Genomic DNA, 288,358 nt, shown 5'->3' with positions numbered 1-288,358 from the left:
ATATGATAGAAAATAAAATGTATTAATCCTCAGATAACTATGAGCAGAAGTAATAGAGCCACTCCAATCACAGATTAGGTCTTAATGACATACTGTCAAATGCTAGACATTGATTGTTTTAACACGAACAACATGAAAAAATAATATATGTAGATAGATATGTGTGATCTCCTACAAAGGCGTTGTACAGTGGTATTGTCTTGGAAGAAATTTTATGAAACTGTAGTTAAATGTTAGTATTAATGGCTGGCTAAATTTAGCTGACTTCAGAGAAGGATCAAATGTGGAAATTATAATAAAATGTATATATAACAAGAGTCTTCACTTGTGTAATAACATTGAAAGAATATCTGAGAGTTGTTGCCTTTGAAGATATAAAACATCTGATGTAGCAGGTTCATTGAAAGGAAAAGGAAGAATAAGTAAATACTTGGCTTGCGATTGGTTAGTTTTGAAGTCTTAAAAGCCTTCAACAAATGCTACCATGTAACAACCGAATATAAGCATTCTGCAAACTGATCATTTCACATTATTAGGGATATTAGCTTCTCTAGAAGATATTCACAACATGATTTCAACAAGTTACAATATTGGCAAATGATATTCTATATTGAATGTTTGATATTATTTGATTGTTGTTAACAGCTTTGCAAAAATGTCTTGTTCTATTCACATAGGAAAAAATTAACCATTTCTTCCAAAAATATACCCCCTTCCCAAATAAATCAAAACAACTTGTTTTAATAAAAGTAGCAGGGAGTGCCTGTGCGACCGAAAAAAAATGAGCTGCAGTGGACGAGCTTTAAAGTGAAAAGCGAAAGAGGGAAAGAAGGCAAAAAATTATAAGGAAACTCTTTTGCTTACACTGCTACGAGTGCTTATGAAGTCATAACGTTGCCATATAACATTTTTAACATAGTTTTAGTTTAATACACGTTGTGACTTGCGGAAAAAAGGGACACGAAAACGGACCCCCTTCCAAAACGTGGTTTAGTTGACCACCACAAAATAAATTCTTTTCTCTAAGTTTCACATGGTTTGCATCCACGGCATGGCACTTTAAGATGGTACCAGTTTCGACCCGGTCAGATGCGGATGACAAAAGTTTTTTAGCAGACATACAAACACATACATATGTGCCCTTTATATAATAGAAGGTAATAGAAAATAATGCTTCTAAAGCGTTATAAACAGCACTTGGTTATTAGAAATATATATCGGTTTTTGAAAAATTATTTTCTTGAAGAAAAATCATAAAAATAGTCATAGCAGCAAATTAATTCTGAAAATTTTCATAAATGGAGATAATGTTTGCTTCAGAATATACATGTAACATTTGGTAAAATGACAGATCAGAATTTCTGACAGAAGAAGTGTTTTGTAAATAAAAGTGATCTTTTCCAACGACCGACTTTAATAGCATTATTGCAGAAATTACAAATTCTAAAGCAAAGGAAAATATTATTGAAAATCTTATTAAGTATAAAAGCAGTGGTAAAAAAAGTATTCTTGAATAGTTCAGACAAAATAGTTACAATCCACAAATTAGTAACAATCGACACCAAGATTCATAATTTTTTTTATTTTGAGAAGAATAAATTAAATAAAGACTGATAAAATAAATTTAGCATAAAAATGAAGCTACTTAGAAAACATAATTAAAGAAAATGAAAGTAGTTGCTCTTGAATCAGGAATATTTAAAATAGTAGAAACTAATTATAAGTAAATTGAAAAAGATGAACTGGCTACTAGGAAATGTAATGTCCAACCAGATCTTTTCACATTATTGAGAATATCTGCTCCTTGAAATGATATTCTCACACATGATGTGATCAAGTCGAAACGTTTACAAATCATATTTTGTATTGAATTTTTTATATTTGGTTGTTTTCAACAGTTTTTTTCAAAAATGGCCTAAAATATTTAATTTCTTAATAATTTTTTCCAAACTGAGATGTTTAAAAATGACAGTTAGTATACAATAATAGAAACTGTGAATTAGAAACGAAAAGTAAATATTAGTATGAGTTTTAAGAGCAGTGTTATAAAAGGTATTCAACGATAGTAAATATCAAAATTCTGTCTATTAATCTGCAAATTATGACAGTAAATTGTAAATGTACACCGAACCAATCAGAAATCCTGTAGAAAAGTTGTTTGAATCTTGACATGTTTCAAATTGATTGAGAAAGCATTTACATAAAATAATATTTAACTAATTGTAAATTTGTTGTTGTAGTATTAAGTTATTTTCTCTTCTATAATGCTACATACACATTTTTATATTTGTTGTTTTATTTAAAGGTATCTCAACCATATCTGTTCCAATTGAAATTACGACAGGTGCTGCTGCTACAACACAAGGTATACTATTTCAACCTTTGGAATTGCATTTTGCAAAATTATTGATGTATAAATTTAATCTAATAATTACTATATATGATATACATGAAACAAACATTTGTAATGTATTATGAAATATTTAATATATCTAAAGTCAAAAACTCTTAAGTTGATGCCAGTACGATTCTTGTCATTGACGTCATAGTTCAATTAGTAATAAAACTAATCTTGATAAAACATAGAGACCTAAGCATAGGAATGTCAATTTCATGTGGCAACAAGCTAAACAACTCGTAAAATTAGATGGCAGTGATAATCTGCTGATTTGAATCAATGAAGGCAATATTATATTACGTGGAAAGATTAAATAAATGTAATAATCCTCAGATAACTATGGATAGAGCTAATAGAGCCAGTTCAATCACAGATTAGGTCTTAATGACATACTGTTAAATGTGAGACGTTGATTGTTTTAACCAGGACAACATGAAAAAATGATATATGTAGATAGATATGTGTGATCTCCTACAAAGGCGTTATACAGTGGTATTGTCCTGGAAGAAATTTTATGAAACTATAGTTAAATGTTAGTATTAATGGCTGGCTAAATTTAGCTGACTTCAGAGAAGGATCAAATGTGGAAATTATAATAAGTCTTCACTTGTGTAATAACATTGAAAGAATATCTGAGAGTTGTTGACTTTGAAGATATACAACATTTGATATAGCAGGTTCATTGACAGGAAAAAGAGAAATAAGTAAATACTTGGCTTGCGATTGGTTAGTTTTGCAGTCTTAAAAGCTTCAAACAAATGCTACCATGTAACACTAATGTTAAACCGAATATAAGCATTCTGCAAACTGATCATTTCACATTATTAGGGATATTAGCTTCTCTAGAAGATATTCGCAACATGATTTCAACAAGTTACAATATTGGCAAATGATATTCTATATTGAATGATTGATATTATTTGATTGTTGTTAACAGCTTTTCAAAAATGTCTTGAAGTATTCAATTTCTTTCCTATTTTGTAATAATAGTGTTCAAAAATGCCTCTCACTTAACAATGACTGACTTCCAAATATATTGCAAATGATGTAGTTCAACATGTACTAATGCCATTATACTATACAAAGTCTTTATTTATTAAAGAAGATCCAACAAATAAACAGAAGAAGTAATGCTGTAAACAACTTTAAGAATATATAAACTGTCCTTTATTGTAAACTAGACGAACTATCCGCTGTTGCCCGGGTCCATATGAAGTTCTGTGTGGACACACCTGCTATACTAAGGATATTGAGTACTTTTTCATTATTATATGTCAACTCCGTCGTAGGAAACGTCGATACCCCAACAACAATTTCAAAAGTAAAATAATCCTACTTAAAAACGGATAAAAACATATAATCGCCCCAAAACAGAAGAGCACTTTTTAAAAACTATATACCTGTTAAAGCTAATTTCTTTAATGCTTCCTCGATCTAGAAAAATTTCTCTTTACACTCTGTTTCAACGAGCGTGTTACTTTACAATTTGTAAAAAACTGTTTAATATAACAAAGTGTAAACGTTTTTATATTTTAAAAATGATTACTTATGAAGCAATTACAATGTTAAAAAGTCTGATTTACGTAACCCTAAAAATAAGAAAATGTCTTGTTTAATTTAATAAACCCCTGCTAAAAATGGTAAATAAATAATACAGAGTACAAAACAAAAAATATTTTTTTAAATCTTTTAACCATGTTTCAATGCAGAAGAGAAAAAATGTTAAAAAATGTAAACGAAAGAAAGTTATTTTGTTTTAATAAAACGTATGTAATTGGATTAGAGTTTTTGTTTGCCTTAAATAATGATTTTACTCTTAATTGATTCAAACTTCTGAGAAAAAATCGAAACAAGGAAATTATTTTTTTAATATAATTAGTCGCCATAATTACAAAACAACACTGTTTAAAAGAAAAAATAAACGAACACTAGTAGGTGTACGCAAACATCAAAACAAATGTCTATGAGACTACCTAAAAAAAAACAAAAAAAACTGTATAGTATATGGGGATAAAAAGATTTAAAGATGAAATCCCATCAAACTGTAATGTAATCTAAGTCTTGAAGACAGGCTTAATTTTCCCGATTCCAAGAAAGATTAAATCTGAATATTATCAGGAAATGTGTGCATAAGAGGAGACCACTTCTATCGTCATATTGAAAGACTATATAGGTGTTCTTGGGTAAGTATGCATAGAACATTGCATGTAGAGTATTCCAAAATGATGAGATGATGAAAGAATAAAATTATGGAGAAATAATGATGGCCAAAAGATACCTAAAAATGAAAGGTATTATAATGCACACACTCTTCTACTTTCTGAGCTCAAGCCGAAAGAATTTATCCTGATACAAAATCAAATCAAACTTACTAATAAAATTACAAATAAAAGTGGATGGAAAAGGTTTAAATATGTTGAAAAAAACACACTTAAAGTTATGGGTTTCTCTAAATTTAAAAAAACTTCTATTTCGATTAAGGTGCACCCTAGAATGTTTTATCAAATTATAAAAATAATGCTCGCTAGTTTAGAATTTACTTTTGCATATTTTAGTGACGTACTTATAAAAAGTGGAATTAGACAACTATATTCAAAACACATACGAAAAGTATTTCATAAAGTATTATTAGTTTATATGATGAGAAATGAAAACCTTTCATACCAATACATACAGATGAAGACTGATAATTGGTGCAAAGTTATATAGGCCAGACCCATAATTAAGAATATCTTCGACAAATTTAATATTTACAGCCATTTCTAGAAGAACTCCAAAACTATTACAACATTTATGTGCCTGCATTTAAAGTGTCTTTTAAATAAAGTATTACAAATGGTGTAGAACTGATTTGATTAATGACAACAATCTTCTGATGAGAATAAAGGCATGTTAACACCTGAAGTATCTTTGATATAATTTAATCTGGATTCGAAAATAATAGTGCAATCATATGCAGTCGTTATTGACTTGATATACTTATTTAGGATAGATTTAAACAATCACGTTTTCAGTATTAGTTTGAACCGTTGGCAGTTACATTATTTCTGTCAATAGTTTTTATACCATTTCCATGATTGAGTTAAATCAAAAATATTGAGGGTTTTTTTTTATTTCAGTGAAGAACAAATGATTTTTATAGCATTAGTTTTTAACTTAAGTTTTATTAGCAGAATTAAAAACAAAAAGTAAAAGCTAAAATGAATGTATAAATATAATATCAATATAAGAGATTGTAAAGATGAATTTAGAATAAAAATGAAGCTACTTGGAAAACATAATTAAAGTAAATGAAAGTAGTTGCTCTTGAATCCGGAATATTTATAATAGTAGAAACAAATTATAACTAAATTGAAAAAGATGAACTGGCTATTAGGAAGTGTAATCTCCAAACAGATCATTTCACATTATTGAGAATATCTGCTCCTCGAAATGATATTCTCACACATGTTATGAACAAGTTGAAACGTTTACAAATCATATTTTGTATTGAATTTTTTATATTTGATTGTTTACAACAGTTTTTTTCAAAAATGGCCTAAAATATTTAATTTCTTAATAATTTTTTTCCAAACTAAGATGTTTAAAATGACACTTAGTATACAATAATAGAACCTGTGAATTAGAAACGAAAAGTAAATATTAGTATGAGTTTTAAGAGCAGTGTTATAAAAGGTATTCAACAATAGTAAATATCAAAATTGTGTCTATTAATCTGCAAATTATGACAGTAAATTGTAAATGTAAACCAAACCAATCAGAAATGCTGTAGAAAAATTATTTAAATCCGAACATGTTTCAAATCAATGTAGAAAGCATTTACATGAAATAATATTCAACTAATTGTAAATTTGTTGTTGTAGTATTAAGTTATTTTCTCTTCTATAATGCTACATACACATTTTTATATTTGTTGTTTTATTTAAAGGTATCTCAACCATATCTGTTCCAACTGAAATTACGACAGGTGCTGCTGCTACAACACAAGGTATACTATTTCAACCTTTGGAATTGCATTTTGCAAAATTATTGATGTATAAATTTAATCTAATAATTACTATATATGATATACATGAAACAAACATTTGTAATGTATTATGAAATATTTAATATATCTAAAGTCAAAAACTCTTAAGTTGATGCCAGTACGATTCTTGTCATTGACGTCATAGTTCAATTAGTAATAAAACTAATCTTGATAAAACATAGAGACCTAAGCATAGGAATGTCAATTTCATGTGGCAACAAGCTAAACAACTCGTAAAATTAGATGGCAGTGATAATCTGCTGATTTGAATCAATGAAGGCAATATTATATTACGTGGAAAGATTAAATAAATGTAATAATCCTCAGATAACTATGGATAGAGCTAATAGAGCCAGTTCAATCACAGATTAGGTCTTAATGACATACTGTTAAATGTGAGACGTTGATTGTTTTAACCAGGACAACATGAAAAAATGATATATGTAGATAGATATGTGTGATCTCCTACAAAGGCGTTATACAGTGGTATTGTCCTGGAAGAAATTTTATCAAACTATAGTTAAATGTTAGTATTAATGGCTGGCTAAATTTAGCTGACTTCAGAGAAGGATCAAATGTGGAAATTATAATAAGTCTTCACTTGTGTAATAACATTGAAAGAATATCTGAGAGTTGTTGACTTTGAAGATATACAACATTTGATATAGCAGGTTCATTGACAGGAAAAAGAGAAATAAGTAAATACTTGGCTTGCGATTGGTTAGTTTTGCAGTCTTAAAAGCTTCAAACAAATGCTACCATGTAACACTAATGTTAAACCGAATATAAGCATTCTGCAAACTGATCATTTCACATTATTAGGGATATTGGCTTCTCTAGAAGATATTCGCAACATGATTTCAACAAGTTACAATATTGGCAAATGATATTCTATATTGAATGATTGATATTATTTGATTGTTGTTAACAGCTTTTCAAAAATGTCTTGAAGTATTCAATTTCTTTCCTATTTTGTAATAATAGTGTTCAAAAATGCCTCTCACTTAACAATGACTGACTTCCAAATATATTGCAAATGATGTAGTTCAACATGTACTAATGCCATTATACTATACAAAGTCTTTATTTATTAAAGAAGATCCAACAAATAAACAGAAGAAGTAATGCTGTAAACAACTTTAAGAATATATAAACTGTCCTTTATTGTAAACTAGACGAACTATCCGCTGTTGCCCGGGTCCATATGAAGTTCTGTGTGGACACACCTGCTATACTAAGGATATTGAGTACTTTTTCATTATTATATGTCAACTCCGTCGTAGGAAACGTCGATACCCCAACAACAATTTCAAAAGTAAAATAATCCTACTTAAAAACGGATAAAAACATATAATCGCCCCAAAACAGAAGAGCACTTTTTAAAAACTATATACCTGTTAAAGCTAATTTCTTTAATGCTTCCTCGATCTAGAAAAATTTCTCTTTACACTCTGTTTCAACGAGCGTGTTACTTTACAATTTGTAAAAAACTGTTTAATATAACAAAGTGTAAACGTTTTTATATTTTAAAAATGATTACTTATGAAGCAATTACAATGTTAAAAAGTCTGATTTACGTAACCCTAAAAATAAGAAAATGTCTTGTTTAATTTAATAAACCCCTGCTAAAAATGGTAAATAAATAATACAGAGTACAAAACAAAAAATATTTTTTTAAATCTTTTAACCATGTTTCAATGCAGAAGAGAAAAAATGTTAAAAAATGTAAACGAAAGAAAGTTATTTTGTTTTAATAAAACGTATGTAATTGGATTAGAGTTTTTGTTTGCCTTAAATAATGATTTTACTCTTAATTGATTCAAACTTCTGAGAAAAAATCGAAACAAGGAAATTATTTTTTTAATATAATTAGTCGCCATAATTACAAAACAACACTGTTTAAAAGAAAAAATAAACGAACACTAGTAGGTGTACGCAAACATCAAAACAAATGTCTATGAGACTACCTCAAAAAAAACAAAAAAACTGTATAGTATATGGGGATAAAAAGATTTAAAGATGAAATCCCATCAAACTGTAATGTAATCTAAGTCTTGAAGACAGGCTTAATTTTCCCGATTCCAAGAAAGATTAAATCTGAATATTATCAGGAAATGTGTGCATAAGAGGAGACCACTTCTATCGTCATATTGAAAGACTATATAGGTGTTCTTGGGTAAGTATGCATAGAACATTGCATGTAGAGTATTCCAAAATGATGAGATGATGAAAGAATAAAATTATGGAGAAATAATGATGGCCAAAAGATACCTAAAAATGAAAGGTATTATAATGCACACACTCTTCTACTTTCTGAGCTCAAGCCGAAAGAATTTATCCTGATACAAAATCAAATCAAACTTACTAATAAAATTACAAATAAAAGTGGATGGAAAAGGTTTAAATATGTTGAAAAAAACACACTTAAAGTTATGGGTTTCTCTAAATTTAAAAAAACTTCTATTTCGATTAAGGTGCACCCTAGAATGTTTTATCAAATTATAAAAATAATGCTCGCTAGTTTAGAATTTACTTTTGCATATTTTAGTGACGTACTTATAAAAAGTGGAATTAGACAACTATATTCAAAACACATACGAAAAGTATTTCATAAAGTATTATTAGTTTATATGATGAGAAATGAAAACCTTTCATACCAATACATACAGATGAAGACTGATAATTGGTGCAAAGTTATATAGGCCAGACCCATAATTAAGAATATCTTCGACAAATTTAATATTTACAGCCATTTCTAGAAGAACTCCAAAACTATTACAACATTTATGTGCCTGCATTTAAAGTGTCTTTTAAATAAAGTATTACAAATGGTGTAGAACTGATTTGATTAATGACAACAATCTTCTGATGAGAATAAAGGCATGTTAACACCTGAAGTATCTTTGATATAATTTAATCTGGATTCGAAAATAATAGTGCAATCATATGCAGTCGTTATTGACTTGATATACTTATTTAGGATAGATTTAAACAATCACGTTTTCAGTATTAGTTTGAACCGTTGGCAGTTACATTATTTCTGTCAATAGTTTTTATACCATTTCCATGATTGAGTTAAATCAAAAATATTGAGGGTTTTTTTTTATTTCAGTGAAGAACAAATGATTTTTATAGCATTAGTTTTTAACTTAAGTTTTATTAGCAGAATTAAAAACAAAAAGTAAAAGCTAAAATGAATGTATAAATATAATATCAATATAAGAGATTGTAAAGATGAATTTAGAATAAAAATGAAGCTACTTGGAAAACATAATTAAAGTAAATGAAAGTAGTTGCTCTTGAATCCGGAATATTTATAATAGTAGAAACAAATTATAACTAAATTGAAAAAGATGAACTGGCTATTAGGAAGTGTAATCTCCAAACAGATCATTTCACATTATTGAGAATATCTGCTCCTCGAAATGATATTCTCACACATGATATGAACAAGTTGAAACGTTTACAAATCATATTTTGTATTGAATTTTTTATATTTGATTGTTTACAACAGTTTTTTTCAAAAATTGCCTAAAATATTTAATTTCTTAATAATTTTTTTCCAAACTAAGATGTTTAAAATGACACTTAGTATACAATAATAGAACCTGTGAATTAGAAACGAAAAGTAAATATTAGTATGAGTTTTAAGAGCAGTGTTATAAAAGGTATTCAACAATAGTAAATATCAAAATTGTGTCTATTAATCTGCAAATTATGACAGTAAATTGTAAATGTAAACCAAACCAATCAGAAATGCTGTAGAAAAATTATTTAAATCCGAACATGTTTCAAATCAATGTAGAAAGCATTTACATGAAATAATATTCAACTAATTGTAAATTTGTTGTTGTAGTATTAAGTTATTTTCTCTTCTATAATGCTACATACATATTTTTATATTTGTTGTTTTATTTAAAGGTATCTCAACCATATCTGTTCCAACTGAAATTACGACAGGTGCTGCTGCTACAACACAAGGTATACTATTTCAACCTTTGGAATTGCATTTTGCAAAATTATTGATGTATAAATTTAATCTAATAATTACTATATATGATATACATGAAACAAACATTTGTAATGTATTATGAAATATTTAATATATCTAAAGTCAAAAACTCTTAAGTTGATGCCAGTACGATTCTTGTCATTGACGTCATAGTTCAATTAGTAATAAAACTAATCTTGATAAAACATAGAGACCTAAGCATAGGAATGTCAATTTCATGTGGCAACAAGCTAAACAACTCGTAAAATTAGATGGCAGTGATAATCTGCTGATTTGAATCAATGAAGGCAATATTATATTACGTGGAAAGATTAAATAAATGTAATAATCCTCAGATAACTATGGATAGAGCTAATAGAGCCAGTTCAATCACAGATTAGGTCTTAATGACATACTGTTAAATGTGAGACGTTGATTGTTTTAACCAGGACAACATGAAAAAATGATATATGTAGATAGATATGTGTGATCTCCTACAAAGGCGTTATACAGTGGTATTGTCCTGGAAGAAATTTTATCAAACTATAGTTAAATGTTAGTATTAATGGCTGGCTAAATTTAGCTGACTTCAGAGAAGGATCAAATGTGGAAATTATAATAAGTCTTCACTTGTGTAATAACATTGAAAGAATATCTGAGAGTTGTTGACTTTGAAGATATACAACATTTGATATAGCAGGTTCATTGACAGGAAAAAGAGAAATAAGTAAATACTTGGCTTGCGATTGGTTAGTTTTGCAGTCTTAAAAGCTTCAAACAAATGCTACCATGTAACACTAATGTTAAACCGAATATAAGCATTCTGCAAACTGATCATTTCACATTATTAGGGATATTAGCTTCTCTAGAAGATATTCGCAACATGATTTCAACAAGTTACAATATTGGCAAATGATATTCTATATTGAATGATTGATATTATTTGATTGTTGTTAACAGCTTTTCAAAAATGTCTTGAAGTATTCAATTTCTTTCCTATTTTGTAATAATAGTGTTCAAAAATGCCTCTCACTTAACAATGACTGACTTCCAAATATATTGCAAATGATGTAGTTCAACATGTACTAATGCCATTATACTATACAAAGTCTTTATTTATTAAAGAAGATCCAACAAATAAACAGAAGAAGTAATGCTGTAAACAACTTTAAGAATATATAAACTGTCCTTTATTGTAAACTAGACGAACTATCCGCTGTTGCCCGGGTCCATATGAAGTTCTGTGTGGACACACCTGCTATACTAAGGATATTGAGTACTTTTTCATTATTATATGTCAACTCCGTCGTAGGAAACGTCGATACCCCAACAACAATTTCAAAAGTAAAATAATCCTACTTAAAAACGGATAAAAACATATAATCGCCCCAAAACAGAAGAGCACTTTTTAAAAACTATATACCTGTTAAAGCTAATTTCTTTAATGCTTCCTCGATCTAGAAAAATTTCTCTTTACACTCTGTTTCAACGAGCGTGTTACTTTACAATTTGTAAAAAACTGTTTAATATAACAAAGTGTAAACGTTTTTATATTTTAAAAATGATTACTTATGAAGCAATTACAATGTTAAAAAGTCTGATTTACGTAACCCTAAAAATAAGAAAATGTCTTGTTTAATTTAATAAACCCCTGCTAAAAATGGTAAATAAATAATACAGAGTACAAAACAAAAAATATTTTTTTAAATCTTTTAACCATGTTTCAATGCAGAAGAGAAAAAATGTTAAAAAATGTAAACGAAAGAAAGTTATTTTGTTTTAATAAAACGTATGTAATTGGATTAGAGTTTTTGTTTGCCTTAAATAATGATTTTACTCTTAATTGATTCAAACTTCTGAGAAAAAATCGAAACAAGGAAATTATTTTTTTAATATAATTAGTCGCCATAATTACAAAACAACACTGTTTAAAAGAAAAAATAAACGAACACTAGTAGGTGTACGCAAACATCAAAACAAATGTCTATGAGACTACCTAAAAAAAAACAAAAAAAACTGTATAGTATATGGGGATAAAAAGATTTAAAGATGAAATCCCATCAAACTGTAATGTAATCTAAGTCTTGAAGACAGGCTTAATTTTCCCGATTCCAAGAAAGATTAAATCTGAATATTATCAGGAAATGTGTGCATAAGAGGAGACCACTTCTATCGTCATATTGAAAGACTATATAGGTGTTCTTGGGTAAGTATGCATAGAACATTGCATGTAGAGTATTCCAAAATGATGAGATGATGAAAGAATAAAATTATGGAGAAATAATGATGGCCAAAAGATACCTAAAAATGAAAGGTATTATAATGCACACACTCTTCTACTTTCTGAGCTCAAGCCGAAAGAATTTATCCTGATACAAAATCAAATCAAACTTACTAATAAAATTACAAATAAAAGTGGATGGAAAAGGTTTAAATATGTTGAAAAAAACACACTTAAAGTTATGGGTTTCTCTAAATTTAAAAAAACTTCTATTTCGATTAAGGTGCACCCTAGAATGTTTTATCAAATTATAAAAATAATGCTCGCTAGTTTAGAATTTACTTTTGCATATTTTAGTGACGTACTTATAAAAAGTGGAATTAGACAACTATATTCAAAACACATACGAAAAGTATTTCATAAAGTATTATTAGTTTATATGATGAGAAATGAAAACCTTTCATACCAATACATACAGATGAAGACTGATAATTGGTGCAAAGTTATATAGGCCAGACCCATAATTAAGAATATGTTCGACAAATTTATTATTTACAGCCATTTCTAGAAGAACTCCAAAACTATTACAACATTTATGTGCCTGCATTTAAAGTGTCTTTTAAATAAAGTATTACAAATGGTGTAGAACTGATTTGATTAATGACAACAATCTTCTGATGAGAATAAAGGCATGTTAACACCTGAAGTATCTTTGATATAATTTAATCTGGATTCGAAAATAATAGTGCAATCATATGCAGTCGTTATTGACTTGATATACTTATTTAGGATAGATTTAAACAATCACGTTTTCAGTATTAGTTTGAACCGTTGGCAGTTACATTATTTCTGTAAATAGTTTTTATACCATTTCCATGATTGAGTTAAATCAAAAATATTGAGGTTTTTTTTTTATTTCAGTGAAGAATAAATGATTTTTATAGCATTAGTTTTTAACTTAAGTTTTATTAGCAGAATTAAAAACAAAAAGTAAAAGCTAAAATGAATGTATAAATATAATATCAATATAAGAGATTGTAAAGATGAATTTAGAATAAAAATGAAGCTACTTGGAAAACATAATTAAAGTAAATGAAAGTAGTTGCTCTTGAATCCGTAATATTTATAATAGTAGAAACAAATTATAACTAAATTGAAAAGGATGAACTGGCTATTAGGAAGTGTAATCTCCAAACAGATCATTTCACATTATTGAGAATATCTGCTCCTTGAAATGATATTCGATATAAAACTCTATTCACATAAGAAATAATTAACCATTTCTTCCAAAAAAAAAATAACCCACTCTCACAAATAAATCGAAACAACTTGTTTTAATAAAAATAGTAGGGAGTGCCGATGCGACAAAAAAAAAATGAACTGCAGTGGACGAGCTTGAACATGAAAAGCGAAAGAGGGAAAGAAGGCAAAAAATTACAAGGAATCTCTTTTGCTTACTATGCCACAAGTGCTTATGAAGTCATAACGTTGCCATATAACCTTTTTAACATAGTTTTAGTTTAATACACGTTGTGACTTGCGAAAAAAAGGGACACGAAAACGGACCCCCTTCCAAAACGTAGTCCAGTTGAACACCACAGAATAAATTCTTTTTTCTAAGTTTCACATGATTTTTATCCATGGCATGGCACTTTAAGATGGTACCAGTTTCGACCCGGTCAGATGCGGATGACAAAAGTTTTTAGCAGACATACAAACACACACATATGTGCCCTTTATATAACAGAAGGTAATTGAAAATACTGCTTCTAAAGTGTCATAAAGAGCACTTGTTTATTAGAAATATATATCGGCTTTTAAAAAATTATTATCTTGAAGAAAAATCATAAAAATAATCAAAGCAGCAAATTAATTCTGAAAATTTTCATAAATGGAGATAACGTTTGCTTCAGAATATATACGTAAAATTTGATGATATTGATGACCGGTCATAATTTCTGTCAGAAGAAGTGTTTTGTAAATAAAAGTGATCTTTTCCAACGACCGATTGCAGAAATTACAAATTCTAAAGCAAAGGCAAATATTATTGAAAATCTTATTAAGTATAAAAGCAGTGGTAAAAAAAGTATTCTTGAATAGTTCAGACAAAATAGTTACAATCCACAAATTAGTAATTATCGACAAAAAGATTCATGTTTTTTTTTATATTGGAAAAGAACAAATTAAATAAAGACTGATAAAATAAATTTAGAATAAAAATGAAGCTACTTAGAAAACATAATTAAAGTAAATGGGAGTATTTGGTCTTGAATCAGAAATATTTATAATAGTAGAAACAAATTATAACTAAATTGAAAAGGATGAACTGGCTATTAGGAAGTAATCTCCAAACAGATCATTTCAAATTATTGAGAATATCTGCTCCTCGAAATGATATTCTCACACATGATGTGAACAAGTCGAAACGTTTACAAATCATATTTTGTATTGAATTGTTTATATTCGTTGTCAACAGTATTTTTTTTGGCACAAATGGACTAAGATATTTAATCTCTTAATAATTTTTTTCCATACTAAGATGTTTAAAAATGACATTTAGTATACAATAATAGAAACTGTGAATTAGAAACGAAAAGTAAATATAAGTATGAGTTTTAAGAGCAGTGTTATAAAAGGTATTCAACAATAGTAAATATCAAAATTGTGTCTATTAATCTGCAAATTATGACAGTAAATTGTAAATGTAAACCAAACCAATCAGAAAGCCTGTAGAAAAATTATTTAAATCCGAACATGTTTCAAATCAATGTAGAAAGGATTTACATGAAATAATATTTAACTAACTGTACATTTGTTGTTGTAGTATTAAGTTATTTTCTCTTCTATAATGCTACATACACATTTTTATATTTGTTGTTTTATTTAAAGGTATCTCAACCATATCTGTTCCAACTGAAATTACGACAGGCGCTGCTGCTGCTACAACACAAGGTATACTATATAAAACTTTTGTATTGCATTGTGCAAAATTATTGATGTATCAATTTTATCTAATAATTACTGCATATATGATATACATGAAACAAACATTTGTAACGAATTATGAAATATTTAATATATTTAAAGTCAAAAACTCTTAAACTAAAATAATTCAGTGTTAAACGAGGCAATAAAAATACTGAATATTTTACCTTTAGTTCAATCATTGAAAACTAAAGGATATTTACAGTGTCCTTGGGAAGAAAAGTGAAAATGTTAAATCATTTCAAGTATTTGCAATTGTATTGATAAATTTATCTGAAGTAGAAATGTATTTGTATGTTAGAAAATAGGTTTTTGCAGGGGCATCCACATAGTAATGATTTTTAACAGATACATACACATCAACTTCAAGAAATCTTGATTTTTATAATCTAGTTGATGCCTGTACGATTCTTGTTATTGACGTCATAGTTGAGTTAGTAATAAAACTAATCTTGATAAAACATAGAAACCTAAGCATAGGAATGTCAATGTCATGTGGGAAAAAAACTAAACAACTCTCAAAATTAGATGGCAGTGATAATCTGCTGATTTGAATCAATGAAGGCAATATTATATTACATGGAAAGATTAAATAAATGTAATAATCCTCAGATAACTATGGATAGAGCTAATAGAGCCATTTTAATTACAGATTAGGTCTTAATGACATACTGTTAAATGTTAGATGTTGATTGTTTTAGCCAATACAACAAGAAAAAAAATAATATATGTAGATAGATATGTGTGATCTCCTACAAAGGCGTTATACAGTGGTATTGTCCTGGAAGAAATTTTATCAAACTGTAGTTAAATGTTAGTATTAATGGCTGGCTAAATTTAGCTGACTTCAGAGAAGGATCAAATGTGGAAATTATAATAAAATGTATATCTAACAAGAGTCTTCACTTGTGTAATAAAATTGAAAGAATATCTGAGAGTTGTTGCCTTTTAAGATATCAAACATTTGATGTAGCAGGTTCATTGACAGGAAAAAGAGGAATAAGTAAATACTTGGCTTGCGATTGGTTAGTTTTGAGGTCTTAAAAGCCTCCAACAAATGCTACCATGTAACACTAATGTTAAACCAAATATAAGCATTCTGCAAACTGATCATTTCACATTATTAGGGATATTGGCTTCTCTAGAAGATATTCGCAACATGATTTCAACAAGTTACAATATTGGCAAATGATATTCTATATTGAATGATTGATATTATTTGATTGTTGTTAACAGCTTTTCAAAAATGTCTTGAAGTATTCAATTTCTTTCCTATTTTGTAATAATAGTGTTCAAAAATGCCTCTCACTTAACAATGACTGACTTCCAAATATATTGCAAATGATGTAGTTCAACATGTACTAATGCCATTATACTATACAAAGTCTTTATTTATTAAAGAAGATCCAACAAATAAACAGAAGAAGTAATGCTGTAAACAACTTTAAGAATATATAAACTGTCCTTTATTGTAAACTAGACGAACTATCCGCTGTTGCCCGGGTCCATATGAAGTTCTGTGTGGACACACCTGCTATACTAAGGATATTGAGTACTTTTTCATTATTATATGTCAACTCCGTCGTAGGAAACGTCGATACCCCAACAACAATTTCAAAAGTAAAATAATCCTACTTAAAAACGGATAAAAACATATAATCGCCCCAAAACAGAAGAGCACTTTTTAAAAACTATATACCTGTTAAAGCTAATTTCTTTAATGCTTCCTCGATCTAGAAAGATTTCTCTTTACACTCTGTTTCAACGAGCGTGTTACTTTACAATTTGTAAAAAACTTTTTAATATAACAAAGTGTAAACGTTTTTATATTTTAAAAATGATTACTTATGAAGCAATTACAATGTTAAAAAGTCTGATTTACGTAACCCTAAAAATAAGAAAATGTCTTGTTTAATTTAATAAACCCCTGCTAAAAATGGTAAATAAATAATACAGAGTACAAAACAAAAAATATTTTTAAAATCTATTAACCCTGTTTCAATGCAGAAGAAAAAAAATGTTAAAAAGTGTAAACGAAAGAAAGTTATTTTGTTTTAATAAAACGTATGTAATTGGATTAGAGTTTTTGTTTGCCTTAAATAATGATTTTACTCTTAATTGATTCAAACTTCTGAGAAAAAATCGAAACAAGGACATTATTTTTTTAATATAATTAGTCGCTATAATTACAAAACAACACTGTTTAAAAGAAAAAATAAACGAACACTAGTAGGTGTACGCAACATCAAAAAAAATGTTTATGAGACTACCTAAAAAAAACAAAAAAAACTGTATAGTATATGGGGATAAAAAGATTTAAAGATGAAATCCCATCAAACTGTAATATAATCTAAGTCTTGAAGACAGGCTTAATTTTCCCGATTCCAAGAAAGATTAAATCTGAATATTATCAGGAAATGTGTGCATAAGAGGAGACCACTTCTATCGTCATATTGAAAGACTATATAAGTGTTCTTGGGTAAGTATGCATAGAACATTGCATGTAGAGTATTCCAAAATGATGAGATGATGAAAGAATAAAATTATGGAGAAATAATGATGGCCAAAAGATACCTAAAAATGAAAGGTATTATAATGCACACACTCTTCTACTTTCTGAGCTCAAGCCGAAAGAATTTATCCTGATACAAAATCAAATCAAACTTACCAATAAAATTACAAATAAAAGTGGATGGAAAAGGTTTAAATATGTTGAAAAAAACACACTTAAAGTTATGGGTTTCTCTGAATTTAAAAAAACTTCTATTTCGATTAAGGTGCACCCTAGAATGTTTTATCAAATTATAAAAATAATGCTCGCTAGTTTAGAATTTACTTTTGCATATTTTAGTGACGTACTTATAAAAAGTGGAATTAGACAACTATATTCAAAACACATACGAAAAGTATTTCATAAAGTATTATTAGTTTATATGATGAGAAATGAAAACCTTTCATACCAATACATATAGATGAAGACTGATAATTGGTGCAAAGTTATATAGGCCAGACCCATAATTAAGAATATGTTCGACAAATTTAATATTTACAATCATTTCTAGAAGAACTCCAAAACTATTACAACATTTATGTGCAAGCTATGCCTGCATTTAAAGTGTCTTTTAAATAAAGTATTACAAATGGTGTAGAACTGATTTGATTAATGACAACAATCTTCTGATGAGAATAAAGGCATGTTAACACCTGAAGTATCTTTGATATAATTTAATCTGGATTCGAAAATAATAGTGCAATCATATGCAGTCGTTATTGACTTGATATACTTATTTAGGATAGATTTAAACAATCACGTTTTCAGTATTAGTTTGAACCGTTGGCAGTTACATTATTTCTGTAAATAGTTTTTATACCATTTCCATGATTGAGTTAAATCAAAAATATTGAGGTTTTTTTTTTTTTTATTTCAGTGAAGAATAAATGATTTTTATAGCATTAGTTTTTAACTTAAGTTTTATTAGCAGAATTAAAAACAAAAAGTAAAAGCTAAAATGAATGTATAAATATAATATCAATATAAGAGATTGTAAAGATGAATTTAGAATAAAAATGAAGCTACTTGGAAAACATAATTAAAGTAAATGAAAGTAGTTGCTCTTGAATCCGGAATATTTATAATAGTAGAAACAAATTATAACTAAATTGAAAAAGATGAACTGGCTATTAGGAAGTGTAATCTCCAAACAGATCATTTCACATTATTGAGAATATCTGCTCCTCGAAATGATATTCTCACACATGATATGAACAAGTTGAAACGTTTACAAATCATATTTTGTATTGAATTTTTTATATTTGATTGTTTACAACAGTTTTTTTCAAAAATGGCCTAAAATATTTAATTTCTTAATAATTTTTTTCCAAACTGAGATGTTTAAAAATTACACTTAGTATACAATAATAGAACCTGTGAATTAGAAAGGAAAAGTAAATATTAGTATGAGTTTTAAGAGCAGTGTTATAAAAGGTATTCAACAATAGTAAATATCAAAATTGTGTCTATTAATCTGCAAATTATGACAGTAAATTGTAATTGGATTTTACACTAAAGAGAAGTTTCAACTCAAGTGAAAAAAAAATCTCTAACGTGGCAAAAGCTACAATTTACGCCGTTTTCTGGGAATCCGACTTGCAAACGAATGTAAAAGTGAATTTTTGTTTTGTCGCTACATGACAAATCTTACTAAAGGACCAACTTGCAAAAGAAAAGCGAACTTTGTTCTGTCACAAAAACGACAGGTCAGACCCGTATTACGATAGCAAGGAAGTAACCTACGAAAAAAGTTCACCAGTGGATTCTTATTACTGTTCTCCGTAAACAAAACAACAACTAAAGGACTTTTTAATTAATGTTTTGGTTGACGTCGGTACTAAAAGGAAATACCACAACTAAAACTAAAATTCAAGGAAAGGATTTTTTTTCTTGAAGTTGTCACTGAATAACGGATAATACAGTAAAACGTCACGAAAAAAAAGGTAATCTCAATTTAAGAGGTATTTTAATTACTAAAATACTAGAGAAAAAAAAACTCAAAGAACTAAATGTACTGCATACATTTATTCAATTGTGACTCGAAAAAAAAAGAAAAAAAAACCCAAACTTTTATTTTGTGGAAAGTGTTACTTATTAGTAAGTGCCTAAAAACGGAAAGTCAATTCCATTTCATGATTCCAGATAAACCTGTTTTATTTTTTTTTTTGCAGCATGACTTGCAAAAAGAATATATTATTGCAAGCAGCGATATTATTATTGAAAACAGGAGCTTACAGCAATTTGCCTTTTTGTTGTAACCCAAACCGGTGTATAGTGTACATGGTACAATATTTTTTTTTTTAACTACACACTAAAAAAAAAACAAAAAAAAACATGTAAGACTTATCAAAAATGTTCATGCAATTTTTACAAGCACAGGCTGAGCGGGATGAACGCAGACAAGCTACACAAAACAAGCTTTTGCAAACACAAATACAGGCACAGGCTGACCGCGAGGAAAAGAGAGAGGACAGATTATTGAAATGGCAGCAGGAACAAGAAGAAAAGCAGAAAATGGCGCAATTAAAGCAGAAAAAACTGCAATTGGAACAGGAAGAAAGGCATAAGAAACTACAATTGGAACAGGAAGAAAGGCATAAGAAACTACAATTGGTATATGAAGAAAGACAAGAGGAACGTTTTGCTAAAACACTGGAACTACTAAAGAGTAATCGAGAAAATGTCGATAGTGTTAATTTCTCCCATACAACTATTTTTAATAGCATGGACACATTTCATTATGTGCCTGAGGAAGAGAAGAATTTTGAAGCATACTACACAAGATACGAGGATGTTTTTCAACTGGACTGTAAAAATTGGCCAAATAGTCAGAAAGTTAGCCTCTTACTCAGAAAATTGGGTACATCAGAACACAGCAAATTCGTAGATTACATATTACCTAAAAAAACTGTGGAATTAGAGTTCATGGAAGCTGTAAAATTACTAAAAGAATTATTTAATCAAAATATATCTCTTTTTCATAAAAGATGGCTGTGCATGAATCTAAGAAAGATGGACAACCAAGATTATTTGACATACGCATCAGTTGTCAATAAAAACTGCGATAATTTTAAGCTTGCAGAACTAACGGTAGAAGATTTTAAATGTCTAATCTTCGCTCAAGGGTTAGTTTCCACGAAAAATGCAGAAATACGCAGACGAGTGTTGTCTAAGCTGGAATCTGAGCAAGATTTAACCCTCCAGAAACTAGCAGAGGACTGTGAAAGGGCCATTACACTAAAAAGGATTAAAAAATATAGAAGAATCCGGAGTAGCATATGTAAGAAAAGTTAGAAAACCATACGCACCAACCAAGAACTTTACAAAGAAAAGCAATGGAACGGGATATTCCAAAGATAATAACCATAAATATAGTACAGAATATAACAAGCCTCTTCCTAGATATAACTGTAAGAGATGTGCAGAAAAGCATTGGGAATCAGATTGTCCTTATAAGAAGAAAAAATGCTACATTTGTAAGAAGGTGGGACACAAAAGCGATTGCTGCAGATATAAAGATTACACCAGAAAGAGAGTACAGCAAACAAAATCAAATACAAAATTAGACAAAGATCGGCGAAAATACGTAAAAGTGGAAATATTTAAAACATCAATAAAGTTACAACTCGACTCCGGCTCCGATGTTTCTATAATAAACCTGAATACGGGGAAAAAGTTGGGAAAACCGGCCATGATGAAAACTAGTAAAGCAGCCCGGACGGTAACTGGTGGTGGTATAAAATTTGAAGGAGAAGTTGTCCTCCCGATAAAATTGAAAGGGATTTCGAAGAAATTAAAAATATTCGTACTAAAAAATAGTGAAAATCTGTTTGGAATAGATTTAATTGAGAAATTCGGACTATGGGATAAGCCAATCAATACATTCTGTAAAAAATTAGAATGTTCTTCTCCAACAACAGTAAATATAAAAGACGATTTAAAAGAATTATTTCCTGAGGCATTCACGACTAACTTAGGTTGCTGCAATAAATTCAAGGCCTCGTTTGAACTTAAAGAAAACGCCAGCCCAATTTTTAGAAAAAAGCGAAATGTTCCGTTCGCTGGGTTGGAAAAGATTGATAAAGAATTAAATAGATTGGAACAGACGGGAATTCTATCAAAAATAGAACACAGCGAGTGGGCAGCCCCCACCGTATACGTAAAGAAAAAGAATGACGAAGTTAGAGTGTGCGCAGACTTTTCGACCGGGGTCAACTCCCTATTAAAAGATCACCATTACCCCCTACCAAGCCCAGAGGAAATATTCACGAAGTTGAATGGGGGTAATATCTTCTCCAAGATAGACTTGAGCGACGCGTATTTGCAAATACCGGTCGAGGAGAATTGCTCAAAAATACTATGCATCAATACGCATAAGGGATTATACAAATACAACCGATTGCCTTTTGGCATCAAAGTAGCACCTGCCATCTTTCAGCAAGCGATGGACACCATGCTAAGTGGTATTGAGTGCGCATGTGCATACCTGGACGACATTGTTGTCAGGAGCAAATCCCTAGAAGAACATAAGGAACATTTGAAACAAGTATTTACTCGAATACAAGAATTCGGCTTTAAAGTAAAAGAAAGTAAATGTGACTTTTGTATGAGCGAGTTTAAGTATCTTGGACACATAATAAACAAACATGGACGACGTCCAGACCCGGACAGATCTGCGGCAATAAAAAATATGCCAGCACCCGATAATGTAACAACCTTGCAGAGTTTCTTAGGACTCACAAATTATTACCAATCTTTTATTGAAGGAATGCATAACTTGCAAGCCCCCTTAAATAATCTGCTTAAAAAGGATACACCGTGGAACTGGACGCAAGAATGTCAAACCGCTTTTGACAAAATAAAGAGCGCACTAACATCCGAATTATTCTTAACGCACTTTGACACAAACTTAAAAATAGTCGTCGCTAGTGACGCTAGCTCCTACGGCTTAAGAGCATGCATTCAACATATTATGCCGGATGGGTCTAGAAAACCAATAGCACACGCTTCGAGAACACTGATACCAACCGAAAGGGCATATTCACAAATCGAAAAAGAAGCGTTGAGCATAATCTTTGCCGTGACTAAATTTCACCGATATTTATATGGTAGACAATTCATACTTGAAACCGACCATAAACCGTTAGTCACGATCTATGGATCAAAAAAAGGATTGCCGGTATACACCGCAAATAGATTGCTGCGCTGGGGTACAATACTACTTAATTACGATTTCCAGCTACAACATCTAGCATCAAAAAAGATTTGCCATGCGGATGGACTGTCAAGACTGATACCACAGAAACACAATCTGGAAGAATCAGTCATTGCAGCAATTTGGACAAATGTTGAAGTAAAAAATATGGTAGCAAACATCATTAAGGAACTACCCGTAACTTTGTCGGACATTAAAAGGGAAGCCAAGAAAGACGAATATATAAAAGACATAAAAGAGAAAATTATAATGGACACAAAGGTGCAGGAAGTTTTCTCCATATGTGACGATGTGTTACTGTACAGCGAGAGAGTGGTAATACCCAAAACATTGCAGAATAGGATGTTAAGAGATTTCCACACAGGACATCCGGGGATAAATCGAATGAAGTCGTTAATGAGAAGCTACGTGTACTGGCGTAACATGGACACTGACATAGCGACAACAATTGATAAATGTAAAGGATGCCAGTTAGCGGCAAAATCTCCACCTATAGTACACAAACCTTGGCCGAAAACCGACCAACCATGGTCGAGAATCCACATGGACTTCGCTGGTCCAGTAGGTGAAAACTATTATTTAATTGTAGTGGATAGTTTCACAAAATGGCCGGAGGTAATGCGTTGCAGGAATCCAACAATGAACAACTCAATAGGGTTCCTACACGAGTTGTTTGCAAGATTCAGTGTACCAGACACACTGGTCACTGACAACGGAACGTAGTTCACATCCGCAGAGTTTAAGGAATTTTGCGACACGTTCCGAGTGAAGCACATCACGACTCCGCCGTATCATCCAAGGTCGAATGGCCTCGCGGAAAGGTTCGTGGACACGCTAAAACGAGCGTTAAAGAAATCCATTGGAACACCAACAGAAAAAGCTTTGCAACAATTCTCGCAAGTATATAGAATTACACCACATCCTAGTACACCATCAAACATATCACCAGCTGATCTAATGTTTGCCAGAAAGGTAAAATCAGCATTTGACAAACTATTGCCAAGACAGGCAATTATCCGAAACACTACACACACGAGAAGAAAGAAATATAACTCGGGAGATCGAGTAGGTTGGCCTTGGTGTGTCTTACTCAAATGCCACCGGAAGTGACGCCGAAGAGCGTACATGTCCTCCCACCAAGACTCTCTGACTCGACACCGTCATTTGTACATATTGTAAATATACCTTTTCTTTAATACACTTATTATTGCGTTATCTTGTTGTTTGCGTCTTCATTGTATTTCCTTACTAATTATTACTCAACTTGCAACCACAACATAAATGAAAGTAGTTGCTCTTGAATCCGGAATATTTATAATAGTAGAAAAAAATTATAACTAAATTGAAAAGGATGAACTGGCTATATTCTTTCTATATACTACAATTTTTTGTTGTAGTATTAAGTTATTTTCTCTTCTATAATGTTACATACACATTTTTATATTTGTTGTTTTATTTAAAGGTATCTCAACCATATCTGTTCCGACTGAAATTACGACAGGTGCTGCTGCTACAACACAAGGTATACTATTTCAAACTTTTGAATTGCATTTTGCAAATTTATTGATGTATCAATGTTATCTAATAATTACTGCATATATGATATACATGAAACAAACATTTGTAACGTATTATGAAATATTTAATATATCTAAAGTCAAAAACTCTTAAACTAAAATAATTCAGTGTTAAACGAGGCAATAAAAATACTGAATATTTTACCTTTAGTTCAATCATTGAAAACTAAAGGATATTTACAGTGTCCTTGCGAAGAAAAGTGAAAATGTTAAATCGTTTCAAGTATTTGCAATTGTATTGATAAATTTATCTGAAGTAAAAATGTATTTGTATGTTAGAAAATAGGTTTTTGCAGGGGCATCCACATAGTAATAATTTCTAGCAGATACATACACATCAAATTCAAGAAATCTTGATTTTTATAATCTAGTTGATGCCAGTATGATTCTTGTTATTGACGTCATAGTTAAGTTAGTAATAAAACTAATCTTGATAAAACATAGAAACCTAAGCATAGGAATGTCAATGTCATGTGGGAAAAAAACTAAACAACTCTCAAAATTAGATGGCAGTGATAATCTGCTGATTTGAATCAATGAAGGCAATATTATATTACATGGAAAGATTAAATAAATGTAATAATCCTCAGATAACTATGGATAGAGCTAATAGAGCCATTTTAATCACAGATTAGGTCTTAATGACTTACTGTTAAATGTGAGACGTTGATTGCTTTAGCCAGGACAACAAGAAAAAATAATATATGTAGATAGATATGTGTGATCTCCTACAAAGGCGTTATACAGTGGTATTGTCCTGGGAGAAATTTTATCAAACTGTAGTTAAATGTTAGTATTAATGGCTGGCTAAATTTAGCTGACTTCAGAGAAGGATCAAATGTGGAAATTATAATAAAATGTATATATAACAAGAGTCTTCACTTGTGTAAAAACATTGAAAGAATATCTGACAGTTGTTGCCTTTGAAGATATAAAACATTTGATGTAGCAGGTTCATTGAAAGGAAAAGGAAGAATAAGTAAATACTTGGCTTGCGATTGGTTAGTTTTGCAGTCTTAAAAGCCTCCAACAAATGCTACCATGTAACAACCAAATATAAGCATTCTGCAAACTGATCATTTCACATTATTAGGGATATTAGCTTCTCTAGAAGATATTCGCAACATGATTTCAACAAGTTACAATATTGGCAAATGATATTCTATATTGAATGATTGATATTATTTGATTGTTGTTAACAGCTTTTCAAAAATGTCTTGAAGTATTCAATTTCTTTCCTATTTTGTGATAATAGTGTTCAAAAATGCCTCTCACTTAACAATGACTGACTTCCAAATATATTGCAAATTATGTAGTTCAACATGTACTAATGCCATTATACTATACAAAGTCTTTATTTATTAAAGAAAATCCAACAAATAAACAGAAGAAGTAATGCTGTAAACAACTTTAAGAATATATAAACTGTCCTTTATTGTAAACTAGACGAACTATCCGCCGTTGCCCGGGTCCATATGAAGTTCTGTGTGGACACACCTGCTATACTAAGGATATTGAGTACTTTTTCATTATTATATGTCAACTCCGTCGTAGGAAACGTCGATACCCCAACAACAATTTCAAAAGTAAAATAATCCTACTTAAAAACGGATAAAAACATATAATCGCCCCAAAACAGAAGAGCACTTTTTAAAAACTATATACCTGTTAAAGCTAATTTCTTTAATGCTTCCTCGATCTAGAAAGATTTCTCTTTACACTCTGTTTCAACGAGCGTGTTACTTTACAATTTGTAAAAAACTTTTTAATATAACAAAGTATAAGCGTTTTTATATTTTAAAAATGATTACTTATGAAGCAATTACAATGTTAAAAAATCTGATTTACGTAACCCTAAAAATAAGAAAATGTCTTGTTTAATTTAATAAACCCCTGCTAAAAATGGTAAATAAATAATACAGAGTACAAAACAAAAAATATTTTTTTAAAATCTTTTAACCCTGTTTCAATGCAGAAGAAAAAAAATGTTAAAAAATGTAAACGAAAGAAAGTTATTTTGTTTTAATAAAACGTATGTAATTGGATTAGAGTTTTTGTTTGCCTTAAATAATGATTTTACTCTTAATTGATTCAAACTTCTGAGAAAAAATCGAAACAAGGACATTATTTTTTTAATATAATTAGTCGCCATAATTACAAAACAACACTGTTTAAAAGAAAAAATAAACGAACACTAGAAGGTGTATGCAAACATCAAAAAAAATGTTTATGAGACTACCTCAAATAAAAAAAAAACTGTATAGTATATAGGGATAAAAAGATTTAAAGATGAAATACCATCAAACTGTAATATAATCTAAGTCTTGAAGACAGGCTTAATTTTCCCGATTCCAAGAAAGATTAAATCTGAATATTATCAGGAAATGTGTGCATAAGAGGAGACCACTTCTATCGTCATATTGAAAGACTATATAGGTGTTCTTGGGTAAGTATGCATAGAACATTGCATGTAGAGTATTCCAAAATGATGAGATGATGAAAGAATAAAATTATGGAGAAATAATGATGGCCAAAAGATACCTAAAAATGAAAGGTATTATAATGCACACACTCTTCTACTTTCTGAGCTCAAGCCGAAAGAATTTATACTGATACAAAATCAAATCAAACTTACTAATAAAATTACAAATAAAAGTGGATGGAAAAGGTTTAAATATGTTGAAAAAAACACACTTAAAGTTATGGGTTTCTCTAAATTTAAAAAAACTTCTATTTCGATTAAGGTGTACCCTAGAATGTTTTATCAAATTATAAAAATAATGCTCGCTAGTTTAGCATTTACTTTTTCATATTTTAGTGACGTACTTATAAAGAGTGGAATTAGACAACTATATTCAAAACACATACAAAAAGTATTTCATAAAGTATTATTAGTTTATATGATGAGAAATGAAAACCTTTCATACCAATACATACAGATGAAGACTGATAATTGGTGCAAAGTTATATAGGCCAGACCCATAATTAAGAATATGTTCGACAAATTTAATATTTACAATCATTTCTAGAAGAACTCCAAAACTATTACAACATTTATGTGCAAGCTATGCCTGCATTTAAAGTGTCTTTTAAATAAAGTATTACAAATGGTGTAGAACTGATTTGATTAATGACAACAATCTTCTGATGAGAATAAAGGCATGTTAACACCTGAAGTATCTTTGATATAATTTAATCTGGATTCGAAAATAATAGTGCAATCATATGCAGTCGTTATTGACTTGATATACTTATTTAGGATAGATTTAAACAATCACGTTTTCAGTATTAGTTTGAACCGTTGGCAGTTACATTATTTCTGTCAATAGTTTTTATACCATTTCCATGATTGAGTTAAATCAAAAATATTGAGGGTTTTTTTTTTATTTCAGTGAAGAATAAATGATTTTTATAGCATTAGTTTTTAACTTAAGTTTTATTAACAGAATTTAAAACAAAAAGTAAAAGCTAAAATGAATGTATAAATATAATATCAATATAAGAGATTGCAAAGATGAATTTAGAATAAAAATGAAGCTACTTGGAAAACATAATTAAAGTAAATTGTTGTGGTGGCAACCACTTATTTGCATATGCGAATAACATAACACTATAAATGGCAAGCCTAGGTTGGCCTTGGGTGTCTTACTCAAATGCCACCGGAAGTGACGCCGAAGAGCGTACATGTCCTCCCACCAAGACTCTCTGACTCGACACCGTCATTTGTACATATTGTAAATATACCTTTTCTTTAATACACTTATTATTGCGTTATCTTGTTGTTTGCGTCTTCATTGTATTTCCTTACTAATTATTGCTCAACCTTGCAACCACAACAGTTGGCGACGAGATATGAAGCGTCAAATATAACAGTTTGACGAAGAACTATTTAAAAAAAAAAAAAAAAAAAGTACAACGCAAAGGTTGACCATTTTTTTTTTTAAGGAATGCAAAGTGTTGACGAGCAAACGGATTTTACGCTCAAGAGAAGTTTCAACTCAAGTGAAAAAAAAATATCTAACGTGGCAAAAGCGACAATTTACGCCGTTTTCTGGGAATCCGACTTGCAAACGAATGTAAAAGTGAATTTTTGTTTTTCTCGCTACACGACAAATCTTACTAAAGGACCAACTTGCAAACGAAAAGCGAACTTTGTTCTGTCGCAAAAACGACAGGTCAGACCCGTATTACGAAAAGCAAGGAAGTAACCTACGAAAAATGTTCACCAGTGGATTCTTATTACTGTTCTCCGTAAACAAAACAACAACTAAAGGACTTTTTAATTAATGTTTTGGTTGACGTCGATACTAAAAGGTTAATACCACAACTAAAACTAAAATTCAAGGAAAGGATTTTTTTTCTTGAAGTTGTCACGGAATAACGGATAATACAGTAAAACGTCACGAAAAAAAAGGTAATCTCAATTTAAGAGGTATTTTAATTACTAAAATACTAGAGAAAAAAAACTCAAAGAACTAAATGTACTGCATACATTTATTCAATTGTGACTCGAAAAAAAAAGAAAAAAAAAACCCAAACTTTTATTTTGTGGAAAGTGTTACTTATTAGTAAGTGCCTAAAAACGGAAAGTCAATTCCATTTCATGATTCCAGATAAACCTGTTTTATTTTTTTTTTTGCAGCATGACTTGCAAAAAGAATATATTATTGCAAGCAGCGATATTATTATTGAAAACAGGAGCTTACAGCAATTTGCCTTTTTGTTGTAACCCAAACCGGTGTATAGTGTACATGGTACAATATTTTTTTTTTAACTACACACTAAAAATAAAACAAAAAAAAACATGGAAGACTTATCAAAAATGTTCATGCAATTTTTACAAGCACAGGCTGAGCGGGATGAACGCAGACAAGCTACACAAAACGAGCTTTTGCAAACACAAATACAGGCACAGGCTGACCGCGAGGAAAAGAGAGAGGACAGATTATTGAAATGGCAGCAGGAACAAGAAGAAAAGCAGAAAATGGCGCAATTAAAGCAGAAAAAACTGCAATTGGAACAGGAAGAAAGGCATAAGAAACTACAATTGGAACAGGAAGAAAGGCATAAGAAACTACAATTGGTATATGAAGAAAGACAAGAGGAACGTTTTGCTAAAACACTGGAACTACTAAAGAGTAATCGAGAAAATGTCGATAGTGTTAATTTCTCCCATACAACTATTTTTAATAGCATGGACACATTTCATTATGTGCCTGAGGAAGAGAAGAATTTTGAAGCATACTACACAAGATACGAGGATGTTTTTCAACTGGACTGTAAAAATTGGCCAAATAGTCAGAAAGTTAGCCTCTTACTCAGAAAATTGGGTACATCAGAACACAGCAAATTCGTAGATTACATATTACCTAAAAAAACTGTGGAATTAGAGTTCATGGAAGCTGTAAAATTACTAAAAGATTATTTAATCCAAATATATCTCTTTTTCATAAAAGATGGCTGTGCATGAATCTAAGAAAGATGGACAACCAAGATTATTTGACATACGCATCAGTTGTCAATAAAAACTGCGATAATTTTAAGCTTGCAGAACTAACGGTAGAAGATTTTAAATGTCTAATCTTCGCTCAAGGGTTAGTTTCCACGAAAAATGCAGAAATACGCAGACGAGTGTTGTCTAAGCTGGAATCTGAGCAAGATTTAACCCTCCAGAAACTAGCAGAGGACTGTGAAAGGGCCATTACACTAAAAAAGGATTAAAAAAATATAGAAGAATCCGGAGTAGCATATGTAAGAAAAGTTAGAAAACCATACGCACCAACCAAGAACTTTACAAAGAAAAGCAATGGAACGGGATATTCCAAAGATAATAACCATAAATATAGTACAGAATATAACAAGCCTCTTCCTAGATATAACTGTAAGAGATGTGCAGAAAAGCATTGGGAATCAGATTGTCCTTATAAGAAGAAAAAATGCTACATTTGTAAGAAGGTGGGACACAAAAGCGATTGCTGCAGATATAAAGATTACACCAGAAAGAGAGTACAGCAAACAAAATCAAATACAAAATTAGACAAAGATCGGCGAAAATACGTAAAAGTGGAAATATTTAAAACATCAATAAAGTTACAACTCGACTCCGGCTCCGATGTTTCTATAATAAACCTGAATACGGGGAAAAAGTTGGGAAAACCGGCCATGATGAAAACTAGTAAAGCAGCCCGGACGGTAACTGGTGGTGGTATAAAATTTGAAGGAGAAGTTGTCCTCCCGATAAAATTGAAAGGGATTTCGAAGAAATTAAAAATATTCGTACTAAAAAATAGTGAAAATCTGTTTGGAATAGATTTAATTGAGAAATTCGGACTATGGGATAAGCCAATCAATACATTCTGTAAAAAATTAGAATGTTCTTCTCCAACAACAGTAAATATAAAAGACGATTTAAAAGAATTATTTCCTGAGGCATTCACGACTAACTTAGGTTGCTGCAATAAATTCAAGGCCTCGTTTGAACTTAAAGAAAACGCCAGCCCAATTTTTAGAAAAAAGCGAAATGTTCCGTTCGCTGGGTTGGAAAAGATTGATAAAGAATTAAATAGATTGGAACAGACGGGAATTCTATCAAAAATAGAACACAGCGAGTGGGCAGCCCCCACCGTATACGTAAAGAAAAAGAATGACGAAGTTAGAGTGTGCGCAGACTTTTCGACCGGGGTCAACTCCCTATTAAAAGATCACCATTACCCCCTACCAAGCCCAGAGGAAATATTCACGAAGTTGAATGGGGGTAATATCTTCTCCAAGATAGACTTGAGCGACGCGTATTTGCAAATACCGGTCGAGGAGAATTGCTCAAAAATACTATGCATCAATACGCATAAGGGATTATACAAATACAACCGATTGCCTTTTGGCATCAAAGTAGCACCTGCCATCTTTCAGCAAGCGATGGACACCATGCTAAGTGGTATTGAGTGCGCATGTGCATACCTGGACGACATTGTTGTCAGGAGCAAATCCCTAGAAGAACATAAGGAACATTTGAAACAAGTATTTACTCGAATACAAGAATTCGGCTTTAAAGTAAAAGAAAGTAAATGTGACTTTTGTATGAGCGAGTTTAAGTATCTTGGACACATAATAAACAAACATGGACGACGTCCAGACCCGGACAGATCTGCGGCAATAAAAAATATGCCAGCACCCGATAATGTAACAACCTTGCAGAGTTTCTTAGGACTCACAAATTATTACCAATCTTTTATTGAAGGAATGCATAACTTGCAAGCCCCCTTAAATAATCTGCTTAAAAAGGATACACCGTGGAACTGGACGCAAGAATGTCAAACCGCTTTTGACAAAATAAAGAGCGCACTAACATCCGAATTATTCTTAACGCACTTTGACACAAACTTAAAAATAGTCGTCGCTAGTGACGCTAGCTCCTACGGCTTAAGAGCATGCATTCAACATATTATGCCGGATGGGTCTAGAAAACCAATAGCACACGCTTCGAGAACACTGATACCAACCGAAAGGGCATATTCACAAATCGAAAAAGAAGCGTTGAGCATAATCTTTGCCGTGACTAAATTTCACCGATATTTATATGGTAGACAATTCATACTTGAAACCGACCATAAACCGTTAGTCACGATCTATGGATCAAAAAAAGGATTGCCGGTATACACCGCAAATAGATTGCTGCGCTGGGGTACAATACTACTTAATTACGATTTCCAGCTACAACATCTAGCATCAAAAAAGATTTGCCATGCGGATGGACTGTCAAGACTGATACCACAGAAACACAATCTGGAAGAATCAGTCATTGCAGCAATTTGGACAAATGTTGAAGTAAAAAATATGGTAGCAAACATCATTAAGGAACTACCCGTAACTTTGTCGGACATTAAAAGGGAAGCCAAGAAAGACGAATATATAAAAGACATAAAAGAGAAAATTATAATGGACACAAAGGTGCAGGAAGTTTTCTCCATATGTGACGATGTGTTACTGTACAGCGAGAGAGTGGTAATACCCAAAACATTGCAGAATAGGATGTTAAGAGATTTCCACACAGGACATCCGGGGATAAATCGAATGAAGTCGTTAATGAGAAGCTACGTGTACTGGCGTAACATGGACACTGACATAGCGACAACAATTGATAAATGTAAAGGATGCCAGTTAGCGGCAAAATCTCCACCTATAGTACACAAACCTTGGCCGAAAACCGACCAACCATGGTCGAGAATCCACATGGACTTCGCTGGTCCAGTAGGTGAAAACTATTATTTAATTGTAGTGGATAGTTTCACAAAATGGCCGGAGGTAATGCGTTGCAGGAATCCAACAATGAACAACTCAATAGGGTTCCTACACGAGTTGTTTGCAAGATTCAGTGTACCAGACACACTGGTCACTGACAACGGAACGTAGTTCACATCCGCAGAGTTTAAGGAATTTTGCGACACGTTCCGAGTGAAGCACATCACGACTCCGCCGTATCATCCAAGGTCGAATGGCCTCGCGGAAAGGTTCGTGGACACGCTAAAACGAGCGTTAAAGAAATCCATTGGAACACCAACAGAAAAAGCTTTGCAACAATTCTCGCAAGTATATAGAATTACACCACATCCTAGTACACCATCAAACATATCACCAGCTGATCTAATGTTTGCCAGAAAGGTAAAATCAGCATTTGACAAACTATTGCCAAGACAGGCAATTATCCGAAACACTACACACACGAGAAGAAAGAAATATAACTCGGGAGATCGAGTAGGTTGGCCTTGGTGTGTCTTACTCAAATGCCACCGGAAGTGACGCCGAAGAGCGTACATGTCCTCCCACCAAGACTCTCTGACTCGACACCGTCATTTGTACATATTGTAAATATACCTTTTCTTTAATACACTTATTATTGCGTTATCTTGTTGTTTGCGTCTTCATTGTATTTCCTTACTAATTATTACTCAACTTGCAACCACAACATAAATGAAAGTAGTTGCTCTTGAATCCGGAATATTTATAATAGTAGAAAAAAATTATAACTAAATTGAAAAGGATGAACTGGCTATATTCTTTCTATATACTACAATTTTTTGTTGTAGTATTAAGTTATTTTCTCTTCTATAATGTTACATACACATTTTTATATTTGTTGTTTTATTTAAAGGTATCTCAACCATATCTGTTCCGACTGAAATTACGACAGGTGCTGCTGCTACAACACAAGGTATACTATTTCAAACTTTTGAATTGCATTTTGCAAATTTATTGATGTATCAATGTTATCTAATAATTACTGCATATATGATATACATGAAACAAACATTTGTAACGTATTATGAAATATTTAATATATCTAAAGTCAAAAACTCTTAAACTAAAATAATTCAGTGTTAAACGAGGCAATAAAAATACTGAATATTTTACCTTTAGTTCAATCATTGAAAACTAAAGGATATTTACAGTGTCCTTGCGAAGAAAAGTGAAAATGTTAAATCGTTTCAAGTATTTGCAATTGTATTGATAAATTTATCTGAAGTAAAAATGTATTTGTATGTTAGAAAATAGGTTTTTGCAGGGGCATCCACATAGTAATAATTTCTAGCAGATACATACACATCAAATTCAAGAAATCTTGATTTTTATAATCTAGTTGATGCCAGTATGATTCTTGTTATTGACGTCATAGTTAAGTTAGTAATAAAACTAATCTTGATAAAACATAGAAACCTAAGCATAGGAATGTCAATGTCATGTGGGAAAAAAACTAAACAACTCTCAAAATTAGATGGCAGTGATAATCTGCTGATTTGAATCAATGAAGGCAATATTATATTACATGGAAAGATTAAATAAATGTAATAATCCTCAGATAACTATGGATAAAGCTAATAGAGCCATTTTAATCACAGATTAGGTCTTAATGACTTACTGTTAAATGTGAGACGTTGATTGCTTTAGCCAGGACAACAAGAAAAAATAATATATGTAGATAGATATGTGTGATCTCCTACAAAGGCGTTATACAGTGGTATTGTCCTGGGAGAAATTTTATCAAACTGTAGTTAAATGTTAGTATTAATGGCTGGCTAAATTTAGCTGACTTCAGAGAAGGATCAAATGTGGAAATTATAATAAAATGTATATATAACAAGAGTCTTCACTTGTGTAAAAACATTGAAAGAATATCTGACAGTTGTTGCCTTTGAAGATATAAAACATTTGATGTAGCAGGTTCATTGAAAGGAAAAGGAAGAATAAGTAAATACTTGGCTTGCGATTGGTTAGTTTTGCAGTCTTAAAAGCCTCCAACAAATGCTACCATGTAACAACCAAATATAAGCATTCTGCAAACTGATCATTTCACATTATTAGGGATATTAGCTTCTCTAGAAGATATTCGCAACATGATTTCAACAAGTTACAATATTGGCAAATGATATTCTATATTGAATGATTGATATTATTTGATTGTTGTTAACAGCTTTTCAAAAATGTCTTGAAGTATTCAATTTCTTTCCTATTTTGTGATAATAGTGTTCAAAAATGCCTCTCACTTAACAATGACTGACTTCCAAATATATTGCAAATTATGTAGTTCAACATGTACTAATGCCATTATACTATACAAAGTCTTTATTTATTAAAGAAAATCCAACAAATAAACAGAAGAAGTAATGCTGTAAACAACTTTAAGAATATATAAACTGTCCTTTATTGTAAACTAGACGAACTATCCGCCGTTGCCCGGGTCCATATGAAGTTCTGTGTGGACACACCTGCTATACTAAGGATATTGAGTACTTTTTCATTATTATATGTCAACTCCGTCGTAGGAAACGTCGATACCCCAACAACAATTTCAAAAGTAAAATAATCCTACTTAAAAACGGATAAAAACATATAATCGCCCCAAAACAGAAGAGCACTTTTTAAAAACTATATACCTGTTAAAGCTAATTTCTTTAATGCTTCCTCGATCTAGAAAGATTTCTCTTTACACTCTGTTTCAACGAGCGTGTTACTTTACAATTTGTAAAAAACTTTTTAATATAACAAAGTATAAGCGTTTTTATATTTTAAAAATGATTACTTATGAAGCAATTACAATGTTAAAAAATCTGATTTACGTAACCCTAAAAACAAGAAAATGTCTTGTTTAATTTAATAAACCCCTGCTAAAAATGGTAAATAAATAATACAGAGTACAAAACAAAAAATATTTTTTTAAAATCTTTTAACCCTGTTTCAATGCAGAAGAAAAAAAATGTTAAAAAATGTAAACGAAAGAAAGTTATTTTGTTTTAATAAAACGTATGTAATTGGATTAGAGTTTTTGTTTGCCTTAAATAATGATTTTACTCTTAATTGATTCAAACTTCTGAGAAAAAATCGAAACAAGGACATTATTTTTTTAATATAATTAGTCGCCATAATTACAAAACAACACTGTTTAAAAGAAAAAATAAACGAACACTAGAAGGTGTATGCAAACATCAAAAAAAATGTTTATGAGACTACCTCAAATAAAAAAAAAACTGTATAGTATATAGGGATAAAAAGATTTAAAGATGAAATACCATCAAACTGTAATATAATCTAAGTCTTGAAGACAGGCTTAATTTTCCCGATTCCAAGAAAGATTAAATCTGAATATTATCAGGAAATGTGTGCATAAGAGGAGACCACTTCTATCGTCATATTGAAAGACTATATAGGTGTTCTTGGGTAAGTATGCATAGAACATTGCATGTAGAGTATTCCAAAATGATGAGATGATGAAAGAATAAAATTATGGAGAAATAATGATGGCCAAAAGATACCTAAAAATGAAAGGTATTATAATGCACACACTCTTCTACTTTCTGAGCTCAAGCCGAAAGAATTTATACTGATACAAAATCAAATCAAACTTACTAATAAAATTACAAATAAAAGTGGATGGAAAAGGTTTAAATATGTTGAAAAAAACACACTTAAAGTTATGGGTTTCTCTAAATTTAAAAAAACTTCTATTTCGATTAAGGTGTACCCTAGAATGTTTTATCAAATTATAAAAATAATGCTCGCTAGTTTAGCATTTACTTTTTCATATTTTAGTGACGTACTTATAAAGAGTGGAATTAGACAACTATATTCAAAACACATACAAAAAGTATTTCATAAAGTATTATTAGTTTATATGATGAGAAATGAAAACCTTTCATACCAATACATACAGATGAAGACTGATAATTGGTGCAAAGTTATATAGGCCAGACCCATAATTAAGAATATGTTCGACAAATTTAATATTTACAATCATTTCTAGAAGAACTCCAAAACTATTACAACATTTATGTGCAAGCTATGCCTGCATTTAAAGTGTCTTTTAAATAAAGTATTACAAATGGTGTAGAACTGATTTGATTAATGACAACAATCTTCTGATGAGAATAAAGGCATGTTAACACCTGAAGTATCTTTGATATAATTTAATCTGGATTCGAAAATAATAGTGCAATCATATGCAGTCGTTATTGACTTGATATACTTATTTAGGATAGATTTAAACAATCACGTTTTCAGTATTAGTTTGAACCGTTGGCAGTTACATTATTTCTGTCAATAGTTTTTATACCATTTCCATGATTGAGTTAAATCAAAAATATTGAGGGTTTTTTTTTTATTTCAGTGAAGAATAAATGATTTTTATAGCATTAGTTTTTAACTTAAGTTTTATTAACAGAATTTAAAACAAAAAGTAAAAGCTAAAATGAATGTATAAATATAATATCAATATAAGAGATTGCAAAGATGAATTTAGAATAAAAATGAAGCTACTTGGAAAACATAATTAAAGTAAATTGTTGTGGTGGCAACCACTTATTTGCATATGCGAATAACATAACACTATAAATGGCAAGCCTAGGTTGGCCTTGGGTGTCTTACTCAAATGCCACCGGAAGTGACGCCGAAGAGCGTACATGTCCTCCCACCAAGACTCTCTGACTCGACACCGTCATTTGTACATATTGTAAATATACCTTTTCTTTAATACACTTATTATTGCGTTATCTTGTTGTTTGCGTCTTCATTGTATTTCCTTACTAATTATTGCTCAACCTTGCAACCACAACAGTTGGCGACGAGATATGAAGCGTCAAATATAACAGTTTGACGAAGAACTATTTAAAAAAAAAAAAAAAAAAAGTACAACGCAAAGGTTGACCATTTTTTTTTTTAAGGAATGCAAAGTGTTGACGAGCAAACGGATTTTACGCTCAAGAGAAGTTTCAACTCAAGTGAAAAAAAAATATCTAACGTGGCAAAAGCGACAATTTACGCCGTTTTCTGGGAATCCGACTTGCAAACGAATGTAAAAGTGAATTTTTGTTTTTCTCGCTACACGACAAATCTTACTAAAGGACCAACTTGCAAACGAAAAGCGAACTTTGTTCTGTCGCAAAAACGACAGGTCAGACCCGTATTACGAAAAGCAAGGAAGTAACCTACGAAAAATGTTCACCAGTGGATTCTTATTACTGTTCTCCGTAAACAAAACAACAACTAAAGGACTTTTTAATTAATGTTTTGGTTGACGTCGATACTAAAAGGTTAATACCACAACTAAAACTAAAATTCAAGGAAAGGATTTTTTTTCTTGAAGTTGTCACGGAATAACGGATAATACAGTAAAACGTCACGAAAAAAAAGGTAATCTCAATTTAAGAGGTATTTTAATTACTAAAATACTAGAGAAAAAAAACTCAAAGAACTAAATGTACTGCATACATTTATTCAATTGTGACTCGAAAAAAAAAAAAAAAAAAAAACCCAAACTTTTATTTTGTGGAAAGTGTTACTTATTAGTAAGTGCCTAAAAACGGAAAGTCAATTCCATTTCATGATTCCAGATAAACCTGTTTTATTTTTTTTTTTGCAGCATGACTTGCAAAAAGAATATATTATTGCAAGCAGCGATATTATTATTGAAAACAGGAGCTTACAGCAATTTGCCTTTTTGTTGTAACCCAAACCGGTGTATAGTGTACATGGTACAATATTTTTTTTTTAACTACACACTAAAAATAAAACAAAAAAAAACATGGAAGACTTATCAAAAATGTTCATGCAATTTTTACAAGCACAGGCTGAGCGGGATGAACGCAGACAAGCTACACAAAACGAGCTTTTGCAAACACAAATACAGGCACAGGCTGACCGCGAGGAAAAGAGAGAGGACAGATTATTGAAATGGCAGCAGGAACAAGAAGAAAAGCAGAAAATGGCGCAATTAAAGCAGAAAAAACTGCAATTGGAACAGGAAGAAAGGCATAAGAAACTACAATTGGAACAGGAAGAAAGGCATAAGAAACTACAATTGGTATATGAAGAAAGACAAGAGGAACGTTTTGCTAAAACACTGGAACTACTAAAGAGTAATCGAGAAAATGTCGATAGTGTTAATTTCTCCCATACAACTATTTTTAATAGCATGGACACATTTCATTATGTGCCTGAGGAAGAGAAGAATTTTGAAGCATACTACACAAGATACGAGGATGTTTTTCAACTGGACTGTAAAAATTGGCCAAATAGTCAGAAAGTTAGCCTCTTACTCAGAAAATTGGGTACATCAGAACACAGCAAATTCGTAGATTACATATTACCTAAAAAAACTGTGGAATTAGAGTTCATGGAAGCTGTAAAATTACTAAAAGATTATTTAATCCAAATATATCTCTTTTTCATAAAAGATGGCTGTGCATGAATCTAAGAAAGATGGACAACCAAGATTATTTGACATACGCATCAGTTGTCAATAAAAACTGCGATAATTTTAAGCTTGCAGAACTAACGGTAGAAGATTTTAAATGTCTAATCTTCGCTCAAGGGTTAGTTTCCACGAAAAATGCAGAAATACGCAGACGAGTGTTGTCTAAGCTGGAATCTGAGCAAGATTTAACCCTCCAGAAACTAGCAGAGGACTGTGAAAGGGCCATTACACTAAAAAAGGATTAAAAAAATATAGAAGAATCCGGAGTAGCATATGTAAGAAAAGTTAGAAAACCATACGCACCAACCAAGAACTTTACAAAGAAAAGCAATGGAACGGGATATTCCAAAGATAATAACCATAAATATAGTACAGAATATAACAAGCCTCTTCCTAGATATAACTGTAAGAGATGTGCAGAAAAGCATTGGGAATCAGATTGTCCTTATAAGAAGAAAAAATGCTACATTTGTAAGAAGGTGGGACACAAAAGCGATTGCTGCAGATATAAAGATTACACCAGAAAGAGAGTACAGCAAACAAAATCAAATACAAAATTAGACAAAGATCGGCGAAAATACGTAAAAGTGGAAATATTTAAAACATCAATAAAGTTACAACTCGACTCCGGCTCCGATGTTTCTATAATAAACCTGAATACGGGGAAAAAGTTGGGAAAACCGGCCATGATGAAAACTAGTAAAGCAGCCCGGACGGTAACTGGTGGTGGTATAAAATTTGAAGGAGAAGTTGTCCTCCCGATAAAATTGAAAGGGATTTCGAAGAAATTAAAAATATTCGTACTAAAAAATAGTGAAAATCTGTTTGGAATAGATTTAATTGAGAAATTCGGACTATGGGATAAGCCAATCAATACATTCTGTAAAAAATTAGAATGTTCTTCTCCAACAACAGTAAATATAAAAGACGATTTAAAAGAATTATTTCCTGAGGCATTCACGACTAACTTAGGTCGCTGCAATAAATTCAAGGCCTCGTTTGAACTTAAAGAAAACGCCAGCCCAATTTTTAGAAAAAAGCGAAATGTTCCGTTCGCTGGGTTGGAAAAGATTGATAAAGAATTAAATAGATTGGAACAGACGGGAATTCTATCAAAAATAGAACACAGCGAGTGGGCAGCCCCCACCGTATACGTAAAGAAAAAGAATGACGAAGTTAGAGTGTGCGCAGACTTTTCGACCGGGGTCAACTCCCTATTAAAAGATCACCATTACCCCCTACCAAGCCCAGAGGAAATATTCACGAAGTTGAATGGGGGTAATATCTTCTCCAAGATAGTCTTGAGCGACGCGTATTTGCAAATACCGGTCGAGGAGAATTGCTCAAAAATACTATGCATCAATACGCATAAGGGATTATACAAATACAACCGATTGCCTTTTGGCATCAAAGTAGCACCTGCCATCTTTCAGCAAGCGATGGACACCATGCTAAGTGGTATTGAGTGCGCATGTGCATACCTGGACGACATTGTTGTCAGGAGCAAATCCCTAGAAGAACATAAGGAACATTTGAAACAAGTATTTACTCGAATACAAGAATTCGGCTTTAAAGTAAAAGAAAGTAAATGTGACTTTTGTATGAGCGAGTTTAAGTATCTTGGACACATAATAAACAAACATGGACGACGTCCAGACCCGGACAGATCTGCGGCAATAAAAAATATGCCAGCACCCGATAATGTAACAACCTTGCAGAGTTTCTTAGGACTCGCAAATTATTACCAATCTTTTATTGAAGGAATGCATAACTTGCAAGCCCCCTTAAATAATCTGCTTAAAAAGGATACACCGTGGAACTGGACGCAAGAATGTCAAACCGCTTTTGACAAAATAAAGAGCGCACTAACATCCGAATTATTCTTAACGCACTTTGACACAAACTTAAAAATAGTCGTCGCTAGTGACGCTAGCTCCTACGGCTTAAGAGCATGCATTCAACATATTATGCCGGATGGGTCTAGAAAACCAATAGCACACGCTTTGAGAACACTGATACCAACCGAAAGGGCATATTCACAAATCGAAAAAGAAGCGTTGAGCATAATCTTTGCCGTGACTAAATTTCACCGATATTTATATGGTAGACAATTCATACTTGAAACCGACCATAAACCGTTAGTCACGATCTATGGATCAAAAAAAGGATTGCCGGTATACACCGCAAATAGATTGCTGCGCTGGGGTACAATACTACTTAATTACGATTTCCAGCTACAACATCTAGCATCAAAAAAGATTTGCCATGCGGATGGACTGTCAAGACTGATACCACAGAAACACAATCTGGAAGAATCAGTCATTGCAGCAATTTGGACAAATGTTGAAGTAAAAAATATGGTAGCAAACATCATTAAGGAACTACCCGTAACTTTGTCGGACATTAAAAGGGAAGCCGAGAAAGATGAATATATAAAGGACATAAAAGAGAAAATTATAATGGACACAAAGGTGCAGGAAGTTTTCTCCATATGTGACGATGTGTTACTGTACAGCGAGAGAGTGGTAATACCCAAAACATTGCAGAATAGGATGTTAAGAGATTTCCACACAGGACATCCGGGGATAAATCGAATGAAGTCGTTAATGAGAAGCTACGTGTACTGGCGTAACATGGACACTGACATAGCGACAACAATTGATAAATGTAAAGGATGCCAGTTAGTGGCAAAATCTCCACCTATAGTACACAAACCTTGGCCGAAAACCGACCAACCATGGTCGAGAATCCACATGGACTTCGCTGGTCCAGTAGGTGAAAACTATTATTTAATTGTAGTGGATAGTTTCACAAAATGGCCGGAGGTAATGCGTTGCAGGAATCCAACAACGAACAACTCAATAGGGTTCCTACACGAGTTGTTTGCAAGATTCAGTGTACCAGACACACTGGTCACTGACAACGGAACGTAGTTCACATCCGCAGAGTTTAAGGAATTTTGCGACACGTTCTGAGTGAAGTACATCACGACTCCGCCGTATCATCCAAGGTCGAATGGCCTTGCGGAAAGGTTCGTGGACACGCTAAAACGAGCGTTAAAGAAATCCATTGGAACACCAACAGAAAAAGCTTTGCAACAATTCTAGCAAGTATATAGAATTACACCACATCCTAGTACACCATCAAACATATCACCAGCTGATCTAATGTTTGCCAGAAAGGTAAAATCAGCATTTGACAAACTATTGCCAAGACAGGCAATTATCCGAAACACTACACACACGAGAAGAAAGAAATATAACTCGGGAGATCGAGTAGGTTGGCCTTGGTGTGTCTTACTCAAATGCCACCGGAAGTGACGCCGAAGAGCGTACATGTCCTCCCACCAAGACTCTCTGACTCGACACCGTCATTTGTACATATTGTAAATATACCTTTTCTTTAATACACTTATTATTGCGTTATCTTGTTGTTTGCGTCTTCATTGTATTTCCTTACTAATTATTGCTCAACCTTGCAACCACAACATAAATGAAAGTAGTTGCTCTTGAATCCGGAATATTTATAATAGTAGAAACAAATTATAACTAAATTGAAAAGGATGAACTGGCTATATTCTTTCTATATACTACAATTTTTTGTTGTAGTATTAAGTTATTTTCTCTTCTATAATGTTACATACACATTTTTATATTTGTTTTTTTATTTAAAGGTATCTCAACCATATCTGTTCCGACTGAAATTACGACAGGTGCTGCTGCTACAACACAAGGTATACTATTTCAAACTTTTGAATTGCATTTTGCAAATTTATTGATGTATCAATGTTATCTAATAATTACTGCATATATGATATACATGAAACAAACATTTGTAACGTATTATGAAATATTTAATATATCTAAAGTCAAAAACTCTTAAACTAAAATAATTCAGTGTTAAACGAGGCAATAAAAATACTGAATATTTTACCTTTAGTTCAATCATTGAAAACTAAAGGATATTTACAGTGTCCTTGCGAAGAAAAGTGAAAATGTTAAATCGTTTCAAGTATTTGCAATTGTATTGATAAATTTATCTGAAGTAAAAATGTATTTGTATGTTAGAAAATAGGTTTTTGCAGGGGCATCCACATAGTAATAATTTCTAGCAGATACATACACATCAAATTCAAGAAATCTTGATTTTTATAATCTAGTTGATGCCAGTACGATTCTTGTTATTGACGTCATAGTTAAGTTAGTAATAAAACTAATCTTGATAAAACATAGAAACCTAAGCATAGGAATGTCAATGTCATGTGGGAAAAAAACTAAACAACTCTCAAAATTAGATGGCAGTGATAATCTGCTGATTTGAATCAATGAAGGCAATATTATATTACATGGAAGGGTTAAATAAATGTAATAATCCTCAGATAACTATGGATAGAGCTAATAGAGCCAGTTCAATCACAGATTAGGTCTAAATGACTTACTGTTAAATGTGAGACGTTGATTGCTTTAGCCAGGACAACAAGAAAAAATAATATATGTAGATAGATATGTGTGATCTCCTACAAAGGCGTTATACAGTGGTATTGTCCTGGGAGAAATTTTATCAAACTGTAGTTAAATGTTAGTATTAATGGCTGGCTAAATTTAGCTGACTTCAGAGAAGGATCAAATGTGGAAATTATAATAAAATGTATATATAACAAGAGTCTTCACTTGTGTAAAAACATTGAAAGAATATCTGACAGTTGTTGCCTTTGAAGATATAAAACATTTGATGTAGCAGGTTCATTGAAAGGAAAAGGAAGAATAAGTAAATACTTGGCTTGCGATTGGTTAGTTTTGAAGTCTTAAAAGCCTCCAACAAATGCTACCATGTAACAACTGAATATAAGCATTCTGCAAACTGATCATTTCACATTATTAGGGATATTAGCTTCTCTAGAAGATATTCGCAACATGATTTCAACAAGTTACAATATTGGCAAATGATATTCTATATTGAATGATTGATATTATTTGATTGTTGTTAACAGCTTTTCAAAAATGTCTTGAAGTATTCAATTTCTTTCCTATTTTGTAATAATAGTGTTCAAAAATGCCTCTCACTTAACAATGACTGACTTCCAAATATATTGCAAATGATGTAGTTCAACATGTACTAATGCCATTATACTATACAAAGTCTTTATTTATTAAAGAAGATCCAACAAATAAACAGAAGAAGTAATGCTGTAAACAACTTTAAGAATATATAAACTGTCCTTTATTGTAAACTAGACGAACTATCCGCTGTTGCCCGGGTCCATATGAAGTTCTGTGTGGACACACCTGCTATACTAAGGATATTGAGTACTTTTTCATTATTATATGTCAACTCCGTCGTAGGAAACGTCGATACCCCAACAACAATTTCAAAAGTAAAATAATCCTACTTAAAAACGGATAAAAACATATAATCGCCCCAAAACAGAAGAGCACTTTTTAAAAACTATATACCTGTTAAAGCTAATTTCTTTAATGCTTCCTCGATCTAGAAAGATTTCTCTTTACACTCTGTTTCAACGAGCGTGTTACTTTACAATTTGTAAAAAACTGTTTAATATAACAAAGTGTAAACGTTTTTATATTTTAAAAATGATTACTTATGAAGCAATTACAATGTTAAAAAGTCTGATTTACGTAACCCTAAAAATAAGAAAATGTCTTGTTTAATTTAATAAACCCCTGCTAAAAATGGTAAATAAATAATACAGAGTACAAAACAAAAAATATTTTTTTAAATCTTTTAACCCTGTTTCAATGCAGAAGAAAAAAAATGTTAAAAAATGTAAACGAAAGAAAGTTATTTTGTTTTAATAAAACGTATGTAATTGGATTAGAGTTTTTGTTTGCCTTAAATAATGATTTTACTCTTAATTGATTCAAACTTCTGAGAAAAAATCGAAACAAGGAAATTATTTTTTTAATATAATTAGTCGCCATAATTACAAAACAACACTGTTTAAAAGAAAAAATAAACGAACACTAGTAGGTGTACGCAAACATCAAAACAAATGTCTATGAGACTACCTCAAAAAAAACAAAAAAACTGTATAGTATATGGGGATAAAAAGATTTAAAGATGAAATCCCATCAAACTGTAATGTAATCTAAGTCTTGAAGACAGGCTTAATTTTCCCGATTCCAAGAAAGATTAAATCTGAATATTATCAGGAAATGTGTGCATAAGAGGAGACCACTTCTATCGTCATATTGAAAGACTATATAGGTGTTCTTGGGTAAGTATGCATAGAACATTGCATGTAGAGTATTCCAAAATGATGAGATGATGAAAGAATAAAATTATGGAGAAATAATGATGGCCAAAAGATACCTAAAAATGAAAGGTATTATAATGCACACACTCTTCTACTTTCTGAGCTCAAGCCGAAAGAATTTATCCTGATACAAAATCAAATCAAACTTACTAATAAAATTACAAATAAAAGTGGATGGAAAAGGTTTAAATATGTTGAAAAAAACACACTTAAAGTTATGGGTTTCTCTAAATTTAAAAAAACTTCTATTTCGATTAAGGTGCACCCTAGAATGTTTTATCAAATTATAAAAATAATGCTCGCTAGTTTAGAATTTACTTTTGCATATTTTAGTGACGTACTTATAAAAAGTGGAATTAGACAACTATATTCAAAACACATACGAAAAGTATTTCATAAAGTATTATTAGTTTATATGATGAGAAATGAAAACCTTTCATACCAATACATACAGATGAAGACTGATAATTGGTGCAAAGTTATATAGGCCAGACCCATAATTAAGAATATGTTCGACAAATTTAATATTTACAGCCATTTCTAGAAGAACTCCAAAACTATTACAACATTTATGTGCCTGCATTTAAAGTGTCTTTTAAATAAAGTATTACAAATGGTGTAGAACTGATTTGATTAATGACAACAATCTTCTGATGAGAATAAAGGCATGTTAACACCTGAAGTATCTTTGATATAATTTAATCTGGATTCGAAAATAATAGTGCAATCATATGCAGTCGTTATTGACTTGATATACTTATTTAGGATAGATTTAAACAATCACGTTTTCAGTATTAGTTTGAACCGTTGGCAGTTACATTATTTCTGTAAATAGTTTTTATACCATTTCCATGATTGAGTTAAATCAAAAATATTGAGGGTTTTTTTTTATTTCAGTGAAGAATAAATGATTTTTATAGCATTAGTTTTTAACTTAAGTTTTATTAGCAGAATTAAAAACAAAAAGTAAAAGCTAAAATGAATGTATAAATATAATATCAATATAAGAGATTGTAAAGATGAATTTAGAATAAAAATGAAGCTACTTGGAAAACATAATTAAAGTAAATGAAAGTAGTTGCTCTTGAATCCGGAATATTTATAATAGTAGGAACAAATTATAACTAAATTGAAAAGGATGAACTGGCTATTATGAAGTGTAATCTCCAAACAGATCATTTCACATTATTGAGAATATCTGCTCCTCGAAATGATATTCTCACACATGATATGAACAAGTTGAAACGTTTACAAATCATATTTTGTATTGAATTTTTTATATTTGATTGTTTTCAACAGTTTTTTCCAAAAATGGCCTAAAATATTTTATTTCTTAATAATTTTTTCCAAACTAAGATGTTTAAAAATGACACTTAGTATACAATAATAGAACCTGTGAATTAGAAACGAAAAGTAAATATTAGTATGAGTTTTAAGAGCAGTGTTATAAAAGGTATTCAACAATAGTAAATATCAAAATTGTGTCTATTAATCTGCAAATTATGACAGTAAATTGTAAATGTAAACCAAACCAATCAGAAATGCTGTAGAAAAATTATTTAAATCCGAACATGTTTCAAATCAATGTAGAAAGCATTTACATGAAATAATATTCAACTAATTGTAAATTTGTTGTTGTAGTATTAAGTTATTTTCTCTTCTATAATGCTACATACACATTTTTATATTTGTTGTTTTATTTAAAGGTATCTCAACCATATCTGTTCCAACTGAAATTACGACAGGTGCTGCTGCTACAACACAAGGTATACTATTTCAACCTTTGGAATTGCATTTTGCAAATTTATTGATGTATCAATTTTATCTAATAATTACTGCATATATGATATACATGAAACAAACATTTGTAACGTATTATGAAATATTTAATATATCTAAAGTCAAAAACTCTTAAACTAAAATAATTCAGTGTTAAACGAGGCAATAAAAATACTGAATATTTTATCTTTAGTTCAATCATTGAAAACTAAAGGATATTTACAGTGTCCTTGGGAAGAAAAGTGAAAATGTTAAATCGTTTCAAGTATTTGCAATTGTATTGATAAATTTATCTGAAGTAAAAATGTATTTGTATGTTAGAAAATAGGTTTTTGCAGGGGCATCCACATAGTAATGATTTCAAACAGATACATACACATCAAATTCAAGAAATCTTGATTTTTATAATCTAGTTGATGCCAGTACGATTTTTGTCATTGACGTCATAGTTAAGTTAGTAATAAAACTAATCTTGATAAAACATAGAAACCTAAGCATAGGAATGTCAATGTAATGTGGGAAAAAAACTAAACAACTCTCAAAATTAGATGGCAGTGATAATCTGCTGATTTGAATCAATGAAGGCAATATTATATTACATGGAAAGATTAAATAAATGTAATAATCCTCAGATAACTATGGATAGAGCTAATAGAGCCATTTTAATCACAGATTAGGTCTAAATGACATACTGTTAAATGTGAGACGTTGATTGTTTTAGCCAGGACAACAAGAAAAAATAATATATGTAGATAGATATGTGTGATCTCCTACAAAGGCGTTGTACAGTGGTATTGTCCTGGAAGAAATTTTATGAAACTGTAGTTAAATGTTAGTATTAATGGCTGGCTAAATTTAGCTGACTTCAGAGAAGGATCAAATGTGGAAATTATAATAAAATGTATATATAACAAGAGTCTTCACTTGTGTAATAACATTGAAAGAATATCTGAGAGTTGTTGCCTTTGAAGATATAAAACATTTAATGTAGCAGGTTCATTGACAGGAAGAAGAGGAATAAGTAAATACTTGGCTTGCGATTGGTTAGTTTTGAGGTCTTAAAAGCCTCCAACAAATGCTACCATGTAACACTAATGTTAAACCGAATATAAGCATTCTGCAAACTGATCATTTCACATTATTAGGGATATTAGCTTCTCTAGAAGATATTCGCAACATGATTTCAACAAGTTACAATATTGGCAAATGATATTCTATATTGAATGATTGATATTATTTGATTGTTGCTAAGAGCTTTTCAAAAATGTCTTGAAATATTTAATTTCTTTCCTATTTTTTAACAATGGTGTTCAAAAATGTCTCTCACTCTACAATGACTGACTTCCAAATATATTGCAAATGATGTAGTTCAACATATACTAATGCCATTATACTATACAAAGTATTTAATTTCATTAACCGTTGATAAAAATTTCAAATAAATAATACAAAGTGCAAAACAAAAAATATTTAAAACATGTTTCAACCCTGTTTAAATGCAAAAACAAAAACCATTAAAAAATATAAATGAAAGAAAGTTTTTTGTTTAATTAAAGAATTGTAAGTGGATTTTAATTTTTTTTTGCTTGAAATAAAAATTTTACCTTCAGTTGATTCAAACATATGATTCAAAATCGAAATAAGGAAATTATATTTGTTTTAATATAATTAGCCGCCGAAATTACAAAACAACCCTGTTTTAATGAAAATAAAACAAAAACAACGTTCACTAGTATGTGCATGCTGATCTAAAAACTAATGTTTATGAGACAACCACCTTTCTACTGGGCTACAGCGCTCATTGCAAAATCTCATTGAAAATTGTAGTAGATAAATGAATTCAGAGGACTGTGGTTAATACATGCGCAGTTGTTGAAAGAAACGATTTTATGTGACCTCATCTTGATATAAAACTCTATTCACATAGGAAATAATTAACCATTTCTTCCAAAAAAATACACCCCTCCCCCAAATAAATCAAAACAACTTGTTTTAATAAAAATAGCAGGGAGTGCCGATGCGACCAAAAAAAAAAAATGAACTGCAGTGGACGAGCTTGAACATGAAAAGCGAAAGAGGGAAAGAAGGCAAATAATTACAAGGAAACTCTTTTGCTTACACTGCCACGAGTGCTTATGAAGTCATAACGTTGTCATATAACCTTTTTAACATAGTTTTAGTTTAATACACGTTGTGACTTGCAAAAAAAGGAACACGAAAACGGACCCCCTTCCAAAAGGTGGTCCAGTTGACTACCACAGAATAAATTCTTTTTTCTAAGTTTCACATGATTTGCATCCACGGCATGGCACTTTAAGATTGTACCAGTTTCGACACGGTCAGATGCGGATGACAAAAGTTTTTAGCAGACATACAAACACACACATATGTGCCCTTTATATAATAGAAGGTAATAGAAAATAATGCTTATACAGTATCATAAACAGCACTTGGTTATTAGAAATATATATCGGTTTTTAAAAATTATTATCTTGAAGAAAAATCATAAAAATAGTCATAGTAGAAAATTAATTCTGAAAATTTTCATAAATGGAGATAACGTTTGCTTCAGAATATACAAATAACATTTGATTACATTGATAACCGATCAGAATTTCTGACAGAAGAAGTGTTTTGTAAATAAATGTGATCTTTTCCAACGACCGAATTTAGTAGTATTAGTGCAGAAATTACAAATTCTAAAGCAAAGGCAAATATTATTGAAAATCTTGTTAAGTATAAAAGCAGTGGTAAAAAAAGTATTCTTGAATAGTTCAGACAAAATAGTTACAATCCACAAATTAGTAACAATCGACACAAAGATTAATGTTTTTTTTTTTATTTTGGAGAAGAAAAAATTAAATAAAGAATAATAAAATAAATTTAGCATAAAAATGAAGCTACTTAGAAAACATAATTAAAGTAAATGAATGTAGTTGCTCTTGAATCCGGAATATTTATAATAGTAGAAACAAATTATAACTAAATTGAAAAAGATGAACTGGCTATTAGGAAGTGTAATCTCCAAACAGATCATTTCAAATTATTGAGAATATCTGCTCCTCGAAATGATATTCTCACACATGATGTGAACAAGTCGAAACGTTTACAAATCATATTTTGTATTGAATTGTTTATATTTGTTGTCAACAGTATTTTTTTTTCAAAAATGGCCTAAAAATATTTAATTTCTTAATAATTTTTTTCCAAACTGAGATGTTTAAAAATGACACTTAGTATACAATAATAGAACCTGTGAATTAGAAAACGAAAAGTAAATATTAGTATGAGTTTTAAGAGCAATGTTATAAAAGGTATTCAACAATAGTAAATATCAAAATTCTGTCTATTAATCTGCAAATTATGACAGTAAATTGTAAATGTAAACCAAACCAATCAGAAATGCTGTAGAAAAATTATTTAAATCCGAACATGTTTCAAATCAATGTAGAAAGCATTTACATGAAATTATATTTAACTAATTGTAAATTTGTTGTTGTAGTATTAAGTTATTTTCTCTTCTATAATGCTACATACACATTTTTATATTTGTTGTTTTATTTAAAGGTATCTCAACCATATCTGTTCCAACTGAAATTACGACAGGTGCTGCTGCTACAACACAAGGTATACTATTTCAAACTTTTGAATTGCATTTTGCAAAATTATTGATGTATCAATTTTATCTAATAATTACTGCATATATGATATACATGAAACAAACATTTGTAACGTATTATGAAATATTTAATATATCTGTAGCAGAAGTAGCAATAACTAAAATGAGGGGAAAAAGAGCTTACCTCGGGTACGTCTGTTGTGTCACCGGTTGGGGGGAAAAGAGAATTCCAAGATGGCGTCCGGGGGTTTTATTAGCGTTTACCCCATGCAACTCTCGGAAAATCACGTTTCTTTCTCATGTGATTATGCAAATGGATAATTCCCGGCCATTATAAAAGCAGGAGGCTAGAGACGAGTCGGCAGTGTCCTGCAAATTGTGTGTGTGGGTGTTTCTGGCGATTGAAGTGTGTCTTCTTTTACCACGGTTATCACGGACAGGAATTCCCTCTCTTCTAGAGGTGGGCGATATTGACTATTTTGCAGTTGTACTGTTGCTGACAGAACATTTATTTTTTTTGCCTACTACATTTTTGTTTCAATATCTAAAGTCAAAAACTCTTAAACTAAAATAATTCAGTGTTAAACGAGGCAATAAAAATACTGAATATTTTATCTTTAGTTCAATCATTGAAGACTAAAGGATATTTACAGTGTCCTTGGGAAGAAAAGTGAAAATGTTAAATCGTTTCAAGTATTTGCAATTGTATTGATAAATTTATCTGAAGTAAAAATGTATTTGTATGTTAGAAAATAGGTTTTTGCAGGGGCATCCACATAGTAATGATTTCTAACAGATACATACACATCAAATTCAAGAAATCTTGATTTTTATAATCTAGTTGATGCCAGTACGATTCTTGTTATTGACGTCATAGTTAAGTTAGTAATAAAACTAATCTTGATAAAACATAGAAACCTAAGCATAGGAATGTCAATGTCATGTGGGAAAAAAACTAAACAACTCTCAAAATTAGATGGCAGTGATAATCTGCTTATTTGAACCAATGAAGGCAATATTATATTACTTGGAAAGGTTAAATAAATGTAATAATCCTCAGATAACTATGGATAGAGCTAATAGAGCCATTTTAATTACAGATTAGGTCTTAATGACATACTGTTAAATGTTAGATGTTGATTGTTTGAGTCAGGAAAACATGAAAAAATAGTATATGTAAAAATATTTGTGAGATCAAAGGCGTTATACAGTGGTATTGTCCTGGAAGAAATTTTATCAAACCATAGTTGAATCTTAGTATTAAAGGCCGGATTAACTTAGGGAACTTCAGAGGAAGATTAAATCTGGAAATTATAATACAATTTTTATATAACAAGAGTCTCCAGTGGTGTAACATTGAAAGAATATCTGAGAGTTGTTGGGTAAGAAGATATAGAACATTTGATGTAACAGATTCAGTGTCAGAGAAAGGCCAGTCGTGACTTGATCTCGGACCCTGATTCATTCAGTTTGAATTTTCTTCTTCGCCACTATTTCTTTCACTCTGGCCGCATCAGCTCTTGGATACTGGTCACTCACAAGATCAAAGATACACTTTTGCAAATAACTTTGGGCAATTTAGGTAGTCTAAATATCTCTCCTAATCATGGTTGCTATTAATACGAGGTGCGTACAATAAGAATGCTCCTGACCCACTTCCATTTGTGTGATCTAGACGAAATTTTGCATGTGCAATGATCTATATCTCTACGGGTTATGTGGCAAATTACAGCTCTGAACTGATTGTAGTTTCTCTTTTACAGGCGTTTGAACTGAGTCAGGTGTGAAATGGATCCTGTTAAATGTCGAGAAGTAATCTGGTTTTAGTATTTGAAAGGATGCACACCACAGGAGACTTTTGATGAAATGAAAGAAACTTATATGACCTTGTAAAACGCTGGCATTGTGAATTCAAACATGGCGGGAAGTCTGTAGAAACAGCTCCCAGATGTGGTCGCTCCCCTTCTGCCATTGATGAGGCATCTGTCCGCCAAATTGAGTATGCCATTTTGTAAGATCGGCGCATTACTATTCGGCAAATAGCCGAAGATATCAAGTATAGTACAGGGTCTGTGGAAACTATCATTCATGACCATTTGCATATGCATAAAGTGTCTGCCAGATGGATTCCCAGGTTGCTCACACCATTCCAGAAGCAAGAATGCGTCGAGTGCTCGAGGATTAATTTGGGGATGTGCCAAGAAGATTAGTCAAAGTTTTTCAAAAGACTGATTACACAGGATGAAACCTGGGTCCATCACTATGATCCAGAGACCAAAGCCCAGTCAATGCAGTGGAAGCACTTGGACTCACCACCTCCAAAGAAGGCAAGTGTGCAGTCCTCCTCTGGCAAGGTCATGCTCACAGTCTTCTGGGACCAGGACGGAGTAGTGATGACAGATTTCCTGGCAAAGCGTACTACAATTACAGGAGCCTATTATGCTTTACTTTTGACGAAATTAAGGGAAGTTATCAAAATCCAGAGGAGTGGCAAGATCAGCAAAGGTATCCTCCTCCTGCAGGACAATGCTCCAGTTTGCAACACGCATGTCACCAGCTCAGAAGCACGGGCATGTGGTTAGGAAATCCTCTCTAATCCCCTGACCTTTCACCCTCTTACTTTCACCTCTTCCCAGCCATGCAGTTGTTTTTGAAAGGAAAGCATTTCCAGATGATGCAGCCTTTATTTCTAAAGTCACGTCATGTTTGGAGGACCAACCTGTGTTGTTCTACAAAAACGGTCTCCACAGCTGCATCAAACGATGGGAGAAATGCATAACTCTGGGAGGTTACTATGTAGAGGAAAACTAATAACTGTACCAAGTTTCGTTGGTTTACTGCTATGGGAAGTGGGTCAGGGGTATTGTTTATTGCACGTCCCTCAGAAAAGTTTGATTGTAAATGCATTAAAATATATCAACCATCTCTTTCCCCAGAGCACCACGTGCTCAAGATAAGAGGAGAGAGAATCAGAGATAACTTGGTCATTTACAGCCTTTGAAATGTTGCTGTAGAATGTACATAATATTATATTTGTGACATTATATGTTATTTTAACATCTATAACACAACTGCAGATTCAAATGTCTTGAATTACTCACTAGTTGGGACTTTAGTGAACAGGCTAACCACATCTAGGCTTACCATTTGGTTTGTACTGATGGGTGCTCCCTTGATCAGTTCCGTGAAGTGGGCAGAATCCTTTACATGTGTTGCTGACTTTCCTGCTAATGGGTTTATTATATCCACAAGGTACCTGCTCAATGGGTGGCATGCTGAGCCTTGGCAGCTCACTATGGGTCTGAGTGGAATACTGCCTTTGTATATCTTGGGGAGAGCGTACATATGTGGTAGCTTACTGTAATGCTGGACCAGCTGTCTATATCTCATCAGAGCGATGTGTTCCTTGTTTTGGGTAAGGATTTGTAACAGCTTTCTTTCGTTTTCCAAAGTTGGGTCCTTCTTTATTTTACCGTAGCTACCATCTGCAATTAGGCCTCCCATTTTTCAGAGTACTCCGACTTGTCCATCACGACAGTAGAATTGCCTTTGTCTGCTGGCAGAATTATTATACTGCTGTCACTCTGTAGAGTTATTATAGCCAGCATATCTTCCCAAGAGATGTTTGATTTAGGAGGCTTGGCTTTCTTGAGTACTTGTCTCACTTTCCGTCTTATTTCATCACCTTGGGTTGATGGGATTCTCAAGGCTATATCTTCCATGTGTGTTATGATATCTAAGAATGGAACGCGTTTGGTTGTTGTTGCGAAGTTGAGACCTTTATTTCGTACTGCTTCCTCTGAGTGACTCAGTTGGCGGCTGCTGAAATTGATGACTGCTTTCACAGGTGAGCGGTGTTTTGATGTTACATTCCTCTGGTCTTTGAGCTTTGTGAGCTTCTTGATTTGGCGTTCTTTGACCTTCTCATATTCTTGTCTGTACGATTTATCCAAATCTGATTGGATTCTCACCCTGTCTTCTTGTTGAGTCACTTTGACAAGGAACGATGTTAAGGTGTCGGAGATTTTGTTCCTTAGTTTTTGTTTATTCCAGCAGGTGTGTTGGATCCTTTCTTGAATGAGGGCATGCCCTGCCCTTTCCGCGAATCTACGTGCCTTCCTGAAATCCACTGTTGTTTGTACTGTCAACCCTGTTGGTATGAGTTTTAAGTCTCTACATCTGTACAGGAAGGTTAGATAGTTAGCGAGTCTTGCCAGTTTCATATGACGCTTTTCTAGGTGTCGCCATTCAATCCTAATGTCGGGTCCATACCGAGTGGAAAGTAATTCTCTGTATTTTTGAGATGAGGTGTTTTCAACTAAGAATTGTCCTAGTGACATATGGCCGAAATGTGGCTTAAGATGTGCATTCTACCAAAGATGTCACTCTTTGGTAGAATGCACATTGAAAACCTCTACAGATATCAAAAATAGATGCTGCTGATTTGGACCAATGAAGACAGCATCATATTAATTGGAAAGAGTAAATATAACATAGAATAAAATGTTCATCCACAGATAACTATGTACAGAATTACTCTAGACACACCAATCACACATTAATGTATTAATGACATGCTGGCAAATATTAGACAACGTTCTGGGATAGATGTAACTATTCACCAGACTCAACGATAATGCAAACCGTGTAAGAAAAACTAGTAAACTTGATGCATCATCATATCTCAAATTCCTATTTTAGAAAACAGTGATGAACTACTGCAACCTTCAAATAAAAACTGTACAATATATACAGATAGCTGTTGGGGATATCCTATATAAGGATTCTACAATTACGTTCTTCTGAAAGAAATATAATCTATCTATAACATCTATAGAAATATAATCTATCAATAATGTGAATATTTAAAGTATGAAGATTAAATCTAGATATCATAGCAAGATGTTTGCAGAACAGAAGGCTTTGATGGTATAACCACGTTGAAAAATATATGAGAGTTCTTAGGTTAGTATATATAAAACGTTTAATGTAGTATGTTCAGTTTATAGGTAAAGTTTTAATTAGAAAGCTATAAGTAAATATGAGTTTTATTATATATGAGAACAGCATTATAAAAGGTATTAAAAATAATAAATATAAAATTGTCAGTAATAATCGATAAAATTGACAAACTAAATTCAAAATTCAATAATCTGGAGAAACCTTACTTGTGAAAATGCATCACATCAATATCGTAGTCATTTACAGTAACAGTAAATTTGGTGTCATAGTATTAGCTTATTTTCCCATCAACAACACAGCTGCAGATTCAAATGTAATTATTATTACTTTATATTTGATATGTTATTTGCAGGTATCGCAACAGCATCCGTTCCAACTGAGATTATAACAGGTGCTTCTACAACACGAGGTACACTATTTCAAACTTTTAAATTGCATATTTTAAAATCATTGTGAAATTAATTATTTTCCCACCATGTCATTATATAGGTTCAAAATCAGTGAGAATAAATGAACGATATAAAATTTAAGTAGCAGTAAAATAAGAGACAAAAAAAAAATGTTAGTAAAAGCGTTGTTATGTATAAAAGTAGTGTTATAAAAGGCATTCAAGAATAGTAAATACAAAATTGAAGGTAATAAACAATAAGTTGTGAAAAGTAAAATCATTAATGTTTCATTTACAGATGTCTCAAATGTATCTGTTCCAACTGAAATCACAATAATTGCTTTTAATACACAAACTATATTATTTCAAGCTTTTGAATTGCTTTTTTCTTTTAATTATTGTTGAATTAATTTTTCCTAAGCATTAATGCAAATATCCTATGCATGGCAGTTTAACAGTTACATTATGAAGGCATGGATAAGCATTTGTTTATGCAAATATCATATTTGTTGTCCTATGCAATAACCAACAACCAGCAAGGGAGATCACTCTAAAAACTTATCATAAAGGAATATAACTCTTGTATCTCAATACAAGGGATATTACTTTACATTGCTGTGTCCAGACTACAGTTCAAAAAAAAAAAAAAAAAAAAAACCCATTGTAAAGCAGCAAAATTAAAACAATTAATCATTGCAACAAGTATCTCAATATTTAATAAGAGGCTTTCATTTTTGTGACTTGTTCTCGGACCCTGATTCATTCAGTTTGAATTTCCTTCTTCGCCACTATTTCTTTCACTCTGGCCACATCAACTCTCGGATGCTGGTCACTCACAAGATCAAAGATACACTTTTGCAAATAACTTTGGGCAATTTAGGTAGTCTAAATATCTCTCCCAATCATGGTTGCTATTAATACGAGGTGCGTACAATAAGAATGCCCCTGGCCCACTTTCAGTTGTCTGATCTAGCTGACATTTTGCATTAAGTCTCCCAGACGTGGTCGCTCCCCTTCTGCCATTGATGAGGCATCTGTCTGTCAAGTGTAGAATGCCATTTTGGAAGATCGGTGCATTATTATTCGACAAATAGCCGAAGACGTCAAGATTAGTACAGGGTCTGTGGAAACTATCATTCATGACCATTTGCATATGCATAAAATGTCTGCCAGATGGATTCCCAGGCTGCTCACACAATTTCAGAAGCAAGAACGCATCCAGTGCTCGAGGATGAATTTGGAGATGTGCCAAGAAGATGAGTCAAAGTGTTTCAAAAGACTGATTCCACATGATGAAACCTGGGTCCATCACTATGATCCAGAGACCAAAGCCCAGTCAATGCATTGGAAGCACTTGGACTCACCACCTCCAAAGAAGGCAAGTGTGCAGTACTCCGCTGGCAAGGTCATGCTCACAGTCTTCTGGGACCAGGACGGAGTAGTGATGCCAGATTTCCTGGCTAAGCGTACTACAATTACAGGAGCCTATTATGCTTCACTTTTTACGAAATTAAGGTAAGATATCAAAATCAAGAGGAGGGGAAAGATCAGCCAAGGTGTCCTCCTCCTGCAGGAGAATGCTCCGGTTTGCAACACGCATGTTGCCAGCTCAGATGCACAGGCATGTGGTTATGAAATCCTACCCAATCCTCCCTAATCTCCTGACCGTGTACCCTCTGCCTCTCACCTCTTCCCAGCCATGAAGTTGTATTTGAAAGGAAAGCGTTTCCCAGATGATGCAGCCTTGATTTCTGAAGTCACATCATGGTTGGAGGACCAACCTGGGTTGTTCTACAAAAACGGTCTCCACAGCTGCATCAAACGATGGAAGAAATGCATAACTCTGGGAGATTCCTATGTAGATAAAGACTAATAACTGTACCAAGTTTAGTTGCTCTACTGCTATGGGAAGTGGGTCAGGGGTATTATTTATTGCACGTCCCTCGTAGAAGTTTGATTGTAAATGCATTAAAATATATCAACCATCTCTTTCCCCAGAGCACCACGTACTCAAGATAAGAGGAGAGCGAATCAGAGATAACTTGGTCATTTACAGCCTTTGAAGTGTTTCTGTAGAATGTACATAATATTATATTTGTGGCATAATATGTTATTTTAACATCTATAACACAACTGCTAATTCAAATGTAATGATTACCAACATTTTCATATTTGATATTCGTACAGGTATCCCAACGATCTCTGTTCCAACTGCTACTACAACACAAGGTATTCCATTTTAAACTTTTTAATTACATTTTAAAAACATTGAATTCATCTTACTCTAAACATTACTCATATGATATGCATGAAGTAAAAATTAGTAACGTTTTATGAAATATTTATCTACAGTTTTTTTTTGGAATTTTTATTAAAGTTACATTATATTTACAAAGTTATATTAATGCTGTTAAAAATTGATTAAATTAATTAAAATAGCTTAGTTTTTATTATAAATTCATTTTTATTAGTTTATGAAATTGGAATTTTAATTAGGCATTTATTTTAGCTTTTAATTTTTGTTTTTAATCCTGTCAATAAAACTAAAGTTAAAAGCTCATAACATTAAATTAATTAATGGTAAAATTCAATAATAAAAAAAATGAATATTTTTGCTTTAGCTCAACTATGGAAATGGTGTAAAAACTAATGACAGAAACAATGTAACTGTCAATGTGTCGAACTAATCCTAAGGATGTGACTACTTATGCAAAGACAATGCTACATTGTCTTGAGTAGAAAAGACCAGTTAGAAAGGAGAAATCTTCCTGGCAATGATGTAGTTGCTGCTGTTACTAATCTTGTTATTGGGGTCTTAGACGAATTAACGATGCAAAAAGGTCTGGTAGGCTACAGAAGCTTAAGATGAGAGTTGTCACTCTTTGGTTGAATGCACATGGAAAAGACTACAGATACCAAAAATTGATGCCAGCGATAATCTGCTGATTTGGACCAATGAAGACAGCATCATATTAATTGGAAAGAGTAAATATAACATAGAATAAAATGTTCATCCACAGATAACTATGTACAGAATTAATCGAGACACACCAATCACACATTAATGTATTAATGACATGCTGGCTAATATTAGACAACGTTTTGGGATAGATGTAACTATTCACCAAACACAACGATAATGCAAACCATGTAAGAAAAACTAGTAAACTTGATGCATCATCATATCTCAAATTCCTATTTTAGAAAACAGTGATGAACTACTGCAACCTTCAAATAAAAACTGTACAATATATACAGATAGCTGTTGGGGATATCCTATATAAGGATTCTACAATTACATTTTTCTGAAAGAAATATAATCTCTCTATAGTATATATAGAAATATAATCTGTCGATAATGTGAATATTTAAAGTATGGAGATTAAATCTAGATATTATAGCAAGATGTTTGCAGAACAGGAGGCTTTGATGGTATAACCATGTTGAAAAATATATGAGAGTTCTTAGGTTAGTATATATAAAACATTTAATGTAGTATGTTCAGTTTATAGGTAAAGTTTTAATTAGAAAGCTATAAGTAAATATGAGTTTTATTATATATGAGAACAGCATTATAAAAGGTATTAAAAATAATAAATATAAAATTGTCAGTAATAATCGATAAAATTGACAAACTAAATTCAAAATTCAATAATCTGGAGAAACCTTACTTGTGAAAATGCATCAAATCAATATCGTAGTCATTTACAGTAACAGTAAATTTGGTGTCATAGTATTAGCTTATTTTCCCATCAACAATACAGCTGCAGATTCAAATGTAATTATTATTACTTTATATTTGATATGTTATTTGCAGGTATCGCAACAGCATCCGTTCCAACTGAGATTATAACAGGTGCTTCTACAACACGAGGTACACTATTTCAAACTTTTAAATTGCATATTTTAAAATCATTGTGAAATTAATTATTTTCCCACCATGTCATTATATAGGTTCAAAATCAGTGAGAATAAATGAACGATATAAAATTTAAGTAGCAGCAAAATAAGAGATCAAAACAAAATGTTAGTAAAAGCGTTGTTATGTATAAAAATAGTGTTATAAAAGGCATTCAAGAATAGTAAATACAAAATTGAAGGTAATAATCAATAAGTTGTGAAAAGTAAAATCATTAATGTTTCATTTACAGATGTCTCAAATGTATCTGTTCCAACTGAAATCACAATAATTGCTTTTAATACACAAACTATATTATTTCAAGCTTTTGAATTGCTTTTTTCTTTTAATTATTGTTGAATTAATTTTTCCTAAGCATTAATGCAAATATTCTATGCATGGCAGTTTAACAGTTACATTATGAAGACATGGATAAGCATTTGTTTGTGCAAATGTCATATTACTTATCCTATGCAATAACCACCAAAAAGCAAGGGAGATCACTCTAAAAACTGATCACAAAGGAATATAACTCTTGTATCTCAATACAAGGGATATTACTTTACATTGCTGTGTCCAGACTACAGTTCAACAAAAAAAAAACCCATTGTAAAGCAGCAAAATTAAAACAATTAATCATTGCAACAAGTATCTCAATATTTAATAAGAGGCTTTCATTTTCGTGACTTGTTCTCGGACCCTGATTCATTCAATTTGAATTTTCTTCTTCGCCACTATTTCTTTCACTCTGGCCACATCAACTCTCGGATGCTGGTCACTCACAAGATCAAAGATACACTTTTGCAAATAACTTTGGTCAATTTCGGTAGTCTAAATATATCTCTGAATCATGGTTGCTATTAATATGAGGGGCGTGCAATAAGAATGCCCCTGGCCCACTTTCAGTTGTCTGATCTAGCTGAAATTTTGCATGTGCGATTATTTATATCTCTGTCAGTTATGTGGCAAATTACAGCTCTGAACCGATTGTGGTTTATCTTTTACAGGCGTTTGAACTGAGTCAGGTATGAAATGGGGCCTGTTAAATGTCGAGCAGTGATCCGGTTTTTGTATTTGAAAGGATGCACACCACAGGAGACTTTTGATTAAATGAAAGAAACTTATGGTGATAATACCCCATAATATGACCTTGTAAAACGCTGGCATTGTGAATTCAAACATGGCCGAAAGTCTGTGAAAACAGCTCCCAGACGTGGTCGCTCCCCTTCTGCCATTGATGAGGCATCTGTCTGTTTAGTTGAGGCAGCTATTTTGGAAGATCGGTGCATTACTATTCGCCAAATAGCCCAGGATGTCCAGATTAGTACAGGGTTTGTGGAAACTATCATTCATGACCATTTGCATGTGCATAAAGTGTCTGCCAGATGAATTCCCATGTTGCTCACACCATTCCAGAAGCAAATACATGTAGAGGATGAATTTGGAAATGTGCCAAGGAGATGAGTCAAAGTTTTTCGAAAGACACAGGATGAAACCTAGGTCCATCACTATGATCCAGAGACCAAAGCCCAGTCAATGCAGTGGAAGCACTTGGACTCACCACCTTCAAAGAAGGCAAGTGTGCAGGCCTCCGCTGGCAAGGTCATGCTCACAGTCTTCTGGGACCAGGATGGAGTAGTGATGACAGATATCCTGGCAAAGGGTACTACAATTACAGGAGTCTATTATGCTTCACTTTTGACGAAATTAAGGTAAGATATCAAAATCAAGACGAGGAGCAAGATCAGCAAAGGAATCGTCCTTCTGCAGGACAATGCTCCGCTCCACAACTCGCATGTCAGCAGATCAGAAGCATGGACGTGTGGTTATGAAATCATACCCCATCCTCGCTAATCTCCTGACCGTGTACCCTCTGACTTTCACCTCTTTCCAGCCATGAAGTTGTTTTTGAAAGGAAAGTGTTTCGCAGATGATGTAGCCTTGATTTCTGAAGTCACGTCATGGTTGGAGGACCAACCTGGGGTGTTCTACAAAAACGGTCTGCAGAGCTGCATCAAACGATGGAAGAAATGCATAACTCTGGGAGGTTTTTATGTAGAGAAAGACTAATAACTGTACCAAGTTTCGTTGGTCTACTCCTATGGGAAGTGGGTCAGAGGGCATTACTCATTGCACGCCCCTTGTATACCAGTATTATCTGCTTCAAGTGTCTCCACCTGCCATATCATAACCAAGGCCATTACCAGTTCAAGATGCATTGCTTCACGGCTGCATGTTTAAGAATCTTTTTTTAACTAATGGAAATTTTCTCTATAACAACATTCAATAAGACGAGCCATCATTATCTTTTTGTCATTCACAAATGTTTTAGTTATCACTCATCTTGTTGATATATATTTTTGCCTCAGGTCAGGTACACATTCATATTCTACATGAATTTCCATATATTTTCATTCTCTGATCTTTGCACCAATGACAGCTTTTTCTCGTAAGCAAGACTACACGTTCCTGATAATTTACTCCTTTTGTTACTAGAGGAAGTTATCTCCATTAATCAACATAATCTTGATTTCTCCAAAGTGATTTTTCATTCTCTGCTATTATTAAATCATTGATTTATTTCACCCACAGATTATTTTGTGTGAGCAATTCTAACAGTGTATGTAAAAAGTAACATATGTAGATTTTCCGAATTACTGCCACATACATTATCATGCATAGAAATAATTTTCTTAAAATTAAATAGTGGATGATTTTTTTACAAATTGAACAATTGAAAAAAATGTACAAATTGAAGTGATGAAGGTCAAATATTTTAATAATTAATAGCACCAATAATAAGAGTCTGTAAATTTTCTTTAAAATTTCCTAGTGGTCTTTAACGTCATTTTGCATTGATATGATATTTTTTAATTGAAAGCCATTTTTAATTTCATGAGCATTTCCGAGGGGTAGTATTGTGGGGTACAAATCACCCCTATTTCAGAACTAAGTGGAATCAACCAGTCTTAGGAATACCACTGTTTTCAGAGACTAAATGGAGACATTCATGCCTTGTTTAACCGCATGCTACGACCACGTTCCTCTCACACCACGTTAGTGGCTCCTGTACTCTTTATGATAAATGCATATTATATTTTATACACTTTACACTATTTGTGGTTTATTTCATTTGTAACCCCTAGCATGGGTCTACAACAACTGGCTGACGAGGATGATTCAAGAACTTCCTGGATCAATCTATAATAGTTCTAAAAACAACTGAATGGCGAACATTCTGGCAACGAATTCACTCTAAAAATAAAGCAGCCATTAGAAGACAGAGTTTGACGACCAAAAAGATTCAAGAAAAAAAGAACACATGTGGATATTTGAAATCATTTTTTCCTACACTCGGGGGAAATTCGAAACTTCAAAAGTATTTATTTTTTAAAAGTTTGGTGAAGAACGGGGAAAACTATTTGTCTATGTTGGGGAAAAAAACAACATTTGAGCGTAAAAATCCACAAATACAGGATAAAGAACACTTTGAAAAAAGGACAACAATTCTTGCCGAAAAAAAAAAGAATTTTACAAAGACGTCGTCAAAAAGCCTTATCTTGCTGTTAAAAAAGCTACTAAAACGTAAACTACGAGCTGAAACAGAACTCATACAATAGATTGCATGGAGAATTATTATTACTGAATTAACGAGAAGTAAAAAAAGAAAAACTGTCGTTCTAAAAATCATGTCTTCATAATACATCTTATGGTTAAAAGGCATTAGGGTTGGAAAAAGGATAAAAAACTCCTGCAAAGTAAATGATATATTTTATTTTATTGGCTAAAGTGAGTATTTGCACAAATTAAAAAAGACGTCGGATTTTAATCTGATTAAAATAAACTTTCCACTGGTTGATGGGACTGCACGTCAAAGAAGGAAAAAAAAAAATGATTTCACTAAGCACAACAAATAAAGTGTTAACGAGAAAAGGACATTCTTTTTCCCACAGAGATCAAAAAGAATAGCCAATATTAAATAAATTCTATAAACTCTCTTTCACAGATAAGTAACTTTTTTCTTTTTAAAGCAAAAAGAGGAAAAAATGTGTAGGATCAACAAGGAATTGAACCCAGTACCTACACGTTACAAAAATTGAAAAATGACAAACGAAATCTACTGCTTTCTGTATGAACACCGAATTATGTTCTCAGAAAAATTGCCACACAAGGAAATAAATGTATGAAAGAAATATTAGTTAAATAACCAGGTACAAATTTTGTAAAAGTTTTTTTTTTCTATAGAGTTGGTACTACAGGAAAAGTAAATCAATGAATTGGGTTGTTTTGTCATATTAAGTAATTCCATACCGTCCAAAAAAAAAAATGGAAATGGTGAAATTCCAACAGTCAACAATTAGAACTTGAAAACAGGTTCAGAGAAGAACAATTGGCAATACAGAAACAAAACAAAGAGAAACAATTGGCAATACAGAAACAAAACAAAAGAAACAATTGGCAATATAGAAACAAAATGAAAAGATACAATTGGCAATACAGAAACAAAACGAAAAGAAACAATTGGCAATATAGAAACAAAATGAAGACACACAGTTAAATTCAATAAAATAACTCGAAGAAAAACGAGGAAGAGAAAAGAAACAAATGAACGAACAAATATTGAAAAAGCAGTTAGATTTAATGAAATACTTCGAGGAAAAACAGCAAAGAGAAATGAAAGAAATGAATGAACAAATATTGGAATTGAAAAAATTACATTTAGAGCCACAAAACCAGTCAAATAAAAAAATGGATTTGATAATGCAAGTTTTAATAAATAAGGACAGCAGAGAAGAAACCAGCACAGCTTTTTCCCAAAATGCGATCTGGTCAGCATTTCATACATTTCACTATGCTCCTGAGGAAGACCTAACGTTTGAGGCATATTTCAGAAGATTTGAAGACCTTTTTAAGATTGATTGCAGTGCATAGACTGATCAAAAGAAGATTCATTTATTGCTATGGAAGTTAGGTACATCCAAACATAATACATTTGTGGACTACATTGTACCAAGAAAAACCAACGAATTATCATTTGACAAGACAGTCAAACTATTAATGGAGTTATACTGTCCAAAAAGAAGCCTTTTTCATAAAAGGTGGAAATTCATGAATCTTACACGTAAGGAGAGTCAGGACTATACGATATTTGCATCTATAGTTAATAAGCATTATGACGATTTCAAATTGTTGTCATTAACGGCGGACAATTTCAAATGCTTACTATGCACACAAGGTTTGATAGCCACAAAATACGCCGATATAAGACGTCGGGCTCTAAATAAATTGGAATTAGAATCTGATTTGATGCTTCAGAAACTGGTTGAAGAGAGTCAGTGGTTCATGGCAATGAAGCAAAATTCCCAAAACATAGAGGAAGCAGGTATCGCTCACATTAAAAAATATTCTTAAAAAATAAAGGACACCCACCTGCCAGAAATTAACAATGAAGAGGCAAAAAGAACCATTCACAAAATTATCAGGATAGACAAAATCCTAGGACCCCTTGTAGCAAATGTGGAGGACCTCATGGGTACAATGTATGTCAGTACCAAAGGAAAATAACATGTGACCTATGCAAGCGAGCAGGGCACATGGCCTCATATTGCAGAGCAAAAGTAGCAAAAAAGAGCTACGTAAAAACTGCAAAAATGGACCCTTCACCAACAGAGAACATAAGGAAGTATGTTATGGTGAGAATCAGAAATAAAGAAGTAAAACTGCAGCTCGATTCAGGGTCAGATTTATTAATTATAAATTTTCACATGTGGAAGAGCCCACGATGACAAAGATGAATAAAGTCGCAAGATCGGTAACTGGTGAAAAAAATAAATTTTGAGGGCGAGTTAGTTATCAATATGCCACTGAAAAGAATGACAAAAAAGCTAAGTGTTCGTTCTATGGAACGCCACAAACTTATTCGGGACAGATTGGATTCAGGAATTTGAATTATTGGACACACCAATGAGTGATTTTTGTCACAAAGTCAAAAATCTAATGGCCGAAGCCGACAAACTCAAAACGACTAGTTAACTGGGATTTTAACCCCTATTAACTATAGTGAGTATACATGTATACATGAAAAAAGTCTAAAGAGATTAGGGTATGCATGGACTTTTCCACCGGATCGAATGCAGCACTCAAGGACTATCATTACCCGCTACCAAACCCAGACAAAATATTCGCTAAGTTAAATGGCGGAAAATATTTTTCTAAAATAGACTTAAGTGAGGCATACCTACAAATACCAGTAGGGGAAGATAGCTCAAAACTTTTGTGTATCTCAACGCACAAAGGACTTTATAAATTCAATAGATTAGCATGTGGTATAAAAGTAGCATCTGCAATTTTCCAACAGGTAATCAATACTTTGCTAAGCAGTTTGGATTTTGCAATAGGCTATCTGGACGATATTCTTATGCATAGTCAAAATGTTGAACAACATAAAGATCATGTATTTCAAGAGTTTGACAGAATAAAAGAATACGGCTTCACATTGAAGAAAGCAAAATGCAGATTTTTTTTTGAATGAATTAAATACCTGGGTCATATCATACATAAGGACGGGAGGAAACCCAATCCAGACAGGTCCACAGTTATAAAAGACATGCCAGAACCTCATAATGTAACTACATTGCAGAGTTTTTTAGGGCTCACAAACTATTTAACCCATAGTTGGGACCCTAACAGGTACTACTGTCGTTTGCGTGACACTGTTGTCCGACCTTTCGCTTTCCCGGTTACCACTTGACACGTCTTCTCTCCACTCCAAAACGAACTTCTGCAACTTTAGCTTTTCTCTCCCCGAATCCGACTTTTCTCTTCTACAAATACAACTTCTCTGCTCGCAATCTAACTTCAGAATGCCTTCCTTCCCCAAATCACTCCTCTTTTATCTCCAATCAGGAGCATCTCATTTGCATACCTCGTGGTCACCCTGTAGGCATATAAAGAAACAGGGCAGCCATTTTTGTTTCTTTTTTCTTCATTCTGAACACGAGGTAAGCCACACAAAAACGCGGTCGGTCGTTCTTGTTTCTTTTTTCTTCAATTACACCACACGCCCCCCCCCTGATCTTCGAGATCAATAGGATACTTCGTAATCCTCCATCCAAGCAGGCCGCCTCCTCTCACGTCGAGGCCTCTGGGGGACAACTTCTCGGGGGTTAACGTTTTCTGGTTCACTACAACGCGGGCCTAAGTCAGGTCGAGCAGCATCATTTGCTTCTCGGTAGCCCTCGATTTCCCCTTCTTCACTGCCCTCACTGCATTCCAGCAATGTCACACGACGCAGGTCTAAGATATGCCAGGGAACGCCATTCACCATCACATTGTTCTTCAACTGCAATCCTGTTACGACCCCTCTTTTCCAACGAGTGGTACACTGTTCATTGGGGGGTTTCACCCACACCTCTTCACCTACTTTGATAGTGGCTTCTTCACTCTCAATTCCTGCTGTTTTGTTGCACGGATGCCGCCACTTATATGTGAAAACGGCCCTATGAGGCACAGTTGTCTCATCTTGTTTGGTCTTCGGCGAGATGTTATACCAAAACACCGCCTCTATGGGTGATACGTTGCTTTTTTCCGCAGCGACTTTAATGGTGCAATGATTCCTCTCCACTATTCCGTTGCCACTCGGCTAATACGCTGCTCTGAAAAATTGCCTTACTCCCCACTTATCGCAGACCCCTTTAAAGGCTTCTGATCGGAAAGCGGGGCCATTGTCCATTAAGAGTTCCTCAACCGGCCCTCTCTCCAAAAATATCTCCTCGATGACCCCTCCGATCGCCCATGCAGCTTCTGCCCTGATCTCTCTCCAGATGGCAAACCTTCCCGGTCCACAGTCGACCATCGACAGATACAATTTGTGGCGATAGTGTGTCACATCAATGGCCAATCACTTCCAGTCCTCCGCAACGTGTAGCTCTCCTGCTTTGTGTCTGGACGGTCCAGGGTCAATTGATTGGCACTCTCGACAGTTCTCCACCACCTCCCTAACCTCCTCCTCGGTGGTCTCCGGGTAAACCTCTCTGGCTAGGAATAACGTTCGTTCTCGACCAAAGTGGTGCATTTCGTGTGACTCTTTGACTTCTTCCCCTGCACAGCATACCGAGGAGACCTCCTTTCCCTCCTGCAGCCAGGCCTTCTTCACGCGTGTCATCGAATCCGCCTTGTTTTTTTCTGACAGGACCAACACAACAGATACTCTCAACTGGAATTCCGCTATCAGGTCAGTGAGCGCTCCGAGTCTGCGCTTGATCAGCATTTCCGCAGCACCCCTGGTCTTAACTCTCTTATCGCCAGTTACTGCCGACCGAATCCACGATGGTACCGTTGCCGAATCGGTTTTGACTTCAATTATTTTCAATCCCCATTTCAGGGCCAGATTGATTCCTTTAATAGCGGCATCTAGTTCTGCTACGTTGATATGGGAGAAGTCGTTGTTTTTTCTTAGCCACGCCGCATCCTCCACAGTTACACCTCCTATCTCTAGTACGACGCCCAACGCCAGGTTACTGGCATCGCACCAAACCACACCCGCATCTTCGCCGCTGACATACCATTTCCCTTTCACTGGGTCCTCATTCCTCACTCTCGCAATGAATTCTTGCAGCATGTTCATGACCTCCTTCGTCATACAGCCCTCCCAGCCATCAGTGCCTGTTTGTCGTTTAATAAAGCTGCATGTTATCCTTAGCCAGCCAGCGATAGGATAGTGCCCGACCAGCCTCCCACAGACTGAGAAGAGTTCTCGCCTCGTCAGCTCAGATCCGCTTTAAAATGACGACTCATAGATTTTCGAGTCTGCAGAAATAGAATATCACATTTAAATCTATGGCAGACAAGTAGTTTTCCAGATATTAAAACTTTTTGGACATGCTGCAAGAAGTCATTGCGAGAGTGAGGAATGAGGACCCATGGCTGAGTGGAGACTGAGCACTCAGATGTTGAGACCCTTTCACTGGGTCCTAATTCCTCACTCTCGCAATGACTTCTTGCAGCATGTTCATGACCTCCTTCGTCACACGGCCCTCCCAGCCATCAGTGCCGAAATAGCTTGTCGTTTGCGTGACACTGCTGTCCGACCTTTCACTTTCCCGGTTACCACTTGACGCGTCTTCTCTCCACTCCAAAACGAACTTCTGCAACTTTAGCTTTTCTCTCCCCGAATCCGACTTTTCTCTTCTACAAATACAACTTCTCTGCTCGCAATCTAACTTCAGAATGCCTTCCTTCCCCAAATCACTCCTCTTTTATCTCCAATCAGGAGCATCTCATTTGCATACCTCGTGGTCACCCTGTAGGCATATAAAGAAACAGGGCAGCCATTTTTGTTTCTTTCTTCTTCATTCTGAACACGAGGTAAGCCACACAAAAACGCGGTCGGTCGTTCTTGTTTCTTTTTTCTTCAATTACACCACAACTACCACTCCAGGTCAGAGTGGACCTGGAAGCAATGGCAATTAAAGGGTGGCTCCACACTCCCCAAATCCCGCAAGCTGGAGCCTCACCATCGGATATAGTTTAAAGTCATATCCAGGACCAGGAACCGCTAGAAGACACAGTAATAGCGTCACTATAAAGTGAAAAGAACTATACACAAATACTATGTAATATGATCAAGGAACTATCAGTCACTTTGGAAGATATAATAAGGAAGGCTGAAGAAGATAGGTTCATCAAAGAAATAAAACAAAACTTAAATTGGATGAATCGGCGGTGGAAGCTTATTCTATATGCAATGATGTACTGTTGTACCGAGAAAGAGTAGTAATCCCAGCTACACTACAAAAGAAGATTCTAAAGGATTTTCATATGGGGCACCCTGGGGCTATGCGAATGAAGAACCTTATGAGGTCCTACATTTACTGGAAGAATATGGACACTGATATAGAAAATACGGTAAAGTTGTGTAAGGGATGCACATTGGTTACACAATACAATTTAGCCCGTGGCCTAAAGCAGACCACCCATGGCAAAGAATACATGTAGATTACGCAGGCCCACTGGATGGAAACTACTATTTAATAGTGGTAGACAGTTTTTCAAAATGGCCTGAGGTATTTCGATGTAAAAGTCCAACATTGGATTTTACAATCAGTGCTCTTCACAAAGTTTTTGCTAGGTTTGGTGTGGTTGATTGTCTAGTGTCAGATAATGGCATACAATTAACTTCAGCAGATTTTAAAAGCTTCTGCGAGGATTTCCAGGTTAACCACATAACGACGCCAACCTATAATCCCTGATTGAACGGTCAGGCAGAGAGGTTTGTAGACATGTTGAAAAGAGCCCTGAAGAAGGCTAAAGGAACACCTCCAGAAAAGGCGTTACAACAGTTTTTACAAGTTTACTGAATTACACCAAATGGAAGCATTCCATCGAAGATGTCGCCGGCAGAGTTAATGTTCGCGAGGAAAATTGTCTGGTCTTCAAGAAACTTTTACAAAAACAGGCGAAACCACCAAATACTATAGTTCCTAAAAAGAGGTACACCAAAATAATAGTATGATGTGGGAACTAGGAAAGGTCCAGAAAATGATCGGGCGGATGGTTTACATTATCTAAGGTTCAAGATTTACGCACAAGAAACATTTAAACCAAATTTAGAAATGTATAACTGATGACGAAAGACAACCTCCTGCTGAACAAAAAGAAGTAATTGTTTCTAACTGTGTCAGATACTCGAGAGTCAAAACAATGAAAAGAATATTCTGTTGTCATAGTCCTTATTATCATATATAACAATTTTTAAAACGATTTATTTATTTATATGAGAATGGTAATATATTTGAAAGATACAAATAGAATTCCACTATTTTTTTTTATGAGTGGAGACCTATTAAGAACATGTTTGAAAATTGCATATATAAAACTTTGAAGAATTATTACAGCTTACCGAAACTTATAAGTATGTTTTTTTGTCATGGTTGTCTTAATATTTTGATTTTATTACATTCGGTACAAGAAAGAAAAGTTCATTATATATCAAAAGACAAAAGTAAAAAAAAAAAAACATGTTTTATAAATCGTATATAAATTGGTATTTACATATTGTTTTCTTGACAATGTAGTAAAGACGTTCTCTTTGTAATTGAAATTATAGTCTTCTTTCATAGAGTTCCGGGGGAAATTATTATTATTTTTTTTTACATAGATACATTTTCAGCAAGACACGTTCATAATACATTTTGCAGTTTACATATTGTTTAGAGCATGCCAGAGGACATTAATAAATATTTTAAACTTCTATTTCATTTAACTGTAGATAAAGTTGTAGTGGAGTATCCTTAGCAACATTCCACTCATCTCCAAATGATCTTCTTCTTCTTCTCTTCTTTAATATTGAGGGGTTGAATGACCAGTTAGCACACAAACATTTATTCTAGAATTTCCGGTGTGTGATTTGTTTTGTATATTTCATGTATATTTCACACATTTCTGGTCAACGGTCTACTTAAATAACGTTTTAAGAGTGTATATAACCAGGTATTTTTAGCTGACAGAGATGCAGTCTGTGCTTTCTTTTGGGGGCGGGGTGAAATAAATCTATTAAACCAATGCAAACCTTACATCCAGATGCCAACATTACCACCAAACCTTTCCTTTAATCCTATAAATGACCTTAACTTCATATGCACCCACACATAAAAAATAAATCATGAATGGAAATAAAGCCATTAAACCAACAACACAACTCTAAGTCCAAGTATTAACAGTACAACAAACTCTTCTCCTTAATCCTTTAAAGAAATAACAAATTAAAATAAATCTATTAAACCAACCAATAACCCATGGTCCAGGTGGCAACAGTACCACTACATCTTTCCTTTAATCCCATCAATAACCTTAAATCCATATGCACCTACACACACAAATATGAATACTTTACTTTTCAAATTTACTTACAACGATTACATGTTGTTCAAAAATTATGGGGCCAGAAATTGAGTCATCATTTTGCTTTAAATGCCTGTAAGTTTTGTATATGATTTAGCTAGGTATTTTCAGCAATAATAAAAAAGTTAATCTTGACATTTGCATTCACATTACATTTTATATTTCTTTACGTAAAGTTGCTTTTTTGTATAAATTTTATAAATCTATAACAGTTAACATGTAGAATAGTTTTAATTTTCACATACTGCTTCTGTTTTATTAAAAAAAAACAAATTGTCCAACTTCTTTTAGTCAATGAACCAGTTAAAATAAATAAATAATGATTTTTTTTAGAAGTTTCAAAGTTCGTTATTAGGAAAACTCCATTCACATAAATTATATGGTTTATTTATATCGGAAATTGTATCAAGTGTTTTTACTGCTGTCGTTACTACTGTTATTACTACTCTTATTATCATCAGCAGCAGCATTTCCAGCATTTTTCCATCCTGACATGGGGTACCAAAACATATTTACAAATTTCGCTCCTAGGTTATTCCACAGCAACATTTTCATTGCTGTTCTTTTGTTTTTAGGGAGATGCACATTTTCTTTTAATTGTTTTAATTATTTAATTTTTGATGGAGGTCTAACTTCATAATCTAACGCCTGCTTTCTAAAAAGAAAAAGATTACATCAGTCGAGAAGGATTCCTGCTTTAGTATAATGGTTTAAGGATTGATAAAAATATGTCTTCATAAACATTTTTTATTTATAACTAAAATGTTTTTCAATATCTCTTTTTATTTGTGGGGACATTAATTATTCACTTACCGACCTCTTCATAAAATAAAACAAAACAAATTTATCTGAGTTTACGATAATGCGCTAGATAACCATAGTTTAATCTGTTTTTGAGGAGAGGTAAATTTCTTCTGGCTTTATATCATCTTTCAACCAGGCAACGCCGGTACCCAGGTCTTGCTAGTAGCAAATTAGTTAACTTCCTTGATGTAACATTTAATTTAAAGAAGAGACTCTACACACATTACTTGAAAGAGAATGGCAATCCTGTTTATGTTCTCACAATCAAACTAACCACAAACAATTATGAAGCGTATACTAAAATCTATTGAAAGGAGAATTATTAATAACACTCCAAATGGAGAAATTCTTAATGAATATAAGGTTTTATACAACAACGTATTCAAAGATAGTGGTTATAGGCAGATCAGCATTAAATTAATAGATTTAGTACAAAATTAACAACATTAATTTGGTTCACACCTTCAACAAAATGATAAAAATTAAACTAGGCCATAAATTTCTAAATTTAGTTACACATTCTACAAAATAATATTCTTTATGAGAATACAGTTCAATTTTAGTAAAACCTTGAAAAAATTATCAAAAAATATAACAGAATACTATAATAAAATACTAAAATAATATTCATCTCAGAACAAACAACAAAATATGGAGGACTGAAAAAGATGCTTGTAACTATAAAACTGCAATTTTCCAAGAGCTTAGCAACATTGCAAAGTGCATGACATGTTTTCAAAAACTTAATTATAATTTTGTTTATATAACATTTGATTGGTTAGAAATAATCAAATTTTGTTTATGAAAAATGCTACTTTAATGATTATTGACATTTTGTTGTTGTATTCACAGTTACCTCAACAACTTTCTCTCCTCCAAAGAATATAACAAGAACTACAACACCAGGTAGAGTATTCTTTTTCATCATCATCATCATCATCATCATCATCATCATCATCATCATCATCATCATCACCATCACCGTCATCATCATCATCGTTTGATGCTTGTTTTCAGTTATTTTTTGTCTGATAATAATTGTTGGCCCTTTCCGAAATTTGTGTAGCAATAAAACTCCTCGATTCAAGTACTCTTCACAGAGGACGGCTGGCAGTGTGACCGCAGAGCTTGGCAGGATGGTGTATGGCAAGGAGTGAGGAGAGGAGAAGACAACAGAAACCTGATGCGGTAGGACAGGAGATTACGCAGAAAGCAGCGCCAAAAGGCAGCAAACCCCAGCACAGCATCCTCCTTCCTGTGCACATGTGGCAGAGACTGTCATTTCCAAATAGGACTCAAGAGCCATGCTCAAAGATGCCCAAAAAACAATCTGCTGACACACCAAGGCACATATCATTATCTCCCGAGATAGAAGATTGCCTACCTGCTCAAGTTCAAATAGGCAGTCATAGACTTCTGTTGAAACAAAAGCAAATTGTTGAGGAAAAGTAGTAATACTCCAGCAGATTTAAAGAATACCTCTATAATGCATTGAGAATGTTTCTAACAGAACAGATATACTCTGCAAAATTAGATTGGTGTTTGACAAATTAAGGAAAAGGATAGCATGGTATCTAATCAAATATACAATCTTTCAATTATTGGGATTGCCACAAAATAATATTTCACCAATAGTAAATTTGTTGTAGTATTAGGTAATTTTCACATCCATAACACAACTAAAACCTACCAACATTTTAAAAACATTTTAAAATATTTGTTGTTTTATTTACAGGTGTCTCAACTGTATCCGTCGCAACTGAAATTACAACGATTGCTTCTACAACACAAGGTATACTATTTCAGACATTTGAATTGCATTAAAAAAAATTCTGATGAATTAGTTATTCCCTAAGCATTACTACACATTTTCAACTTAATTTTTCTCTAAACATTGCTACAATATGATATGTATGAAGAGAAAGTAACGTTTTATTAAATATTTGTCAAATGTGGATTAAGGTTCATTTTATAATTTTTATTTAAGTATTAATGGTTTAAAGAGATTTATATAATGTTTATTAAAATTGATTACATTTTCTAAGAAAATTTAAGAGAAAGCAAATAGAATGATCGGTTGGATACTTAAAAATTTTATTTTATTAAAGCAGATATCATTGTTAGGCCATTTTAGAATTTAATAAAATTTCATCTAGAACACTGTGCTCAATAACCCTGTGCACCAGGAGCAATATACGGAAATTGGAATATAATATTAAAATTGGAAGGTGTACAAAAAATGTGATAAAACTAATAAAAAGATTATAATAATATGATAAGGAGAGGTTGGAATTATAATAATACTAGCGAGGGGTACCCGACGTTGCCCGGGTATTCTTTGGAGTATGTGAAAAAAAACCCGAAAATGTGAAAAAAAACAGGTGCCCGTGAAAAAAAACGAAGGCTTCATGACACGCAGTTGGAAAATAGTAAAGTGTTAAAAAAAAAACAGGTGCGCGTTTTTGATTGACGTGACGGCGATAGGTATTCAGCAGTAAGCATTTTGTGCGGGGACAGTTTTGAATGAGGTCAATAAATCGGTTTGTTTGTTTTTAAAAACCCGCTCCCTGTTTATTAGGAGGAGCGAAATGAAAGCTACAGTCTGATATGACGAAGTCGACATTGAACAAACGTTACTTAGCTCTCTTGAGACAACTGGCTTTCAGCCTGTTGTATTTATTTGCTCCCCCACCGAGCAAATTAGGCACAAGGCCAATTTTTAATGTGAGGAGTCAAGGGAAGGGGAAGGGAAAATGGGGACCAGCTCCCGAGAGGAGGGAAATGGGAGCTGGTTAAAGGTCAAGCATGTGGGGTTGCCCCCACATCTGGTCTTTGCTAGTCATAGCTAGTCCTAGCTAGTCATAGCTTGCAGTATCTGTCGGAACAGATACTACACTTTGATCATGTCACCCGGGCCCCGGAGGGCGCGCGGGCAAGTGGCTTTCAGCCTGTGATTAGAGTCGAGTTTCGCTTTTTTTATACCGAAAACCGAATGTAACGTGTGCCGATGCGGGAAATGTCGAATAATTAACGTTTGACAGTCAATAAAATTAAATAGACAGGCGAGCTCCGTGGGTAACTCTGAGATATTACAATTTATAGATGATATAAAAAGTTTTAAGAAGTTGTGAACCGAGCAAGCGCTTCTCTGAAAGAAGCCTTTTGTGGACATCGAGGAAAAGCGTACATACATACATACATACATACATACATTTTCGCTTTTATATATATAGATGATAAGGATAGGTTGGAATCGTGATTTTACTAGAGAGAAGAATGAGTGACAAATGAATTGAGACTTTCAAAGCCGTGATTTGTAAATATGGAACACACTTTAAATATATTTCATCGTGCTGCAGAAAAATTCCCAAAAGACAAAACCATTTAAAAAATAAGCTAGATGGATTCCTCAATAATGCTAAAAATATTAATTCATTGTGACATTTTTACGTTCGCAAAATAAAATATTTAAATGAATTTTATCTGTCTATTCCTATTATTAGTTTATTAGACTTTCTTTCTTTAAAGATTATTAATAAAAGAAAGAAATGTGCAAAAAGACATAATATATAAATATGGTGACAGATACGCAGAAATATTGCAACTGTAAATCCTAATCAGTATGGCTTGTTATTTTTACTCAATTGTAATTTACATTAGAGATAATCAGATTTTGTTTGTATGAAAATCCAAATTGACATTCTGTTGTTTTATACCAATTACTATAAAGAATATAACAAGAATTACAATACCAGGTGCGATATTTTCGCCATCATCATCATCATCATCATCATCATCATCATCATCATCATCATCATCATCATCATCATCAGTTTACAATTGATTTAATTATGAAAATGACAGTTGGTCCTCTCTGAAATTTATTAAGCAATAAAACTCCTTGATTCAAGTACTCTTCACATTCTTTCAGTGGAAGGAAGGATGGTGCTTTTTCTCCTTCAATTCTACTTAATCATTCACAACCATTTAATTAAAATATGCATTGTTGAAGGTAGTTTCCCCGACACAAACATTGCTACAAATACGATATGCAATGTGTAAAAATGAGAAAAACTTTAAAATATCTTTAAAAAAACTTGTTTTTTCCTTTGAACAGTTTGAGATTATAAAATCTTGTTCATTGATTTTGATTCAGTCATGTGCTTGGCTTCACATTTGGTGATTATCATTTCAATCAGAATATTAGAAGATTGTCTAATTCACAATCCTGACAGAAATTTTAGCATCTGATTTGTTAAATGATTGTACTTCTTTGTAGAATGGATAAAAATGTTGAAAATGTGAGTTTTATGTTTTTCTACAGGTTCAGTGTTGTTTAATCTTATTTATTTGTTATCTTTAGGTGAAAAACTGTTGTATCAAAATATGCCTAAAAGAATTCTAATTTATTAGGATGTTTTCGACTTTTCAGAATCTGTTAAATATAGTTTTAGTTTCTGCTTAAAATGATGTACACTTTTCTATTATCTGAAAAAGTCAAAGTCTTTTGAAAAAACAATTTGAGAATATGTTGCTTAGAAATAAAGTTGAATTGGAATTTGAGTAAAGTTATAATGTTAGATTCTTGGTCCGAGAAAACGCCGAAAATTAAACTAGATGATTAATATTATGATTATTGCTTCATAGTCTAGATGTTTTGTTAGCTAAAAAATGTACCAGAAATGTTAACTTGATGAAATAGAATTTTAGAAACAAATAAAGAATTTTAGTTTGGATAAATAATAATCTGGAAATGGAATAATAAACACAAATATGTGAAAAAAGATGAGGTAATGATATTTGAATGTTACATGTATTGATGATGTAATTCGAAAAGAAGATAGTTTTTATATACACATAGAGTTTAGTCAATTGGAGCTATACAGTCGGGCATAAAAAAACGAGGGGAGTACAGACGGTTGGGCGCTATGGCGTCTGTACACCGGGAAAGCTGTCCAACGTATGATATAATTCGAAAGTAGAAAAGCATGCAACTTCAAAAGGGGAGAAACATTCTGGAAATAAAAGTTGCTGTAAATACAACACGAGACTTCTGGTCTTTTCCTTGGGATGAATCTTCATAATTTGGATAAATAATAACTTGGAAATGGAATTTTTAGTATAAAGCTGACAAAAATAATAAACACAAGTATGTGCTAAAAGATCAGGAGATGATCTTTTAGTGTTAGTGTTAGTGTTATGTGTTATGTGTTATGTGTTATGATGATATAATTAGAAAAGGAGATAGTTTTTTTTTATATACACATAGAGTTTTTTTTTTTTTTTTTTTTGTTTTACAAAGGCATCACCACATTATCAAGGCCCAGAGGCCACTCAAGGATAAGGGTTAAAGAGTGTACAGTAGAAGTTGGTCAATATAGTAATCATTAGTAATGAAAATTTGGTAAATTTAATAACTTATATGGAACGGCTCATCAAGAATTTATTTACTTTAGACTTGAACACAACCATATTGTAGTCAGCCGGAAAGCAGGAAAACGGAAGACAATTCCACAGGCGTGCAGTTCTAAGAAAGAAGCTTTGTTCATGGAATCTATGTTTAGGTTTAGGCACAGATAAAGAGTGGGGGAAACTACTGATAGTGCTTACAGCTAGACGAGTGTTTCTTGTGAAAGTTTGGCGAGGGGGGACCATAGATTGAAGCTCAGTTGAACACTTTCCATGAAAATAACGATACATCAGAGACAAACTCGCAACATCTCTTCTGTGAGATAGAGGTTGTAAGGAGGAGAAAAGGACATCTCCTACGAGGCTACGAAGTCTATTTTGAACTCTATCAAGGCAGGACAAGTCCTTTCTAGCAGCTCCTGGCCAGATGTGGCAACAGTATTCCATCCTTGGACGTACCTGGCTCTTATATAGATAGAGAATAGCATCAGCAGTGAGATATCTACTGGATCGATAGAAAGATCCCACCATTTTTCCAGCGGCCTTGGCAACAGATTTGATATACGTGTTCCATTTAAGATCAGGAGTTTAGTCAATTGGAGTGATACAGTCGAGCTGAATAGACGAAGAAGTCAGAGCAGCTAGAGGCTATGGTGTTTGTATGCCAGGGAAGCTGTCCTGTCTATGATATAATCCGAATGTAGACAAGCATGCAACTTAAAAAAGGAGAAACATTCTGGAAATAAAAGGTACTGTAACTATAACCCGAGCTTTCTGGTCGTTTCCTTGGGATGAATCTTCATTGCAGCTTTTGTGGATCCATCAAACAAAGATTGATAAAGTAGGTTTTCTGATTTAATATTGTGAAAGTGCTTGTGTAGTGTAGATCCGACTGGACAATTTTGAAAGGGGTTGTGCAGTATAGGTCCGATTTGACAATTGTGAAGGTGCTTGTGCAGTATGGGTCTGACTTGACAATTTTAAAGCTCCTTCTGCACTACAGGTCCAATTTGACAATTTTGAAGATGGGTTACTACTTGGGAATACCAAATGCTTCATGTAGATCATCAAAGTTAAGCAACATTGTCTTGGTTATTATCAGATGGGTGACTATTTGGGAATACCAAATGCTTTATGTAGATCACCAAAGTTAAGCAACATGGAGTCTGGTCATTATCAGATGGGTTACTACTTTGAAATACCAAATGCTTACGAAGATCATGAAAGTTAAGCAACATGTAACCTGGTCATTATCAGATTGGTGACTACTTATGAATACCAAATGCTTTGTATGGATCTCTAAAGTTAAGCAACATTGTCTTGGTCATTAACAAATGGGTGACTACTTGGAAATACAAAATGCTTTATGTAGATCACCAAAGTAAACAACATTGTTTGGTAATTTTCAGATGGGTGACTATTTGGGAATACCAAATGCGTTACATAGATCACAAAGTTAAGCAACATTGTCTTGGTCCTTGTCAGATGGGTGACTATTTGGGAATAACAAATGCTTCATGTAGATCACCCAATTTAAGCCACATTGTCTTGGTCATTGTCAGATAGGTGGCTACTTAGGAATACCAAATACTTTATGTAGTTCCCCAAAGTTAAGCAACATTGTCTTTGTCATTATCGGATGAGTGACTACTTGAGAATAATAAATGCTTTGTATATATCTCTAAAGTTAAGCAACATTATCTTAGTCATTTAGAAATGGGTGATTACTAGGAAATACAAAATGATTTATGTAGATCACCAAAGTAAAGCAACATTGTCTTGGTCATTATCAAATGGGTAGCTATTTAGGAATACCAAACGCTTTATGTAGATCACCAAATTTAAGCAACATTGTCTTGGTCATTATCAGATGTATCACTACTTGGGAATACCAAATGCTTTATGTAGTTCACCAAAGTTAAGCAACATTGTCTTTGTCATTATCAGATTGGTGATTACTTGGAAATACCAAATGCTTTGTGTAGATCAAGCAACATTGTCTTAGTCATTACAGATGGGTGACTACTTGGGAATATCAAATAATTTATGTATATCACTAAAGTTAAGCAACATGGAGTCTGGTCATTATCAGAGGGGTGACTACTTGGGAATACCAAATCCTTTACAAAGATCATCAAAGTTAAGCAACATGGAGTCTGGTCATTATCAGATCGGTGACTACTTAGGAAAAACAAATGCTTTATGTAGATCAGCAAAGTTTAGCAACATACAGTCTGATCATTATCAGATGCGGGACTACTTGGGAATACCAAATGCTTTATGTAGATCACCAAAGTTAAGCAAAATGTAGACTGGTCATTATCAGATGTGTGTGACGACTTGGAAATACCAAATGCTTTATTTAGATCAAGAAAGTTAAGCAACATGGAGTCTGGTCATTATCAGATGGGTGGCTACTTGGAAAGGCAAAATGCTTTATGTAGATCACCAAAGTTAAGCAACATTGCCTTGGTCATTATAACATGTGTGACTACTTGGAAATACCAAATGCTTTATATAGATCACCAAAGTTAAGCAACATTGTCTCGGTCTTTATTGGATGGGTGACTAGGGAGTACCAAATACTTTATATAGATCACCAAAGTTAAGCAACATTGTCTTTGTCATTATCAGATGGGTGACTACTTAGGAATACCAAATGCTTTATGTAGATCACCAAGTCAAGCAACATTGTCTTGGTCATATATATACTAGCAGAATACGCAGCGTCACTTGGATTATATGAGGGTGGTAGAAAGTTTGTCCTGGAAATGGCTTAAACAATTTTCAATCTCAAAATTACTTTATTTGTGAAGTCGATTCTGGATATGGCTGAAACAGTTTATGATCTCAAAATTAGATTAATTCATATATATTGTTGGTTTTCTATGAAAGATTACTAGGCCAATTTCTGTAGGGGGTGATCCATATTTTTTGAATTGTTAATGTTATCATTCGGGAATTATGTGATGGTTGTAGTGGAGGATAGAAAGAAGAATGATTATGTTAATTTTAAAGAAGTTCTTGAGTTCTCTTTTGGGGTTGTTTTGGAGAGAGTAATGTCCGTTTTGGGGTTACAAAGCAATGTCCCACAATGTCATATTCAAAAAATATAGAATATCTGTGGAATCATATTCCGGAAAAGACATAATTTCTCTTGCTATTATGTTGTTGGTATGTGGGAAGGAATAACTACATTAATATTGAAATTCGTGGTAAAGTAAAAGTTGCCTAATCACAATCTGTGTCAATGCATCTCTATACTTACTAGGAAAACCTGCTCAGTTATGTTCCAGAAATTATATCATTTCACTTAAAAATATGGCATCAGTCGTCGGGAGGAATAGAACACAGTAATGTGGAATTTTGTAGTGAAGCAAGGGTTGTCTAATCACTAAACTAAACACATTTGTGTATTTGCTTGTTTTTACTGAGTAATCTTCAGAAAATGAAGTATTTTTTTTTAAATTTGGTGTTGGTAGTGAGGAATTTAAATGAAACACAGTAATGTGAAATTTTATAATGAAGCAAAGGTTGTCTAATCACTTACTGTGTCAATGTATTTATGCATTAATTTGAAAATTCTACTGAGACATTGTTAAAAAATGTCATAATTTTTCTTACAATTTTAGTGCCGATAGTGACGAAAGAAAAAACCCAGTAATATTGAAATTTATTATGAAACAATGGTTGCCTAATTCTTAACCAAGATGATGTATTTATGTACTAATTTGGAAATTCTAATGATCTACTTTCTAAAAATTGTTTCAGTTTTCTTAAAATTATGGTAGCCTTGGTGGTAAGAGAAATTATTTAACATGTTGTACAATACCTGTCGATAGTATGAGAAATTGTTTCATATATCTTTTTTAATTGCCCGTCCGAAGGTAGATATAATTATTTAAACATTATTTCATATATATGGTATAAATTACTTATCCTAGAACAGGTACAATTATTTGATACGTGTAATACCCTTCCTAGGGTAGGTAAAATATTCTTTTGCTCGAAAAAGCTAATGATACATAGACATTAAAAATTCCTCTATCCGAAGAATAAGAAATATGTTCAAAATCAGCTTCAGTTTTCTCATTGTTTATACGGTCCCGAGCAACGCCGGATAGCCCTGCTAGTGATCAATAAAGCACTAGTCCACCACCTCATGGATAATAAACTTCTTTCCACCGAAAGTATGGATTTAAACAAGACTGTCCTATTGCAGATATCCTAACTGCAATCTCAGAATATATATACCAGATTGGATTAAGAAGGGGGGGGCATGAGCAGTAGCCTTAGATATATCTAAGGCCTTTGACAAGGTCTGACACTAGTTTTGGTTCCCGGGCTACTGAGGACTAAGAAACTCCCCTTCATGAAAGTATATGTAGATGACCAAGAGTGCACAGCATCGATTGATTCTGGGTGCTCCCAAACGCCGATGAATGAAGCTATGTGTTGCCTTTGGAAGCAGAAGTCTGCAGGATTCCTGATGGCTGACAGAAAAACACTAAATAGTCAAAGATATAGCAGTATAAACGTGAAGGTTAGCCAAATTCTGGTTATTGATATTAAGGTTTTAGTTGTAGATAAACAGCTGTTGGACTTCGATCTACTGTTGGGGATTGTTGCAATCAAGGAACTTGGTGGCCTATATCTGATGGAATCAGAATACACCAATTCTTCTCTTTTTGTGCATCAGAAATACGCCAATACCTCTCTTTTCTTGCATATACTCTTGTATATGCACGAAAAGAGACAGTATTGACTTAATAATTACTGTTTTTTTCTGTTCAACGAAATAGATCTGTAAAAATATTTACCGAAATTTTAACATGCTGGAGAAGCTGTTTTACATGAAAATTAAATATTTGGATCTTGAAGTGTAACTATACATTTCTTTTATGTATGATCTGTTACTATATTTAACATACAGTGAGCTTCTAAATAAAAAGGATTAGTATACACAAAGAGTGAAATATAATTGTAAAAAAATATATTTTATCCAATCAACATATGTAGATATATAAACGCTATTTTTGATTTTTGGACTAGAATTATGTTTTAATAGTAAAAAAAATGGAAGGGTATTCTTTAAGGAACTGATTTAATTAATGCAGCACAGTGATTGCTTTGCATTCTCATGCATCACTGCACGTTAACTGGTCAGTTATTATTTTAGTGTGAAGGTGTGAAATGATATTTTCTGAAGATTTCATATTCTGTTGATAAAATATCTATGCTCAATTGAAGTCATTAACCTGACGGATGGAGAAACAAGAAGAAAATGGGTATTATTAAATGTTTATAAATTAGGGGAAAATTTAATCTGTAAGCAGAAGGAAAATGGTATTTATTTCATGGTTGGAGAAAGTTTAATTATACTTACAGAAAAAAGATATGTGATGTTTATATCTACTTCTGTGTCAGAATATGAATAGATTACTTGTATAATTGTAACTGACTGATTAGGCATGTATGTGATTAAGTATATTGATACTCCAAGTTAAGCTGACAACTGTCAAAATATTTTTGATATAAAATTTCTATTTACCTTTCTCTAACTAGCTTTGTTATTCATGTTTTATTATAGGAAGTTGTGTTCAATTTGAAGCAATCACACAGGAAAATCTCAGTAATGGTGATGTGGAAATTATTTCAGTAGGCGTGACTGTTAATAACTCAACTGACAAGCTTGACAAAAATGATAATAGTCCAAGCATTACTGTCACTTTCAGAAAACCACAATTTCCACTTGACATGAGACTTAAAAATACTAAAAATATTGAAAGTTATAATGTTAATGCAACATATTCATCTGGTACAATTGTTCCTTTTACGGTAAGTCAAATTAATGTATTATTAAATCAGGTTCTATTAATGCAAATTAAATTATTACGTATTGTTTATAAGGTTGACTTTTTATAAGAAACATTGACATAAAATATTTTTTAATTGTGATATTTAATTTTAAATATTTTAATTTTCATCCAAAATATTATTTACGATATATAACATTTAAATTGTGATTTCTGTTAGTAATTTTGTTGTTCGGTAAGGAAAATCATTAAGCAAATGCAACACTAATTAATTATGTCTTTTATATGTTTTAACTATTGAAGTATTTTTTATTGAAATGTTTAATGTCTTATATTGGTTTAATTTCATTACAGGATGTTGATCCTGATGATATAACAAGACTTCCACAAATTAGTGAATTGGTTACACTTAACATTATTATTCAAAAGAAAAATCCGAAAAGAATTGCTGCAACAGAATTAAGTGTCCGACTGTGTATCCCAAGTGGTGAGTTTTATTGTATTTTTTTTTCTTTTTCCACTCTCTCTTTGCATAAAGTTTAAATGTCATACATTTCCTTTGTCTGTTACTATATAATTTTTAACGCGATTTTATTTATTTACATGAGAATAGTCATATATTTGGAATATACAAATAAAACTCCATCATTTTTGTAATATATGTGGAGATTTAATAAGAACATGTTTGTAAATTGCATATGTAAATTTTGGAATGATTATTATAACATACTAGGGATGGGATGATGCAAATATTTTTCCTGATATCGATACAATTACTGATTCTGTTTTAAATTCCTGATTCCAATACGATTATCGATAGAGGTTCTTTTAAAATCTCCTAATATATAGTTGTAGAGTTGTTTTTTTATTATTATTTTCCTTTTAGACTTTTTAATCCATTAAATACATATTATATAATATCTTTTTGCAAACATAAACCATGTACTTTGGGAGTGATCTATAGATGTTATTTTACATCTTTATTATTTTACTTTTAGTACAAGCAATGGAAAATTAAGTTTTAAACAAAATAAAAAATAATAAACAATTAAAGAAATCATTTTTAGTATTGGAAAATAGGCTCTAATTTTTCCGCTTCCGATACCCCAAAATTCTAATCTTTCCTCATCCGATTCATCTTCCCAAGAATATTACAGCATACCAAGACTTATAAGTATGTTTTTTTGTTTTTGTCATGTTTGTTTTAATATTATGTAATTCTTTTTTTATAACATTCGCTCTGGAATAGAAAAGTTCATCATATGTTAAAAGATGATAGCAAAACATGTCGTATATAAATTTGTTATCTTACATGCTTAGCAGCAAAAAAAATTTTTAAAGAGTATTTTTTACTCAATTTAATGCTTTGCACTTAAACATTTTGTATCTTTTTATGGTTAATTTTATTGCAAATTCTTCAAATGCAAGTCCTTGGATTTAATAATTCCTTGTAAAAGCATACTCAAGGAAAGTTGTGCATGATCTTTTGATGAAACTTTATTGTGATTAAAATAAAATTAATCAAATATCATCTTTGAAAGTATATAGAAACTGAATATCATCTTAACTGTTTTTGATGTAAATGCTCCCTTAAAAATATATATAAATATGTACTCATGTTAAAAACATATTATTGTTATCTAATTTATCCAAGAAAAATACACTTATTATTATCTGATTTATTCAAACAAAAATCACGCATTTTGATCTGATTTATTCAAAAACTTATTATTCAATTTATTTTTAAAAACAGTTATTAATGTTATCTGAATATGCAAATAGATATAAACAATGAGGTAATCCTCATACCAAAATATCTAGGGACATTTGATAATGTATTTATCAAGAGTACTAAAAACAATGAATTTAATTATTCAAATGTTGAGAACCTAGAATTGTCTTTAGGATAGACGACAATTCGAGTCTGATAATTTTTAATTGGAAGTAGATTTCTTTTGAGGAATGATAGACCATTAGAGATTATATTCAATCCACGAAAGAATTACTCAGATGAACACTATGATTAATGGCATTTGACTTTGATATGGAATACGTTAAAGGAAATTCAATTTCATACATAGATTCTCTATCAAAGTTGTGACTTTACAAGGCGTCAAAGGATAAAACAGAAGGAAAATTTAAAGATCCCTTCTTACATTGGTTAGAGACTACTATCTTTAGATAAATGTCATAATTCAGTACTAAGTAGGATAACATTTAAAATACAAAGTTGTAGAAATTATTTCAAGGGTGGAAGATCCCACGAAGAAATAATTCATAATTGAACAATAGAAAGTGAAGTTATTTTAAATGAGGATGTGATCATTCCATCAGAAACACAAATAAAATTAATTAATGATAAAAATTGTACATGATAATATATATTGTGGAGTAATGGCCACACAAAAAAAGGATAAATTTCGAAACATGGTGGCTAGGATACTCTTTTATGGAAATTGCTCCAGACAAGGCATGAAGCCACTTAATGTAACGAGCTAAATAAAAATAATACTTCAAGGTCAAAATCTTGCGAACGATAAGTGTTAGATGGAATAGATTCTGAACCAGAAAACAGCAAATATTCTTTCTTTGTCAGAAACATCGTTCCTGGAATATGAGGACTAAAGGACAAAATAAGGGAAGCGAGAGTTATGTGGCTGTCAAATGTAAACCTAAGATCCACTCTATACTCCTTAAATTATAACGTGAGGTGGAGTTAATAAGAAAGCCTTGAGATTCGAACCAGAAATAAATGTCTAATCATATTTTTCCATTCTTCTCCCTTACATTTTCATAATTTTCCATCCCTTGCTCATTTTTTTTTCAACTGAAAAATCGATGCGTTCCTCTAATCATACCATTTGGTAAGAGAAACGCATCATTGGTGTTTTCGTTTCTTTTATTTTCTTTTGTTTTTTTGTTTAGTTTTCCGTGGCATTTTCAAAAAATAGAAATCACGTCTAACTTATAAGAATTTAACTTTTTCAACTGAAAAACCGATGCGTTCTTCAAATCGATCCGCTTTGAAAATATAATATTGTTATTTTCGTTTTTATAATTTACAAGATGTTAAAGAATATATAAAAAGATGTAAAATATACAAATAATTAAGAAATTTTACACATACTACTTTGCATTCATGGCACAGAGAAGTGGAGCCATGGAGTTGTATGCATATTAATCCCGTAAATATTACTGGGACTTTTTATTAATACTAGATGACTATTTTTTAGATTGGCCTGAAGTAATCTACGAGTCAGACAATAAAAGTTCTGCAATAAAACATATTCTGTTTCATAGAAACGTTCAACCATTGTCCCATTGACGAAATGTTGCCTGTTTTACAAGTATTTTAATGGTAGATGCTCCAATAGAATTACAAGTCCTTGTTCCTTCTCGACGTAAATACCCCTGACAAACCCGACAAACACCAAAATCCCACTCCTACACAGTAGAAATCCCTAGATGTAAGAAAGCTTTCTACTCTAATGGTTTCTTCCCTAGGACTGCTAAATTTTGGAATTCCCTTCCAGGTTCCTGCTTCCCAGACTATACCGATATGCAGAAGTTCAAGTGTAATGTAAACATACATCTTGCTGCTCAACTCCCTGCATAGTATCCCTGAACATTATGTCCCAGTAGTAGCTCCCTACATTAAAGTAGCACTGTGCTTTGTTTGGAGTGAAAATGCAATTTTAAAAAATCCTAGTACTTTTCAATGCACCAGAGTTTTTGATAAAGATGTTAGCTTTTGGTTGAAAAAAATAAGGTGTAAATCATATAAGACACTGTTTGACTGGACATGCCTCAGATGGTGGTCTGAGAAATACTTTTCACATAGCATATCACCTTGCAAAAATGCTGAGATGAAATCCAGGATCTTCACCTGCCAATTCTTAACAAAGGCTGTTAACATTACAAGCTTATGGCTGCACGTTGGGAGAGTCTGTTTTTAGGTCTTGTGAATTTTGATTATGATGATGTACTACAAGATGAGCCTTCATTATATTTTTATTATTCTTAACTTTCTCTGTTATCACCTATCTTGTTAATATACATTTTTGACCTATGTTAGGGACACATTCATACACTTCATGAGTTTTCATGCTTTTTATTTCTTTTTCTTTTGCATCAATCACATCTTTTGTTTGTTCTTGTTCAGTTGTGAGGAAAACTACATGTTCTTCATGATCTTCTGTTACTTGGGAAGTTCTTGCTACTGATCAGTCTTATCCCAATTGATACATGCTGGACATTTATTTTCTTCAGCTTTCTATATTCCACTAATGGCCACAATTTCCAATTGATTTTGGTTGTGTGCTCATAATCTTTCCCTTTTTCCACTCATTATTTCCAATAATTTTATATTCCACTATTTTCCCTTTACTCGGTCTTGTAATCTCAGTTCCTTTCTGTTACTATGGGAATTTTTGATCATGTTGATCTTCAACTAACTCTTCCAAGACTTCATTCATCTCATTTAAGGTAATTGTATTTTCTTTATTCCTTGGCCTTCCAAAGTCCTTGTTTACCTTTATTAAGTGACATGGATGCATCCTGCAGAATGCTCCTCCATGTCGGATCAGTACACATCAACCCTCTTTACCCAAAACTTTGGTAAAGCCACACCATCCTTTATAGTTTTGTCTTCTATAGTAAACGCTGTCCTGTCACAAATCGTTCATCCGCATAATGTCTTATAGTAAATCGCAGTACTTTCCGAATTTTTCCACTTGATTCAGCCTCCATGAACAATTTTCTCGCTGAATGTAAGGCATTTAAATTTATTCTAACCATATCATTGGCTGTTAAAGTGTCTAATGCGAATAACTATCAAAACTGACAGCATATTTATGTTGGATCCAAAAGCAAGCTAATTTGAACTGTTCAGAATGATTCTGAATAGCATTTTTTGACAGTAACAACACAAGCCAAAGCTTGTTTGGTGACTTTTCAGCCTGCAAAAGCATATTTGTAAATGGAAGACTATAATGTCCAGAAGGTGTATTTCGCAATTTTATATATCTGCCTAAAATCTTACAGCTGTCACTTTTAAAATCTAGTATCATGCTAGCAGTTTTTATTAATTTATGATTTAATAGCAAGGACAAATCATTTTTGAAATCGTCAGATTTTATGTATGCTCTGGCACATTTTACACTTCCTATCATTAACCGGAAATTTAACTGTTTTAATTGTCTTTATCTCCTCTCCATCATCAAAACAAAATGCCCTGTTGGATTTAAGTCTTCACTAACCACTTATCTCGGTCATTTAATGCACCAAGAAATACATTCAACCAAAGTTCTCCAGCAACCGTTCTAGAACAGGGAGAAACCAATACTGCCCTACTCGGTGTCTCTTTTACAAAATTGGACATTTTTATATTAAAATCATGTATCAATATTCGATAACAGGAATCGGAATTAATTAATGAGAGGTGTGTCTGGATTATATCTACAAAAGTGTTAATAATTCTAGGACTTAAACCAGTACAGTCCTTGACAAAATGCCTAATAAAACTACATTTGAAACAACGTATTGTCCTCCCTTGTCTGTCTGTTGGATTTGGTTTGTTTCCTCGATAGAATTTTTGTTCCCTTTTACTTCCGTTTCGATTGATGTTTACAGTTTCAATTTCTTCTTTGATAGCGGGAACTGTTTTCATTCCAATGAAGAAATATCAGAAAACACTTTTTTAAAGTATTCTTCATTGCTGCATAAGTCAAACTTCCATATGTTGTCTTTGCTAATTTTTCATTTTCTTCTGATACATTACCTGTATTTAAAACAAAAAAAATGCTTGGACACCTTCCAGCAGAGAAATTCTGTATTTACATAATTTCTGGTACAAGAATTCATAACACACCAAAAAGTCGTTTATGTTTATTCCAGCAGCTCTTTTGTAAGAGTAAAATTCCTTGAATGACATGTATGCCATCGTGTTTTCGTCGTTTAAATATATCTCGTCCAACTTATCCATAATTACTTTTAATTCATCAGTTCGGCCGATATCTGTGATGTCTAAGTGTCGAATGTTACCTCGTATGTTTTGTGGCAATGGTGAAAATACTGCTGGGCCCTATTTTTCCTTAGGTAAATCTGTGAAGATAGATCATATACTTGTGTCTTGTGTTCTGTTAGTACACATGCGCTATATAGACTTAAAAATAACGTTGGAAATTGGCGCATCTGTTCGTTCATTCTGTTTGCCGTTCATTTGTTATGCATCCCTACTGGTTGTGTTTTATGTTGAATAAAACCTTTTTGCTCATTTAAAAAGGTCTTCATTTTTATTACAATTTATTCAACATAAATAATAAAATAAAAAATAAGCAGTAACAATGGATACGATTTTGAGACCTAGTAAATTTGAAGGATCGTCGGAAATGCTGACGAGTGATACCACTGGTATCGTACCCTCGTCAATTGTATCGACTCTCTGACAGCTGCTCATCCTGAAAATCCTCTGAATAAGCTAAGTATACTTACTAATTACATATCACCTAAAGTCTATTCCCTGACATCAAGCTGTATAACATTCGAGAAAGCTATTAGTATTCTTCAATGTCACTGCTTCTCAGCATGCTGAACTACTATAAGGGATGCCTTTATCACAGGTCTCACTTCCTCAACGATACGACAAAAACTACTAGAAAGCTGTGAAATTAATTTAGATAATGCAGTAACAACCGCAAGAAGTTCTGAAATGGCTCAACACAATGCAGCGGCTTTTGACACTTCGTCAGTTGTAGCAAAAGTATCAATGTATCCAGAAGAATCTAAAAATAATCCTACATTTTAATTAACTAAACAATGTGTTGCTTTTTCTAGAATTAATCAAGCAGTTCACTATGCCAAATGCTAGTTCTGTGGGTGTGAAAATCATTCTCGAAACTTTTGCCCTGCTAGAAATGCTGACTGTCTTACATGTGGAAAGAGAGGTCACTTCTCTAAAGTCTGTCGGTCTAAAAGAAAGCAGACACCTCCTAATATAAGAACTAGTTCTGCTTATTGCTCTCACAGCTTCATCTCGATGCACACCTCGCTCACAATATTTTATTGTAAAGGCAACAATGAACAGCACTTGTCTGAAAGCTATGGTAGACAGCGGAAGCACTCAGAATTTCATAAAAATGAACATCGTGAAATCACCCAGCCTTTATATACTTCCTTTCTGTGACACAGTAAGTATGGCTTCCTCAAACCTCACAAGTAAAACCCAAGGTCACTGTGTTGCATCTATCGCAATGGACAAATGTATCCTAATATGTGTCTGTCTATTCTACCCAACCTGTGTACTTCTATTATACTTGGACAAGAATTCTAACAGCTACATAACCGTGTAGAATTCCTTTTTAATGGAAAAATACTTCCCTTAAAAATCTGTTATGTCACACATATGATATGATGTGATGTGTAGCTTTAGTACGCATTTTCATCGGAGGAAAAACTTATAAAGAATTGGATGAAAATATGAAAGCATTTGGAAAAGTTGTTGATTGTCTTAATCTGCAACTGAACCCTGAAAAATGTTAATATGGTATAATCAAACTCAAGTTTTTAGGGCATCTATTGGAAAATGGAAAAATCAGTCCTGATCCAGACAGACTCATGCGACTAAAAGAATTACCAATTCCAAACTGTAGCAAGTCACTCAAACAAACCTTAGGTTTTTTTCTCATACTATTCACCATGGGTAGTGAATTTCTCCGATCGAATTTCACCTTTGTTAAACATTACATCATTTCCTATTACTGAAAAACTAAAAAAATGAATTTCAGGCAATAAAAGATGACATTTGTAAGGCTTCAGTTGCAGCCATTGAGGATGAATTCCATTCACAATAGAAATGGGTGGATCTGCGACAGCATTAGCAGTCTGCCTTTCTCAAAATGGACGTCCAATAGCGTATATTTCCTGGATCCTAATGCAGTTGGAGAGTCGACATTCAGCAGTAGAACGTCAATCAGAACCCATTGTCGAATCTGTGCATAAATTGCATGATCTCTTACTCAGTCCACATTTTACCATAATTATTGACCAACAGGCCACTTCATATATGTTCAACACTCGGACACGAAACCGCATTAAAAATGATAAACTACTTCGGTGGATACTTGAACTTTCCAGTTATTTTCATGATATAGTATATAGATCAGGTTCCCTTAATAGCTCTGCAGATACTCTTTCTTGTTCATACTCTACTTTGTGCTCATTATCACTAAAAGATCTGCACACAGCGCTCTGTCATCCAGGAGTATCGAGGCTGAATCATTTTGTGAGACATGGAAAATGTTAAACGTACCTGCACTGAATGTACAATATGTGCTTAACTAAAACCAGCATTCTTCAAACCACCCCCTCGGGTCGTGTAATCCATTCTCGGCCCCCTTTCAACGTCTTTCAATAGATTTCATGCATCCAAATCCATCTACAAACAAATGCAAATACTTTACTAATCGTAGATGAATATTTATGTTATACTTTTGTCTATCCCTGCCAGGATATGTCAATAAAAACTCTCATAAAATGTCTCCAGAATTTATTTACCTTCTTTGGTTGTCCAAATTCCATCCATAGTGATTGAGGTAGTCAGTTCATTTCAGGTGAACTAAAAGAGTTTCTCTGGCAACATGGAGTTGTGATTATGTATTCAACTCCATACCATCCAATCAGCAATGGACAATGCGAGAGGTACAATTTGAAAAACGATCAAATTCGCCCTCAAGACCAAGCAACTGGATGATTGTCATTGGCAAGAAGTACTTGACATTGCTTTGCACTCTATTCAATATCTCTTTAGTACAGCAACTAACACAACTCCACATGAGAGAATATTCAGTTTTTCGAGAAGGTCAAGTACCAGATACACCCTCTCTGTGTGGTTGCAAGGAGGCTCAGCTCTCCTTAGAAAGGAACCACTAGAAATAATACCTGCAACTCCCAATTTTGCCAGAATTCTTTTCCCTGGCGGCCGTCAGTCAACAGTCTCAACAGAAGACTTAGCTCCCACTGCTGCCACTGACCCATCCTTTACAAACCTGGGATCTCCTGTCTTCACTGATCATTGTAAACCACCAGATTCTACCCCATCAAATAGCTATGAATTGGAGGTGACTGATCAACAGGAACCCTCTAAGAATAATGCCACACCAAATGGTGAATCTTTCTCTTCAGTCGAGAAAACGAAGTGTCTAGAAACAGAAGAGCAGCCGCAGTCAAACTCAAAGAAGGACGCTTTGAGATTTCTTCCAGAATTAACAAGACAAGGAAGATCATCCGTAACCCGAAATTTAAATAAAAATGTGATAGAGAGTGTTATGACGTGATGTGTATGTTAGTACACATGCGCTATATAGTTTTAAAAATAATGTTGGAAATTGGTACGTTCTTTTGTTCATTCTGTTTGCCGTTCATTTGTTATGCATCCTTACTTGATTGTATTTTATGTTGAATAAAACCTTTTTACTCATTTAAAAGGTTTTCATTTTTATTAGTTCTACTCGGTGTATATCATTCTGCAAGATAGGTGGCTGTTTCGTAAATGATACCATCTTTCTTTCAATTGTTTCAACATAAATTGAACAGATATAATATCTGTCACACAAAAGAATATGCTCTGTTACCAATATTAGTTCACTTAGTATTTCCTACAGCGTAGGATAAACACATGTTAGTGTTAGCCGGACGCCATATTGAATATCCACTCAAGACAATGGTTATAACTAAATATATAGAAGAAAGTCACCAAGTGTATAACTCCAACTTTAACAGAGATGACTCTGGTTACAGCGTACAATGAGATAGATCTGAATCTCTTAGTGGAGGAAATGAAAGAGAGATAGTAATTTCGAAAATGTGACAATCACTAGAAGTAGAAAACGTACTAGAGGTATAAAACCTTTACATTTCAGGGAAATATAGTGACACTGGCAATTCCGTATATCTACTGAGCATAAGAGTAGGACACAGACTATGTAATCCTCTCTCTAAAAAGTTTGATAAGAAGTTTGACTAGCCATTAATTCTTGAGAAATATAAGTAAATTGCAAATTTTAAACATCCAACTACATGAGCTTTATTCGACGCTATTATTAATGAAAAATTATAAAGACTTAATATAATATGTTTTAATTCTGTTGAAAAATACAACTTCTACATCTCACAAAAGTACTTTTAGATTATATTTTTGTAAATAAATTATATTACACTTTTATTAGAAAGTTGTTTTTAATTGATGATTTCTAAAATCATATTCAATTTACTTTTAAAAAACAATTCACAAATTTCCCCTAAAATTAAAAGTTACCACTTCATTTAAAAATTGCTAAGTTGCTAAAAAAAATAACTATTTTTGTGGGGTATATGCAAAAGGGGGGGAAAAAAGGTACCGTTTAAAACTAGATTATGGTTAGAAACAAAAACAAAAAAAAAGTAATATACAACGTACCGGGCGTATCTGCATTGCTCTTTGGGAAACCAGAAGGAAAGGATGGCTAGCTAATTTATATACCCAAAGGATATCTTTGGAAGGCAGGGCATGATGGGAGAAGCTATATTTTTTTCTTCTTGTCGCTTCCTTTTTTTTTTTTTGATAGGAGTGTAATATTTGTGTATTGGTTGTTATAACTGGCAAAGTGGATACAAATATTATCTTGAGAGGAATATTTTATTTTCTTAGTTTTACATACTTTTAGAATTCTGTGTCTGCTCTTCGCAGGACACGTGTGACAACGTATAAGCCTGGAGACTGACTGTCCAATCCTTTTTAGGTCGATCATCGGTTAAAGAGAGAGAGAGAAAGAGAGAGAGAGAGAGAGAGAGAGAGAGAGTGTGTGTGTGTGTGTGTGTGTGTGTGTGTGTGTGTGTGTGTGTGTGTGTGTGTGTGTGAGCGAGCAGCAACAGCAGAAGAGAAAAGGGAATAGATTTTTGGGTATCTTGGTTAGTTGAGTTCTTTTAGAGAAAGAGAGGATTAAAGAAACAATGTCTTTTCTTCATGGTAGTAGTATGTGGCCTGAGGTCACTTAGGTTCACTCCTACCATACTCTCCTACCAGATAACGGAGTGTTTTTTTTTTTTTAATAATAAAAATATTCATTATCTTTTTTCCATTTGACTCTCCTACCAGAGTTTGTTGTTTTTATTTTATGTTCTTGTACTTTTTTCAGGCGGTAAAATATCGGGCTCTTTATTTTTGTTGGTAGTTGTATTTTGTGTACATTTTTGCTTGTTTTCAATGTAAGGTTTTAAACGATCTATTGAAACTTGTGTATACGTGTTTGGGTTAGTTTCTATAAGGAAATATTTTGGTGTTCGTTCGAGTACAGTGTAAGGACCTGAATAGGAGGCTTCTAGCGGTTTTCGAACGCGGTCAATCCTTATCCAAACTTTTTTACAGGTTTGCAGTTGATTTGGTATGTAAGATTTTTGTGTTGATTTTTCTCTGTTTGAAAAGTCAGTCAAATCAAATTTTGCCATGGTTTTATGTAGTTCTTTAGTAAAATTTTGTGTGAGTGTTTCTGGATTTTCCGAATCTATCATTAGGTGTGGCAATAACATTTTTGCATCTGTGACTGCATAGAAAGGGGAAACATTAGAGCAGTTGGGCATACTTCGAATTCCCAAAAGAACAATTGGTAGGGCTGAAATCAAAGATTTTTTAGGGCCATTATAGCTGCTTTGATAGTTCTGTGAGCTCTTTCTATAAGTCCGTTGCATTGTGGGTGATACGATGTTGTTCTTAGCCTATAGAATCCGATAATTTTTTATAATTCCATGAATAATTCACTTTCAAATTGTGTGCGTCTGTCTGTTATGACATGAAGTGGGACATGAAGCAAGTAATCCATGTATTTACAAAAGCTTCTGCAACAGTTTGTGCTGTAATATCTGCTATGAGTTGCACTTCTAGCCATCGACTGGTTCGATCTATGCATGTTAAAATATATCGACATGGATTGATGTAAGGATTGTTTGAACATTTTGCTGGTGGTAGAGGTCTAATTATGTCGATGTGTACAGTGTGGAATCATGACGATGGTATTTCCAATGTTTGTACTGGCGATTTTGTGTGTCTATATATTTTCGCCTGTTGGCAAGCTGTGCATGATGCACATAATTCTTTGATGGTTTTATCCATGTTAAGCCAGTAAAACCTAGCCTTAATCATTTTTATAGACGATTTTATACCTGGGTGGGACACTGAATGCAAACTATCGAAGATGGATTTCCGTAGTGTGAATGGTACAAAAGGTCTGGGGTATGACGTTGATATATCACACAACACGAATTGATCTTTTCCTGATATTGTATATTTTTTTAATTCTGGAAAGGACTGTATTTCAGTATCTGCTGTTTGGGCGTCTGCAAGTGCTGGGAGGTTGTACATGTCAATCTGTACAGCAAGCGTTGGGCGTGATAAACAATCTGCTACAACATTTTGATCACCCTTCACATGGGCAATATCTGAGATTAATTCTGTGATTATGGCTAGTTGCCTTTGTTGCCTATCCGATTTTGCTGGTTTTAAACTGTGAAATGTGCCGCATATTGGCTTGTGGTCTGTTAGAAGTAGTACTTCGTGACTTTCAATGAGGTGGCGAAAATGTAATACAGCCAAATAAGCTGCTAAAAGTCCACGGTCGAAAGTAGAATATCTTGTCTGTGTTGCTGTCAGTTTCTTTGAGAAAAATCCTATTGGTATAGGGCTTCCATTCACAACTTGATGTAAGGCAGCACCTACTGCATATTTGCTGCTGTCCGTGACAAGTTGATACTGTGGGCAGCTTGGTTGAGGATGGGGTAATTCCGTTAGCTTACCCAATATTTTAGTCATGGTAGAGAAGGATTCTTTTTCTAATGTATTCAAGGTGATTAATCCTTTCAGTGTTAGTCGCATTCTCTCAGATAAAAGAAAAACTAACTTTGCAAATCCTGGTATTAATTTTCTGTAAAATCCTACCATACCAAGAAATCTGCGTAGGCTTTTAGCACGGAAAGGATTCTATTTCTTTTACTTTATTTGCAGTTGGTGTAATTCCCTTTGAGTTAATTTTAAAGCCTAAGAAGTCAAGGGCAGTTACGTTGAAAATCGATTTGGAGAGTAATATTTTAGATTGTTTTCTTGAAGGATTTGGAAAACTCTGTCGGTATCTTTTTTATGGGATTGTTCGTCATTGCTGAAAATGAGTATATCATCGATATATACGAAGACACGGTCGATATCTCGAAAGATTCTGTCCATATATCTCTGAAAGGTAGCCGAAGAATTCTTTAATCCAAACGGCATAAATTCATATTGATATAGTCCCATTGGCGAAATAACTGCAGTTTTTGGAATATCAGCTGGGTGCATTTTAATTTGATGATAGGCTGAAATTAAATCAATTTTTGAAAATCGTTGTTTATCAGCGAGTGTAGTAGTAAAGGAATTAATATTAGGGATGGGGTATCTATCACTTTTAGTGATACTGTTTAAGGCACGGTAGTCTCCACAGCAGCGATATCCTCCACTCTGTTTAGGTACTAGATGTAGTGGGCTTGACCATTCGCTGTCTGAAGGGGTTAATACTCCTTCATTTATTAGTCTCTTAAATTCTTCTTTTGTAGCAGTCAGCTTTTCAGCAGACAGTTGTCTGGATTTAGCAAAAACTGGTGAGTGACTACCTGTGTCGATTCTGTGATAAATACCGCAGTAGTTATTGTTTTTATTTGTGTGAGGAGAGATAATTTCTGGGTATTCATCTAAGCTTGTTTTAATAAATGTGTGTATATTTGCTTCGTTTATGACCACATTACAGGAGCAGTAGTGTTTAATAACAGCTTTTTTTAGTGGTTGTTGTTGGGTCATAAATTGTCCTGTTTTTGCAGTCGATAGTGAGGCCAAAGTTATTTAGAAAGTCAATTCCGAGGAGGGGATTGGTGATATCAGCGACCACGAATGTCCATGAAAAGGTCCTTTTTAAGCTTGGTATTGCAATCTCCAGGTTAGCTTGGCCGTGGCATTTTATTTTCTCTCCGTTGGCAGTGGTGAGTGATACTGGTGTTGGGTATAACGTCACGCCTTTTAACGCGGGCGTCGGTATTATTGAGAGGCTTGCACCAGTGTCTCCAATAAATCATAAAATTGTTGTCCCTAATCTTGCTTTGATTTGTAGTAGCAGCGAACTCAAGGGGACTGACATGGCTCGCGCTACTAGTTTTCCGAGGCTGTTGGTGGTGGTGTGGGTGGACACGAGCTTGGTAACATTTTGATGTTCTGTTTCTTTGGCCATTTACACCCTGGTTGCAGGTTCTTCCCTGCTCAGCAAAGTAGAGGTGCGCTCTGCATATTTTAGTTTTTGTTCTGGGAAATAGGGTTTTATTCCTATCGTTATACGGACGTTTTTATTTCTTTCTGTGTGCTGCTGCTGAGTGGTGAATGTTGTTGCTGTTCCGTTCATGTTATTTAATAAGGGCATTAATTCGTCCGCTAATTTTCCAAGTTGGGATGAATTTAGTTCTTTTTGAGAGGCAATGACGGGGAAAATTGTTGCAGGTAAGGCCTGAAGAAATTTATGAAGAACAATTTCTTTGCCGACGCCTATCCATTTTGCTATAGAGAGCATCTCCTGTAAATATGCTGATGGACGGCCTGTTATTGTGTTTGTAGACATTAACTTGTCTAGCAACTCAGGCTTAGTTCTTTCATTCGCTTCAATTAAGGAGCATTTCAGTTCCTCATAGTCTTTTTCATTTAAAATATGAAGCGGTATTTTTGTTACCACCTCTGCAGGCAGAGCTGATATGACCGTATAAAATTTTGTTGTCGAATTCGTAATGATCCACAGATGGAATTGCGCTTCCAGAATGGAAAACCAGCCATTCACTGCTGTTTCCATGAATTCCGGCGGTTTTATTGTAATTTGTTGTAAGGAGGGTTCTTCCATTTTAAATTTTATTTTTTTTGTGTATGTAAAAATATATTCTAGTATTTTTCTTTTAACCGAAGAAAGGTGGAAAAATTATAGTTTGTTTTACTTACGTCGAAGGTTCTCTTTGAAAATGTTTGTGACGTGAAATAACAGTTACTTGTAATTTTCCTGAAAACTCCAAAAAGTGTTTCTTTCCTTTCAGTCCTGGGTAAAATTAGTTTGTTTCTTGAGGTTGTAATGTCCTTTTTGTCAGGTCACCATTGTAATATTTGTTTATTGGTTGTTATAGCTGACAAAGTGGATACAAATATTAGCTTGAGAGGAATATTTTATTTTCTTAGTTTTTACATACTTTTAGAATTCTGTGTCTGCTCTTTGTAGGACGCGTGTGACAACGTAGAAGCCTGGAGACTGACTGTCCAATCCTTTTTAGGTCGATCATCGGTCAAAGAGAGAGAGAGAGAGAGAGAGAGAGAGAGAGAGAGAGAGAGAGAGAGAGAGAGAGAGTGTGTGTGTGTGTGTGGGTGAGCGAGCAGCAACAGCAGAAGAGAAAAGGAAATAGATTTTTGGGTATCTTGGTTAGTTGAGTTCTTTTAGAGAAAGAGAGGATTAAAGAAACAATGTCTTTTCTTCATGGTAGTAGTATGTGGCCTGAGGTCACTTAGGTTCACTCATACAGGAGTATATAAAAGCTGGGAACCATTCCCTGCAAGGGACATAGAAAGAAAAGAGTCGTGAACATCTCTTTAAAAGTATTTCGTATTGCTGACATTCAGATTGATCATAAACTCACATGCTATTTTGGCCTGTAAAGCAGATTAACATAGCTGACTGGAGACTGAACACTCAGATGTTGAGACCCTTCACTGGGGAGGGTGACCTAATTAAATGGCTGGAAAAATTAAAGATGGTGGCAAGGTTGCAAAAAATCAAAGATGTGGTCACCCTGCTGCCACTATACTAAGAGGAGGAAGCTCTCACAATTTATTAGCAGATGCACGATGAAGATAAGGGAGACCTTGCCTCAGTGGAGCAAAGACTGAAATTGGCTTTCGCTGAGAGTCCATTTGAAGCACTCAGCAAGCTTGCAAGTTTGAGGTGGACTGGTGAGTCTGTTGGCGTCTTTGCTGCAGAGATCAGGAGACTGGCAGGATTGGCTGGTTATGTGGGGAGGAGCCTGGAGATGATGGTAAAGCTATACCTAGTGAATGACTTCCCAGAATAAATCTCTGCGAACATGCAGAGAATCACTGAGATCAATACTATGGAAGTGGATGATCTCTTGGTCGACACCAGTCCTAATCAAGAATGTCAAGGGCCTAATGCTCATCAAGTGCAGGCTCGGAGCACTCGCAGATTTAATAGCAGAATTCCAGTTGAGGGTACCTCTTGTGCTGGTCCCATTGGAAAAAAACAAGGCGGATTCAGTGACATGGGTATAGAAGGCCTGGCTGCAAGAGGGAAAGGAGCTTTTCTCGGTATTCTGTGCAAGGGAGGAAGTTAAAGACTTACATGAAATGCACCACTTTGGTCGAGAATGGACGTCATTCCTGGCAAGAGAGGTTTACCCGGAAACCACCGAGGAGGAGGTCAGGGAGGTAGTGTAACACTGTCAGGAGTGCCAATCGATAGACCCCAGACCATCCAGACACAAAACAGGAGAGTTACACATTGCCAAGGACTGGAAGCAATTGCCCATTGATGTGACCAATTATTGCCATAAACTGAATCTGTCGATGGTCGACTGTGGACCGGAGAAGTTTGCTATCTGGAGAGAGATCAGGGCAGAAGCTGCATGAGCGATCGGAGGGGTCATCGAAGAAATATTTTTTGATAGAGGGCTGGTTGAAGAACTGTTAATGGACAATGGCCCTGCTTTCCAATCAGAAGCCTTTAAAGAGGTGTGTGATAAGTGGGGAGTAAGGCAATTTTTTAGGGAAGCGTATCGGCCGAGTGGCAATGGGATAGTGGAGAGGAATCATCGCACCATCAAGGCTGCTGCAGAAAAAAAGGTGGTGTTTTGGTACAACATCTCACCGAAAACCAGACAAGATGAGACAACTGTGCCTCATAGAGCCATCTTCGCATATAAGTGGCAGCATATAAGTGGCAGCATATAAGTGGCAGCGTATCTGCATCGCTCTTTGGGAAAGAAGAAGGAAAGGATGGCTAGCTCATTTATATACCCGAAGGGCATTGTGGGAAGGTAGGGCATGATGGGAAAAGCTATTTTTTTTTCTTGTCTCTTCCTTTTTTTTTTTTGATAGGAGTATATTTTCCCTGCAAGGGACACAGAAAGAAAAGAGTCATGAAAGTTAAAAGTATTGCATATTGCTGACGTTCAGATTGTGCAGTGTGACATTGGTGTCGAGAGGCCAGGTGTGGTCAATTGGAAAAGAAGAGGGCAGAAACGTGCTGTTGTCGAGCGAGTGACTCACTCCTTCCTGAACCCTAGAACCTAATCCTGACCGTAAACTCACAATTTTCCATTAAAATCATAAAATAATCAGATCAGTAAAGTCAAGATGAATTAATTTTCTTTACTTTTGTAATTGTAATCAGTTGTTAATTCTTTAACACCCAAATTATTTTGAAAAATCTAAAAAAAATTTGCTATTTTTTCCAGTCAATAAGATGTAAGTAAAAAACTTGAACACAATTTTTACTAACAAATGTATTAATAACAATAATAATGAAAGAGGACTGTATGGTCTTACCTGTCATATGATACAATAAATAAAATAGGACCAAGCCGTTCACTTGAGCATGAGGCACACTAAGAAATGACTACGGTTTACAATATTAACTAACTATATTCCAGTTAAGTAAAAATTATTTCCGTTTTGATATTCAACATAAATAACATCTATTAGATTAGAAAATAATTAATGCAATTCACTTTTTGAGCAGAAAAACAGAAACTTACTATAAAAACAATTTATTAAGTATGAAATCTAATAAAACAATTGCGGTTCTTTTCACAGCACAAATGAACTTTACATTTAGTACAGAACATGAGGATTTTTCCTTTACATACTAGAAGCTTGTAAGTACCCCTTTTGTCGACCACTTCTGGTAGATGACCAATGCATCTGTCATCATATCCTGCTCTGGAAGAGGCTTGGCTGCATGTCCACAAAGTTTCTTATGAAAATATTCTGGATCGACACTTGAGGAAGAGGGCCACCCTCGTTTTTAATTGAATTTTTTCCGTTTAATATCAATGAAGTTGATAGTGTAATACTCACCAGAGTAGCAAGCATCCATGTATTTGTGCATTGTGTGGATGTGCGTGCGAGCGATGGGGTGACGGAGGAGGGGTGGACTTGCCGCAGGGAAGTGTTGGATGGGAAAAGAGAAAAAAAGATGGCGCCTGGTGTTTTATAAACTGTGGTCTTGCGAGATCATGAGAAGACAGAGGGCACACATGCAAATGAGATAGGGTGAAAAACTGCATAAAAAGCAAGTTTGAGTGAGAGAAAGGGACAGTGTCGTTTACAGTCATGAGGTTATTGTGTTACTATTGCGAGCGTTGGTGACGATTGAAGTTGAATTCGATACAGATAGTCTCAACTTGAATTCACTTAGAGCATTCTTTTGATACGTCTTGACGTTTATTTTGTCCTGTGAACACCTGTAGAGAAGCCAGCTGTTTATTACACACATCTATCATGTGAAACACTAAACAAAGATATTTCCTTTCTATTCTATCATTTGATCACGAATATCTACTCCACCCATGGGTTTATTATACAGGTGCACTATGTTAGGAATATCTATATCATCATAGTTTTTTTTTGATTTTTTGTTGAATCGTTTACATTTCTCATCTGGAAACAAAGTTGCATAGGATAATGCTAGGCATGCTGATCTATTATCGTACCACTTTACAGAAGTTATGGTAGCATTTTCATTTTGAATCTCAAACTCATCAAAAGATCCACAACCTGATATAGAAAGTTGTTTTTAATTGTTGCTTGGCAGTCCTTGGAGTCTTCTTTATTGTATAGAGTCACACACTCAGATCTGTCATGAGAGATGATCAATCAATTTCAGTGATGTAAAACAATTGCCACAATGCAGCTTAAAATTTTGGCTATTGGAAATGCATTCTGACAGTTGCAACACAGAATTTGAACTAGGACCAAGATCAGGCACTTCTGGATTATTCACTAGGTTAATTTTTCCTGTATAAGGAAAAAAGTTATACACAACACCAGTACTGTCTGCTAAAACAAAAAATTTGTAGCTCTATTTATGTGGCTTTTTTTAGCACATACTGTTTCATTAATGATGCTTCTTTGAAGGTGGGGGGGCTTTATTCGACCACAGATAAGAATTCTAACACTGATATTTTCTGAAATTTTTGACATAGATGATCTACAAGCATTCTTATTTTTCAGATTTTATCATTTTCGTTTATTCTTGAGTTGTCCACGAAATGCAAATAAGACTGTATGTCTTCCCATCTTTGCCATGTCATTGTTGAAGAAATTTTATCACTGAAGGAATACTATAACCCATGCATCCTAGTATCTGATATCTTCATGATAGACATTTGCATTGCAATTCTAATCCATTGTCCAAGTTCTTCGTAGTGCAACAGGAGAGGTTTGTTCACATTCTTATGAAGTGCGTATAAATTTGATTGTTCACAACTTTTATCTAGTAATTCATTTGAAGTGAAATTCTTAAAATATTCCATTGGTAACCGTTCTTTTTCATTTTCATTTTGTATTAGAAATTTCGGAATTGATGAAGTTATTTCCCTTCTAGATACTTTATTCCAATATGGGTGATTCGTAGTAGATTTTCTTTGTTTTTCTTTTACTTTTACTTCAGGTGGGTCTCCTTCATTTCTTTCCAAAACCATGGATGTAGTTTTAGATTCCTCATCGGAAATATCACTCGCAGGAAAAAGATAGTTAGGGTCTTCATATTCAGCATCTGGTTTATCTGATTGTTTATCACTGTCATAGGTCACATGTTCAGCTAAACGCTCAATTCGAGTAAGTTTATTTTTTGTTTTATAAAAAGTTCTTGTAGAGATTGACTTTGAAGCATTTGAAAAAATAACATATAAATAAAAAATTAAAATATGTGTAAACTGTAAATGTATAACTCATATAAAAACTCAGCAACACATAACAGGAGGCTTTGATGGTATAACCACGTTGAAAAATACATGTGAGTTCTTAGGTTAGTATATATAAAACATTTAATGTAGTATGTTCAGTTTATAGGTAAAGTTTTAATTAGAAAGCTATAAGTAAATATGAGTTTTATTATATATGAGAACAGCATTATAAAAGGTATTAAAAATAATAAATATAAAATTGTCATTGATAATCGATAAGATTGACAAACTAAATTCAAAATTCAATAATCTGAAGAAACCTTACTTGTGAAAATGCATCAAATCAATATCGTAGTCATTTACAGTAACAGTAAATTTGGTGTCATAGTATTAGCTTATTTTCCCATCAACAAAACAGCTGCAGATTCAAATGTAATTATTATTACTTTATATTTGATATGTTATTTGCAGGTATCTCAACTGCATCCGTTCCAACTGAAATTATAACAGGTGCTTCTACAACACGAGGTACACTATTTCAAACTTTTAAATTGCATTTTTTAAAATCATTGTTAAATTAATTATTTTCCCCACCATGTCATTATATAGGTTCAAACTCAGTGAGAATCAATGAACGATATAAAATTTTAGTAGCAGTAAAATAAGAGTCAAAAACAAAATGTTAGTAAAAGCGTTGTTATGTATAAAAGTAGTGTTATAAAAGGCATTCAAGAATAGCAAATACAAAATTGAAGGTAATAATCAATAAATTGTGAAAAGTAAAATCATTAATGTTTCATTTACAGATCTCTCAAATGTATCTGTTCTAACTGAAATCACAATCATTGCTTTTAATACACAAACTATATTATTTCAAGCCTTTGAATTGCTTTTTTCTTTTAATTATTGTTGAATTAATTTTTCCTAAGCATTAATGTAAATATCCTATGCATGGCAGTTTAACAGTTACATTATGAAGGCATGGATACGCATTTGTTTGTGCAAATGTCATATTTATTGCCCTATGCAATAATAAACAACAAGCAAGGGAGATCACTCTAAAAACTTATCACAAAGGAATATAACTCTTGTATCTCAATACAAGGGATATTAATTTATATTTCTGTGTCCAGACTACAGTTCAACAAAAAAAAAAAAAAACATTGTAAAGCATCAAAATTAAAACAATTAATCATTGCAACAAGTATCTCAATATTTCATAAGAGGCTTTTATTTTCGTTACTTGTTCTCGGACCCTGATTCATTCAGTTTGAATTTTCTTGTTCGCCACTCTTTCTTTCACTCTGGCCGCATCAACTCTTGGATGCTGGTCACTAACAAGATCAAAGATACACTTTTGCAAATAACTTTGGGCAATTTAGGTAGTCTAAATATCTCTCCTAATCATGGTTGCTATTAATATGAGGGGCGTAAAATAAGAATGCCCCTGGCCCATTTCCAGTTATCTGAACTAGCTGAAATTTTGCATGTGCAATGATTTCTATCTCTGTCGGTTATGTGGCAAATCACAGCTCTGAACTTGTAGTGGTTTCTCTTTTACAGGCGTTTGAACTGAGTCAGGTGCGAAATGGAGCCTGTTAAATGTCGAGCAGTAATCCGGGTTTTGCATTTGAAAGGATGCACACCACAGGAGACTTTTGATGAAATGAAAGAAACCTATGGTGATAATTCCCCATCATATGACCTTGTAAAACGCTTGCATTCTAAATTCAAACATGGCCGAAAGTCTGTGAAAACAGATCCCAGACGTGGTCGCTCCCCTTCTGCCATTGATGAGGCATCTGTCTGTTTAGTTAAGGCTGCCATTTTGGAAGATCGGTGCATTACTATTCGCCAGATAGCCCAGGATGTCAAGATTAGTACAGGGTCTGTAGAAACTATCATTCATGACCATTTGCATATGCATAAGATGTCAGATGGATTCCCAGGTTGCTCACACAATTCCAGAAGCAAGAATGCGTCGAGTGCTCTAGGATGAATTTGGAAATGTGCCAAGAAAATGAGTCAAAGTTTTTCAAAAGACTGATTAAAAAACCTGGGTCCATCACTATGATCCAGTAACCAAAGCCCAGTCAATGCAGTGGAAGCACTTGGGCTCATCACCTCCAAAGAAGGCAAGTGTGCTGGCCTCCGCTGGCAAGGTCATGCTCACAGTCTTCTGTGACCAGGACGGAGTAGTGATGACAGATATCCTGGCAAAGGGTACCACAATTAAAGGAGCCTATTATGCCTAACTTTTGAGGAAATTAAGGGAAGCTATCAAAATCAAGAGGAGGAGCAAGATCAACCAAGGTATCCTCCTCCTGAAGGACAATGCTCCGGTCCATAACTCGCATGTCGCCAGATCAGAAGCATGGACGTGTGGTTATGAAATCCTACCCCATCCTCCCTAATCTCCTGACCGTGTACCCTCTGACTTTCACCTCTTCCCAGCCATGAAGTTGTATTTGAAAGGAAAACGGTTTTCAAATGATGCAGCCTTGATTTCTGAAGTCACGTCGTGGTTGGAGGACCAACCTGGGGTGTTCTAAAAAACGGTCTCCAGAACTGCATCAAACGATGGGAGAAATGCATTACTCTGGGAGGTTCCTATGTAGATAAAGACTAATAACTGTACCAAGTTTCGTTGGTCTACTGCTATTGGAAGTGGGTTAGGGGTATTATTTATTGCACGCCACTCGTAGAAGTTTGATTGTAAATGCATTAAAATATATCAACCATCTCTTTCCCCAGAGCACCACGTACTCAAGATAAGAGGAGAGAGAATCAGAGATAACTTGGTCATTTACAGCCTTTGAAGTGTTTCTGTAGAATGTACATAATATTATATTTGTGGCATAATATGTTATTTTAACATCTATAACACAACTGCAGATTCAAATGTAATGGTTACCAACATTTTCATATTTGATATTCGTACAGGTATCCCAACGATCTCTGTTCCAACTGAAATCACAATAAATGCTACTACAACACAAGGTATTCTATTTTAAACTTTTGAATTACATTTTAAAAACATTGAATTCATCTTACTCTAAACATTACTCATATGATATGCATGAAGTAAAAATTAGTAACGTTTTATGAAATATTTATCTCCAGTTTTTTTTTGAATTTTTATTAAAGTAACAATATATTTACAAAGTTATATTAATGCTGTTAAAAATTGATTAAATTAATTAAAATAGCTTAGTTTTTATTATAAATTCATTTTTATTAGTTTATGAAATTGGAATTTTAATTATGCATTTATTTTAGCTTTTAATTTTTGTTTTTAATCCTGTCAATAAAACTAAAGTTAAAAGCTTATAACATTAAATTAATTAATGGTAAAATTCAATAATAAAAAAAAATGAATATTTTTGCTTTAGCTCAACTATGGAAATGGTGTAAAAACTAATGACAGAAACAATGTAACTGTCAATGTGTCGAACTAATCCTAAGGATGTGACTACTTATGCAAAGACAATGCTACATTGTCTTGAGTAGAAAAGACCAGTTAGAAAGGAGAAATCTTCCTGGCAATGATGTAGTTGCTGCTGTTACTAATCTTGTTATTAGGGTCTTAGACGAATTAACGATGTAATAAGGTCTGGTATGCCACAGAAGCTTAAGATGAGAGATGTCACTCTTTGGTTGAATGCACATGGAAAAGACTAGAGATACCAAAAATAGATGCCAGGGATAATCTGCTGATTTGGACCAATGAAGACAGCATCATATTAATTGGAAAGAGTAAATATAACATAGAATAAAATGTTCATCCACAGATAACTATGTACAGAATTACTCTAAACACACCAATCACACATTAATGTATTAATGACATGCTGGCAAATATTAGACAACGTTCTGGGATAGATGTAACTTTTACCAGACACAACGATAATGCAAACTGTGTAAGAAAAACTAGTGAACTTGATGCATCATCATATCTCAAATTCCTATTTTAGAAAACAGTGATGAACTACAGCAACCTTCAAATAAAAACTGTACAATATATACAGATAGCTGTTGGGGATATCCTATATAAGGATTCTACAATTACATGTTTCTGAAAGAAATATAATCTCTCTATAGTATATATAGAAATATAATCTATCGATAATGTGAATATTTAAAGTATGGAGATTAAATCTAGATATTATAGCAAGATGTTTGCAGAACAGGAGGCTTTGATGGTATAACCATGTTGAAAAATATATGAGAGTTCTTAGGTTAGTATATATAAAACGTTTAATGTAGTATGTTCAGTTTATAGGTAAAGTTTTAATTAGAAAGCTATAAGTAAATATGAGTTTTATTATATATGAGAACAGCATTATAAAAGGTATTAAAAATAATAAATATAAAATTGTCAGTAATAATCGATAAGATTGACAAACTAAATTCAAAATTCAATAATCTGGAGAAACCTTACTTGTGAAAATGCATCAAATCAATATCGTAGTCATTTACAGTAACAGTAAATTTGGTGTCATAGTATTAGCTTATTTTCCCATCAACAACACAGCTACAGATTCAAATGTAATTATTATTACTTTATATTTGATATGTTATTTGCAGGTATCGCAACAGCATCCGTTCCAACTGAGATTATAACAGGTGCTTCTACAACACGAGGTACACTATTTCAAACTTTTAAATTGCATATTTTAAAATCATTGTGAAATTAATTATTTTCCCCACCATGTCATTATATAGGTTCAAACTCAGTGAGAATCAATGAACGATATAAAATTTAAGTAGCAGTAAAATAAGAGACCAAAAAAAAAATGTTAGTAAAAGCGTTGTTATGTATAAAAGTAGTGTTATAAAAGGATTCAAGAATAGCAAATACAAAATTGAAGGTAATAATCAATAAGTTGTGAAAAGTAAAATCATTAATGTTTCATTTACAGATGTCTCAAATGTATCTGTTCCAACTGAAATCACAATAATTGCTTTTAATACACAAACTATATTATTTCAAGCCTTTGAATTGCTTTTTTCTTTTAATTATTGTTGAATTAATTTTTCCTAAGCATTAATGTAAATATCCTATGCATGGCAGTTTAACAGTTACATTATGAAGGCATGGATACGCATTTGTTTGTGCAAATGTCATATTTATTGCCCTATGCAATAACAAACAACAAGCAAGGGAGATCACTCTAAAAACTTATCACAAAGGAATATAACTTTTGTATCTCAATATAAGGGATATTACTTAATATTTCTGTGTCCAGACTACAGTTCAACAACCAAAAAAAAAAACATTGTAAAGCATCAAAATTAAAACAATTAATCATTGCAACAAGTATCTCAATATTTCATAAGAGGCTTTCATTTTCGTGACTTGTTCTCGGACCCTGATTCATTCAGTTTGAATTTTCTTGTTCGCCACTCTTTCTTTCACTCTGGCCGCATCAACTCTTTGATGCTGGTCACTAACAAGATCAAAGATACACTTTTGCAAATAACTTTGGGCAATTTAGGTAGTCTAAATATCTCTCCTAATCATGGTTGCTATTAATACGAGGGGCGTAAAATAAGAATGCCCCTGGCCCACTTCCAGTTGTCTGATCTTGCTGAAATTTTGTATGTGCAATGATTTATATCTCTACTGGTTATGTGGCAAATCACAGCTCTGAAGTGATTGTGGTTTCTCTTTTACAGGCGTTTGAACTGAGTCAGGTATGAAATGGAGCCTGTTAAATGTCGAGCAGTGATCCGGGTTTTGTATTTAAAAGGATGCACACCACAGGAGACTTTTGATGAAATGAAAGAAACTTATGGTGATAATACCCCATCATATGATCGTGGAAAACGCTGGCATTGTGAATTCAAACATGGCCGGAAGTCTGTGGAAACAGCTCCCAGACGTGGTCGCTCCCCTTCTGCCATTGATGAGGCATTTGTCTGTCCTGTTGAGAATGCCATTTTGGAAGATCAGCGCATTACTATTCGGCAAATAGCCGAAGATGTCAAGATTAGTACAGGGTCTGTAGAAACTATCATTCATGACCATTTGCATATGCATAAAGTGTCTGCCAGATTGATTCCCGGGTTGCTCACACCATTCCAGAAGCAAAAACGCGTTGAGGATGAATTTGGAGATGTGCCAAGAAGATGAGTCAAAGTTTTTCAAAAGACTGATTACACAGGATGAAACCTGGGTCTATCAGTATGATCCAGAGACCAAAGCCCAGTCAATGCAGTGGAAGCACTTGGGCTCACCACCTCCAAAGAAGGCAAGTGTGCAGGCCTCCGCTGGCAAGGTCATGCTCACAGTCTTCTGGGGCCAGGACAGAGTAGTGATGCCAGATTTCCTGGCAAAGGGTACTACAATTACAGGAGCCTATTATGCTTCACTTTTGAAGAAATTAAGGTAAACTATCAAAATAACGAGGAGGGGCAAGATCAGCCAAGGTGTCCTTCTCCTGCAGGACAATGCTCCGGTTTGCAACTCGCATGTCGCCAGCTCAGAAGCATGGGCATGTGGTTATATAATCCTACCCCATCCTCCCTAATCTCCTGACCGTGTACCCTCTGACTTTCACCTCTTCCCAGCCATGAAGTTTTATTTGAAAGGAAAGCGTTTCCCAGATGATGCAGCCTTGATTTCTGAAGTCACGTTGTGGTTGGAGGACCAACCTGTGGTGTTCTACAAAAACGGTCTCCAGAACTGCATCAAACGATGGGAGAAATGCATAACTCTGGGAGGTTTTTATGTAGATAAAGACTAATAACTGTACCAAGTTTCGTTGGTCTACTGCTATTGGAAGTGGGTTAGCGGTATTATTTATTGCACGCCACTCGTAGAAGTTTGATTGTAAATGCATTAAAATATATCAACCATCTCTTTCCCCAGAGCACCACGTACTCAAGATAAGAGGAGAGAGAATCAGAGATAACTTGGTCATTTACAGCCTTTGAAGTGTTTCTGTAGAATGTACATAATATTATATTTGTGGCATAATATGTTATTTTAAATTCTATAACACAACTGTAGATTCAAATGTAATGGTTACCAACATTTTCATATTTGATATTCGTACAGGTATCCCAACGATCTCTGTTCCAACTGAAATCACAATAAGTACTACTACAACAAAAGGTATTCTATTTTAAACTTTTGAATTACATTTTAAAAACATTGAATTCATCTTACTCTAAACATTACTCATATGATATGCATGAAGTAAAAATTAGTAACGTTTTATGAAATATTTATCTACAGTTTTTTTTGGAATTTTTATTAAAGTAACAATATATTTACAAAGTTATATTAATGCTGTTAAAAATTGCTTAAAATAATTAAAAGAGCTTAGTTTTTATTATAAATTAATTTTTATTAGTTTATGAAATTGGAATTTTAATTATGCATTTATTTTAGCTTTTAATTTTTGTTTTTAATCCTGTCAATAAAACTAAAGTTAAAAGCTTATAACATTAAATTAATTAATGGTAAAATTCGATAATAAAAAAAAAAATGAATATTTTTGCTTTAGCTCAACCATGGAAATGGTGTAAAAATTAATGACAGAAACAATGTAACTGTCAATGTGTCGAACTAATCCTAAGGATGTGACTACTTATGCAAAGACAATGCTACATTGTCTTGAATAGAAAAGACCAGTTAGAAAGGAGAAATCTTCCTGGCAATGATGTAGTTGCTGCTGTTACTAATCTTGTTATTGGGGTCTTAGACGAATTAACGATGCAAAAAGGTCTGGTATGCCACAGAAGCTTAAGATGAGAGATGTCACTCTTTGGTTGAATGCACATGGAAAAGACTACAGATACCAAAAATAGATGCCAGGGATAATCTGCTGATTTGGACCAAATAAGACAACATCATATTAATTGGAAAGAGTAAATATAACATAGAATAAAATGTTCATCCACAGATAACTATGTACAGAATTAATTGAGACACGCCAATCACACATTAATGTATTAATGACATGCTGACAAATATTAGACAACGTTTTGGGATAGATGTAACTATTCACCAAACACAACCGTAATGCAAACCATGTAAGAAAAACTAGTAAACTTGATGCATCATCATATCTCAAATTCCTATCTAGAAAACAGTGATGAACTACTGCAACCTTCAAATAAAAACTGTATAATATATACAGATAGCTGTTGGGGATATCCTATATAAGGATTCTACAATTACGTTTTTCTGAAAGAAATATAATCTCTCTATAGTATATATAGAAATATAATCTATCGATAATGTGAATATTTAAAGCATGAAGATTAAATCTAGATATTATAGCAAGATGTTTGCAGAACAGGAGGCTTTGATGGTATAACCATGTTGAAAAATATATGAGAGTTCTTAGGTTAGTATATATAAAACGTTTAATGTAGTATGTTCAGTTTATAGGTAAAGTTTTAATTAGAAAGCTATAAGTAAATATGAGTTTTATTATATATGAGAACAGCATTATAAAAGGTATTAAAAATAATAAATATAAAATTGTCAGTAATAATCGATAAGATTGACAAACTAAATTCAAAATTCAATAATCTGGAGAAACCTTACTTGTGAAAATGCATCATAGGTTCAAAATCAGTGAGAATAAATGAACGATATGAAATTTAAGTAGCAGTAAAATAAGAGACCAAAACAAAATGTTAGTAAAAGCGTTGTTATGTATAAAAGTAGTGTTATAAAAGGCATTCAAGAATAGTAAATACAAAATTGAAGGTAATAATCAATAAGTTGTGAAAAGTAAAATCAATAATGTTTCATTTACAGATGTCTCAAATGTATCTGTTCTAACTGAAATCACAATAATTGCTTTTAATACACAAACTATATTATTTCAAGGCTTTGAATTACTTTTTTCTTTTAATTATTGTTGAATTAATTTTTCTTAAGCATTAATGTAAATATCCTATGCATGGCAGTTTAACAGTTACATTATGAAGGCATGGATAAGCATTTGTTTTTGCAAATGTCATATTTGTTATCCTATGCAATAACCAACAACAAGCAAGGGAGATTACTCTAAAAACTTAACTGATTGTGGTTTGTCTTTTACAGTCGTTTGAACTGAGTCAGGTATGAAATGTGGCCTGTTAAATATCGAGCAATGATCCGGTTTTTGTATTTTAAAGGATGCACACCACAGGAGACTTTTGATGAAATGAAAGAAACTTATGATGATAACACCCCATCATATGACCTTGTAAAACGCTGGCATTGTGAATTCAAACATGGCCGGAAGTCTGTGGAAACAGCTCCCAGACGTGGTCGCTCCCCTTCTGCCATTGATGAGGCATTTGTCTGTCAAGTTGAGAATGCCATTTTGGAAGATCGGCGCAGTACTATTCGGCAAATAGCCGAAGATGTCAAGATTAGTACAGGGTCTGTGGAAACTATCATTCATGACCATTTGCATATGCATAAAGTGTCTGCCAGATTGATTCCCAGGTTGCTCACACAATTCCAGAAGCAAGAACGCATCCAGTGCTCGAGGATGAATTTGGAGATGTGCCAAGAAGATGAGTCAAAGTTTTTCAAAAGACTGATGGCACAGGCTGAAACCTAGGTTCATCACTATGATCCAGAGACCGAAGCCCAGTCAATGCAGTTGAAGCACTTGGACTCACCACCTCCAAAGAAGACAAGTGTTCCGCTGGCAAGGTCATGCTCACAGTCTTCTGGGACCAAGACAGAGTAGTCATGACAGATATCCTGGCAAAGGGTACTACAATTACAGGAGCCTATTATGCTTCACTTGTGACGAAATTAAGGGAAGCTATCAAAATCAAGAGGGGGAGCAAGTTCAGCAAAGGTATCCTACTTCTGCAGGACAATGCACTGGTCCACAACTCGCATGTCGCCAGATCAGAAGCATGGACGTGTGGTTATGAAATCCTACCCCATCCTCTCTCATCTCCTGACCGTGTACCCTCTGACTTTCACCTCTTTCCAGCTATGAAGTTGTATTTGAAAGGAAAGTGTTTTGCAGATGATGCAGCCTTGATTTCTGAAGTCACGTCGTGGTTGGAGGACCAACCTGGGGTGTTCTACAAAAACGGTCTCCAGAGCTGCATCAAACGATGGGAGAAATGCATAACTCTGGGAGGTTTTTATGTAGAGAAAGACTAATAACTGTACCAAGTTTCGTTGGTCTACTCCTATGGGAAGTGGGTCAGAGGGCATTACTTATTGCACGCCCCTCGTATACCAGTATTATTTGCTTCAAGTGTCTCCACCTGCCATATCATAACCAAGGCCATTACCAGTTCAAGATGCATTGCTTCACGGCTGCATGTTTAAGAATCTATTTTTGACTAATGGAAATTTTATCTATAACAACATTCAATAAGACGAGCCATCATTATCTTTTTGTCATTCACAAATGTTTCAGTTATCACTCATCTTGTTGATATATATTTTTGTCTCAGGTCAGGTACACATTCATATTCTACATGAATTTCCATATATTTTCATTCTCTGATCTTTGCATCAATGACATCTTGTTCTTGTAAGCAAAACTACACGTTCCTGATAATTTACTCCTTTTGTTACTAGAGGAAGTTATCTCCATTAATCAACATAATCTTGATTTCTCCAAAGTGATTTTTCATTCTCTGCTATTATTAAATCATTGATTTATTTCACCCACAGATTATTTTGTGTGAGCAATTCTAACAGTGTATGTAAAAAGTAACATATGTAGATTTTCCGAATTACTGCCACATACATTATCATGCATAGAAATAATTTTCTTAAAATTAAATAGTGGATGCTTTTTTTACAAATCGAACAATTGAAAAAAATGTACAAATTGAAGTGATGAAGGTCAAATATTTTAATAATTAATAGCACCAATAATAAGAGTCTGTAAATTTTCTTTAAAATTTCCTAGTGATCTTTAACGTCATTTTGCATTGATATGATATTTTTTAATTGAAAGCCATTTTTAATTTCATGAGCATTTCCGAGGGGTAGTATTGTGGGGTACAAATCACCCCTATTTCAGAACTAAGTGGAATAAACCAGTCCTATGAATACCACTGTTTTCAGAGACTAAATGGAGACATTCATACCATGTTTAACCGCATGCTACGACCACGTTCCTCTCACACCACGTTAGTGGCTCCTGTACTCTTTATGATAAATACACATTATATTTTATACACTTTACACTATTTGTGGTTTATTTCATTTGTAACCCCTAGCATGGGTCTACAACAACTGGCTGACGAGGATGATTCAAGAACTTCCTGGATCAATCTACAATAGTTGCTAAAAATAACTGAATGGCGAACATTCGGGCAACGAATTCACTCTAAAAATAAAACAGCCATTAGAAGACAGCATTTGACGACCAAAAGGATTCAAGAAAAAAAGAACACATGCGGATATTTGAAATAATTTTTTCCTACACTCGGGGGAAATTCGAAACTTCAAAAGTATTTATTTTTTAAAAGTTTGGTGAAGAACGGGGAAAACTATTTGTCTATGTTGGGGAAAAAACAACATTCGAGCGTAAAAATCCACAAATACAGGATAAAGAACACTTTGAAAAAAGGACAACAATTCTTGCCGAAAAAAAAGGATTTTACAAAGACGTCGTCAAAAAGGCTTATGTTGCTGTTAAAAAAGCTACTAAAACCACGAGCTGAAACAGAACTCATACAATAGATTGCATGGAGAATTATTATTACTGAATTAATGAGAAGTAAAAAAAGAAAAACTGTCGTTCTAAAAATCATGTCTTCATAATACATCTTATGGTTAAAAGGCATTAGGGTTGGAAAAAGGAAAAACAAACTCCTGCAAAGTAAATGATATATTTTATTTTATTGGCTAAAGTGAGTATTTGCACAAATTAAAAAAGACGTCGAATTTTAATCTGATTAAAATAAACTTTCCACTGGTTAATGGGACTGCACGTCAAAGAAGGAAAAAAAAATGATTTCACTAAGCACAACAAATAAAGTGTTAACAAGAAAAGGACATTCTTTTTCCCACAGAGATCAAAAAGAATTGCCAATATTAAATAAATTCTATAAACTCTCTTTCACAGATAAGTAACTTTTTTTCTTTTTAAAGCAAAAAGAGGAAAAAATGTGTAGGATCAACAAGGAATTGAACCCAGTACCTACACGTTACAAAAATTGAAAAATGACAAACGAAATCTACTGCTTTCTGTATGAATGCAAACGCCGAATTATGTTCTCAGAAAAATTGCCACACAAGGAAATAAATGTATGAAAGAAATATTAGTTAAATAACCAGGTACAAATTTTGTAAAAGTTTTTTTTTTCTATAGAGTTGGTACTACAGGAAAAGCAAATCAATGAATTGGGTTGTTTTGTCATATTAAGTAATTCCAACCGTCCAAAAAAAATGGAAATGGTGAAATTCCAACAGTCAACAATTAGAACTTGAAAACAGGTTCAGAGAAGAACAATTGGCAATACAGAAACAAAACAAAGAGAAACAATTGGCAATACAGAAACAAAACGAAAAGAAACAATTGGCAATATAGAAACAAAATGAAGACACACAGTTAAATTTAATAAAACATCTCGAAGAAAAACGAGGAAGAGAAAAGAAACAAATGAACGAACAAATATTAGAAAAGCAGTTAGATTTAATGAAATTCTTCGAGGAAAAACAGGAAAGAGATATGAAAGAAATGAATGAACAAATATTGGAATTGAAAAAATTACATTTAGAGCCACAAAACCAGTCAAATAAAAAAATGGATTTGATAATGCAAGCTTTAATAAATAAGGACAGCAGAGAAGAAACCAGCACAGCTTTTTCCCAAAATGCGATCTGGTCAGCATTTCATACATTTCACTATGCTCCTGAAGAAGACCTAACGTTTGAGGCATATTTCAGAAGATTTGAAGACCTTTTTAAGATTGATTGCAGTGCATAGACTGATCAAAAGAAGATTCATTTATTGCTATGGAAGTTAGGTACATCCAAACATAATACATTTGTGGACTACATTGTACCAAGAAAAACCAACGAATTATCATTTGACAAGACAGTCAAACTATTAATGGAGTTATACTGTCCAAAAAGAAGCCTTTTTCATAAAAGATGGAAATTCATGAATCTTACACGTAAGGAGAGTCAGGACTATACGATATTTGCGTCTATAGTTAATAAGCATTATGACGATTTCAAATTGTCGTCATTAACGGCGGACAATTTCAAATGCTTAATATGCAGGTTTGATAGCCACAAAATACGCCGATATAAGACGTTGTGTTCTAAATAAATTGGAATTAGAATCTGATTTGATGCTTCAGAAACTGGCTGAAGAGAGTCAGCGGTTCATGGCAATGAAGCAAGATTCCCAAAACATAGAGGAAGCAAGTATTGCTCACATTTAAAAATATGTTTAAAATATAAAGGACACCCACCTGCCAGCAATTAACAATGAAGAGGCAAAAAGAACCATTCACAAAATTATCAGGATAGACAAAATCCTAGGACCCCTTGTAGCAAATGTGGAGGACCTCATGGGTACAATGCATGTCAGTACCAAAAGTAAATAACATGTGACCTATGCAAGCGAGCAGGGCACAAGGCCTCATATTGCAGAGCAAAAGTAGCAAAAAAGAGCTACGTAAAAACTGCAAAAATGGACCCTTCACCAACAGAGAACATAAGGAAGTATGTTATGGTGAGAATCAGAAATAAAGAAGTAAAACTGCAGCTCGATTCAGGGTCAGATTTATTAATTATAAATTTTCACATGTGGAAGAGCCCACGATGACAAAGATGAATAAAGTCGCAAGATCGGTAACTGGTGAAAAAAATAAATTTTGAGGGCGAGTTAGTTATCAATATGTCACTGAAAAGAATGACAAAAAAGCTAAGTGTTCGTTCTATGGAACGCCACAAACTTATTCGGGACAGATTGGATTCAGGAATTTGAATTATGGGACTCACCGATGAGTGATTTTTGTCACAAAGTCAAAAATCTAATGGCCGAAGCCGACAAACTCAAAAAGAATCTCAAAAAATCTTTCCCAAGTGTTTTGTCTGAAAAGCTTGGATGCTGCACAAAAATAAAGGTGAGATTCGAAGTGCTGGACGAAGCAAGACCAATATTCAAAAAGCCACAGAGCGTACCGTTCACTTTGAGGGCAAAAATTTTGAAAAAGAATTGGAAAGACTTGTTTACTGGGATTTTAACCCCTATTAACTATAGTGAGTATACATGTATACATGAAAAAAGTCTAAAGAGATTAGGGTATGCATGGACTTTTCCACCGGATCGAATGCAGCACTCAAGGACTATCATTACCCGCTACCAAACCCAGACAAAATAGTCGCTAAGTTAAATGGCAGAAAATATTTTTCCAAAATAGACTTAAGTGAGGCATACCTACAAATACCAGTAGGGGAAGATAGCTCAAAACTTTTGTGTATCTCAACGCACAAAGGACTTTATAAATTCAATAGATTAGCATGTGGTATAAAAGTAGCATCTGCAATTTTCCAACAGGTAATCAATACTTTGCTAAGCAGTTTGGATTTTGCAATAGGCTATCTGGACGATATTCTTATGCGTAGTCAACATGTTGAACAACATAGAGATCATGTATTTCAAGAGTTTGACAGAATAAAAGAATACGGCTTCACATTGAAGAAAGCAAAATGCGGATTTTTTTTTTTTAATGAATTAAATACCTGGGTCATATCATACATAAGGACGGGAGGAAACCCAATCCAGACAGGTCCACAGTTATAAAAGACATGCCAGAACCTCATAATGTAACTACATTGCAGAGTTTTTTAGGGCTCACAAACTATTTAACCCATAGTTGGGACCCTAACAGGTACTACCACTCCGGGTCAGAGTGGACCTGGAAGCAATGGCAATTAAAGGGGTGGCTCCACACTCCCCAAATCCCGCAAGCTGGAGCCTCACCATCGGATATAGTTTAAAGTCATATCCAGGACCAGGAACCGCTAGAAGACACAGTAATAGCGTCACTATAAAGTGAAAAGAACTATACACAAATACTATGTAATATGATCAAGGAACTACCAGTCACTTTGGAAGATATAATAAGGAAGGCTGAAGAAGATAGGTTCATCAAAGAAATAAAACAAAACTTAAATTGGATGAATCGGCGGTGGAAACTTATTCTATATGCAATGATGTACTGTTGTACCGAGAAAGAGTAGTAATCCCAGCTACACTACAAAAGAAGATTCTAAAGGATTTTCATATGGGGCACCCTGGGGCTATGCGAATGAAGAACCTTATGAGGTCCTACATTTACTGGAAGAATATGGACACTGATATAGAAAATACGGTAAAGTTGTGTAAGGGATGCACATTGGTTACACAATACAATTTAGCCCGTGGCCTAAAGCAGACCACCCATGGCAAAGAATACATGTAGATTACGCAGGCCCACTGGATGGAAACTACTATTTAATAGTGGTAGACAGTTTTTCAAAATGGCCTGAGGTATTTCGATGTAAAAGTCCAACATTGGATTTTACAATCAGTGCTCTTCACAAAGTTTTTGCTAGGTTTGGTGTGGTTGATTGTCTAGTGTCAGATAATGGCATACAATTCACTTCAGCAGATTTTAAAAGCTTCTGCGAGGATTTCCAGGTTAACCACATAATGACGCCAACCTATAATCCCTGATTGAACGGTCAGGCAGAGAGGTTTGTAGACATGTTGAAAAGAGCCCTGAAGAAGGCTAAAGGAACACCTCCAGAAAAGGCGTTACAACAGTTTTTACAAGTTTACTGAATTACACCAAATGGAAGCACTCCATCGAAGATGTCGCTGGCAGAGTTAATGTTCACAAGGAAAATTGTCTGGTCTTCAAGAAACTTTTACAAAAACAGGCGAAACCACCAAATACTATAGTTCCTAAAAAGAGGTACACCAAAATAATAGTATGATGTGGGAACTAGGAAAGGTCCAGAAAATGATCGGGCGGATGGTTTACATTATCTAAGGTTCAAGATTTACGCACAAGAAACATTTAAACCAAATTTAGAAATGTATAACTGATGACGAAAGACAACCTCCTGCTGAACAAAAAGAAGTAATTGTTTCTAACTGTGTCAGATACTCGAGAGTCAAAACAATGAAAAGAATATTCTGTTGTCATAGTCCTTATTATCATATATAACTATTTTTAAAACGATTTATTTATTTATATGAGAATGGTAATATATTTGAAAGATACAAATAGAATTCCACTATTTTTTTTTATGAGTGGAGACCTATTAAGAACATGTTTGAAAATTGCATATATAAAACTTTGAAAAATTATTACAGCATACCGAAACTTATAAGTATGTTTTTTTGTCATGATTGTCTTAATATTTTGATTTTTTTTTTTTTTTTTTTTTTTTACATAGGCATCACCACATTATCAAGGCCCAGAGGCCACTCAAGGATAAGGGTTAAAGAGTGTACAGTAGAAATTGGACAATATAGTAATCATTAGTAATGAAAATTTGGTAAATTTGATAACTTATATGGAATGGCTCATCAAGAACTTATTTACTTTAGACTTGAACACAACCATATTGTAGTCAGCCGGAAAGCAGGAAAACGGAAGACAATTCCACAGGCGTGCAGTTCTAAGAAAAAAGCTTTGTTCATGGAATCTACGTTTAGGTTTAGGCACAGATAAAGAGTGGGGGGAATTATTGATAGTGTTTACAGCTAGACGAGTGTTTCTTGTAAAAGTTTGGCGAAGGGGGACCATAGATTGAAGCTCAGTCGAACACTTTCCATGAAAATAACGATACATCAGAGACAAACTCGCAACATCTCTTCTGTGAGATAGAGGTTGCAAGGAGGAGAAAAGGACATCTCCTACGAGGCTACGAAGTCTATTTTGAACTCTATCAAGGCAGGACAAGTCCTTTCTAGCAGCTCCTGCCCAGATGTGGCAACAGTATTCCATCCTTGGACGTACCTGGCTCTTATATAGATAGAGAATAGCATCAGTAGTGAGATATTTACCGGATCGATAGAAAGATCCCACCATTTTTCCAGCGGCCTTGGCAACAGATTTGATGTACGTGTTCCATTTAAGATCAGGAGTAATGGTCAAGCCCAGAAGCTTGTCAAAACTTGAGGCCTCCTCAAGACAAGAGCCATTCATTTCAATTGATGCCAAATGTGGATTAGAATGTTGATGATGTAAAGAGAGAAGCTTGGTTTTAGATGCATTAAAAGTAACCAGCCACTCCTTTCCCCATTGTACTACGTGCTCAAGATCAGAGGAGAGAGAATTGGAGAGAACTTGGTCGTTTACTGTCTTAGATGTGCTACCATAAATGATAGTGTCGTCAGCATAAATGTCTACAAATGATGTAAGGATGTGATTTGGAAGATCATTAATGTAGATCAGGAAAAGAGTTGGGCTCAGGATGGACCCCTGAGGGACACCGGCATTAATACTGTGAGCTTCTGATTTTTGCTCCTCAACTACTACTCTTATGAACCTATCAGAAAGAAATGATTTAATAATTGAGAAAACTTTTCCAGCTATACCATAGCTAGCGATCTTATGAAGTAAACCTTTATGCCATACCCTATCAAAGGCTTTAGATATGTCAAGAGCAATTGCCCTAGAAAGATTGCCACCGTCGAGAGATTTGCTAATCCTATGTGATATAACTGTAAGCACATCTGCTGTAGATCTAGCAGAACGGAAACCATATTGAGTGTCACTAAGAAGGTTATTTTTGTTGAGATGGTTGATTACTTCTGTATTTAACACAGATTCTAGCAACTTACTCATGACGCACAGGAGACTTATTGGCCTGTACTGAGAGGGGGATGAGCGATCACCTGAATTCTTAAATACAGGGCATACTGATGAGATTTTCCAGGGAGATGGGAAACTATTCTCCTTAAGACAACGTTTAAACAGTTTTGTAAGTATGGGCGCTAGTTCAGGTTGAAGTTTTTTGAGTACTATGATTGGAATACCGTCAGGGTCAGTTCCTTTACTGGAATCAAGGTTTTTGATAAGCTTGGCAACATCACGTACAGATATACGTATATCACATAGTGTGTTTTCTGATACAGGAGGAAATATTGGGGGTTGGCGGCCTTGGTCGCAAAGGGTAGAATTAGCTGCAAAGTTCTTGACAAAGAGTTTGGCTTTGTCTGATGCTGACGAGATTACCTCAGGTCCATTGATAATAGTTGGGATGGAGCACATTATTACATTCGGTACAAGAAAGAAAAGTTCATTATATATCAAAAGACAAAAGTAAAAAACAAATCATGTTTTATAAATCGTATATAAATTGGTATTTACATATTGTTTTCTTGACAATGTAGTAAAGACGTTCTCTTTGTAATTGAAATTATAGTTTTCTTTCATAGATGTCCGGGGGAAATTATTATTATTTTTTTTTACATAGATACATTTCCAGCAAGACACGTTCATAATACATTTTGCAGTTTACATATTGTTTAGAGCATGCCAGAGGACGTTAATAAATATTTTAAACTTCTATTTCATTTAACTGTAGATAAAGTTGTAGTGGAGTATCCTCAGCAACATTCCACTCATCTCCAAATGATCTTCTTCTTCTTCTTCTTCTTCTTCTTCTTCTTCTTCTTCTTCTTTAATATTGAGGGGTTAAATGACCAGTTAGCACACAAACATTTATTCTAGAATTTCCGGTGTGTGATTTGTTTTGTATATTTCATGTATATTTCACACATTTCTGGTCAACAGTCTACTTAAATAACGTTTTAATAGTATATAACCAGGTATTTTTAGCTGACAGAGATGCAGTCTGTGCTTTCTTTTGGGGGTGGGGTGAAATAAATCTATTAAACCAATGCAAACCTTACGTCCAGATGCCAACATTACCACCAAACCTTTCCTTTAATCCTATAAATGACCTTAACTTCATATGCACCCACACATAAAAAATAAATCATGAATGGAAATAAAGCCATTAAACCAACAACACAACTCTAAGTCCAAGTATTAACAGTACAACAAACTCTTCTCCTTAATCCTTTAAAGAAATAACAAATTAAAATAAATCTATTAAACCAACCAATAACCCATGGTCCAGGTGGCAACAGTACCACTACATCTTTCCTTTAATCCCATCAATAACCTTAAATCCATATGCACCTACACACACAAATATGAATACTTTACTTTTCAAATTTACTTACAACGATTACATGTTGTTCAAAAATTATGGGGCCAGAAATTGAGTCATCATTTTGCTTTAAATGCCTGTAAGTTTTGTATATGATTTAGCTAGGTATTTTCAGCAATAATAAAAAAGTTAATCTTGACATTTGCATTCACATTACATTTTATATTTCTTTACGTAAAGTTGCTTTTTTGTATAAATTTTATAAATCTATAACAGTTAACATGTAGAATGGTTTTAATTTTCACATACTGCTTCTGTTTTATTAAAAAAAACAAATTGTCCAACTTCTTTTAGTCAATGAACCAGTTAAAATAAATAAATAATGATTTTTTTTAGAAGTTTCAAAGTTCGTTATTAGGAAAACTCCATTCACATAAATTATATGGTTTATTTATATCGGAAATTGTATCAAGTGTTTTTACTGCTGTCGTTACTACTGTTATTACTACTCTTATTATCATCAGCAGCAGCATTTCCAGCATTTTTCCATCCTGACATGGGGTACCAAAACATATTTACAAATTTCGCTCCTAGGTTATTCCACAGCAACATTTTCATTGCTGTTCTTTTGTTTTTAGGGAGATTCACATTTTCTTTTAATTGTTTTAATTATTTAATTTTTGATGGAGGTCTAACTTCATAATCTAACGCCTGCTTTCTAAAAAGAAAAAGATTACATCAGTCGAGAAGGATTCCTGCTTTAGTATAATGGTTTCAGGATTGATAAAAATATTTCTTCATAAACATTTTTTATTTATAACTAAAATGTTTTTCAATATTTCTTTTTATTTGTGGGGACATTAATTATTCACTTACCGACCTCTTCATAAAATAAAACAAAACAAATTTATCTGAGTTTACGATAATGCGCTAGATAACCATAGTTTAATCTGTTTTTGAGGAGAGGTAAATTTCTTCTGGCTTTATATCATCTTTCAACCAGGCAACGCCGGTACCTAGGTCTTGCTAGTAGCAAATTAGTTAACTTCCTTGATGTAACATTTAATTTAAAGAAGAGACTCTACACACATTACTTGAAAGAGAATGGCAATCCTGTTTATGTTCTCACAAACAAACTAACCACAAACAATTATGAAGCATATACTAAAATCTATTGAAAGGAGAATTATTAATAACACTCCAAATGGAGAAATTCTTAATGAATATAAGGTTTTATACAACAACATATTCAAAGATAGTGGTTATAGGCAGATCAGCATTAAATTAATAGATTTAGTACAAAATTAACAACATTAATTTGGTTCACACCTTCAACAAAATGATAAAAATTAAACTAGGCCATAAATTTCTAAATTTAGTTACACATTCTACAAAATAATATTCTTTATGAGAATACAGTTCAATTTTAGTAAAACCTTGAAAAAATTATCAAAAAATATAACAGAATACTATAATAAAATACTAAAATAATATTCATCTCAGAACAAACAACAAAATATGGAGGACTGAAAAAGATGCTTGTAACTATAAAACTGCAATTTTCCAAGAGCTTAGCAACATTGCAAAGTGCATGACATGTTTTCAAAAACTTAATTATAATTTTGTTTATATAACATTTGATTGGTTAGAAATAATCAAATTTTGTTTATGAAAAATGCTACTTTAATGATTATTGACATTTTGTTGTTGTATTCACAGTTACCTCAACAACTTTCTCTCCTCCAAAGAATATAACAAGAACTACAACACCAGGTAGAGTATTCTTTTTCATCATCATCATCATCATCATCATCATCATCATCATCATCATCATCATCATCACCATCACCGTCATCATCATCATCGTTTGATGCTTGTTTTCAGTTATTTTTTGTCTGATAATAATTGTTGGCCCTTTCCGAAATTTGTGTAGCAATAAAACTCCTCGATTCAAGTACTCTTCACAGAGGACGGCTGGCAGTGTGACCGCAGAGCTTGGCAGGATGGTGTATGGCAAGGAGTGAGGAGAGGAGAAGACAACAGAAACCTGATGCGGTAGGACAGGAGATTACGCAGAAAGCAGCGCCAAAAGGCAGCAAACCCCAGCACAGCATCCTCCTTCCTGTGCACATGTGGCAGAGACTGTCATTTCCAAATAGGACTCAAGAGCCATGCTCAAAGATGCCCAAAAAACAATCTGCTGACACACCAAGGCACATATCATTATCTCCCGAGATAGAAGATTGCCTACCTGCTCAAGTTCAAATAGGCAGTCATAGACTTCTGTTGAAACAAAAGCAAATTGTTGAGGAAAAGTAGTAATACTCCAGCAGATTTAAAGAATACCTCTATAATGCATTGAGAATGTTTCTAACAGAACAGATATACTCTGCAAAATTAGATTGGTGTTTGACAAATTAAGGAAAAGGAGAGCATGGTATCTAATCAAATATACAATCTTTCAATTATTGGGATTGCCACAAAATAATATTTCACCAATAGTAAATTTGTTGTAGTATTAGGTAATTTTCACATCCATAACACAACTAAAACCTACCAACATTTTAAAAACATTTTAAAATATTTGTTGTTTTATTTACAGGTGTCTCAACTGTATCCGTCGCAACTGAAATTACAACAATTGCTTCTACAACACAAGGTATACTATTTCAGACATTTGAATTGCATTAAAAAAAATTCTGATGAATTAGTTATTCCCTAAGCATTACTACACATTTTCAACTTAATTTTTCTCTAAACATTGGTACAATATGATATGTATGAAAAGAAAGTAACGTTTTATTAAATATTTGTCAAATGTGGATTAAGGTTCATTTTATAATTTTTATTTAAGTATTAATGGTTTAAAGAGATTTATATAATGTTTATTAAAATTGATTACATTTTCTAAGAAAATTTAAGAGAAAGCAAATAGAATGATCGGTTGGATACTTAAAAATTTTATTTTAGTAAAGCAGATATCATTGTTAGGCCATTTTAGAATTTAATAAAATTTCATCTAGAACACTGTGCTCAATAACCCTGTGCACCAGGAGCAATATACGGAAATTGGAATATAATATTAAAATTGGAAGGTGTACAAAAAAATGTGATAAAACTAATAAAAAGATTATAATAATATGATAAGGAGAGTTTGGAATTATAATAATACTAGCGAGGGGTACCCGGCGTTGCCCGGGTATTCTTTGGAGTATGTGAAAAAACCCCGAAAATGTGAAAAAAAAACAGGTGCCCGTGAAAAAAAACGAAGGCTTCATGACACGCAGTTGGAAAATAGTAAAGTGTTAAAAAAAAAACAGGTGCGCGTTTTTGATTGACGTGACGGCGATAGGTATTCAGCAGTAAGCATTTTGTGCGGGACAGTTTTGAATGAGGTCAATAAATCGGTTTGTTTGTTTTTAAAAACCCACTCCCTGTTTATTAGGAGGAGCGAAATGAAAGCTACAGTCTGATATGACGAAGTCGACATTGAACAAACGTTACTTAGCTCTCTTGAGACAACTGGCTTTCAGCCTGTGATTAGAGTCGAGTTTCGCTTTTTTTATACCGAAAACCGAATGTAACGTGTGCCGATGCGGGAAATGTCGAATAATTAACGTTTGACAGTCAATAAAATTAAATAGACAGGCGAGCTCCGTGGGTAACTCTGAGATATTACAATTTATAGATGATATAAAAAGTTTTAAGAAGTTGTGAACCGAGCAAGCGCTTCTCTGAAAGAAGCCTTTTGTGGACATCGAGGAAAAGCGTACATACATACATACATACATACATACATTTTCGCTTTTATATATATAGATGATAAGGATAGGTTGGAATCGTGATTTTACTAGAGAGAAGAATGAGTGACAAATGAATTGAGACTTTCAAAGCCGTGATTTGTAAATATGGAACACACTTTTAATATATTTCATCGTGCTGCAGAAAAATTCCCAAAAGACAAAACCATTTAAAAAATAACCTAGATGGATTCCTCAATAATGCTAAAAATATTAATTCATTGTGACATTTTTACGTTCGCAAAATAAAATATTTAAATGAATTTTATCTGTCTATTCCTATTATTAGTTTATTAGACTTTCTTTCTTTAAAGATTACTAGCATGGGTGCCCGGCGTTGCCCGGGTGTTTGGAGGTGTATGCTGAGCAAAAAAAAGGGGTAATTTTTTAAACTTTGACCCCTATTATGACCCCTGAAAATTTATTTTTTTGGCCTCAAGATAAGTTACTTTTCTACCAAACTGGATATATTTTTCGTATTTTTATTCAATGTAACATGTTTATTCAGCTCGAAAACCATACAGTGTTTACCGATGTATTGGAAAATTCAAGATGGCGTCTTAGTCCCTCTTGAACACGGTAAGTTTGGGAAAAGGTGTTATAAATAAAAAACTGAATAAAATACTGTTAAAAACTCGCTCAATATGTTACCGTGACATAGGTTGACATATATTCGGCGGGTTTTTAATAGTATTTTTTCTAGTTTTTTATTTATAACACCTTTTCCCAAACTTACCGTGTTAAAGAGGGAGTGAGGCGCCATCTTGAATTTTCCAATACATCGGTAAACACCGTATGGTTTTCGAGCTGAATAAACATGTTACATTGAATAAAAACACGAAAAATATATCCAGTTTGGTAGAAAAGTAACTTATCTTGCCTTTGATAACATGTATTTGTTATATATTTGGTTTTTGACAACTTTTTCGAATTTATGTGTACAGTAATACAAACCCGTTTTTCGAGCTGAATAAATATGCTACATTGAATAAAAACACGAAAAATATATCCAGTTTGGTGGAAAAGTAACTTATCTTGCCTTTGATAACATTTATTTGGGTAATCTCCAAAAATACCGTTAGGGCTTACAACATGGCCGCCAGAAGAGTCAACAAAAAACTGCGAATAAAATATATAAAACTCGTAATTTCTGTTTTTAAAGTGGGTTGTCAATTTTCTTTATGAAATATACTTCCAAAATAAACTATTACAGTCGTTTAAAACATAATAGAAGTATTATTTTTTATTTTTTAAAAACAATGTTTACAAAATGTCTACGAACGTGCGTAGACATTTTGTAAACATTGTTTGGTTGCCATAACAACGTGACGGTAGTGAACGTGTGTGTGTGCGTGTGTGCGCGTGTGCTTGCTAGTACTACTATTAAGTTTGTCGGAGCGTTTGATTTCGTGTAGTTTAGTTTCGTATTTTTTTAATTTGTGAATAACAAGTTATTAAAAAATTAAACCCTTCCAAGATGGACAATAAATAAAGCCATAATATTTTATGGTAAAGGTAAGAGCGTAGAAACCATTGTTTTTTAGGAGATGTGATTATTGGATTAACCAATCAGAAATCGTCTGTGGCACACACATCTCTGTTTTTATAGATATATAGATAGATAGATAGATAGATAGAAGATAGATATAGAAGATAGATAGATATAGATAGATAGATAGATAGAAGATATAGATAGATAGATAGATAGATATAGATAGATTAATAAAAGAAAGAAATGTGCAAAAAGACATAATATATAAATATGGTGACAGATACGCAGAAATATTGCAACTGTAAATCCTAATTAGTATGGCTTGTTATTTTTACTCAATTGTAATTTACATTAGAGATAATCAGATTTTGTTTGTATGAAAATCCAAATTGACATTCTGTTGTTTTATACCAATTACTATAAAGAATATAACAAGAATTACAATACCAGGTGCGATATTTTCGCCATCATCATCATCATCATCATCATCATCATCATCATCATCATCATCATCATCATCATCATCATCATCATCAGTTTACAATTGATTTAATTATGAAAATGACAGTTGGTCCTCTCTGAAATTTATTAAGCAATAAAACTCCTTGATTCAAGTACTCTTCACATTCTTTCAGTGGAAGGAAGGATGGTGCTTTTTCTCCTTCAATTCTACTTAATCATTCACAACCATTTAATTAAAATATGCATTGTTGAAGGTAGTTTCCCCGACACAAACATTGCTACAAATACGATATGCAATGTGTAAAAATGAGAAAAACTTTTAAATATCTGTAAAAAAACTTGTTTTTTCCTTTGAACAGTTTGAGATTATAAAATCTTGTTCATTGATTTTGATTCAGTCATGTGCTTGGCTTCACATTTGGTGATTATCATTTCAATCAGAATATTAGAAGATTGTCTAATTCACAATCCTGACAGAAATTTTAGCATCTGATTTGTTAAATGATTGTACTTCTTTGTAGAATGGATAAAAATGTTGAAAATTTGAGTTTTATGTTTTTCTACAGGTTCAGTGTTGTTTAATCTTATTTATTTGTTATCTTTAGGTGAAAAACTGTTGTATCAAAATATGCCTAAAAGAATTCTAATTTATTAGGATGTTTTCGACTTTTCAGAATCTGTTAAATATAGTTTTAGTTTCTGCTTAAAATGATGTACACTTTTCTATTATCTGAAAAAGTCAAAGTCTTTTGAAAAAACAATTTGAGAATATGTTGCTTAGAAATAAAGTTGAATTGGAATTTGAGTAAAGTTATAATGTTAGATTCTTGGTCCGAGAAAACGCCGAAAATTAAACTAGATGATTAATATTATGATTATTGCTTCATAGTCTAGATGTTTTGTTAGCTAAAAAATGTACCAGAAATGTTAACTTGATGAAATAGAATTTTAGAAACAAATAAAGAATTTTAGTTTGGATAAATAATAATCTGGAAATAGAATAATAAACACAAATATGTGAAAAAAGATGAGGTAATGATATTTGAATGTTACATGTATTGATGATGTAATTCGAAAAGAAGATAGTTTTTATATACACATAGAGTTTAGTCAATTGGAGCTATACAGTCGGGCATAAAAAAACGAGGGGAGTACAGACGGTTGGGCGCTATGGCGTCTGTACACCGGGAAAGCTGTCCAACGTATGATATAATTCGAAAGTAGAAAAGCATGCAACTTCAAAAGGGGAGAAACATTCTGGAAATAAAAGTTGCTGTAAATACAACACGAGACTTCTGGTCTTTTCCTTGGGATGAATCTTCATAGTTTGGATAAATAATAACTTGGAAATGGAATTTTTAGTATAAAGCTGACAAAAATAATAAACACAAGTATGTGCTAAAAGATCAGGAGATGATCTTTTAGTGTTAGTGTTATGTGTATTGATGATATAATTAGAAAGGGAGATAGTTTTTTTATATACACATAGAGTTTAGTCAATTGGAGTGATACAGTCGAGCTGAATAGACGAAGAAGTCAGAGCAGCTAGAGGCTATGGTGTTTGTATGCCAGGAAAGCTGTCCTGTCTATGATATAATCCGAATGTAGACAAGCATGCAACTTAAAAAAGGAGAAACATTCTGGAAATAAAAGGTACTGTAACTATAACCCGAGCTTTCTGGTCGTTTCCTTGGGATGAATCTTCATTGCAGCTTTTGTGGATCCATCAAACAAAGATTGATAAAGTAGGTTTTCTGATTTAATATTGTGAAAGTGCTTGTGTAGTGTAGATCCGACTGGACAATTTTGAAAGTGGTTGCGCAGTATAGGTCCGATTTTACAATTGTGAAGGTGCTTGTGCAGTATGGGTCTGACTTGACAATTTTGAAGCTCCTTCTGCACTACAGGTCCAATTTGACAATTTTGAAGATGGGTTACTACTTGGGAATACCAAATGCTTCATGTAGATCATCAAAGTTAAGCAACATTGTCTTGGTTATTATCAGATGGGTGACTATTTGGGAATACCAAATGCTTTATGTAGATCACCAAAGTTAAGCAACATGGAGTCTGGTCATTATCAGATGGGTTACTACTTTGAAATACCAAATGCTTACGAAGATCATGAAAGTCAAGCAACATGTAACCTGATCATTATCAGATTGGTGACTACTTATGAATACCAAATGCTTTGTAGGGATCTCTAAAGTTAAGCAACATTGTCTTGGTCATTAACAAATGGGTGACTACTTGGAAATACAAAATGCTTTATGTAGATCACCAAAGTAAACAACATTGTTTGGTAATTTTCAGATGGGTGACTATTTGGGAATACCAAATGCGTTACATAGATCACCAAAGTTAAGCAACATTGTCTTGGTCCTTGTCAGATGGGTGACTATTTGGGAATAACAAATGCTTCATGTAGATCACCCAATTTAAGCCACATTGTCTTGGTCATTGTCAGATAGGTGGCTACTTGGGAATACCAAATACTTTATGTAGTTCCCCAAAGTTAAGCAACATTGTCTTTGTCATTATCGGATGGGTGACTACTTGGGGATAATAAATGCTTTGTATATATCTCTAGTGTTAAGCAACATTATCTTAGTCATTTAGAAATGGGTGATTACTAGGAAATACAAAATGATTTATGTAGATCACCAAAGTAAAGCAACATTGTCTTGGTCATTATCAAATGGGTAGCTATTTAGGAATACCAAATGCTTTATGTAGATCACCAAATTTAAGCAACATTGTCTTGGTCATTATCAGATTGGTGATTACTTGGAAATACCAAATGCTTTGTGTAGATCAAGCAACATTGTCTTAGTCATTACAGATGGGTGACTACTTGGGAATATCAAATAATTTACATATATCACTAAAGTTAAGCAACATGGAGTCTGGTCATTATCAGATGGGTGACTACTTGGGAATACCAAATCCTTTACAAAGATCATCAAAGTTAAGCAACATGGAGTCTGGTCATTATCAGATCGGTGACTACTTAGGAAAAACAAATGCTTTATGTAGATCAGCAAAGTTTAGCAACATACAGTCTGATCATTATCAGATGCGTGACTACTTGGGAATACCAAATGCTTTATGTAGATCAAGAAAGTTAAGCAAAATGTAGACTGGTCATTATCAGATGTGTGTGACTACTTGGAAATACCAAATGCTTTATGTAGATCAAGAAAGTTAAGCAACATGGAGTCTGGTCATTATCAGATGGGTGGCTACTTGGGAAGGCAAAATGCTTTATGTAGATCACCAAAGTTAAGCAACATTGTCTTGGTCATTATAACATGTGTGACTACTTGAGAATACCAAATGCTTTATGTAAATCACCAAAGTTAAGCAACATTGTCTTGGTCATTATAACATGTGTGACTACTTGGGAATACCAAATGCTTTATGTAGATCACCAAAGTTAAGTAACATTGTCTTGGTCTTTATTGGATGGGTGACTAGGGAGTACCAAATACTTTATGTAGATCACCAAAGTTAAGCAAAATGTAGATTGGTCATTATCAGATGTGTGTGACTACTTGGAAATACCAAATGCTTTATTTAGATCAAGAAAGTTAAGCAACATGGAGTCTGGTCATTATCAGATGGGTGGCTACTTGAGAAGGCAAAATGCTTTATGTAGATCACCAAAGTTAAGCAACATTGTCTTGGTCATTATAACATGTGTGACTACTTGAGAATGCCAAATGCTTTATGTAGATCTCCAAAGTTAAGCAACATTGTCTTGGTCATTATAACATGTGTGACTACTTGGAAATACCAAATGCTTTATATAGATCACCAAAGTTAAGCAACATTGTCTCGGTCTTTATTGGATGGGTGACTAGGGAGTACCAAATACTTTATGTAGATCACCAAAGTTAAGCAACATTGTCTTTGTCATTATCAGATGGGTGACTACTTAGGAATACCAAATGCCTTATGTAGATCACCAAGTCAAGCAACATTGTCTTGGTCGTATATATACTAGCAGAATACGCAGCGTCACTTGGATTATATGAGGGTGGTAGAAAGTTTGTCCTGGAAATGGCTTAAACAATTTTCAATCTCAAAATTACTTTATTTGTGAAGTCGATTCTGGATATGGCTGAAACAGTTTATGATCTCAAAATTAGATTAATTTATATATATTGTTGGTTTTCTATGAAAGATTACTAGGCCAATTTCTGTAGGGGGTGATCCATATTTTTTGACTTGTTAATGTTATCATTCGGGAATTATGTGATGGTTGTAGTGGAGGATAGAAAGAAGAATGATTATGTTAATTTTAAAGAAGTTCTTGAGTTCGCTTTTGGGGTTGTTTTGGAGAGAGTAATGTCCGTTTTGGGGTTACAAAGCAATGTCCCACAATGTCATATTCAAAAAATATAGAATATCTGTGGAATCATATTCCGGAAAAGACATAATTTCTCTTGCTATTATGTTGTTGGTATGTGGGAAGGAATAACTACATTAATATTGAAATTCGTGGTAAAGTAAAAGTTGCCTAATCACAATCTGTGTCAATGCATCTCTATACTTACTAGGAAAACCTGCTCAGTTATGTTCAAGAAATTATATCATTTCACTTAAAAATATGGCATCAGTCGTCGGGAGGAATAGAACACAGTAATGTGGAATTTTGTAGTGAAGCAAGGGTTGTCTAATCACTAAACTAAACACATTTGTGTATTTGTTTGTTTTTACTGAGTAATCTTCAGAAAATGAAGTATTTTTTTTTAAATTTGGTGTTGGTAGTGAGGAATTTAAATGAAACACAGTAATGTGAAATTTTATAATGAAGCAAAGGTTGTCTAATCACTGACTGTGTCAATGTATTTATGCATTAATTTGAAAATTCTACTGAGACATTGTTAAAAAATGTCATAATTTTTCTTACAATTTTAGTGCTGATAGTGACGAAGGAAAAAACCCAGTAATATTGAAATTTATGATGAAACAATGGTTGCCTAATTCTTAACCAAGATGATGTATTTATGTACTAATTTGGAAATTCTAATGATCTACTTTCTAAAAATTGTTTCAGTTTTCTTAAGATTATGGTAGCCTTGGTGGTAAGAGAAATTATTTAACATGTTGTACAATACCTGTCGATAGTATGAGAAATTGTTTCATATATCTTTTTTAATTGCCCGTCCGAAGGTAGATATAATTATTTAAACATTATTTCATATATATGGTATAAATTACTTATCCTAGAACAGGTACAATTATTTGATACGTGTAATACCCTTCCTAGGGTAGGTAAACTATTCTTTTGCTCGAAAAAGCTAATGATACATAGACATTAAAAATTCCTCTATCCGAAGAATAAGAAATATGTTCAAAATCAGCTTCAGTTTTCTCATTGTTTATACGGTCCCGAGCAACGCCGGGTAGCCCTGCTAGTGATCAATAAAGCACTAGTCCACCACCTCATGGATAATAAACTTCTTTCCACCGAAAGTATGGATTTAAACAAGACTGTCCTATTGCAGATATCCTAACTGCAATCTCAGAATATATATACCAGATTGGATTAAGAAGGGGGGGGGGGCATGAGCAGTAGCCTTAGATATATCTAAGGCCTTTGACAAGGTCTGACACTAGTTTTGGTTCCCGGGCTACTGAGGACTAAGAAACTCCCCTTCATGAAAGTATATGTAAATAAAAAGGATTAGTATACACAAAGAGTGAAATATAATTGTAAAAAAATATATTTTATCCAATCAACATATGTAGATATATAAACGCTATTTTTAATTTTTGGACTAGAATTATGTTTTAATAGTAAAAAAAATTGGAAGGGTATTCTTTAAGGAACTGATTTAATTAATGCAGCACAGTGATTGCTTTGCATTCTCATGCATCACTGCACGTAAACTGGTCAGTTATTATTTTAGTGTGAAGGTGTGAAATGATATTTTCTGAAGATTTCATATTCTGTTGATAAAATATCTATGCTCAATTGAAGTCATTAACCTGACGGATGGAGAAACAAGAAGAAAATGGGTATTATTAAATGTTTATAAATTAGGGGAAAATTTAATCTGTAAGCAGAAGGAAAATGGTATTTATTTCATGGTTGGAGAAAGTTTAATTATAATTACAGAAAAAAGATATGTGATGTTTATATCTACTTCTGTGTCAGAATATGAATAGATTACTTGTATAATTGTAACTGACTGATTAGGCATGTATGTGATTAAGTATATTGATACTCCAAGTTAAGCTGACAACTGTCAAAATATTTTTGATATAAAATTTCTATTTACCTTTCTTTAACTAGCTTTGTTATTCATGTTTTATTATAGGAAGTTGTGTTCAATTTGAAGCAATCACACAGGAAAATCTCAGTAATGGTGATGTGGAAATTATTTCAGTAGGCGTGACTGTTAATAACTCAACTGACAAGCTTGACAAAAATGATAATAGTCCAAGCATTACTGTCACTTTCAGAAAACCACAATTTCCACTTGACATGAGACTTAAAAATACTAAAAATATTGAAAGTTATAATGTTAATGCAACATATTCATCTGGTACAATTGTTCCTTTTACGGTAAGTCAAATTAATGTATTATTAAATCAGGTTCTATTAATGCAAATTAAATTATTACGTATTTTTTATAAGATTGACTTTTTATAAGAAACATTGACATAAAATATTTTTTAATTGTGATATTTAATTTTAAATATTTTAATTTTCATCCAAAATATTATTTACGATATATAACATTTAAATTGTGATTCTGTTAGTAATTTTGTTGTTCCGTAAGAAAAATCATTAAGCAAATGCAACACTAATTAATTATGTCTTTTATATGTTTTATATGTTTTATATGTATTGAAGTATTTTTTATTGAAATGTTTAATGTCTTATATTGGTTTAATTTCATTACAGGATGTTGATCCTGATGATATAACAAGACTTCCACAAATTAGTGAATTGGTTACACTTAACATTATTATTCAAAAGAAAAATCCGAAAAGAATTGCTGCAACAGAATTAAGTGTCCGACTGTGTATCCCAAGTGGTGAGTTTTATTGTATTTTTTTTTTCTTTTTCCACTCTCTCTTTGCATAAAGTTTAAATGTCATACATTTCCTTTGTCTGTTACTATATAATTTTTAACGCGATTTTATTTATTTACATGAGAATAGTCATATATTTGGAATATACAAATAAAACTCCATCATTTTTGTAATATATGTGGAGATTTAATAAGAACATGTTTGTAAATTGCATATGTAAATTTTGGAATGATTATTATAACATACTAGGGATGGGATGATGCAAATATTTTTCCTGATATCGATACAATTACTGATTCTGTTTTAAATTCCTGATTCCAATACGATTATCGATAGAGGTTCTTTTAAAATCTCCTAATATATAGTTGTAGAGTTGTTTTTTTATTATTATTTTCCTTTTAGACTTTTTAATCCATTAAATACATATTATATAATATCTTTTTGCAAACATAAACCATGTACTTTGGGAGTGATCTATAGATGTTATTTTACATCTTTATTATTTTACTTTTAGTACAAGAAATGGAAAATTTAGTTTTAAACAAAATAAAAAATAATAAACAATTAAAGAAATCATTTTTAGTATTGGAAAATAGGCTCTAATTTTTCCGCTTCCGATACCCCAAAATTCTGATCTTTCCTCATCCGATTCATCTTCCCAACAATATTACAGCATACCAAGACTTATAAGTATGTTTTTTTGTTTTTGTCATGTTTGTTTTAATATTATGTAATTCTTTTTTTATAACATTCGCTCTGGAATAGAAAAGTTCATCATATGTTAAAAGATGATAGCAAAACATGTCGTATATAAATTTGTTATCTTACATGCTTAGCAGCAAACAAAATTTTTAAAGAGTATTTTTTACTCAATTTAATGCTTTGCACTCAAACATTTTGTATCTTTTTATGGTTAATTTTATTGCAAATTCTTCAAATGCAAGTCCTTGGATTTAATAATTCCTTGTAAAAGCATACTCAAGGAAAGTTGTGCATGATCTTTTGATGAAACTTTATTGTAATTAGAATAAAATTAATCAAATATCATCTTTGAAAGTATATAGAAACTGAATATCATCTCAACTGTTTTTGATGTAAATGTTCACTTAAAAATATATATAAATATGTACTCATGTTAAAAACATATTATTGTTATCTAATTTATTCAAGAAAAATACATTTATTATTATCTGATTCATTCAAACAAAAATCACGCATTTTGATCTGATTTATTCAAAAACTTATTATTCAATTTATTTTTAAAAACAGTTATTAATGTTATCTGAATATGCAAATAGATATAAACAATGAGGTAATCCTCATACCAAAATATCTAGGGACATTTGATAATGTATTTATCAAGAGTACTAAAAACAATGAATTTAATTATTCAAATGTTGAGAACCTAGAATTGTCTTTAGGATAGACGACAATTCGAGTCTGATAATTTTTAATTGGAAGTAGATTTCTTTTGAGGAATGATAGACCATTAGAGATTATATTCAATCCACGAAAGAATTACTCAGATGAACACTATGATTAATGGCATTTGACTTTGATATGGAATACGTTAAAGGAAATTCCATTTCATACATAGATTCTCTATCAAAGTTGTGACTTTACAAGGCGTCAAAAGATAAAACAGAAGGAAAATTTAAAGATCCCTTCTTACATTGGTTAGAGACTACTATCTTTAGATAAATGTCATAATTCAGTACTAAGTAGGATAACATTTAAAATACAAAGTTGTAGAAATTATTTCAAGGGTGGAAGATCCCACGAAGAAATAATTCATTATTGAACAATAGAAAGTGAAGTTATTTTAAATGAGGATGTGATCATTCCATCAGAAACACAAATAAAATTAATTAATGATAAAAATCGTACATGATAATATATATTGTGGAGTAATGGTCACACAAAAAAGGATAAATTTAGAAACATGGTGGCTAGGATACTCTTTTATGGAAATTGCTCCAGACAAGGCATGAAGCCACTTAATGTAACGAGCTAAACAAAAATAATACATCAAGGTCAAAATCTTGTGAACGATAAGTGTTAGATGGAATAGATTCTGAACCACAAAACAGCAAATATTCTTTCTTTGTCAGAAACATCGTTCCTGAAATATGAGGACTAAAGGAAAAAATAAGGGAAGCGAGAGTTATGTGGCTGTCAAATGTAAACCTAAGATCCACTCTATACTCCTTAAATTATAACGTGAGGTGGAGTTAATAAGAAAGCCTTGAGATTCGAACCAGAAATAAATGTCTAATCATATTTTTCCATTCTTCTCCCTTACATTTTCATAATTTTCCATCCCTTGCTCATTTTTTTTTCAACTGAAAAATCGATGCGTTCCTCTAATCATACCATTTGGTAAGAGAAACGCATCATTGGTGTTTTCGTTTCTTTTATTTTCTTTTGTTTTTTTGTTTAGTTTTCCGTGGCATTTTCAAAAAATAGAAATCACGTCTAACTTATAAGAATTTAACTTTTTCAACTGAAAAACCGATGCGTTCTTCAAATCGATCCGCTTTGAAAATATAATATTGTTATTTTCGTTTTTATAATTTACAAGATGTTAAAGAATATATAAAAAGATGTAAAATATACAAATAATTAAGAAATTTTACACATACTACTTTGCATTCATGGCACAGAGAAGTGGAGCCATGGAGTTGTATGCATATTAATCACGTAAATATTACTGGGACTTTTTATTAATACTAGATGACTATTTTTTAGATTGGCCTGAAGTAATCTACGAGTCAGACAATAAAAGTTCTGCAATAAAACATATTCTGTTTCATAGAAACGTTCAACCATTGTCCCATTGACGAAATGTTGCCTGTTTTACAAGTATTTTAATGGTAGATGTTCCAATAGAATTACAAGTCCTTGTTCCTTCTCGACGTAAATACCCCTGACAAACCCGACAAACACCAAAATCCCACTCCTACACAGTAGAAATCCCTAGATGTAAGAAAGCTTTCTACTCTAATGGTTTCTTCCCTAGGACTGCTAAATTTTGGAATTCCCTTCCAGGTTCCTGCTTCCCAGACTATACCGATATGTAGAAGTTCAAGTGTAATGTAAACATACATCTTGCTGCTCAACTCCCTGCATAGTATCCCTGAACATTATGTCCCAGTAGTAGCTCCCTACATTAAAGTAGCACTGTGCTTTGTTTGGAGTGAAAATGCAATTTTAAAAAATCCTAGTACTTTTCAATGCACCAGAGTTTTTGATAAAGATGTTAGCTTTTGGTTAAAAAAATAAGGTGTAAATCATATAAGACACTGTTTGACTGGACATGCCTCAGATGGTGATCTGAGAAATACTTTTCACATAGCATATCACCTTGCAAAAATGCTGAGATGAAATCCAGGATCTTCACCTGCCAATTCTTAACAAAGGCTGTTAACATTACAAGCTTATGGCTGCATGTTGGGAGAGTCTGTTTTTAGGTCTTGTGAATTTTGATTATGATGATGTACTACAAGATGAGCCTTCATTATATTTTTATTATTCTTAACTTTCTCTGTTATCACCTATCTTGTTAATATACATTTTTGACCTATGTTAGGGACACATTCATACACTTCATGAGTTTTCATGCTTTTTATTTCTTTTTCTTTTGCATCAATCACATCTTTTGTTTGTTCTTGTTCAGTTGTGAGGAAAACTACATGTTCTTCATGATCTTCTGTTACTTGGGAAGTTCTTGCTACTGATCAGTCTTATCCCAATTGCTACATGCTGGACATTTATTTTCTTCAGCTTTCTATATTCCACTAATGGCCACAATTTCCAATTGATTTTGGTTGTGTACTCATAATCTTTCCCTTTTTCCACTCATTACTTCCAATAATTTTATATTCCACTATTTTCCCTTTACTCAGTCTTGTAATCTCAGTTCCTTTCTGTTACTATGGGAATTTTTGATCATGTTGATCTTCAACTAACTCTTCCAAGACTTCATTCATCTCATTTAAGGTAATTGTATTTTCTTTATTCCTTGGCCTTCCAAAGTCCTTGTTTACCTTTATTAAGTGACATGGATGCATCCTGCAGAATGCTCCTCCATGTCGGATCAGTACACATCAACCCTCTTTACCCAAAACTTTGGCAAAGCCACACCATCCTTTATAGTTTTGTCTTCTATAGTAAACGCTGTCCTGTCACAAATCGTTCATCCGCATAATGTCTTATAGTAAATTGCAGTACTTTCCGAATTTTTCCACTTGATTCAGCCTCCATGAACAATTTTCTCGCTGAATGTAAGGCATTTAAATTTATTCTAACCATATCATTGGCTGTTAAAGTGTCTAATGCGAATAACTATCAAAACTGACAGCATATTTATGTTGGATCCAAAAGCAAGCTAATTTGAACTGTTCAGAATGATTCTGAATAGCATTTTTTGACAGTAACAACACAAGCCAAAGCTTGTTTGGTGACTTTTCAGCCTGCAAAAGCATATTTGTAAATGGAAGACTATAATGTCCAGAAGGTGTATTTCGCAATTTTATATATCTGCCTAAAATCTTACAGCTGTCACTTTTAAAATCTAGTATCATGCTAGCAGTTTTTATTAATTTATGATTTAATAGCAAGGACAAATCATTTTTGAAATCGTCAGATTTTATGTATGCTCTGGCACATTTTACACTTCCTATCATTAACCGGAAATTTAACTGTTTTAATTGTCTTTACCTCCTCTCCATCATCAAAACAAAATGCCCTGTTGGATTTAAGTCTTCACTAACCACTTATCTCGGTCATTTAATGCACCAAGAAATACATTCAACCAACGTTCTCCAGCAACCGTTCTAGAACAGGGAGAAACCAATACTGCCCTACTCGGTGTCTCTTTTACAAAATTGGACATTTTATATTAAAATCATGTATCAATATTCGATAACAGGAATCGGAATTAATTAATGAGAGGTGTGTCCGGATTATATCTACAACAGTGTTAATAATTCTAGGACTTAAACCAGTACAGTCCTTGACAAAATGCCTAATAAAACTACATTTGAAACAACGTATTGTCCTCCCTTGTCTGTCTGTTGGATTTGGTTTGTTTCCTCGATAGAATTTTTGTTCCCTTTTACTTCCGTTCCGATTGATGTTTACAGTTTCAATTTCTTCTTTGATAGCGGGAACTGTTTTCATTCCAATGAAGAAATATCAGAAAACACTTTTTTAAAGTATTCTTCATTGCTGCATAAGTCAAACTTCCATATGTTGTCTTTGCTAATTTTTCATTTTCTTCTGATACATTACCTGTATTTAAAACAAAAAAATGCTTGGACACCTTCCAGCAGAGAAATTCTGTATTTACGTAATTTCTGGTACAAGAATTCATAACACACCAAAAAGTCGTTTATGTTTATTCCAGCAGCTCTTTTGTAAGAGTAAAATTCCTTGAATGACATGTATGCCATCGTGTTTTCGTCGTTTAAATATATCTCATCCAACTTATCCATAATTACTTTTAATTCATCAGTTCGGCTGATATCTGTGATGTCTAAGTGTCGAATGTTACCTCGTATGTTTTGTGGCAATGGTGAAAATACTGCTGGGCCCTATTTTTCCTTAGGTAAATCTGTGAAGATAGATCATATACTTGTGTCTTGTGTTCTGTTAGTACACATGCGCTATATAGACTTAAAAATAACGTTGGGAATTGGCGCATCTGTTCGTTCATTCTGTTTGCCGTTCATTTGTTATGCATCCCTACTGGTTGTGTTTTATGTTGAATAAAACCTTTTTGCTCATTTAAAAAGGTCTTCATTTTTATTACAATTTATTCAACATAAAAAATAAAATAAAAAATAAGCAGTAACAATGGATACGATTTTGAGACCTAGTAAATTTGAAGGATCGTCGGAAATGCTGACGAGTGATACCACTGGTATCGTACCCTCGTCAATTGTATCGACTCTCTGACAGCTGCTCATCCTGAAAATCCTCTGAATAAGCTAAGTATACTTACTAATTACATATCACCTAAAGTCTATTCCCTGACATCAAGCTGTATAACATTCGAGAAAGCTATTAGTATTCTTCAATGTCACTACTTCTCAGCATGCTGAACTACTATAAGGGATGCCTTTATCACAGGTCTCACTTCCTCAACGATACGACAAAAACTACTAGAAAGCTGTGAAATTAATTTAGATAATGCAGTAACAACCGCAAGAAGTTCTGAAATGGCTCAACACAATGCAGCGGCTTTTGACACTTCGTCAGTTGTAGCAAAAGTATCAATGTATCCAGAAGAATCTAAAAATAATCCTACATTTTAATTAACTAAACAATGTGTTGCTTTTTCTAGAATTAATCAAGCAGTTCACTATGCCAAATGCTAGTTCTGTGGGTGTGAAAATCATTCTCGAAACTTTTGCCCTGCTAGAAATGCTGACTGTCTTACATGTGGAAAGAGAGGTCACTTCTCTAAAGTCTGTCGGTCTAAAAGAAAGCAGACACCTCCTAATATAAGAACTAGTTCTGCTTATTGCTCTCACAGCTTCATCTCGATGCACACCTCGCTCACAATATTTTATTGTAAAGGCAACAATGAACAGCACTTGTCTGAAAGCTATGGTAGACAGCGGAAGCACTCAGAGTTTCATAAAAATGAACATCGTGAAATCACCCAGCCTTTATATACTTCCTTTCTGTGACACAGTAAGTATGGCTTCCTCAAACCTCACAAGTAAAACCCAAGGTCACTGTGTTGCATCTATCGCAATGGACAAATGTATCCTAATATGTGTCTGTCTATTCTACCCAACCTGTGTACTTCTATTATACTTGGACAAGAATTCTAACAGCTACATAACCGTGTAGAATTCCTTTTTAATGGAAAAATACTTCCCTTAAAAATCTGTTATGTCACACATATGATATGATGTGATGTGTAGCTTTAGTACGCATTTTCATCGGAGGAAAAACTTATAAAGAATTGGATGAAAATATGAAAGCATTTGGAAAAGTTGTTGATTGTCTTAATCTGCAACTGAACCCTGAAAAATGTTAATATGGTATAAGCAAACTCAAGTTTTTAGGGCATCTATTGGAAAATGGAAAAATCAGTCCTGATCCAGACAGACTCATGCGACTAAAAGAATTACCAATTCCAAACTGTAGCAAGTCACTCAAACAAACCTTAGGTTTTTTCTCATACTATTCACCATGGGTAGTGAATTTCTCCGATCGAATTTCACCTTTGTTAAACATTACATCATTTCCTATTACTGAAAAACTAAAAAAATGAATTTCAGGCAATAAAAGATGACATTTGTAAGGCTTCAGTTGCAGCCATTGAGGATGAATTCCATTCACAATAGAAATGGGTGGATCTGCGACAGCATTAGCAGTCTGCCTTTCTCAAAATGGACGTCCAATAGCGTATATTTCCTGGATCCTAATGCAGTTGGAGAGTCGACATTCAGCAGTAGAACGTCAATCAGAACCCATTGTCGAATCTGTGCATAAATTGCATGATCTCTTACTCAGTCCACATTTTACCATAATTATTGACCAACAGGCCACTTCATATATGTTCAACACTCGGACACGAAACCGCATTAAAAATGATAAACTACTTCGGTGGATACTTGAACTTTCCAGTTATTTTCATGATATAGTATATAGATCAGGTTCCCTTAATAGCTCTGCAGATACTCTTTCTTGTTCATACTCTACTTTGTGCTCATTATCACTAAAAGATCTGCACACAGCGCTCTGTCATCCAGGAGTATCGAGGCTGAATCATTTTGTGAGACATGGAAAATGTTAAACGTACCTGCACTGAATGTACAATATGTGCTTAACTAAAACCAGCATTCTTCAAACCACCCCCTCGGGTCGTGTAATCCATTCTCGGCCCCCTTTCAACGTCTTTCAATAGATTTCATGCATCCAAATCCATCTACGAACAAATGCAAATACTTTACTAATCGTAGATGAATATTTATGTTATACTTTTGTCTATCCCTGCCAAGATATGTCAATAAAAACTCTCATAAAATGTCTCCAGAATTTATTTACCTTCTTTGGTTGTCCAAATTCCATCCATAGTGATTGAGGTAGTCAGTTCATTTCAGGTGAACTAAAAGAGTTTCTCTGGCAACATGGAGTTGTGATTATGTATTCAACTCCATACCATGCAATCAGCAATGGACAATGCGAGAGGTACAATTTGAAAAACGATCAAATTCGCCCTCAAGACCAAGCAACTGGATGATTGTCATTGGCAAGAAGTACTTGACATTGCTTTGCACTCTATTCAATATCTCTTTAGTACAGCAACTAACACAACTCCACATGAGAGAATATTCAGTTTTTCGAGAAGGTCAAGTACCAGATACACCCTCTCTGTGTGGTTGCAAGGAGGCTCAGCTCTCCTTAGAAAGGAACCAGTAGAAATAATACCTGCAACTCCCAATTTTGCCAGAATTCTTTTCCCTGGCGGCCGTCAGTCAACAGTCTCAACAGAAGACTTAGCTCCCACTGCTGCCACTGACCCATCCTTTACAAACCTGGGATCTCCTGTCTTCACTGATCATTGTAAACCACCAGATTCTACCCCATCAAATAGCTATGAATTGGAGGTGACTGATCAACAGGAACCCTCTAAGAATAATGCCACACCAAATGGTGAATCTTTCTCTTCAGTCGAGAAAACGAAGTGTCTAGAAACAGAAGAGCAGCCGCAGTCAAACTCAAAGAAGGACGCTTTGAGATTTCTTCCAGAATTAACAAGACAAGGAAGATCATCCGTAACCCGAAATTTAAATAAAAATGTGATAGAGAGTGTTATGACGTGATGTGTATGTTAGTACACATGCGCTATATAGTTTTAAAAATAATGTTGGAAATTGGTACGTTCTTTTGTTCATTCTGTTTGCCGTTCATTTGTTATGCATCCTTACTTGATTGTATTTTATGTTGAATAAAACCTTTTTACTCATTTAAAAGGTTTTCATTTTTATTAGTTCTACTCGGTGTATATCATTCTGCAAGATAGGTGGCTGTTTCGTAAATGATACCATCTTTCTTTCAATTGTTTCAACATAAATTGAACAGATATAATATCTGTCACACAAAAGAATATGCTCTGTTACCAATATTAGTTCACTTAGTATTTCCTACAGCGTAGGATAAACACATGTTAGTGTTAGCCGGACGCCATATTGAATATCCACTCAAGACAATGGTTATAACTAAATATATAGAAGAAAGTCACCAAGTGTATAACTCCAACTTTAACAGAGATGACTCTGGTTACAGCGTACAATGAGATAGATCTGAATCTCTTAGTGGAGGAAATGAAAGAGAGATAGTAATTTCGAAAATGTGACAATCACTAGAAGTAGAAAACGTACTAGAGAAATATAGTGACACTGGCAATTCCGTATATCTACTGAGCATAAGAGTAGGACACAGGCTATGTAATCCTCTCTCTAAAAAGTTTGATAAGAAGTTTGACTAGCCATTAATTTTTGAGAAATATAAGTAAATTGCAAATTTTAAACATCCAACTACATGAGCTTTATTCGACGCTATTATTAATGAAAAATTATAAAGACTTAATATAATATGTTTTAATTCTGTTGAAAAATACAACTTCTACATCTCACAAAAGTACTTTTAGATTATATTTTTGTAAATAAATTATATTACACTTTTATTAGAAAGTTGTTTTTAATTAATGATTTCTAAAATCATATTCAATTTACTTTTAAAAAACAATTCACAAATTTCCCCTAAAATTAAAAGTTACCACTTCATTTAAAAATTGCTAAGTTGCTAAAAAAAATAACTATTTTTGTGGGGTATATGCAAAAGGGGGGAAAAAGGTACCGTTTAAAACTAGATTATGGTTAGAAACAAAAACAAAAAAAAAGTAATATACAACGTACCGGGCGTATCTGCATTGCTCTTTGGGAAACCAGAAGGAAAGGATGGCTAGCTCATTTATATACCCAAAGGATATCTTTGGAAGGCAGGGCATGATGGGAGAAGCTATATTTTTTTTTTTCTTGTCGCTTCCTTTTTTTTTTTTTTGATAGGAGTGTAATATTTGTGTATTGGTTGTTATAACTGGCAAAGTGGATACAAATATTATCTTGAGAGGAATATTTTATTTTCTTAGTTTTACATACTTTTAGAATTCTGTGTCTGCTCTTCGCAGGACACGTGTGACAACGTATAAGCCTGGAGACTGACTGTCCAATCCTTTTTAGGTCGATCATTGGTTAAAGAGAGAGAGAGAGAGAGAGAGAGAGAGAGAGAGAGTGTGTGTGTGTGTGTGTGTGTGTGTGTGTGTGTGTGTGTGTGTGTGTGTGTGTGTGTGTGTGAGCGAGCAGCAACAGCAGAAGAGAAAAGGGAATAGATTTTTGGGTATCTTGGTTAGTTGAGTTCTTTTAGAGAAAGAGAGGATTAAAGAAACAATGTCTTTTCTTCATGGTAGTAGTATGTGGCCTGAGGTCACTTAGGTTCACTCCTACCATACTCTCCTACCAGATAACGGAGTGTTTTTTTTTTTTTAATAATAAAAATATTCATTATCTTTTTTCCATTTGACTCTCCTACCAGAGTTTGTTGTTTTTATTTTATGTTCTTGTACTTTTTCAGGCGGTAAAATATCGGGCTCTTTATTTTTGTTGGTAGTTGTATTTTGTGTACATTTTTGCTTGTTTTCAATGTAAGGTTTTAAACGATCTATTGAAACTTGTGTATGCGTGTTTGGGTTAGTTTCTATAAGGAAATATTTTGGTGTTCGTTCGAGTACAGTGTAAGGACCTGAATAGGAGGCTTCTAGCGGTTTTCGAACGCGGTCAATCCTTATCCAAACTTTTTTACAGGTTTGCAGTTGATTTGGTATGTAAGATTTTTGTGTTGATTTTTCTCTGTTTGAAAAGTCAGTCAAATCAAATTTTGCCATGGTTTTATGTAGTTCTTTAGTAAAATTTTGTGTGAGTGTTTCTGGATTTTCCGAATCTATCATTAGGTGTGGCAATAACATTTTTGCATCTGTGACTGCATAGAAAGGGGAAAAATTAGAGCAGTTGGGCATACTTCGAATTCCCAAAAGAACAATTGGTAGGGCTGAAATCCAAGATTTTTTAGGGCCATTATAGCTGCTTTGATAGTTCTGTGAGCTCTTTCTATAAGTCCGTTGCATTGTGGGTGATACGATGTTGTTCTTAGCCTATAGAATCCGATAATTTTTTATAATTCCATGAATAATTCACTTTCAAATTGTGTGCGTCTGTCTGTTATGACATGAAGTGGGACATGAAGCAAGTAATCCATGTATTTACAAAAGCTTCTGCAACAGTTTGTGCTGTAATATCTGCTATGAGTTGCACTTCTAGCCATCGACTGGTTCGATCTATGCATGTTAAAATATATCGACATGGATTGATGTAAGGATTGTTTGAACATTTTGCTGGTGGTAGAGGTCTAATTATGTCGATGTGTACAGTGTGGAATCATGACGATGGTATTTCCAATGTTTGTACTGGCGATTTTGTGTGTCTATATATTTTCGCCTGTTGGCAAGCTGTGCATGATGCACATAATTCTTTGATGGTTTTATCCATGTTAGGCCAGTAAAACCTAGCCTTAATCATTTTTATAGACGATTTTATACCTGGGTGGGACACGTAATGCAAACTATCGAAGATGGATTTCCGTAGTGTGAATGGTACAAAAGGTCTGGGGTATGACGTTGATATATCACACAACACGAATTGATCTTTTCCTGATATTGTATATTTTTTTAATTCTGGAAAGGACTGTATTTCAGTATCTGCTGTTTGGGCGTCTGCAAGTGCTGGGAGGTTGTACATGTCAATCTGTACAGCAAGCGTTGGGCGTGATAAACAATCTGCTACAACATTTTGATCACCCTTCACATGGGCAATATCTGAGATTAATTCTGTGATTATGGCTAGTTGCCTTTGTTGCCTATCCGATTTTGCTGGTTTTAAACTGTGAAATGTGCCGCATATTGGCTTGTGGTCTGTTAGAAGTAGTACTTCGTGACTTTCAATGAGGTGGCGAAAATGTAATACAGCCAAATAAGCTGCTAAAAGTCCACGGTCGAAAGTAGAATATCTTGTCTGTGTTGCTGTCAGTTTCTTTGAGAAAAATCCTATTGGTATAGGGCTTCCATTCACAACTTGATGTAAGGCAGCACCTACTGCATATTTGCTGCTGTCCGTGACAAGTTGATACTGTGGGCAGCTTGGTTGAGGATGGGGTAATTCCGTTAGCTTACCCAATATTTTAGTCATGGTAGAGAAGGATTCTTTTTCTAATGTATTCAAGGTGATTAATCCTTTCAGTGTTAGTCGCATTCTCTCAGATAAAAGAAAAACTAACTTTGCAAATCCTGGTATTAATTTTCTGTAAAATCCTACCATACCAAGAAATCTGTGTAGGCTTTTAGCACGGAAAGGATTCTATTTCTTTTACTTTATTTGCAGTTGGTGTAATTCCCTTTGAGTTAATTTTAAAGCCTAAGAAGTCAAGGGCAGTTACGTTGAAAATCGATTTGGAGAGTAATATTTTGAGATTGTTTTCTTGAAGGATTTGGAAAACTCTGTCGGTATCTTTTTTATGGGATTGTTCGTCATTGCTGAAAATGAGTATATCATCGATATATACGAAGACACGGTCGATTTCTCGAAAGATTCTGTCCATATATCTCTGAAAGGTAGCCGAAGAATTCTTTAATCCAAACGGCATAAATTCATATTGATATAGTCCCATTGGCGAAATAACTGCAGTTTTTGGAATATCATCTGGGTGCATTTTAATTTGATGATAGGCTGAAATTAAATCAATTTTTGAAAATCGTTGTTTATCAGCGAGTGTAGTAGTAAAGGAATTAATATTAGGGATGGGGTATCTATCACTTTTAGTGATACTGTTTAAGGCGCGGTAGTCTCCACAGCAGCGATATCCTCCACTCTGTTTAGGTACTAGATGTAGTGGGCTTGACCATTCGCTGTCTGAAGGGGTTAATACTCCTTCATTTATTAGTCTCTTAAATTCTTCTTTTGTAGCAGTCAGCTTTTCAGCAGACAGTTGTCTGGATTTAGCAAAAACTGGTGAGTGACTACCTGTGTCGATTCTGTGATAAATACCGCAGTAGTTATTGTTTTTATTGGTGTGAGGAGAGATAATTTCTGGGTATTCATCTAAGCTTGTTTTAATAAATGTGTGTATATTTGCTTCGTTTATGACCACATTTACAGGAGCAGTAGTGTTTAATAACAACTTTTTTTAGTGGTTGTTGTTGGATCATAAATTGTCCTGTTTTTGCAGTCGATAGTGAGGCCAAAGTTATTTAGAAAGTCAATTCCGAGGAGGGGATTGGTGATATCAACGACCACGAATGTCCATGAAAAGGTCCTTTTTAAGCTTGGTATTGCAATCTCCAGGTTAGCTTGGCCGTGGCATTTTATTTTCTCTCTGTTGGCAGTGGTGAGTGATACTGGTGTTGGGTATAACGTCACGCCTTTTAACGCGGGCGTCGGTATTATTGAGAGGCTTGCACCAGTGTCTCCAATAAATCATAAAATTGTTGTCCCTAATCTTGCTTTGATTTGTAGTAGCAGCGAACTCAAGGGGACTGACATGGCTCGCGCTACTAGTTTTCCGAGGCTGTTGGTGGTGGTGTGGGTGGACACGAGCTTGGTAACATTTTGATGTTCTGTTTCTTTGGCCATTTACACCCTGGTTGCAGGTTCTTGCCTGCTCAGCAAAGTAGAGGTGCGCTCTGCATATTTTAGTTTTTGTTCTGGGAAATAGGGTTTTATTCCTATCGGTATACGGACGTTTTTATTTCTTTCTGTGTGCTGCTGCTGAGTGGTGAATGTTGTTGCTGTTCCGTTCATGTTATTTAATAAGGGCATTAATTCGTCCGCTAATTTTCCAAGTTGGGATGAATTTAGTTCTTTTTGAGAGGCAATGACGGGGAAAATTGTTGCAGGTAAGGCCTGAAGAAATTTATGAAGAACAATTTCTTTGCCGACGCCTATCCATTTTGCTATAGAGAGCATCTCCTGTAAATATGCTGATGGACGGCCTGTTATTGTGTTTGTAGACATTAACTTGTCTAGCAACTCAGGCTTAGTTCTTTCATTCGCTTCAATTAAGGAGCATTTCAGTTCCTCATAGTCTTTTTCATTTAAAATATGAAGCGGTATTTTTGTTACCACCTCTGCAGGCAGAGCTGATATGACCGTATAAAATTTTGTTGTCGAATTCGTAATGATCCACAGATGGAATTGCGCTTCCAGAATGGAAAACCAGCCATTCACTGCTGTTTCCATGAATTCCGGCGGTTTTATTGTAATTTGTTGTAAGGAGGCTTCTTCCATTTTAAATTTTATTTTTTTTTGTATGTAAAAATATATTCTAGTATTTTTCTTTTAACCGAAGAAAGGTGGAAAAATTATAGTTTGTTTTACTTACGTCGAAGGTTCTCTTTGAAAATGTTTGTGACGTGAAATAACAGTTACTTGTAATTTTCCTGAAAACTCCAAAAAGTGTTTCTTTCCTTTCAGTCCTGGGTAAAATTAGTTTGTTTCTTGAGGTTGTAATGTCCTTTTTGTCAGGTCACCATTGTAATATTTGTTTATTGGTTGTTATAGCTGACAAAGTGGATACAAATATTAGCTTGAGAGGAATATTTTATTTTCTTAGTTTTTACATACTTTTAGAATTCTGTGTCTGCTCTTTGTAGGACACGTGTGACACCGTAGAAGCCTGGAGACTGACTGTCCAATCCTTTTTAGGTCGATCATCGGTCAAAGAGAGAGAGAGAGAGAGAGAGAGAGAGAGAGAGAGAGAGAGAGTGTGTGTGTGTGTGGGTGAGCGAGCAGCAACAGCAGAAGAGAAAAGGAAATAGATTTTTGGGTATCTTGGTTAGTTGAGTTCTTTTAGAGAAAGAGAGGATTAAAAAAACAATGTCTTTTCTTCATGGTAGTAGTATGTGGCCTGAGGTCACTTAGGTTCACTCCTACAGGAGTATATAAAAGCTGGGAACCATTCCCTGCAAGGGACATAGAAAGAAAAGAGTCGTGAACATCTCTTTAAAAGTATTTCGTATTGCTGACATTCAGATTGATCATAAACTCACATGCTATTTTGGCCTGTAAAGCAGATTAACATAGCTGACTGGAGACTGAACACTCAGATGTTGAGACCCTTCACTGGGGAGGGTGACCTAATTAAATGGCTGGAAAAATTAAAGATGGTGGCAAGGTTGCAAAAAATCAAAGATGTGGTCACCCTGCTGCCACTATACTAAGAGGAGGAAGCTCTCACAATTTATTAGCAGATGCACGATGAAGATAAGGGAGACCTTGCCTCAGTGGAGCAAAGACTGAAATTGGCTTTCGCTGAGAGTCCATTTGAAGCACTCAGCAAGCTTGCAAGTTTGAGGTGGACTGGTGAGTCTGTTGGCGTCTTTGCTGCAGAGATCAGGAGACTGGCAGGATTGGCTGGTTATGTGGGGAGGAGCCTGGAGATGATGGTAAAGCTATACCTAGTGAATGACTTCCCAGAAGAAATCTCTGCGAACATGCAGAGAATCACTGAGATCAATACTATGGAAGTGGATGATCTCTTGGTCGACACCAATCCTAATCAAGAATGTCAAGGGCCTAATGCTCATCAAGTGCAGGCTCGGAGCACTCGCAGATTTAATAGCAGAATTCCAGTTGAGGGTACCTCTTGTGCTGGTCCCATTGGAAAAAAACAAGGCGGATTCAGTGACATGGGTATAGAAGGCCTGGCTGCAAGAGGGAAAGGAGCTTCCTCGGTATTCTGTGCAAGGGAGGAAGTTAAAGACTTACATGAAATGCACCACTTTGGTCGAGAATGGACGTCATTCCTGGCAAGAGAGGTTTACCCGGAAACCACCGAGGAGGAGGTCAGGGAGGTAGTGTAACACTGTCAGGAGTGCCAATCGATAGACCCCAGACCATCCAGACACAAAACAGGAGAGTTACACATTGCCAAGGACTGGAAGCAATTGCCCATTGATGTGACCAATTATTGCCATAAACTGAATCTGTCGATGGTCGACTGTGGACCGGAGAAGTTTGCTATCTGGAGAGAGATCAGGGCAGAAGCTGCATGAGCGATCGGAGGGGTCATCGAAGAAATATTTTTGGATAGAGGGCTGGTTGAAGAACTGTTAATGGACAATGGCCCTGCTTTCCAATCAGAAGCCTTTAAAGAGGTGTGTGATAAGTGGGGAGTAAGGCAATTTTTTAGGGAAGCGTATCGGCCGAGTGGCAATGGGATAGTGGAGAGGAATCATCGCACCATCAAGGCTGCTGCAGAAAAAAAGGTGATGTTTTGGTACAACATCTCACCGAAAACCAGACAAGATGAGACAACTGTGCCTCATAGAGCCATCTTCGCATATAAGTGGCAGCATATAAGTGGCAGCATATAAGTGGCAGCGTATCTGCATCGCTCTTTGGGAAAGAAGAAGGAAAGGATGGCTAGCTCATTTATATACCCGAAGGGCATTGTGGGAAGGTAGGGCATGATGGGAAAAGCTATTTCTTTTTCTTGTCTCTTCCTTTTTTTTTTTTTTTGATAGGAGTATATTTTCCCTGCAAGGGACACAGAAAGAAAAGAGTCATGAAAGTTAAAAGTATTGCATATTGCTGACGTTCAGATTGTGCAGTGTGACATTGGTGTCGAGAGGCCAGGTGTGGTCAATTGGAAAAGAAGAGGGCAGAAACGTGCTGTTGTCGAGCGAGTGACTCACTCCTTCCTGAACCCTAGAACCGAATCCTGACCGTAAACTCACAATTTTCCATTAAAATCATAAAATAATCAGATCAGTAAAGTCAAGATGAATTAATTTTCTTTACTTTTGTAATTGTAATCAGTTGTTAATTCTTTAACACCCAAATTATTTTGAAAAATCTAAAAAAAATTTGCTATTTTTTCCAGTCAATAAGATGTAAGTAAAAAACTTGAACACAATTTTTACTAACAAATGTATTAATAACAATAATAATGAAAGAGGACTGTATGGTCTTACCTGTCATATGATACAATAAATAAAATAGGACCAAGCCGTTCACTTGAGCATGAGGCACACTAAGAAATGACTACGGTTTACAATATTAACTAACTATATTCCAGTTAAGTAAAAATTATTTCCGTTTTGATATTCAACATAAATAACATCTATTAGATTAGAAAATAATTAATGCAATTCACTCTTTGAGCAGAAAAACAGAAACTTACTATAAAAACAATTTATTAAGTATGAAATCTAACAAAACAATTGCGGTTCTTTTCACAGCACAAATGAACTTTACATTTAGTACAGAACATGAGGATTTTTCCTTTACATACTAGAAGCTTGTAAGTACCCCTTTTGTCGACCACTTCTGGTAGATGACCAATGCATCTGTCCCCATATCCTGCTCTGGAAGAGGCTTGGCTGCATGTCCACAAAGTTTCTTATGAAAATATTCTGGATCGACACTTGAGGAAGAGGGCCACCCTCGTTTTTAATTGAATTTTTTCTGTTTAATATCAATGAAGTTGATAGTGTAATACTCACCAGAGTAGCAAGCATCCATGTATTTGTGCATTGTGTGGATGTGCGTGCGAGCGATGGGGTGACGGAGGAGGGGTGGACTTGCCGCAGGGAAGTGTTGGATGGGAAAAGAGAAAAAAAGATGGCGCCTGGTGTTTAATAAACTGTGGTCTTGCGAGATCATGAGAAGACAGAGGGCACACATGCAAATGAGATAGGGTGAAAAACTGCATAAAAAGCAAGCTTGAGTGAGAGGAAGGGACAGTGTCGTTTACAGTCATGAGGTTATTGTGTTACTATTGCGAGCGTTGGTGACGATTGAAGTTGAATTCGATACAGATAGTCTCAACTTGAATTCACTTAGAGCATTCTTTTGATACGTCTTGACGTTTATTTTGTCCTGTGAACATCTGTAGAGAAACCAGCTGTTTATTACACACATCTATCATGTGAAACACTAAACAAAGATATTTCCTTTCTATTCTATCATTTGATCACGAATATCTACTCACCCATGGGTTTATTATACAGGTGCACTATGTTAGGAATATCTATATCATCATAGTTTTTTTTTAATTTTTTGTTGAATCGTTTACATTTCTCATCTGGAAACAAAGTTGCATAGGATAATGCTAGGCATGCTGATCTATTATCGTACCACTTTACAGAAGTTATGGTAGCATTTTAATTTTGAATCTCAAACTCATCAAAAGATCCACAACCTGATATAGAAAGTTGTTTTTAATTGTTGCTTGGCAGTCCTTGGAGTCTTCTTTATTGTATAGAGTCACACACTCAGATCTGTCATGAGAGATGATCAATCAATTTCAGTGATGTAAGACAATTGCCACAATGCAGCTTAAAATTTTGGCTATTGGAAATGCATTCTGACAGTTGCAACACAGAATTTGAACTAGGACCAAGATCAGGCACTTCTGGATTATTCATTAGGTTAATTTTTCCTGTATAAGGAAAAAAGTTATACACAACACCAGTACTGTCTGCTAAAACAAAAAATTTGTAGCTCTATTTATGTGGCTTTTTTTAGCACATACTGTTTCATTAATGATGCTTCTTTGAAGGTGGGGGGGCTTTATTCGACCACAGATAAGAATTCTAACACTGATATTTTCTGAAATTTTTGACATAGATGATCTACAAGCATTCTTATTTTTCAGATTTTATCATTTTCGTTTATTCTTGAGTTGTCCACGAAATGCAAATAAGACTGTATGTCTTCCCATCTTTGCCATGTCATTGTTGAAGAAATTTTATCACTGAAGGAATACTATAACCCATGCATCCTAGTATCTGATATCTTCATGATAGACATTTGCATTGCAATTCTAATCCATTGTCCAAGTTCTTCGTAGTGCAACAGGAGAGGTTTGTTCACATTCTTATGAAGTGCGTATAAATTTGATTGTTCACAACTTTTATCTAGTAATTCATTTGAAGTGAAATTCTTAAAATATTCCATTGGTAACCGTTCTTTTTCATTTTCATTTTGTATTAGAAATTTCGGAATTGATGAAGTTATTTCCCTTCTAGATACTTTATTCCAATATGGGTGATTCGTAGTAGATTTTCTTTGTTTTTCTTTTACTTTTACTTCAGGTGGGTCTCCTTCATTTCTTTCCAAAATCATGGATGTAGTTTTAGATTCCTCATCGGAAATATCACTCGCAGGAAAAAGATAGTTAGGGTCTTCATATTCAGCATCTGGTTTATCTGATTGTTTATCACTGTCATAGGTCACATGTTCAGCTAAACGCTCAATTCGAGTAAGTTTATTTTTTGTTTTATAAAAAGTTCTTGTAGAGATTGACTTTGAAGCATTTGAAAAAATAACATATAAATAAAAAATTAAAATATGTGTAAACTGTAAATGTATAACTCATATAAAAAGTCAGCAACACATAACAGGAGGCTTTGATGGTATAACCACGTTGAAAAATACATGTGAGTTCTTAGGTTAGTATATATAAAACATTTAATGTAGTATGTTCAGTTTATAGGTAAAGTTTTAATTAGAAATCTATAAGTAAATATGAGTTTTATTATATATGAGAACAGCATTATAAAAGGTATTAAAAATAATAAATATAAAATTGTCATTGATAATCGATAAGATTGACAAACTAAATTCAAAATTCAATAATCTGAAGAAACCTTACTTGTGAAAATGCATCAAATCAATATCGTAGTCATTTACAGTAACAGTAAATTTGGTGTCATAGTATTAGCTTATTTTCCCATCAACAAAACAGCTGCAGATTCAAATGTAATTATTATTACTTTATATTTGATATGTTATTTGCAGGTATCTCAACTGCATCCGTTCCAACTGAAATTATAACAGGTGCTTCTACAACACGAGGTACACTATTTCAAACTTTTAAATTGCATATTTTAAAATCATTGTTAAATTAATTATTTTCCCCACCATGTCATTATATAGGTTCAAACTCAGTGAGAATCAATGAACGATATAAAATTTTAGTAGCAGTAAAATAAGAGTCAAAAACAAAATGTTAGTAAAAGCGTTGTTATGTATAAAAGTAGTGTTATAAAAGGCATTCAAGAATAGCAAATACAAAATTGAAGGTAATAATCAATAAATTGTGAAAAGTAAAATCATTAATGTTTCATTTACAGATCTCTCAAATGTATCTGTTCTAACTGAAATCACAATCATTGCTTTTAATACACAAACTATATTATTTCAAGCCTTTGAATTGCTTTTTTCTTTTAATTATTGTTGAATTAATTTTTCCTAAGCATTAATGTAAATATCCTATGCATGGCAGTTTAACAGTTACATTATGAAGGCATGGATACGCATTTGTTTGTGCAAATGTCATATTTATTGCCCTATGCAATAATAAACAACAAGCAAGGGAGATCACTCTAAAAACTTATCACAAAGGAATATAACTCTTGTATCTCAATACAAGGGATATTAATTTATATTTCTGTGTCCAGACTACAGTTCAACAACAAAAAAAAAACATTGTAAAGCATCAAAATTAAAACAATTAATCATTGCAACAAGTATCTCAATATTTCATAAGAGGCTTTCATTTTCGTTACTTGTTCTCGGACCCTGATTCATTCAGTTTGAATTTTCTTGTTCGCCACTCTTTCTTTCACTCTGGCCGCATCAACTCCTGGATGCTGGTCACTCACAAGATCAAAGATACACTTTTGCAAATAACTTTGGGCAATTTAGGTAGTCTAAATATCTCTCCTAATCATGGTTGCTATTAATACGAGGGGCGTAAAATAAGAATGCCCCTGGCCCATTTCCAGTTATCTGAACTAGCTGAAATTTTGCATGTGCAATGATTTATATCTCTGTCGGTTATGTGGCAAATTACAGCTCTGAACTTGTAGTGGTTTCTCTTTTACAGGCGTTTGAACTGAGTCAGGTGCGAAATGGAGCCTGTTAAATGTCGAGCAGTAATCCGGGTTTTGCATTTGAAAGGATGCACACCACAGGAGACTTTTGATGAAATGAAAGAAACCTATGGTGATAATTCCTCATCATATGACCTTGTAAAACGCTTGCATTCTAAATTCAAACATGGCCGGAAGTCTGTGAAAACAGATCCCAGACGTGGTCGCTCCCCTTCTGCCATTGATGAGGCATCTGTCTGTTTAGTTAAGGCTGCCATTTTGGAAGATCGGTGCATTACTATTCGCCAGATAGCCCAGGATGTCAAGATTAGTACAGGGTCTGTGGAAACTATCATTCATGACCATTTGCATATGCATAAGATGTCAGATGGATTCCCAGGTTGCTCACACAATTCCAGAAGTAAGAATGCGTCGAGTGCTCTAGGATGAATTTGGAAATGTGCCAAGAAGATGAGTCAAAGTTTTTCAAAAGACTGATTAAAAAACCTGGGTCCATCACTATGATCCAGTGACCAAAGCCCAGTCAATGCAGTGGAAGCACTTGGGCTCACCACCTCCAAAGAAGGCAAGTGTGCAGGCCTCCGCTGGCAAGGTCATGCTCACAGTCTTCTGTGACCAGGACGGAGTAGTGATGACAGATATCCTGGCAAAGGGTACCACAATTAAAGGAGCCTATTATGCCTAACTTTTGAGGAAATTAAGGGAAGCTATCAAAATCAAGAGGAGGAGCAAGATCAACCAAGGTATCCTCCTCCTGAAGGACAATGCTCCGGTCCATAACTCGCATGTCGCCAGATCAGAAGCATGGACGTGTGGTTATGAAATCCTACCCCATCCTCCCTAATCTCCTGACCGTGTACCCTCTGACTTTCACCTCTTCCCAGCCATGAAGTTGTATTTGAAAGGAAAACGGTTTTCAAATGATGCAGCCTTGATTTCTGAAGTCACGTCGTGGTTGGAGGACCAACCTGGGGTGTTCTACAAAAACGGTCTCCAGAACTGCATCAAACGATGGGAGAAATGCATTACTCTGGGAGGTTCCTATGTAGATAAAGACTAATAACTGTACCAAGTTTCGTTGGTCTACTGCTATTGGAAGTGGGTTAGGGGTATTATTTATTGCACGCCACTCGTAGAAGTTTGATTGTAAATGCATTAAAATATATCAACCATCTCTTTCCCCAGAGCACCACGTACTCAAGATAAGAGGAGAGAGAATCAAAGATAACTTGGTCATTTACAGCCTTTGAAGTGTTTCTGTAGAATGTACATAATATTATATTTGTGGCATAATATATTATTTTAAATTCTATAACACAACTGCAGATTCAAATGTAATGGTTACCAACATTTTCATATTTGATATTCGTACAGGTATCCCAACGATCTCTGTTCCAACTGAAATCACAATAAATGCTACTACAACACAAGGTATTCTATTTTAAACTTTTGAATTACATTTTAAAAACATTGAATTCATCTTACTCTAAACATTACTCATATGATATGCATGAAGTAAAAATTAGTAACGTTTTATGAAATATTTATCTCCAGTTTTTTTTGGAATTTTTATTAAAGTAACAATATATTTACAAAGTTATATTAATGCTGTTAAAAATTGATTAAATTAATTAAAATAGCTTAGTTTTTATTATAAATTCATTTTTATTAGTTTATGAAATTGGAATTTTAATTATGCATTTATTTTAGCTTTTAATTTTTGTTTTTAATCCTGTCAATAAAACTAAAGTTAAAAGCTTATAACATTAAATTAATTAATGGTAAAATTCAATAATAAAAAAAAATGAATATTTTTGCTTTAGCTCAACCATGGAAATGGTGTAAAAACTAATGACAGAAACAATGTAACTGTCAATGTGTCGAACTAATCCTAAGGATGTGACTACTTATGCAAAGACAATGCTACATTGTCTTGAGTAGAAAAGACCAGTTAGAAAGGAGAAATCTTCCTGGCAATGATGTAGTTGCTGCTGTTACTAATCTTGTTATTAGGGTCTTAGACGAATTAACGATGTAATAAGGTCTGGTATGCCACAGAAGCTTAAGATGAGAGATGTCACTCTTTGGTTGAACGCACATGGAAAAGACTACAGATACCAAAAATAGATGCCAGGGATAATCTGCTGATTTGGACCAATGAAGACAGCATCATATTAATTGGAAAGAGTAAATATAACATAGAATAAAATGTTCATCCACAGATAACTATGTACAGAATTACTCTAAACAGACACAACGATAATGCAAACTGTGTAAGAAAAACTAGTGAACTTGATGCATCATCATATCTCAAATTCCTATTTTAGAAAACAGTGATGAACTACAGCAACCTTCAAATAAAAACTGTACAATATATACAGATAGCTGTTGGGGATATCCTATATAAGGATTCTACAATTACATGTTTCTGAAAGAAATATAATCTCTCTATAGTATATATAGAAATATAATCTATCGATAATGTGAATATTTAAAGTATGGAGATTAAATCTAGATATTATAGCAAGATGTTTGCAGAACAGGAGGCTTTGATGGTATAACCACGTTGAAAAATATATGAGAGTTCTTAGGTTAGTATATATAAAACGTTTAATGTAGTATGTTCAGTTTATAGGTAAAGTTTTAATTAGAAAGCTATAAGTAAATATGAGTTTTATTATATATGAGAACAGCATTATAAAAGGTATTAAAAATAATAAATATAAAATTGTCAGTAATAATCGATAAGATTGACAAACTAAATTCAAAATTCAATAATCTGGAGAAACCTTACTTGTGAAAATGCATCAAATCAATATCGTAGTCATTTACAGTAACAGTAAATTTGGTGTCATAGTATTAGCTTATTTTCCCATCAACAACACAGCTGCAGATTCAAATGTAATTATTATTACTTTATATTTGATATGTTATTTGCAGGTATCGCAACAGCATCCGTTCCAACTGAGATTATAACAGGTGCTTCTACAACACGAGGTACACTATTTCAAACTTTTAAATTGCATATTTTAAAATCATTGTGAAATTAATTATTTTCCCACCATGTCATTATATAGGTTCAAAATCAGTGAGAATAAATAACGATATAAAATTTAAGTAGCAGTAAAATAAGAGATCAAAACAAAATGTTAGTAAAAGCGTTGTTATGTATAAAAATAGTGTTATAAAAGGCATTCAAGAATAGTAAATACAAAATTGAAGGTAATAATCAGTAAGTTGTGAAAAGTAAAATCATTAATGTTTCATTTACAAATCTCTCAAATGTATCTGTTCCAACTGAAATCACAATCATTGCTTTTAATACACAAAGTATATTATTTCAAGCCTTTAAATTGCTTTTTTCTTTTAATTATTGTTGAATTAATTTTTCCTAAGCATTAATGAAAATATCCTATGCATGGCAGTTTAACAGTTACATTATGAAGGCATGGATAAGCATTTGTTTGTGCAAATGTCATATTTATTGCCCTATGCAATAACAAACAACAAGCAAGGGAGGTCACTCTAAAAACTTATCACAAAGGAATATAACTCTTGTATCTCTATATAAGGGATATTAATTTATATTTCTGTGTCCAGACTACAGTTCAACAACAACAAAAAAAAAAAACCCCATTGTAAAGCATCAAAATTAAAACAATTAATCATTGCAACAAGTATCTCAATATTTCATAAGAGGCTTTCATTTTCGTTACTTGTTCTCGGACCCTGATTCATTCAGTTTGAATTTTCTTGTTCGCCACTCTTTCTTTCACTCTGGCCGCATCAACTCTTTGATGCTGGTCACTAACAAGATCAAAGATACACTTTTGCAAATAACTTTGGGCAATTTAGGTAGTCTAAATATCTCTCCTAATCATGGTTGCTATTAATACGAGGGGCGTAAAATAAGAATGCCCCTGGCCCACTTCCAGTTGTCTGATCTAGCTGAAATTTTGCATGTGCAATGATTTATATCTCTGTCGGTTATGTGGCAAATCACAGCTCTGAAGTGATTGTGGTTTCTCTTTTATAGATGTTTGAACTGAGTCAGGTGCGAAATGGAGCCTGTTAAATGTCGAGCAGTAATCCGGGTTTTGTATTTGAAAGGATGCACACCACAGGCGACTTTTGATGAAATGAAAGAAACATATGGTGATAATACCCCATCATATGATCGTGGAAAACGCTGGCATTGTGAATTCAAACATGGCCGGAAGTCTGTGGAAACAGCTCCCAGACGTGGTCGCTCTCCTTCTGCCATTGATGAGGCATTTGTCTGTCAAGTTGAGAATGCCATTTTGGAAGATCGGCGCAGTACTATTCGGCAAATAGCCGAAGATGTCAAGATTAGTACAGGGTCTGTGGAAACTATCATTCATGACCATTTGCATAGGCATAAAGTGTCTGCCAGATGGATTCCCAGGTTGCTCACACAATTCCAGAAGCAAGAACGCATCCAGTGCTCTAGGATAAATGTGGAGATGTGCCAAGAAGATGAGTCAAAATTTTTTCAAAAGACAGATTCCACATGATGAAACCTGGGTCAATCACTATGATCCAGACACCAAAGCCCACCTCCAAAGAAGGCAAGTGTGCTGGCAAGGTCATGCTCACAGTCTTCTGGGACCAGGACGGAGTAGTGATGACAGATTTCCTGGCAAAGCGTACTACAATTACAGGAGCCTATTATGCTTCACTTTTGACGAAATTAAGGTAAGATATCAAAATCAAGAGGAGGAGCAAGATCAACAAAGGTATACTCGTCCTGCAGGACAATGCTCCGGTTTGCAACTCGCATGTCACCAGCTCAGAAGCACAGGCATGTGGTTATATAATCCTACCCCATCCTCCCTAATCTCCTGACCGTGTACCCTCTGCCTTTCACCTCTTCCCAGCCATGAAGTTGTATTTGAAAGGAAAGCGTTTCCCAGATGATGCAGCCTTGATTTCTGAAGTCACATCATGGTTGGAGGACCGACCTGGGGTGTTCTACAAAAACGGTCTCCACAGCTGCATCAAACGATGGAAGAAATGCATAACTCTGGGAGGTTACTATGTAGAGGAAAACTAATAACTGTACCAAGTTTCGTTGGTCTACTGCTATGGGAAGTGGGTCAGGGATATTGTTTATTGCACGTCCTTCATAGAAGTTTGATTGTAAATGCATTAAAATATATCAACCATCTCTTTCCCAAGAGCACCACGTGCTCAAGATAAGAGGAGAGAGAATCAGAGATAACTTGGTCGTTTACAGCCTTTGAAGTGCTGTCAGTTAGAAAGGAAAAATCTTCCTGGCAATGATGTAGTTGCTGCTGTTACTAATCTTGTTTTTGGGGTCTTAGACGAATTAACGATGCGAAAAGGTCTGGTAGGCCACAGAAGCTTAAAATGAGAGATGTCACTCTTTGGTAGAATGCACATGGAAAAGACTACAGATTTCAAAAGTAGATGCCAGGGATAATCTGCTGATTTGGACCAATGAAGACAGCATCATATTAATTGGAAAGAGTAAATATAACATAGAATAAAATGTTCATCCACAGATAAATATGTACAGAATTACTCGAGACACGCCAATCACACATTAATGTATTAATGACATGCTGGCAAATATTAGACAACGTTTTGGGATAGATGTGACTATTCACCAGACTCAACGATAATGCAAACTATGTAAGAAAAACTAGTGAACTTGATGCATCATCATATCTCAAATTTCTATTTAGAAAACAGTGATGAACTACTGCAACCTTCAAATAAAAACTGTATAATATATACAGATAGCTGTGGGGTATATCCTATATAAGGATTCTACAATTACGTTTTTCTGAAAGAAATAAAATCTCTCTATAGTATATATAGAAATATAATCTATCGATAATGTGAATATTTAAAGTATGAAGATTAAATCTAGATAATATAGCAAGATGTTTGCAGAACAGGAGGCTTTGATGGTATAACCATGTTGAAAAATATATGAGAGTTCTTAGGTTAGTATATATAAAACGTTTAATGTAGTATGTTCAGTTTATAGGTAAAGTTTTAATTAGAAAGCTATAAGTAAATATGAGTTTTATTATATATGAGAACAGCATTATAAAAGGTATTAAAAATAATAAATATAAAATTGTCAGTAATAATCGATAAGATTGACAAACTAAATTCAAAATTCAATAATCTGGAGAAACCTTACTTGTGAAAATGCATCAAATCAATATCGTAGTCATTTACAGTAACAGTAAATTTAGTGTCATAGTATTAGCTTATTTTCCCATCAACAACACAGCTGCAGATTCAAATGTAATTATTATTACTTTATATTTGATATGTTATTTGCAGGTATCGCAACAGCATCCGTTCCAACTGAGATTATAACAGGTGCTTCTACAACACGAGGTACACTATTTCAAACTTTTAAATTGCATATTTTAAAATCATTGTGAAATTAATTATTTTCCCCACCATGTCATTATATAGGTTCAAACTCAGTGAGAATCAATGAACGATATAAAATTTAAGTAGCAGTAAAATAAGAGACAAAAAAAAAATGTTAGTAAAAGCGTTGTTATGTATAAAAGTAGTGTTATAAAAGGATTCAAGAATAGCAAATACAAAATTGAAGGTAATAATCAATAAGTTGTGAAAAGTAAAATCATTAATGTTTCATTTACAGATGTCTCAAATGTATCTGTTCCAACTGAAATCACAATAATTGCTTTTAATACACAAACTATATTATTTCAAGCCTTTGAATTGCTTTTTTCTTTTAATTATTGTTGAATTAATTTTTCCTAAGCATTAATGAAAATATCCTATGCATGGCAGTTTAACAGTTACATTATGAAGGCATGGATACGCATTTGTTTGTGCAAATGTCATATTTATTGCCCTATGCAATAACAAACAACAAGCAAGGGAGGTCACTCTAAAAACTTATCACAAAGGAATATAACTCTTGTATCTCAATACAAGGGATATTAATTTATATTTCTGTGTCCAGACTACAGTTCAACAACAAAAAAAAAAAACATTGTAAAGCATCAAAATTAAAACAATCATTGCAACAAGTATCTAAATATTTCATAAGAGGCTTTCATTTTCGTTACTTGTTCTCGGACCCTGATTCATTCAGTTTGAATTTTCTTGTTCGCCACTCTTTCTTTCACTCTGGCCGCATCAACTCTTTGATGCTGGTCACTAACAAGATCAAAGATACACTTTTGCAAATAACTTTGGGCAATTTAGGTAGTCTAAATATCTCTCCTAATCATGGTTGCTATTAATACGAGGGGCGTAAAATAAGAATGCCCCTGGCCCACTTCCAGTTGTCTGATCTTGCTGAAATTTTGCATGTGCAATGATTTATATCTCTACGGGTTATGTGGCAAATCACAGCTCTGAAGTGATTGTGGTTTCTCTTTTACAGGCGTTTGAACTGAGTCAGGTATGAAATGGAGCCTGTTAAATGTCGAGCAGTGATCCGGGTTTTGTATTTAAAAGGATGCACACCACAGGAGACTTTTGATGAAATGAAAGAAACTTATGGTGATAATACCCCATCATATGATCGTGGAAAACGCTGGCATTGTGAATTCAAACATGGCCGGAAGTCTGTGGAAACAGCTCCCAGACGTGGTCGCTCCCCTTCTGCCATTGATGAGGCATTTGTCTGTCCTGTTGAGAATGCCATTTTGGAAGATCAGCGCATTACTATTCGGCAAATAGCCGAAGATGTCAAGATTAGTACAGGGTCTGTAGAAACTATCATTCATGACCATTTGCATATGCATAAAGTGTCTGCCAGATTGATTCCCAAGTTGCTCACACCATTCCAGAAGCAAAAACGCGTTGAGGATGAATTTGGAGATGTGCCAAGAAGATGAGTCAAAGTTTTTCAAAAGACTGATTACACAGGATGAAACCTGGGTCTATCAGTATGATCCAGAGACCAAAGCCCAGTCAATGCAGTGGAAGCACTTGGGCTCACCACCTCCAAAGAAGGCAAGTGTGCAGGCCTCCCCTGGCAAGGTCATGCTCACAGTCTTCTGGGGCCAGGACAGAGTAGTGATGCCAGATTTCCTGGCAAAGGGTACTACAATTACAGGAGCCTATTATGCTTCACTTTTGAAGAAATTAAGGTAAACTATCAAAATAACGAGGAGGGGCAAGATCAGCCAAGGTGTCCTCCTCCTGCAGGACAATGCTCCGGTTTGCAACTCGCATGTCGCCAGCTCAGAAGCATGGGCATGTGGTTATATAATCCTACCCCATCCTCCCTAATCTCCTGACCGTGTACCCTCTGACTTTCACCTCTTCCCAGCCATGAAGTTTTATTTGAAAGGAAAGCGTTTCCCAGATGATGCAGCCTTGATTTCTGAAGTCACGTTGTGGTTGGAGGACCAACCTGTGGTGTTCTACAAAAACGGTCTCCAGAACTTCATCAAACGATGGGAGAAATGCATAACTCTGGGAGGTTTTTATGTAGATAAAGACTAATAACTGTACCAAGTTTCGTTGGTCTACTGCTATTGGAAGTGGGTTAGCGGTATTATTTATTGCACGCCACTCGTAGAAGTTTGATTGTAAATGCATTAAAATATATCAACCATCTCTTTCCCCAGAGCACCACGTACTCAAGATAAGAGGAGAGAGAATCAGAGATAACTTGGTCATTTACAGCCTTTGAAGTGTTTCTGTAGAATGTACATAATATTATATTTGTGGCATAATATGTTATTTTAACATCTATAACACAACTGTAGATTCAAATGTAATGGTTACCAACATTTTCATATTTGATATTCGTACAGGTATCCCAACGATCTCTGTTCCAACTGAAATCACAATAAGTACTACTACAACAAAAGGTATTCTATTTTAAACTTTTGAATTACATTTTAAAAACATTGAATTCATCTTACTCTAAACATTACTCATATGATATGCATGAAGTAAAAATTAGTAACGTTTTATGAAATATTTATCTCCAGTTTTTTTTGGAATTTTTATTAAAGTAACAATATATTTACAAAGTTATATTAATGCTGTTAAAAATTGATTAAAATAATTAAAAGAGCTTAGTTTTTATTATAAATTCATTTTTATTAGTTTATGAAATTGGAATTTTAATTATGCATTTATTTTAGCTTTTAATTTTTGTTTTTAATCCTGTCAATAAAACTAAAGTTAAAAGCTTATAACATTAAATTAATTAATGGTACAATTCGATAATAAAAAAAAAAATGAATATTTTTGCTTTAGCTCAACCATGGAAATGGTGTAAAAATTAATGACAGAAACAATGTAACTGTCAATGTGTCGAACTAATCCTAAGGATGTGACTACTTATGCAAAGACAATGCTACATTGTCTTGAATAGAAAAGACCAGTTAGAAAGGAGAAATCTTCCTGGCAATGATGTAGTTGCTGCTGTTACTAATCTTGTTATTGGGGTCTTAGACGAATTAACGATGCAAAAAGGTCTGGTAGGCCACAGAAGCTTAAGATGAGAGATGTCACTCTTTGGTTGAATGCACATGGAAAAGACTACAGATACCAAAAATAGATGCCAGGGATAATCTGCTGATTTGGACCAATGAAGACAACATCATATTAATTGGAAAGAGTAAATATAACATAGAATAAAATGTTCATCCACAGATAAATATGTACAGAATTAATTGAGACACACCAATCACACATTAATGTATTAATGACATGCTGACAAATATTAGACAACGTTTTGGGATGGATGTAACTATTCACCAAACACAACGATAATGCAAACCATGTAAGAAAAACTAGTAAACTTGATGCATCATCATATCTCAAATTTCTATTTAGAAAACAGTGATGAACTACTGCAACCTTCAAATAAAAACTGTATAATATATACAGATAGCTGTTGGGGATATCCTATATAAGGATTCTACAATTACGTTTTTCTGAAAGAAATATAATCTATCTATAATATCTATAGAAATATAATCTATCGATAATGTGAATATTTAAAGCATGAAGATTAAATCTAGATATTATAGCAAGATGTTTGCAGAACAGGAGGCTTTGATGGTATAACCATGTTGAAAAATATATGAGAGTTCTTAGGTTAGTATATATAAAACGTTTAATGTAGTATGTTCAGTTTATAGGTAAAGTTTTAATTAGAAAGCTATAAGTAAATATGAGTTTTATTATATATGAGAACAGCATTATAAAAGGTATTAAAAATAATAAATATAAAATTGTCAGTAATAATCGATAAAATTGACAAACTAAATTCAAAATTCAATAATCTGAAGAAACCTTACTTGTGAAAATGCATCATAGGTTCAAAATCAGTGAGAATAAATGAACGATATGAAATTTAAGTAGCAGTAAAATAAGAGACCAAAACAAAATGTTAGTAAAAGCGTTGTTATGTATAAAATTAGTGTTATAAAAGGCATTCAAGAATAGTAAATACAAAATTGAAGGTAATAATCAATAAGTTGTGAAAAGTAAAATCAATAATGTTTCATTTACAGATGTCTCAAATGTATCTGTTCTAACTGAAATCACAATAATTGCTTTTAATACACAAACTATATTATTTCAAGGCTTTGAATTACTTTTTTCTTTTAATTATTGTTGAATTAATTTTTCTTAAGCATTAATGTAAATATCCTATGCATGGCAGTTTAACAGTTACATTATGAAGGCATGGATAAGCATTTGTTTTTGCAAATGTCATATTTGTTATCCTATGCAATAACCAACAACAAGCAAGGGAGATTACTCTAAAAACTTAACTGATTGTGGTTTGTCTTTTACAGTCGTTTGAACTGAGTCAGGTATGAAATGTGGCCTGTTAAATGTCGAGCAATGATCCGGTTTTTGTATTTGAAAGGATGCACACCACAGGAGACTTTTGATGAAATGAAAGAAACTTATGATGATAACACCCCATCATATGACCTTGTAAAACGCTGGCATTGTGAATTCAAACATGGCCGGAAGTCTGTGGAAACAGTTCCCAGACGTGGTCGCTCCCCTTCTGCCATTGATGAGGCATTTGTCTGTCAAGTTGAGAATGCCATTTTGGAAGATCGGCGCAGTACTATTCGGCAAATAGCCGAAGATGTCAAGATTAGTACAGGGTCTGTGGAAACTATCATTCATGACCATTTGCATATGCATAAAGTGTCTGCCAGATTGATTCCCAGGTTGCTCACACCATTCCAGAAGCAAGAACGCATCCAGTGCTCGAGGATGAATTTGGAGATGTGCCAAGAAGATGAGTCAAAGTTTTTCAAAAGACTGATGGCACAGGCTGAAACCTAGGTTCATCACTATGATCCAGAGACCGAAGCCCAGTCAATGCAGTTGAAGCACTTGGACTCACCACCTCCAAAGAAGACAAGTGTTCCGCTGGCAAGGTCATGCTCACAGTCTTCTGGGACCAAGACAGAGTAGTCATGACAGATATCCTGGCAAAGGGTACTACAATTACAGGAGCCTATTATGCTTCACTTGTGACGAAATTAAGGGAAGCTATCAAAATCAAGAGGAGGAGCAAGTTCAGCAAAGGTATCCTACTTCTGCAGGACAATGCACTGGTCCACAACTCGCATGTCGCCAGATCAGAAGCATGGACGTGTGGTTATGAAATCCTACCCCATCCTCTCTCATCTCCTGACCGTGTACCCTCTGACTTTCACCTCTTTCCAGCTATGAAGTTGTATTTGAAAGGAAAGTGTTTTGCAGATGATGCAGCCTTGATTTCTGAAGTCACGTCGTGGTTGGAGGACCAACCTGGCGTGTTCTACAAAAACGGTCTCCAGAGCTGCATCAAACGATGGGAGAAATGCATAACTCTGGGAGGTTTTTATGTAGAGAAAGACTAATAACTGTACCAAGTTTCGTTGGTCTACTGCTATTGGAAGTGGGTCAGAGGGCATTACTTATTGCACGCCCCTCGTATACCAGTATTATTTGCTTCAAGTGTCTCCACCTGCCATATCATAACCAAGGCCATTACCAGTTCAAGATGCATTGCTTCACAGCTGCATGTTTAAGAATCTATTTTTGACTAATGGAAATTTTCTCTATAACAACATTCAATAAGACGAGCCATCATTATCTTTTTGTCATTCACAAATGTTTCAGTTATCACTCATCTTGTTGATATATATTTTTGTCTCAGGTCAGGTACACATTCATATTCTACATGAATTTCCATATATTTTCATTCTCTGATCTTTGCATCAATGACATCTTGTTCTTGTAAGCAAAACTACACGTTCCTGATAATTTACTCCTTTTGTTACTAGAGGAAGTTATCTCCATTAATCAACATAATCTTGATTTCTCCAAAGTGATTTTTCATTCTCTGCTATTATTAAATCATTGATTTATTTCACCCACAGATTATTTTGTGTGAGCAATTCTAACAGTGTATGTAAAAAGTAACATATGTAGATTTTCCGAATTACTGCCACATACATTATCATGCATAGAAATAATTTTCTTAAAATTAAATAGTGGATGCTTTTTTTACAAATCGAACAATTGAAAAAAATGTACAAATTGAAGTGATGAAGGTCAAATATTTTAATAATTAATAGCACCAATAATAAGAGTCTGTAAATTTTCTTTAAAATTTCCTAGTGATCTTTAACGTCATTTTGCATTGATATGATATTTTTTAATTGAAAGCCATTTTTAATTTCATGAGCATTTCCGAGGGGTAGTATTGTGGGGTACAAATCACCCCTATTTCAGAACTAAGTGGAATCAACCAGTCCTATGAATACCACTGTTTTCAGAGACTAAATGGAGACATTCATACCATGTTTAACCGCATGCTACGACCACGTTCCTCTCACACCACGTTAGTGGCTCCTGTACTCTTTATGATAAATACACATTATATTTTATACACTTTACACTATTTGTGGTTTATTTCATTTGTAACCCCTAGCATGGGTCTACAACAACTGGCTGACGAGGATGATTTAAGAACTTCCTGGATCAATCTACAATAGTTGCTAAAAACAACTGAATGGCGAACATTCGGGCAACGAATTCACTCTAAAAATAAAATAGCCATTAGAAGACAGCATTTGACGACCAAAAGGATTCAAGAAAAAAAGAACACATGTGGATATTTGAAATAATTTTTTCCTACACTCGGGGGAAATTCGAAACTTCAAAAGTATTTATTTTTTAAAAGTTTGGTGAAGAACGGGGAAAACTATTTGTCTATGTTGGGGAAAAAACAACATTCGAGCGTAAAAATCCACAAATACAGGATAAAGAACACTTTGAAAAAAGGACAACAATTCTTGCCGAAAAAAAAGGATTTTACAAAGACGTCGTCAAAAAGGCTTATGTTGCTGTTAAAAAAGCTACTAAAACCACGAGCTGAAACAGAACTCATACAATAGATTGCATGGAGAATTATTATTACTGAATTAATGAGAAGTAAAAAAAGAAAAACTGTCGTTCTAAAAATCATGTCTTCATAATACATCTTATGGTTAAAAGGCATTAGGGTTGGAAAAAGGAAAAACAAACTCCTGCAAAGTAAATGATATATTTTATTTTATTGGCTAAAGTGAGTATTTGCACAAATTAAAAAAGACGTCGAATTTTAATCTGATTAAAATAAACTTTCCACTGGTTAATGGGACTGCACGTCAAAGAAGGAAAAAAAAATGATTTCACTAAGCACAACAAATAAAGTGTTAACAAGAAAAGGACATTCTTTTTCCCACAGAGATCAAAAAGAATAGCCAATATTAAATAAATTCTATAAACTCTCTTTCACAGATAAGTAACTTTTTTTCTTTTTAAAGCAAAAAGAGGAAAAAATGTGTAGGATCAACAAGGAATTGAACCCAGTACCTACACGTTACAAAAATTGAAAAATGACAAACGAAATCTACTGCTTTCTGTATGAATGCAAACGCCGAATTATGTTCTCAGAAAAATTGCCACACAAGGAAATAAATGTATGAAAGAAATATTAGTTAAATAACCAGGTACAAATTTTGTAAAAGTTTTTTTTTTCTATAGAGTTGGTACTACAGGAAAAGTAAATCAACGAATTGGGTTGTTTTGTCATATTAAGTAATTCCAACCGTCCAAAAAAAATGGAAATGGTGAAATTCCAACAGTCAACAATTAGAACTTGAAAACAGGTTCAGAGAAGAACAATTGGCAATACAGAAACAAAACAAAGAGAAACAATTGGCAATACAGAAACAAAACGAAAAGAAACAATTGGCAATATAGAAACAAAATGAAGACACACAGTTAAATTTAATAAAACATCTCGAAGAAAAACGAGGAAGAGAAAAGAAACAAATGAACGAACAAATATTAGAAAAGCAGTTAGATTTAATGAAATACTCCGAGGAAAAACAAGAAAGAGATATGAAAGAAATGAATGAACAAATATTGGAATTGAAAAAAATACATTTAGAGCCACAAAACCAGTCAAATAAAAAAATGGATTTGATAATGCAAGTTTTAATAAATAAGGACAGCAGAGAAGAAACCAGCACAGCTTTTTCCCAAAATGCGATCTGGTCAGCATTTCATACATTTCACTATGCTCCTGAAGAAGACCTAACGTTTGAGGCATATTTCAGAAGATTTGAAGACCTTTTTAAGATTGATTGCAGTGCATAGACTGATCAAAAGAAGATTCATTTATTGCTATGGAAGTTAGGTACATCCAAACATAATACATTTGTGGACTACATTGTACCAAGAAAAACCAACGAATTATCATTTGACAAGACAGTCAAACTATTAATGGAGTTATACTGTCCAAAAAGAAGCCTTTTTCATAAAAGATGGAAATTCATGAATCTTACACGTAAGGAGAGTCAGGACTATACGATATTTGCGTCTATAGTTAATAAGCATTATGACGATTTCAAATTGTCGTCATTAACGGCGGACAATTTCAAATGCTTAATATGCACACAAGGTTTGATAGCCACAAAATACGCCGATATAAGTGAGATATTTACCGGATCGATAGAAAGATCCCACCATTTTTCCAGCGGCCTTGGCAACATATTTGATGTACGTGTTCCATTTAAGATCAGGAGTAATGGTCAAGCCCAGAAGCTTGTCAAAACTTGAGGCCTCCTCAAGACAAGAGCCATTCATTTCAATTGATGCCAAATGTGGATTAGAATGTTGATGATGTAAAGAGAGAAGCTTGGTTTTAGATGCATTAAAAGTAACCAGCCACTCCTTTCCCCATTGTACTACGTGCTCAAGATCAGAGGAGAGAGAATTGGAGAGAACTTGGTCGTTTACTGTCTTAGATGTGCTACCATAAATGGTAGTGTCGTCAGCATAAATGTCTACAAATGATGTAAGGATGTGATTTGGAAGATCATTAATGTAGATCAGGAAAAGAGTTGGGTCCAGGATGGACCCCTGAGGGACACCGGCATTAATACTGTGAGCTTCTGATTTTTGCTCCTCAACTACTACTCTTATGAACCTATCAGAAAGAAATGATTTAATAATTGAGAAGACTTTTCCAGCTATACCATAGCTAGCGATCTTATGAAATAAACCTTTATGCCATACCCTATCAAAGGCTTTAGATATGTCAAGAGCAATTGCCCTAGAAAGATTGCCACCGTCGAGAGATTTGCTAATCCTATGTGATATAACTGTAAGCACATCTGCTGTAGATCTAGCAGAACGGAAACCATATTGAGTGTCACTAAGAAGGTTATTTTTGTTGAGATGGTTGATTACTTCTGTATTTAAAACAGATTCTAGCAACTTACTCATGACGCACAGGAGACTTATTGGCCTGTACTGAGAGGGGGATGAGCGATCACCTGAATTCTTAAATACAGGGCATACTGATGAGATTTTCCAGGGAGATGGGAAACTATTCTCCTTAAGACAACGTTTAAACAGTTTTGTAAGTATGGGCGCTAGTTCAGGTTGAAGTTTTTTGAGTACTATGATTGGAATACCGTCAGGGTCAGTTCCTTTACTGGAATCAAGGTTTTTGATAAGCTTGGCAACATCACGTACAGATATACGTATATCACATAGTGTGTTTTCTGATACAGGAGGAAATATTGGGGGTTGGCGGCCTTGGTCGCAAAGGGTAGAATTAGCTGCAAAGTTCTTGACAAAGAGTTTGGCTTTGTCTGATGCTGACGAGATTACCTCAGGTCCATTGATAATAGTTGGGATGGAGCACATTATTACATTCGGTACAAGAAAGAAAAGTTCATTATATATCAAAAGACAAAAGTAAAAAAAAAAAAACATGTTTTATAAATCGTATATAAATTGGTATTTACATATTGTTTTCTTGACAATGTAGTAAAGACGTTCTCTTTGTAATTGAAATTATAGTCTTCTTTCATAGATGTCCGGGAGAAATTATTATTATTGTTTTTACATAGATACATTTCCAGCAAGACACGTTCATAATACATTTTGCAGTTTACATATTGTTTAGAGCATGCCAGAGGACGTTAATAAATATTTTAAACTTCTATTTCATTTAACTGTAGATAAAGTTGTAGTGGAGTATCCTCAGCAACATTCCACTCATCTCCAAATGATCTTCTTCTTCTTCTTCTTCTTCTTCTTCTTCTTTAATATTGAGGGGTTAAATGACCAGTTAGCACACAAACATTTATTCTAGAATTTCCGGTGTGTGATTTGTTTTGTATATTTCATGTATATTTCACACATTTCTGGTCAACGGTCTACTTAAATAACGTTTTAATAGTATATAACCAGGTATTTTTAGCTGACAGAGATGCAGTCTGTGCTTTCTTTTGGGGGTGGGGTGAAATAAATCTATTAAACCAATGCAAACCTTACGTCCAGATGCCAACATTACCACCAAACCTTTCCTTTAATCCTATAAATGATCTTAACTTCATATGCACCCACACATAAAAAATAAATCATGAATGGAAATAAAGCCATTAAACCAACAACACAACTCTAAGTCCAAGCATTAACAGTACAACAAACTCTTCTCCTTAATCCTTTAAAGAAATAACAAATTAAAATAAATCTATTAAACCAACCAATAACCCATGGTCCAGGTGGCAACAGTACCACTACATCTTTCCTTTAATCCCATCAATAACTTTAAATCCATATGCACCTACACACACAAATATGAATACTTTACTTTTCAAATTTACTTACAACGATTACATGTTGTTCAAAAATTATGGGGCCAGAAATTGAGTCATCATTTTGCTTTAAATGCCTGTAAGTTTTGTATATGATTTAGCTAGGTATTTTCAGCAATAATAAAAAAGTTAATCTTGACATTTGCATTCACATTACATTTTATATTTCTTTACGTAAAGTTGCTTTTTTGTATAAATTTTATAAATCTATAACAGTTAACATGTAGAATGGTTTTAATTTTCACATACTGCTTCTGTTTTATTAAAAAAAAAACAAATTGTCCAACTTCTTTTAGTCAATGAACCAGGTAAAACAAATAAATAATGATTTTTTTAGAAGTTTCAAAGTTCGTTATTAGGAAAACTCCATTCACATAAATTATATGGTTTATTTATATCGGAAATTGTATCAAGTGTTTTTACTGCTGTCGTTACTACTGTTATGACTACTCTTATTATCATCAGCAGCAGCATTTCCAGCATTTTTCCATCCTGACATGGGGTACCAAAACATATTTACAAATTTCGCTCCTAGGTTATTCCACAGCAACATTTTCATTGCTGTTCTTTTGTTTTTAGGGAGATTCACATTTTCTTTTAATTGTTTTAATTTTTGATGGAGGTCTAACTTCATAATTTAACGCCTGCTTTCTAAAAAGAAAAAAAATTACATCAGTCGAGAAGGATTCCTGCTTTAGTATAATGGTTTCAGGATTGATAAAAATATTTCTTCATAAACATTTTTTATTTATAACTAAAATGTTTTTCAATATTTCTTTTTATTTGTGGGGACATTAATTATTCACTTACCGACCTCTTCATGAAATAAAACAAAACAAATTAATCTGAGTTTACGATAATGCGCTAGATAACCATAGTTTAATCTGTTTTTGAGGAGAGATAAATTTCTTCTGGCTTTATATCATCTATCAACCAGGCAACGCTGGTACCTAGGTCTTGCTAGTAGCAAATTAGTTAACTTCCTTGATGTAACATTTAATTTAAAGAAGAGACTCTACAAACATTACTTGAAAGAGAATGGCAATCCTGTTTATGTTCTCACAATCAAACTAACCACAAAAAATTATGAAGCGTATACTAAAATCTATTGAAAGGAGAATTATTAATAACGCTCCAAATGGAGAAATTCTTAATGAATATAAGGTTTTATACAACAACATATTCAAAGATAGTGGTTATAGGCAGATCAGCATTAAATTAATAGATTTAGTACAAAATTAACAACATTAATTTGGTTCACACCTTCAACAAAATGATAAAAATTAAACTAGGCCATAAATTTCTAAATTTAGTTACACATTCTACAAAATAATATTCTTTATGAGAATACAGTTCAATTTTAGTAAAACCTTGAAAAAATTATCAAAAAATATAACAGAATACTATAATAAAATACTAAAATAATATTCATCTCAGAACAAACAACAAAATATGGAGGACTGAAAAAGATGCTTGTAACTATAAAACTGCAATTTTCCAAGAGCTTAGCAACATTGCAAAGTGCATGACATGTTTTCAAAAACTTAATTATAATTTTGTTTATATAACATTTGATTGATTAGAAATAATCAAATTTTGTTTATGAAAAATGCTACTTTAATGATTATTGACATTTTGTTGTTGTATTCACAGTTACCTCAACAACTTTCTCTCCTCCAAAGAATATAACAAGAACTACAACACCAGGTAGAGTATTCTTTTTCATCATCATCATCATCATCATCATCATCATCATCATCATCATCATCGTTTGATGCTTGTTTTCAGTTATTTTTTGTCTGATAATAATTGTTGGCCCTTTCCGAAATTTGTGTAGCAATAAAACTCCTCGATTCAAGTACTCTTCACAGAGGACGGCTGGCAGTGTGACCGCAGAGCTTGGCAGGATGGTGTATGGCAAGGAGTGAGGAGAGGAGAAGACAACAGAAACCTGATGCGGTAGGACAGGAGATTACGCAGAAAGCAGCGCCAAAAGGCAGCAAACCCCAGCACAGCATCCTCCTTCCTGTGCACATGTGGCAGAGACTGTCATTTCCAAATAGGACTCAAGAGCCATGCTCAAAGATGCCCAAAAAACAATCTGCTGACACACCAAGGCACATATCATTATCTCCCGAGATAGAAGATTGCCTACCTGCTCAAGTTCAAATAGGCAGTCATAGACTTCTGTTGAAACAAAAGCAAATTGTTGAGGAAAAGTAGAAATACTCCAGCAGATTTAAAGAATACCTCTATAATGCATTGAGAATGTTTCTAACAGAACAGATATACTCTGCAAAATTAGATTGGTGTTTGACAAATTAAGGAAAAGGATAGCATGGTATCTAATCAAATATACAATCTTTCAATTATTGGGATTGCCACAAAATAATATTTCACCAATAGTAAATTTGTTGTAGTATTAGGTAATTTTCACATCCATAACACAACTAAAACCTACCAACATTTTAAAAACATTTTAAAATATTTGTTGTTTTATTTACAGGTGTCTCAACTGTATCCATCGCAACTGAAATTACAACGATTGCTTCTACAACACAAGGTATACTATTTCAGACATTTGAATTGCATTAAAAAAAATTCTGATGAATTAGTTATTCCCTAAGCATTACTACACATTTTCAACTTAATTTTTCTCTAAACATTGCTACAATATGATATGTATGAAGAGAAAGTAACATTTTATTAAATATTTGTCAAATGTGGATTAAGGTTCATTTTATAATTTTTATTTAAGTATTAATGGTTTAAAGAGATTTATATAATGTTTATTAAAATTGATTACATTTTCTAAGAAAATTTAAGAGAAAGCAAATAGAATGATCGGTTGGATACTTAAAAATTTTATTTTAGTAAAGCAGATATCATTGTTAGGCCATTTTAGAATTTAATAAAATTTCATCTAGAACACTGTGCTCAATAACCCTGTGCACCAGGAGCAATATACGGAAATTGGAATATAATATTAAAATTGGAAGGTGTACAAAAAAATGTGATAAAACTAATAAAAAGATTATAATAATATGATAAGGAGAGGTTGGAATTATAATAATACTAGCGAGGGGTACCCGACGTTGCCCGGGTATTCTTTGGAGTATGTGAAAAAAAACCCGAAAATGTGAAAAAAAACAGGTGCCCGTGAAAAAAAACGAAGGCTTCATGACACGCAGTTGGAAAATAGTAAAGTGTTAAAAAAAAAACAGGTGCGCGTTTTTGATTGACGTGACGGCGATAGGTATTCAGCAGTAAGCATTTTGTGCGGGACAGTTTTGAATGAGGTCAATAAATCGGTTTGTTTGTTTTTAAAAACCCGCTCCCTGTTTATTAGGAGGAGCGAAATGAAAGCTACAGTCTGATATGACGAAGTCGACATTGAACAAACGTTACTTAGCTCTCTTGAGACAACTGGCTTTCAGCCTGTGATTAGAGTCGAGTTTCGCTTTTTTTATACCGAAAACCGAATGTAACGTGTGCCGATGCGGGAAATGTCGAATAATTAACGTTTGACAGTCAATAAAATTAAATAGACAGGCGAGCTCCGTGGGTAACTCTGAGATGTTACAATTTATAGATGATATAAAAAGTTTTAAGAAGTTGTGAACCGAGCAAGCGCTTCTCTGAAAGAAGCCTTTTGTGGACATCGAGGAAAAGCGTACATACATACATACATACATACATACATTTTCGCTTTTATATATATAGATGATAAGGATAGGTTGGAATCGTGATTTTACTAGAGAGAAGAATGAGTGACAAATGAATTGAGACTTTCAAAGCCGTGATTTGTAAATATGGAACACACTTTTAATATATTTCATCGTGCTGCAGAAAAATTCCCAAAAGACAAAACCATTTAAAAAATAAGCTAGATGGATTCCTCAATAATGCTAAAAATATTAATTCATTGTGACATTTTTACGTTCGCAAAATAAAATATTTAAATGAATTTTATCTGTCTATTCCTATTATTAGTTTATTAGACTTTCTTTCTTTAAAGATTATTAATAAAAGAAAGAAATGTGCAAAAAGACATAATATATAAATATGGTGACAGATACGCAGAAATATTGCAACTGTAAATCCTAATCAGTATGGCTTGTTATTTTTACTCAATTGTAATTTACATTAGAGATAATCAGATTTTGTTTGTATGAAAATCCAAATTGACATTCTGTTGTTTTATACCAATTACTATAAAGAATATAACAAGAATTACAATACCAGGTGCGATATTTTTGCCATCATCATCATCATCATCATCATCATCATCATCATCAGCAGCAGCAGCAGCAGCAGCAGCAGCAGCAGTTTACAATTGATTTAATTATGAAAATGACAGTTGGTCCTCTCTGAAATTTATTAAGCAATAAAACTCCTTGATTCAAGTACTCTTCACATTCTTTCAGTGGAAGGAAGGATGGTGCTTTTTCTCCTTCAATTCTACTTAATCATTCACAACCATTTAATTAAAATATGCATTGTTGAAGGTAGTTTCCCCGACACAAACATTGCTACAAATACGATATGCAATGTGTAAAAATGAGAAAAACTTTTAAATATCTGTAAAAAAACTTGTTTTTTCCTTTGAACAGTTTGAGATTATAAAATCTTGTTCATTGATTTTGATTCAGTCATGTGCTTGGCTTCACATTTGGTGATTATCATTTCAATCAGAATATTAGAAGATTGTCTAATTCACAATCCTGACAGAAATTTTAGCATCTGATTTGTTAAATGATTGTACTTCTTTGTAGAATGGATAAAAATGTTGAAAATGTGAGTTTTATGTTTTTCTACAGGTTCAGTGTTGTTTAATCTTATTTATTTGTTATCTTTAGGTGAAAAACTGTTGTATCAAAATATGCCTAAAAGAATTCTAATTTATTAGGATGTTTTCGACTTTTCAGAATCTGTTAAATATAGTTTTAGTTTCTGCTTAAAATGATGTACACTTTTCTATTATCTGAAAAAGTCAAAGTCTTTTGAAAAAACAATTTGAGAATATGTTGCTTAGAAATAAAGTTGAATTGGAATTTGAGTAAAGTTATAATGTTAGATTCTTGGTCCGAGAAAACGCCGAAAATTAAACTAGATGATTAATATTATGATTATTGCTTCATAGTCTAGATGTTTTGTTAGCTAAAAAATGTACCAGAAATGTTAACTTGATGAAATAGAATTTTAGAAACAAATAAAGAATTTTAGTTTGGATAAATAATAATCTGGAAATGGAATAATAAACACAAATATGTGAAAAAAGATGAGGTAATGATATTTGAATGTTACATGTATTGATGATGTAATTCGAAAAGAAGATAGTTTTTATATACACATAGAGTTTAGTCAATTGGAGCTATACAGTCGGGCATAAAAAAACGAGGGGAGTACAGACGGTTGGGCGCTATGGCGTCTGTACACCGGGAAAGCTGTCCAACGTATGATATAATTCGAAAGTAGAAAAGCATGCAACTTCAAAAGGGGAGAAACATTCTGGAAATAAAAGTTGCTGTAAATACAACACGAGACTTCTGGTCTTTTCCTTGGGATGAATCTTCATAGTTTGGATAAATAATAACTTGGAAATGGAATTTTTAGTATAAAGCTGACAAAAATAATAAACACAAGTATGTGCTAAAAGATCAGGAGATGATCTTTTAGTGTTAGTGTTATGTGTATTGATGATATAATTAGAAAGGGAGATAGTTTTTTTATATACACATAGAGTTTAGTCAATTGGAGTGATACAGTCGAGCTGAATAGACGAAGAAGTCAGAGCAGCTAGAGGCTATGGTGTTTGTATGCCAGGAAAGCTGTCCTGTCTATGATATAATCCGAATGTAGACAAGCATGCAACTTAAAAAAGGAGAAACATTCTGGAAATAAAAGGTACTGTAACTATAACCCTAGCTTTCTGGTCGTTTCCTTGGGATGAATCTTCATTGCAGCTTTTGTGGATCCATCAAACAAAGATTGATAAAGTAGGTTTTCTGATTTAATATTGTGAAAGTGCTTGTGTAGTGTAGATCCGACTGGACAATTTTGAAAGTGGTTGCGCAGTATAGGTCCGATTTGACAATTGTGAAGGTGCTTGTGCAGTATGGGTCTGACTTGACAATTTTGAAGCTCCTTCTGCACTACAGGTCCAATTTGACAATTTTGAAGATGGGTTACTACTTGGGAATACCAAATGCTTCATGTAGATCATCAAAGTTAAGCAACATTGTCTTGGTTATTATCAGATGGGTGACTATTTGGGAATACCAAATGCTTTATGTAGATCACCAAAGTTAAGCAACATGGAGTCTGGTCATTATCAGATGGGTTACTACTTTGAAATACCAAATGCTTACGAAGATCATGAAAGTCAAGCAACATGTAACCTGATCATTATCAGATTGGTGACTACTTATGAATACCAAATGCTTTGTAGGGATCTCTAAAGTTAAGCAACATTGTCTTGGTCATTAACAAATGGGTGACTACTTGGAAATACAAAATGCTTTATGTAGATCACCAAAGTAAACAACATTGTTTGGTAATTTTCAGATGGGTGACTATTTGGGAATACCAAATGCGTTACATAGATCACCAAAGTTAAGCAACATTGTCTTGGTCCTTGTCAGATGGGTGACTATTTGGGAATAACAAATGCTTCATGTAGATCACCCAATTTAAGCCACATTGTCTTGGTCATTGTCAGATAGGTGGCTACTTGGGAATACCAAATACTTTATGTAGTTCCCCAAAGTTAAGCAACATTGTCTTTGTCATTATCGGATGGGTGACTACTTGGGGATAATAAATGCTTTGTATATATCTCTAGTGTTAAGCAACATTATCTTAGTCATTTAGAAATGGGTGATTACTAGGAAATACAAAATGATTTATGTAGATCACCAAAGTAAAGCAACATTGTCTTGGTCATTATCAAATGGGTAGCTATTTAGGAATACCAAATGCTTTATGTAGATCACCAAATTTAAGCAACATTGTCTTGGTCATTATCAGATTGGTGATTACTTGGAAATACCAAATGCTTTGTGTAGATCAAGCAACATTGTCTTAGTCATTACAGATGGGTGACTACTTGGGAATATCAAATAATTTACATATATCACTAAAGTTAAGCAACATGGAGTCTGGTCATTATCAGATGGGTGACTACTTGGGAATACCAAATCCTTTACAAAGATCATCAAAGTTAAGCAACATGGAGTCTGGTCATTATCAGATCGGTGACTACTTAGGAAAAACAAATGCTTTATGTAGATCAGCAAAGTTTAGCAACATACAGTCTGATCATTATCAGATGCGTGACTACTTGGGAATACCAAATGCTTTATGTAGATCAAGAAAGTTAAGCAAAATGTAGACTGGTCATTATCAGATGTGTGTGACTACTTGGAAATACCAAATGCTTTATGTAGATCAAGAAAGTTAAGCAACATGGAGTCTGGTCATTATCAGATGGGTGGCTACTTGGGAAGGCAAAATGCTTTATGTAGATCACCAAAGTTAAGCAACATTGTCTTGGTCATTATAACATGTGTGACTACTTGAGAATGCCAAATGCTTTATGTAGATCACCAAAGTTAAGCAACATTGTCTTGGTCATTATAACATGTGTGACTACTTGGGAATACCAAATGCTTTATGTAGATCACCAAAGTTAAGTAACATTGTCTTGGTCTTTATTGGATGGGTGACTAGGGAGTACCAAATACTTTATGTAGATCACCAAAGTTAAGCAAAATGTAGATTGGTCATTATCAGATGTGTGTGACTACTTGGAAATACCAAATGCTTTATTTAGATCAAGAAAGTTAAGCAACATGGAGTCTGGTCATTATCAGATGGGTGGCTACTTGAGAAGGCAAAATGCTTTATGTAGATCACCAAAGTTAAGCAACATTGTCTTGGTCATTATAACATGTGTGACTACTTGAGAATGCCAAATGCTTTATGTAGATCTCCAAAGTTAAGCAACATTGTCTTGGTCATTATAACATGTGTGACTACTTGGAAATACCAAATGCTTTATATAGATCACCAAAGTTAAGCAACATTGTCTCGGTCTTTATTGGATGGGTGACTAGGGAGTACCAAATACTTTATGTAGATCACCAAAGTTAAGCAACATTGTCTTTGTCATTATCAGATGGGTGACTACTTAGGAATACCAAATGCTTTATGTAGATCACCAAGTCAAGCAACATTGTCTTGGTCGTATATATACTAGCAGAATACGCAGCGTCACTTGGATTATATGAGGGTGGTAGAAAGTTTGTCCTGGAAATGGCTTAAACAATTTTCAATCTCAAAATTACTTTATTTGTGAAGTCGATTCTGGATATGGCTGAAACAGTTTATGATCTCAAAATTAGATTAATTTATATATATTGTTGGTTTTCTATGAAAGATTACTAGGCCAATTTCTGTAGGGGGTGATCCATATTTTTTGACTTGTTAATGTTATCATTCGGGAATTATGTGATGGTTGTAGTGGAGGATAGAAAGAAGAATGATTATGTTAATTTTAAAGAAGTTCTTGAGTTCGCTTTTGGGGTTGTTTTGGAGAGAGTAATGTCCGTTTTGGGGTTACAAAGCAATGTCCCACAATGTCATATTCAGTGAAGCAAGGGTTGTCTAATCACTAAACTAAACACATTTGTGTATTTGTTTGTTTTTACTGAGTAATCTTCAGAAAATGAAGTATTTTTTTTTAAATTTGGTGTTGGTAGTGAGGAATTTAAATGAAACACAGTAATGTGAAATTTTATAATGAAGCAAAGGTTGTCTAATCACTGACTGTGTCAATGTATTTATGCATTAATTTGAAAATTCTACTGAGACATTGTTAAAAAATGTCATAATTTTTCTTACAATTTTAGTGCCGATAGTGACGAAGGAAAAAACCCAGTAATATTGAAATTTATGATGAAACAATGGTTGCCTAATTCTTAACCAAGATGATGTATTTATGTACTAATTTGGAAATTCTAATGATCTACTTTCTAAAAATTGTTTCAGTTTTCTTAAAATTATGGTAGCCTTGGTGGTAAGAGAAATTATTTAACATGTTGTACAATACCTGTCGATAGTATGAGAAATTGTTTCATGTATGTTTTTTAATTGCCCGTCCAAAGGTAGATAAAATTATTTAAACATTATTTCATATATATGGTATAAATTACTTATCCTAGAACAGGTACAATTATTTGATACGTGTAATACCCGTCCTAGGGTAGGTAAAATATTCTTTTGCTCGAAAAAGCTAATGATACATAGACATTAAAAATTCCTCTATCCGAAGAATAAGAAATATGTTCAAAATCAGCTTCAGTTTTCTCATTGTTTATACGGTCCCGAGCAACGCCGGGTAGCCCTGCTAGTGATCAATAAAGCACTAGTCCACCACCTCATGGATAATAAACTTCTTTCCACCGAAAGTATGGATTTAAACAAGACTGTCCTATTGCAGATATCCTAACTGCAATCTCAGAATATATATACCAGATTGGATTAAGAAGGGGGGGGGGCATGAGCAGTAGCCTTAGATATATCTAAGGCCTTTGACAAGGTCTGACACTAGTTTTGGTTCCCGGGCTACTGAGGACTAAGAAACTCCCCTTCATGAAAGTATATGTAGATGACCAAGAGTGCACAGCATCGATTGATTCTGGGTGCTCCCAAACGCCGATGAGTGAAGCTATGTGTTGCCTTTGGAAGCAGAAGTCTGCAGGATTCCTGATGGCTGACAGAAAGACACTAAATAGTCAAAGATATAGCAGTATAAACGTGAAGGTTAGCCAAATTCTGGTTATTGATATTAAGGTTTTAGTTGTAGATAAACAGCTGTTGGACTTCGATCTACTGTTGGGGATTGTTGCAATCAAGGAACTTGGTGGCCTATATCTGATGGAATCAGAATACACCAATTCTTCTCTTTTTGTGCATCAGAAATACGCCAATACCTCTCTTTTCTTGCATATACTCTTGTATATGCACGAAAAGAGACAGTATTGACTTAATAATTACTGTTTTTTTCTGTTCAACGAAATAGATCTGTAAAAATATTTACCGAAATTTTAACATGCTGGAGAAGCTGTTTTACATGAAAATTAAATATTTGGATCTTGAAGTGTAACTATACATTTCTTTTATGTATGATCTATTACTATATTTAACATACAGTGAGCTTCTAAATAAAAAGGATTAGTATACACAAAGAGTGAAATATAATTGTAAAAAAATATATTTTATCCAATCAACATATGTAGATATATAAACGCTATTTTTGATTTTTGGACTAGAATTATGTTTTAATAGTAAAAAAATTGGAAGGGTATTCTTTAAGGAACTGATTTAATTAATGCAGCACAGTGATTGCTTTGCATTCTCATGCATCACTGCACGTTAACTGGTCAGTTATTATTTTAGTGTGAAGGTGTGAAATGATATTTTCTGAAGATTTCATATTCTGTTGATAAAATATCTATGCTCAATTGAAGTCATTAACCTGATGGATGGAGAAACAAGAAGAAAATGGGTATTATTAAATGTTTATAAATTAGGGGAAAATTTAATCTGTAAGCAGAAGGAAAATGGTATTTATTTCATGGTTGGAGAAAGTTTAATTATACTTACAGAAAAAAGATATGTGATGTTTATATCTACTTCTGTGTCAGAATATGAATAGATTACTTGTATAATTGTAACTGACTGATTAGGCATGTATGTGATTAAGTATATTGATACTCCAAGTTAAGCTGACAACTGTCAAAATATTTTTGATATAAAATTTCTATTTACCTTTCTTTAACTAGCTTTGTTATTCATGTTTTATTATAGGAAGTTGTGTTCAATTTGAAGCAATCACACAGGAAAATCTCAGTAATGGTGATGTGGAAATTATTTCAGTAGGCGTGACTGTTAATAACTCAACTGACAAGCTTGACAAAAATGATAATAGTCCAAGCATTACTGTCACTTTCAGAAAACCACAATTTCCACTTGACATGAGACTTAAAAATACTAAAAATATTGAAAGTTATAATGTTAATGCAACATATTCATCTGGTACAATTGTTCCTTTTACGGTAAGTCAAATTAATGTATTATTAAATCAGGTTCTATTAATGCAAATTAAATTATTACGTATTGTTTATAAGGTTGACTTTTTATAAGAAACATTGACATAAAATATTTTTTAATTGTGATATTTAATTTTAAATATTTTAATTTTCATCCAAAATATTATTTACGATATATAACATTTAAATTGTGATTTCTGTTAGTAATTTTGTTGTTCGGTAAGGAAAATCATTAAGCAAATGCAACACTAATTAATTATGTCTTTTATATGTTTTAACTATTGAAGTATTTTTTATTGAAATGTTTAATGTCTTATATTGGTTTAATTTCATTACAGGATGTTGATCCTGATGATATAATAAGACTTCCACAAATTAGTGAATTGGTTACACTTAACATTATTATTCAAAAGAAAAATCCGAAAAGAATTGCTGCAACAGAATTAAGTGTCCGACTGTGTATCCCAAGTGGTGAGTTTTATTGTATTTTTTTTTCTTTTTCCACTCTCTCTTTGCATAAAGTTTAAATGTCATACATTTCCTTTGTCTGTTACTATATAATTTTTAACGCGATTTTATTTATTTACATGAGAATAGTCATATATTTGGAATATACAAATAAAACTCCATCATTTTTGTAATATATGTGGAGATTTAATAAGAACATGTTTGTAAATTGCATATGTAAATTTTGGAATGATTATTATAACATACTAGGGATGGGATGATGCAAATATTTTTCCTGATATCGATACAATTACTGATTCTGTTTTAAATTCCTGATTCCAATACGATTATCGATAGAGGTTCTTTTAAAATCTCCTAATATATAGTTGTAGAGTTGTTTTTTTATTATTATTTTCCTTTTAGACTTTTTAATCCATTAAATACATATTATATAATATCTTTTTGCAAACATAAACCATGTACTTTGGGAGTGATCTATAGATGTTATTTTACATCTTTATTATTTTACTTTTAGTACAAGCAATGGAAAATTAAGTTTTAAACAAAATAAAAAATAATAAACAATTAAAGAAATCATTTTTAGTATTGGAAAATAGGCTCTAATTTTTCCGCTTCCGATACCCCAAAATTCTGATCTTTCCTCATTCGATTCATCTTCCCAAGAATATTACAGCATCATATGTTAAAAGATGATAGCAAAACATGTCGTATATAAATTTGTTATCTTACATGCTTAGCAGCAAAAAAAAATTTTAAAGAGTATTTTTTACTCAATTTAATGCTTTGCACTTAAACATTTTGTATCTTTTTATGGTTAATTTTATTGCAAATTCTTCAAATGCAAGTCCTTGGATTTAATAATTCCTTGTAAAAGCATACTCAAGGAAAGTTGTGCATGATCTTTTGATGAAACTTTATTGTGATTAAAATAAAATTAATCAAATATCATCTTTGAAAGTATATAGAAACTGAATATCATCTTAACTGTTTTTGATGTAAATGCTCACTTAAAAATATATATAAATATGTACTCATGTTAAAAACATATTATTGTTATCTAATTTATCCAAGAAAAATACACTTATTATTATCTGATTTATTCAAACAAAAATCACGCATTTTGATCTGATTTATTCAAAAACTTATTATTCAATTTATTTTTAAAAACAGTTATTAATGTTATCTGAATATGCAAATAGATATAAACAATGAGGTAATCCTCATACCAAAATATCTAGGGACATTTGATAATGTATTTATCAAGAGTACTAAAAACAATGAATTTAATTATTCAAATGTTGAGAACCTAGAATTGTCTTTAGGATAGACGACAATTCGAGTCTGATAATTTTTAATTGGAAGTAGATTTCTTTTGAGGAATGATAGACCATTAGAGATTATATTCAATCCACGAAAGAATTACTCAGATGAACACTATGATTAATGGCATTTGACTTTGATATGGAATACGTTAAAGGAAATTCAATTTCATACATAGATTCTCTATCAAAGTTGTGACTTTACAAGGCGTCAAAGGATAAAACAGAAGGAAAATTTAAAGATCCCTTCTTACATTGGTTAGAGACTACTTTCTTTAGATAAATGTCATAATTCAGTACTAAGTAGGATAACATTTAAAATACAAAGTTGTAGAAATTATTTCAAGGGTGGAAGATCCCACGAAGAAATAATTCATAATTGAACAATAGAAAGTGAAGTTATTTTAAATGAGGATGTGATCATTCCATCAGAAACACAAATAAAATTAATTAATGATAAAAATTGTACATGATAATATATATTGTGGAGTAATGGCCACACAAAAAAAGGATAAATTTCGAAACATGGTGGCTAGGATACTCTTTTATGGAAATTGCTCCAGACAAGGCATGAAGCCACTTAATGTAACGAGCTAAATAAAAATAATACTTCAAGGTCAAAATCTTGCGAACGATAAGTGTTAGATGGAATAGATTCTGAACCAGAAAACAGCAAATATTCTTTCTTTGTCAGAAACATCGTTCCTGGAATATGAGGACTAAAGGACAAAATAAGGGAAGCGAGAGTTATGTGGCTGTCAAATGTAAACCTAAGATCCACTCTATACTCCTTAAATTATAACGTGAGGTGGAGTTAATAAGAAAGCCTTGAGATTCGAACCAGAAATAAATGTCTAATCATATTTTTCCATTCTTCTCCCTTACATTTTCATAATTTTCCATCCCTTGCTCATTTTTTTTTCAACTGAAAAATCGATGCGTTCCTCTAATCATACCATTTGGTAAGAGAAACGCATCATTGGTGTTTTCGTTTCTTTTATTTTCTTTTGTTTTTTTGTTTAGTTTTCCGTGGCATTTTCAAAAAATAGAAATCACGTCTAACTTATAAGAATTTAACTTTTTCAACTGAAAAACCGATGCGTTCTTCAAATCGATCCGCTTTGAAAATATAATATTGTTATTTTCGTTTTTATAATTTACAAGATGTTAAAGAATATATAAAAAGATGTAAAATATACAAATAATTAAGAAATTTTACACATACTACTTTGCATTCATGGCACAGAGAAGTGGAGCCATGGAGTTGTATGCATATTAATCCCGTAAATATTACTGGGACTTTTTATTAATACTAGATGACTATTTTTTAGATTGGCCTGAAGTAATCTACGAGTCAGACAATAAAAGTTCTGCAATAAAACATATTCTGTTTCATAGAAACGTTCAACCATTGTCCCATTGACGAAATGTTGCCTGTTTTACAAGTATTTTAATGGTAGATGCTCCAATAGAATTACAAGTCCTTGTTCCTTCTCGACGTAAATACCCCTGACAAACCCGACAAACACCAAAATCCCACTCCTACACAGTAGAAATCCCTAGATGTAAGAAAGCTTTCTACTCTAATGGTTTCTTCCCTAGGACTGCTAAATTTTGGAATTCCCTTCCAGGTTCCTGCTTCCCAGACTATACCGATATGTAGAAGTTCAAGTGTAATGTAAACATACATCTTGCTGCTCAACTCCCTGCATAGTATCCCTGAACATTATGTCCCAGTAGTAGCTCCCTACATTAAAGTAGCACTGTGCTTTGTTTGGAGTGAAAATGCAATTTTAAAAAATCCTAGTACTTTTCAATGCACCAGAGTTTTTTGATAAAGATGTTAGCTTTTGGTTGAAAAAAATAAGGTGTAAATCATATAAGACACTGTTTGACTGGACATGCCTCAGATGGTAATCTGAGAAATACTTTTCACATAGCATATCACCTTGCAAAAATGCTGAGATGAAATCCAGGATCTTCACCTGCCAATTCTTAACAAAGGCTGTTAACATTACAAGCTTATGGCTGCATGTTGGGAGAGTCTGTTTTTAGGTCTTGTGAATTTTGATTATGATGATGTACTACAAGATGAGCCTTCATTATATTTTTATTATTCTTAACTTTCTCTGTTATCACCTATCTTGTTAATATACATTTTTGACCTATGTTAGGGACACATTCATACACTTCATGAGTTTTCATGCTTTTTATTTCTTTTTCTTTTGCATCAATCACATCTTTTGTTTGTTCTTGTTCAGTTGTGAGGAAAACTACATGTTCTTCATGATCTTCTGTTACTTGGGAAGTTCTTGCTACTGATCAGTCTGATCCCAATTGCTACATGCTGGACATTTATTTTCTTCAGCTTTCTATATTCCACTAATGGCCACAATTTCCAATTGATTTTGGTTGTGTACTCATAATCTTTCCCTTTTTCCACTCATTACTTCCAATAATTTTATATTCCACTATTTTCCCTTTACTCGGTCTTGTAATCTCAGTTCCTTTCTGTTACTATGGGAATTTTTGATCATGTTGATCTTCAACTAACTCTTCCAAGACTTCATTCATCTCATTTAAGGTAATTGTATTTTCTTTATTCCTTGGCCTTCCAAAGTCCTTGTTTACCTTTATTAAGTGACATGGATGCATCCTGCAGAATGCTCCTCCATGTCGGATCAGTACACATCAACCCTCTTTACCCAAAACTTTGGCAAAGCCACGCCATCCTTTATAGTTTTGTCTTCTATAGTAAACGCTGTCCTGTCACAAATCGTTCATCCGCATAATGTCTTATAGTAAATCGCAGTACTTTCCGAATTTTTCCACTTGATTCAGCCTCCATGAACAATTTTCTCGCTGAATGTAAGGCATTTAAATTTATTCTAACCATATCATTGGCTGTTAAAGTGTCTAATGCGAATAACTATCAAAACTGACAGCATATTTATGTTGGATCCAAAAGCAAGCTAATTTGAACTGTTCAGAATGATTCTGAATAGCATTTTTTGACAGTAACAACACAAGCCAAAGCTTGTTTGGTGACTTTTCAGCCTGCAAAAGCATATTTGTCAATGGAAGACTATAATGTCCAGAAGGTGTATTTCGCAATTTTATATATCTGCCTAAAATCTTACAGCTGTCACTTTTAAAATCTAGTATCATGCTAGCAGTTTTTATTAATTTATGATTTAATAGCAAGGACAAATCATTTTTGAAATCGTCAGATTTTATGTATGCTCTGGCACATTTTACACTTCCTATCATTAACCGGAAATTTAACTGTTTTAATTGTCTTTATCTCCTCTCCATCATCAAAACAAAATGCCCTGTTGGATTTAAGTCTTCACTAACCACTTATCTCGGTCATTTAATGCACCAAGAAATACATTCAACCAAAGTTCTCCAGCAACCGTTCTAGAACAGGGAGAAACCAATACTGCCCTACTCGGTGTCTCTTTTACAAAATTGGACATTTTTATATTAAAATCATGTATCAATATTCGATAACAGGAATCGGAATTAATTAATGAGAGGTGTGTCCGGATTATATCTACAACAGTGTTAATAATTCTAGGACTTAAACCAGTACAGTCCTTGACAAAATGCCTAATAAAACTACATTTGAAACAACGTATTGTCCTCCCTTGTCTGTCTGTTGGATTTGGTTTGTTTCCTCGATAGAATTTTTGTTCCCTTTTACTTCCGTTCCGATTGATGTTTACAGTTTCAATTTCTTCTTTGATAGCGGGAACTGTTTTCATTCCAATGAAGAAATATCAGAAAACACTTTTTTAAAGTATTCTTCATTGCTGCATAAGTCAAACTTCCATATGTTGTCTTTGCTAATTTTTCATTTTCTTCTGATACATTACCTGTATTTAAAATAAAAAAAAATGCTTGGACACCTTCCAGCAGAGAAATTCTGTATTTACGTAATTTCTGGTACAAGAATTCATAACACACCAAAAAGTCGTTTATGTTTATTCCAGCAGCTCTTTTGTAAGAGTAAAATTCCTTGAATGACATGTATGCCATCGTGTTTTCGTCGTTTAAATATATCTCGTCCAACTTATCCATAATTACTTTTAATTCATCAGTTCGGCCGATATCTGTGATGTCTAAGTGTCGAATGTTACCTCGTATGTTTTGTGGCAATGGTGAAAATACTGCTTCCTTAGGTAAATCTGTGAAGATAGATCATATACTTGTGTCTTGTGTTCTGTTAGTACACATGCGCTATATAGACTTAAAAATAACGTTGGAAATTGGCGCATCTGTTCGTTCATTCTGTTTGCCGTTCATTTGTTATGCATCCCTACTGGTTGTGTTTTATGTTGAATAAAACCTTTTTGCTCATTTAAAAAGGTCTTCATTTTTATTACAATTTATTCAACATAAAAAATAAAATAAAAAATAAGCAGTAACAATGGATACGATTTTGAGACCTAGTAAATTTGAAGGATCGTCGGAAATGCTGACGAGTGATACCACTGGTATCGTACCCTCGTCAATCGTATCGACTCTCTGACAGCTGCTCATCCTGAAAATCCTCTGAATAAGCTAAGTATACTTACTAATTACATATCACCTAAAGTCTATTCCCTGACATCAAGCTGTATAACATTTGAGAAAGCTATTAGTATTCTTCAATGTCACTGCTTCTCAGCATGCCGAACTACTATAAGGGATGCCTTTATCACAGGTATCACTTCCTCAATGATACGACAAAAACTACTAGAAAGCTGTGAAATTAATTTAGATAATGCAGTAACAACTGCAAGAAGTTATGAAATGGCTCAACACAATGCAGTGGCTTATGACACTTCGTCAGTTGTAGCAAAAGTATCAATGTATCCAGAAGAATCTAAAAATAATCCTACGTTTGAATTAACTAAACAATGTGTTGCTTTTTCTAGAATTAATCAAACAGTTCACTATGTCAAATGCCAGTTCTGTGGGTGTGAAAATCATTCTCGAAACTTTTGCCCTGCTAGAAATGCTGACTGTCTTACATCCGGAAAGAGAGGTCACTTCTCTAAAGTCTGTCGGTCTAAAAGAAAGCAGACACCTCCTAATATAAGAACTAGTTCTGCTTATTGTTCTCACAGCTTCATCTCGATGCACACCTTGCTCACAATATTTTATTGTAAAGGCAACAATAAACAGCACTTGTCTGAAAGCTATGGTAGACAGCGGAAGCACTCAGAATTTCATAAAAATGAACATCGTGAAATCACCCAGCCTTTATATACTTCCTTTCTGTGACACAGTAAGTATGGCTTCCTCAAACCTCACAAGTAAAACCCAAGGTCACTGTGTTGCATCTATCGCAATGGACAAATGTATCCTAATATGTGTCTGTCTATTCTACCCAACCTGTGTACTTCTATTATACTTGGACAAGAATTCCAACAGCTACATAACCGTGTAGAATTCCTTTTTAATGGAAAAATACTTCCCTTACAAATCTGTTATGTCACACATATGATATGATGTGATGTGTAGCTTTAGTACGCATTTTCATCGGAGGAAAAACTTATAAAGAATTGGATGAAAATATGAAAGCATTTGGAAAAGTTGTTGATTGTCTTAATCTGCAACTGAACCCTGAAAAATGTTAATATGGTATAAGCAAACTCAAGTTTTTAGGGCATCTATTGGAAAATGGAAAAATCAGTCCTGATCCAGACAGACTCATGCGACTAAAAGAATTACCAATTCCAAACTGTAGCAAGTCACTCAAACAAACCTTAGGTTTTTTTCTCATACTATTCACCATGGGTAGTGAATTTCTCCGATCGAATTTCACCTTTGTTAAACATTACATCATTTCCTATTACTGAAAAACTAAAAAAATGAATTTCAGGCAATAAAAGATGACATTTGTAAGGCTTCAGTTGCAGCCATTGAGGATGAATTCCATTCACAATAGAAATGGGTGGATCTGCGACAGCATTAGCAGTCTGCCTTTCTCAAAATGGACGTCCAATAGCGTATTTTTCCTGGATCCTAATGCAGTTGGAGAGTCGACATTCAGCAGTAGAACGTCAATCAGAACCCATTGTCGAATCTGTGCATAAATTGCATGATCTCTTACTCAGTCCACATTTTACCATAATTACTGACCAACAGGCCACTTCATATATGTTCAACACTCGGACACGAAACCGCATTAAAAATGATAAACTACTTCGGTGGATACTTGAACTTTCCAGTTATTTTCATGATATAGTATATAGATCAGGTTCCCTTAATAGCTCTGCAGATACTCTTTCTTGTTCATACCCTACTTTGTGCTCATTATCACTAAAAGATCTGCACACAGCGCTCTGTCATCCAGGAGTATCGAGGCTGAATCATTTTGTGAGACATGGAAAATGTTAAACGTACCTGCACTGAATGTCAAATATGTGCTTAACTAAAACCAGCATTCTTCAAACCACCCCCTCGGGTCGTTTAATCCATTCTCGACCCCCTTTGAACGCCTTTCAATAGATTTCATGCATCCAAATCCATCTACGAACAAATGCAAATACTTTACTCATAATCGTAGATGAATATTTATGTTATACTTTTGTCTATCCCTGCCAGGATATGTCAATAAAAACTCTCATAAAATGTCTCCAGAATTTATTTACCTTCTTTGGTTGTCCAAATTCCATCCATAGTGATTGAGGTAGTCAGTTCATTTCAGGTGAACTAAAAGAGTTTCTCTGGCAACATGGAGTTGTGATTATGTATTCAACTCCATACCATCCAATCAGCAATGGACAATGCGAGAGGTACAATTTGAAAAACGATCAAATTCGCCCTCAAGACCAAGCAACTGGATGATTGTCATTGGCAAGAAGTACTTGACATTGCTTTGCACTCTATTCGATATCTCTTTTGTACAGCAACTAACACAACTCCACATGAGAGAATATTCAGTTTTTCGAGAAGGTCAAGTACCAGATACACCCTCTCTGTGTGGTTGCAAGGAGGCTCAGCTCTCCTTAGAAAGGAACCAGTAGAAATAATATCTGCAACTCCCAATTTTGCCAGAATTCTTTTCCCTGGCGGCCGTCAGTCAACAGTCTCAACAGAAGACCTAGCTCCCACTGCTGCCACTGACCCATCCTTTACAAACCTGGGATCTCCTGTCTTCACTGATCATTGTAAACCACCAGATTCTACCCCATCAAATAGCTATGAATTGGAGGTGACTGATCAACAGGCACCCTCTAAGAATAATGCCAAACCAAATGGTGAATCTTTCTCTTCAGTCGAGAAAACGAAGTGTCCAGAAACAAAAGAGCAGCCGCAGTCAAACTCAAAGAAGGACGCTTTGAGATTTCTTCCAGAATTAACAAGACAAGGAAGATCATCCGTAACCCGAAATTTAAATAAAAATGTGATAGAGAGTGTTATGACGTGATGTGTATGTTAGTACACATGCGCTATATAGTTTTAAAAATAATGTTGGAAATTGGTACGTTCTTTTGTTCATTCTGTTTGCCGTTCGTTTGTTATGCATCCTTACTTGATTGTATTTTATGTTGAATAAAACCTTTTTACTCATTTAAAAGGTTTTCATTTTTATTAGTTCTACTCGGTGTATATCATTCTGCAAGATAGGTGGCTGTTTCGTAAATGATACCATCTTTCTTTCAATTGTGTTTCAACATAAATTGAACAGATATAATATCTGTCACACAAAAGAATATGCTCTGTTACCAATATTAGTTCACTTAGTATTTCCTACAGCGTAGGATAAACACATGTTAGTGTTAGCCGGACGCCATATTGAATATCCACTCAAGACAATGGTCATAACTAAATATATAGAAGAAAGTCACCAAGTGTATAACTCCAACTTTAACAGAGATGACTCTGGTTACAGCGTACAATGAGATAGATCTGAATCTCTTAGTGGAGGAAATGAAAGAGAGATAGTAATTCCGAAAATGTGACAATCACTAGAAGTAGAAAACGTACTAGAGGTATAAAACCTTTACATTTCAGGGAGATATAGTGATACTGGCAATTCCGTATATCTACTGAGCATAAGAGTAGGACACAGACTATGTAATCCTCTCTCTAACAAGTTTGATAAGAAGTTTGACTAGCCATTAATTCTTGAGAAATATAAGTAAATTGCAAATTTTAAACATCCAACTACATGAGCTTTATTCGACGCTATTATTAATGAAAAATTATAAAGACTTAATATAATATGTTTTAATTCTGTTGAAAAATACAACTTCTACATCTCACAAAAGTACTTTTAGATTATATTTTTGTAAATAAATTATATTACACTTTTATTAGAAAGTTGTTTTTAATTAATGATTTCTAAAATCATATTCAATTTACTTTTAAAAAACAATTCACAAATTTCCCCTAAAATTAAAAGTTACCACTTCATTTAAAAATTGCTAAGTTGCTAAAAAAAATAACTATTTTTTGGGGGTATATGCAAAAGGGGGGAAAAAAGGTACCGTTTTAAACTAGATTATGGTTAGAAACAAAAACAAAAAAAAAGTAATATACAACGTACCGGGCGTATCTGCATCGCTCTTTGGGAAAGAAGAAGGAAAGGATGGCTAGCTCATTTATATACCCAAAGGATATCTTTGGAAGGCAGGGCATGATGGGAGAAGCTATATATTTTTTTTTTCTTGTCGCTTCCTTTTTTTTTTGATAGGAGTGTAATATTTGTTTATTGGTTGTTATAACTGACAAAGTGGATACAAATATTAGCTTGAGAGGAATATTTTATTTTCTTAGTTTTACATACTTTTAGGATTCTGTGTCTGCTCTTCGTAGGACACGTGTGACAACGTATAAGCCTGGAGACTGACTGTCCAATCCTTATTAGGTCGATCATCGGTCAAAGAGAGAGGGAGAGAGAGAGAGAGAGAGAGAGAGAGAGAGAGAGAGAGATAGAGAGAGAGAGAGTGTGTGTGGGTGAGCGAGCAGCAACAGCAGAAGAGAAAAGGGAATAGATTTTTGGGTATCTTGGTTAGTTGAGTTCTTTTAGAGAAAGAGAGGATTAAAGAAACAATGTCTTTTCTTCATGGTAGTAGTATGTGGCCTGAGGTCACTTAGGTTCACTCATACAGGAGTATATAAAAGCTGGGAACCATTCCCTGCAAGGGACATAGAAAGAAAAGAGTCGTGAACATCTTCTCTTTAAAAGTATTTCGTATTGCTGACATTCAGATTGATCATAAACTCACATGCTATTTCGGCCTGTAAAGCAGATTAACATAGCTGACTGGAGACTGAACACTCAGATGTTGAGACCCTTCACTGGGGAGGGTGACCTAATTAAATGGCTGGAAAAATTAAAGATGGTGGCAAGGTTGCAAAAAATCAAAGATGTGGTCACCCTGCTGCCACTATACTTAGAGGGGGAAGCCCTCACAATTTACTAGCAGATGCACGATGAAGATAAGGGAGACCTTGCCTCAGTGGAGCAAAGACTGAAATTGGCTTTCGCTGAGAGTCCATTTGAAGCACTCAGAAAGCTTGCAAGTTTGAGGTGGACTGGTGAGTCTGTTGGCGTCTTTGCTGCAGAGATCAGGAGACTGGCAGGATTGGCTGGTTACGTGGGGAGGAGCCTGGAGATGATGGTAAAGCTATACCTAGTGAATGGCTTCCCAGAAGAAATCTCTGCGAACATGCAGAGAATCACTGAGATCAATACTATGGAAGTGGATGATCTCTTGGTCGACACCAATCCTAATCAAGAATGTCAAGGGCCTAATCGTGGCTGCAGCTGTAAGTGGAAATATGTTCATGAGGCCCCACTTGAATAATGAGAGACAGGCAGCGAGGCGACAGGAAGGGAGAACTGCCATCAAGTGCTTCCGGTACCAGGGTCCTCACCTGCTCAAGGACTGCAAAGAGCCAAGACCAAGAGTCACTTGCTACCGATGTGGATGAGTGGGGCACATTAGCCGTTATTATGTCGCTTCACAGAACCAGAGAAACGAGTGAAGAGGAACCATTGTGCCAGTGGTTTCCCCAACTATGTGGAAATGGCGCACAATGAAACATTGTCTCAGTTACCGGTAGTTGTCAATGGGAAGAGAGCTATGGCCGTTGTTGACACAGGCTGCACCACGATGTTGGTAGCGAAGAATGACGCTAGGTCATGAAGCAGAGCCAGGAGTATTAAGACCATGGATGGCAGGGAGGTGAAATGCCTAGGAGAGACAACAGCAGAAGTACTGGTACAAGGTGTGTCCATTGGACTGTGAGCCCTGTGTTGGATCGTCTGGTTGGTGATGTTGATGTGCAATCAACCAACTGGGGGGGGGGGACGCTACGTTGAGAGGGGGCCAAGTAACTTTTGGATGCCTCAGCACAGTAGGGATGGCAGGAGTGGAAGGTGATAGAAACATCAGAACGCAAAAACCGGAGGCTTGCTGCATCGAGGACGAGGATTTCCTGGCGAGGTTCGATGGCAAGAGGTGGACGGTGGAATGGAAATGGATCTCCGGGTCTCCGGAACTATGAAACAACATAAGCTGCTATGAATAAACACTGTGAGGAGGAATAAGAAAAGGTTCTGAGGAAGAAGTAGAGAGGTGGATAGAAGAGGAAATTCTGAAACCGTGGACAGGGGAAGAAAAAGTACTGGATTTCAGAGGATTAAACAGACACGTAGCCTCCTGCCACACTGGAAAGGGGATTGATGTATGCGAAGAGATCATGAGGAAATGGAGGAGGATGGAGTGGACCACTAAGATTGTCGACCTGAAGTTGGCTTATCTCCAGATCCATGTAGATGAAAACCTCTGGCAACATCAATTGGTCCGGTACAAGGGGAAGGTATTGCCTGACGAGGTTAGGCTTTGGGCTGAGCTCAGCCACCAAAATTATGACTGCCATGCTGAAGACGATGCTGAGTAAAGACTATACAGTGGACAAGGTCACTAGTTCGTACATTGATGACATTCTCGTGAAGGAAGCAGAAGTGACAGCGGGGAAAGTGAGAGGCCATGTTGAGAGGTATGGGTTGACTGCAAAACCAGCTGAGTTCCTGGATGGAGGAGCAGCGTTAGGGTTGAAACTATGCCGAGATGGAAAAGGGAGCCTTGTCTTTAGACGAGGCAATGCGATACCCGAAGTCGGAAATGACCTGACAAAACGAGAACTCTTCTCGGTCTGCAGGAGACTGGTGGAACACTATCCAATTGCTGGCTGGCTCAGGATAGTGTGCAGCTTTATTAAACAACAAACAGGTACTGATGGCTGGGAGGGCTGTGTGACAAAGGAGGTCACGAACATGCTACAAGAAATCATCGCAAGAGTGACGAAAGAAGACCCAGTAAAGGGGGAATGGTATGTCAGCGGTGGGGACGCGGGGTGATTTGGTGTGATGCCAGCAGCCTGGCATTGGGCGTCGTATTAAAGATGGGAGGTGTAACTGTGGAAGATGCAGCGTGGCTAAGAAAGAAAAAGGACTATTCCCATATCAACATAGCTTAACTGGAGGCCGCTATGAAAGGAATCAATCTGGCCCTGAAGTGGGGATTGAAAATAATTGAAATCAAATCCGATTCAGCAACAGTAGTTTCATGGATCAGGTTGATAGTGACTGGCTATAAGAGAGTTAGGACCAGAGGTGCTGCAGAAATGCTGATCAAGTGCAGGCTCGGAGCACTCGCAGATTTAATAGCAGAATTCCAGTTGAGGGTACCTCTTGTGCTGGTCCCATTGGAAAAAAACAAGGCGGATTCAGTGACATGGGTATAGAAGGCCTGGCTGCAAGAGGGAAAGGAGCTTCCTCGGTATTCTGTGCAAGGGAGGAAGTTAAAGACTTACATGAAATGCACCACTTTGGTCAAGAATGGACGTCATTCCTGGCAAGAGAGGTTTACCCGGAAACCACCGAGGAGGAGGTAAGGGAGGTAGCGTAACACTGTCAGGAGTGCCAATCGATAGACCCCAGACCATCCAGACACAAAACAGAAGAGTTACACATTGCCAAGGACTGGAAGCAATTGCCCATTGATGTGACCAATTATCACCATAAACTGAATCTGTCAATGGTCGACTGTGGACCGGAGAAGTTTGCTATCTGGAGAGAGATCAGGGCAGAAGCTGCATGAGCGATCAGAGGGGTCATCGAAGAAATGTTTTTGGATAGAGGGCCGGTTGAAGAACTGTTAATGGACAATGGCCCTGCTTTCCAATCAGAAGCCTTTAAAGAGGTGTGTGATAAGTAGGGAGTAAGGCAATTTTTTAGGGAAGCGTATCGGCCGAGTGGCAATGGGATAGTGGAGAGGAAACATCGCACCATCAAGGCTGCTGCAGAAAAAAAGGTGATGTTTTGGTACAACATCTCACCGAAAACCAGACAAGATGAGACAACTGTGCCTCATAGAGCCATCTTCGCATATAAGTGGCAGCATATAAGTGGCAGCGTATCTGCATCGCTCTTTGGGAAAGAAGAAGGAAAGGATGGCTAGCTCATTTATATACCCGAAGGGCATTGTGGGAAGGTAGGGCATGATGGGAAAAGCTATTTTTTTTTCTTGTCTCTTCCTTTTTTTTTTTTTGATAGGAGTATATTTTCCCTGCAAGGGACACAGAAAGAAAAGAGTCATGAAAGTTAAAAGTATTGCATATTGCTGACGTTCAGATTGTGCAGTGTGACATTGGTGTCGAGAGGCCAGGTGTGGTCAATTGGAAAAGAAGAGGGCAGAAACATGCTGTTGTCGAGCGAGTGACTCACTCCTTCCTGAACCCTAGAACCGAATCCTGACCGTAAACTCACAATTTTCCATTAAAATCATAAAATAATCAGATCAGTAAAGTCAAGATGAATTAATTTTCTTTACTTTTGTAATTGTAATCAGTTGTTAATTCTTTAACACCCAAATTATTTTGAAAAATCTAAAAAAAATTTGCTATTTTTTCCAGTCAATAAGATGTAAGTAAAAAACTTGAACACAATTTTTACTAACAAATGTATTAATAACAATAATAATGAAAGAGGACTGTATGGTCTTACCTGTCATATGATACAATAAATAAAATAGGACCAAGCCGTTCACTTGAGCATGAGGCACACTAAGAAATGACTACGGTTTACAATATTAACTAACTATATTCCAGTTAAGTAAAAATTATTTCCGTTTTGATATTCAACATAAATAACATCTATTAGATTAGAAAATAATTAATGCAATTCACTTTACATTGAGCAGAAAAACAGAAACTTACTATAAAAACAATTTATTAAGTATGAAATCTAACAAAACAATTGCGGTTCTTTTCACAGCACAAATGAACTTTACATTTAGTACAGAACATGAGGATTTTTCCTTTACATACTAGAAGCTTGTAAGTACCCCTTTTGTTGACCACTTCTGGTAGATGACCAATGCATCTGTCCTCATATCCTGCTCTGGAAGAGGCTTGGTTGCATGTCCACAAAGTTTCTTATGAAAATATTCTGGATCGACACTTGAGGAAGAGGGCCACCCTCGTTTTTAATTGAATTTTTTCCGTTTAATATCAATGAAGTCACCAGAGTAGCAAGCATTCATGTATTTGTGCATTGTGTGGATGTGCGTGCGAGCGGTGGTGTGACGGAGGAGGGGTGGACTTGCCGCAGGGAAGTGTTGGATGGGAAAAGAGAAAAAAAGATGGCGCCTGGTGTTTAATAAACTGTGGTCTTGCGAGATCATGAGAAGACAGAGGGCACACATGCAAATGAGATAGGGTGAAAAACTGCATAAAAAGCAAGCTTGAGTGAGAGGAAGGGACAGTGTCGTTTACAGTCATGAGGTTATTGTGTTACTATTGCGAGCGTTGGTGACGATTGAAGTTGAATTCGATACAGATAGTCTCAACTTGAATTCACTTAGAGCATTCTTTTGATACGTCTTGACGTTTATTTTGTCCTGTGAACATCTGTAGAGAAACCAGCTGTTTATTACACACATCTATCATGTGAAACACTAAACAAAGATATTTCCTTTCTATTCTATCATTTGATCACGAATATCTACTCCACCCATGGGTTTATTATACAGGTGCACTATGTTAGGAATATCTATATCATCATAGTTTTTTTTTAATTTTTTGTTGAATCGTTTACATTTCTCATCTGGAAACAAAGTTGCATAGGATAATGCTAGGCATGCTGATCTATTATCGTACCACTTTACAGAAGTTATGATAGCATTTCCATTTTGAATCTCAAACTCATCAAAAGATCCACAACCTGATATAGAAAGTTGTTTTTAATTGTTGCTTGGCAGTCCTTGGAGTCTTCTTTATTGTATAGAGTCACACACTCAGATCTGTCATGAGAGATGATCAATCAATTTCAGTGATGTAAAACAATTGCCACAATGCAGCTTAAAATTTTGGCTATTGGAAATGCATTCTGACAGTTGCAACACAGAATTTGAACTAGGACCAAGATCAGGCACTTCTGGATTATTCACTAGGTTAATTTTTCCTGTATAAGGAAAAAAGTTATACACAACACCAGTACTGTCTGCTAAAACAAAAAATTTGTAGCTCTATTTGTGTGGCTTTTTTTGGCACATACTGTTTCATTAATGATGCTTCTTTGAAGGTGGGGGGGGGGGCTTTATTCGACCACAGATAAGAATTCTAACACGGATATTTTCTGAAATTTTTGACATAGATGATCTACAAGCATTCTTATTTTTCAGATTTTATTATTTTCGTTTATTCTTGAGTTGTCTACGAAATGCAAATAAGACTGTATGTCTTCCCATCTTTGCCATGTCATTGTTGAAGAAATTTTATCACTGAAGGAATACTATAACCCATGCATCCTAGTATCTGATATCTTCATGATAGACATTTGCATTGCAATTCTAATCCATTGTCCAAGTTCTTCTTAGTGCAACAGGAGAGGTTTGTTCACATTGCATATAAATTTGATTGTTCACAACTTTTATCTAGTAATTCTTCATTTGAAGTGAAATTCTTAAAATATTCCATTGGTAACCGTTCTTTTTCATTTTCATTTTGTATTAGAAATTTCGGAATTGATGAAGTTATTTCCCTTCTAGATACTTTATTCCAATATGGGTGATTCGTAGTAGATTTTCTTTGTTTTTCTTTTACTTTTACTTCAGGTGGGTCTTCTTCATTTCTTTCCAAAACCATGGATGTAGTTTTAGATTCTTCATCGGAAATATCACTCGCAGGAAAAAGATAGTTAGGGTCTTCATATTCAGCATCTGGTTTATCTGATTGTTTATCACTGTCATAGGTCACATGTTCAGCTAAACGCTCAATTCGAGTAAGTTTATTTTTTGTTTTATAAAAAGTTCTTGTAGAGATTGACTTTGAAGCATTTGAAAAAATAACATATAAATAAAAAATTAAAATATGTGTAAACTGTAAATGTATAACTCATATAAAAAGTCAGCAACACATAATGCAGACGCTAGATCTGTCCTACCATGATACAAAGAAGAAAGCAATAATTTATTTCTGTAATAATTTCAAATCATCTTATTTTTCTATCTAGTAGCATGATCCATCTAAGGATCCACGGAGAATACAATTAAAAATAATTTTTAAAAGATAAATAATAAATTAATAGATAAATAAGATAATAATAATAATAATAATAATAATAATAATAATAATAATAATAATTAATAGATAAATAAATAACTATTACATTCATGTGGTGCTTTGTAATACTCTGGTTGAGAGAATAACTATTACATTCATGTAGGGCCTGTAATATTATGGTCGAGAAAATGTTGGGAGGGATGAAGTCAATCTCATTTTGGTTAGAACTCTTTCGTATTTTTCCTTTGTAATCACCCACGTGCGAGTCAAGGCAGCGAGAAATCTTATAAACGGGCAAGTCACAGCCAAATAACCCGAAACTGTTCCATTTATCCTTGTAAATAAATTCATCTTTACATATTCCGCCTGTGATTTTTTTTTCGATTCTTATTACCATACATAAAAATATAACATTTATAAAGGAGCTTTGAATACTAAAATCCCCATATACATTATTTTCTTGATAAAATATTCATAAATTATTACTACTGTAAAAATAATAGTTATTTTTCACGTGAATGACAAGAAGGACCATATAGCTCTTCTTCAGTTAAGTATCCCAGTGCCCCGTTGGACCATATAGTCCCGTTATGAAATCCATAGGGATGTCTAAATTGTTTGTGAGAAATCACCAGCATTTGACGCACTATCAGTCACGTCATCATTTTGCCTGTCTTATAATTGTGCATATTTTTTACAGATGATGCAAGTCGCTTTAATTGAATCAGGAAAGAAGCGTTTTTTATGTTTTGGGTGGGGGGTGGGGGTCTTTTGTTCTTGTTTATGTTAATTTTACTAATTAAGGACCTCTGTACATTTTTTTAAATAGGTGCTAAAATCAAGTTGACCCTTCCCAATAAAAAACATCTTTCAACAATTAAAATAATTTCAAGGTGTAGTTGGATTTGTTATTTCATAATTGCCAATAGTCAGGTTTAAATTGGAAAACCTTATTCAAAAATCTATGTTTAAAACTTCACATCGCAGAATATTGGAATTTTATTCTATTTAAATCTTTTAAAAATTATTTTTTTAGAATTCTGTTGTTTTTTTTGTTTTGTTTTTTGTAATTTAATTAATTATATATTATTGAGAAAAAAACGTTGATTTTTTTTAACATAATAATATTGATATTATGGCCAATTTTTTTATTTACACCTTCAACGTAAGTGAAATAAGTAATGGGTTTATATATATATATATATATATATATATATATATATATATATATTGTTTAGTTTTCGTAACATAGGTGCTAAAATTAAGTTGAGCCCTCCCTAGAAATAAACATTTTTCAACAATTAAAATAATTTCAAGGTGTAGTTGAATTTGCTATTTTATAATTGCCAATAGTCATTTTTTTATTATATGAAAATATTTTTTTAATTGGGAAACCTTATTCAAAAATGGGAGTGTTAGAACAGCTAAAAAATAAATTTTCACTCACATATTCAATGAAAACTGCTTTTAAAATATAAATTAATTTAAAATTGAATACATATCGCGAATTTCATGAAAATTTGATTATTAATTGATTTTTACTAGATTTTTTTAAAACACAAAATGATCACTACATAAGAACGTTGCTTTGTTGAAAATTTTCATTCAAAGACAAGAGTTCTCTGATTAGTAGTCAATCAAGGTAGGCGTTGCAACAATAGTTATGTTGCTGTAGGAAATACATTATCCCCAATAGTCTCGTAATAGTAACAAAATTTAGTGATCAATTTCACCGGAGAAGTACACAATCTAAAAATAAAATAAAATAAAAACTTCCCCCGACCGCTCTCAAGTGCTACTTTATATATACTCATTCAACCAATGAGAGCGGTCGGTACACAACAAGGTACTTTATTACAGATAGGGAGTTGTGGATAAATTTTCCTTTTTTTCCTAAGAACCGCAGGCAAGTCTTTCTTAGTATATAATTTCGAACAGTTCTAACACGATTTTGGTCTCATATTTTCATTATTTTCGTACACTGTAAAAAATTTAAAAAATATATATATTACTAGTTTATTTGAAGCTTCTTCTTTTAAATGGTACAAAAGTTATGATGACAATATTACATCGTGTTAGATATAGGGGATGGGGGTAGTGGCATAGTGTCAGTTTTGCCGCTTGGGGCGGTCGGAAAATTTGCCCCCCTCCCCGGCATATAATTACCTATTTCCCCTCCCCGCTGGCATATAATTACCTGTTTTACCCCCTCCCCCGCTGGCATATAATTACATGTTTTGACCCAACCCCCGCTGGCATTTGCCGCCTACTGCTGGCATATGACAACCTGTTAAAACCTTCAAAATTCCAAAAAGCGATCAAAATATTTATTTTCATTGAACTAATGTTTGTACAATTCCCTTCAGATTAATGTTTACATAATTCCCCTTTTTTAAATTTTAATTCAATTATAAATTTCTTTTCAATAATTTGAATAATAATAAGTATGTAAACATTAATCTGAAGGGAATTATGTAAACGTTAATATGAAACAAAAGAAACCAAATGTTTGTTTTTTTCAAAACAAAAACGTATAATTCAAATTATAAAAAAAAATGTTAAATTAAGTTAATTGGCTACACAAACAAATATAATAATAAAATTAAATGAGAACATTTGGACACCTGAAAATGTTATGAAATGATAAAATCATTTTTATTTACTTTTTCTTGTTGTTAAAGTCCGAATTTTCACAAAATACATGGATGTGTCAAAAAGAGGATAGTCCGATGTAGTTTTCTTTTCTTTTTCTTCATAATGTTATTATTAAGAGGTTGAGCGTCTCGAAGAGGAAAAAAACGTCTTGTATCAGCGTTTTTTGGAAACCCGTGTGTATAATCGCTTGGTTTAAGCTCAAAATTTAAGAAATTTGTTGTTGTTAATAATGTTTCAATCCTTTATAAAAAAAATAGTCTAAATTTTTTTTTAAATGGATGTATTTATGAATTGAAAATAAGGCTATAAATTTATTTTTTGTGAGAGAACATCAAGGCATCAAGTCGGTTGAAAATTTACAAACATACTTTTCGCAATTTTTTCTGCAAAGTTATCAATAACTCTATCAAAATTCACTCTATCGATAAGTTCCCTCTTTATGCAGAGGATTGCCAAGTCTGTAAGCTTTGTCTGGCTAATTTTGGATCGAAAGTAGTTTTTTATGAGTTTCAGTTTCGAGAAAAAGTGCTCACAGCTGACAACGCTAATAGCTCGGGTAAGGAAAATGCGCTGCAAGATCACAATATTAGGGACGGAATCCTCAAGGTGGTATCTGTGTATGAAGTTCAAAAGTTGAAGGAGTTCATTGAGTTTGTCTTTTCCTGAAGATTTCACAAAATACTGTAATCTGTTCCTTTCGGCAAAGAATTTATATTTTTCTATATCTTTGCCAACTTCACCGAGCTGACAATCATAATTATCATCAAGCAGATTTGACGGTGTAAGAAAAGCATATTTACTTGCAAGATTTACTTGCGGATACGATGCTTCATGCTTATCTCCATTTCAGAGCAGAGTTATTTTGACTCGTCTATTGCAGTGTCCACCATGTTTTCTCTATTCTGAAGAAGACAATCTCTCAACGCCGTCAGCCTGACAGAACTTTGTTGCAGATCCAGTCCCTTTTCTCGAAGATACTTCTGGGCATCATTGATTTCTGGGAGAATAGTTTTCCAAAACCTCAGAAATAAAAGAAATGGAAACGGAAGCGACAATACCAAGTTGAGAATTAAAAATGCATCTGATCTTGTTGTTGCATTTTCTCCTTCTTCTGTGAGCTGTTCCAGGGCAATGACGACTTCCAATAATCTTTTTACCACAGCATTTACAGCACCTGCTCGACTACTCCATCTAGTTTCCATAGTCCGCTTGATACTTAGACCGATCGAGTGAATCAAGACGTCCCAGCGATGTGTAGATGCAGAAAAGAACAAGAATGACCGGTCTAGTGTGCCAAAAGAATGTAACAGCGTGAATCGTTACAGAAACGGCATGTACACAAGCCAGATTTAATGAATGGTTAGTGCATGGCACAAATAGAGCTTTTGAGTTGATTTCAGAGATTCGTTTCTGCACACCCGATTGGTGGCCTGCCATAATAGCAGCATTGTCAAATGCCTGGCCAATATAGTCACCAATCTGAATCCCATCGTTCTCCAATTGTCTCAAAATCAGTTTAGAAATGTCCCTCCGCGCTTTTACCTTTTGTCTCGATGGAGCAGAGAAACGACTCCTCCACTGTCACTTTATTTTCGTCAATTTTTACGTAGCACAACACCTCACTCATCTGGTCCTTGTGAGATACATCAGGAGTGCTATCAAACATTATGCAAAAATATTTGCTTTCTTTGATCTGATCGATGATTTTCTTTCTCACCTGCTTTGCTAAAATGCTTAAAAATTTATTTTTAATTTCTGGTGACAGATGAGAAGTAGCGATTTTCTTTCCCAGGTTAATTTTCACCAAATGTTTATCGAGCACAGGATCATACTTGGCCAATAAATTTACCAATTCTAAAAAATTCCCTTTGTTTTCTTGATCTCTTTCATCATTATGGATGTCTTCCCAGTGACCCTGTAGTGCCAGATTTTGCTTGGCGAGAAATCTGATGGTGTCCAGCAATCTAACTAGAATTTCCCGCCACTTCTTAGTTTCCTTCTCAATAAGATGTTGCTCTACTTTGTCAACTACCTTTCCTTAAGCAAGTCGGATCTCTAGATCCTTCCAGTTGAGAAACGCTTCAGCAATATTAATTGGACGTAAAAAAAAAATAAAAAAATAAAATCCTGTTACCAGAATTAATTCATCATAATAAATTTCGGTTTAATCATAAATACATCAGTAATTATAAAATTTTGTTAATAGTTTGAAAAAATAAATTACTCTGTGATTGTTCGAAACTTGACAGAAATTCGGCAGTATTTAAACTATCAAATAGAAAGCCACTTAAATAGTATTTGAGGTGTAGCGCTTAGTTCCCATTTAGAATTATATGCCCTGATATGACGATTATAAAATCTGTTTACAGTCGATTTTTATTCCATACTTGCTTAATGTTTCTACAATTCCAAAATTACGTAATTTTCGGTTGCTTTTTTTCCGTTGTATCATTTAATTATTTGTGATGTTTGGAAGTATTTTTCTTGACAAAAGTGTTTTGTTTAATTTTTCAACATTTTTTGGAACATGAAAATCAACTGCTTTCTTTAAAAGGTTATCTAGAGAATTTATGCAACTTTTTAAAACTTTGTTTTGCAAATAAAATAAATTTACATCGTATTTTGATGTTATTATAATTTTAGTCTCAGTGATAATTTAAAAACAATAAATATTTATCATTAGTACCAATCATGAAAAATTCAATTAAAAATTTAAAACAATCGATTTTGGAATCGTAAAGTAGGGACACATTTTCCGATTCCGATACCTCCGACTTTTTAAAAAAAATTTCGGTATAATATTTCAAATTTTTTGTTAGCTTTTATTTTCTATATATATCCTTACAAAATGCCGCCCCCCCCCCTGGTATGTGCCGTTCGTAAAATAGGGACACATTTTTCCGATTCCAATACCTTCAATAGTTCCGATTTTTTACAAACATTTCCGTATAAAGTTTAAGATATTTTGTTAGCTTTTATTTATTTTTATTTATTTTTCTATTTTCTATCTTTACCCTCTCAAAATGCCGTCCCTGACATGGGTCACTCGTAAAATAGGGACACATTTTTCTGATTCCGATATCTCTAAAGTTCCGAGTTTTTTTTAACCTTTTCGGTATAAAATTTCAAATTTTTTGTTAGCTTTTATTTATTTGTATATATTTTTTCTATTTTTTTATTTTTCCCTCTCAAAATGCCGCCTTCTGACATGTGCCGTTCGTACAGTAGGGACACATTTTTCCGATTCCAATATCTCCAAAAGTTTCGATTTTTAAACAAACTTTTCGGTGTAAAACTTAAGATATTTTGTTAGCTTTTATTTATTTTTTCTATTTTCTATTTTAACCCCCTCACAATGCCCCCACCCCGATTTAGGCCGCTCGTACAGTAGGGACACATTTTTCCGATTCCAATACCTCCAAAAGTTCCGATTTTTTAAAAACTTTTCGGTATAAAATTTAAGATATTTTGTTAACTTTTATTTATCTTTTTTTTCTTCTATTTTTACCCCCTCAAAATGCCGCCCCCCTCTGACATGGGCCGCTCGTTAAATAGAGACAAATTTTTCTGATTCCGGTACCTCCAAAAGTTCCGATTTTTTACAACCTTTTCGGTAAAAATATTCCGATTTTTTTTTTGTTAGTTTTTATTTATTTTTCTATTTTTTATTTTTAGCCTCTTAAAATGCCGTCCCTGACGTGTGCCGCTCATAAAATAGGGACACATTTTTCTGATTCCTATATCTCTAAAAGTCCCGATGTTTTACAACCTTTTCGGCATAAAATTTCAGATTTTTTTGTTAGCTTTCATTTATTTTTATTTTTAATTTTTTCCCCCTCAAAATGCCGCCCCCTGGAACGTGCCGCCCGGGGCGGACCGCCTTCCCTCCCGCCCTTGCTACACCACTGGATAGGGGATTAAATCTGTGTCTCGCGTTGGAGGTACCTAGAAATCTAATATTTAATATCAATAAGAAGGAGTTAACTGACAAAAGCAGGTCTCAGTACCCTCTGCAAAAACATATCTATCGTATGCAATGTATTACAATGGTTATCTCACTTTGGTTAACAACCAGAATGGCATAAATATTACACTTTCACAGTTAGGTAAGTAACGTACGAACGCACACACACTCACAGCTGCCCAACAGCTGGTTTAAGCATGTACGACCAGCTGTGTTGTATCAAACGACGCCACAATACGTATTAGATGTTTTAAAATTAGATGTAGACGAGCGTTGCATGTTTGCCCTCACGTCGAGAGTCGTCAATATGTAGAATAAGAAGATATGAAATCTCATTCTAACATTTAATAACGGCTTTATTGATTACCTTCGTTGATAGGTTGTATAGAAACGGGTTAGTCGTACAAAGAGCTTCGGTGTAAAGACGTTGGGGATTATACAGACCTGTTGAAAGAGAAAAGTTCATGTATGTTTGTGTCTAAAGTAGTAGTGGAAACGTACGTCCCCGATGATTAGAAACAGTACTGCATGATGAGAAAAGAATCCATGTGTATACCGCATTGAAGTCCGTGAGTAGAGATAGCCACGTTGGCTTGTTTGTATTCATGTATAAGTCGAACCTCGAGCCCAAATGCTGGATGAGTTCTTTTGAGTCCCAAGAGAGGTGGGAGTGACAGGTCCATTCAACGGAGTTGTTATCAGTCCAAGATTTAGGAAGAAAGAGAGAGAGTGTGTGGTGTTGCCGGTTTAACCTTTTATAAACTTGATCACGTGACTGAGAGTTGGCTTCTGATTGGACAAGTCAGGAAGGAAGCATATTCAAAATCTCCAGCCGCGAGAATTCGGTCCTGCTTATGTTTGTTGCAATTTCGTCTACTACAACGTGTTCTAAACAGCATCAGCACCCTCTGCACGTGTTCACTAGTAATACACTCTATTTTGATAGAGGATCATACAATCTGTTGTGGACAGGATGGCCTGTTTATATAATTGACGATCACATCCTCATGTTGTTGATAAATGTTAAGTGATTGAGAAGCAAAGATCGCATAATAAAGTCAAAACATACCGATATACGATAATGAATGAATGTAGATTTATTTACATAAATATACATGTGAGCTAATGAATATAGATATAGTAAGAATAAGAGTTTATTGGTGAGAAGAAAGGATTAAGTAACGTTACTTGCAAAGTATTTTGATGAGATACTAGGCTGGTTAGTCAGGAGGGCTGGTTGGCTGGCCATGCCAACCAAAGTGCGTTTCGTCACATGTTGACTGGTTGAGGATCCAGCGAAAAGAGATAGAAGTATATGGAACAGGAAGTGACGTGGCAGTGTCGTTCTTTGGTTACCAGAGTTAAAGGGCGAGAATCAAGTTAGCCTGGGAATTTCAATTCCCACAGTACTCCATTCCTAGTTAGCTGGAAGTTAGAGAAAAGAAAAGAAAATTGGAGAAAAAACATGCATATATATATGTGTACGTGTCCGCTGTGTACAGAACGAGAAACATTTTTTTTATTTTTACTAAGTGTCAAGGTGAAAAGAAGTTGTGACGTTTAAGGAAATCAAGCAAAAATGTTCAAAACTTGTGTAATTGTGGGATGGTCACAGGAACGATGTTGTGAGTTTTAGTGCAAGTGTTGCAGTGATAAACTGCATTGCTGCAGAATCTATGAAACCTGCTCAATGGGTTGAAGTTGGTTTGTGTTGGCCACGAATGTGTCGACTACACACTTACGGTTGCAAGTGTGTCTGCTTGGGAGCTGATCGACAACTACTTAAACAAATTCCTTCACTCACTCACTCACTCACTCTCACTTGGCGCTCCACATTCTACATTCCTCACTCTTCGCTCACCGCTCTTCACTCCCTTCTCTATTCACGTCCATGACTCAGTTGCTACATATTTTTCCGTTAGCATGAAAAAACACGATCATCCACACGCATGCACACACAACGAATAATGCAGATATTCAGCTGCACGCAAGGACATTTACTCTTTATTTTTCCTAGCACACACAAAAATTAAGCCTGTTTTCTCACTGAGAAAACAAAGGACATTTTCTGCTTTTTTTTGTCAAAACAACGAACTGTCTCAAAAACTTTCACATTTGCAAGAACTGTCTATCCAGACACACCTTTTGATCACAAAAAAATGATTCGTTTGTTACTTGTTATTTTTGTGTAAATAAACACCATTTATTTCACATGTTTTATTTTATTTTATTTTATCTGTGGTGAAAAAAGGGATCTTATGATACCTGAGTACCACTACAAGTTGGTGACCATGAACGTGAAACAAACACACGACTACAAGTCAACGAACCTGAACGAAATTCGAGCATGCAACCCCCTCATACAATGGTCCACTAACATTTCTGACATTACTTGGCAGTTTAAAGACCTCAAAACTACAAACTTTTGCAACTAAACCAAATCAAAAGTTTTAGACCTCGACAACAAGTGTCCCAAACTGGGAACGGAACAACTGACAGTTTAAAAGCTTCACAATCACTTTCACACACCACTAAAGGAAAAGAAAGAAATGGAATCACCGCCGGCTGAGACACCTCTGGCCACGTTATCACTTAACATACCAATCTTCAATTCCACTAATATAAAGTCATGGTTTGTACAAATCCAGATACTTTTCGACGTGAAACGGATTACGTTCAGGGAACCAGATATTGTTGCTTAGTCAAAAAGCTACCGACAGACGTCGTCGACGAGGTGACAGATTTACTGGAGAATGTACCAGAAGACAACCTGTACGACCGACTGAAGGGGACGATATTGAAACAGACTGGCTCATCCAACGAGACAAGGTTGCACAATCTCTTCACACAGGTCGAATTAGGAGATCTTACTCCATCACAATTATTACGGCATCTGCAAAGAGATACATACTTCTTCCTGAAAATGTAACATGGCAAAGAAATAAAACATAAGTTGAAAGTTCATGGCAGATAGTGGAGAACGTCTTCTAACTACGTAATTTCATCATTATTTGTGGTCCTGCTTTCTTCTTTACTTTAAAAATTGTCACTGTTGTGTAGTTTCATCATTTTAGTTGTGCATATAAAGCCTTTGCAACAAATATTGTTATATAAAAGGTAAGAACGAACTCTTGCAATAGTATCCAGTAATTTTATTTGAATTCTATTACGAGGCTTTGTTCTGATAGCAGTAACTAAAGAAAACATTCTTTCAATGATTGCATTACTTGCGGGGGTTATTAAGGATGTTAAAGCATATGTTGCAAATTCCTTAAAAATATCATGTTTGGCCATACCTTGCCAGAATTTAAGAGAATCTAGAGGAATCACATTCTCTGTAAAATATAATTCTTCACACCATTCTACCAAACAAACTTTTCTGTATTGCGCCTCAATTATACAGTTATTTTCCATAATATGTGGAAATGAAAAATCTTCAAACTTTGCTCTTAATCTTTGATTAAGAACTTTATCAGGGTCTAGAAATGAAAGCCCTTTAAACAGATTGCCAGCTTCGGGAAGTCTTTTTTATTTGATGTAAGGTTTCTTGCAACATAGCTTGACACCTCAGTTTCAACTTTTTTATTTTCTAGTTTTTGTCTACCTGTGCGCTTGCAGTTAATGTGAACCTATGGATTACCTGACTGAAATTGGCACCAAAGTCAGCATTTTCTAATGTTTTACATGTTCCATCTTTGTTGAAAAGTCTTTCGGACAAACTCTGATGATACATTGGCGATTGTTTTTACAGTTCGTGTGGATCACTGTTTTCTTGTTGAAATGTTAAATTTATCATTTCAAATTCCTGAACAATAGAAGTTGCAAACAAAAAATAAAAATAATTAATCCTATCTACCAGCATTTCTTTTAGCAGATGACTTTTGTATTTTGAACTAATATTTAATTCTGCTTTACAAGTGCTAAAATAACCTAATAATTCCTTCCAGTAATTTTGAAATGGAAGAGTAATATTTCTCCCTTGGTCGTTTTCTCCATCTACAGGGTTTATTATTTGAAGTAAATTTTTGAATTCTTCTTGTCAAAGGGCACTATTACTGAACCATAATGGCACTTCAGTTAAGAGAAAACCAACATTAGCAAGCAGCTTTGAGGATGCATGTTCCGTGCAAAGACTCAAAGAATGACAGAGGCATTTCATCTGAATACAACCTGGTGATTCAGTCTTAATTTGTGACCACACTGAATTTTTATGGACAAGCACCAGGATAACATTAGGAAATTTGTCCAATTAAAATGAAATTATATCTATACTTTTAAATAGATGAGGACCCTCAGCTATTCCTCCTAAAAATGTGATTCTATTTTTTTCAAATGATTACTTGTGAACATCCTGAAAAGAAATATTTTATAATTTAAATTAAGTAATTAGTTTCGCATATAAATTAAACATAAAATTACCCTCCATTTTTGGACCATCATAATATTTTAGGGTGGATAACTTTTTTCTATCTCCAAATCTGACTGACAAAAAAAACAAATGAAATTGTCTTAAAAAGTAAAAAGCACAGAATTTATCTCCCATAGCAAAAACATATGCCCCAGTTTAGAAGAATTTTTCTTTCACTGACCAAGGACAGACTAGATAAAGTATAGTATCAGAACAGGTACTACACTTTAACGTAAGCATTGATTTGTACATAAGTTCCTATTTGTCTACTTTATTTGTCTATCATATTCTTAGAGAAGAATTATTTCAGTCGCCACAATACCAAATTTACTCAACTTGAAATATCTCTAAAATATTGCTAAATTTTATTTTAGTCATAACTCTAAAACTAAACTTTATTTCCAAGAACTATCTAGGCATTATTAAGACAAATGTGTCTATTAATCCAAGATAGTTAGAAAATCTATAATCATTGATTTTTAATGAAACTTTTGGAATTTACTCAGGAAAAAGTATATTTCTTGACAAAAGATTTCTGCCTCAGCAGAAAAATATTCAACAAAATGTTTACCTGGAAAATTATTTTACCGAAAACTATTAATATTAAACTTTACAAAAGTTTACAAGTTTTGGCATCTAAACTACTTTTTAAATTACTTAATTATAACTTTTTCTTTAATAATTACTATTAAATTAATATTTATATAAAATGATCAGAAAAAAGGCCAAATTTGAAAAAAGGCCAAACAGAAATTTTGAAGGCCAAACTGCTTTTAAAAAGACCAAATTTCGCGAAATTTTGCCTTAAAAGTCAAGCTGGCAACCATAAGAAGTGACGTGGCTGTGTCGCTCTCTGATTACCAGAGTTAAAGGGCGGTAATCGAGTTAGCCTGGGAATTTCAGTTCTCACAATTCCTTCTAGGCGTTCAAGGGTTAAGCAACCTTAACTTTGTCAGGGATATTACTATTGTATATTCAATCATGTTCATGAATATTAATATTGTATGCTTTCTTCTATTCACAGCTACTACTCCAGGAATTTCAACAATAGGTAAATACTCATATGCACAATTATACTTTTATTTAAATAAAAAACAATATGAAAAAAAGATAAATAAATTTCTACTTCAAATTCTAAATTCATGATGTTTCTCTTATAATTTATTCCAATAAAGAAAATGTTAATCATTGAAATTATTTAAGCTTTTTAAATGATCTTTTAAGAATCAAGAGTTTATAGAACAAATGCGCTCAGACACAAGGATAAGAAATAAACTATGTATCTTTTTTATTCTCACTCTTACATAACACAAATAACAAATACAAAACAGGCTATGCTTAGATCTTGTATATTCCGTGATAAAAAAAATAAAATAGACATTGTTGCTTAAATGGTGAAGTTGTTTGGATATTTTTGTTTATGGATTTTTTTTTAAAACAGTCAGCAATTTAGGTGAAATATGAAAATGAACAACAATAATTTATTAATACAAACATTTATAAACAACAATATTACATAGCAATTTAAAAATTTGTGTCAATAGCAACAACGTTCTAGTTTGGATTGAGAACTATATATACTTGTATATGTAATTATCATATTTTCGGCATTTAATAAAAAAAAAAAAAGAAAAAGTGCATGTTATTAACATTGCTGCCACAATAATTTGAAAAAATCCAATGAATTTACTTGTTTTGGCATGAAAAAAGGTGCCAGTATATACGTTTAACCCTCTAGAGCCGCCCGTGCCATATATGGCACAATCCTAATCAGGAAGATTAGAGCCCAAGGTGACAGATGGCACATTTCATAACTTTCAAGTTTTTAAATGAATTCACTTTTTTTTTTTGTTTCAGATTCATGATTCTTGATCCAATAAAATCTATAATTTCAAATTTCAGAATTTTTGTTCAAGTATTAATATGTTCATGCTTTAATGGATAAGTAGCTTTAATGGATTAGATTTCTATATTTCTGTCTTGGTTCTTTAGTTTGTTGTCATATCTTATGCTGGTCTGATTTATTTCCGATAGCTGTTTTCTTCAGCTGACTTGTTTTTTTTTCTGTTTTTTTTTTTTTTTTTACATGGGGGTCACCACTTATCAAGGCCTGGAGGCCACTCAGGGATAAGGGTTATCATGTGTACAGTAATCAATGAGATAGTATTGTGATCATTAGTAGTGGAGATTTGATAGAGTGTCTTATTTAAGGGGGCGGTTTGTCAGGAATTTGTTTATGTTGGATTTGAAGACATCCAAGTTGTAGTCAGGTGGGAAACAGGCGAACGGAAGAGAGTTCTACAATCGTGCACTTCTGAGAAAGAAGCTCTGTTCATGGAATCTACGTTTGGATTTAGGCACAGATAACGAGTGGGGAAAATTATTGACTAGTTTCAGCCAGACGGGTGTTTCTTGTGAAAGATTGGCGAGGGGGGGGGGATGAGGGATTGGAGCTCAGATGAGCACTTACCATGAAAATAACGATAAAACAAAGAGAGACTCACAACGTCTCTTCTGTGGGAGAGAGGCTGCAGGGAAGAGAAAAGGGCATCCCCCACCAAACCACGAAGTTTATTTTGTACTCTGTCAAGGCAGGATAGGCTGTTTTTAGCAGCTTCTGCCCAGATGTGGCAGCAGTACTCCATCCTTGGACGTACTTGGCTTTTATACGGATAGAGAATTGCATCAATAGTGAGATATCTTCTGGAGCGGTAGAAGGATTCCACCATTTTCCCAGCGTCCCTGGCAACAGATTTGATGTACATGTTCCATTTCAGATCAGGTATAAAGGTCAAACCCAGAAGCTTGTCAAAACATGGAGCCTCCCCAAGACGAGAGCCATCCATTTCAATTGATGCCAGATGGGGATCAGAGCGTTGATGATGTAAAGATAGAAGCTTGGTTTTGGATGCATTAAAAGTGACCAGCCACCTCTTCCCACATTGTACCACGCGCAGAGGAGAGAGAATTACTTGTCATTTACGGCCTTTGATGTGTTGCCATAGATGGTCGTGTCATCAGCATAGATGTCAACGAATGATTTAAGTATGTGTTTTGGGAGATCATTGATGTAGATCAGGAAGAGAGTTGGGCCCAGGATGGACCCCTGGAGGACTCCAGCATTAATACTGTGGGCCTCTGATTTCTGCCCATCAACCACTACTCTTATGAACCTATCAGAGAGAAATGATTTAATGATTGAGAAAACATTTCCAGTAATACTGTAGCTGGAAATCTTGTGAAGTAGGCCTTTATGCCATACCTTATCGAAGGCCTTCGATATGTTAAGAGCAATTGCCCTGGAAAGGAAACCTTTGTCAAGAGATTCACTAATCTTATGTGATATAACCATTAGTACATCTGCGGTAGATCTTGCAGAACGGAAACCATATTGCATGTCACTAAGAAGGCTGTTTCTGTTGAGGTGGTTGACTACTTCTTTATTTAATATGGATTCCAACAACTTACTCATGACACACAGGAGACTTATTGGTCTGTACTGAGAGGGAGATGACTTTTCACCTGAATTCTTAAATACAGGGCATACTGATGAGGTTTTCCAGGGTGTTGGAAAGCACTTCTCCTTAAGGCAACGCTTAAACAGTTTTGTAAGTATGGGGGCATGTTCTGGTTGGAGCTTTTTCACCACTATAACTGGAATGCCGTCAGGGTCAGTTGCTTTACTGGAATCAAGGTTCTTGATTAGCTTGATGACTTCACGCATAGATATTTGTATGTTGCATAGCGTGTTGTCTGTTATAGGATGAAATACAGGGAGTTGATGGTCATTGTCGCATAGGGTAGAATTAGCTGCAAAGTTCTTGGTAAATAGTCTGGCCTTGTCTGATGCTGACGAGATGACCTCAGGTCCATTGATGAGAGTTGGGATAGAACGCGCGCTTCTGTTGAAGATTCTGTTCGCTATTTGCCAAAACTGGTGGGAACCAAGCCGCTGCTCAGCTACTTTAGATTTAATAGACTGAGCATATAGCTCTCTTGCATTTTTTATTACTCTTTTACAGTGGTTGCTGGCAGTCCTGAAAGCAGCTTTAGTCTCAGTACATCTATTATGTTGGTAACTATGGAAAAAGTGATTTCTGTGCGCGATGGTAGCAGCACATTCAGGGGAGAACCATGGCTGACTGTTAGGTTTTTGTTGGAATTTTTTGGCTGGTATGAATCGATCTATGCCTACAATTAACCATTCGGTCAGGTTTGATACTATAGAGGACACATCCTTTTTAAACATAGAATGCAGAGGTAGGTCAGATATGAATGTACGGAAGCTATCCCAGTCAACTATAGAGTATCGATATACAGTACGGTGGAGAGGTATGTCTGAAGACTTATTACATTTCATTTTTATCTTAACTGTGTGTGGGTAAGAATCCATCTGCTATGTTTTTTTTAAAAGAAAATCCGCGTGTTGGGATTCAAACGTTAAAACAACACACACACAAAAACAAAGAAGGTAGTAACTAAAAAGAAAACAGTATTTATATAGATTTTAATTCTAAATAACAATATGATAAAAAAATATTTTAGAATGAAGCAAAAATTGCTGTTTGTTTTAGTGTTGTTCAGAGATATAAAGGTGGATTTGCTTTATGATTTTTAAGTGAGCATATGTAGACTAGAGCTGCTATGGTGAAATGTATATGTGATTCAGACAGATAAGGTTGACATACTGTCGTTATGTTGCCATGTCATAATGTTAACATGAACTACATTTTCTTGATTGGTTTCTGAGGCAGTTGACTGCCAAAGCTGTTGTCCTGCTGTAGGTCCAAATCCCTTGTTTTATATCCTTTCTTCCTGACTTATATACGTTTGATGAATTATAATTAATCATAAAATATTATGTAGAGGGGTTCTCTTCCGCACAATCTGTTGACTTTATTCTCTTTATAATGTTAACTTTTAGTACAAACCTTATTTTCTACTTACTTTTGTTTTAGCATTGTGCGATTTTTTTATGCATGTAAAAAAGATTGATATTGCTTTATTGTAGGATTAAGAGATTACATGTTTCTAATTATGGAAAATAAAGGGCATGTATATTATTATAGAAAATACTGTATAACTATTCGTTTTAACATGTGTTTGTTGACAGTTATTAACATTTACTCTGCTACAAAACTGAACATTTACAATCTGATAATTAACTATGTACTTTACATATGTAAACTTTTATTTTTTATGTCAATTATAAATTTACTAAATTCCACTTTAAGTTGTTTGATTTGAGTTAGAATGCTATGTCTCACAAATAATATTTAATGATATTAATGTTGTTTTTTTTAAGTTGGGAAATATTTGAAATTTGTTTTAATTATGTATGTTATAATAAAAGATTGTCTTATCAAATTCGTAGTTGTTGGACTACACATACTCTGTTATCTATTTTACATTGTGTGTAAAAATGGTGTTAGTAAGTAAGACATATGCACATATAGAAATAGCGATAGATAAAAGCAAAGTTCATTATATAATGATACAATCATTATATAATGATACAATCATTATATAATGATACAATCATTATAGTTACCAGAAAAATAAAAAAATAAATAGAAGCGTATTGAAAAAGATAATAGAAAATAATATACTTTGAAATGTTTTCTACGTATTTGATTTTTTAGATGGATTTCAATTTCTAATTAAGTTCTAGTTTATTGGAAGTAATCGAATTAATAAATTAATATTTCATTTTTTATTCTTTTTAAAATCTATTTCAAAAGTGATAATTTCTCACCACTCAGTTATTATCCTTTATTTCTTATTTTGATGCATGGATTTCAAGATTTAATATGTGTAATAGCAAATGTAAATGATCAAATTAAATTATTTAAAAAATAAAAGACAGTTGCTATGATTTCTTATTCTGTTTTCAGGTACTACAGTCACAGAAATTTCCACAACAGAAGGTAATGTATCTCTATAATCATAAACTACTTTTGAAATAAGTTTATATAATTTTTTTCATGTATATTATGCATTTACTTTTAAAATTACATTTGAAATAAGTTTATATAAATTTTTCATGTATATTATTATGTTTACAATATTTAAATATGATAAATTGATAATATCGGTGCAGAAATTTCAGAAAGGGCAGAAATTGCTTGACTTTCTTATTTAAACTTGTGTATTTTGAAATAAAATCTTTTGCTATTGAAAGAAAGACAGACCGATTCTGTTTGCTAGTTGATGTATAACTATTGCATCTCTTATGCTAAATATAGAGAACAGTTAAATTGAAGTATCGTTAAATAACTCTAATGTGATATCCAATTAAATTGAAATATTACTAAAGTAATTCTAATGTGATATCCTGTACGTTAACATTTTGACACCTTTCCACATCTGAATTTGTAACTTGTTCGTTTCATAATATGAACCTATCAGAATGTACACTCATAAACCAGGGATGATAATTAAAGAGTTTATTCAGGCATTTAAATATATATCTTTAAATGCTCGTACATAATAATGTTCATGCTTAAAAAGTATCTATATTAAATCTTTTTATCATTACAATTATAAACCAATTTTATGCTAACTAAAAACCCTTTATATAAAGGAAAAGTATTGATCTGTATATGTATCTAACACTGTATATGTATCTAACACTTGAAACTGTAATATAAATGTCAATATCCTATTTTCAATCAGCGATTATTCTATTTGTTGTTTAATTTTCTTAATATTCAGAACCATGTGCTAAATTAGTGAATTTGACTATCGACGACATTTTGCATATGGCTGCAAGCGTACCAGATTATGCTGCAAACTCTATACTGCCAGGAAAAACACTAAAGATTCATAAGGATACAGTAGTCTATCTCAAATACAACTTCAAATATCCTTTCTACATATACTCTGTGAGACTTGATAAGTATAAGAACATCGCAAAATATGAAATAGTAAACTTGCAGTTGGTAAGTTTGAATTTTATTTGTTAGAATATTAACATTTGTATTCAATTATACATGTAACAAATGATTTGATTATTTTAAGCATTAAATGGCACCTAATATTTGTACAGACATTGTCACTTTTGCTGTATGATCATGCTATTGCATATGCTTGTCTTTGATCAATTCATTGTTTACAATAATTTTACCTTCTTATTACACTATGATTAAGGATTGCGTAGTGTGAAACCTTCATTATACTGGTTGCAAGAACTGGGCTACAACTTTTGTCAAAAATGTATATGAGTGAAATTTTCAAATAAAAATAATCTTGTTGTGTATTCCATCCCAAGATTATTTGTTATATTATGAACCGTTTTTCTAGAATTCAAATACACAACAACACATTTAGCATAAGCAACAGTCCGTTTTTATTCCTCGTTGTTTCTCTGTTATGGTGGAGAGAAAGAAGAGTGGAGTATATCGTTGCATCCGCTTGGTTGACAATCAAATCTCAATCTCCAATCTTTTTGTGTCACTTTTTCTGTCAACTTTTAAAAACATCAACATAACCAGATTCCTTTAATTGATACATTCCTTCTCAAACAATAATAAATTTTTTTTACATTCGTGAGAAATATTGAAACAATTTTGATTTAGCTGTCATGTTCCCCAAGTTCCATCTGCAGACTCGTGCCACATTTTTATCCATATAAATACATATATGTATATACACATATATATACTAGCATGTCAACCCGGCTTAGACCGGGCCCTTTGTGTAACATATTGGATCATATCTCTAGAACTAAAATCAAAATGTAGTATCTGTTCTTCATTTCTGTGAGAAGCAGAGCAGCGATTCTATCATTACAATGTTTAATAAAATATACCTAGCCTTGGAAATTCTGTGCTGATATTTTTCTTATAATACCAAAGGAAAGGATGACTACTTTGAGAACTGACTTTGATCATAGAAACTGAGAAACACTTTTTGTTCGAACTAGTATGTATACTATTCGATTCATATATTCGACTTAAACTTGTTTCACATTCTATTTTAAGGGAACAAATTATATATATATATATATATATATATATATATATATATATATATATATATATATATATATATATATAAATCTTTTTATTTATTCCCAGACAGTTTCAGTTCTAGTTGGGAGTTGGCTGAACTTCGTCAGGCCGTAGTGTTTGTATGTTTGATGTTATGAAAATACACCCTTTATTAATGAGCACTGTTAATTGAATTTTTCTTTCAGCATCTTACCTGATATCCACATTATAAACTTAATATGTAAAATTAAAACTTGATAAATTTTACATTATATGCTAAAACTAAAATGTGCTTAGTCAAAGAGAAGAAAATATAGAAAATGAAACTTTAGTTTAACAAACAATACCATTAACAATTTATAAATTATGAAATAGTTATTATATTGATTCATTAAATTTAACTTCAAATGTTGATTTTCATCAGCCTCAAACTTAATATTTTGTTTCAAATATTTAGACGAAGTTGGCAACTGAAACAACTTTTATGAATCCAGCAAAACCAATGCAAAATATTCAATTCAAATTCTTTACTTCGAAACTGCCTGCAAATCTGCATCTAGAAATTCAAGTTTGTGAAAAGCGTAAGTATTCTGATAATTCATTGCTTAATTCAAATTAATGTTTATTTTATTTTTTCATTATATGAAATGAAATTCAAGTAAAATATGTCTCAGTATATTTTAGAATGTAATTTTGAATTTATTTTCTGTTTTGTTCAAAAGAACAAATAAAGACAACTGTTGAACAAGAGTTATCTTACTTGGAGATATTTGGTTTTAATGCTAGAGGGCGCTGCTAGTTGTAGTGCATTAAGTAATGAGACTGTCCCTTATTTTTAGAACTTTCAAAGGTGCATGCTTTTTAAACTCGATTGAGTCTTGCTTGTTAGGTTGAATAAATTTACTTGCTAACAATGGTCAAGGAATCAAATAACTGTGTAAAAATAATTTTACATTTCTATTAATTCACATACTTATTTTGCCTCTTATACTTATGGGACTTTATAGTTTTTATTTAGAATTCGGTTTTCCTGAGTTGCTTATGTGAAGTTATATATATATATATATATATATATATATATATATATATATATATATATATATATATATATGTATATATATATATATATATATATATATAGTTGGTACTCATTTTATGTTAAATTTATATAGGAAACTGATCCCCTACTTTCTGAAAAAGTAATTTCTTCATATCATAAACCATATCAAACTCCTATTATCAAAAATTTTAGTACTGATCACTAACACTTACATATGTACACATTAAATATTCGAAACAACTACCCCTCCACAAAAAATACCCTGAAAACAAAATACAATTACATTTAATCTTGTTTATTTTTAATGCTTTCCTAGCAACGATTTTTTCCTTCTACTTTGCTTAATTATGGGTTGTCCCATTTTTATTTTAAAATATTTATAGTTTTTTATAACACCAAATAGTTCTACAACCCCCCCCCAAAAAAAATTACCATCCACTTACCCTATATTTTCTGCATGTACGCTATATACTTACTTATTCTACAAAGCGACCCCTTCCTTGTGTGTTTACATTTTATGCTTTCTGAGCGGTGATGTTTAACTTCTACGGAACGAATCTCTTAGTAAAAGACAGTTGTTTCCTTCAGAACAATGACGAATTCGGGGGTGTGGAAAATGAATATCACATTCAAATTTGATTTCAGGATATAAAGAAATCAGTAGGTGGCCAGAAAGTGGGTACTCATTTTACATTAGATTTATATAGGAAACTGATTCCCAACTTTCGGAAAAGTTATTTCTCCATATTATGAAAACTACTTATCTGCCCCAAATTTAAATGTGATATTCGTTTTTAGCACCACTGAAAACATATAAAAGTCGTCATTTTTTAAAGTTTTTTGGGAGTTGAAAAGAAACTTGACATTGACTATTTTTAGTTTTTTTTTTATAACACAAAACAGTTCTACATCTACCCCCTTCAAAAAAAAAATACTATACTCTGAACCTCATATTTGCTGCATTACTTACTTATTCTATACACGCTACCCCTCCTTTGTATGTTTGCTTTAACATAAGTTGTACTTTTTTTTTTTAATGTAAATTTTTACCTTAGACACTGCAACCACCAAATTTTTTTGTTGGTTCAGAGTATTTGCACGTGGGAATCCTGACAGCTATTATCAAGGTTACATTTCGAGCAAATTTTTTGAAAACCATACCTCCACTCACAAAATTGGGTGTTCATTCTGAAAACCATTCTAAGCATGAGGAGGTTGGGGGTTGGACAACAACAACGACAAGTCGTACTTTAATTTTTTATGCAGAGGGAGGGGGTGGCATGCTTCCACCGGGCAACGCCGGTTAACGGGTCCTGCTAGTAATAATATATTCCTGAAATGTTTGCAACTAAACGATCAAATGAGTATCAATATTCAAACTTTACACAACTCTTTATTTAAGCATAATATAAAATGTGGCTCTTTTCAAGTTTGTTCAAACTAAGATTTTTTGCCATCCTTTTATTAACAGACTGTTATCTGCTGAAAAATAAATTTTGCAATTTAAAAACCCATTAAAAATAAACCTAATACTCTAAATAATTAAATACACATATTTAGAACTAGAAATGCATTTCTTTTTATTATATATATATATATATATATATATATATATATATATATATATATATATATATATATATATTCTTCGGAATAGTTTTTATTTAACAATCAGTGGTTATGTAAACGTGAGATTGTAGGTTTACAAAATATTACTGGCGGTAATATTCTATAAGTTATCCCATCTAAACAAGAATTGCTCGATGTGCAAGATAGAGCAAATAAATTAAATTGTAATTCAATGAATTTCAAAAAACTCTCATTGAAATGAAATGAAGTGGTTGAGTTTCATATCAAAGAATTTTTATTATTCTAAGCAAGACAAAGAATGTTTTAGAAAATTAATCTCCTTAACCTATAGGGTTTCGATGTCTACCATCTCATCAGAGGAGAGAAAATATTAGCAAATAGTTATAAAGGTATGCACCCTATTTGCTAAATTCAGTGAGACATGGAAAGTCAAAGTGAAATAATACATTTATCAGAAGTCCTGTAGCAGGAGGATTTGTAGAAAAGGGATATGAATGTTTTTGTTGATCCAACTTGCTTGGTAAAATCCATATTATACGTTCTTTACATCCGTTTGGTAATAATTTCCAAGCTATATACTGGGTAATCCGCATAGCTGTGTATATATCCGAATCGGGCAAGTGCTTGTTTAAATTTGTTTTGGGTCCAGCGATAATAAATTCAAAGTCTGGTGGAAACCTTTTCATTAGAGGTTTATATTATTTTTAGTGGGGCGAAGTGTTAGGGAGAGCAGGTAGTGGTAAGTGGTAGGAGGTGGGGTGAGACATATGTGCATATTCATCCTAATATACACATGAACACACAAACGCACACATACATTCAATATACATATATACATATACATACAAATACACATACACACACACACATATATACATATACACACACATATATATAAACATATATATACATATACATACATATACACACATAAACATACATACATCTATATAAATAGATATCTCTTCAAGTAGAATCCAAGAATCATAAAGTTTGACCGGTCGCTTTATTGAGGTCAGGTCGTGTACTAGATATAGGGACTTGGTTCGGGGGGGGGTAGGAGGAGGAACAAGAAGAATATAGAGATAAGAACAAAAACCAAAATTAACTAAAAATAAAAAGGATGGGCCAAATACTTAAAAGGAATAATTCTTTTTTTCCGGATTTTTCCTAGTTTCATCTCAAACCTCATTGTCAATTTAAATCGTATTTGTTCTGTCAACTCAAGTTATATATATACTGCCCATGAGGTGCTAATTATTATTAATTTTATACATATTTCCCTTAGAAAGAGGATTGACATAACGTTTAGAATATACTAATGTTTATGCGCTAATTGTGAAATTAATTCTAATATTATTGATGGAACGTTTTATCTTTATTTTATGGTCCTTACGGTAATAGTTCAATGCTAAATACGTTAAAATAAAGGTAATAAAGTAATGATAATACCTTACTGAAAAACGTTTAAAATCAGTAATATCCATAACCTTATGCTATTTAATAATATTTAACTGGGGAAATTTTCTACAACTGCATTCCAATATACACAAAGTTACCTATAAATACATGAATAATATACATACACACCTACATATACATTCACACATACACACACACACACACACACACACACACATATATATATATATATATATATATATATATATATACCTACACATAACATATACATACACACACACGTACACATGCATGAATGCGTACAATAAATATTTTTTTACATAATCGCAACCATACAGTTAATACACACATATGCTCACTTATTCTATATATACTTACATCTAAGCCCATATATACCCACATATAACACGTGTTCCATATATACCCAGATATACCCTCATATACACAAAAAAATATATTTAGACATAAAAAATGTATACCAAAAAAATTGTATATGTATATATGTATATTGAGTGTATGTGTGTGTTTGTATATGTGTATATGTATATTGAGTGTATGTGTGTGTTTGTATATGTGTGTTCATGTGTGTATTAGGATTAATATGCACATATGTCTCACCCCACCTCCTACCACTTACCACTACCTGCTCTCCCTAACACTTCGCCCCACTAAAAATAATATAAACCTCTAATGAAAAGGTTTCCACCAGACTTTGAATTTATTATCGCTGGACCCAAAACAAATTTAAACAAGCACTTGCCCGATTCGGATATATACACAGCTATGCGGATTACCCAGTATATAGCTTGGAAATTATTACCAAACGGATGTAAAGAACGTATAATATGGATTTTACCAAGCAAGTTGGATCAACAAAAACATTCATATCCCTTTTCTACAAATCCTCCTGCTACAGGACTTCTGATAAATGTATTATTTCACTTTGACTTTCCATGTCTCACTGAATTTAGCAAATAGGGTGCATACCTTTATAACTATTTGCTAATATTTTCTCTCCTCTGATGAGATGGTAGACATCGAAACCCTATAGGTTAAGGAGATTAATTTTCTAAAACATTCTTTGTCTTGCTTAGAATAATAAAAATTCTTTGATATGAAACTCAACCACTTCATTTCATTTCAATGAGAGTTTTTTTGAAATTCATTGAATTACAATTTAATATATATATATATATATATATATATATATATATATATATATATATAAAATATATTTGTAATCATCGACATACAGTCCTGTTTCATTGTATCACAACTCATCAGTGCCGCTAGGCTAGTACCTATCCCAAGCCGAGGATCGAACCTAGAACCGTCGTGATGACAGTCGGCAGTTCTACCCCTTGACCACGGAAGCGGTGCCCGCAACTAATCTGTCCGAATGTCTATTTAAATAAACATCTGTCCGCCACTTGTATATATAAATCTATTTTTTAACAAGATTCACTTGATTTCTGTCAGTACTAAAGAAACTGAATTGAATAATAATTCTGATATATCCATAAAATACTGGTAGAAAAAAACACAATTTAGGTATAAAATAATTGCTTCTTATTGACTGTTGGAATAAATTACAAAATTTTATTACTTTTTTCTCAACTTTTTATTATATTTCTTGACTTAAAAATGACTCATCTTGATTCAATGAGATTGTAAAAAAGATGTCTCACTGTGTGTGAGCAATTCTCCAGGTGCTTGTTTTCTTCATATATCTGTCAATTATGGATTCTAATTGATTAGAAAGTTCATTATTTCGTTTAAATTTGGACGAATTCGTATGCGAGTGTAGATTATTTGAATTTGTTTAAGACACAGTTGATGACATATCACATGGTTTGCATATCAAATCACCATTTAGAATGTCTAATTTAGTCTCCTTTCACTCTGTTGATTCAACCGCCCTTTTATATTTCTTCAGCGTTGGTATCTAATGTACATATGTTTGCCTGTTATTAATGTCAAAGTAATTCCTTCATAACAACAATGTTTGTGTAAGTTATGCTTTGAAGTATTTTAGTATTTATAAAATGAATATTTCAAAATATTTTATCAAAAAATTAAAACTATTCTAAACAGAATTTCAACTATTGTCAAAGCAGATATAAAGTTTTGGATTTTAAAAGATGTAATGTGCAAGTGATACGATTCTTTAAAAGTTAATAATGATTTGTGCTTTCAAGCAAGGAAAATAAATTCAGTGTTTACATTTCCCTTCCATCAATTAATAATCATGTTATTTTTCTTAGTTGCGGTTTCAATAATATTTGTGTAGTGCAGAAAATTGTCTAATACAAATCTAATCTTTATAGGAAAAACATAAAATAGCAAAAAATATAACGTTTTAATAATTTTTTTTATTTTATTTTATTTTTTAAGTTCAATTATGAAAACTATATTACTTATATAATCTGAAATTATTACTTTCTATTTTGTTTCTTTTGTAGGTATTGTTCCACCTTGTGAGTATATCTTTTTAATATATTTGAATCTTATTTAAAATGTATTCATTTTTATGATTAATTTATTTATTTTAATGCTTAATTAATACTAGTTGCTACCAGTTTAGAATTTTTTTGACATTGAAAGTTCAAAATATTCTCTAATTTTATGATGTCAGATAATTAAATCTGTTTGTCACATTAATTCCCGGAATTTTAGCTGCATTTTTCAGTGTACATATGTTCAATAGAGTAGCATTAACTTATGCTTATTAATGAGAAAATAAATGATATTGAAAATACATTCTTATTGTGTAAAATAAACTAAATACTTTTTTTTAATCATTTGGCTAAAGATTATTTAACTGTATCTACATTATAATAAACAATTGTTATCAATTTATAATGGACAAAAACAATGTTTGAAGATTATGACTTTTTCTCTAAAAGTAAGTTTAGTAGAAACCGATTTAAGATCTTTAAGGATTTTTGATGGGAATAAAATGTTTCCTGTTACAAGTAATTTGATTCATAAATTCGCTAGCGGAGTACAACCTCTGGTTGCTGATATAAAAAACAGGCATGGAAAGGAAAGGACTGCCAGTAAAGAAGACACATTTTTTTTTAATCTCTGGTGTTGGTTTTAACTTCTTCTGAGACACTGACATGTTTTCCTGTGCTATCTCACAGAGGTATACATGTAAACTGCATTGAATGTTGTGGGTCCACAAGAAATATAGTGGTTTTTCTAAGAAGCCGAATGTTAACCTGGTTTTTGTTTTTTTCTGCAAATGTCTGGGTATTGCCTGCACAATAGATAGTTGTGCAGTACCACTTATAGATGTGAATGGCATCTCATTTTGTGTTGAAAATATTCTAGTGACATGTTAAATGCTGGAGGTGGTTATGAACATGCTATGAGTAGTTGTTGTGCTACTTAATGAATGTTCAGAAAGCTGCTGTCAGTGCTTACGTCTAGGCACATTTGTTTCAGAACTCAAGGCAAGGTCTATTCTGCTTGTGTTCGCTCCACCATCTTGCATGGCAGTGAGACATGGGCCCCAAATGCTTTTGATTTGCAATGATTTGAGCATAATGACCATGCCATGAGTAATCGAATGTGTGCCAACAAACTAGAGGAGAATATCCATTTAGCTATGCTCTATCAGAAGCTTGATATTGGTGAAATTTTGGATGTCTTTTATACTTGGCATCTCAGGTAGTTTGGTCATGTACTTCTGCATTAACTCAGTAACAGACAAGTGGGTGTGTGGAAGACCAAGGAAACTTGCATTGAGTGCAAATGAAGTAATTTGACTGCTTGCAACATGACTGGAATCAATCCTATGGATCGAATTGCATGGGGAACAGGCATGAAATGTTGCCTGGTGTTGCCTACCTTGGAGTACAGGACACTCATAGCACCTTAAATATGAAAACATGATGATCATGATGGAAAGCTTTACTTAAAACAAAGAATAATATTCTATTTTCTCTTGAAAATTTATATTATAAGAATGAAAAATTGTGATAAACATATTCTGACTTACCATCATGTTTGTAAACTTTGTATTTCTATTAGCAAATTAAAAGAATTAATTTAACTGATTGCTTTCTTATATTTTAGGCATAACTGAAAATCTAATGGAAACATCATTCGAGGACATGAAAATAGCTGTATCAAGTAATTCGGATAAAATTGATCGTTTGGAAACTGGTGGTGAAATCTTTTCATTCAAGCCTCGAGATCGAAATCCTTTCATTACTATACAATTAAATAAAATAAGAAAAATTGTTAGCGTGAAACTGACCATTACCAAAGGAATTAAATCTTTTAACTTAACAATGAACCAAGGCCCGATCAAAACATTTAGTGCTGTTGTAAGTTTAAGCATTTATTAATGTGCATTTATTTCCATAAAATTTCATGCCTCTATTTTTACAATAACTTCAAAAGTCCATATCTCTATTAATTGTTCATGTAGTAAGAATTAAGTACATAATATTATGTATTTAAACCAAAAATATTTAAATCCCATTTTAATATTACATAGAAAAATGCAAGCATGAAAAGTAATATGGTTAAGATTAAACTTAAAAAAGTAAAAGGACTAGTTGTTAAAACTGTAAAAGAAAAGATAAGATATTCTAGTAAAAATATAATAAATTTATAACTTAAAAATATTGCAGCATTAAGAATGTTTTTAAAAATTCAATTTAACATTATATAATCAATTCTTAATTAATACTGCAATATTTTAAGTTATAAATTTATTATATTTTTTATCAGAATATCTTGTCTTTTTCTTTTCCAGTTTTAACAACTAGTCCTTTTAGTTTTCTATGTTCAATCTTAACCATATTACTTTTCATGCTTGCATTTTTCTATGTAATCCTTGATTTTTCCAGGCTTTTCTTTGAAATAATATTTTCTCTCTATTTCTTTTATTACTTATTACATTTGAACACAGAAACAATGAATTACCAGTGACAGTACAGCTGTGAATTATTAGTGACAGTTTTTTTTATATCTTGTTATGTCATCATCTCTGCCGATTCCATCCAATTTGAGGTAGCATAACAGATTTGGTTGCTATGGTAACCAACATCCAATCAGAAAAACTGTCACTATGTTCCTTACAAATTCTGAGAATATTTTAACAATAATTTTATTATAACTTTTGCTTTACTGAACGAAAATTGAAAAAAATTTCTAAATATATTACAGGAAAAAGGGCTGTCCCCTTTTCCTGTAAATAAGAAGAACATTAGGTAAGTGGAAAATGAGATTAGGATAGGCCGAGACTCGAACTTGTAAGCAAGGTTCAGAATAGATTCAGAAATTGGAATGTTAGAATTTCGCTGTTATTAAATTCCATATAAAATAGTTAGATATTGTTTGTATTGTAAAAAGAATTAATTGTTCATTCTTTTATGAAAACCGAATTAAAAAGGTCAGCTAAAAAGAATGAACAATACAAATTAAAAATATATTGTAAAAAATAGGTTAGTTGAGAATTCTTTGTTTGCAGAAGTGTGTTTTGGACAAACATGTGCTTAGCCATGTGAGTTGATCACGTTTTGGAACCACACATCTGACGTCATAGCAAAAAGGGAATTCTCAATAATAGGAGCTAGGATTAGCATATCAGAGGAGTCGAGCAGTCGGGCAGTCAGGTTCGAGCAGTCAGCAGAGTCTGTCAGAAAGAGCTGACATGGTCATAGGAGGGTCCCCTCAGAGGCGAAGGGGTAGAAGCTTAACCATGTAGAACCAATGTGAATTCCTGACGTCAAATCATTCGACCGGTCAAATGAAATAAAGAACATATTCCCAAGTAACCCCCTTCCAACTAATGTATCCCCTCCTCCATCATAAATAATGATTCACCAGTCTGATGTAAAAGAACAGTATTACACATCCCTTCAATAATACATTCTCTCTCTCACTGTTATAGATGTCTTGTCTCCCTCATCATTAATATGAACTCCACGTCATCTTAAATATGACCCCACCCCTAATATGCAACAAATATAGCTGAGAAGGTGACCTAAGAACTGTAAAAATTGTTTGAAATTTGGTCACAAAATGAGCAAGTGGTGAAACTTTAAAGCAGTTCTAAATGAGTAAAACTAACACTTAACCATATATTCAAACACGGTAGTTTTTGAATGATAAAATATAAATCTTTATTTACTTCTAAAGTTTTATTATGTTTTAGAAGCAACAAATAAGCATTCTTCTATATACAAAGATGCTCTCCAAAGCTACAAACAAAAACAACAATCTGCCCTCCTCACCCTTTTTTTTCTCTCTCAATTCCCTTTGCAAAAATCAATCATGTTTTGCAAAATCAAAATAAAAAACAAGGGAATCCTCTAAAAAATGATTAAGCCAAACACTAAGAATAATTATGTGAAAATAAAGGAACTTCAAGCATAAAAACTTTTTTCAAAATTACCGAATTCGGCATAAATAACTCAAAAAGGATTAGTATGCTATGAAACCAAATAACCTACATACAAAGATGGGGAAAATATTTAGACGCTATGAAATATATATCATAAGAATGTTGATCTAGAAGAATTGCAAAAAATTGCAAATTTTTATCCTTCTACTAACAGGTGGCCCAGCTTTGCCCTGTCATAAAATATGCTTCAATATGATATTTTGATTAATATAGATTTAGTATTTATTATTATACTAGCTGTACCTGTCTAGCCATGCGTTACTGTGCCTGCGTCTGGTTGATGCAAGTATTAGATTGATTTGTATCTCAGAGAGACACACACACACACATGCACAAAAACACACATATACACACACAAACATGCACACATACGCAAAAGCACAAACCCCAAAAACACACACATGGGAAAAACACACATGCACATACAAAAAAAACACACACACAAAGAAACACACACACACACACACACACACACACACACATGCACAAACACAAACATGAACACACACGGAAGCACGCACCAAAAAACTCGCACACAAAAAAAACACACATGCACACACAAAAAATACCACAAACACAGATACACACACCGCAAACATGCAAATAAACACATGTAGAGAAAAGTGTACAAACACACACATGCAGAAAACACACACATGCAGAAAACACACACATACACATGCAAAAATCATGAACATGCACACACACACACACACACACACACACACACACACACACACACACATGGATGAACATGCGCACATATATGCACAAACTCATGCAGACATGGAAAAAAAACACACGCAAAATAAACACAAACATGTACATACACACACACGTACACACACATAGACACACACACGCACAACCAAACTCAAGCACACATGTAAAAACAAAGTCACACACACACACACACATACACATACACACACACACACTCACACACATACACACATGCACACACTTTGAAAATAGTAAGGGTTCTACAGTTTTAAAGCTATAAAATCACACATAAGGAGATTTTTAAGTACATAAAATGTCAATTTATGGTTATGATTAAATGTTAGAGTCAAGCATTATAGTTAACTTTGTAAAAAAAGAAACAATGCTAACCGTAAATGTTATTTGTTTCATTTTTTTTCAGGGATTGTATTTTTTAGGGTGGGTACTGGAAGGAATTCAAAGTAAAAATTTTTTTTTTAAATTTAGAGGGAAAAATAGGAACTACCTCATCAAAAGATCTTGCAATTGTGATGATGTTGCTCCTAGGACGTTATGTCGGATTTTATTTTAACGACCAAATGTGTCTAAAATGGCGTTATAAAGTTACATAAGATAGTGGCTAATAATCTAGACATAATAAATTTGTATGTGGTATATGTTGTTGTAAACCTACAGTATTTTGGTCCGGAGGGAAATTTCTGTAATCATTTTATTATATAGTAGATTATATTGGACCCAATGCAAAGTAATGATTTAAAAAGTTTTAAAAAAATGATTTGTGCGCTACCACCAGGAATCAAAACCAAAACGTTTAACTTATGATTTATTTTTTCTTTTGACGTTAATGCCTGACCTATGAAGACATGTTTGCTGCAAGGCTAAAATTAAAACATGACTCAATAGCTACTACATTATGCATGCATATTCATAATGCTGTCGTTCAACTTTCACCTGGCAAATTTCATTTCTTTAATTTTCACACTTTTGTACCGATTTTCCCCCGGCTAAAACCAAAATATAAAGTTTTGTATGGGTTCGAATACCCTATATATGAAATTTTATGTTTGTTGACCGAAAATTGATAGAGGAGTTTGATAGGCAAAATTTTTTAAACAAATATATATATATATATATATATATATATATATATATATATATATATATATATATATATATATATGCATACATAAATAGAAAGAGGGTTGTATTTACTATAATGTTTTTATGCAAATATTATGCAATGTATAAATCATGTAGAATGTCTGCATGAATATAATAGTAATAATTAACTAAAGATGATTATCATGGGGAAAAAACGAAAAAACTAATAGGGAATTAATTAAAATGAGCGATAAAAAGAATATGCAAATTAACTAGATCTTTTGCTAGTGAAAGCAATTCTACGACCCATATATAACAAAGTTGTATTTTCTTTTTAAAAAATAGAAAAAAGGGTTTTTAATAAGAATATCAATACACAAAAAAGACACACAAATTTATAGGAGTATCTATATATATAAAGTAGTAGCGTTCGCGTGTCTGTGTGTACAATTCCCAATGACCAAAGAAATAGAAAGGCCATATGTGTGTACACCTCTCCTGGTCAAGTTATATTAACGCCCATGATAGGATACTTCTGCCAACAGACATTATATTTTTATACATAATTTCTATATATAGCATTCTTAAAACCACATCTACATTGATTGAGTTACGGTAATTAGCATATCACATTAAATTAAATCTATTTAAATAATTAGCTCGATGATATTACTTATTTGACATAATAGCTTCATTTCAACTGTACTAATTAAATTTTTTTTTAATTATTTAGTTTATTCAAATTTCAATTTATATTTGATTTAACTTATCTTATTTGAAATCTGAAACCGTTTTATTTTCAAACGAGAAAACCAAAGGGGAAATAACTGTGATAGTTTAATTGAAAAATTGTTTGAAACAGAGCACGTTATTAAATATTTTCTGTAATAGATTTGTTTTCATTTTGAAATGTTCTTCTAAGCTGAATTATTATTTTTATTTTTAATTTGGAGGAAATCTTTTTTCGCTTATTCTTCATTTTTAAGTAACCTTTTTTATTTATTTTATTTGTTAGAGAAAAATAATTAAAACTAATGTCTTCATTTACTTGCATCCCCACGAGCGCAGATTTAGTCAGACACAGGGCACATTTTTCATGTGACCAAAATCCATCATCCCATACATTATCTGCTCCTTCTTTTTTGTTTGTTTATAAAATTTAACCGGTGTTGCTCAGGATTTATTATAATAATTATACCATAGCAAGTGTGTTTAATTGCCTGTGAAACAGATTTTTTAAAAAATTAAGACCTGCTTTTTTGTGGCCTAATACGTTTAAGCAGTCTTTATAATTAATATGAAAGAAGAAATGTTTAAAAAAAATTTAACATTTTAGCGTGTGGGATAACTTTTCTATAGAAAGTGTGTTTAATTGCCTGCGAAATAGATTTTCTTTATAATTTATTTAATATCTTAAATCAAAAATGTTAAATTTTTACGACGTGATCCAGCGTCATTTAACCCCTAAAAAAAATTTAAGACCTGCTTTAAAAGCCTAATGCGTTTAAGCAGTCTTTATAAATAATATGAAAGAAGAAATTTTGAAAAAAAAATTAACATTTTAGCGGGTGGGATCACTTTTCTATATAAATTTAACGTAAATTGAGCACCCACGTTTTGGCCACAAAGCGTTCAACCAGACATCTCTAGCATTTTTTCAAGTTTGGCGATCGAGGGGGGGGGGGAGAAAACATGACAAATACAATTTTTTTTGTTTTTTTTGTGGTGGAGGGCGAGAATTACATTTGAAACATAAAATAATAATAAATTTAATTAATTTTTATGAGACCAGTCTGTACTTTCACCTAACAATTTTATAAACAGAACGCACCCCAAAATATGACAAATTCAATTTGCGGGGGGATTACATTAGAAATATAAAATAACGAAAAATTTAATTTAATTGTTTTTGGAATTAATTTTTGGTAGATCTTTTTTTTTGCGATCGCACGGGCATTCGCTGCTATTTTTATTGAAACAAAAGTTTTAATGATTTATTTTTAATTATTTTTTTGTGGGAGAAGGTCTTTTCAGTGCTCAATATCTGGAGAATACTTTCTTCTCTTTGTAGCCCTTCTGCCGAAATATCTGGTGGAGAGGGTGTCACATACTTCTTATTTTTTTTTTGGTCGATTACATTTACACGTTTTCATCCGTTCTTTAATTTTTGTTGTGTGTTGTGTGGGTATCCACGTTTCCCATGATGAAAATGATTAGTATACAGGTGTGTTTCAAACGAAACTTCATGTCAACCCAGGCAACGCTGGGTACCCATGCTAGTAGATAGATAATTTCATAGAACCTTTTAAAATGTTTCAGCAAAACTTAGAGTATACTACCATTACAGTAGTTATTCAATATGCTACCTTTTCGTAACAAGGCAATACTAGTTAAAGTAAAATAGTTTTTAATCCAACAAAATAATTGTTTTTGTTTTTTTAACCAGATGAACAAAATTGAAACGACGGTGTAATTAACAAGATATTAAATATCTTTGTCAATATAATTGGATCACTTATTCAGAAGTGGAAAAATTTGGCATCATCAATTTTGTTTGGAATGATGTTTCACGGAAAATGTTTCTATAACAATTCACTAAAGTCTCAGTAATTGAAGTGGAAATCCATAATGATAAAAGATTAAGAGCATTAATTACTTAAGTAATTATTGGTAATAAGCTGCATAAATATCGTTTATGGACATGGAACTAAATATCCATCTATGAAATCTGTGTGTATAAATACTCTTGTTTTAATTTTTCATTTTATTTTTGAAAAGACGCATTTTATTTCAGCATTTGTTAATATTATATAAAAGTACAGTATCTGAAATAAATATAAACATAGAAATATATAGCAGATGAACATTTTATTAGGGTTTAAATATCTACCCATTTCTTTATCATCTTCATTTATTCTAGTTTATTTCTGCTATTTTTTTTTTATCCAAATCTTTTCACACATATATTTAATGTTTTTCACAATCTTTAAATATTTCATGCAACTAATGTATAGCTATTGTAACTCTTAATGTAAGATATTCTTGCTGGATTTTTCAGGATGTTTTACCGACAACAGAAATTACAATGGATCCTTCAATCAATGCTGATTTCCTACAGTTTGAATTTGCCTACCTAACACGTCCAGTAAAAGTAGAAATAGCCGTAATTTCTTGTATAAAGAGTAAGTATGCTTAGTTATATGTAAGTGTGTATCATGGTGCTGGAATATAATTTGTAGAGGGTTTGTTGATCATGTGATTGACCCCTTAGGATGGTACATAATCTTTACTAAAACATTAGACACTTTTTTCTCTGCATCAACTCTTGGTTCTCAACCTCAGACATGCCTTGTGCTTTATACTTCTTTTAGTCTTCTATGTACAACTTGTATTATAGCAGTATGTTTCATTCATATTAAGATATTTATGCTAGATTATTATTTGATTCATCTCATTGTAGTCTTTTTGTATAATATATTATTATGTTTTAATCTTGTCTTTACTAATATGCATTCAGTGTTAGTATGTAACAAATATTTTGATATAATATTAGGGTCTCGAATTTAATGAAATATATATACTCTTTCTTCTACATACTCAATAACAGGAGATTCTAACAATTGATTTCAGTTGTTAATATACATTTTAAAATATTGGAATAGAATGACTCGATTAACAATCTTCGTTTTTGTGAATGTGATTTTCATATTAGGTAGATAATTTTATTGAGTTCTCCTCCTCCACTTTTAGGATAAGCAATCGGCAAGACTTTTAATAGTAATGGTGATAGAGATTGCATCAACATAGTCTGCCAGCATCATAACTGAAAAAATACTATCTCCATGTGGTCAGCGAAGAAGATTTGACTAAGATATTTCAAGGCAAATCTAGCTTTGTATTACGTTCAGGTGGAGTTGCATTGTAAAATAACTTAAGCAGTTTATTAGAAATGACTCAGGGCACCAACCTGTCATTTATTATTTGTGTATTGTCGTATTACTGCAGTAAAGGCATGTGGTGTGTAAATATGTGGAAACTTCATGAGTTAATGGAAGTAGCGTATCAAAGAGAATGGGGCTAAAAATTCTATAGAAAAGGTACTGTTACAGGTTTTATTTGTTGTCAATTTCCTGGAGAAGAAGGAAATGGGTTTTCCAGTAGATATCACATTTTTGTTGCTGGACAGATCCAATGTCGATTGTATAGGCATCTACTACCAGGCACAGTACAAGATTGGGTTGGATGTGTGACAACTTGACAGTTTCCTCTAACAAGAACTTTTCCTTGTTGAAGACTATTACAGCATGTTCACATAATGCAATTTGTTATACTATACTTGGGAAAATTAAGCAAGAAATACCGACATGTACCCCTGAGTATTAGCTTATTATTTGTACTTTTAGTTAAAAAAAATAAGGTAATTTTAAATTTCCATATTTTGTAGAACATTTTAAAATGGAGTGATGTTTAAATTAATCTCTAATTGAAAGATAATTGCATATACAAAAAATGTTATTTATTTTCTTATTTCGTTATTTTATTTTTACCATTAATTCAATAGTGTTTATTATAAGTATAAATTTAAAGGATTTTTCTTAATCACTATCACATTTCATATCCTATTTAATCTTTTATGTGTTGTATTCAATCTTATGCTATATAATCTAAAATCGTAATGTGCCAAAAGTACTGATGGTTTATAATGTATTCTAATTTTGTTTGTAAGTGAATAATTATCAAATAATCTGTAGATATTTTTTGCCTGTGTAAAATTATTTATTTTTATGGCTTTCTCTTATAAGAAAAATATATTTTCTAAATCTTTAATTTTTGAAATGATACTAAACTTGCACTTAATCAATTTTCTGTTCCACAAGAGCCATGTGTTGATCTGGTATATAACAGCACACAGATCACTATGACGGCAAGCTCGACATTACCTAATAAAACAGCAAGTGATGCACTGTTGAATTCTGGTAGTTCATGGTCTCCAAATCAAAAGAATGCATCTGTATTATCTGCGTATGTGACACATTTAGAAACCGAGCCAAGTGTTGAGAAAGTTTCTTTTAACATTACAAATGCAATAAAAGTATTAGTTCAACTTCTCACAAAGACAGGATGCAATCAGTACAGTAAAGTAAGTACTGTTCATATTCGTTTATTTTAATTTGCTAAATAATTCATGTATAAAATTATGATTAGAATCTAAAAATTACACATCATACTATTACTATATATATATATATTTTTTTTAATTTGAATAAAAGTTAACAAAGTCATTATAATCCCATTGAATTCATAAAATTCACATGAGTTAAGCGAGAATAGTTCATGTATACTATGCTGTGCTGGTATGGCAAAACTAAAAAAGTTACTCATAAGCAAAAATATAAATACTCATATATATATATATATATATATATATATATATATATATATATATATATATATATATATATATATAATTTTTGTTTAATCTATATATATATATATATATATATATATATATATATATACATACATGTAGGTATATATATATATATATATATATATATATATATATATATATATATATATATATATATATATATATATATATATATATATATATATATATAAAATTTTTGTTTAATCTGAAAGTTGGAAAGTTACCTGATCCTAAGGATTATAGGTATAGGATGTTATATCCTCAATATACAAAAAATTGAAAAAAAAAAAACATTACTGAAAAACATTAATTTTATGTTTGAAAAATATTCACTTTAGAAATGAATAAGTGATTTTTTTTTTCTTGAATAATTAGAAGTTTTTATATTCACGATGACACTTTTATTCACAGACGATACATCCAAATCCGAAGACCAAAAATCCTGTTGTATTACAATTAACTAAAGACGTTCTGGCAAGCTTAGTCGTTCTGAACATCGTACCTTCAAAAAATCTCCCAATTGTTGAGGATTTGTCTGTAACGATTTGTCCACCTGAGATAAGTGAGTCATTCTTATAATTCGATCTTATGTTACTTTCAAATGACACTTTTTGGAATTTAAAAAAATTTAATTTCATATTAATTCTCATAAAAATGAACCCATCTAAAATAAAGAAATCATAATGTTGTAAATATATGTTTAATTTAATTGTTTTTCAGAAAGAATAATATTGAAACAAATTATTTAACTTATAGTTATTAAATATAAAAAAGATAATATGAACACTATATCTATGAGGGTCGTTTAAAAAATAAGGCCTATGTTTTAACACAAAAACTAAAACATTGTTATATTTATGACAAAGACAAGAGTGATACCATTTGTGCTCTAGAATTTATATTTCTACATAGTCATCACCATTCTCAATGCACTTTTGCCAGCCTCTTTTAATACCTTAGTCATAAAAATCTAGAGTGCGCTTTGTCACTTACATTTCTGTCACCACTTTGAAATTGAAAAACTCATATCTAAACTTTACTGACATCAACTGCATCGGTTTCGTAAACGTTCTCGAGGTGCCGATGTTGATCGGTTCAATTTTTTCTGCATGGAGGAATTCATTGACGCACTCTGCTTCTGTTGCATGCACACAACAGGGGTTGTTTTTGTTTTTTTAGAGTCTTACACTGTCAGTATCTGCAAAAGAGAAATTAAACTTTCAGATTTTGAGAAGAAAGTTCAATTTCAAATAATTTGTGTATATGAACCATACAATTATGTTATATATTAGGCTCAAATTATTGTAAAGCATATGTCCAAACAAATTTATCACAAATTTTATTTTATTTTCTACATTTCTTTTTAGATGGTAGAATAAAATAGGGTCATTAAAACAGAAAAACCAGTTCAAGCAATCAGAAAAGTGTCTTTTATTAGATATCCTTCTTTTTATCACATACCCTTGTATAATCTTCTTAAAATTAGACATGATTTATTAGAAATAAATTTATAATCTTTACGATTTTGTAAATAAATAAATAAATATAATGGTTATAGAATTGAAATTTATTGTCCTGTTATATCGAATATTTTGTTAATCATGAAATAATATTCTTGTCGTTTCAGCTACAACTCCTGTCCCTGGTGAGTTTATATGGTGGACGGTTCTAATTGATAAAATAATTATGATTTTCTCATATTCGGATTATGTTATAACATTTGCGACAAAATATCTTTGAATTATAACATTTTAAAAAAATCATTATTTTAAATAAATTCAGATTTATTTAAGCAAAATCAATCTTTATTTAAAAATATTTATTTAAAATTATTTTAATTTTCTATTAATTAAATTCTTCAAAAAGGTTTTAGAAAAATTAAGTCAGAAATTTCTGTCAGGAATAATGGCAGATTTATAGCTTTCCAAAGATATTACTTTCCTTTCATTTCTTCTCATCAAACTAACTCCAGTCGTTTACATGGCCATACTCCAACCTTTTCTATTTTATTTCTACATATCAATATTAAAATATAAATCATAGTAAACTATTGCATAGTAGTTTGAACTTACTTATTTAAATTTCTTTTTCAGTTATCACAACAACAAAAGAACCAGGTTAGCATTACTCCTTTTTGTTATATTTATGACAAATTATAACATATAGTTATTAATATGTGCTCGTTTTATACTTTAATTTGTTAGAATTATAAATATTATCTTTTCTAATGTAAGAGCACTGATGAGTTGTGATACAACGAAACAGTACTGTATGTGGATGACTACAAATATATATATATATATATATATATATATATATATATATATATATATATATATATATATAGTATTCTTGTATCCCATTAATTAGTATAGAGTAATTTATAAGCATATTGTCATTTTATCTGTATATGTGTAGGCATTTAGTGGTTACTCAACTCATACATATTTTTCTTTAATAAATTATGTATACAAGTTCTAAAAGTAAACAAAAAGTATATATTATTTTTCTTTAATTTATTGAAAAATTAATTTGTATCAAGGTTTATTGATTTCATCTATTTGAATCAACATCATTAGGGATGCAATAAAGCCGGGTACATTCACATTATATATTTTATTAATATTTTCTTATTTCCTTTAATCTTACAATTTCAGAGTATTGTGAATTTACTGCCTGCACTTTCATGGAACAATTCGGATATGAAGGCCCTTCAGTAGTTGGATGGATTGAAAGAGATGGAGTTTCAGGACCTTCTAAAGGCGATGTCCGAGTTTATTTGGGAAGCAAAATACCCAATGACATGATTGTTTCTGTTGGTTGCAATAACTGGTCAGTATAAAGATTTTGTTCAAATAATTTGGGATTCTCTTTTACATACACAATATATATATATATATATATATATATATATATATATATATATATATATATATATATATATATATATATATATATGTATATATATATGTATATATATATGTGTGTGTATATATATATATATATATATATATATATATATATATATATATATATATATATATATATAGATTTATTCATTTATTCAATAAGAGTATACATCAATTACAACAGAAGTGTATATCCTCTAGCAAATATAATGGGAAAAAGTATACTTCACTAGTGATTAGTGTTTGCATTAATATTCATATAAAACAACATCATAATGCAATAAGAAAATAAAGAAGAAAGAAAACATCTCAAATTTGGAAGTTTTAAATAAAAAAGAAAGAATCAATCGATATAGAAAGAAAAAAACACTGAAATAAGATTTCTTATGCTATTAGAGTGAAGGGTATCTTTTCAAATTCATTTTACATGGAGATTGAGGAGTTAGACTTTTGAAATAGTTTCGTCGGGCAATTTTGGGTATATATTTATCAATGTATTTCTATACAAATAAATACACATTGATCTTTATTAAATTATGGAGGATATAACAATAACATTTTAATAGCAATAACATGACTTTTCAATTCTTATTTTGACATCAATTCAGAAAATAAACAAAATTAAAATAGCAGATGTTTATACGTGTAAAAAACTCAATATATTCTTAAGTAGAGCTGTATAACAATAATTATGAAGAAGTGGCAATAATGCAGTGATTGTGAACTTGGATCAGTGTATTTAAGTTTTGCTGCCTGTATTACTTTCACTGTTATAGATAAAATAGGATATCCTGGACTTTAATTTTTACACTCTTGGGCTAGACAAAAACTCTGAAATAACACTACATAGCCTCTATCACAAAGCACACATTGTGCATCTATAGTCATGACTTACTTGGTGAAGAGAGTGAGTTCTGTTTTTCACAATAAATAATCTACTAAAAACAAGTCTGTGTGTGAAAATTGTTTAATAGTTCAAAGCGTAATTAGCATAATTCAGAAACTACTGTACAATCAATGTAATGTATATCAATCTCATCTACTCTTATAAGCTGATAGTGTATGAGTGCATAATAATTCATGTATATTAAATAACTATGTGCATATGATTTTATCGTTGTATTATTCAAATTGTATGTTTTATTTTAAATTAAAATTTGAAAAAATAATGTATAAACTCAACTTACATTAGTGTTGAAGAAATATTCATGAATTTGTTTATCATAAATGTAAAAATGTTTCAAGAATATTTAAATTACATATACAACTTTTATAAAGCAAATCTTATTTTATATATAATTTTCTTTTCAGTACATGCACTGGTGGTAAATTTAATTGTACTCATAAAATATGTGATGGTGAGAATTGTTTTTTATTTAGATTTTTGAAATTCTTATTAACTTCATATTTTTAATCAGTTGTTTTCCATTTACTTTAAAGTTACTTCACTGTATCCCAGGCAATATCGGGTATGTACAGCTAGTAGTATATAAAATGATGACCCATCATTATATTTTTATTATTATAATTAGACACAATGGAAATATATTAAATATATGAGTATTTATTAGGGTTGTCTTTTTCCTAATATGTAAAGTCCAAGATCAAGTGATGATGTGGCAGTTAACTATTTGTTAATTTAGCCATATGATCATCAATATAAAAGATGGAACTAAAGCTCATTTCTCTCTCCCTGCTTCAGCTGGTCATCAAGATTCTTATAGTATTTCACAGATTTGATCAATCAGTTTCATTACATACCATAATTTTCTTCAGTTGCTAAATTTTAATCTAAATTCTTTTTGCAGAGTAATTTTATAATCAATAGTAACTATTTTCTAATCGATTATATACATATATTTCTTCTAATATTTTTTTTCATTGTAAATCTATTTTATAATCATTTATTACTATATATGATTTTTCATATATCTTAGGTTGTGAATATTCCAAATGGTCGAAATGGACACCGTGTAGCAAAAAATGTGGAAATGGTTATCGGCAGAGAAATAGAAATAAATTAATGAAAAAAGGAAATGAAGCCTGCGATCTACCAGAGACTGAGATTAATGACTGTAATACTGATATTTGTGAAGGTAAGTATTTAAGAAGTATTTAAGAAAAAAAAGAAAAGAATCTACATGAATCATAGGTTTAAGAATTATGTTATACACAGCATGAGATCATTTTTTTAATGGTTTAATAACAATCGAAATATATTGAAGAGTTCTATTAAATCGTATATAGCATTGATTTGAAAACGTTTATTTTTCTCCATTCATTTTTATCTATGATCCATGAAGTATATAAAATTATTTTATTCGTTATTTTATATACATTCATTAATAAAAAATACAGTCTCATTCTGTTATAAAATTGTTTTTATTTATTCAAATACATGGCATCATATCCTTTTGCATGATGTGATTACTTGGTTTAAACACATGATTAAATTCATAACATTGTTTGCTATTGCCAATTTAGGAGATGTTATGATGATTGCCGTTTACTGAGTGAAGTTTAGAAAATGAGGACAAAAATCCTTCACAGGGGTTTAAATTGTATTTCTACACAATCCATGCTATTTTGAGAATGTAATTATTATAAAATTATGTTATAGAAATTAAATAGCTTTGCAAAATGCTATTGTCAATTTGATAAAAACTGAGATTTTTGATCCGGTAGAAAAATCCTATAAAAATAAATTTATAAAAAAACGGGCGAAAGAGGAAATAAATATAATTAAAAAATTTATTTTACAAAAATTCCCCAAGGGGAGGTACAAGCTTACTGCAAATATTTCTCTTGCAGGCATTTAATCTATAAGATCAAAACACCTAGTAACAGAATTGTTATTGGCTCTTATCCAATCAAATAAACAAATTTATAAAGTAATTTTCAAGATTGTCGTTTCAACAAATGAATAACTATCTATATATTAATAGGATAGTGTGTGTTATTTATTTTGTGTGCCATGCTTACATCCTGTTCTTCTACCAGACATGATTAAAACGAAAATATATAGATTATAATCTTGTGCCAGATTTGGCAAAATAAAATTGTTAATTTAAAATCTGTTTGATGTTATAATTTCCAAAAATGTTGGAACTTCAAGCACCTATGATAGATACTGCAATTTCAGAATCTAAAAGTTTATACACTCTAAAACAAAAGCAATATAAAACCAACATCCAGTAAGAACTTTAATCCTTATCAACTCAATAATTGACTATATAACAAATTCATTATAACAGAAACTATCTCATAAGCACTGTGATAAGCTGAATTAATCATTGATTGTTGGTTAATTGCTGCCTTTTATGGCATACTAACTATCATTTAATGCTTACAATGTATATATGCTTTGTATATAATTGGTTTGTACATTGTGTTGTAGGTATATGTTAAGAAATGGTCTGTAAAGGGCACCGTGGTTGGATGCAATTTTGTATCATATACAGGACAGATGAAAGAGTGGAAATCTTGGGTATTTGATAGAGTCGGGAAAAAGAGTAGATAGAAAAAAGGTAGAAAAGGCTGGGAAAGATGAATTTGGAAATGGTCAGTGAAGACCTTGTCCAAGGATTTCAAAGGCAGTTTACTTTTGTGCCTCAAAATTCTGTTGACCCCAAAATCAGAAACTGACAGATATTACCACTCTAGGTTAAAGTGAACTTTGAAGTGATGGTAACTCTACACCCTCAAAGCTCCCAAATTAGGGGCTCATCACCAAATGAACTTTAAGGTCTTATCAAGAACCTCATTAATTGTAGGGGGTTTCCTTCTATAAAACGACATTTTAGTTTTTTTTTGGGGGGGGGGTAAAAATAGAGCAATATTGATTTCCATATATGGCTTCATCATGAGGTATAAATGCAATCAAATTTAAACACAATGTTAAAAATATATTTAAATTCAAATTTACTTAACAGTGATATTTTGAATACTAATTTATTTAATGTTTTATATTAATATTGTTATGTTTTCTTTGTAGTGTTGCCAGCTTATTCTGTATGGTCACCATGGTCTTCATGTACTCAGGATATCAAATCTTGTGTAGCTGGAGTCAGGCAAAGGGTCCGCAAATGTGACAGCCCACCACCTAATTCTATCATGCGCACATGTATTGGAATTTATGTAGATTTTGAACCATGCACAAATAATTGTAAAAATGGTATGTATATATTATTAAGGTGACTAGAAAATATTCTTTTGTGAGAAAGACTTTGTTCATTTATTTTTACATTATGCACATTCTTCAGATATGCATCACAAATGTAGTGAAAGACAAGACAGAAAAAATAAATATAGGAGAAAACACACAGGAAATAAAATCATTTTGTTTGCCTCTGCAAACGCTTTCAGAAAATCCTGAGATTAACATTAGATGGTAATCAGAAAAACATGAAGGTGCTTTCAATGCACTTGCCGCATGAGATAATGAATTCAGTTTAAAAGAGGATGCAGTTTGTAAAATCAAAATTGTAGAAATAGAAATACATTTTTAATGTCTGTTGGATTAATTCTTCAGTTTTGTTTGTTTATGTCGAAAATTTATTTGTCAATTCATAGTTTCAATAGTTGACTCCATTATAGATCAATATTTAAAAAAAAAACACCCTTACATGCTATATATTAATTAAGTAATGATAACTTGCTTGTATCAATGTCTTTGTGTCAGAAAAATAACTCAGTAAAATTCAAGGGAAAGAATATAATGTGAGCAATTTTAATAATGGTTTCTATTAATTGAATATTTGATTCTGAGTTTTGTTATATATAATCTCATTATATATAAAAGTTTGTTATGAAAATTTAATTTTACATGATTAATTATTAAATTTCATAATGTATTCTTTTCGTCTAGCTATAATTATTTTTGTATTTGTTCTTATTATCCAGTAACTTTGCCAAGTATACCAGGATTTGAGACTACACAATGCTTGGATAAACCTCATATAACCTGTAAGGATTACCGATTCAATGAAAAGATGGCTTATGGTTTTGAATGTATGCCAGCTTATGTATGTCCTGGTAATAATGTGTTATATAATGGTCAATGTATTGAACCAGAAAATTGTCCTTGTTATGATACAAATGGCATAGAATGGCTAATTGGTTCGACTGTACCATCAGAAACCCCTGGACATAAGTGGTGAGTGGAATCTTTTGTTAAAATAAAATAAAGCAGTATTTATGATTTATATTTTTACTAGCGGGGGTACTCGGCGTTGCCCGAGTGTTTGTTTCCGGGACGGGGGGGGGAGTTTTAAAAAATGTTATGGTAGGTAAGTAGGAAGGATCAAACCCGGAGTCATGAGTAAAAGTAGGAAAATAAAGTGTGAAAAAAAAAAAAAAAACATCTGCAACGTTAACAGTTCGGCCACCAAGAAAAGTCCATTCCAGTTGTTTAGAAAAAAAAAAAAAAAAAAAAAAAAACGACTACAGTAGGTCGGCGCGAACGTGAAAATATAATGTGAATTGTCCAGCACGCTAACCACTACGCCACAGAGCACTGCAGCTTAGTTTAGTGATTTTAAATAACTTCACATGAAAGAACTACGAAGCCAAACCGGTGTTCTCTTCTCAACTGTTCCTTGTGAACGATCCCCAAACGGTGTTAAGTGGTGGCAGGGGGAGGAGGAATTTATTAGAGAGAAAATATTTTACCACTTCCATTGATCTTAACCGATTTTGGCCGTGACTTCTCAGCAGAAAAAGTATAGAAATCTAAGATTATCGAGGAATTTGAGAAATAATAAGCCTATAACACACCTCAGATATTGTTCTGCCGTTTGTGCATATTATATTTGCATGAAATATCTTGATTTTTAATCCTATTAATGTCAAAATCAGACGGGAAAAAATGAGTTCATTTTATTTATATAGAGATAATTGTATCAGATTTAAAAAATATTTAAAAATGAAAACTCGGTGTATCAATGATGAAAATTGTTTATCCAAAATGTTGTAATTCATCAAATAGTAGTTCACCTTTCTTTATAAAATAGCCACCATAAAAGCAACAAAAAATAGTTAATTTTTATAATATAGTTAATAATCTTTCATTTATAATGTTTATTTTGTATAGACTATTAAGGACAATGTAAAAAGAAACTTAATTTATTCTTGAAATTAAAATAAAATCGACAGGAAGCAATTGTAATTTAAGAAGATAAGATATTTTAATGTATTTAATTTTATTAGTAAACATTTTATAAAACCCGCCAAGGCTAATATGCTTGCCAGCCGGTTTGCCTCGAACTCCACACTGGACCCTACCAACCACCCCCTGCCTGACTTTCCTTTGCAGACAGACGCTATGCTAGACGATCTAAAAATCACACACGCTCAGGTACACGCTATCATAAAAAACCTTGACACTTCAAAAGTATGTGGACCTGATCTCATCCCAGCTGTGCTATTAAAAAAGTGCTCAGCGGAAGTAGCTCCAGTTCTCTCCAAACTCTACAACAAATGCCTTAATGAATCATGCTTTCCGGGCTGTTGGAAAACTGCTTCTGTGGTACCAGTATTCAAGAATTCTGGCGAAAGAACTGACCCATTAGCCTCCTCCCACTTTTCGCCAAAATATTTGAGACCATAATTAACCATGCTCTAGTCCGGCACCTTACAGATGCTAAACTTCTGACTGACAAACAATATGGATTTAGACAAGCCCGTTCCACAGCAGACATCCTCACTGTAATCTCTGAAGGTATATACCATTCGCTGGACAAAGCAGGGGAGGGCAGAGCGGTAGCTCTAGATATATCTAAGGCTTTTGACAGGGTATGGCATGAGGGTTTCCTCAGGAAAATTAAATCATACAGTATCACTGATAGAATACTTAACATAATTAAATCCTTCTTAGATAAGAGAAAAATCCAGGTTGTACTTGACGGTCGTACATCTAAACAGTGTGATATAAATGCGGGAGTGCCTCAGGGATCTATCCTTGGACCTCTATTGTTCCTAATATTTATTAATGACCTCCCCGACAAAACTGCCTCTAAGATGGGTATATATGCTGATGACACCACTCTCTATAACAGGCATGACAGGAAAACAAATGAACACATAACTAAAGAAATGGCAAAACCACTGTAGTGGAATGGGGACATAAATGGATGGTCACATTCAATGCTGCCAAGACTAAACCTTTTCCTTCAATAGTTACAAGAAACCTTCTCTGCCAATAATAGCAATGGCCAGTGACTCTCTGTCTGAGAGTACATCTTTCAAACTGCTTGGCCTAACGTTCATAGGAAACATGAGTTGGAACAATTATATTGAAAACATTGCCAGGGTCGCTGCGAAAAAGGTAGGCTCTCTCTACTGTGCTAGAAAACTACTGACACCTGAAAGTATCCTGTACCTCTATAAGGCCACCATTCGCCCATGTATGGAGTATTGCTGTCACATTTGGGCTGGTGCATCTGCTGCTAGTCTCTCGCTCCTAGACAAGGTTCAAAAGAGAGTCGCAAATCTGATAGGCCCTGAACTAGCATCTAAGCTTCAGCCTCTGTCCCATTGACGAAACGTTGCATCCCTCTGCCTGTTCTACAAGTATTTTAATGGTGAATGCTCTGACGAACTGCAGACACTTGTGCCCCCATGATGTAGACACCCTCGACAAACCCGACAGGCAGCTAAATCCCACACCCACACAGTAGAGATCCCTAGATGTAAAAGATCTTTTTACTCCTGTAGTTTCTTCCCCAGAACAACTAGACTCTGGAATTCCATTCCAGGTCCATGCTTCCCTAATTGTACTGACATGCAGAAGTTCAAATGTAACGTGAACTGACATCTTGCTGCCCAAGTCCCAACATAGTGCCCCAGTAGTTGCTGGCCCTGATAGTAGCCCCCTACACTAAAGTGGCAATGTGCCTTGTTTGGGGTGAAAATGTAATAAAAAATTTTTTTTAAATTGTCATATATATATATATATATATATATATATATATATATATATATATATATATATATATATATAGTCTGTTTATTATACAAACATTATTAGTTACATATGTACATACATGTTTCGGTGGAGTCCCTATTTAAAGAAACCCACTTTGTCAGACCAAATACAGCTATTGAAACGAGAATCACAGTTCAATTCGTTTTATATATAAAGAAATATCCGAGTGTGGATTATACTTTGAAAGAAAAAGGAGGGTATATTTTATGAATGTGAACAGTAGAGGTTATTTTGGGAGGGGAGGCGGTATGGTAAATAAAAAGAGTAGGGGTGGGAGGAGGATGAACGAGGATGGAAGTATGATTCGGCCTGGTTGCTATCACAGTGAGGAGGGGAGGTATTAGTTTCATTTTAAACTAGACGGTTGTCTCTGTTTGCTTTGATCTGAAGTAATATTATTCCATCGTCAGGGTTGCTTCTCTATTTTAAGACTTCATAGGTTGTTTTTCTATTTTGGATGGCATATTCTTCTTTATCTATTTTATTGATAAGCTCTATTTATTTATTCATTTTATTCCTTGCTTTTTTATTAATTCGTTTATTCCCCATTTTCACTTATTAATTTATTTGTTTGCTTATTTATTTCAATATAATACATGTCTTTATGATCAAATTAACACTCTGTGAACAAATATACTGGCTAATTTATATGATTTAAATAATGGTGGTATCGCGGGAGTTACATTTTTCACCCTTACATGTCCGAAGTAATTAGACAGATAAAAGTTCTTGTTTCAGTGCATAAACTTAATTTCGATGGTTGTCATTCTTTCATTTGGGGTGTTTACCTCTTCCTCAATACGAAAATATACAATACATTTTGCTAGTTTATATGCTTCGTTATAGAGATAGGTTTACATGTAAACAGATACATAATAGCATAGATGTGTCTGTATTGGTAGAACATCCCGTTTACATAAACCATCTAGTTAGAGTACTTAGTTATCATTTGAAATCAGATTGTGCTTAGTTTCCTTATATAATGCTACTTTATGAGAATGCTTCTCATAGATATACATCAATGCTTCATTTATAAGTATGTTGGCCACATAGATTATTTTAGTCATTTTTGGGTGTTTTTATTAGTAAGTATGCAAAGTGCACTCACCTTTATCCAATTGGTGGTGTACTGTGTTTTATTTCGTTTAGTTAAGTATTAGGCGGTAGCGTTTGAAATGGTATTGAGGGGTAGCGGGGTGTGATTCTTTCCTTCATTTAGCTAAATTATTTATGTTAGTCTATTCTATGTTTTTCGGCAAGTATAGTCATTCATTAGAGGTGTGCCGGTTTTTAGTAAGTATAGTTATTAGTTTGTAGTGTATCGGGGCCACTTTGTATCCTTTCGACTCTCCCCTTGGTTCATTTATTAATTAATTAAGATATTGGGAATGAGGGGTTATGTGTAGTTGTATAGCTACTATTAAGAGAATAAGTATTTGTTTTTTTATATCTTATTTAAAGCATAGCCTCGAAAGTGCTTGCAGCTCATAGCCGATTCTAATTTAACATTTAATCATTTTTCATGGTCTTTAAAACTAATCTAATAATCTCAAGCTTCTCCACTAAATATAACTAACAAGGTATGTGTGTGTGTGTGCGTGTGTGTAAAAACGTGTATGCTTTCTGAAGAGCTTTGCTACATAATTGAGAACAGAACTTCTGCTTAAACGGTGGTTGTTGTTGTGTCCGTCATCACTAATCCTATTCGGGTTTAACTGGCTTCCTTCCAAGGAGGGAGTTTCATGGGAGTATGAAATTCACAAGCGGTCCCCAGTCGCATGTATATCCCTGTTAGGGGAGAATATGACGTTAGGTTTTTGCAACTCTTGCAGAGAGGTGTCAACGTTCTCCTACATACAGCGCCTAGAGTTCCCAAATTGGTCATCCATTTTAGTAATAACCAGGCTTAACATTGCTTAACTTCGGTGATCTTATGAGAACAGGTGTGTCAACGTGATTACTTTACAATTTCTTATATTAAAGAACTAAAAAAATGATATCTTTGCTTTATAAAAAATAAATCAGTTATCACCTTTTATAGAAGTAAAATTAAACACAATTTTCTTGATAAAATTAAAAGTGCACATATTTATATAAAACTATTTTTAATGCTTTCCATGTTTTATGTAAATTTGGCTATTTGTGTTTGTTTTTTTTTATTGCAAATACATGGTTAATAATAAAATAATGATGTGAATGTTTCTGTGGAATTAATTAAAGCATACCAATCATAAACGGTTTCTAAAGAATAATGAAAGCGTTAGCAAAAGTGGTATGATGTTATTTTAAATATAAAATAATATTAAATTTGTCTGTTATATCTATAGAATGTGTGATTACATTGAAGCACACAACTCCACAACTCGTTCGTGCATTCTGTGCCTTTTATGAACTAATCCAAAATAGGACAACGTTTTTTTCAAAGCAAAGTGCTAAATTTTACATGAAGATACTTTTTAAATTTTACTTGAATATTTTCTATGGTAATATTTTATAAAATCATAAACTGTACTTTATTTTTCACTGTTTACAGTTTTGTTATTTAATCTGAATTATATTTTGTAATATTTTCTTCGATCTAAAAGTAAAATGGTTCTTTAAATTCTTTATTTCTTTAATATTATTGTTGAACTTTAAAAAATATATTTAGTTTAATAAGAAATTAACAATTGTTACAAACGGCTGTGATGTATTCACAATTAAACTTCTTTTCCCAGATATGAACAAAAATATTATGTGCTCAAATGAAAATAGTATTTTTTTTTTAAGTGGCTATCCATTCTCATTCTTTCTTTTGAGTTTCAGAGAAAATATTAATAAACACAACCCACTGAAAAATTAACAATGACACAGAAGATTGTATAAAATATATCACTTATTGGGAGATATATATTAATATATCTTCAGGTACAAGAATAGGGGAGCATAAACGAGATATTGTCAGGGAAAGGCGGTAATGTTCTGATTTCGAACAGGTAATGCTTTAGTGAATGAAATAAATAAAAAAATGTTTAGATGTTGGCAGGGAAAAGAATAATGCTTTGGTTTAGAATGGAAAAGGTGTATATGGATAAAAGACGATTAAAAAAGTGAAAGATTGCCTATAGTTTTTCTTCAAGAATTAATCCCTATTTTAGTCATAAATTCGTTCGAGTTGAAACCAAACGTTGTCGAAGTTATGTTCGTGTTTCTTTTACGAAAAACGTTGGCTTATTCTCAAAGCAGTGTAAACAGAAAAAAGGGTCGGATTCGGAATTCTTCTTATCAGCCTTCTACTTCTTCTCCCTCGCAGCTGCTACCGTCATAATTCTTTTTTCGTCTTCTTCACAAGTGACAGCAACCTCACGTACTCGAGCTAAAAATGTCCCTGTTTATTTATCCTTTAAAAATATTACAATACTTTATAAAAGATGTGACACAAGGCCAAAGTGGGTAGGGTGGGGTCGTTCACTTTTCTATTTCCTACAGTGTAGGGACCCTACACTAGTTTACAGGCACCACAATATCTCATTCACTCTACGGACCTAAACTATTTAAAATATCCCCAAATGTTACGATGTGCATGCATTTACAATGTGTGTTTTCCCTGTAAATAAAAGATGAAAAGTTATTTTTTTATATAAAAAGTTCATGATTTAATTATAACTTCTTTTATTTTTCGATTTTTCTTATCTTTTTATGAGCAAATCATAAATGTTGATATATGTCCCATATGTATCACAAACGTTTTTGCATTGTGTCGCCAGCCACTAGGTGTGTCAGAAACCGACCTTACGAATGCTTGAAAAAATATTGAATAATTTGACCTCCTATCTTTCCAAGCTTATAACTACTTGAAAAATGTAATTCAAAGTCTAATTTTTTTTCAATTAAAGGAGCAAAGCCAAAGTTTAAAAAAAATAACAGGTTTTATAGCAATGCAATATTTGTTTGTTTGTTTGTTTTTTTTAAATCGGTTTTCTTTAAAAAAAGATTTGAAGAAAATAAACGAAATTTAACTTACGTCGATTATAAAAAAATCGATATAAATTCCAAAATATCACTTACCTATAAGAATTACTAATCAATGTGTAGTTTGTGCAAGCCTTTCCTAGTCTCACACAAACACACATTCACATTTCAAGCTATATTACTTGTTATATACATATGCGCACACAAACATACGTGCCCACGTCCACACACGTACATATATTCACGTTCGCGTACATACACTCACATTCACGTGTATATACACACACGCTAACGTACACACATGTACTCACACACGCGCACACGTACGCACACAAGGACAACGTCACTTCCTTTCAATGGAAATCCACACATGCACAAAGACCACCGGAAACAAGTATAAAAGAGAGAGCAATACACGGCTTCTTCCTTTTAGGCCCAGCTTTCGACCGCGCATACCTCACGCCATTTACTACTATGTGGGATGAAAAGCTAACAGACCGTATGTACACCTTTACACTCTTTCTCTCTCTATCTACTACTGGTCCCTGAGAACACTTTTGCGTAGCTAACTGCTAACATGGCATACAGCTTAACCTCTATCCTTTTCTTTGTCTACACGCTGGACTATCATTCTCGTTCTATTATATTACTCACTTCTCTTCCCACGCACGAACAAACGATAGTGACCCGAACCTGAGATGAACACACATTTCCTTTTCTTTCTACAACACCAGTCCTGCAACGAACGATGGTTACACACGTGCGGACATGAACACATGTTATATCTAAAGCATTCTTTCAACAGTAAATAAACGACGTTTATCTTATCCATCAATTGAGTCTTTGTTTCCTTCAATTCCATTCGTTTCATTATTTTCTTGTAGCGAGTTAGGGTATTATTATATCCTGGTCCGCAACAAGTTCCATTCTTCATTGTTAAGAATTTATCCATATTTATATTTTAAAATCCATTCAGTTTTTAAATAAAAGAATTTTTTAAACGCCTATTTGAAAAACGCGCCATGACAAAAGTATTTTACGTTTTTATCCAAAACCGGAAGTAGTTTTTTATTGGTTTGAACTATGGGTGGACGCGAGGGAAGTAAAAGTCACACTTCATGTTAGTTGTCTAGCCTTCTCCGTGAAGAATATGTGTTCCCATAGTTTAAAAATAGTAAAATTTTACTTATAAGATTTTGCGTGTTAAAAAAAAGGACACTCATGGAATTTTTTTTCTTTTCTCAAAGAAATACATAAAGTTTGGATTTATTATATTTTCATTCTTTTTTGTCAAGTGAATTTTTTTTTTTTAATATCTAAAAAAAGAAAACATTGAATGAAATAGAAAAAAATTGTCGTCATCGTCCATTACTTACTAAACAATATAAGCAGAACATAGGCTCCCAATTAAAAAGAAAATCAACGTGTTTTTTTTTTAAAAAAAGGTTTTACACTTTGGACTTTACAGGTAAATTTCTAAAACACATTTCTTTTTTGTTTTAATTTACAATATATAATTTACTGATCTTTTATCTTCAATTTGTGATATATAAAACTTTGGTACATAAATTAATTATCAAAATTTTAATAGACATTTCAAAATGGGGGGGGGGGTGAGCGTGAATTTACAAAAAATTGTTTACCTAAAATATTATATTCGGTTTATTGGAAAGAGCATAAAATTTCACATTTATCCTGAAAATATCGAAAAAAATTAACCAATAGAAAAATTTTGATAGATTTTAAAAGTTTAAAAATTGAAAAAAAAAAATTAACTCGTAAAATTCAATTGATTTCATTACGTAAAAAAATGGCTACTTGAAGGTGCGCCAGCACTTTGTAAACACTGTTTTTTAAAAAATAACAAATAATATTTCTATTATTTTTTAAACAACTTTAATAGTTTATTTTGGAAGTATATTCCATAAAGAAAATAAACAACCCACTTTAAAAAGAGAAAATACGAGTGTTTTATATTTTATTCGCAGTTTCGTGTTAGGGGTATCAAAAATTCCCCCAAAATTCTGATACACCTAACCAGCCACTCAAGAACTTTTCGCACTTTGATACAAAAAAGAAAATTAGAATTAACAAGGCCTCCTGTTTTACAAATGAAGGCTTGATGAATTCAGATTCAAGGATAAAAAGATGTATTTAAAAGTTCTCATCTGTTGTAAACCACAGGAGGGATAAGAAAAGATATTGGTTTCAACGCCAGGCGATTAATTTTTGATGTGCTTACTTTATATCTGGGGTAACAAAAAATGGATTTTGGTATTTTGGAAATGATAGAAAACGTTTGAACTCTTAATAAAATTAAAAGAAATATTTGAGAGATGGGAGAAGGTTTACTTAAAAATGAGAAAAAAGAATCTTATATATAAACCTATCACATGTGGTACGTATGATGAAAACATAAACCGACATTTTCATATACTGCATTGTTTGTAGTATATATGTGCATACATTTTATTTGATGTATTAAATTTTAAAATGTAATATTTTTACTTTAAAAATTTTATTTAAATTTAAAATTTATTATTAAATTAGTTTGTTCACAATTTTTCCTGTTTGAATAAACGAATGTAAAAATAGACAAATATAAACTTACTCTTTTATTCAAATTACATTAATTTAATAGATTTCTATTTTGCAATTTTGCTTTATAATCGTTTAATGTAATGTTTATAATGTAAAAACATATATTTATTCCATATTACTAAGTATTCATGTTTTAAACTAAAAAATATTTGTTTAAAAATAAACTGTTTACAGTTGAAATTGAGTGTGAGTTCACAAAAATGCAAATGTTGAAATTAAAATTTATTTTTATTTAAAATATTCTTCATGATAAATTAAATCCGAAAATACATGGTTTAGGGTGATTTGCATGAATACATGCATAAAATATCACAGGTTATCATAGATGCACTGAATGCAATTTTTTCCCTTTTTCTTTCCCATTTGAAGTTGTTGCAAAATATAACGTATTATTATTATTTTTTTTTTTGCCTTTTCAAAATATTAAAAACATTTGTGGCTGACTTATTGGAGAAGATATTCAGTTATTTTTCATTTTCTCGTATATTTTAAAAGGACCTAACATTTTCTTTACAATGCACTGATCTTAAGATTTTTGCTTATGAAAATAGTTCTAAAATATTTGAAATTGATTTTAACTTCAAATTCCAATAAAATAATGTTTCTTTTGTAGCATATGTAAGAAGACTGGATTATCATGCAAGGTTGATCCTGATGGTATGTAAATAAATTACTTGTTTTTTTAGAAAATCGTTTTCAATATAGTTGTCTTAACATACAATCTCAATATGTAATTATCTCATAGTTTTATGTGATATTACATCATAGTATGTGTTATCAATTCTAATGATTCTACATTAGCATACACTATATATGTGTTTTTCATTGTTTACTTTTTAGCTTGTGTTTTGTCAACTTGGAGTTGCTGGGGTGCATGCAGTACGACTTGTAATAAAGGAACACGTACGCGTTACAGGTAAATTTATGTTAGAAATTATTATTTCAAATGTTTAAAATAATTTTTATTTTCAAAATAAAAAAAATTAAAAAGGAAATAAGTTCAAAACTCAATTTAAAAAAAAAATGAAATGAATAACTTTCTACATCCTTAATATAAGATTAATTTTAATCAAATTTCATGATATTCTATTAAAATTTTGATTTATTTAAATAATAATAATCTTAAAATTATAAATATGAATTTAAATATTTTCTGAAATGCTCATTTTATACATCTATTCGTGTCCATTTTCTAATATATTTCGTAAGCTCTATCTATCTAATATTATATAAAATGAACATTGTGTGTGTGAGTTCGCTTTTTATAGACTCCACAACGGCTGGGCCGATTTTCATTAAACTTCACACAAATGTACTTTATGTATCTGGCATTTTGACCAAAGTTAACACCTTATATAGCCTAATATCATAAGTGGATTTGAAATATTTTATTATCACACAGGCCGAAAGATCCACCATATAAAATTAATAGTAGGTTCTTTATAAGACAGGGGCACGTTCGAAATGAATGCTTTTGTTTAAAGCACAATTGAACCCAGATACTTGACTTTTCATTTTAAACTTAAATTTAAGCTATTATCACCGCACAAGCAGAAAGGACAAGCATATAAAATTAACAGTAAGTTCTTTGATATGACAGAGGCGCGTTCAAAATTAATGTTTCTGTTTAGAGAACAATTGAACCATGATACTTGACTTTTGCATTTAAAATTTTAATTCCAGCTGTTCTATATAAATGTTGTGTCGTGGAACAACAGTGAAAATAAGAACAGTGAAAATAAGAACAGTCGAGGTTCAGTTAAAGAACAAGTGTATTAACAATAATGTACAAAGATAGGAAAGCGTGTATATCTGCTGGGCACTCTGCTAACAGTTGAAGTGCAGTCGCATCTCTCTCACCGGTGTTGGAATTACTAGCGCTATTTATAGTGCTAATTGATGTAAATTCCTTGGTTCAAGGAAAGCCGGTATAACACACCCCTTTGAAAATATCCTGTATGGGATTAATAACGTTTTTGTTTTGGGTTCACCCTAATCAATTCTGTTGATTTCCGTTTTCTGTTTGATCTTCTGTTCTCCGGAGCTGTCTCTGGTATGGGCACCTGAAAAGTGTCAAATACTGTGTCCATGATGTCCTCCTCGGGCGATCTGGTCACCTCACTGTTCGAGTATCTTTTCGAATTTGGTTAGTGTGACGTTTGTGCACGAAGTCTGGTCCCTTAATTATGTATACCATTTTGCCTATTTGTTTCTCAACCATGCCGGACTCCCAGAAAGTCTTATTATTTTTATGTATCTTGTAGAAGACTCTTTTGCCAACTTTATACCATTTTTTTTGTTCTCGGTTTTTTTAGGTTTGGCCTATCGTGGTTTTGTTAACAACTTGTGAAAAATCGATCTAACCTTGCGTCTGAACATAACCTCAGCAGGTGTCTTCAACATTTCGATGTTTGCATTCGAAATGACTCTGTAGACTTGTAAAAACTGTTGGATTGACTTATCCGTCGGCGACCTACTGGCTTTTTTCAGAGCTCTCTTGAATGTGTCAACGAATTTCTCTGCTGGTCCATTACTTCTTGGGTGGTATGGCGGAATGGTTATATACTCGATTAGATGATCCTTGCAAAAATGTTCAAATTCGGTAGACGTAAATTGCGTTCCATTATCTGTAATAATGCAGTCTACTACTCCAAACCTAGCAAATAGTTCATACAAGAAGTTGATAGTTACCTCGGATGTGGGATTCTTACATTTTAATACTTCCGGCCATTTAGATAGGCTGTCTACAACAATGAGATAATAGAACCTATCTGGCGGTCTTGTAAAATCTAAATGAACCTTCGACCAAGGTCGGCCCGGTTTTGGCCACGATCCGAATTGAGTTGGAGGAGCTTTCATAGCTAATGCGCATCCTCTACACTCCGTGATTTTTTCTTCTATGTCCTTATCCCTGTTTGGCCAATAAACTAAAGAGCACATAAGGCTTTTCATTCTTGATATACCTGGATGTCCTACATGGAATTCCTTGAGCATTCTTTTCTGTAATATCGCATTAATTACGACCCTGTCACTATATAACAGGACATTATTGTAAATTGAATAAATTTCTTCATCCAGTTCGTTATTGTTGATCCTTTCTTTCGTGCATATAATAAATTCGTCCACTTCTGCCTTACTCTTAATCTCACCAAACGTTACTGGAAGTTCTCTTATTGTGTCACATAACATATTTTTTACTTCAACTTCTACTTCAATGGCTGCTATTACAATATCCTCCAATCGTTCTGTCTGCTTAGGTATTAACCTTGATAACCCGTCTGCATGACCAAATTTTTTAGATGGTACATACTCCATTTGAAAATTGTAATTCAGAAGTATGGTACCCCATCTTTGGAATCTATTTGCTGTATGTTGTGGTAGTCCCTTTTTCGATCCGAAAATCATTAATAATGGTTTGTAGTCTGTTTGTAACAGAAATTGCCTACCATGCAGGAAATGATGAAATTTCTTTACCGCGAATATAATGCTTAGCGCCCCTTTTTCAATTTGTGAGTAGTTCTTTTCAGCTGGCAAAAGTGATCGGGATGAATGTGCTATGGGTTTCATTTTTCCATCATCCATTTTGTGTAAAATGCATGCTCCTATGCCATAGGAGCTGGCATCACTTGCAACTATAATTTCATGCTTGCAATTATAATGTAAACAACTCAGGCGTTAAAGTCTCTTTAATTTCCCAAAATGCTTCTTTGTACTCTTGCATCCAGACCTATTTTTGGTCTTTCCTTAACAGTTCATTTAAAGGCGACCTTAATTTATGCATATTTGGCACAAATACATTGTAGTAATTTGCCAAACCTAAGAAACCTTGTAAAGACGCAATATTTTCTGGAGCAGGCAAATTCTTTATTGCACTCGATCTATCTGGATCCGGCCTTCTTCCATGTTTATCGATGATTTGCCCCAAGTATTTTATTTTCTCCATGAAAAATGTACATTTTTCCTGTTTTACTTTAAATCCATAATCCGTGATCCTTTTGAATACTTGGTTTACATGAGCTTTGTGTTGTTCTTTGCTAGCGCTTTTCATTAACACATCGTCCAGGTACTCTACTGCGAAATCCAACCCATTTAATATGATGTCCATAATTTGTTGAAAAATCTCAGGGGCGACTTTGACCCCAAAAGGACGTCTGTTAAACTTGTACAATCCCTTATGGGTATTAATACATAGAAGCTTTGAACACTCCTCATTGACTGGAACTTTCTGTTGTACACATCACTGAGTTGGATTTTAGAAAAATATTCCCCTCCACTCAGTTTCGCAAATATCTTCTAAGGGCTCGGAAGAGGATAATGGTGATCTTTAATGCCCTGTTTAAACAGCCTGTCACGAAGTCGGCGCAAACCCGAATCTCCTTACTCTTCTTTTTTATGTAAACCGTTGGTGCAGCCCACTCACTGTGATCAATTTTTCCGATGACACCCATGTTTTTGAGTCTTTCTAATTCACCGTCTATCTGTTCTATAGTGGCGTATGGAACATTTCTTTTCTTTCTGAACACTGGCTGTTCATTTACTTTTACATCAAATTTTTCTACCGCTTTTGTACACCTTCCCAAACCGCCTGAAAATACGTCTGGGAAATTCTCTTTTAACTCCCTCTTAAGTTTTTCTGCCTCCACATTCGAATCCTCAACCTTTTGGCAAAATGAACTTAAAGGCAGATCCCATAGTCTAAACTTTTCGAACAGATCAGTTCCAAAGAGGTTGTTTGATTTTCGCATCATAAAAATTCTTGCTTTTTCAGCCCCGTTCTGAAAAAAAAATATTTGTCAATAATTCTCCTTCAAAGGTAATTTTTCTGCCACTAACGCTTCTCGCCGTTTTATGTGATTCTTCCATGTCTGTACATTAATAATGGAAATGTCAACCCAACTATCAAGCTGTAGCCTTACTTTCTTTTTAAACATTTTGATCTGTACATATTTCCGGATATTTTGTTCCTAAGGTTATATTTTCGCAAGTTTAATGGATGTCTTTCTGCCAGATTTTTTTCTACAATGCGATGCTTTATGCCCTTTCTGGTGGCAGTTGTCACATTGTTTGAATTTGTAGGGACACTCATTGTACCAATGTTTATTTCCACACCTCCAACATGGTTCCCTGTTTCTTTCTCTGGTTATTTTTTGAAGTCGAATTTTTCTTTTGATGGATCTTTTTAATATGCGACACTCTGCTTTCCTCTTTGTCACAACTGTCTTGTTTCAACGCAATAAACCGTTCACAGTCTTCCGCTAAGTTTTGTAGTTTTAAATTCGGTTCGTTTTCGAGTTTATTTAAAACACAACGCCTGATTTCAGCATCTTAATTTAAGACCAGCCCTTGCACAATTATTAAACATTTAAAATTAACTGATGATAATTCCTCTAGTTTAAAATCGTCACAATGCTTGTTCACTATACTTGCATAAGTAGTGTAGTCGTCTTCCTCTCTTCTAGTAACATTCATACATTTATATCGCCTATGGAAAAGAGACGTTTTTGCAGAAAACAATTCTGTAAGTAACGTAACTGTTTCTTTGAAGCTCAACTCACTGGCCTTTTTTGAGAGAATAAAATTCACGAACTTTGTATACTTGGCTGTTCCCAATTTCCTTAGCAAAAGCCTAACTTTTTCTGCATCAGACCAGGTACTACAATCCGATATAAAAAATATCCTCATATCGTTTATAGTACTGGACGAAAATGACATCGTCTTCTGGATTATAATTGAAATTTTCAATAACGGCCCACACAGTTGTTTGAGAAAATGCATTATGATTATCGTCTGCTTTAGTTAACTGTGTCACCTCCAAAATTTTTCTTTGTTCCTCTTGTATTTTCATCAATATTTCCTCAAAGCGTTTCTGTTGTTGAAGCATTTTTGCTTCAAATGCTTGTTTAAATCTCTCTTCTCTTTCTACTTGTTGAATTTGCTGCTTTTGCAATGCGAGATTTTGCTCTGCCTGGAATTGTTCCAATTCCAACAGTGAATCTTTGAATTTCGCATCCATCATACGAATTCAGTTTACAATTTACTCTTGTATTAAATAAATATTCCTTAGTAAAAAAAAAAAAATCAACCAAGTTTTCTAGATTTTGGTAGCAAGTTTTTTCCCGTCGCCAAATTACTATTGTAGTAATTACTTTGCTGTTAATCCTTGCGTATCCAAATATCTGTTGAAATGACGAAGGTGTTTTGCCTTAAAGATTTCACGAATCTTTATTCCAATCCTTTTTGTTGATTCTCTGCAGTGACGGTCGTTTCGATTCTTTGTCGCCAATCTGTTGTGTCGTGGACAACAGTGAAAATAAGAACAATCAAGTCGAGGTTCAGTTAAGGAACAAGTGTATTAACAATAATGTACAAAGATAGGAAAGCGTGTATATCTGCTGGGCACTTAGCTAGCAGTTGAAGTGCAGTCGCCTCTCTCTCACCAGTGTTGGAATTATTCGTGCCATTTATAGCGCTAATCGGTGTAAATTCCTCTGTTCAAGGAAAGCCGGTATAACAATAAACATAATTTTATAAAATCAACAATAGATTTTCTACAGTGCACTAACAATAAGTTTTGGACTACGTCATTGTAGGGAGGCATGTGAAGTTTCCTCCTGGTACACCACGATGTTTCCCAAACAAGAGCAGGCATTCAATAAAAATGAGTGATTTCACTGGCAATAAAAGTATGGGAAACTAAAATATTCGTTGATCATCATTCTATCCCGGGCAACATCGGGTCTCCCTTCTAGTATATACTAAAACTGTTTTATTTTTAAAATTTTTTTATTTTTTTACATAGGAGTCATCAAGGCCCTGAGGCCTCTCAAGGATAAGTGTTATTGAGTGTACAGTAATCAATGGTATGATATCGTAGATGTGGTTATTAATGAAAATTTGGTAGATTGGATTACTTAAGACAGTGGTTTAAGCTAGATGGATGTTTTTCGAGAAAGATTGGTCAGGGTGGAGCCAGAGATTGGAGCTCAGACGACCATTTGCCTTGGAAGTAATGATAAAACAAAGACAGGCTCGTGACGTCTCTTTTGTGGGAAAGAGTTGTAGGGAAGAGAAAAGGGCATCCCCCACTAAGTTACAAAGTCTATTTAGTACACTGTCAAGGCAGGATAAGCTGCTTCTAGCAGCTCCTGTCCAAATTTTTTATTGGCTAATAATCTTTAATTCATTTATCAATTACAACATTTATCTGTTGATTTCTTATTAGTTTTTAAATAAATCTGCATTGAATATTTCTACTGTTTTAAATTTTTTGGAAATTAATTTTAAAAACTAAAAAATTATTTTGCATTTTATTTTTTCATTTTCTGTTTTTCTTGTTCTAAAACCAAATGTTGTTTAAAATCACAAACATAAATGCAAGATAAGTAATACTATTTAGACTGGATGAATGGAATGTGCATTTGTATTGATTCATTTTAAATAATTAATATATAATCTTTCTTTTTCATTCATATGATTATGGTCTACGTTTTTTGAAAATAATTAATGTGTTTCTTTAAAAAAATACTTCGGCTGTAAATTATTATTTCTGTTCAAATTTCAGAAAAATTGAGTTGCAAGGATCAAAGGGAAGCTGCAAAGAAAAATCTCTTACCGAATCCGAAACGTGTAACTTGGATTTCTGTCCTCCAGATTGTGAAATTAATGGCAAATTCTATCAACAGAATGAAAAGCTACACGAGGACGAATGTACTGTAAGGTATGAGGAGAAAGACAATAACCTTAGTCATTAGTCATCAAATTGAAAATAGATCGCTAGAATAAAGTTAATTTTGTTTTTGAAATATATCACATATGACATTGTATGATGCAATAACACGTTTCTGTTGAAATAGCAATTATTAACAGAATTATAATAGTTTAGAGTTATAAAAACTTTTTCATTGCCAATTTACATGCTATTGTGATAATTGATGTTTATTGAGTGAAGTTTCGAAATTAGTTAATAAAAACATTCCGTTAGAAAGTTGTGTCCAACTTGTGAATCCAAACAATGAAGACTACAATTTATGTTGAGTTAACAAAAACAAGGATGCTGTTCTTAAACAACTGTACACAATGTTATTAATTTGACAAAAATTGTGATTTTTAAAAGCAAAAAAAGAACAACCCAAGGAAAATTTGTGATTAAGCCCATTGCAACAAGTTTCTTGGCAAGTTCTTGAAACAAAATCCATGGGTATCCTCTTGAAAAATATATAAGTATTAAATTTCAAATAGATGCAAATATTAAATTTTTTCAAAAATATATAAATATTAATTTACTTCAATCAGCTTTCAAATGCTAAGATTTTTTTTGTAAAATTCAAGCAGCTATTAGACAGCAAAAAACGTGGAGAGTTGAAAATTGAGATGAAGTTTTCTTTCCAAAATCATTTCTAAAGAGATTCAATTTAAAGTAATCTTTCTGATCATCAAACATTCCAGCAAATTGAATTTGTAGTTTTATGTCCGAATCCGAAATTTTTGTCTCCTGGAACAAACAATGAATATTTCCAAATATATGGAACTTTTGTGAGAGAAACTAGAAATACATATTTATCAGTGTTCCATTTTTATGCATAACTATTTCAACATTTCAAAATGAATAAGATTGCAAAATGAATTTCACTGTTAGATTATATCATTTTTATATCAGAAGTTTACTAGAGGTTATTTTGATAAAAATATTAAAAAACATTTTTTTCTTATAGACTGTTATTTAATGAGAAAGTGTAATTCATTTTCAGTTTGTAAATGAAATAATTTAATCACATAATGATTAACCTTTTCTTTTTGTAGCTATTGCCGTAATTCCAAATTGGTAACTAAGTCCATTTTAGTTGGTGAGTAGAAAATTTTATGCAGTCACACAATTCACTTGACATATTCAGTGTAAAAAATGCATATAATTATGAGCAGATATTTTTTTTATTTATATTATTAAATTTATATATTAAAGTTGTGAGTTCCTCCTAGGAGTTTGGAGATAGATCCCTCCTTTCTAACTAACTATATTCTGAAATTAATCATGTAACATTTTCATTAATGACTGATCAATAAACCAAATAAAAATTTTTATACATGTGGGTATTTATAAGTTTTTTATTCTCTTCATTGCATTTCATGAGTGACCATTGATCATTTCGCCTGTTTAAATAAGATGAGTAAAATATTTCATGTAGGAAAGACACAAAGAAACGTTCGCTGACATCTTCAAGGTTTTATTTGGATATAATAAATTTAGGAGAGAGAGAGAAAGACTAATGTTATCTAATTATTTACTTCTTAAACGATTTTCTAACTCAAGAAATGAGTGTTGCAGACAGACATCAAAGTAACGTTTACTGAGATTATTAGTTTTCTTCGTCATTGAGCGTGTTAACATGACTTCCATTGAAGAAACTGATTGGAAAACAGTTTCTATCGCTTGGAAACTTGACATCATTCAACATATTTTCTTAGATTTTACTTTTGTTAGATTCTATGTTATCAGCATTTTTGACTACAAAGAGGTTATCGTATATATATATATATATATATATATATATATATATATATATATCTGTGTGTGTATATATATCTTATATTTAAGCAAATACTGTTAAAAATAACAAACCTTCAGTGTAATTATACTTTTTTAAAAATTTTTTCGATTAACAAATGATCGTTTTATATTAAAATAAAAAATAATGTATGCTCAGTATGTATAATGAACGTTTTTGATTCTCTGTTACATTATCTTCACATAACTCCAACCTGATACCAAATAATTTATAATTTATAAGATGTTTGAAAAGAAATTATTCACTATTAAACTCCTATGTCCTAAGAATGTTTTAGGAGACATATTCACATTTACAAAACCTTCACGGTTACATAAAGAGAAAAAATATTGTGCTGAATAATTCTAATGAATTATTCAACACAATATTTATCGTTTTTATAATGAGATAATCCGTGACCCATTTGGCCAATGTTCGTACAGTGTGCATCATCTAACTAGATAAAAAAAAGTTTAATAAATAGCTAAACAGGTTCAACAATATCAATGCTTTATGCAATTGTAACAGAATTTCTTTTACTCTCTCCCTTCCCTCACTTATTCACTCTCTTCTCTTATTGCTCTTCTTTCTCTTTATTTTAATTACTTACATCATTCCATCTCTCACTAGTTCTCTTCACCCATTCTTTATGCACAAACATTAACGATCCACAGAATTTTAACATCATACAGATTAACAAGATTTTATACATCCACATATTTGTGAGCTAGACAAATAATGGCAAAAAGATATACTAAAATATTTAAAAACATTTGACCAACATATTTAGAAAATATTTTACTCTTTCTAATGCATATTTTTACATGTGTAACTTCATTTAGGTATCAATAATAATAGAGAAAATATTACACAACTAAATATATGTTTATATTATTACTTTGTTATCTTATTTAATAAGTACATAATGAAAAGAAAATGCTCTGTGTATATTAATGTTTAGGCTTTATGAAATTTTATTCACTTAACATTCATTAACTTTTAACGACTTAACATTTGCATTTACAATTTTAGTTGATGGAGGTTTTACTGAATGGTCAGCTTGGACAACATGCACCAAAACTTGCTCTGGAATTCGACACAGAACCAGATCATGTTCCGATCCAGTACCCCGATGCAACGGAAAACCATGTCAGGGCGACAACTCTCAAACTGTCACTTGTAATGACAATGTGCCATGTAAGTTTCAATTTGATATTCTATAAAGAATATTTACAAACGATTAGAAAGAAAATGTATATAGGATATAATGAGCTGAAATCTTATATATAATATTGTATTTACAATATTATATACACAAGAAAATAAACAGTATTATACATTTAAAAACAGAAATTTTCAAAAACATAACCCCTAAAACTAATGAGACAACGGTATGTGTAAGACCTTAATTTTACTGTAATGAAATATAACATTTTATAACACTTTATTTTAATCATACATAGAAAAATAATTGCTGTTTGTAATATTTATAATTATTAATTAAAAATAATAACACTCTATCAAGTTTCATTTTATTAATTTATAAACTAATGTGGCGATACTAATTTACAAATAAAGAATTTCTTCTTGTTTACTTATTTTCTTTGGCCAAACAGGTTGTATGGCTGATCCTTGGGGCTCTTGGGAGCCATGTTCTGTTTCTTGTGGTACGGGTACAAGAAAGCGTCAAAGAAACATATTGCCTAAGAAAACTGACTGCGAACTGAAATCTGAAGAAACGGAGAAATGTAATACTCAACCATGCTCAAGTAAGTAAATATGCTTTTTATCTTTATTAAGAAATAAAGAATAACATTTTATAAAACACCTGATTAGCTTGAAATATGAGATTCTTATGACATTTCCACATGATTGTTTTTTTATTATTTTATCTAATCTAATCTTGGTAATTATATTCCCAACATTTCCACCAATCTTACTTCCAAACTTCTTCACATGCAACTTTTTGAACTTGGAAATCTTCTAGTCACCCAGGAACCCATACAGAATTTCAAACTGAATCTTTTATTTAGATTGTTCTCATCCCATCAGGCATGACTTGGTAAAAATGTTACTTTATATTATTCATAGTCATTATCGTCTGTAGCAAAGATTGAGCCTTCAAATTCATGATGACTGTCACTGACAAATGCTCTCAACCATGTCATGCATATTTGCTTTTTAATTTTCTATTTAGTTGATAACATAAAAGATATATCTCTAAACATAACAGAATGACTTGCATTCACAAATGATATTAACAGCATCAATAATATCTCAAACAACAACAAAAGCAATAACATTGTCATAAAATTTAACAATAATTTATTAAGTTATGTTATACTGAGTTTTTAATAAAATAGTTTATCATACTTTTTAATACTAACTAAGATGAATTAAATAAAATAAAAAACGTAAAAGTGATGAAATTGTCTCTAAATATCGGAGATGTTTACATGCTTCAAAGTTAAATGGTGAAACGGTTAAATGAATTTCTTATTTCAACCAAGTTAATTATTTCAATAACAAAATAATGAAAGCATCTATAAATGATCAACATCTTCAATAGAACAATTTCTATCGAAATGTAGTGACATTTCTTTCCAATTACAGCAATTTATTATCAATTGAGTTTTGGTAAATTCAGACTTACTTTCTGACATGGATTTCATTGGTTCCCAAAGGTAAATTTTTTTTTTATATTTTTGGCCACGATTGTTTTTTTTTTTTTCATTTTCAGAATTGACTATAGATTTATAATGGGATTCAAATCAGAAATTGAAGGTGGCCATTCTATTATTATTAAAGCTGGATCAGTTAAAATTTGAGCAAGATTAGTTCAAAACATTTTGAGTTACATTAGTTTATATTATTTGCATAATAATTTCAGAAAATTTTTATCATCAATCTATTGTATGCTTTATAAAATATTTGGTTTATTTTTTACTTTTAGTAAAATGCCGAGTCACTCAATGGAGTAAGTGGTCAAAATGCAAAGGAAAGTGTGGAATTGGAGTCCGTGTTAGACGTAGAAAACCATCGAAGTTTGCCTTTGACTGTCCTAACCTTTCAGAGACAGTACAGTGTATAAATCAATGTGGTGTGTATAATGTTGTTAAACTTTTTAACAGAATTAGTTTTCTCTTTGTAATTTAGTCTTAATTTTATTTCATGAGTTATGTTTTTATTTTTATAACTTTGTCTATTTCATTTTTTCCATAAACTATTTTTTATACCAATAAATGTTACAATCATTTTCCTATTCTTTCATTCTTTTCATCTTTTTTCCTATTTTTTTTTTACATAGACGTCACCGCTTATCAAGGCCAAGAGGCCACTCAAGGATAAGGGTTAAAGAGTGTACAGTAAAAATTGGACAATACTAACCGTTAGTAATGGAGATTCGGTAAATTTGTTAACTTATATGGAACGGCTCATCAAGAACTTGTTTACGTCAGACTTGAAGACAACCATATTGTAGTCAGTTGGAAAGCAGAAAAACGGAAGACAATTCCCTAAGCATGTAGTTCTAAGAAAGAAGCTTTGCTCATGGAATCTAAGCTTAGGTTTAGGCACAGATAAAGAGTGGGGGAAATTAGTGATAGTGTTTTCTGCTAGACGGGTATTTCTTGTGAAAGTTTGGCGAGGGGGGACCATAGAATGGAGCTCAGCCGAGCACCTGCCATGAAAATAATGATAAAGCAGAGACAAACTCGCAACATCTCTTCTGTGAGAAAGAGGTTGCAGGGAAGAGAAAACGACATCCCCCACAAGGCTACAAATCTATTTTGAACTCTATCAAGTTCTTTCTAGCAGCTCCTGCCCAGATGTGGCAACAGTATTCCATCCTTGGACGTACCTGGCTCTTATATAGATAGAGAATTGCATCAGTAGTGAGATATCTACTGGATCGATAGAAGGATCCCACCATTTTTCCAGTGGCCTTGGCAACGGATTTAATGTATGTGTTTCATTTCAGATCAGGAGTAAAGGTCAAGCCCAGAAGCTTGTCAAAACATGGAGCCTCCCCAAGACGAGAGCCATCCATTTCAATTGATACCAGATGAGGATCAGAGCGTTGATGATATAAAGATAAAAGCTTGGTTTTAGATGCATTAAAAGTAACAAGCCACCTCTTTCCCCCATTGTACCACTTGCTTAAGATCAGAGGAGAGAGAATAAGAGAGAACTTGGTCATTTACTATCTTAGATGTGCTACCATAGATAGTAGTGTCATCAGCATAGATGTCTACGAATGATGTAAGGATGTGATTTGGAAGATCATTAATATAGATCAGGAAGATAGTTGGGCTCAGGATGAACCCCTGAGGGACTTCAGCATTAATTCTAAAAGCTTCTGATTTCTGCCCACTACTCTTATGAACCTATCAGAGAGAAATGATTTAATAATTGAGAAGACATTTCCAGCTATACCGTAGCTAGAGATCTTGTGAAGTAAACCTTTATGCCATACTCTATCAAAGGCCTTTGATATGTCAAGAGCAATTGCCCTGGAAAAGGAGCCTTTGTTGAGTGATTCACTAATCCTATGAGATATAACCATTAGCACATCTGCTGTAGATCTAGCAGAATGGAAACCATATTGCATGTCACTAAGAAAGTTATTTCTGCTGAGGTGGTTGACTACTTTATTTAATATGGATTCCAACAACTTACTCATAATGCACAGGAGACTTATTGGCCTGTACTGCACTAATTTTGGGATTCTTTTATTTTGTTTTCAAAATTGCATGCATTTATTATATATATTATATTAATTATATATGTTATATCTGAATTTGTTGGCATTTAAAGATTTGTTGTCTTTTCTGTATTTCCACAATTTTGACATTTTAATTATAATTGGTGCTACACAAATATGGATAGCTGGAATATATGAGTTATTTCCCTTTGACTGACCCTCTCGAATATGAAAGATGCCATCTTTGGCATGTATTATACTTTTGAATAATTTAGATATAGAAAGTTTTTCATTCTTTGACAATTTGACCAACTCATATTATTTTGTAAACATGGAGGGTATCTTTTGTCCAGAGAAACTCAATTTACACCCCACAGCATTGTTAATTGCTAGAACATGTGATGCACTGGGGTAAAAATTGACTTGTTAATTTTAACACCTCTAAAATCAAGGATTGTTATTTTATACAATCAAAATGAAGAAACGGCTTTTTTTATAGGATCTTAAGACTGGTTTTCACTTCAGATCTAACATAGAAGACATATATCCAGTCTGCTGCTAATGTTTCTGGGAAAATGGCTGGATCACTCTATTGTTCTAAAAAGTACCGGCACCAATCCAAGAACAAAAGAAAACTGATTGCAACAATATTGTTTCCCTTTCTCTATCTGTGTATTAATTTTTTTCTCCGTTGTTTGAATTCTTTTTGCTGTAGACCTTGCAGTGAATAGTTATAAAATTGTTGGTTTTATTGACTAAGGAACCTTTGAGAAATTTATTGCTAAGAAACACTGCCTGAAAACTCAAACTCAATTTGAACCTTTCCCCCCAATCTCACAGTTTTCTTATGACACATCTGCTATTGGTTAGTGCAGAAGAGTCTTGTATGTAAAAAAAATTCTACCCAGAGACAAACTCGAAAATTCTTGAGGATCTTTGTAGTGTTATATTAGGTCTGGATTTTCAGCAATTATATCTGTCAATTAATTTAGTCTATATAAACAAGAACTTAAAACTTTCAGTGCATAATAATTGTCTTTATAGTTTAATAACAAATATAAAATGCAAAACTTATAGTTGTTAAGGAAAATTACTTCAGCTGGCCATGTTTTCATTGCTCAGAAAATCAAAAGATTCATCACACTACCAAATTCTTCACCAAGATGTGCACAAATAGTTGTATTAATGGATGACTTAAAAACATACAAAAATGTGTGTATATAGACTATTCAACTACTATGAATATCTATACTCAACTTAACACATATTGCTTACCTAAAATTGAAACAATGACCTTACAAAGTATCAAGCATTGTTAACCTTTAACCTTGAATGTCTTCCACCAAATCAAAATCAATGATTTTCATAAACCATATTCAGCAATCTTCAAATTCAATATTAAGCTATATCAATTTACACATAGACTTTTGATGTTTCATAGAACTGTCCATAGATTTAGTAAAGAAATGCAACTGTCATACATACATTTCCAGAATGTAAGAACGTTAAAAGTGGACTATACCAAAAGTAACATAAGAATGTTGACAGATTTTTACCTCCTGTACAAACAAAAACAAAAACTGACCATCAACAGATAAAAGTTCGTCATATTCATTAAGTCCACTAATTTTCTTAGCAGTACAACCTCGAAGAGGACATATTAAGACTAATCAAGAAAGATTGAAGTGAATTTCACAATTTTTGGATAAAGTATGTCTTCTCTACAACTAAATTATTTCTCATGAGTCCTGTGGCATTTGCAACTTTTAATCACTTAAAAAATACCTTGTCGATACTGTTTTAAATAGCATACATTCTTTCATGCCATTTGTTGTTGAATGAGATACATAAGATATAGCTATATCTTCTATAGTGAAGTCTTCATGGCAAGAATGTTGTCCAGAAGCAGATTTCACTATCCACGGTAATTTAGGTGTTAGATAGTGGTTCACTCCACAGTTATTACTGATCCATTGTCTTATATTGGATAGCCACGAGAGAACAAAAAATAAAAATTATAAGCTGTTGTGGTGTTAGTATTTGAATAATTGATGAGAAAGAACGCAGTAACAGATAAATAAATATGTATTAACGAAAATACATGAAAAGGTAAATTGAGTAATATCTTTGCTCAACTGCTGGACTAGTGGGTGACAACCATACTCTCCATGAGTCCGTCTCTGACTTGGTAAACCGGCCTTCGTTACCTGGAAGTGACGTCATAGGCGGACGTGACGTCATGGAATAGTCCATTATTCCAGGCAAGTGTTTTGTTCATAAAAGCTGTTAATACTTCTTTCATTTAGAATCGATCATTAGTGGATCGGTGACCTTTCTTTTCCAAACCGACTGTCGTCGTTCAAGTGTTGTTTGGGGAGGTTCGAGATCAAATATTTCGAAAATAGTGTTGATCGGTTCTTCCTCCAAAGGTGGTGTATCGCTGGTGTCATCTTCTTAATTAGTTTTGGTGACGTTTATGGGTATGTTTCGGTCCTTGAACAATGTATACCATATCACTGACTCTCTTACTGATCGTACCCACATCCCAGAATGAGATGTTATTTTTGTAACTTTCGAAGAAAACTCTCTCTCCTAACATGAAACGTTTACTGGGTATGCAAGTGGTCACTTGTGGTCTTGACTATTTTGGTAAGAGTTTGTCAAAAACGGATCTCACCTTTCATGCAAACATAGTTTCCACCTGTGAGGCCACTGTTGGTGTGTTAGGATTACGTGTAATCCTATACATGTGTAGGAATTGTTGGAGGGCTTCATCTGTTGGAATCCCTTGAGCCTTCTTCAGTGCTCTTTTGAAAGTGTTAACAAAATGTTTCGCTTGCCCATTCGAGATAGGGTAATATTGGGGAGTAGTGATGTGTTTAATTTGGAATGTGTCACAAAAACTTTTGAACTTTGCAGACATGAACTGAGTTCCATTGTCACTCATGTTGCAGTCTATTACACTGAAACAAGCAATCAGTTCATGCAGGAAATTTATTGTCCCAGTTGTCAGTCTTTTGCATCTTAATACCTTAGGCAACTTGGTGTAGCTATCAAATATAATTAAATAATAATGGTCGTCGAGCAGACCTGCAAAGTTGATATAAATTCTAGACCACAATTGGTCAGTCTTCGGTAGGGTTTGAATGTGATATATGGTGCTTTGCAGCGAGGGCACAACCTGCGCAAGAGTCTATCATCTCCATAATGTTTTTGTCCATGTTAGACCAGTATATATAGCTTCTTCATATAGCTCTTCATTTGGTTTTTCCAGGGTGTCCTGAGTGAAAATCTCATAGAATTCGTTTCTGGGGACTTTTTGGAATCATTACTTTTCCACCATATAGTAAGATCTCATCACCAAGCGAAAAAACTTCAGGAACATTGTTGTCCTTCATGGCGATCTTGTTTTTGATGTTGCAGATAAAGTCATACTTATCTGCTTCTCTTTTAATTTCAAGTAGGGATACCGGAAGCTCTTTAATTGTGTTGCCTATCATTGTTTTTATTGTGCAGTCAGTATGAAGAACTGTAATGATGTAATCCCCAAAAGGTTCCCTTTCTATAGATATCAGACTAGATAGGCTATCAGCATGAAAATTTGTTTTGATGATAAGTACTCCAGTATAAAATTATCATTCAGTAAGGTTGTACCCCATCTCACCAGTCTATTGGCGTTGTATGTCAGTAAGCCTTTTTTGAATCTGAAGACCGTAAGCAATGGCTTGTGGTCCATTACAATGTAAAATTTTTGCTATGTAAGTATCCATGAAATTTTGTAACAGCGAATATGATACTTAGTGCCTTCTTTTCAATCTGCGAGTACTGTCTCTTGCTGGTAGTAGAGATCTGGATGCATGGGTGATCGTTTTTTATGTACCATCGGGCATTATATGAAGTATACAAGCTCCAACACCATATGAGCTTGTATCACTCACTACTATTATTTTCAGCTTTGGATCATAGTGTGTAAGAAAAAGATCCGATGTTAAAGTATCCTTGATTTCCTCAAACGCCACTTGATATTCAGGCGTAAAATTCTAGGCCTTTTCTTTCTTAAGTTATTCAGTGGGGCACACAAATCATGCATGTTCTTTATGAAAACTTGGTAGTAGTTAGCCAATCCCAGAAATCTTTGGAGAGCTTGCATATTATCAGGAGCAGGCATGTTCTTTATGGCTTCTGCCCTCTCAGGGTCGTGGTGTCTACCGTTTTGATCAATTATATGACCTAGGTATTTTATCTTGTTCATGAGAAAGTCACACTTAGCTTCTTTCACTTTAAAACCAAAGCTTTGAATTCTTTCAAAAACCTCAGGTATGTGTTCACAATACTCGCCTGTGGATTTACTGGCAATGATGATGTCATCTAAGTAGGTGAAAGTGAAGTCGCGACCATCCAGCTTGGTGTCCATGACTTGCTGGAAGATCACAGGTGCTATCTTGACTCTGAAAGCTAACCTCTCAAACTTGTAGAGTTCCCTGTGCATATTTAGGCAGAGGAGTTCAGAACATTCCCTCTTGATGGAGATCTGTAAGTATGCGTCACTTAAATTCACCTTAGAAAATATTTTACTACCATTTAGTTTGTTGAATATCTCCTGGGGTGTGGGGAGGGGATAGTGGTAATCTTTTAAAGCTGCATTCAGGCCCACAGAAAAATCTGCACATACACGACTCTGATTAGTCATTTTGATCACATATTCGGTAGGGGCTGCCCAATGCTCACTTTCGATAGTATTCCGACATTTTGTAGCCAATCCAGTTCCTTATTGATTTTCTCAGTTACCGCAAACAGAATTTTTCGTTTTTTTTTTTAAAAACAGGTAGACAGTTTTCCTTCAGTTCGAATCTGACTATAGTCTTGGTACATCTTCTGAGATCCAATGAGCAAACCTCTGGAAATTTTTCCTTTAACTCGTCCTTCAGTCGTTGTGCCCCCATAGATGAGTCTTCTACCTTATGGCAGAATTTGTTCATAAGTTAGTTTCATATTCAAATCACACCATTAAATCCATTCCAAAGAGGTTTTCAGATGTTTTGTGTACATAAACTTTCACTTTTTTGGTAGCACCAGTTAATGTCACAGAGAGTGTCAACTCTCCCTCAAATTTTACTTTGCTTGTCACTGCTTGAGCTGACTTATTTATCTGACGTATGATTGTTTTTTTCAACCTTTTCCATGTCAGTGGGTTGATAATGGACTGGCCTGAGTCAGAGTCCAACTGTAACTCCACTATCTTATTGAGAATGCTAACTGTGATGTATTTCCGCCAGTTCTTCTCCATTTCCCTATCAGATCTTGCTTGTTGGGCCATTGTTTTTGTCCCTTTTGCAATACATTGCTTTGTGGCCTTTCCTGCCACACACATTGCATATATTGTTTTTGTAAAAACATCTAACGGACCAATGTTCGCCACAATGGTTGCATGACCTTGTGGGTGAATCAAGTTTGGAGATTGTATGGTCACTCTTTGTTTGTGCATGTTTTTTTCTTTTCGTTTGTTTGTTTTTTCCAGGAGAGTAATCTTGATCTGAAACTAGTCCTTCGCACATATGACATTCCTGATTCCTCGATGTTTTGTGAGTCGTTCTTTGCACTAACTACACATCGTCAATCCTCAGCTAACTTCTGGAGAGTAAGCCCTTGTTCACTTTCGACTTTAGTTAGGATTTGTCATCTTATCTCTGAGTTTTTTGCTGAGATGAGATCCTGTGCAAAAATTAAACATTTGAAATCCTCCACTGATAATTCAGCTAGACGAAAATCGTGACAGTGTCTGTTAACAATAGATGCAAAGGGGATATAGTCTTCGTCGTCACGTTTTGCCATGTTGAAGCACTTCCATCTCTTGTTAAAAGGCGTCGTATTTGGGCTGAAGAGTTTATATAAGAGCTTGACTGCTTCAGTGAATTTCAACTCGTCTTCTTGGGTAAAATATAGTCAACACTTACTATATTTTGTGGTCCCCAGCTTCTGTAGAAGTAGACAGACTTTTTTGGCATTGCTCCACTATTGGCAATCAACAGTGAATAAGCCCTCGTATCTTTTATACAAAATCATCAAACGTCATATCCTACTCGGATAGGTAGTTAAACATATCGATGGAATTCCATATGTTGTTTTGGGAAAATGCAGTACTGTCATCACTGTGTTCTGTCTTATACAACACTTTTAAAAACAATTCTTTGTGTCTCTTCTGTTGAAGTAGCAATTTCTCATTTTGTTCCTTCTGTTGAAGAAGCAATTTCTCCTCCAACATATGTTGCCGCTGTGCTTGTTGTTGCATTTGGTCTTTAAAACTACCCTCCAATTTTTGCTGGTGATCCATTTGATCCCTTAGTAATTGTGCAATTATAACCTTGAAGTCCTCCATAATGGATATCCTTCCCAGACAAATGACAAAAATTTTTTTTTTGTTTGTGTTTGTGTGTGAAGGCTATCAAGTCTCACTAGATATTTCTGTATACAAAACTTTAAAGGTAAACTAACGTGGGGGGAGGGGAGAATTTTTTCCAAAAACTTACTGCAACAAAAAATAGCTTCTTTGCCCACTAGCAAACAAAATGTCCTCGTTTCATAAAATAAAATGTTCATTTCCAACGACAGCTAGGAAAAGAAAAAATATTCAAAACTCAAGGAGAAAAAAAACTTGAGCAAATTAAAAATTTCAGTTTTCCAGTTCGCAATGAATTAATCAATGAACAAGTCAACTGCAATACATGAGCGCAAAATTAGGTCAGTCTTTAAAAATAGACAGTTTATATTCTTCAAAGGGAAGTTGTCTTTTCTCTTCCAGCTGAAAAGCCTAATTTGCATAAAAAGTGGACAGTTGTACTTAGAATTTAGGTCAATTCTTTTTTTTCCTTGTCCTCACAAAGTACAGCATCATGTTTTTTTTTTAATTTCTTTTTTGTTTGTCACAAGTAAAAAAGTTCAAACTACAAAATGCTTTATAACAGAAGTCGGGGTGTTTTTTTTTTTCAGAAACAAAAATTACTTTTTTGCACAACTTAAAAAAAAATAAAAAAACATTACCAAAAAACGTCTGGTTTACAGTTCTTTCACTTTTTTTGTAAAGAGACAAAAAGGGTTTACTTACGATTTAGTCCGAACTTTTTTCGGATTTAACTCAGAGCTTACTTGCATTGTTTCTATTTTTGTTTTTTCTTTAGGGGTCCTAGCTAAGCTATTTCGAATAGTCACTGATAAGTTATTTTATTGTAAAATTGAATTATCTCGCCTCCAAACAGTTGTTTTTGGGTTCCTCGCTCACCAATGCTGTGATGTTAGTATTTGAATGATTGACGAGGAAGAACACAGCAACAGTTAAATAAATATTTATTAACGAAAATACATGAAAAAGGTAAATTGAGTAATATCTTCTCTCAACTGCAGGACTAGTGGGTGACAACCATACTCTCCGTGGATTCGTCTCTACTGGCTTGGTAAACCGGTCCTTGTTACCCGGAAGTAACATCATGGATGGAAGTGACATCATCGAGTTCATTATTCCTGCAGTAGGGGTGCATCCCCAACATAAACTCAGACTGGAGACTGAAGCTAACCTGCTTCAGTTACAAACATGTAGAGATTCTTTAGTTATATGACAATTTGTATGTAGTAGAAAATACTGATAAACAGTATTGAGCTAGAATGCATCAGTTTTTTTCTTTGTATTGTTGTATTAATTTTTATTTCATTTTATCTTTAGATTGCTTTAATGGACAAGTGTGGACTAATTATTCCAAAAATGAACTCACATGTAATCAACGATTTGATATCAACCAGAACATAGTCAAAGTGTTTTCTCCACAATGTGCATGCCCTGAATACAAAAATTCACTTGGTGAATGTGTATCACTGGAAGAGTGTAATGACTGCATTGTCAATGGAAAACGATATAAGGTTGCTGACATTATTTAATATTCAAAATTTGTTTCTCATTCTTTATTAGATTTTTTTAAAATGTTATTGTTCCAAATACGAACATTAAATATGACAAAAATTGATGATTGAAATATATATGCAATGCAAAAATCAACTAAGGAAGTGACTGTTATGTTGAATTCAGTCAAAACTTTGATTAATAATTGAAATTAAAATACTCTTGATATTAATTCCATTGTTTTAAGTATATCTGGATTATATTTAGTTCATATGTACATATGCAATTTAGTTCTATGAAGTTGTCAAGTTATATATTTCTAGTTTAAAAATAAAATTGATTAAATAAGTCTACATTCTAATAATCTTTAAAAATTGTCATAAAAAGAAAAAGAAAATCAAATTCTTTTCTAATGAATATGATTCGTCAATGTTAATGTCATGAAATATTACTCGATCTATAATGAAACGCAAAGCAATCCTAAAAGTAAATTCTATTTCATTTTTTAATTTGTATATTTTGTCTACAATATATATATCTAAAATTAAATTATCTTTTCAGAATGATATATATTTTTCGATTATTTGCATTTGAAGATTTGTTTACACTTTTATTTTAAGATAAGTTATGCTTTATGGTAACCTGAATATAAATTATATGCTAATAATTGTTATGGAAAATTATTTTCTTATAGAATGGAATGATTTGGGATTCTGAAGAGGCTTGCTATAAATATGAATGTGTTTCTGGCTCAAGAATTCGACATAGAATATGTCCAATACCTACATGTGATGTCGTAAGTAATTACTTTTTCAAATTTATAACTTATTTTTTACACATTTTTATGAGATCTAAAAATGTTTTTCATTTTTAGATTGATGATGATGGAATTTTTAACGCATACAAAAAGTCAGCACATAAAAATTGTAAAATAAAGTTCATTATTTTAATATAATGTAATAATATATAGAATATAATTATAATTAATAATATATATATATATATATATATATATATATATATATATATATATATATATATATATATATATATTGTTGTGTCATGGAACAACAGTGAAAATAAGAACAATCAAGTCAAGGTTCAGTTAAGGAACAAGTGTATTAACAATAATGTACAAAGATAGGAAAGCGTGTATATCTGCTGGGCACTCGGCTAGCAGTTGAAGTGCAGTCACATCTATCTCACCGGTGTTGGAATTACTAGCGCTATTTATAGTGCTAATCGGTGTAAATTCCTCTGTTCAAGGAAGGCCAGTATAACACCCCCACCCCCTTTGAAAATATCCTGTCTGGGATTAATAACGTTTTTGTTTTGGGTTCACCCTAATCAATTCTGTTGATTTCCGTTTTCTGTTTGATCTTCTGTTCTCCGGAGCTGTCTCTGGTATGAGCACCGGAAAAGTATCAAACACTGTGTCCATGATGTCCTCCTCGGGCGATCTGGTCACCTCACTGTTCGAGTATCTTTTCCGAATTTGGTTAGTGTGTCGTTTGTGCACGAAGTCTGGTCCTTCAGTCATGTAGACCATTTTGCCTATTTGTTTCTCAACCATGCCGGACTCCCAGAAAGTCTTATTATTTTTATGAATCTTGTAGAAGACTCTTTTGCCAACTTTATACCATTTTTTTTTATCGGCTTTTTGAGGTTTTGCCTATCCTGGTTTTGTTAACAACTTGTGAAAAATCGATCTAACCTTGCGTCTGAACATAACCTCAGCAGGTGTCTTCAACATTTCGATGTTTACATTCGAAGTGACTCTGTAGACTTGTAAAAACTGTTAGATTGACTTATCCATTGGCGACCCACTAGCTTTTTTCAGAGCTCTCTTGAATGTGTCAACGAATTTCTCTGCTTGTCCATTACTTCTTGGGTGGTATGGTGGAATGGTTATATACTCGAGTAGATGATCCTTACAAAAATGTTCAAATTCGGTAGACGTAAATTGCGTTTCATTATCTGTAACAATGCAGTCTACTACTCCAAACCTAGCAAATAGTTCATAAAAGAAGTTGATAGTTACCTTGGATGTGGGATTCTTACATTTTAATACTTCCAGCCATTTAGATAGGCTGTCTACAATGAGATAGTAGAACCCGTCTAGCAGTCCTGCAAAATCTAAATTAATCCTACACCAAGGTCGGCCCGGTTTTGGCCACGATCTGAATTGAGTCGGAGGAAGGATTTTCATTCTTGATATACCTGGATGTCCTACATGGAATTCATTGAGCATTCTTTTCTGTAATGTCATAGGAATTACGACCCTGTCGCTATATAACAGGACGTTATCACAAATTAAATAAATTTCTTCATCCAGTTCATTATTGTTGATCCTTTCTTTCATGCGTATAATAAATGCGTCCACCTCTGCCTTACTCTTAATCTCACCAAACGTTACTGGAAATTCACTTATTATGTCACATAACATATTTTTTACTTCAACTTCTACTTCAATGGCTGCTATTACAATATCCTCCAATCGTTCTGTCTGCTTAGGTATTAACCTTGATAACCCGTCTGCATGACCAAATTTTTTAGATGGTACATACTCCATTTGAAAATTGTAATTCAGAAGTATGGTACCCCATCTTTGCAGTCTATTCGCCGTATGTTGTGGTAGTCCCTTTTTCGATCCGAAAATCGTTAATAATGGTTTGTAGTCTGTTTGTAACAGAAATTGCCTACCGTGCAGGAAATGATGAAATTTCTTTACCGTGAATATAATGCTTAGCGCCTCTTTTTCAATTTGTGAGTAGTTCTTTTTGGCTGGCAAAAGTGATCAGGATGAATGTGCTATGGGTTTCACTTTTCGATCATCCATTTTGTGTAAAATGCATACTCCTATGCCATAGGAGCTGGCATCGCTTGCAACTATAATTTCATGCTTGCGATTATAATGTGCTAGAAACAACTCAGACGTTAAAATCTCTTTAATTTCCTGAAATGCTTCTTTGCACTCATGTGTTCAGACCCATTTTTAGTCTATATCTGCTGGGCACTCGGCTAGCAGTTGAAGTGCAGTCGCATCTCTCTCACCGGTGTTGGAATTACTAGCGCTATTTATAGTACTAATCGGTGTAAGTTCCTCTGTTCAAGGAAGGCCGGTATAACATATATATATATATATATATATATATATATATATATATATATATATATATATATATATATATATAATTGTAGTTACATTTAAATGTAATTATAATATATTGTAATTATATTAATAATAAAATAATAACTTCATTTTATAATTTAATCATTTTATTTCAGTTGAAAGTTTATTCTAGTATTTATATGAAGATGAATGAAAAACATTTTTTTGTAATAATAGGAAACTTGTTAAGAAGAAAAAATTTTACTTTTGGAACAAAGAATACAAAAGATGCAGTTCAACAGAAAATCTCCTTACATAGCCTCCAACATGTTCTATTAACTCATAGCCAATTGTTTAGATTCTACTTAGAGAATCATTCATAATTTGTTTAACTATATTAACTGAAACCTTTAAATGAGTCAGTCTCAGAGGTTAAATACAAGAACACGTGGTGTTTTGAAAAGCAAATGTACTAGAAGAAGGGCAATCTGACTTACAAAAAATGTCTGACTAGCCCCACTGGTTGAAAGGCCATCAGGTGCTTAGCAATAAACAAAACTCACCTAAAAGATAGAAGGTAAAGCCTGAAAAGCTGAACCTCCTAGGGCTAAGCGGAACCATACCTCAACCGAACAAAAGCAAGCCGACTCTCAAATGTATTGACTCGACTACAAGGACATATCGACTCGACTAGTATGGATAACATTGCCATAAGACTTGATAATATAAAGAATTTTATGAGACATAGGATTTGACCTGTTTAAGCTTTATAATAAGGGTATCAAATAATTAGGGAAAACTCTAACAAACATTAAGGATAGAAAAGAAGGTTTACTAAACCAAAGTTACAAAGTTACAAATCACTAAATTAGCTAGCAAACCATATACTATCTCATTAGTTCTCGTTCTTTTTTTTTATAGAGGCAACAATTTCATTTTAATTACTCAAGTACAATACCACATTAAGATAACACGCCTATTCTTGTATATACTGATTGAGATTTTCATAATTTGATTTTACCAGGAAAACATATACACACGGATTAATAATTGGAGTATAATGAGTTTCCTTGTTATTAATTTATACAAAGTAAACGGACAGCTCATTATTGAACTGGATTCAATTTTAAGTCAACTTTTCTATGAAAACCATTTACTATCTCCAAATTCGAACTGAGTTCTGATTGCATATTTCTCTTTCATGGAGTATAACATTCCATGCCGTTTGAAAATAGTTTGAAACCTCAAAGTAAAAAATATGTGCCTAATAATAATCTTTATCATTATAGTATGCAAACGCACATTCACAAGATGAAACTTGTGTTGAATAAACTGTCACAATGAACCTATGATACATAATAATCACTGGATATTTTAGAGAATTGCAAGAACAAAAATGATTAAATAAATGTCAAAGATGAAATATTTATGACAGTGTCTAAATACAAATAAACTAAAAGTAATATTTAATTATTTATATAAGTTTTTTTTTTCTTAGTACAGACATTTAATTTCAATTCAATTTTATGTACTAATTATGAACTCTTAATAAAAAATAATATTTAATCATTTTCTTTAGCGACAAGAAAACGACCCTATTTTCATTAGATATAGGCGTTATCCAATTATTCACATATCTCTCACGGAATTTTTTTTATCATGAAGGATGAAGAACTTTATCAAGATCCAGCTAGCCCTTGCTGTCCTCGCTGCAGAACGAAGAAAAGTAAGCGCATTTGTTTTCTTTCTTTTTTTTTTTAAACTAATAAAGCAAAGGATTTTAAATGCTGAATTTAAAACTTAACGATTTTCTTTAAATCAAAACGGATGTTTGAAATGAATCAAATAAGAGTTAATTATTATTTGCTTTTAAAAATATTTATTTGCTGTTAAAGTATGAATATTACATTAACCATTAATCTTCTTGCTTTCTACATATACTTTTTAAGAGACATTTCGGATATTAATATTTTATTTTCATAAGTTTCTACTTTTTATGTTTTAGATAATTCCAAAAAATATTTTAAAAACTTTTATCTTTGCTATTGAAAACAAATTTGAGAAATTACTTATGTAATAACATGTATTTGTCCATGTTTTACCAACAAGTGTTGTTTTAAAAGATGAAAGATATAAAACATTGTTTTCAAGAAATGCATGGGAATGTACATGAACAGAGTTGGTGATTGAGTTTTATGACATGTCAAGAAACATTGTCATTTTATGTCAAAAGCGTGCATATGTTGTGCATACGTTTAGTTTATAATTTATTTTGTAGGTGTGTATTTTTAAAATGATTTGTAAACAATAGTTTCTATTTAACTCATAAATGGAACCCTGTAAATAGTGATAATTTCTAAAAGCTCCCATATTGGGGTTTCATCAAGCTTTTGTGTCACATCCAAGATTATGGAAGGGAGTGGGAAGAATGATTAGTTGATAGGATTGGGAGATACGGTAGGCAAAAAAAAGGTGTTGGGAAGATGGAGTTCAATGTGGTGAATGAGGTAGAGGCAAACACCTTGCCCAAGGGTGTTTAAGTCGATATAGCATTGGGTCATGGACAAGAGGTTGAAACATAACAAATACATAAATAAATAACACAATGAAATTAGATAATCAATTACATAATTCAGCCGTTTACTTTGCACAAACTCTTCAACTTTCAAATCAAAAGTTATTTTCAATGGTTAAAACATTTACAAGCTCAACCTTTAACAGGAATTTATAAAAGTAAATATTTGTGGTTATTTTTGATTTCGCTTTAAATTTGAATAAAGCATAATCGACTAAAATTTTCTCTTCTTAGATGGATCATGCTCATTGCGGCACAAGGAAGACTATATATTCAGTGACGGCTGTGTGAGTAAAGATAAAGTAACATATGGTTATTGTGAAGGAACCTGTGGAAACAGTACTTCTATGCCCGTTCCGTATAATGCTTATGAAAATAAACCAGTCAAAGTGAAAACAGATTGCAAATGTTGTACAATGAAATTCAAAGGAGATAAAATCGTCCATTTCAAATGTAAAAACGGGAAAGAGAAATTGATGAAATTACCCAATGTCTGTGATTGTGAATGCAAACCTTGTGTAAGTATATCTTCTTCTATTATTAAAACTAAATAAAAAAATTATTAAAAACTAAAAATCGTATTGTTGTGCAATTGTCCAGATTAAATTAATGTGATTTTTTAAAATTGTTTCAGTGCAAAAACAATCATGTTTTTCTCTTATAGCTAAAATAACATCAATATAAAAAATAATTAGATGAGAATTGATTGAACCAAATCAAATTTATTTAAGGAAACCTTTAGTTTTAATAATTACATTTTCACTATTGTTACAAGATAAAATAAACATGAGTAGATTATTTTGATGGAAATAAGCTAATAATCGGCATTAAGAATGTGCTTTTCTATTATAAACAACACTAAATGAGAGAATATTAATTTCTCTTATTAATCTCTCATGAAAAAAATTAATATCAAATAGATGTGAGGTGTCAAATTTTAAACAGAGAACGAGTCACTAATCATCCTTCATCAATAATCGCAATTTGATTGGTTCTAATATTAACAAGGAATCAAAAGAAAAGCAATTTTTTTAGTATAAGAACACATTTTATTTTCTATGTTAATAAAATTGTGTGACTATTTCTTATCTCTACATGATTTACAGTTTTTATCTACTAGTAATCAAATTTTATTGAAATCAAAAATGTACTTGCATAAAATACTAAAATAAACATTTAAAATCTCATTTTAAATCAACCACAATGCATTTTGTTTTCTTCATAAGCAAGGCAGCTACTTTAAATTTTTGCTAATAATTGAAAATAAAAATGAATTACTTCATAACTCTTGAAATGTAAAAGGAATTTGAAAACACTTAAACTGTCGAATACAAAGTCCTTCCTGCAAATATGTGTGTATTAAATGATTGACAATTTTGAAAACTATTTACATCCAATCATTTTATAAATGAATATTAAAAGAACTTTTATATCTTAACAAAATTTGTCATATATTTTTATAACAATTTAATGATCAAACGATATCATAATAATTACTTTTTACTTTCAAAAGAACATTTAAAAATTATAATTTACTAAAACAAACGGTTTATTTAAAACAAAAAAGAGGCAAAACAAAACTAAAACCACACCGGTACAGATAATTGTTAATATGACTGAATAAGATGCAATTAGTGTTTTATCACTGAACATAATTGCTGATATTATATCATATCCTTAAATGTGAATTAATTATAAAAGTTTTTGTCTAGTTCTATGAAAAAAAATGATGCAAAAAGACAATCTGCATCAGAAAATTATAAGATATTAGATGCTCTCAGCAACAAGTTAATTGATTTGTAGAACCCAGTAAAAACAAAACAAATAAATAATAAATTTAAAGATAGTTTATGTAACCACCTATAAAATCATTCATCTTATAAGCACTTATTGACATAAGCAGAATATTAAAATAGAATTGATGCGGATAAAAAACAACAAAAAATATTTCAGTTGTAAAATAAGAACGGAAGTTCCTAATTAAATATGTAAAATTATTGTGTTTAACATTTGCTGAATGAATTTAGTTTTCATTACTGTGTTCATTTTCACTTTTTAAACTCATCTATCAAGGTGTTTTCATTGCAAATAAATTTAATTTTACATCATTCATCATCATACCAGATTTCATTGGTGATATCTTTCATAGTATTAATTTTGTGGATTAGACTACTATTCTTATCTTGGTTATTATATTCGCACTGTTTCAGCAAGATTGTGTTTAAAAAGACGCACTCAAAGAAGGTTGAAGGTGGCATCATTGAGAATAAAACAATCAAGATGAGAATAGTCCAAATAAATCATCAATCCTCATCTCAAAAATTTCAAATAAATTTTGGTCTTTTTATTTTCTTTGACAGGTAGATGTAAAATAAGTAGACAACAAATGCACCAGCTCCGAAAAGTGGCAAAACTCCAAATCATAACATCAGAGAATTGATGTTAGCTCTAATCATTTTTACTTTTATTTCTGATGAAAATAATTAATTACAAATTGAATTATCTTACATATCATGATAATATATTTTAATCAATAAAATATAAATGTAAGCTATAATAATTGTTTAAAAAATAATAATATGAATATCGAATATGAATTGTAAATGAACTTAAACAGAAATAAAATATTTATGCATTAGAATTCACACTTCTTTGTTCTTTATCTTTTTGTTTCAAACAACTTTTCTGCAAATTGACTTCTCCTTCACTCATGTGCATGTTGTATCTTGTAAACGCTTGAACATTTTATTTCGTAAAGATGATTCTAACATATACCTGTAAAAAATTAAGAAACGTATTACTAGCCACAAGTCACTTGTGATGCAGGCTTCTCAGAAACTGCAAGGTGGACACTAATGAACAGATTACCAATTAAAAAGGAATAGCTAAATAGGGGGTGCAAAATTGAGGCGAGTATTCATGCATAGAGATAATTTACCTTCAATATTATTTAAATATAGAATAAAACAAAGAAACAAGCAATTTCATGCTCGCCTTCATTTCGACTATGGCAGTGTACATGTGACATTAATAATAAAAAAAAATTAAAATCTGAAATCGGTTCATTCGTCACTGGGCCAGATATCAGTAAGAAAACATGTAAGGGATTCTCAGTCTCAGATATTGAATATAGAAATAAGAAACAAAA

The 288,358-nt window shown here is 33.0% G+C and overlaps 1 protein-coding gene across 1 annotated transcript; it reads left to right on the top strand.

The window, feature by feature from the left end:
• The first annotated feature begins 47,404 nt into the window (after positions 1–47,404).
• LOC145291077 (uncharacterized) lies at positions 47,405–287,845 on the top strand. Its single transcript, XM_080136591.1, has 55 exons — positions 47,405–47,432; positions 47,686–47,745; positions 51,326–51,385; positions 56,692–56,748; positions 58,915–58,956; positions 60,545–60,601; positions 74,183–74,236; positions 75,066–75,122; positions 84,330–84,577; positions 84,910–85,042; positions 105,019–105,075; positions 107,491–107,547; positions 109,135–109,191; positions 111,611–111,667; positions 125,399–125,452; positions 126,282–126,338; positions 135,763–136,010; positions 136,353–136,485; positions 156,415–156,471; positions 158,886–158,942; positions 160,452–160,508; positions 163,854–163,910; positions 166,325–166,381; positions 176,357–176,410; positions 177,210–177,266; positions 185,576–185,823; positions 186,156–186,288; positions 215,229–215,255; positions 220,099–220,131; positions 220,919–221,145; positions 222,653–222,776; positions 228,730–228,744; positions 230,351–230,604; positions 237,574–237,697; positions 239,393–239,655; positions 240,358–240,508; positions 241,574–241,591; positions 242,040–242,063; positions 242,604–242,778; positions 244,167–244,213; positions 244,793–244,951; positions 246,850–247,029; positions 247,758–248,010; positions 258,005–258,048; positions 258,232–258,307; positions 264,953–265,108; positions 266,191–266,234; positions 267,966–268,130; positions 268,550–268,702; positions 269,887–270,033; positions 279,350–279,543; positions 280,218–280,319; positions 284,301–284,361; positions 285,445–285,728; positions 287,571–287,845. The coding sequence occupies exons 1-55, from the start codon at positions 47,405–47,407 to the stop codon at positions 287,583–287,585; spliced, it is 5,808 nt and encodes a 1,935-aa protein (XP_079992717.1). The 3' UTR covers positions 287,586–287,845.
• The last annotated feature ends 513 nt before the right edge of the window (positions 287,846–288,358 follow it).

Source organism: Euprymna scolopes, chromosome 12 (assembly GCF_053919585.1).
Source record: "Euprymna scolopes isolate OS-2025 chromosome 12, ASM5391958v1, whole genome shotgun sequence".
NCBI classification, from domain to species: domain Eukaryota; kingdom Metazoa; phylum Mollusca; class Cephalopoda; order Sepiida; family Sepiolidae; genus Euprymna; species Euprymna scolopes.
The sequence above is the reverse complement of the archived record's forward strand: the minus strand, read 5'-3'. Positions and strand labels throughout refer to the sequence as shown.

Excerpts from the sequence above, each read along its gene's own strand:
- LOC145291077 (XM_080136591.1), top strand. The coding sequence starts at position 47,405 with ATGAGTTTTAAGAGCAGTGTTATAAAAG. Across the intron at positions 84,578-84,909 it reads GTACAATTGTTCCTTTTACG|GATGTTGATCCTGATGATAT; the intron begins GTAAGTCAAATT and ends ATTTCATTACAG. Across the intron at positions 85,043-105,018 it reads CCGACTGTGTATCCCAAGTG|GTATCTCAACTGCATCCGTT; the intron begins GTGAGTTTTATT and ends TGTTATTTGCAG.